This window comes from Bos grunniens, chromosome 19 (genome assembly GCF_055505025.1).
Source record: "Bos grunniens cultivar Pamir isolate PY7600 chromosome 19, Bosgru_T2T1.0, whole genome shotgun sequence".
In the NCBI taxonomy this organism is placed as follows: domain Eukaryota; kingdom Metazoa; phylum Chordata; class Mammalia; order Artiodactyla; family Bovidae; genus Bos; species Bos grunniens.
The window spans coordinates 12,124,643-12,397,808 of NC_141183.1; the positions used below are offsets into that span (position 1 = coordinate 12,124,643).

General features: G+C 53.7%; 17 protein-coding genes, 1 long non-coding RNA gene and 3 pseudogenes across 65 annotated transcripts in view; 9 read left to right on the plus strand and 12 right to left on the minus strand.

Annotated features, from left to right (window-relative positions):
• Positions 1-37,771: 37,771 nt before the first annotated feature.
• Positions 37,772-40,622, minus strand: ACTG1 (actin gamma 1). Its single transcript, XM_086356560.1, has 5 exons — positions 40,533-40,622; positions 39,745-40,113; positions 39,026-39,464; positions 38,737-38,918; positions 37,772-38,648 (listed from the first exon to the last, which is right to left on the minus strand). Exons 2-5 carry the CDS (start codon positions 40,105-40,107, stop codon positions 38,505-38,507), a joined length of 1,128 nt encoding a protein of 375 aa, XP_086212686.1. The 5' UTR covers positions 40,108-40,113; positions 40,533-40,622; the 3' UTR covers positions 37,772-38,504.
• A 652-nt stretch (positions 40,623-41,274) lies between these two features.
• LOC147351231 (uncharacterized) lies at positions 41,275-44,870 on the plus strand (annotated as a pseudogene). Its single transcript, XR_015147323.1, has one exon. The product of XR_015147323.1 is annotated as an uncharacterized LOC147351231 (transcript).
• A 12,489-nt stretch (positions 44,871-57,359) lies between these two features.
• Positions 57,360-63,829, plus strand: FSCN2 (fascin actin-bundling protein 2, retinal). The gene is made up of 5 exons (XM_086356558.1): positions 57,360-58,906; positions 62,333-62,489; positions 62,844-62,965; positions 63,297-63,464; positions 63,586-63,829. Exons 1-5 carry the CDS (start codon positions 58,081-58,083, stop codon positions 63,789-63,791), a joined length of 1,479 nt encoding a protein of 492 aa, XP_086212684.1. The 5' UTR covers positions 57,360-58,080; the 3' UTR covers positions 63,792-63,829.
• A 1,893-nt stretch (positions 63,830-65,722) lies between these two features.
• On the minus strand, positions 65,723-75,511 carry FAAP100 (FA core complex associated protein 100). Of its 2 annotated transcripts, none has more exons than XM_086356554.1 (10): positions 75,249-75,511; positions 74,927-75,045; positions 73,478-74,439; positions 72,111-72,267; positions 70,793-71,556; positions 70,564-70,700; positions 69,225-69,341; positions 67,290-67,376; positions 66,733-66,870; positions 65,723-66,382 (listed from the first exon to the last, which is right to left on the minus strand). In XM_086356554.1, the coding sequence occupies exons 1-9, from the start codon at positions 75,411-75,413 to the stop codon at positions 66,739-66,741; spliced, it is 2,640 nt and encodes an 879-aa protein (XP_086212680.1). In that variant the 5' UTR covers positions 75,414-75,511; the 3' UTR covers positions 65,723-66,382; positions 66,733-66,738. The 2 variants fall into 2 exon arrangements, with proteins under 2 accessions (XP_086212680.1, XP_086212681.1); XM_086356555.1 differs by having other exon boundaries at positions 65,723-66,385.
• A 2,571-nt stretch (positions 75,512-78,082) lies between these two features.
• NPLOC4 (NPL4 homolog, ubiquitin recognition factor) lies at positions 78,083-128,243 on the minus strand. Of its 2 annotated transcripts, XM_086356557.1 has the most exons (17): positions 128,069-128,243; positions 124,266-124,346; positions 118,256-118,368; positions 113,846-114,022; positions 112,335-112,383; positions 111,529-111,623; positions 109,721-109,844; positions 108,669-108,848; positions 105,849-105,935; positions 103,834-103,905; positions 103,293-103,419; positions 99,381-99,541; positions 89,546-89,617; positions 86,749-86,844; positions 85,489-85,605; positions 83,995-84,097; positions 78,083-80,392 (listed from the first exon to the last, which is right to left on the minus strand). In XM_086356557.1, the coding sequence occupies exons 1-17, from the start codon at positions 128,081-128,083 to the stop codon at positions 80,235-80,237; spliced, it is 1,827 nt and encodes a 608-aa protein (XP_086212683.1). In that variant the 5' UTR covers positions 128,084-128,243; the 3' UTR covers positions 78,083-80,234. The 2 variants fall into 2 exon arrangements, with proteins under 2 accessions (XP_086212683.1, XP_086212682.1); XM_086356556.1 differs by lacking the exon at positions 118,256-118,368 and having other exon boundaries at positions 128,069-128,098.
• A 5,906-nt stretch (positions 128,244-134,149) lies between these two features.
• Positions 134,150-138,779, plus strand: TSPAN10 (tetraspanin 10). Its single transcript, XM_086356561.1, has 3 exons — positions 134,150-134,200; positions 135,345-135,937; positions 137,817-138,779. Exons 1-3 carry the CDS (start codon positions 134,165-134,167, stop codon positions 138,274-138,276), a joined length of 1,089 nt encoding a protein of 362 aa, XP_086212687.1. The 5' UTR covers positions 134,150-134,164; the 3' UTR covers positions 138,277-138,779.
• A 684-nt stretch (positions 138,780-139,463) lies between these two features.
• Positions 139,464-145,858, minus strand: PDE6G (phosphodiesterase 6G). The gene is made up of 4 exons (XM_086356598.1): positions 145,760-145,858; positions 140,989-141,232; positions 140,493-140,533; positions 139,464-140,054 (listed from the first exon to the last, which is right to left on the minus strand). Exons 2-4 carry the CDS (start codon positions 141,132-141,134, stop codon positions 139,978-139,980), a joined length of 264 nt encoding a protein of 87 aa, XP_086212724.1. The 5' UTR covers positions 141,135-141,232; positions 145,760-145,858; the 3' UTR covers positions 139,464-139,977.
• OXLD1 (oxidoreductase like domain containing 1) lies at positions 144,348-145,897 on the minus strand. Of its 2 annotated transcripts, none has more exons than XM_086356597.1 (2): positions 145,760-145,897; positions 144,348-144,908 (listed from the first exon to the last, which is right to left on the minus strand). In XM_086356597.1, the coding sequence occupies exons 1-2, from the start codon at positions 145,772-145,774 to the stop codon at positions 144,507-144,509; spliced, it is 417 nt and encodes a 138-aa protein (XP_086212723.1). In that variant the 5' UTR covers positions 145,775-145,897; the 3' UTR covers positions 144,348-144,506. The 2 variants fall into 2 exon arrangements, with proteins under 2 accessions (XP_086212723.1, XP_086212722.1); XM_086356596.1 differs by having other exon boundaries at positions 145,715-145,846.
• Positions 145,898-145,900: 3 nt separating this feature from the next.
• On the plus strand, positions 145,901-151,559 carry CCDC137 (coiled-coil domain containing 137). The gene is made up of 6 exons (XM_086356566.1): positions 145,901-146,096; positions 146,477-146,610; positions 148,046-148,268; positions 149,690-149,772; positions 149,893-149,972; positions 150,220-151,559. Exons 1-6 carry the CDS (start codon positions 145,960-145,962, stop codon positions 150,439-150,441), a joined length of 879 nt encoding a protein of 292 aa, XP_086212692.1. The 5' UTR covers positions 145,901-145,959; the 3' UTR covers positions 150,442-151,559.
• Positions 151,560-157,950: 6,391 nt separating this feature from the next.
• On the minus strand, positions 157,951-163,126 carry ARL16 (ARF like GTPase 16). 23 transcript variants are annotated; one of them, XM_086356569.1, is made up of 5 exons: positions 162,728-162,875; positions 162,503-162,561; positions 161,938-162,051; positions 161,244-161,359; positions 157,951-161,084 (listed from the first exon to the last, which is right to left on the minus strand). In XM_086356569.1, exons 1-5 carry the CDS (start codon positions 162,858-162,860, stop codon positions 160,913-160,915), a joined length of 594 nt encoding a protein of 197 aa, XP_086212695.1. In that variant the 5' UTR covers positions 162,861-162,875; the 3' UTR covers positions 157,951-160,912. The 23 variants fall into 23 exon arrangements, with proteins under 23 accessions (XP_086212695.1, XP_086212713.1, XP_086212717.1 ...); XM_086356587.1 differs by having other exon boundaries at positions 162,503-162,559; positions 162,748-162,854; XM_086356591.1 differs by having other exon boundaries at positions 157,951-158,323; positions 161,229-161,359; positions 162,503-162,559; positions 162,748-162,843.
• Positions 163,021-176,200, plus strand: HGS (hepatocyte growth factor-regulated tyrosine kinase substrate). 4 transcript variants are annotated; one of them, XM_086356562.1, is made up of 22 exons: positions 163,021-163,134; positions 164,645-164,729; positions 165,057-165,132; positions 165,508-165,600; positions 167,174-167,297; positions 168,394-168,446; positions 168,851-168,919; positions 169,560-169,684; positions 170,637-170,715; positions 170,782-170,880; positions 170,967-171,062; positions 171,680-171,718; positions 171,796-171,936; positions 172,031-172,090; positions 172,559-172,769; positions 173,173-173,345; positions 173,422-173,562; positions 173,643-173,820; positions 174,476-174,609; positions 174,685-174,804; positions 174,984-175,073; positions 175,513-176,200. In XM_086356562.1, the coding sequence occupies exons 1-22, from the start codon at positions 163,098-163,100 to the stop codon at positions 175,621-175,623; spliced, it is 2,334 nt and encodes a 777-aa protein (XP_086212688.1). In that variant the 5' UTR covers positions 163,021-163,097; the 3' UTR covers positions 175,624-176,200. The 4 variants fall into 4 exon arrangements, with proteins under 4 accessions (XP_086212688.1, XP_086212690.1, XP_086212689.1 ...); XM_086356564.1 differs by having other exon boundaries at positions 174,700-174,804; XM_086356563.1 differs by having other exon boundaries at positions 172,562-172,769.
• Positions 176,201-177,649: 1,449 nt separating this feature from the next.
• On the plus strand, positions 177,650-181,997 carry MRPL12 (mitochondrial ribosomal protein L12). 2 transcript variants are annotated; one of them, XM_086356593.1, is made up of 5 exons: positions 177,650-177,769; positions 178,381-178,567; positions 178,741-178,824; positions 181,161-181,295; positions 181,393-181,997. In XM_086356593.1, exons 1-5 carry the CDS (start codon positions 177,696-177,698, stop codon positions 181,507-181,509), a joined length of 597 nt encoding a protein of 198 aa, XP_086212719.1. In that variant the 5' UTR covers positions 177,650-177,695; the 3' UTR covers positions 181,510-181,997. The 2 variants fall into 2 exon arrangements, with proteins under 2 accessions (XP_086212719.1, XP_086212721.1); XM_086356595.1 differs by lacking the exon at positions 178,381-178,567.
• A 2,910-nt stretch (positions 181,998-184,907) lies between these two features.
• On the plus strand, positions 184,908-191,983 carry SLC25A10 (solute carrier family 25 member 10). Its single transcript, XM_086356567.1, has 11 exons — positions 184,908-185,157; positions 187,077-187,196; positions 187,730-187,844; positions 187,924-187,972; positions 188,219-188,260; positions 189,091-189,134; positions 189,252-189,322; positions 189,574-189,666; positions 189,944-190,021; positions 190,556-190,612; positions 190,698-191,983. The coding sequence occupies exons 1-11, from the start codon at positions 185,065-185,067 to the stop codon at positions 190,797-190,799; spliced, it is 864 nt and encodes a 287-aa protein (XP_086212693.1). The 5' UTR covers positions 184,908-185,064; the 3' UTR covers positions 190,800-191,983.
• An 869-nt stretch (positions 191,984-192,852) lies between these two features.
• Positions 192,853-204,775, minus strand: LOC147351243 (uncharacterized). Of its 2 annotated transcripts, XR_015147325.1 has the most exons (3): positions 204,647-204,775; positions 193,934-194,028; positions 192,988-193,115 (listed from the first exon to the last, which is right to left on the minus strand). It is a non-coding gene; the product is annotated as an uncharacterized LOC147351243 (long non-coding RNA). The 2 variants fall into 2 exon arrangements; XR_015147324.1 differs by lacking the exon at positions 204,647-204,775 and having other exon boundaries at positions 192,853-193,115; positions 193,934-194,091.
• Positions 204,776-207,892: 3,117 nt separating this feature from the next.
• Positions 207,893-209,005, minus strand: LOC147351244 (large ribosomal subunit protein uL1 pseudogene; annotated as a pseudogene).
• An 18,254-nt stretch (positions 209,006-227,259) lies between these two features.
• Positions 227,260-236,063, plus strand: GCGR (glucagon receptor). 9 transcript variants are annotated; one of them, XM_086356602.1, is made up of 14 exons: positions 227,260-227,668; positions 231,771-231,938; positions 232,042-232,144; positions 232,905-233,012; positions 233,095-233,216; positions 233,313-233,419; positions 233,503-233,659; positions 233,759-233,918; positions 234,002-234,062; positions 234,363-234,432; positions 234,757-234,845; positions 234,983-235,121; positions 235,192-235,233; positions 235,555-236,063. In XM_086356602.1, the coding sequence occupies exons 2-14, from the start codon at positions 231,879-231,881 to the stop codon at positions 235,774-235,776; spliced, it is 1,440 nt and encodes a 479-aa protein (XP_086212728.1). In that variant the 5' UTR covers positions 227,260-227,668; positions 231,771-231,878; the 3' UTR covers positions 235,777-236,063. The 9 variants fall into 9 exon arrangements, with proteins under 9 accessions (XP_086212728.1, XP_086212727.1, XP_086212731.1 ...); XM_086356601.1 differs by having other exon boundaries at positions 227,262-227,668; positions 231,750-231,938; XM_086356609.1 differs by having other exon boundaries at positions 227,342-227,668; positions 233,313-233,345.
• Positions 236,064-241,326: 5,263 nt separating this feature from the next.
• Positions 241,327-249,284, minus strand: MCRIP1 (MAPK regulated corepressor interacting protein 1). 6 transcript variants are annotated; one of them, XM_086356636.1, is made up of 5 exons: positions 249,237-249,284; positions 243,346-243,401; positions 243,144-243,262; positions 242,415-242,516; positions 241,327-242,230 (listed from the first exon to the last, which is right to left on the minus strand). In XM_086356636.1, exons 2-5 carry the CDS (start codon positions 243,351-243,353, stop codon positions 242,166-242,168), a joined length of 294 nt encoding a protein of 97 aa, XP_086212762.1. In that variant the 5' UTR covers positions 243,354-243,401; positions 249,237-249,284; the 3' UTR covers positions 241,327-242,165. The 6 variants fall into 6 exon arrangements, with proteins under 6 accessions (XP_086212762.1, XP_086212763.1, XP_086212765.1 ...); XM_086356637.1 differs by having other exon boundaries at positions 248,876-249,284; XM_086356639.1 differs by lacking the exon at positions 249,237-249,284 and adding an exon at positions 248,778-249,147.
• A 378-nt stretch (positions 249,285-249,662) lies between these two features.
• PPP1R27 (protein phosphatase 1 regulatory subunit 27) lies at positions 249,663-250,858 on the minus strand. The gene is made up of 3 exons (XM_086356623.1): positions 250,532-250,858; positions 250,302-250,452; positions 249,663-250,019 (listed from the first exon to the last, which is right to left on the minus strand). Exons 1-3 carry the CDS (start codon positions 250,719-250,721, stop codon positions 249,896-249,898), a joined length of 465 nt encoding a protein of 154 aa, XP_086212749.1. The 5' UTR covers positions 250,722-250,858; the 3' UTR covers positions 249,663-249,895.
• Positions 250,859-255,415: 4,557 nt separating this feature from the next.
• On the minus strand, positions 255,416-265,375 carry P4HB (prolyl 4-hydroxylase subunit beta). Its single transcript, XM_086356600.1, has 11 exons — positions 265,175-265,375; positions 263,914-264,120; positions 262,425-262,558; positions 262,153-262,290; positions 258,452-258,556; positions 258,154-258,279; positions 257,770-257,970; positions 257,531-257,651; positions 257,266-257,447; positions 257,094-257,180; positions 255,416-256,336 (listed from the first exon to the last, which is right to left on the minus strand). The coding sequence occupies exons 1-11, from the start codon at positions 265,323-265,325 to the stop codon at positions 256,256-256,258; spliced, it is 1,533 nt and encodes a 510-aa protein (XP_086212726.1). The 5' UTR covers positions 265,326-265,375; the 3' UTR covers positions 255,416-256,255.
• Positions 265,376-268,334: 2,959 nt separating this feature from the next.
• LOC147351249 (proteasome assembly chaperone 3 pseudogene) lies at positions 268,335-268,940 on the plus strand (annotated as a pseudogene).
• A 2,487-nt stretch (positions 268,941-271,427) lies between these two features.
• The window catches only part of ARHGDIA (Rho GDP dissociation inhibitor alpha), a 4,034-nt gene continuing 2,295 nt past the window's right edge, over positions 271,428-273,166 (minus strand). For all 4 annotated transcript variants that reach the window (XM_086356617.1, XM_086356616.1, XM_086356618.1 and 1 more), the window contains exons 4-6: positions 273,053-273,129; positions 272,909-272,972; positions 271,428-272,790 (exon numbers count right to left, since the gene is read on the minus strand). In XM_086356617.1, coding sequence (XP_086212743.1) covers positions 272,591-272,790; positions 272,909-272,972; positions 273,053-273,129 — 341 coding nt within the window. In that variant the 3' untranslated portion in view covers positions 271,428-272,590. The remainder of the gene's footprint in view (positions 272,791-272,908; positions 272,973-273,052; positions 273,130-273,166) is intronic.

Below are 273,166 nucleotides of genomic sequence, written 5' to 3' on the forward strand. Positions count from 1 at the left end.
GGAGAGGAGAGGGCAAGCCCAGAGGAGGCCTTGGGGACTAGGATGAGCGGCAGAAGGGGTCTGAGCAGGGGAGTGCTAGCTGACCATGGTTTCCGGCTCAGAGACCCTCCATAGTCTGGGGAAGGGGGGACTGGGCAGAGACCCCTGTGGGCCTGAAAGTGCCTTTGGTTATGTGCTGAGGCCGAGTCCAGGCAGGACCATGGCAGGGAACAGGGAGGTGAGGAACATGGCTGGCTGGTGGCCAGGAGGTACAGAGGGGCAGAAACAATAGCTGGACTGTGGCCAGGGCCGGAGCCCGAGTGCAGGACGGGTCTACACTGTCTGCTGGACGATGGAACACACAGAAGTCTCTAGGCGGAGTCCAGAATCAGATTGAGATCCCTCCCTCTGTGACCCCACAGTCAGACTCAACCAGCACCTCGGGGAGATACCGGCACCCAGAGAAAGAGTCTAAGGGACTGGGGTGGGGACAGGAGTTCAGGTTTGGGCTAGAAGGTGAGGGGGTCCCTGAAAACCAGGAACCTGGGAGGCGTGCCAATGGGCACAGGAACGTTGGCAGGTGGGGTGAGCGGGAGGCAGGAGACCACAGTGACACAGGTGAGGACCCCAGCCGGACCAGGTAAGCCTCCGAGGCTCCGTCCCCAGCAGCCCTACTTTCTCCTCCCCTCTCCCAACCCCTCCCTCTTCCTGCCTTAACTCGGTGCGGCTCTTGCTTCTAGAACCTCCTGCCCTCCAGAACAGGGCCTGGCAAGGGACGGAGGCACATGAGAGGCCACAGAGCCCCAAGGGTTAAACGTGCGAGACTGCACTTGGATCAAGACAAACGAGCCATTATGTGAAATGCTGAAGCAAGATAAGTGATGGCATTGGGTGAGTGAGATCAATAAAAGTGATGTTTTATCAGGTAGAAATGACAACCCGGCTGATCGCAATTCGTTTTTAATACCACAAACCAATTGGGGACAGGGGCTTTAACTGTTCTTGCCCGGCTGGGGCGAGGTGGCTGGGGGCTGGGTGGGGAGCAGACCCAGGCCGGGGACAGGGGAGCTCGGCTCTGCAGCCTAGCCATTGAGGGGTCATCCAGGCACTCAGCCGGCCAAAGGCCAGTGGCCCGTTGGGCTCTTAGCAGCCTCCTGAGTCTGTGCAGCTTCGAGAGGCCCTGCCAGTCATGGAGAGACCCACCTCCGGGGCCCCTGGGTGAGGAAGTGGGCCAAGGCGACACCAAAAGGGTGACCCCTAAGGGCTCCCTTGCCTCCCAGAGAGAAGCTGGGGTCTCGACCTCCATCCATCCTGCCACCCACCCTCTGCTGCTACCCCCTCTCCTTCCCCAGCACTCCCCGTGACAAGCCAGCACCCCTCCCAAGCCATTTCTGCTCTGAAAGTCAGGCCACCTGCTGAGACCCAGGATGGTGACAGGAACAGGGCTGCTGGTGCACAAGCTCCAGGCAGACAGACAGGCTGGGGATCATCAAGGCGAGCCCCCCCAACAGCGTCCCCGGGGTCAGAGTGCCTCAGGCCTCCGGAGAGAAGGATGAGGTGGGCCAGGCAGGGTGGCCGGTGGGAGCGCAGCCCTGGACCACAGAGTCCTCGTCTGTGAAACGGGATCCCCGACTCCTGCCAACTGAGGAGATCGGGGGAGGTTGGTGGGAGGTAGCGAGGGATGTCTGGACCCACAGGTGGGCCAGGGTCTTTTCCATGGGCCACACGCCACTGCCCAGGTAGGAAGGGACTGACCGACAGAGCCCTGGGCTGAGCTCCTCACGCTGCCCAGCATGCCGCTGCCTCTACACCCTCCCCACTGGAAGTGAAAGGGCTCCGAATGTGGGGACACGCACAGGCCCGAGCTGGACACGGTGGAGCTGGATTCCACGCCCCTGTCTGCCTCAGGGACCTGCCTCTCCCCTGCCTGGAGATGCCTCAGGACCTAGGAAGCCGCCCCAGCTTCTCCACTCAGGGGCCCCCAGCCTGCCCAGTGGCTCGGCTGGGAACTGATGAGGCTTCCCTCTGGGTACACTGGGGGTGCTACCTGCCCTTCCCCAACAAATATTCACGGGGCACCTAGGTGTCAAGTATGTATCCCCCTGCTGCCCCAGGCGGGTCCCCAAAGCCACACCTCCCTCCCTCCACACTAGCCTGGGGCCCTAAGGGCCCCACACAGCCCCTGGCCCAGCCCTGAGGATGGGAGGAGCATGGAGCTGCTGGGGCCAGCGCTCTAGGACAAAGAGGACCCGAGGAAGAGAACCGGGGTGAGCAGAGGCGGGTGCTCTGAGCAGTGTCCTGGGGCGGGGGTGGCAATGTCCCTCCTTCCCTTCCACCCCTCTTCCCCCTATCGGCTGCCCCTTCCCCAAGCCCCAGCTCCCAGAACTCAGCCTGTCAGGAGTCAAGCTCTGTGTCCTCCGGAGGCCAGCCCAGGCCCCCGGAGAGTCTCCACCAGGCCTGCAGGGGTCCAGCCCATGGGAACTGGCTCTCCCCTGCCTGGCGATGGGATGCCGGATGGGGTGACTCGGGCCCTGACGGACAGTGCTGGAGCCCCTCCCTTCACCCTCCTTACCAGGAGCCCAAACCAGCTCCGGTGGGAACGGAAGTCAGTTACTTAAGCCACAGAAGAGTCGGCCACACCTAGCCAGCCTGGTCAGCATGGCAAGAGGCCACTGCAAAACACGGGGATCAAGGCCTTAGACCGAACCATCTGGGGTGGGCAGGCCGCGGCTCCGTGACTGCACATTCTGCTATCTCGACACCTCCTCCTCAGAGGCTCCCATCCCCACTTCACACCCTCAAGAGACCTGCTGCTGCCGCTAAGTCACTTCAGTCATGTCCGACTCTGTGTGACCCCATAGACAGCAGCCCACCAGGCTGCCCCGTCCCTGGGATTCTCGAGGCAAGAACACTGGAGTGGGTTGCCATTTCCTTCTCCAATGCATGAAAGTGAAAAGGGAAAGGGAATCGCTCAGTCGTGTCCGACTCTTCACGACCCCATGGACTGCAGCCCACCAGGCTCCTCCGTCCATGGGATTTTCCAGGCAAGAGTACTGGAGTGTCAAGAGACCTGGGAGGGCCCAATTCGGGCCTAAAGAAGATAGGCTGGCCTCCAAACTGCCCTTCTGTGTGTCGCGCTACATTGAAGGGATGGAGCCTGGAGCCAGCACTCTCCGGGCATTTCCATCAATTCTGAAGTTCAGACACATTTCAACTTCTCTTCAGCCTACTCAAATCTCCAGGGCTGAGGACAAGGCCCTCCCCAGCATCTAGAAGCAGAAAGAGCATCCAAAGAACTGTTCTGTCACTTTGCTGATGGAGAGTGAGCCGCTCAGGGCCTAGAGAAGGGCTTAGAACAAGCTCACGACACAGCTGTGGGCACCTGACGCCATGCAGAGCTTGGAAAAGCTTTTATTTTCTTAGGTTCCAAGTTCCCCTGACAGTGTACTTTGCCCCCTTCCACTGCTTAGACTGAGCTTTCAGGCTCTCTCTATTTCAAGCCATCGCAACCTCAGGGTCAGTGGGGCCTACTCGAATGAGTGTTTCCAGCCTGACTTTGCGGGGCTCCCGAGGCAGACTGCATCCATCTTCAGAGAAAAAGCAAGACTGACCCAGCACCCCAGACTTGCCGGGCCAACACCCGTTGTTCAGGGAAAACCTTCACCAGTCCTGTCTCCCTCAACAGAGAAGGACAGGAGCCCTGGTGACACCCACGGCTGGCGGGGAAGGAGGCAATGCCTCCCACCCTTCGCAAACATCCTAGAATCCGCCATCCTGCCCATCAGAGAAGGACACGGCCTACATCTTTTCTCACCCCCTGCAGATGTGATCTGCTCCTGGCAGGAACACAACTTGTTTTCATCTGTCTGCTCACCCAAACATCCGTCTATTATTTCAGCAAGTATGTGCTGAAGACCTACTGTGTGCTGGGCCCTCTGCCAGGTACCATGATGCAGCATGGAGGGGGTGACACAAAGTGCCTGCCCTCTGAGAGCCTGAGCCCAGCCGGGAAGAAGGCTGGCCCAGAAACCACAGCATCCAGCAAACCCAGAAGCTGTGCACAGGGCGCCAGGCAGGGAGCACAAAGCAGCTGCAGGCTGAGAAATCCAGGTCAAGGACCCGGCGGGAGGGAGGGGAGCTCCTCTCCCAGGAAACCCAGCCCCTGGCAGAAGCACTTCTAGGGGCATCCACAGCTGCTTCCTTTAACTGGTTTAATCTGAAGAAAAATGTTTCAGCTGAAGAAGCTTTCAGAAGAAGGCTGAACTAGGGCTTTGCTAGGTAGGAACCATCTTCCCCTGGCCTCACCTTGAAAAACAGCAATGCGGAAAACAACTCAGGACCTGAGTTCTCAGCCCTGGGGCAGACTGGCCCTGAGGCCAGCAGGAACTCCGCTCTTTCTGAGCCTGGGAGTGGGGACTGGGGCTCCACTGAGAAAAACAGCTCCAGATGCCAGTGGGGTGAGCGAAATCCGAGGCCTCCCACAGCTCCTCTGCCCTAAGGTTCCCAGCAGTCAGGAGCCTCAGGCTCCCCAACCCTTCCCGCAGTGATGGAATGGTCCAAAGTCCTCCTCAAAGATTTGGTTTGCTGAGAGGGGAAAGTTAAAACCACCCTTTTTATTTGGGAGATTTTGAACAAGTTTAAGATCTTGCCCCTTGTCAGGAAATCTGTTTTCACTTATAAGAAACAGACTCAGGGGCCGGCGGTGAGCAGGGGGAGTGTCAGGAGACTCCGCACGGACAGGGTAATTATATTTTTCTCTACCGGACCTTCAGCCGACCCCTCTGATCCTGGGCAAAACACCCCAGGCCTGGGGTTCCCCGAGGTCCCTGCAATGGCTCCCTTCTTGTTGTTCCGATGGACGCAGGCTAGAAGCGGGTGTGGAGGGACTCTGCTGGAAAGGGACACGAGCCCAAGGACAAGACAGCGCCGGGGCAGCCTCTGCTCAGGCCATCAAAATTTCCGTGGGATCAGCAGGGAAACCACAGCACCCCAGCCCTGCGGGACTCCCTCCTTTGGCCAAAGTGGAAATGCCAAAGCCCTTGAAGCCTGCCCAAGGCCAATGTCCCAGTGGTCCAGAAGCCCCTGACCCAGCAGAAAGAGCCTCCTCTATAGTCCATGACCAAGACGACAGCACGAGGGACAACCACAGTGGGAAGACGCCATACTGGCAGCCAGGCCTTACTCTAGTCATATAACCTCAGCCTAGCCAATCAGAGTGCCTCTCCCACAGTGATTGGTTTTGGAGTGTGCATGTGACCCAAGCTGAGCCAATCAGGACCTGCTCCTGGGATTCTCAGGAGAGCTGGAGATAGGAGCATAGCCTTACTTTAAAAGCCAGGTGGGATGCATGAGCTGCAGGTACAGGTGAAGCCTGTATCTCCTGGCCTGGTACTAGACCCCAGCAGGTCCAACCTCTGACTGGACCGGGTCACCAGATAACATACGGGATGCCCAGTTTAATTTGACTTTTGGATAAACAACAAATGACTTTTAGTATAAGTATGGTCCATGGTAATAGGGATATACTAAAAATTATTCAGTGTCTAAGATTTCAATTTAACCCAATATCCTGGGACTTCCCTGGCAGTCCAGTGGTTAAGACTCTATGCTTTCTCTGCAAGGGGGGAGAGTTCAATCTCTGGTCAGCAAACTAAGATCCACACGCCATGTGGGATATAATAAAATAAAATGATAAATTTAACCCAACATCCTATATTTATTTGCTACTGTGGGATGATGGGTTGAACTTGAAATCCAACTAGTGCTCCCAACACAAACTGGGTGCTCCCCAGCCCACCTGGCCATAAAAAGGTGTATCCAGCAGCTTTTTATCATGGGGCAGGAAGGGTACACAATGAAGAGGCCAAGCAAACCCTGAAGGCACGGAAAGCCACTGGAGCCGGCTCCTGCTGAAAACCCAGTTCTGGCTTGGGGCAGGGGGAGGGGCAGGAAACACTGCTCTCCAGCCCAGATGAGGGGCTGATGCCAGGGTTGGGGGAAGGGGGGGGTTGCTGGGACTAAGAGGGCCAGCTCTCAGGTCCTCTCCTCTCTGCCTGTGTTCCTGTCCAGCACCAAGGGTACACTGGTCACCCAGAGCTTGGCCACCTGCCTCCTGTCCTGCCTTGCCTCCTATTCCCTGAGAAGTTGGGGTCTGGAGGGAGGGTGGTTATGGCTGCTCCTGTGTCCTGCTTAACAAGTAGGGAGACAGCCTTGGGCACTTCAAGGAAGGGAGTGATGGGGGCTTCATGGTCTTGAGTCTCCTTCACCACGTGGTAGAAATCTGGAAAGTTCTTAGCAGGGTCTGCTTCTCTTGGCCTATCTCCCAACTACAGGTCCTTGGATAAGCCACTTGCCTCCCTGAGACCTATGTTCCCTGTCTGTGAAAATAAGATGAAATGTGAGGACAGTTCATTGGTAGAGACTCCAGCATGTTCCGTGTACCCCATGGCCTCTGAGCTGCTGGGCCTAAGCAATGGCACTATCTGCAGAGAGGGACAGAGACAAAAGGTCATTTGTTGCCTTCAGCATCATCTCTTCATTTCCAGTTACCATCAGGGGCAGAGACTGTGCTGCCCCAATATGTCTTCCCCTTTTTCCTCAATAATAGAACCACAACTTATAACTGGGCACCTGTCTATCCAGAGTTAAGATCACATTTCCAGCTTCCCTTGCAGCTATTCCAAGTTCTGGCCAATGAGTGTGAACAGCAACATCATGTACAATCAGAAGTGTCTTTAACACAGGGTCTCTGCTCTTCTTTCTCCCTTCTCCTCTCCTGCTTGTTAGAATGTACGTGATGGCTGGTGCTTGAGCAGCCATCTCGGATCATGAGGAAGATTCCATATTTGAGAATAGTAGAGCAACAAGACAGAAGGAGAAGGAGCCTGGGTTCCTGATGACTGTGGAGTCTCTGGAGGCTTTTTGTGAAATGTTTCTCTTGTTTAAGTCACTGTTACTTTGGAGTTTCTGTGGACATTAATCCTCACTGAGTGTTGTATCTTGCTCGGTCCACCCCCAGTCTCTCAGGCTCTCCTTTCCTTGCCGCTTGTCTGTTGGTGTTGAGGACTTCCACTTCCACCTCCTGCCATTCTGCTGGGACACCTCTTTTAAGAGTCCCTGGGGCAATGTGATCTCTAATGTGGTTCATTCTCAGTCCTGATGTCATTGCCAGGTCAGGCCCTCTCGCAACACAAAGCGCTCATCACAGTCTATAATTATGTATTTATTGTGGATTTCCTTGATTGCCTGCTTCCCAGGACTGTCATTAATGTGAGGGCAGGGTCCCTGCCTGTGTGGGTTTACCATTATGTCCCTGCACCAGCTCAGGGCCTGGGCTCAGGTGTGCACCAGTTGGGTGCTGGCCCTGCTGACACCACTGTGCTCCCCAATCCTCCTCCTCGGCTCCACAGCCCCTCCTGCTCCCCACCCTCCTCCAATGCTCAGAGTCCCTTCCATAGCTCTCCTTGCTCTGCACCGGTCTTGACCTCCAAAGCCCAGAGGCTTCCGGCTATCAACACCACCACATTTCAGTTTCTGAGTTCTGGGTTCAGACATGAGGAAAGAATTGACTCTAGAACTCCAGAAGCAGCTCCAGGGCTTGCTGGCCATTCGGCTTCACTTCTCAGACCCTCCCCCCACTCTTGTCCCATAAATGAGGATAACACCACCCCCACCCAGGTAAGCATCCTATTCACAGGGGCATTAAGAAGACTGGGAGATGGGATGAGTTCCTCCAACCCCCAATGGCTAACAGTAAAAGACAATCTCAAATGCTGACACAGGACTGGGGCCACCAGAACTCACCCACACTGGCAATAAGAAAAGCAGTCCGGATTGCCACTTGGAGAACTAGTGGTATCTACTAAAGCTAACGCTGCCTCTTCAGCAACCCCACTGCCAGGCACAAACTCAGAAGACATGCACTAGAATTTAGTGACACTCTAAATTTTGGAGATAACTTGCACGTCCATTAACAGGACACTGGATGAATAAACTGGCATGCCCATACAACAGAATAAACCGGGTGATGCTAAAGATCACAGCTCAGCCATGTATAGCAAAGAAGGAATCACACAGCTTTTGTTAAGGAAAGAGGACAGCCTCAGGACAGGTGGTGTGACCCCATTAATAGGAATATAAAGATCAGGCAAAAGTAATCTCTAGGGAGGCGTTTCTGGGTCTGGGATGAGAGGTGGCACTGGGGAGACACTGAAGGGGCAGTCATCTGGGTGCGATGGTGGCTGCATGGTGAACACAAATGGAAACTCCATCCACCTTTAAAACTGAGATCGGTGCTCTGCCTCAGGATTTTTAGATGAATTTTTTTTTTTTTTTGGCTGCATCACTCAACGTGCACAACTTCCCCAACCAGAGATTAAATCTGTGCCACCTGCAGTGGAAGCATGGAGTCTTAACCATTGGCTCAATAGGGAAGTCCATAGATGAACTTTTAAAACAAGGAGGTGTGGTCCAGGAGCACAGAACATAGGTTCACAGGAAAGTCTTGTCACTGAAACCCCAGACCAGCTCTTATTGCTCCTCCTCTCTCCCCATTTCTGTTCAGGACTCACTGGCCTCCTGCCCTCTGGGGTCTGCCAATTCCCTGGCCAAACCCCACACTCCCTGCAGCCACGTGCTTCTGTGCTCTCATACTCCTTCTGATGCAGTCTCTCTCTTTGACCTTGACAGGCACCCCCACCCTGGCCTCCCTGACCTTGAGTCAGGACTGCTCTGACAGCACTAGGGGCACCTGCACAACCCAACCCTGCAGCCAGAGGTGCTCTTAAAGACACGCCCTCCCCACCCGAGTAGCATTCCATCCACCTGCCCCGCTTCCTTCCTTCCTCCCTCTCTGCAAGGAGGATCCAGGTCTGAAACTGGCACTCCTGATTTCAGGCCATCACATCCCAACTTCTGATCTCAGCCGAGTCAGGGATGGCAAATTGGTCATCTTATGTGCCAGCTGCAATTGATTAGAGGGTTGCCTGGAGAATGTGCTGAGAAGGATTCTGAGGCCACCTTGGGCTCCACAGGAAGGAGTGGTTGATGGATGAGTGACACCTGCCACCTGTGATGGAAGAACGCGAGGCCACCGTACGGCCCTGTGGGCCACCTTCACTCTACAACCCCCATGGCCCCCAGACAGGCTCCCCAAATCCCACCAAACCCAACGCCACCTCCTTGACTACAACGAATGCTTATAATGACAGCTCACGTGTATTTATTGAGCCCATAATTACCATGTGCAAGACTATGCTAAGCACATCACATACAGTCTCTTTCAACCTGCCCGATAATCCTGTTATTACCACCATATGACAGGTAACTCAGGCGGGGTACTTGGCCCAGGCCCCCTGACTCCCATGTAGTGGGGTGCACACACAGCCAGATTTCCTAGAACCACCTCCTTGGATCTTGAGGTTTTACCTCTGTGCCCTTTGCCTTTCTTCACCTTCTCCAGTGCTCCAACGCCTACCTGTCCTTCCAAGCCACCTAAGGCACCACCTCCTTCCATCTCCCCTCCCCAAACTTTTCAGGGGTCCTTGGCTCAGGCTGCCTCATCCTGAACTTGTTGGACTACGAACTTCACACCTGGAACACATCCTTCCCCCTTGGAGCCTCCTGGGACTGAGACCTGGCCAGGCAGAGAAAGGCCCCCTGAAAAGATGTGTTAAGTGAGTAAACACCCCTTGTCTCAGAGCAAAGCCTGTCAGACCATGCCAAGACAAAATGCAAAGGTCCGTCCACCCTCTAGTATGTGCTGAGCACTGTGGATGAGGCAGGCACGTGAAGAGACAACAGTGAGCAAGACCAGTCCCTGACCCTGGGACTTAGGGTCCCAGCGGTGCCCTTGACAGCCGCTTAATGAAAAGAGAGCATCAGGGAGGGCCTCCTGAAGGAGGCACTTGAACTGTGTGGCCCACGTGCACTGACAAGCACGCTCTGCACCCACTGCTCTGCCCTGTGTTCGACTCACTGCTTGCATGCTGTCTTCCCACTCCTAGAGCTTGGACTGGTTCTGCACCAGAGAGGAAGGCCGAACCCCGCCCCACTCATTTCTCAACAACCTCAGCATAAGAGTGCACAAGGGTTTCACTTACATCCTGTGTTACTGCCTACAAAACAAAACAGCAATGTTTCTGAGATGCTTTTATTCACACTTCCCAACAGGTGCTGGACACCTCCCCGTTTCCCTGCCCCAGCTGCCCTGCCTTGTGGCCTGAGGCTGACCTGTGGCTGCCGTGTTAATTGTAATTCAGCCAAAAAGGAGCCGGCAGATGAGAGGCGCAGGCAGGAGTAAAGTGAGGTCAGTATATATATCACCTGGCTCCTCCTGGCCAGCCGCTGTGTCCCTCCCTCCAAGGTCGGAGCTCCTACAGGATGGGCCTCTTCTGTGGCTACAGCTACCCTTCAGGTCAAAGTGGTAACAGCTCCCCTTTGTTGCTGGCCCTGGGCGGCACCATCTCTCCTTTAATTCATTCATTTTCCATTTATTCAACTCTCCTCAAATACTCTGTCTGAGGGTGCCATAAAAATGTAAGACCACGTCAACTGCCCATAAAGAACATTCTTGTATGTTCCACTTGGAGTAGCTTGGAAGGGAGACTAATGGAAACTAGGGGGAGGCTAACCTCCAAGCCTCCCCTGGGGCCACCGCTGTTCGTGTCCCCAGGATAATAGTAGAAGGTGTCGATAACTGACTCAATCGATATATGAACTGATCCCGCCTAGCCCCTCTACCACCCAAGAGCAGACTGCCTCTTCCTTCCTTCCACCCGATCCGCTTCAGCCTCCACGGCCAAGCCCAGATGGCATGCTCCTTCCTTCCTCGTCCCCTGAGATCAGGAGAGTACAGCGGTGAGTGAGTGGCTCAAGCCCCCAGGGAAGGTGAGGACCCGCGGCCGAGCAGCGGAGTCAGAAAACCGGGTCTCCAGGGGCTTCCGCCCTAACAGGCTAGGTGGATTTGAAGCTGTCACTTCACTCCACGTGTGCAATGGGAGCAACCACGACCCTAACCCTGCACAGCAGATGACCCAGAAGATGGTACAGCGCTTTGCGTGCAAAGGGCACTCAGGGACCCTCGGGGCGGTGGGGATCCTCAGGGTTGGGGGTCCTTGAGACGGCGCAAGTCGCTGTAAGGTGTCCCCGGCGCACCCAACTATCAGTACTCAGCCCGCCGCAGCCGGAGTACAGCGGCGCACGCCGCCCCACGTGGGGCCGCACGGGCTCGCGGCCCCGGCGCCCGATTGGTCTTCGTGCAGCCAATCAGAGGGCGTCGTTGACAGTGGCCTCGCCAATTGGCTGCGGGGAGCCGGCCAGAGAGGGGCGGGGCCTCCTTTTGTTCTTTCCTCCGCGGCACCGCGAGCCCCGCCTCTTGGGCCCCGTCTCGGGGGTACCCTACCGCCTGTGTTCCACCGTTGCGCGTACCCCAATCCCAGAGCTCAGGTTGGGGCCACTGGAGAGCTGCAGGCTGCGGCCGCGGACCCCACTAAGTGGCCGCTCCCGGGCCGGCCTCCCCTTCAGTCCCCTTTCCAACCACCCTCCCCGCAACGTGGTCACACACAGGAGAAAAAACCCGCAGCCTGAAACGCGGCCTGCGCTGGGGCTGACCTTGGACAAGCGCTTTCAGTTCTGTCCCTCAGTTCCCTTACCCTTGCTTTCTGTCTCCTAGGACTTGTGGACAAGAAGAACCCATAAAAAAAGAGCTCAGGCTCTTTCTAAAATGTACCCAGTGAATGACAGAAAGTCTCTTGATTTTTCCAGAGGGGAAGTTTGCCGAGGAGAGGAGACCAAGTGTCCGGATGTTGCTAGCCTGAGACCGTTTTCAGAGTGACAGTCTTCTCCTAATCAGAGGGGATGGTTGGGGGATGGGGCAAAAGCCCCTGCCTCATCCTGGCCAGCTGTGCAAACTCCCTAAATCATCTCCCTCTTCCATCACTTCACAGTGGCCTCCCTCTGGGGTGGAAAGTGGTGGCCTCAGGAGCCAGAGGCCCTTGCAAGGAGAGGGCTCTGGGCTGAGTTAGGGGGTCAGGGGTCTAGGTCTGGTCCCTTTCCTTCCCAGCCCACCACCTTCCCCCAGAAACTGCCTGGAGGCGTTTCCCAGTGCGATGGTGGCTACATACAAATCTCAGGCCGCAGTCAGCCTGCGGTAGTGGCCCGGCTATGGACACAGGGCTCCCAATCTCTAGCTCCCCTCCCGCTCAGAGTTCCCCTGTGCCCCTTCTCCCCACCCACTGGGAACCCAGAGTCTCAGCTCCCTTCCTTCCATGAGGTGTCAACCAAGCGGACCACCAAGACAACAAGAGGTACAGGCCTGCAAGGGAGGAAGTCAAGCCCCAGGGACTCCTCAGCACCCACTCCAGCCCCCATTGACCTGGAAAAGCCCCCAGACCACTGCTGATGGAGTCCTAATGGTGGCTTAGGGACAGCAGCTTGAGAAACACAGGAGTCACCTCCAAAATCACCTGTCCAGACCTAGGAGTCTGTAAAAAATGTAATTCCCTGAGATAGACTGGAATCTGACCCGTGTTCAGAATGCCTCCACATGCCATCTGTGGAAGAGTCCCTCAGCCATCGTGTGTGACTCCTTGGTTCTGGTGTGTTGGGCCAACCACTCCAGCTCCCAGCAAGCATCATGGGGTTCAGAGGCCTCCCCTGCAGCCTGGCTGTAGTGGCCCTGGAAGGACTTCCAGTCTCAGGGCCTTGGCAGGTGTCTGCTGGTTCCCTGGGGGTGGGGTGCTGGAAGCCTGACATCTGCGGAGTGTTTTTACTGTTGGACAAATTGAATCAATTAAACAGGCCCCATCAGGGTGGCCGGGAGCCCAGTGAATGGGAAGGAGGAGGGGAGCAGAGCCAAGGGGGCAACACAGCCTGTCTGTGGGAGCATCTCACCAGCAAGGGTTCAGGGTGAAGAGGCAGGTGGAACATATCCCCTTCATGGCTGTTTGGGGGCAGGGACCCTCTATGCTGACCACAGAGAAGGAGGGTCTTGGGGCAAAAGCCAGCCAGGGGTGCTGGGGCAAGTTACAAGAGGTGACCCATTTCTCTGCCCAGAATGCAGACCTTCTGGGCTTCTCAGCCATCTGCCCTACAGATCCTTGGGGGCACCTCCTCAACACCTAGGCTCATTTCAGTGGCATTTTGTTGCACTCATATGGAGGCCTGCGGAAGCTGGAGGCTCCACTCAAGAAAGAGGAGGATGCCTAGGGAGGTTGGAGGAGCCAGCGGAGGGAAAAGGAAACAGACTTTGGAGGTGATAGCGAGGACCAGTCATCCACCTGGAGCGGAAGCCTCCCCTTGGGCAGGCCCAGGATGATTTAGGGGCCGGCTGCTTTGTGACCCAACTGACCCAGGGCTGGCCACTGCTTGGGAGGCTGAGCAGCTGCCGGAGCGTCCCACTAGCCCTGCATCCAGTTCCCCCAGTTCCCCGACTCTAGTGAGGGCAGCAGGGCCACCTTCTCAAATGCCCTTCCCCCGAGTCCTGAGTCCTGGGGCAGTGGTGTCTCCTGAGGCTGCAGCTGCAGGGTGGTGACAGAGTTTCTGTGAGTTGGGCCAAGATTCCCCTCCCCCACCAGCTGCCACCCTGGCACAGGCTCTCTCCAAAGTACCTTTGCTCTGCTCTTCAGATGCCATGGTGGTGATGATGTCACTGTCACCCTGGACAGCCAGACCACGTCTGTCCCTTGATGTCAAATGACTGTTACTGGGCCACCTGGGGCAGACGGTGTCTCAGCAGCAGCTTCCACGGAGGACAGAGCGGTCAGCAGGAGACCTCCATGGGGCAGAGGCTGAGAAAGGACACTGACCAGTGTCTGGGCCCGGGGACTGGCTGAGGGTCCCACTTCCAGAAGTTAGCTTGGGACCAGGGTCATTTCACTGGGAGATGAAGAGGAGACCCTTGCAGCTGCCACAGCCCTGTGATAATTTCACTGTGGATGCTGTCCTTTCCTGGTGAGGCCACTGGCACCCAGTCTGAATCCCCGGGGGTTGCTCTAACCAGAAGTCCTGCTAGGGGAGGAGACGCGGGGAGGGCCGGGAGAGGGCGGCCGTCCATGTCTTGGTTCTTGCTTGCATGTCACCTGCTGAGGACCCCCAAACTCAGACCCCTCACCTCCCTCGTAGGTCAAGTTTTGAGGCATGGAGGTGTTGAATATGGGGCACAGGGACCCCAGAGGCATGCCAGGTCTTGGCCATCTAGTGCCTTGTCTTCAGGGAAGTGAGTGTTCAGATCACCTGGAAGGCACCCCCTCGGGAGGTGGGATTAGTACAGGTTTGCCTGCAGAGGAGCAGTTAACAGGCAGGCACGGGGTCCTGGGAGCAAGGAACTGCGTTTGCTTTCTCCACTGAGCCTTTGCTACATTTTCGCCCCCGACCTCACCAGCTGCAGTGCAGTCTCAGGGCCGGAAGTCGCCGCCCGCCCGCTCCCACACTTGGTTCTACCGCCCTGACGTGAACCAGGAGATCAACCTCCTTCGCCGCCGAGGGCTCAGTGGTGGAGGGCGGGGGAAAGCCAGCGGCCGACAGGAGCGGTGTTGGGGCGCCCTCCAGCGGCTGCAGCAGGAACGACGGCAGACCTGTGGAACCGAAGAGCAGGCGGGGGTGGGTGGGGGTGGGGGTGGGGGTGGGGCGCACCGGTTGTAGGGGATCCAGCCTGGATCCAGCCTGGGGACCCTCTCGGCGCCCCGTATTCTTGATTGGATCTCAGATAACTTGGGAACCAAAAAGGGAGCTGCCCCGTGAGGCACTCTGCTCCTCACAGCTCACCAAGTGAGGTGAAGGGTAGCACACACACCAGGTAAAGCATCGGGGTATTAGCCACCCCCACCTCCCCAGGAGTAATCAATACCTCCAAACTCAAATCCTGCCACACCCAGGCCCAGAGCACTTTGAGAGCAGAGAAGGCAGATACTGTTTCGAATATAACTCGCATACTCCGTACAATTTGCCCCTTTAAAGTGTACAATTCCATAGTTTGGGGATGTTGCATCATTAATTTTTTAAATTGTGGTAAATATATATAACAAGATCTGTCATTTTAAAACCATTATCAAGTATACAGGTCAATGGCATTTAGTACATTCTCAGTGTTCAGTAACCACCACCACTATCCATTTCCTGAGCTTTTGCATTATCCCAGAGAGAAACTCTGTACCAACCAAGCAATAACTCTTCATTCTTCCCTATCTCATAACCTCTAATCTACTGTCTGTCTCCCTGAATTTGCCAAGGTTAGGTGTTTCATGTAAATGAAGTCATACAATACTTGTGCTTTTCCCTGATGGCTCAAATGGTAAAGACTCTGCCTGCAATGCAGGAGACCTAGGTTCGATCCCTGTTCTGGAAGATCCCCTGAAGAAAAGAATGACTGCCCACTCCAGTATTCTTGCCTGGAGAATTTCCATGGACAGAGGAGCCTGGTGGGCTACAGTCCATGGGGTCGCAAGGAGTCAAACACAACTGAGCGACTTTCACTTCACTATTCAGTCGGACACGACTGAGCGACTGATCTGATCTGATCTGATTCAGTATGTCACTTAGCATAGTGTCTTCAATGTCCATCCGTGTTCCAGTGTGTGTCAGAACTTCATTCCTTCTCATGGCTGAGTAGTATTCCTTTATATGGATAAACCATGTTATATCCATTCATTTGTTGATGGATCTTTTCCCTACTGTGATAATGTTACAAGATACATTGACTTACAAGTATTTATTTGTTCGAGCCACTGCTCAAGAGGAGTGAGGATGGACTAATTGTTTTAGGTAAGGCTGCACCAGCACTTTATGAGGGCTCAAATTTCTCTACAATCTCACCAACACTTGTTACTTTCATCATCATTAAAATTTTTTTTAAGTAATATTTTCTTCTTTAAAATTATTTATCTTTGGTTGCACTTCATTGCTGCACTCCGGCTTTATCTAGTTCTGGAGAGTGGGGACTACTCTCTACTTGGGTGCATGGGCTTCTCATTGTGGTGACTTCCTCTTATTGCAGAGCATGAGTTCCAGCTAGGGGCATGGGCTTCAGTAGCTGCAGCACAGGGGCTCAATGGCTTATAGCTCTCAGGCCTAGAGTGTGCAGGCTCCAGTAGTTGTAGTATGCAGGCTCTGTAGTTGTGGTGCATGGGCTTAGTTGCTCCTCAGCATGTGGAATCTTCCCGGACCAGGGATCAAACTCATGTCCCCTGCATTGACAGGTAGATTCTTATCCACTGCTCCACCAGTAAGGTCCTAAAGTAATATTTTCAATACAAAACATATCTGTTGAAACTAATTTGTAAGCCAGCTTCCCAGGTGGCTCAGTGGTAAAGAATTCCCCTGCCGATGCCAGTTCAATCCCTGGGTCAGGAAGATTCCCCTGGAGAAGAAAATGTCAGTCCACTCTAACAGTCTTGCCTGGGAAATCTCATAGACAGAGGAGCCTGGCAGATTAAACAATTTATAAGCTACAGAGAAGAAAAAGTTTGTATTCATCTCCAACTCCACCACCTAGAAAAGACCACGGGTAATCTGTGGTGACACTGTTGGTTTTGGGAAATGTCTCGTCTACTAACTTTCTAAGGCCCAGGGCAACTCCCGGCCAGCACTGGGTGGGGCGGGGGCTTCACGTCAGGCCGACTTCGGTTCTGTGCACAGGCCCATTATTTGCGGGGGGCGGGGGTCGACAAGAATCGCGGGCTCACTTCCCTTACTGAAGGGCGGCAGAGGAAGGTTAAAGAGAGACCCCAGGAACCACAGAGCTGGCCCCAATCAGACCCGCCACCCGGGCCCTACTGCCATCGCCCCCGCGGCTGGGCGATCTGGGAGCCGCGCGCCCATTGGCCAAGAGCGCATTCGCTCGGACCAATCACAGAGGCGGTTTCCCGGCGACCAATGCTGGCGCGCTGCAGCGGGCGCACGCGCGCTGAACCATGCGCACGGCCCCGCCCCCGCCGCTCGGGGGTTCGCCGCGGTGAGCCCCTGGGTTCTGGTGGGGTTCTCGTGCCGCGTGCGAACCTGTTCTCCCTCCTGGCTTTAGTCCTGGGGAGCGCGAGCAGGGGGTCCTGCAGATGCGCCGTCCCTCCCTAGTCGTGCAGTCCCCTGCCCTGACCGATGGTCGGTGCTCGCCCGCCCTCTCCGAGGCCCCGCAACCCACGCATCCCCCGGTCCCTTCAACTAGGACCGGGAGGTGAAAGCCCCTATTACCGCACTACTGTCGTTATTGTAAGAGAATAAACGCTTCAGTACAAAAGGGAGACGTAGAATTTATGAGATGGCCCCCCCAGAGCCCGTGGACGACATCTGGCTGCGAGAGGGGTCCCTTTTATCCATAGACAAAGGAGCCCCTGGGCCCGCGAGGCCGCAGTGGCGGAGGTCCCTGTCAGCCCTGCGTGCGGTCGTGGGGAGGCCGCACTTGGGAGCGGCGAGGGCTCTCGGTGGCCGATCGCGTCTCAGAACCCCCGTCCCGACTTCAGGCTGGCCTTCCCCCACCCCCGCGTCGGGTTTCCCCTCCCTCCCCTCCCCTCCCCTCCTCTACCTCCCCTCCCGCCCTTTCTCCATTCTCCCCTCCTCCCTTTCCTCCCTTCTCTCCGCCCTTCTCCCTCCCCTCCCCCTACCCCGCAGCAGAGCGGCAAGGTTAAAAGAAAAGGCTTCAGGAGAATTTTCATTAAGTCATCTCTGCTTCGGGGAATAACTAATAGAATCAAGGGCGGCCGCGACCCCGCCCCTCTCCTAGGGAGATAACTTATCACGGGTTCTGAAGGGCCTTCGGGGGATCAGGGCTCTTCCTGGACAGAATCTTGTCCCTTCCCTGGGGAGCCTGGCCCCTGGAAGACCCCCGCCCCTCCCTACCCGTCCGGCTAGATCGCTCAGCGGGACCGACGGAGGGTGCTGCTGCTTCCGCCCCAGGCCAGCGCAGGTGGCCGAGGCGGAGCTCTGCACAAAGGCCGCGGGGATCGAAAGCCTCAGCCCCTCGCATTTGACCGACCCCTAGATGACCGAGATTGAGGCCCCAGGGCAGCCCCCAAGAGGCAGGCCAGGCCCGCAGCACCTCCAGAAAGGAGAAGGGGCTGAGTGAGAGGGCTGGTGAGCAGGTGCTGTCCCCCACTCCCTCCTGGGAACAGGCAGGGCTAGCAGCACCTCGCCCCTGTGCACAGTGCCCCCCACCCCCCAGCTGCAGGGACATGTGACTGGGTAAAACCCATCACCGCCATCTCCCTACCCTTCCTGTCACCAGGCCTGGGCCTTTGCTCCCCAAGAGCTTCCTGGGTATGGATCAGAAACCCCAACTCCCAGAGAGTAGGGAGAACAGAGCAGACCAGGAGGTCCTCCCAAGGGCCTGTGGACCCAGCGCTGGGTGTGATCTGCCTCAATATCCTTAGAACCCTGTAAGTCACTGTTTCCAGCTGTCTACTCAGCCCTGAGCGAACCCGCTGCCCTGATCATCTTAACTCCCTGCTGAGTCCACCAGCATCTCATAACCCCAGATTCCAGATAGCTTCTCCTATAGTTCCTGGAATTCACCCAGACCTGCACTCCCCCCGGGGCCTTCGCATTGTCCATCTCTCTTTACCCCTCCATCTATCTCCTCCTTTTAATCTTTGTTCAAATGTTGTCTTCTCAGAGGGCTCTCCTCTAACCCCCTTCTTAAAATTTTCACCTCCGCCCCAGTCCCTGTGCCCTCCGTCCCAGTTCCAGCTTTGCTTCTCTATAGCTAGCGTCCGCCTCCAATGCAAAGCAGTTTCCTTGTTTTAAGAGTCTGTTTCCGCCTACTAGGATGTGAGTTCTTTCTGCCATTGTGTTTCCGACTATATCCTGCCTGGCCCCCAGGAGGCCCTCTCTAAGTATTTGTTGACAATAAAATAGTGAATATAAATCCAAAAAATCTGCAGACCACCTTTCAGATCAAGGCTGACCCTCCTCCCAGCTACACACCAGAGCTGTGGCAATAGGCCAGGCCACTGTGTATAACATACACGAAGAAACATTAGCGATAACATTCTCAACACAGCAGAGAGTCTTTATTAACCATAGAGGAGAAACAGCAGTACTTCAATAGAAAATAGGCAATAGTTATGATAAAGACATTCCACGAAGGCCCCAAACAAATGAAAAGACGCTTCAACCCTCCAAAAATTAGACATGCACATTCAAACAGCCAGGAGGTGTCATTTTTCACCTACCAGACTGGCAAACATTTCAGCATTTCAGGGTGGTCGTAGCTGGTGTTGGTAGGATGTGGGGGTAGGGGGAAGGATAGGGGGTGGGGGAAGCCCACAGTAGGAAGGAGGAGGAAGGAGCTGTGCTCAGGCCCCAAAGAGTAACCGCACAGGAGAGTCTGGCCTGGCCCCAGGGTAGCCAGTGAGACCTTCCCCAGGACGGAAGGGCGCCCACCCCTTACTCCTTCTCATCTCTTCCCTGGTGGCATTGTATTTGATGTTCCCAAACACGAGCTAGAAGGACACACGCCTCTTGGCCTGGCCAGTAGATGCCAAGACTGAGCGTTGGCTGTGTTCACAACCTCAGTGAAGGGGCCCCCGGGCACCCTGTGGTTGGTGCAAGGCTGCCAGAACAGCCCCAGAAATGCTTATTAAAGAGCCAATAAATCACACGGCTCCATCCACCTCCCCACCCTCTCCCTTCCATGTTGCTGCCTGACGTTTTTTTATATTGATGCATTTAATTTATCTTTAAAAATGAGCCAGACTGCTTGTTTGACTTCCACAGGGGCCTCGTGGGGCAGAGAACAGACAAATTATCTCCTGACCCCGCTGTCTGATGTCAGGGGTCCCCGGCACTGAAGGCCCCGTTCCCTTCTCCTTCATGCTCCTCGCTTTGGCTCTGGGCCACTCCCCCTGCTTTGACATCACAGCCAGTGCGGTCCTTGGCAGCTGGCTTGTTCCCCCATAGCTGTGGACACCTATAGAGTTCAGGAGACCCCTGCCAGGTGGCAGGTGTGGCCCAGGCCTCTCTGGTCCATGCCTCCCAGGGATATGGGAACTCCGGGCTGGGGAAGGGCTGGTGAGTGCTGACCCCTCCTTGGGCCTGACAAGGCTGCAGGGACACTTTGGATTATTCCTTTGCCTGAATCATCAAGACAGACTAGATCTATGAGCATCACAAAAAGGGATTAATTTTCAACCAATGAATATTTTCAGCAAAAAGAAATCTGGAGAAGGAATTCAAGGAAATTCTTTGTCAACGCTGGACAGGCTGAGGCCATCTGAGCCTGTAGAATGTCCCAAGAAAGGATTCCGGAAGAATGCCAGCAGAAAAGCCTCAACCTGTTTCAGGTGGACTTAAGGCATCTTAAGAATAAAGCTGGCTAGTTAGCTTTTTACATAAACACATAGGAATTCCCTGTGGTCCAGTGGTTAGGACTCCACACTTCCACCGGGGAACTAAGATCCCACAAGCTGCGTGGTGTGGCCAAAACAAAACAAAACAAAACTCACAGATGGGCAAACACTCGACAGCAGCCGTGACTGCCTCCAAGGTGACCCCATGGCCCCACCTCCAGGTCCTCAAGCCCCCAGCCCCCCTCAGACTGGACCAGGGCAGGTCTGGCAGTCAGCAGAGGAGGACAGAGCAACAGCACTTCTGAGAGCAGGTTGTGAGACCACGGCTCTCTCCATCACCTCCTCCTCCCGGCAAGGAACACAGACTCCTGCCAACAGCCACGTGAGCTGTTGGCAGTCCCCGTTGAGTCTTCAGAAACCATGGTCCCAGACCACAGCTTGACCACAACCTTGTGGGAGACCCTGAGTTAGGACCACCCAAGAAGGCTGCTTCCTGACCTTCGGATATGGTTGTTTTAAGATGCCAAGTTTTGGGACAGTTGGTTACCCAAGAGAGAGGACGCACCTGCCCCCAAAAGCAGCAGACAGTACAGACAGCCTGGCATCCTTAATGAGTTGGTTATGAAAACAGAAAAGGCGGGAAGGGAAGGGATTCTGTAGCCACACAGTTTTCCTTTCCTAACAAAGGACAGAGGGTAGAGCCTGGATTTGGCATCAGAGCCCTGACTGGAGCCCTGCAAGTCCCCATTCCCTGGGGGCTACTGGGCAGCTCTATGATCAGCTCTCCTTCCTGGCATTCTTGCACATGGAATTCCTTCCACCCAGAAAGTTCTCAGCCTTCCTGTGCCCTGCAAGGCCCTGCCCCTGTCCACCTTCTAGGGAGGTTATACCTGCACAGGCATTCCCTCCCCACCATGGAGTCAGGCAACCCCTGCAGCAGGCATTACCCAAGTTCAAGGATCTGCTTGAACCGCACTAGGCATCCAGTGGGTGCTTGATAAATGTTACTGACTCAGGTCAGGCAGCCTCAATTTTCAGTCTGTTCTACATCAGAAGGAGAGGGTGTTGGGGATAATAGCACTTAAACAAGTTAACACAACAGTCCCCACAGCACTGCAAGGTAGGTACTCCAATGTTACCACGGAGACTAAGGCTCAGAGACGCCGAGGAACTCACCTAAGATCACACAGCTGTGGCAGAGCTGGGATTCAGGTGCTCAGACTGGCACTGAAGCCATGCTCCTAACTCCCGTCTTCGCTGCTTCTTTGCTGTTGGGGTGGCCCCCACATCAGCCACCATGCATTAGGGTTCAGGTTTGGCCCAGTGATTTCACATTAGGTAATCTCTCTCTCCAGAATGGTAGTGATGGGGAAGCACTAACACACATGTCATCACGATGGGGCGGATTATAACCACAATCTGCGGCATCAACCACCTTTTCCAAAGAGGAGAATATGTGAATCCTGGCCCAGTCATCCTTACAAAGAATGTTTAATAATCTAGGGAGATGCTTGGGTTAAAATGGTAGATGAAAAGACCAGATAAGCCTGTGGTTGTCTTGGCAAAGTCTGCTAATGTATTATTTACTGACATCAAGAAACCAGCTACACAGGCCTGCCTGATTTGCCCCCACTTTTTTTTTTTTTTTTTTTTTGGCAACGAGGCATTTGAGATCTTAGTTCCTTGATCAGTGATAGAACCCAAGGCTGCTGCATTGGGAGCACGGAATCTTAACCACTGACCTGCCAGGGAAATCCTAAGACTTGCCTGATTGAACTTAGTTGGCGGAATGATTTGGAAATTTGGAACAGTCTCCACATTTTTTCTTTGTATTTATTCTTTTTTTTAAATCTGGGTGTAGTTGCTTTACAATATTGTGTTAGTACAATGAAGCGATTGGGAAAGACTGAAGACAGGAGGAGAAGGGGTTGACAGAGGATGAGACAGTTGGATGGCATCACTGACTCAATGGACATGAGTTTGAGAAAATTCCAGGAGTTGGTGAAGGACAGTTGCAGTCCATAGGGCCGCAAAGAGTCGCACACTACTGAATGACTGAGCAACAATGAAGCGAATCAGCTGTATGGATACGTATACTCCCTCCCTCTTGGACCTCCCCTGCCAACTGAGTCTCCAGATTTAAACAGAAATTACCCCATGAAGATTAGGGAAAGTCTTAAAATGCAAATACCCTTGAAGAAAGCTTGAGGTTGGTTGGCTGAGAGCTTTGAGGAAATGAGCATTTCCAGACAAGTTCACAAAGATGCATAAATAAGAAAGCCCATCACTGTGTTATGTGAATTAGTAAGAATCTTAAAGCCACCTCAGTAGCCATTAGTAGAGAGGTAGTTCAGTTCAGTTAAGTCACACAGTTGTGTCCAATTCTTTGTGACCCCAGGACTGCAGCACGCCAGGCTTCCCTGTCCATCACCAACTCCTAAAGCTTGCTCACACTCATGTCCATCGAGTTGGTGATGCCATTCAACCATCTCATCCTCTGTCGTCCCCTTCTCCTCCCACCTTCAAAGTTTCCCAGCATCAGGGTCTTTTCCAATGAGTCAGTTCTTCACATCAGGTGGCCAAAGTATTGGAGTTTCAGCTCCAGCATCGATCCTTCCAATGAATATTCAGGGCTGATTTCCTTTAGGATGGACTGGTTGGATCTCCTTGCAGTCCAAGGGACTCTCAAGAGTCTTCTCCAACACCACAGTTCAAAAGAATCAATTCTTCAGCCAGCGCTCAGCTTTCTTTATAGTCCAATTCTCACATTCCTTACATGACTACTGAAAAAACCATAATCTTGACTAGACAGATCTTTGTTGGAAAGTAATGTTTCTACTTTTTAATATGTGCTCTAGGTTGGTCATAGTTTTTCTTCCAAAGAGCAAGCATCTTTTAATTTCATGGCTACAATCACAATCTGCAGTAATTTTGGAGCCCCCCCAAAAATAAGGTCTCTCACTGTTTCCATGTTCCCTTATCTATTTACCATGAAGTGATGGGACTGGACGCCATGATCTTTGTTTTTTGAATGTTGGGTTTGAAGTCAGCTTTTTCACTCTCCTCTTTCATTTTCATCAAGAGGCTCTTTAGTTCTTCTTCCCTTTCTGCCACAAGGGTGGTGTCATCTGCATGTCTGAGGTTATTGATATTTCTCCTGGCAATCTTGATTCCAGCTTGTGCTTCTTCCAGTCCAGCATTTCTCATGATGTACTCTGCATATAATTTAAATAAGCAGGGTGACAATATACAGCCTTGATGTACTCCTTTTCCTATTTGGAACCAGTCTGTTGTTCCATGTCCAGTTCTAACTGTTGCTTCCTGACCTGCGTACAGATTTCTCAGGAGGCAGGTGAGGTGTTCTGGTATTCTCATCTCTTGAAGAATTTTCCACAGTTTGTTGTGATCCACACAGTCAAAATCTTTGGCATAGTCAATAAATGAGAAGTAGATGTTTTTCTGGAACTCTCTTGCTTTTTTGATGATCCAGCGGATGTTGGCAATTTGATCTCTGATTTCTCTGTCTTTTCTAAATCCAGCTTGAACATCTGGAAGTTCATGGTTCACATACAGTTGAAGCCTGGCTTGGAGAATTTTGAGCATTACTTTGCTAGCATTTGAGATGAGTGCAATTGTGCAGTAGTTTGAATATTCAGTGCCAAACAATGCCAAAGAGAGGTAGTTAGTTAATGATAAATTTCCACAGCAGAATACTACATAGCCATGAAGAAGGTACATTCAAACATATTGACATGGAAAGATGTCACTAGCATGTCAATAAAAGGAAAATCAGATCATGGAAGAATATAACCTTTATGCATAAAAATATGTCAATATATATATATTACAAAACATAGAACTTCTACTTTTGGCTATCATGGGATAATTGGTATGGGATTTGCTCTCCTGCCATAAATGACTAGAAAACTGGGAAGAAAAAACATGAGGCAACTATTTTTAGACATTGGACAGTAGGCATTCCAGGTCTGTGATCCCTAAGGGAAGAGAAACATCAAATGTGAGCCCTACAATTATTGGCTTTCTGTCTAGAGGTACTTTCTGGACTGAGGTGCAGAACACAGAGGTCATGTGAGTTGAGACACAGAGACTGGAGTTTGGAGCAGCTGAAATGTTTGGCATGTGCAAAGCAGAGTGTCTAAGGAGGTGACTGCGCAGAGAACAAGCTCTGGAAATCTGCATAGGGGTCCCCTAATTATGAATTTTTAACTGTGCATGTGGACCAGAAACCCCATGAGACTCAGCAAAGAACAATTCCCAGAAAGCTGTGAAGCTGAACCATTCCCAGAGCTTCAGACCAAGACACATGTGGGTTCCCAACAGACCTCATTAAGCATCCAAGGTGCTTCATGGAGATCCCGTAAGAGTCACACCAGGAGTAGCGCTAAACCAGAATCAAAGGGTAATCTAGACTCAGCCTAACAAAGCTTTAAAATTGCCTCCAAAAGATCAAACTTCTCTGCAAGTAAGTTGACTTCCTGTGGGAATGAAATTCAATACTCTTAAAAAAAAGGACAATAAAATCCAGAGATTCAATAATGTAACACTTACGATGTCCAACTGGATGAAAAACCACTAGACATGTAGAAGCAGGGAAATGTGACCCATACCAGAGAAAAATCAGTCAACAGAATCAGGCCCAGATATGAGATGGTGGAATTAGCAGACAAGGATTTTAAAAGAGATGTTACATATTCGTTCACAAATGTAAAATAAAACCTGAACATAATACAGAGAATGAGATGATCTAAAAGAAACCAAATGGAACTTCTAAGGCTGAAAAATACAATATTTAAAATTAAGAATGCATCCCATGGGGACTTCCCTTAGTCCAGTGGCTAAGACTCAGTGATCCCCATGCTGGGGGCCTAGATTCAATCCCTACTCAGGGAACTAGATCCAACGTGCCAGAACTAAGACCCAGGGCAGCCAAGTAAATAAAATGACATTTTAAAAAAGGAAGAAGAATGAATCACATGGACTTAACAGCAGAAGAACAAAACAAAATACCAAAGACCTGGAGGATACAATAGTAACTATCCAAACTAAATCACAGAGAGGAAAAACACAATGTATCAACATTTTGGGGACTCAGCCAAAACAGTGATTAGAGGATATAGTTTTAATGTTTATATTTTTAAAAGAAGTCCCCAAATCAATGATCTTTGCTGTTGTCTTAAGACGTAGAAAAGAGAAGATTAAATCCAAAATGGAAGGACAAAGAAAGTAGGAAAAATCAATGAAAATGACATAGAAAATGAATATGCAGGAGAGAAAAATCACTAGTAAAAACTAGTTATTTGGGGACTTCCCTGGTGGTCCAGTGGTTAAGAATCCGCCTGCCAGTGCAGAGGACACAGGTTCAATTCCCAGTCTGGGAAGATCCCACAGACTGCAGGGAAGCTAAGCCTGTGTGCCACGACTACTGCAGCCTGTGCACCCGAGAGGCCGCGCTCCACAAGGAGAAGCCATCGTGGTGAGAAGCCAGCCCAGCCCAGCCAGGAGCAGCCCCTGCTTACCGAAACTGAGAAAAGACCACAGATAGCAACAAAGACCCAGGGCAGCCAAAAATAAATAAATAAAATTTTAAAAACTTTTTAAAAAGCTAGTTCTTTGAGAACTTCAATAACTTTGATAAAACTTTAGCTATACTATTAAGGGCTGAATTGTGTGCCCCCTCTGATTCATCTATTGAAGTGCTAACCCCCAGGACCTCAGCATGTGATTGTATTTGGAAATGGGTGGCTTTAAAGAGCTCATTTAACTTATATGCAGAGTACATCATAAGAAACGCTGGGCTGGATGAAGCACAAGCTGGAATCAAAATTGCTGGGAAAAATATCAATAACTTCAGATATGTAGATGACACCACCCTTATTGTAGAAAATGAAGAAGAACTAAAGAGCCTCTTGATGAAAGTGAAAGTGGAGAGTGAAAAAGTTGGCTTAAAGCCCAACATTCAGAAAACAAAGATCATGGCATCTGGTCCCATCACTTCATGGCAAATAGATGGAGAAACAGTGGAAACAGTGAGAGACTTTATTTTTTGGGCTCCAAAATCACTGCAGATGGTGACTGCAGCCATGAAATAAAAAGATGCTTACTCCTTGGAAGAAAAGTTATGACCAACCTAGACAGCATATGAAAAAGCAGAAACATTACTTTGCCAATGAAGGTCTGTCTAGTCAAGTTTATGGTTTTTCCAGTAGTCATGTATGGATGTGAGAGTTGGACTATAAATAAAGCTGAGTGCAGAAGAATTGATGCTTTTGAACTGTGGTGTTGGAGAAGACTCTTGAGAATCCCTTGGACTGCAAGGAGATCCAACCAGTCCATCCTAAAGGAAATCAGTCCTGAATATTCATTGGAAGGACTGATGCTGAAGCTAACTAAAACTCCAATACTTTGGCCACCTGATGTGAAGAACTGACTCATTGGAAAAGACCCTGATGCTGGGAAAGATTGAAGGTAGGAGGAGAAGGGGACGACAGAGGATGAGATGGTTGGATGGCATCACCGTCTCAATGGACATGAGTTTGAGTAAACTCTGGGAGTTGGTGATAGATAGGGAGGCCTGGCATGCTGCAGTCCATGGGGTCGCAAAGAATTGGACACAACTGAGCAACTGAACTGAACTGAAAGAGTTAATTAAACTAAAATGAGGTCATGTGGATGGGCCCTAATCCAACGTGACTGGTGTCCTTATGAGAAGAGATAAAGACAGACACACCCACAAAGGACATTCCAGTGAGGACACAGGGAGGGAAAGGACCATGTACTTGCCTAAGAGCGTGGCCTCAGGAGAAACAACCCTGCCAGCACCCTGATCTCATTCTTTTTTTTTTTTTCTGATCTCATTCTGTTAGCCTCCAGAATTGTGAAAAAATAAATATTTGTTGGTTAAGCTCCCTGGTCTATGGTAATATGTTACTGCAGTCCTAACAAATTAATAAAAGTGATCAAGAAAAAAAAAAAAAGAGAAAAATCACAGACCCTGACACCAAAACTTGGCAAAGATACTACAAGAAAAGAATACTGCATACACACGAATATCACTTAAAATACAGATACAGAAACACTTAACATACTAGCAAACTAAATCAACGATATACAGAAGAGTCTGACAAAGTGGGGTTTACGCCCAGGAATACAAGATCAGTTTAACACTCAACAATCAGTCACTGTAATTCATCATGATAACAGAATAAAGGGGAAAAACTGATCTTCTCAATGAGGCAGAAACATCATTTGACAAAATTCAATACCCATTTCTGATTAAAAAAAAAAAATCATGGGACTTCCATGGTAAGCCAGTGGTTAATATTTCCTACTCTCAATACAGGGGGCATGGTTTGATCCCTAGTTGGGGAACTAAGACTCTGCAAGCCACACAGTGCAGCCTAAAAAAAACAAAAGAACAAAAAACAACAACAACAAAAAAACCAGCCTCATATCAAAATAAAAATAGAAGGGGAATTCCTGAACCTGATAAAAAGTATGAAACACCCACAGCTGACCACACTGAATGATTAAAGACTGAGAGCTTTCTCTCTAAGATAAGGAACTACTGTTATCACTCCTGTTCAGTCTGCTGAATTATCATACTGGAGATGCTAGCCAGTACAATCAGACAAAAATAATTATTAAAAGCAAACATATCTGAAAGAAAAGTAATAATAAATGACTCCTTATTCATGACCAGGATCTGGTCATGTGTATAGAACACCTACTTCTGGAATTAACAAGTGAATTAGCAAGATCTCTAGATGCCAGACCAGATGCAAAAATCATTTGCCACTGTTTCTCTCACTAGCAGTGAGCAACTGGAAAGTGAAAAGAACCAGATCATTCACAAGTATAGCCCAGAACATCAAATACCTAAGAATAAATTAGGGCTATGTATGGATGTGAGAGTTGGACTGTGAAGAAAGCTGAGTGCCGAAGAATTGATGCTTTTGAACTGTGGTGTTGGAGAAGACTCTTGAGAGTCCCTTGGAATGCAAGGAGATCCAACCAGTTCATTCTGAAGGAGATCAGCCCTGGGTGTTCTTTGGAAGGAGTGATGCTAAAGCTGAAACTTCAGTACTTTGGCCACCTCATGCGAAGAGTTGACTCATTGGAAAAGACCCTGATGCTGGGAGGGATTGGGGGCAGGAGGAGAAGGGGATGACAGAGGATGAGATGGCTGGATGGCATCACTGACTTGATGGACATGAGTTTGAGTGAACTCCGGGAGTTGATGATGGACAGGGAGATCTGGTGTGCTGCGATTCATGGGGTCGCAAAGAGTCGAACATGATTGATCGACTGAACTGAACTGAACTGAACTGAACACCCGTCAACTGAAAACTATAAAATCTTACTGAGAGAAATGAAAGAAGACCTAAATAGATGGAGGGAAAGAAAACACATATTATTTGGAGGACTCAGTATTGTTGTCGATTCTTCTCAAACTGACTATAGATTTAATGCAGCCGTAATCAAAATCCCAAGGGGCTTTTGTTTATAGAAAATGACAACCTGATTCTAAAATGGGTATGGAATGCAAAGAACTTAGAGCAGCCAAAGCAATTTTAAGAAAAAAGAACGAGGTTGGAGGACATATACCACTTGATTTCAAGACAATGTAAAGCTGAAGTAATCAAGAGAGTTTGCTCTGAGGAGGATGTATATATAGGTCAATGGGACAAGGTAAAGAGGTCAGAAGTAGACCCACGCAGGCAGTTGATTTCTGACACATTTCAAGACAACTTAATAAAGAAAGGAAAATCCTTTCAACAAATGGTTCTGGAACAACTGGATATCTCTGAGGGAAAAAATGAACTCTTACCGTACGTCATTCACCAGTGATCAACTTTTTTTTTTTTTTGCCCCGCACCATGGCTTGCAGGAGCTTAGTTCCCTGACCAGGGATGGAACCTCAGGCCATGGCAGTGAAAACACTGAGCCCCAACCAATGAACTGCCAGGAAATTCCCACACAATAATCAACTTTAAATGAATCATGGATCTCAATGTAAAAGTTCGAACCGTAGCACTTATGGGAGAAAATAAAAGTAGGACAAAATCTTGATGGCCTTACAGTAGTACCTAAAAAACCCTAATGATAAAAGGAAAATGGGTGGAGGCTCCCTGGTGGCCTGGTGGTTATGAGCCCGGGCTTTCAGTGCCGTGGCCCGAGTTCAATCCCTGGTTGGGAACTGAGATCCTGCAAGTCACACAGTGCAGCCAAAAAGAAAAAGGAAAAATGGAAAATAAGATGTCAACAACTCTTGAACGTTCTGTTCTTCAAAGTACACTGTTAAAAAATGAAACGGCAAGTTATAAAATGAGATAAAGTACAACATATGCATCTGATAAATTATTAGTGTCCAAATAGACAAAGAACCCTTACCACTCAATAATAATAAAAAGACCAACAACTCAATAAAAATGGGCAAAAGAATAGACTATATACTTCAGAAAAGAAGACATAGAATAGACCAATAAACACATAAAGAGATGCTCAATATTATTATTTATTAGGAAAATGCAAATTAAGACCACATTATGAGGCCACTAACATCTAACAAATGACTAAAATTTGAAAACATTGACAACACCAAATGCTGGTGAGCATGTGGAGCAACAGAAATTCTCCTTCATTGCCAGTGGAAAATTCAGAATGGTACAGCCACTTTGGAAAACAAGTTGGTCATTTCTTACAGGGACTTCCCGGATAGCTCAGTTGGTAAAGAATCCACCTGCAATTCAGGAGACCCTGGTTTGATTCCTGGATCAGGAAGATCCGCTAGAGAAGGGATAGGCTACCCACTCCAGTATTCTTGGGCTTCCCTTGCGGCTCAGCTGGTAAAGAATCTGCCTGCAATGCAGGAGACCAGGGATTGATCCCTGGGTTGGGAAGATCCCCTGGAGAAGGGAAAGGCTACCCACTCAGTATTGTGGCCTGGAGAATTCCATGGACTGTATAGCCCATGGGGTCACAAAGAGTTGGACATGACTGAGCAACTTTCACTTCACTTCACTTCGTTTCTTACAGAGATAAACACAATCTTACCATACAATCCAGCAGTTATACTCCTAGGATTTTTGCCTAATGGATCTGAAAACTTATGTCCACACAAAAATGTCCAAAAAAAAAAAATGTTTATAGCAGCTTTATTCATAATTACCAAAATCTGGAAACAAGCAAGATGTCTTTCAATAGGGGAATGGAAGGCTTCCCTGGTGGCTCAGTGGTAAAGAATCTGCCTGCTAAGGCAGGAGACACAGGTTCAGTCCCTGATCCAGGAAGATCCCACATGCCTCGGAGCAACTAAGCCCCCGAGCCACAGCTGTTGAGCCTGTGCTCTAGAGTCTGGGAGCTGCAAATACTGAGCCCATGGGCCACAACTACTGAAGCCCTCAAGCCCGCAAGCCCGAGCTCTGCAACAAGAGAAGCCACCGCAATGAGAAGCCTGTTCTTGGCAACAGAGTGGCCCCACTGGCCACAATTAGAGAAAAGCTGGCACAGCAGTGAAGACCCAGCGCGGCCAAAAATAAATATATAAATAAGCAAATTAATTAAATTATTTTTAATAAGCATTTAGGAAATCAAGGGACCCCAGGAAGGAAGGCAGAATGTGGCAAAACAAGGTAACAATTACAAATGGATGAAACCACCTCACTAAAGTGGGTGGGGGAAAGGTACTGACCTGGGTAACTTTGGGAATGGGAGGATCCCTGAGACTAAAGGCAAAAGAACAGTACATAGCCCCATACTGCAGTTGGTAAAGTTGTTTCGTGCTGGTACTGGTTAATTCTGAAATGCTGTACAGTTCAGTTCAGTTCAGTCGCTCAGTCGTGTCCAACTCTTTGTGGCCCCATGAATCACAGCACGCCAGGCCTCCCTGTCCATCACCAACTCCTGGAGTTCACTCAGACTCACCTTCATTGAGTCAGTGATGCCATCCAGCCATCTCATCCTCTGTCGTCCCCTTTTCCTCCTGCCCCTAATCCCTCCCAGAATCAGGGTCTTTTCCAATGAGTCAACTCTTCACATGAGGTGGCCAGAGTATTGGAGTTTCAGCTTTAGCATCATTCCTTCCAAAGAACACCCAGGACTGATCTCCTTTAGGATGGACTGGTTGGATCTCCTTGCAGTCCAAAGGACTCTCAAGAGTCTTCTCCAACACCACAGTTCAAAAGAATCAATTCTTCGGCGCTCAGCTTTCTTCACAGTCCAACTCTCACGTCCATACATGACTACTGGAAAATCCATAGCCTTGACTAGACAGATCTTTGTTGGAAAAGTAATGTCTCTGCTTTTGAATATGCTATCTAGGTTGGTCATAACTTTCCTTCCAAAGAGTAGGCATCTTTTAATTTCATGGCTGCAGTCACCGTCTGCAGTGATTTTGGAGCCCCCCAAAATTAAGTCTGACACTATTTCCACTGTTTCCCCATCTATTTTCCATGAAGTGATGGGACCAGATGCCATGATCTTAGTTTTCTAAATGTTGAGCTTTAAGCCACTTTTTCACTCTCCTCTTTCACTTTCATCAAGAGGCTTGTTAGTTCCTCTTCACTTTCTGCCATAAGGGTGGTGTCATCTGCATATCTGAGGTTATTGATATTTCTCCCGGCAATCTTGATTCCAGCTTGTGCTTCTTCCAGCCCAGTGTTTCTCATGATGTACTCTGCATAGAAGTTAAATAAGCAGGGTGACAATATACAGCCTTGACGTACTCCTTTTCCTATTTGGAACCAGTTTGTTGTTCCATGTCCAGTTCTAACTGTTGCTTCCTGAACTGTACGCTGTACAGGAAGACCTATTTTTTTTTTTGAGCTTCAGTTTATTGCACATTTTTTACAAATCAAAGGTTTGTGGCAATTCTACCTTGAGCAAGTCTGTCGGCCCCACTTTCCCAACAGCATTTGCTCCCTTCATGTCTCTGTGTCACATTTTGGTAATTCTCATATTTCAAACTTTTTCATTATTATCATATGTGTTACAGTGACCTGTGTTCTTTGATCATATGTGTTACATTTGTGTTACAGTGACCTGTGATCTTGTGATCTACTACAACTCACTAATGGCTCAGATGATAGTTAGCATCTTTTAGCAATAAAGTATTATTTTAATTAAGGTACATACATTTTTTTTTTTAAGACAATGCTATTGCACACTTGAGGCTTCCCTGGTGGCTCAGATGGTAAAGAGTCTGCCTGCAGTGCAGGAGACCTGGGTTCAATCCTTGGGTCGGGAAGATCCCCTAGAGATGGGAATGACTACCCACTCCAGTATACTTGCATGGAGAATTCCATGGACAGAGGAGCCTGCCGGGCAGAGTCGGACAAGACTGGGTGACTAACGTATTTCACACTTAATAACTACAGTACAATGTAAACATGTTTTTAAAGATGTTTTTGTTGTGGACCGTTTTTAAAGTCTTTATTGAATTTGTTACAATATTGCTTCTGTTTTATGTTCTGTTTTTTTGACTATGAGGCATGTGGGATCTTAGCTCCCCGACCAGGGATTGAACATGTACCCCTGCAGTGGAAGGCAAAGTCTTAACCACTGGACTGCTAGGGAAGTCCTAAACACAACTGTTATATGCACCAGGCAAGAAAAAAATTCATGTGACGGACTTTATTGCAATATTTGCTTTATTTGGTGGCCTGGACCTGCAATATCTCCGTTCTGCCTGTACATATACACTGGAATTGATGATTAAATGAATGTATGGTGGATGCTGGGGCTTCCCTGGTAGCTCAGCTGGTAAAGAATCTGCCTGCAATGCAGGAGACCCTGGTTTGATTTTTGGGTCAGGAAGATCCCCTGGAGAAGGGATAGACTACTCACTCTGGTATTCTTGGGCTTCCCTGGTGGCTCAGATGGTAAAGAATCCATCTGCAATGTGGGAGACCTGGATTTAATCCCTGGGTTGGGAAGATCCCTTGGAGGAGGGTGTGGCAACCCACTCCAGTATTCTTGCCTGGAGAAACCCCTGGACAGAGGAGCCTGATGGGCTACAGTCCATGGGATCACAAAGAGTTGGACACAACTGAGCGACTAAGCACAGCACAGCACAGCATGATGGATGCTGGAATCCAGGTTTCTCATTGTTAGAGTAAGAGTTTACAGAAAAATGAAGACAGAAGAGCAGACTGATCCAGTGGTAATGATTAGAGCTGGAGACATCAGTAGGAGCTCATGCTTAACTTAATATAGATACAGATGGTTTTATATATATTACGTGTGCACATCAAACCCAGTGTCATGAAGCTTTTGTCCTGTTCTCTTTTTTAAAAAAATTATTTTAATTGGAGGCTAATTACTTTACAATATTGTAGAGTGGCTTTTGCCATACATTGACATGAATCAGCCATGGGTGTACATGTGTTCCCCATCCTGAACCACCCTCCCACCTCGCTCCCCATCCCATCCCTCAGGGTCATCCCAGTGTACCAGCCCTGAGCACCCTGTCTCATGTATCGAACCTGGGCTGGCGATCTGTTTCACATATGTGTCCTGTTCTCTTCTAAGAGTTGTGTAGTTTTAGGTTTTACATGTAGGTCCTTAATCCATTTTGAGTTAATCTTTGTATATGGTGTGAGGTAAGGGTCCAGCTTCACTCTGTTGCATGTGAAGATCCTGTTTTCACAGCACCATTTGTTGAAAGGAATATACTTTCTCCATTGAATGGTCTTAGCAACCCTGTCGAAAATTATTTGGCCATATATGGGAGGGTATATTTCTGGGCTCTTCCCATTGTTTTATGTCTGTCTTTATGCCAGGACCAACCACACTGTTTTGATTACTTGTGCTTTGTAGTTAAGTTTTGAAACCAGAAAGTGCTCCATCCTCCAGCTCTGTGCTTTTTCAGGATTGTTTTGGCTATGCACGGCGCTTGAGATTCTATGTTAATTTTAGGATGGATTTTTCTGTTTCTGAAAAAAAAAATGTCATTGGGATTTTGGTAACAATTGCACTGAATCTATAGATTGCTTTGGATAATATTGACATTTTAACAATATTGTCTTCCAATCCATGAACATGAGATATTTGTGCCTTCTTTCATTTCTTTAAGCAATGTTTAGTAGCTTTAATTGGACACATCTTTCATCTCCTTGGGGAAATCAATTCCTAAGTATTTTATTCTTTTTAATGCTATTGTAAAAAGGATAAATTTTATATACTGTGTATATTTACCATCATTTAAAAACAAAAGCACCTCACAGACCCGTGAGGGAGACAGATAACACAGGCATTGAAGTGGTAGGATAGGTGTACAAGGGGTGGGGCAGGGCTGTGCAGGGATATCATGGTACAGATGCACAGGTGGCGCACTGCACAACTCTAGGGGTAGCCACTCATATATACAGTGATGCTGTATCAGATCACACCGCTGAGGCTTCGTTATTCTGCATAACCAGTGATTCTGTAATTTCACCAACTTACAGCAATAAGGATTTGTTTCTTGCTCAAGCTCTATGTCCAAACATGTTAGCATTGATGATGTCTCTCAGGCCTCCAGGCTGATGCAGAAGCCCTTGTCTGGAACACTGTGGTCCCAGAGCAGAGGGAAAAGAGAGCAAGTCCACCCTACATAGGTTCCTCCAGCCTCTTCACTCCTATTTCATTGTCTAAAAATGTGTCCAGGGTCAAACTCACCATCGATGGGGTAGGAAATGGAACAGACCCCAAAAAGGGGCAGCCTCTGGACCCTGCACTGAGACAGGTCCCCCTGGAGGGCACCCCTTAGGGCCTCAGCAAGAAGCTGAAAGAGGAAAGGGAACTTCCATCAGGAAAACAAATCTGAATGGCCACTGGTCAATGAGGGTTGAATCTGCAGACCAGCACAGCTGTGAGAGGCTGCCCTCACAGAAGGCAGCTCTAGCTGGGGTGGCTCACGTGCCTCTCGGGAGGAACACCCCATGGAGAGCTCTCCAGGGCTGAAGTTTGGTGCCTCTAACCAGAAAAGGGTCCTGGGAAGCCACAATCTCCAAGTCATCAGAGGCTAGTCTTTCCAGTGTGAATCCTTGCAACTCCCTCCTTGAAACACTCTCTGTCCTCTACCCAAATACTGACAATTCCTGATAAAAGGGCCTCGAACTTGAAGTTGCATCCAACAAACACAACATCCACCTCTTGCCGGGGGATGCTAATTTTGAGTCGGCGTCATCACTGACCGCCCACCAGGCACGTGGATGGGCTCCTCACGCCGCAGGAAGGCTGGGCACCCATGAACCTCCTGCGTCACTCGCTGTCCTCCACCTGTCTCAGCATCAGGACACCAGGGGCCCTGGAGAAGAAGAGCCTCTCAAGGGTTCAGCTCACAGATTTCCTCAGGACATGTGTTTCTCTGAGGAGGCAGCCCTTCCAGAAGCTTCCATTCATTAAGCTAATTGGCATTAAGACATCAGTCTTTGAGGTTTTCTTGCCTTCCCTAAGTGGCCCATCTGAATGTTTTTCTCTCATCTGTGGTCCTTCCGTGGTCTGGAGATACATACATATATATATATATATATATTTTTTTTTTTTAAATTAGCCTTTATGTCTTTTTAAATATTTGGCTGCATCAGGTCTTAACTGTGGCTTGCAGGTTCAGTAGCTTCGTGGCATGTGTGACCTTAGTTCCCAGACCGGGATCAAACCCACGTCCCCTGTATTGGCCTGCAGATCTGTGGTCTGCAGATTTATCCCATTTTCCACTTCAAAGATGCTGCATCCCAAAGATGCTGCTGGCTTTGTTAATGATGTTCTCCCTTGAAGAGCTCCTTCTTTCTGTAGAAGTGGGCAGAGCTGGGACTTGCCTGGCACTCCAGTGGTCAAGAATCTGCCTTCCAGTGGAGGGGATGCGGGTTCAATCCCTGGCCAGGGAACAAAGATCCCACATGCCAAGGGGTAGCTAAGACCATGCACCGCAACTAGAGAGAGATGCCCATGTGACACAACTAAATCCCCATGCAGCCCAAAAAAAGAGAGACAGAAGTGACCAGAGCTGTCCACCTCTTGCTTTGTTTTGAGCAAATTGTGTCCAAAGTCATAGTGGCTAGTCCATCTTTTCCTCCAGCTTCCTCTCCCGTGCATTTTGCTGTATTCTGTAGGCAGAGCTGACAAAGGTGAGATTTTCCACACAGGCTGGAGGGGGGCCTCCCTCTGGTGTGAAGTCTCTTTTCACAGATGGCACCCTGCTGAGCTCTCCAACAGGTCCAGCCAACGGCACCAGAGGCCAGGCTTCCCCACATGCTCCTTCCTCCAGTGGGTACAGTGATTGGGTTTGACATCCATTAACTGTCCCCAGAATGCCACGAAGCAAGGCCAGTGTCTTCTGTGCTGCAGAAATCTTGCTATACCCAAGAGCAGAAGGGCAGGCTGCCATGTGCCCCTTCCATGCATGGGGATGGTGGCTGGCCTCCACGTGGAGCAGGCACTGTTCTCGTTTGCAGAGGGGACAGAGACCCAGAGTAGAGGGCCATGCTCACTGGACCCAATGCAAGGAAGGGTTTATGGAGCTGGGATTGTGGTCACCCAGGCAGCCACCTTTCTCCTCCCAGTTCCTAAAGGTGTTCTCTCCTCCCTGCTCACCTGAGTCCGGTCTATCCTGTTCCCTGAATCCAATCAGGCTTCAAATCAGATTTTCCTGTTCTGAAAGTGGAATGCTGCCCAAGGCAAAGTAGTCATTTCTGACCCATCACTCTGTGTTCCATGAGTGGTCACGGCGTGCTGTGAGCAAGCAGACAGGAGCAAAGCAGTTGGAGGTCTGGGCTTGGCAGGGTCCACATTTTGTTCCCAAGAGACTCCCCATCTCCTTCAGTTATTTGTTCTTAGGGCCCCTGGCTCCTGACCCAGTCTAACAAGGCCTCCCTCCCCTGGACCTGGAAGCCCCACCCCAACCACAAGGTTAAACTAGAAAGCACTACCAGCCCCCGCAGGTGAAACTTGCTTCCCAACAGCTGAGGAATGCAATCTCGATACCTAAACCGTGTTCTTCCATACCCTTAAAAGCTTTTTCAATCTAGTGAAGTTTAGGTCTGACCCAACCTGCCAAATTTGAAAACCTGAAATAGCTGTGGAAGACTCTGCCTGCCCTTAGGGAAAGCTTTGGGGCTGGAGCCTGAGTCAAGTTCCCCCTACCAGGTGACCCTTATCAGCAGACTGAAGGTTCCACAGCTCATCAATCCGGCTCTCATCAACCCCATGGTTGCTTCACTGACCAGAGTGCACCGCCACCCGCCCACTACCTGTGTGCTGAGAAAGCCACGCCCTTTGTGCTTCTATGGCAGCACATCTTTATGCCAAAGACACCAAGTGTAAGATGCCACCCTCCTCCCAGCCCCCTTGGGGGTTAGTCCCACTCAAGCTTTCCTTTTCCCTGGAAGCTCAACCTGACGCAGACTCTAGATGCTCACGGGACCTCTGTTCACCTCTGGTTTTGGAGAAATCAGTTTCTGTTGCCTAATTTGACACCCGCACACAGCCCACCGCTCCCCACTGATGAACACAGGCACCGATCGGTTTACTGCAGCACTTTTATTTCCTCACAATGACGCGTTGCTGGGGCCTAATGTTCTCACATGACAGTAGAAAATCAAAGTCTGTTGTCATCTCTTAAAAGAATTGAGAATTGCGTACAAAAACCTTACATAAATTAAAAGGATGAATAAATTTACAGGTGTGAATGCAAACTGTTTCCAACTCAAGGCAAGTAACCAGAACAGTGCTCTGGTGGGAAATCTTCAGTAAGAAAGGAAAGCAGGTCCTACGGCTTGGACCTTCCCAACCCCGTGTAAGACCGGCCAAGACAGAAATGACAACTGTTTCAGGACTCTTGCCAGCCTCTAGAGAAATCCTGGAATAGGCAGCTCTGACACATTAATACCCTGCACAGACTGAGAGACTCACAGTCTCCCAGATTCTTATCAAGCCATTGGATTTCTCTTCCATAAACATTCTCACCTCAGCTCGAGGTGAGAGAGCCGCATATAACTAGGGGTTTAAATCAAAGATATGCACAGGGTATTAAACATATACCAAGGTAAGAGTTAACTTGAATACAAGGTCAAAATCAGCAACAAGTTCTACAATCCAGTGCTGATATCAGATACAAGCTTCAAGGACAAATTTCTTTTCAAAGGCTTATTCCAGTTTCATGAGGCTAGCATGAGGTGTATACATTTGCCACGGCAAATTTATACTTCTGAATTAACTCATGCAGCAAATGCTACGCATCTGCTCGCAGTCCATTTAGAAGCATTTGCGGTGGACAATGGAGGGGCCAGACTCGTCATACTCCTGCTTGCTGATCCACATCTGCTGGAAGGTGGACAGGGAGGCCAGGATGGAGCCTCCGATCCACACCGAGTACTTGCGCTCGGGAGGAGCAATGATCTGAAACGACAAGAATGGGGCTTTAGCAGGTAGCACCATCTTAGCCGCAAGGCCCCTGGGCCCAAGGCCACAGCCGCCTCTGCCTCACCTTGATCTTCATCGTGCTTGGAGCCAGAGCGGTGATCTCCTTCTGCATCCTGTCAGCGATGCCAGGGTACATGGTGGTCCCACCAGACAGCACTGTGTTGGCATACAGGTCCTTTCGGATGTCCACGTCACACTTCATGATGGAGTTGAAGGTGGTCTCATGGATGCCACAGGACTCCATACCTAAGGGACAAAACTCACCCTCAGAAATTGCACGTTCAAGGTGAAAAGCACCTTGACCCTCGGCAGCCTCAGAGGGAGGTCACTCATGCTGCCCGCCAGACACCTACCCAGGAAGGACGGCTGGAAGAGCGCCTCGGGACACCGGAACCGCTCATTGCCAATGGTGATCACCTGACCATCGGGCAGCTCATAGCTCTTCTCCAAGGAGGAGGAGGATGCAGCAGTAGCCATCTCCTGCTCGAAGTCCAGGGCGACGTAGCACAGCTTCTCCTTGATGTCACGCACAATTTCCCGCTCGGCTGTGGTGGTAAAGCTGTAACCACGTTCCGTGAGGATCTTCATGAGGTAGTCTGTCAGGTCCCGGCCAGCCAGGTCCAGACGCAGGATGGCGTGGGGGAGGGCGTACCCCTCGTAGATGGGCACCGTGTGGGTGACCCCGTCCCCAGAGTCCATGACAATGCCAGTGGTGCGGCCAGAGGCGTACAGAGACAGCACAGCCTGGATGGCCACATACATGGCAGGAGTGTTGAACGTCTCGAACATGATCTGCAGGAGACAAAAGGCTTCTTTACTCAAAGGAAGGGACTCAGGGCCACCCCATGCTCTCACACCATGCCAGCATGCCACAAATGTGATGTGTGGAGAAAAGAAAAGGAAGCAAGCAGAAACACAAATAAGAAACCTTGAGACTTCAGGAAGGAAATGCCAGGAGAAGAACAGAACCCTGGAAATATTGAAAGAAATACTTGAATTTCAGAAAACAAAACTGAACATGAAATGACTAGCGAAATAGGTGAAATGGCTCAACCCACCCGGCTGTGCTTACCTGGGTCATCTTCTCACGGTTGGCCTTGGGGTTCAGAGGGGCCTCCGTCAGCAGCACGGGGTGCTCCTCGGGGGCCACACGCAGCTCGTTGTAGAAGGTGTGGTGCCAGATCTTCTCCATGTCGTCCCAGTTGGTGACGATGCCGTGCTCGATGGGGTACTTAAGGGTCAGGATGCCACGCTTGCTCTGGGCCTCGTCGCCCACGTAGCTGTCCTTCTGCCCCATGCCCACCATGACGCCCTGGTGTCGGGGACGCCCAACGATGGACGGGAACACGGCCCGGGGGGCGTCATCCCCAGCAAAGCCAGCTTTGCACATGCCAGAACCATTGTCGATGACGAGGGCGGCAATTTCTTCTTCCATGGCGATCTATTCAAAGATGAGACCAACTCAGGCGCGCCCTGACGCTCAGAGAACGGCCCCGGCAATGGCCCTCCCCGCGAGGCGTTCCACCTCCCCCCGACCCGGCTGCAGAGTAACCGCCTGGAACCGGAGCCGGCTTTTATGTAACGCCCCCTCCCACGTCGTTCCGCGGAAAGAAGACTGGGGGCTCTCAATACTGCCGCCCGGACTCGCCCTGCCCCCTCCCCCAGCAGCACACCCGCTGCGCCCTCCGCGAACCAGCTGGGGCGCGTCCCAGCCCACTTACCCCACCCCGCCCCACACGACCACCCTTTGTTCCCGGGGTCGAGGTGGCCAGGCCTCTAGGGCCGGGAGTAGAAAGAGGAACTGCGAAGGGGTGCGAGGGCCCGGATACCCGGACAGGCCGCCTAGGCCTGGTCGCTTACCGATGGAGGAGACGGGCCGCGGGGTGCGGAAGAGCGAGCAAAGAAGCGCGGGAGGACACGGAACACGAGCCGGCTGCGGCGAGTGAGACCGTCCGCGGCCTCCCCCGCCGGTATTTAAGCGAAGCGGGGCGCGCGCGCGGACCGGCGGCGCGCGCGGCCCCAGAACATGTCCATATATGGCGATCTTTCCGAACGCCGGGCGCCCATTGGCCCGCCCGAGAGGGGCACGTGGGGCCCCGCGCCCGGTCCCGCCCCCCGCCCGCACCGCCCCCAACCGCCCCGCCCGCGCTGCCCCCGGGCGCCCGAGACCCCCAGAATGGGACCCCGCGCTGACCGGCGCGCGGGTGGGATGGGTGGGCGCCCCCGGGGGGCTGCAGGGGTGGTCGCATAGGAGGCCGGGAGCTGACCTGGGGGCCCCGCCCCGGGACTGTCGCGCGCCGTGGGGGAGGGCCCGGCTGCACCCCGAAACTGCCTGGCCCGGGGCTGGGCGGCACCCGGAGCAGGGTGTGTACCCGCGGCCTGGCCGCGCCGGTGGGCTTTCCTCCCCGCGCCCCCTTTAATCTTCCCCTAGTCTCTGCAGGCCATCAAGGGGGGGTTCCCGGCACCGGGCTGGGGGAGGGGAGGGTAGTGGTCCCGGGAGGGTGGTGGTCCCGGCCGGCCTCCCTTGCGGCACTGTGGGCCCGGTGTTCCAAGGCGGTCCTGGGGAGCCGTGACCTCGACCCTGTCTGGATGGGAAGGAGCCGCTTTTCCCCCACCGCAGCCAGGATCGCGTAGGCCTCAGCGTCGGAGTTGGGGCACCGTGGTCCCTGACTGTACAGAGACTGGCCCGATTCTACCACACCCAACGCATCCTGCCCCTCAAACCGCAGGCCCGATTGTCCCCAGGCGGGGGCTCCACTCTGGGTTTGGGGTCACCCCGTCCCCTCTGGGGAGGGGCTGGAGCTTTGTTTCATTTTAATGACCTTTGAGCGTTGTAGGGAAACTGAGGCAGGGAAGAAGTCTTGACTGCCTAAACGGTCAACTCCTCCTCTAAACTTGAAGGTGGCACCCTCTCTTCTGTTTAAGTTGTGTGTGTGTGTGTGTCTGTGCGTGCGTACAGTCGGTCACTTGTGTCCCACTGTTGGACCCTGCTGCCCTGGGGCTGTGGTTTTCCCGGGTCCAGGGCGCGCCCTTTCTCCCAGGAGCTGGCATTGAAGACTTGTCACCTCTGGCAGGGTCCTGATGACCCCCTCTGCCCGCCAGTATTTGGGTTATGTCCAGAGGGAACTAGGTATCATGGTTTCCTTGGACTTGTAAGCTTCAGGATTGCTCAGTAATGAATGAAAACATCACGGGAGACATAGGGAAGAGCAGTGGCCAAAGAGGGATGGCAATGGTGCCAGGCAGAGTGAGTCTGGGGACTCGTCCAATGTCCAGGTGCTCTGGCTGGCATCTGATGGGGGGCGGGGCCGAGCGCCCCAAAGAGCTGGGCAAGGTCTGGTGTCTAGCTGATGTCCATATCTACCTTTGCGCTAGGCAGGTAAAGCAGGTGCCCAGCTCACCTGCGGACTGCAGTCACCCAGATGCCAAAGCCATACCTGTGGCCACCCTTGCTGCCAGGCCTAGCTGGGTTCCCGACTCCCAAGACTTTGCAAGGGCACAGGGCAAGGCTGCTGTCCATCAGGTGTGTGCTCCACCCAAGGGAGAACCTGGGGCTGTCTCCCTCCAGAAAAACCCACCCTTACAGGCGCCCCTGGGCACAACCACGGGGCCTTCAATCCCCAGGTGGGGGAGTGTGTGAAGATGACTGCAGTACTTGGCGGGAGGGGGGGGGTCCCAAGATGTCACACATGGCAAGTGGGAAGTTTCCAGTATCGTCCAAGGCGTCGCGCCCAGTGTCCGCCTACCCGCATTCCACTCAGGCTCTCTCGTCTGCGGGGGCCTCCCCTCCCCGGACTCCAGTTCCCTCCGGCACTCCTTTGTCTGGTGCGCCCGGGCTGCTTCGTAGGACAGATGGGGAGGGGGCGGAGGCCGTTGAAACTCTGTCCCCTTCCCCACCCCACCCCCCGCTGCCATCTTCCCCACTTTGCAAGGGCGCTGGATGCACAAGTCAAGGAGTCGTGGGGGGAAGTGGGACCCGGCCTGGGTTCCCGGGGGCTCCCACCCTAGGCAGCCAGACCCCCACCCGCAGGGCCGGCCAGCGGCGGAGGGGCAGGGGCACTCTCAGCCGGCCTGGCGCGGGGTGGGATGAGCTGGGGGAGCAGCTTCCACTTCCGCGGCTGTGTCACCCGGCGCGGGGCGGGGGGAGGGGGGGTCAAGGTGCGGCCGCAGGTGCGCAGGTGGGGGGCGGCGGCGCGCAGTGCGGCCATATTTGGCCATTTCGGCGCCGCCGGAGCCCCGCCCGCCGCCCGGGAGGCCGCAGCCCGGGCAGCCCTGTCCCCGCCCGCCGCCGGCCCTGAGTCACCGGCCTGGCGGGGGGCGGAAGTAACGGACTAGGGGCTCTGGGCGCGCTCCTCGCCTTATTTAGTCAAGGAGGCCGCGGATTGGCCGGCGAGACAAAGGGGCGGTGGCGGGCGGCCGGGGCGGGGGCAAGGAGGCCCCGGCTGCCTTCGAGAGGACGGGGCGGGGAGGGGGGGGCACGCCGCCGCCGCTCCCACCCTGTCCGCGGGTCCGGGAGACCCCGCCGCCCCGCGTCACACCCGGCCGCGAGAGCGAAGGGTGGGGTGCGCGTGTCCCCAGAGGTCAGGTGGCGCGGGCGGGGATGGGGGGTGGGGAAGCGAAGCTGGAGGTTTGGCTAGGGTGTGGAGGGGGCGACCCCTCGCCTGGGAAGCACCCCCACCCGGAACCAGCAGTAAGTGGATGCTGCGGGTCCAGGGACCGAGCCCCACAAAGAGAGAGACCTCCAAACCCTGCGCAGGGGGCTTGGGGAACGCCGCATTCTGTGCTGTGATTTTTCTGTTTTGCAACTGGCAGTGTGAGGCCTCGCCCAAGGTCATCTCAGGGCTGTGCTAATGGAAGCACAAGGCCGCCCCTCCTCCCTCAAGATGGAGGGGCCCAGGAATCCCTTGGGAGGGGACCGCACGAATGTGGCAGCCCCTGGCTCGGGTGAGCAGGGAGGCCCTGGGAGGAGCGAGAGACGGCAGCTGCACTTCTGCCCAGAAGCGGGTGTGTCCTTCCATCGTGAGGATGGAGGGTGGTCAGAGAAATGATGTGATTTTTTTTTTTTTTTTTTTAATTCGGTGCTGGGTTTGGTGGATTTATCGTGTGCTTGCTGCGTCTCGTTTCATCTTGCGGCCATATAACGGCAGAGAAGACACTGGTGCAGGGAGGTGGCATCCCCTTGCAAGGAAGTGTGGCCTGACTGACTTAGCCCCAGGCCTCCCCAGCCCTGGGGCACTGCCAGGCAACCCCAGCTCAGGGTCTTTCTTTATTTTTCCCTCTGACAGCCACACCAGCCTGTCAGTCTCCCAGCTCCAGCCTCCAGGGATCCTTTGCAGGATCCAGGGTCATCTCTGCACCTGGTAGCCTGACCTGCGGCCCATCACCCCATCCCTGCCTCCCGCCTCTCATCATCTCCCACTAGCCAGTTACTTGCCAGGCAGGCAGCCTAGGGACTTGGTAATGAGTCCCCCTTTCTGCTTTTGCCTCTGCCACTCCACCTGCCAGGAATGCCTTTCTTTCCCCTCCCCCCAAACGCAACGTGGGATTCTGAGTTGGATCCTCGAACAGGAAGGGAAAAAAAGACAGTAGTGGAAGAACCGGTGAAATCTGAGCCAAGTCTGAAGTTTAATGAATTAAGTACCAGTCAATTTCAGTACGACAGCCGTACCATGACTTGTGTAAGATGTTAACGTTAGGGGAAACCAGGCGGAAAGTCTGCAGAAATACTAATACTGACTTTGGGGCGTTTGTGTCAGTCTAAAATTATCTCATAAAAGGACTTAATTTTTAAAATGCCAAGGAGGATTTTCCTGGTGGTCCAGTGGTTAAGACTCTGTGCTTCCACTGAAGGGGGCACAAGTTCAATCCCTGGACAGGACATGTAGGGAAGTTCTGTGTGCCACAGTATGGCAAAAAAAAAAAAAAAAAAATCCAAGGAAAACCACAAAGTTTCCCTACCCTCAGCTCACTGTCGTATTCTCCTGGGCTTGTGGGTCAAACGCAAGATGACTGTTCTATCACATAAGGCCTTCTCCAGGGTGCTGGGCTGGCTCCCACGGCGGCAGGCACAGCCCCTGGAGTGGTTCTGTCTGTTTGGAACAAGGGTCCCCAAACTGCCCTGGTAAACAAAGTCAGGTTCTGCTGGCTTGGCCTGCCTACCTCTAAGTTTCAGATCAATAAACAGAGTCAGACCACATACTTCTGTCTCTGGTCTAGGTGTCTAGAGGGATTTGTTCTGCTGGCACTTTATAGACAGGCACGCAAAGTCCAGCTGTCCCAAGGCACCCCAGGAGCCTGGGGCTGCAGCCCCAAGCCCTGTGGAGCCTCCATGGTGGCCAAATGCTTGGGTACTCAGGCGTTGGTGAATTTTCAGGTGCTGTATGCTCATCCCTGCCATTTGTCCTGTGCCAGGATGCACTGGGCCAGGCCTCTTCATGTGTCATCCAGTCATTGCTGCATGAGGCAGGTAAACAGGGTCACAGGGTGTACCCCCCCATGAAGTTAGGGGGTCAGGTACACAGAGATACCCAGGCCAGAGCTTCACTGCTCTGGCAGTGGAGAGCTCCAGGTATCTTTTAGACAGGCCCCACTGGAGTTTCTGGAAGCTTCCCATCTCACTATGATGCAATGGGAACCGAGGGGGCCCTTGGAAGAGTACTGGGCTGGGAGTCAGGACCTGAGTTCTGGGTCTCAATTTCTGTAAAGAAGATGGGCCAGTGATGTGAGTGATGTTTGACCCACCAGAGGCTCTGAGCCTGGTGGCCCTCCTGCACTGGACATAGGTGTGGGGACAGGATGCCCCTGGATGGCCCAGTGAACTTTCCCCAAGCCTCACTACTGAGGTTTTCCAGACCTCTGGCCTCGATGTCCCCAGGCATTCAGTTTTCTTTGATGAGTAAGAGGTACTCAGTCAGCACCTCCACGTGTCAGACCTGAGATTCTCTGGAGCAGCAGTCTCCGCACTCTGCTTCCAACGGCGCATCCCCAGGCCTCACTGACCTGGGCCTCCGGGGCCAGTGACAGCGCTCTCTACACCACTGAGCAGCCTGCTGGCCTGGCACAGAGGCCCAGAAGTGGTCACAGTCTGCTTTTCACCTTTGCTTGCACACATGCCAAGAGCACACTTTGCCCACCCGTGTGGACCCTGCTCTCTTTGGTTAGGGCTTATCATGTGTGCACAGTTCTTACTCTTGGTGAGCTGTGTCCAGAGATTGCCAAAAGGAACCAAGGATTATACCCAGAATTCTGGGCTTCCAGCTGCTTCATGATAGCCCTACCTCAGCATGTGGCTAAAGACAGAAACCCGGGTGCCTGCCAGACCATAGCACTCTGCACATCCTGGTCCTGTGTCTGTCCAGTCCAGCTGCCAGCCTTCTGCTTCCCTCCAATTAATGCTACAAACCCATCACCCTGCCCCCCTTGCCACCCACTGCCTTGAAATAGAAATTCAGCCCCTTACCCTGTTGCTGGGGGCTCTCATGGCAAGCTCTGATTGACCCCTCCACCCCCTCACCTCACACACCTCCCACTCACAGCCCTCCAGCCCAGGACCAGCATCTGCCCAGAAAGATTTTCCCATTGGCTGCTGCCTCTGCAGGCCTCCAGGTCATCCCCTGGCGTTGGGACAAGTCCCCACCTCCCACCTGAATGCTTGTTATTCAGTTTGTCCCTGCCCTTGGCCCCAGAGTGTGGTTCTTCTGAGGCAAGGTGCAGCTGGTGTCCCCTTATACTTGGGAGGGAAGAAGGAATAGAGGTAGAGGGTTTCCAGACAGCCCTGCCAGAGGGAAGGGCCTTCCCTGAGAGTCAGAAGAGGGACAGGGGAGCGGCTGCTCAGAATATGACTCTAGAGCTGAGAGGGAAAGGAGACCCACCCAAGGCCTGACTATCCCCAGGAACCCTCATCCAGTAATGCAGCTGGTAGGCGCATGGGGCTGTCGGCAACAAGGGTGGGGCCCACCTCCTGCACCTCTCGTTCTGGCCCCAGGCTGCGGGGGGCTCGCCCAGCCAGCCGAATTCTCTTGAGTTGGACTAGGTCAGGACTGTCGCGACAGGTGTCCCCACCCCCGGGACACCTGGCGCCACACGTAAGACGGGGAGGCGGATCAGGGCAAAACACAGGGAGGAGGCCTCTGCTCTGATGCTGTCTGCTCCCCGCTACTACTCCAAAGGCTGCAGCTGGGGTGAGCAGAGTGGTGCGGGGCGAGGTCAGGGCCGAGGTCGAGTCGGTTCCGGACGGGTCACCCGGGCCTTCGCCGCACCCACATTCCCGGGCTCGGACTTCCCGGGGAAGCTGCGCTCCGGGGGCGGGGCCTATAGAGCCCGGCCCCGCCCACTCCGGACTCGCTGGCGGGGCCTAGGGTAGCTTTTCCTAATTTGGTCCCGGGGCGGGTCCCAGGCCTCGAGTCCTAGCGCGCGCCTCCCCGTCCCCCGGCTCGCTTCCACCTCCGGGAGCCTGACCCCAGCCCCAGCACCGGCTTTCCCTGGGCCCTTTGGGGTCAGCGCCGGAGTCCCGGGAGAAGCTAGGTCCAGCGGGCGGCGGAGAGAGTGCGGAAGAGGCTGCCTCTGAAGCAGCGCCAACTGGGTCCGGAAGCCTGGGGCGCCCTGCCACCCACGGCCATTCTGCGCCCCCTCTGTTAGCGGGTTTCAGATCTGGGACCGCCCGTTCACCGCTCAACCCGCATCTCCGCAACGGGTTGCGGGCAGGGCACTGCACGCATGGCCCTGCAGACTGGGGAGGTGGGCGCCAGTGCCCGCAGGCAACACGCACCTCTCCAGATCAGGCACGGGCTGGGTGCGGGTCATCCCCTGTAAGCAGCGAGTTTGGAGGCTTGGGCCAGGAGATGGCGCTCTGGCCGGTCGCGGCGGCCCGGAGCGTCCAGCTCTAAAACAGGCCACTGTCATTCCCAGGTGGGCCGCCAGGTGGATCCCGCTATCGCGGCAAAGTGCCCCGGGTCGGGCGAGGACTGGGCGAGTCGGGGCCGCACCTGTCAGCCCCACCCTAACCCTCCACCGGGCTGGCCGGGGCCTCCCGCACAACACCGGCAGCCACTGACCCGGGCTGGGGAGGTCGCTGTCGGTGGCCGCTGAGTCACTGCCGCCCAAGGGTGACAGGGAGTGGCTTGGGAGTGGCCGGTGACTTCAGTCCGTACTGACGCAGGGAGACAAGGTGGGATTGGGGTCAGCCTGTACCCAGGGCAACAGAAGAAGGGAGGGCCAGGGCCACCACTCAGGAGGCAGGGCCAGCCCACCCCTATGTCCCTGTACCTTCTGTTCAGGGAGCAGACAGCACCCACAGAGGGATCCCAAAGCTAGAGCAGACCCTGGGCCTGAGTGTGTCTGTTGGATACACAGCTGGTTTAGATGGCAGCTGCCATACCGTCTGCTCACCGGACACGCTGGGTTATTTCAGCAGCTAGACCACCTGGGCAGATGGCCATAGATAACCAGTTCAGAGAGGAGGAGGAGGCTCAGAGAGGCCGAGGTTGGTTTGAGGACGCACAGCATGATTTGAGGGGTGGGACTCTGAGCCCCTCCCCCAACTACACACATCCTGCTGGCATGGGCAGGCCTGGGTTGGGGGCCGAAGGGGTGTGTGTTCAAACCACTTCTCTAGAAGCTATGCAAGGGCTGTCAGCTGGGGGGCTAGGTCATTTGGGGTTGGGTTAGCCCCAGGAATGTGGGAGTGGGAGCTGGTGGAGGTGCAGCCTCTAGGGAACCTGGAGTGCCACGCCAGGGCAACAAGACCCAGAACGCCCTGGGGTGGGTGGGTGGGTAGGGAGTTGAGGGCAGACTCATGAGGTCTCCCTGAAAGTTGATAGGCAGGGGGCAGAGAGAGCCAGATTGGGGTCAGGTCATTCCTGGGAAAGGACAGAGGATGCCCATGGGCAGGTGGCCAGAGCGGCACCTCTGCCTCCCTGGGTGACAGGTGAGTCACCCTACCTGTGTGTCCACCAGGGCCTGTGTGAGTGAATTGTCTCGGAGCCAGCCCCCAGGAGCAGCCCTGACCCACAGGAGTCAGCCAGGGTTAGCAGTACTGAGCAGGCTCACAGACCCACTCCTGCCCACAGCATTTTCTTCCCTACTTTGCCCAGACACAGACTGAGTGTGGGGCTGGGAAGGGGCAGGCCTAGGGCCTGTAAGTAGGAGCAAGTTGGCATATCTGCAGGTGCCTGTGTCTTACCTACCTGGGAACAAGGGAGGGAGTTTCAAGATGAAAATGTTCCCTCGGATTTTTTGGATGAATGTTCAGCATGCAGGATCTTATTTCCCTGTTAGTTGCTCAGTCGTATCTGATTCTTTGTAACCCCATGGACTGTATCTGCCAGGCTCCTCTGTCCACGGAATTCTCCAGGCAAGAATACTGGAGTGGGTTGCCATTCCCTTCTGCAAGGGATCTTCCCAATCCAGAGATCAAACCCAGGTCTCCCATATAGCAGGCAGATTCTTTACCACCTGAGCCACAAGGGAAGCCCTATAATACTAGAGTGGTTTGCCATGACGTCCTCCAGGGGATCTTCCCGAATCAGGGATCGAACCCGCATCTCTTATATCTCCTGTATTGGCAAGGGTGTTCTTTACCACCTGGGAAGCCCTAGTTCCCTGACTAGGGATCAAGCCCACACCCCCTGAGTGAAAGGATGGACTCTATTCCACTGGATGGCCAGGGAAGTGCTATGTTCCCTCAGGCATTGAAGACTTGACTCCCTGGCTCTTCCTACTACTGCTCTTGGGATATGGTTGTCATTTGAGCCCCAACCCAGAGTCCATGGTTTTTTGTGTTTCTCCACAAGAGTTTGTTGGGCTTCCCAGGTGGCGCTAGTGGTAAAGAACCTCCCGCCAATGCAGGAGACTAAGAAACATGGGTTTGATTCCTGGATCAGGAAGATCCCCTGGAGGAGGGCATGGCAACCCACTCCAGTATTCTTGCTTGGAGAATCCCATGAACAGAGGAGCCTGGGAGGTAGGCTCCTGGTGGGTAGCAAAGAGTAGGACACGACTGAAGTAGCTTAGCATGCATGCACAAGAATTTAGGCTTTCCCCCTTTTTTTCCAGCTGATCTGAGATTTCTGGGGTACCAGTACTGAAGACTTCTCATTCTTGTCTTGACCATTACTAAGCCCTAGGCCCTCAATGTCCTTCAGTTCTTCGGAATTTTCTCATGTTATTTCTTTCATATTTTCCCTCTATCCTGTTTTATTTTTTCTGTTCTTTGGTTTGGGGTTTTCTATTAATAGGCTGGTCATACCTCCTGGTTGAATCTTTTAATCATCCTATTTTTCCTTCTATCTCTTTATATTTTTTTAACTTCCTGTAATGATTTTCAACTTGTTCTGACCCTGCAGTGGAATTTAATTTTATTTATTTATTTTAGTTACACAGTGCAGCATGTGGATCTTAGTTCCCTGACCAGGGATTGAACCCATGCCCCCTGCAGTGGAAGCGTGAATTCTTAACCACTAGACCTCCAAGGAAGTCCTACAGTGGATTTAAAATTAGTTATTATGGTTTAAAAAAATTTTTTTGAGACACTTTAAGATGCACTAATTTTTTTTACCATTTGTCACACTTGTCTTATTTTCTTTTTATTTTTCTCTTTTAATTTCTAAACCATTTGGGAGTTGGTCTCAGACATTCTGACCTTTACTCCTTAATATTTCAGTGTCTTTTCCCTAAGAACAGGGACATTGTCTTATATAACCACAGTACAGCAACCAAAATCAGGCAGTTTCACATCAATATGACACAGTTTATCTAATCTGCAGTCTGAATTTCAGTGATGACAGTTGTCCCAATAATGTCCTACACAGAATTTTTTCCTGACCTAATCCAAGATCTGCATTGCATTTAGTTATCCTAACTTATGACACACTTAATCCCCAGAGCCTCACTCCTGTTCTCTGTACCATTTATAGCATATCACCTATAGGTGAGAAGATTTTTATCAGAAGCAGACCAGCACTAATGCCTCAAGCTGAGTGGCTTGGCATGGTCCCCATGGGAACCATTTGATGAAGGTGCCCATGTGCAGAGCCTGTTTGACTGTAGGACCAGGCAATGAACCATTTCTGTTTTGGCCCAGAAGTCAGAGATGGAGCTTAGTCCATTTTGGATCCCCAGCAAGGTTTCTGGCACACAGTAGGTACTTAATAAGTGCCTGTGATTGTTGGACATGAAGTGTCTGATTCTTTCATGATGGCCTGAGCCTCTGCAGATAGATTTGGGCTTGGCATGGGTGTTTGGCTGAGAAAAGAAGAGAATGTAAAGGCAAAGGAGAAAAGGAAAGATACCCCCATCTGAATGCAGAGTTCCAAAGAATAGCGAGGAGAGATAAGAAAGCCTTCCTCAGCGATCAATGCAAAGAAATAGAGGGAAACAATAGATGAGAAAGTCTAGAGATCTCTTCAAGAAGATTAGAGATACCAATGGAACATTTCATGCAAAGATGGGCACAATAAAGGACAGAAATGGTATGGACCTAAACAGAAGCAGAAGATATTACAAAGATGTGGCAAGAATTCACAGCAGAACTATACAAAAAACATCTTCATAACCCAGATAACCACGATGGTGTGATCAGTCACCTAGAGCTAGACATTCTGGAATGTGAAGTCAGGTGGGCCTTAGGAAGCATCACTATGAACAAAGGTAGTGGAGGTCATGGAATTCCAGTTGAGCTATTTCAAATCCTAAAAGATGATGCTGTGAAAGTGTTGCACTCAATATGCCAGCAAATTTGGGAAACTCAGCAGTGACCACAGGACTGGAAAAGGTCAGTTTTCATTCCAGTCCCAAAGAAAGGCAATGCCAAAGAATGCTCAAACTACTGCGCAATTGCACTCATCTCACACACTAGCGAAGTAATGCTTAAAATTCTCCAAGTCAGGCTTCAACAGTATGTGAACCGTGAACTTCCAGATGTTCAAGCTGGTTTTAGAAAAGGCAGAGGAACCAGAGATCAAATTGCCAACATTTGTTGGATCATTGAAAAAGCAAAAGAGTTCCAGAAAAATGTCTACTTCTGCTTTGTTGACTCCAGCAAAGCCTTTGACTGTGTGGATCACAACAAACTGTGGAAAATTCTTCAAGAGATGGGAATACCAGACCACCTGACCTGCCTCCTGAGAAATCTGTATGCAGGTCAAGAAGCAACAGTTAGAACTGGACATGGAACAATAGACTGGTTCCAAATAGGAAAAGGAGTACGTCAAGGCTGTATATTTTCACCCTGCTTATTTAACTTATATGCAGAGTACATCATGTGAAATGCTGGGCTGGAAGAAGCACAAGCTGGAATCAAGATTGCCAGGAGAAAAAAAAAAAAGATTGCCAGGAGAAATATCAATAACCTTAGATACGCAGATGATACCATCCTTATGGCAGAAAGTGAAGAACTAAAGAGCCTCTTGATGAAAGTGAAAGAGAAGAGTGAAAAAGCTGGCTTAAAACTCAACATTCAGAAAACCAAGATCATGGCATCTGGTCCATCATTTCATGTCAAATAGATGGGGAAACAATGGAAACAACGAGAGACTTTATTTTTGGGCTCCCAAATCACTGCAGATGGTGACTGCAGCCATGAAATTAAAAGATGCTTGCTCCTGGAAGAAAAGCTATGACCAACCTAGATAGCATATTAAAAAGCAGAGACATTACTTTGCCAACAAAGGTCTGTCTAGTCAAACCTATGGTTTTTCCAGTAGTCATGTATGGATGTGAGAGTTGAACTGTAAAGAAAGCTGAGCACAAAAGAATTGATGCTTTTGAATTGTGGTGTTGGAGAATACTCTTGAGTTCCTTGGACTGCAGGGAGATCCAACCAGTCCATCCAAAGGAAATCAGTCCTGAATATTCATTGGAAGGACTGATGCTGAAGCTCAAACTCCAATACTTTGGCCACCTGACATGAAGAACTGACTCATTTGAAAAGCCCCTGATGCTGGGAAAGATTGAGGGCAGGAGGAGACGGGGACGACAGAGGATGAGATGGTTGGATGGCATCACCAACTTGATGGACATGAGTTTGAGCAAGCTCTGGGAGTTGGTGATGGACAGGGAGGCCTGGCGTGCTGCAGTCCATGGGGTCACAAAGAGTCAGACACAACTGATCGACTGAACTGAACTGAACTGAACTGGGTGTCTGTGTGTGTGTGTGTGTGTACAGGCATCTGTGTGTGTTTTTGTGTGAAGGTGCACCCAGGCAGAGTCTGGGCAGAGGCTTCTGTGGTCACCTGCAGAATTGTGAGCTCCTGACTGTCCATGCCAAGTATTGACACACCTTAGGCACTGGTGTGTCTGGAAACCCAGGTGGGCAGTAGGCAGTCATATTTTGATGAAGCTGACCTGGTCCTCACTCAGTCCCATACAGCCGGGACTCACTAGGATAATATGAGTGCTCCTCTTATCCCAAGAATGTGCAAAGGTCCTGAGGTGTGGGTGCTGGAAGATTGCCCAGTGGTCATTGCCCTCAATCTTGTCCTTGTGGTCCCTTTGGAAACTTTTGGCCTTGCTGGAGCCTGGAGGCCTCTGGTCTCTCCCTCCCCCTCCTGCCAGATATAGCCCTCATCTCCTACTCTCCCCAGCCCCTCACCTTATGGCTTTACAAGAGACAAAAACTAGGAGATTCACCAACTTCGCACCCTGACAGCCCCAAGTGGGGGTCTCCCCAGCCCAGCCAGTAGGTCTCTGCTTAAAGTGGAACTGCCGAGATGGTGTGTGTGTGTGGGTGCATGTACATGTGTGTGTGTGCGTGTGTGCGTGTGTGTGTGTGTGTGTGTGTGTGTAGATGAGGGTCTTGGGAGGAGGGGTCGGTGGGGGAGGTGAGAGGTCTTGAGAGATGGTGGTGGGTGGAGCAGGCCGGGCACCCCCAGTGTTTGCCCAGACGGTGCAGTCTGAGATGTGGGCGCCCCCTCCTTCTGCCCTGCTGAGGGGAGCTGTCACCCTAAACCGCCAGCAGGCCTCCAGTAAACCAACCTAGTCCCCCGCCCGCCCGTGTAAGTGGAACTGCGGGGCAGCAGAGAGCTCCGCCATGAAAAAATCATGAGGACACCAAGCTGTGGGCCTGTTTCAGGAACAATGCAGGAGTCTAGGCCCTGGGCACCTGCCGAGCTGGACCCCAGAAGCAGATGATGAGCCCAGGAGTGAGGAAATCAGGGCTTCGGGCTGTGCCCAGCGGCACCTGGACCACCAGGACGGCCCTCACCTTGTGGGGCCGAGGAGTCTGGGGCAGAGGGTTAAGGAGAGACGGCAGAGGCCTGGCATGGGAGGGATGGTGTGCCCAGGGTGGGGTGGGAGAACACCATCTAGGGCAGCAGCTGGCCAAGGCCTGGGGCTGAGGCTCTGGGGTGAGGCGTCAGCGATCTGCTCTGTGAGGAGTAATTCCCAGACTCACTGCCCTGCGGGCCCTTCTGCCGTTGCTCAGCGCCGGGAGTCCAGACCTGATTTGGGAAAGGTGTGACTGTGGAGGTTCCTTAGCCGGTGGGGCTGCCCTTGCCCCTATCCTGGGCCAGTTTCCAGGGCTCCAGGCCAGCTGAGGCAGGGAGGGCCCCCTCCCCCAGCCTGCACACACACAGCACCTGTGCCAGCTCACACCACCAGCATCAGCGTTGCCCGGGCACCGAGCCTGGCGCACGCTCTGGTTGCCATGGCAGCAGGCAGCGTGCTGGCAGGAACCCAGGCTGGGCTCTAGCATCAAGGGCTGGCTGTCTAGACGTGCAGAGGTGGGGGTGCTTTCCCTGGTAGCCCCGGAGGGGTATGGCTGGGGGGAGTGGGAGGGGGTCCCTCCAAATGGCTAGGACTGCCCAATCCCCAGCATTCCAGGAAAGGAACAGTTTCCTGAGAGCTACAGGGTGAATGTTAGAGGTCTGGGGGGCTTTAAGGCCCTCTCTGCTCCTGGTCCCACCTGGACACTAAGGGGGGCAGGAGGTCGAGGATCAGCCCCAGCCTTGTCTGCTGGGGGCGTCTGATAGCTGAGGCCACTCCCACCTTCCGGGGCCAGCTGTGGTCCGAAGGGCCCATCTGGCTGTGTCCATCCACAGATGGCAGGGCCAGAGGCATGGCTCGTTGCAGGAAATGGCGCCCTCCTCCAGTCAAACATACTAAAGTTGGTGTGTTAGACGGCCTGACATCTGTGCTCAGGCCTGGTCCCGGTTGCAGATGCCAGCTCAGGGTGGGTTCATGCCCCCACCCCTGGGAAGGGATGGGGTCAGGTTCAGAAGTGAGCAGGGCAAGTGAATAGGGCTCCCAGAGTGGCAAGGACCTTTTATGTCCCAGGGCGAAGGCTGGACAAGGCAGTGGTGGGCACATTTGTGTGCCCCAAGTGGGTGGCTGTATGGACAAGTTCTGGCAGGGGGCATGGGGTTCTGTGGGAAGGGTGCTCCCCATTGCCTGCGGATGCTGCCCCAGTGTGAGAGGAGCCCCTGAAACAAACTCCCTTAGGCCACCCACAGCCTGGTCATCCTGCTGGGCAGCCCCGAGGGGGTTCTGAGGCTGGGATCCAGAGTAGCATCTCCAAGCTGGGGCTGACCCAGCAGATGACTGTGGCTCACTCTGCCCAATTCCTGCCTGTGTGTACTTACACACACACACACACACACACACGGCCAGACTTGCAGGCATCCTGCCCCACCTATCAGCAGATGCTGGGCCCATCACACAGGAACCCCCACATCAAACATTCACAGGCAGTTATTAAGTACCTACTGTGTGCCAGAGCCTTGCAGGGGATCCAGAAAGGAACCATGACCCTAGCAGGCAGCTGGGCGAGGCCCTGAGATCCTGATGGGGGGAGGGAGGAAGGGAGGGAGGAGGGACCATCTGTGCAATCCCCCTCCCTTCAAGGAAGCCTGTGCTGGAAGGGCCGCCTCTCAGAGCCCACCCCCCAGCCCCCGGGGCCTGAAACGCCACCCGGCTCATGCCCCTGGATCAGTGCCGGGGAGCCCCACCCTACCCCCACTTGGGGCTGTGGGGCCTGAGAATTGAGAGGCCACGGCACTTCTGGCTCTGCTGCTGAGAGGCTGCCTGGAGCCAGGCCTGCTTAGCGCCTGGTGGCTGGGCTTCCTCCCGCGGGGCACGTGATGCCTGTGAGCGCCCTGCCAGCACCAGTCAGCGCTAATGAGGCCGTCGTGCTAATCGGCCCGGCTGGGCTCCTTCAGAAGGCTGGCTGGGAGTTGGGAGTGCAAGGAGAGAACAGTGCCCATGCCTGGGGTGGCCACGGCCACAGCTGCCCCTCGGGCTGCCCATACACACAGGAACTGAAGTGCGGACAGCATCACGGCTGGTACGCCCAAACCAGGACGTTTCCCTGGCATCAAGCGCTGGGCAATGCAGTCCCCTGGGAACGTGGGGGGATTTCATGTGGGCATCATCTCTGTGGAGGGGGTGCAACCCCAGATGGCATCTCCCTACCATGGGGTGCCTGGCACACAGCCTAGTCAGTCAGTGTCCCGTAAACACCTGTGGGCCACAGAGGTGGACGACACTAGCCAAGACCAGTTCCTCGCTCAGTATGCACCATGCTGTCATGGGGATTTGTGTGCAGACCTATCTCCCTGAACCCCAGTGTGAACCCCTCAAGCAAGGGGTCGGGTCTCCTGGTCTCCTGCTCAGTGTCTGCACATGCCTGGGGAGGTCACTGCCCGGGATTGGGAACATGGAGGAACGACTCCAGAGCCGTGTGCCCATCCGCCCCACCCACCTCCTGGGGCCTCCGCATGCCCAACCTGAGGCCCCTTCATTCTGTTGGACCCTCACATGGCCTTGAAAGGGATGGAGGGGTGATGCCTGGAGCATCAAGAGCAAGACTCAGGAGGCCAAGGCTGGAAGTGCCCTGTGGCTCCCACTCCGGGTCCCCAGGGAGGCCTGAGGGTCACATGCTGAGATGAGGAAGAAGACACCGAGGCTGGCCCGGGCCCAGGGCAGGTGGCTCTGGTTTCACTACTTGGCTCCTGGCCCCTGAGGCAGGTGCAAGAGACAGACAGGCAGGGCGAAGCTGAGCAGGCCCACCGCAGCCCCCTAAGACAGCATCCACAGGCTCAGGGTTTGGGGAGGTACAACAGGGTGGGACCCCAGAGACTGAGCTGGGAGGTACCAGGGTCCAAGGGAGTCAGCTGTGGCTTCTCCTAGCCTGCTACCCTTATCCTTCTGCTGGGAAGGCTTTGCTTCTGTGCGATAGTGGGACCCGGCCCATTAAGGACCCCATAAGGACCCACAGTCAGGCCAGTCGCTCTATGTAGTGTGAGTGGCAGTTCAGGGGTCCCCAGGGCCATTCATCAAGGCTGGCTTCACCAGAGCCCACCCATGGCAGACAGAGCAACCTCATAGGCCCTGAGAGTCGCTCAGGGTACAGGGGTCGGGTCCGAGCCTGGCCCTGTGACCCCAAGTCCCGCGGCCTGCCACCTCCTCATGCTGCCCAGGATGACGCCTGCTCCACACGTGTGCTCCCAGGTCACCCTCTCGCTGTGCAGCCCGCGAGTTGGGCGTGACTGTCTCCATCACACAGCTGCCACCTCAGCCCAAACCGAGGGCCCTTCCCCCCAGGGCCCGGCAAAGCCAGGCTGCCTGGCCAGTGTGAATCTGGCTGAGCAGCTGCCTCTTCACACCTGGCATGGATCTGGGTGCCATGAGTACCAGGATGGGGGGGTTGCCTGGCCCGCTCACTGGTACTGACAGCCCTGCCTGCCACTTTCCCAGCTACAGGTCATCCTTGGGAAGCACCAGACTCGGGGCTGCAGGCTGTGACCCAGGGGCTGCTGAGGAGGACAGTGCAAGGCTCAGTCACAGCCGCCCAGGTAGCAGCAAGGAATCAGAGAAGCGGTAACTGGATCTGGCGGCCGAGGGTGGAGGGCTGCGATCGGGTTGCGGCCACACGCAAGTTTTCCACCAGGCAGCTTTCTCTACCCCGGGAAAGAGCTGGGCTGGGCTGGCGAGTCTGTGCAGTGGGTCTGGGGGCCCGGAGGTGGGCAAGGAGAGAGGCCAAGACTGGGGGGTGGGTATCCAGAGGGTGGGGCACAGTGCCGGAGCCAGGGCCGGGCAGCCGCCAGTGAGCACAAAGAGGTGGTCAGCCCTGCGGCGAGTGGCACTCTCCAGCCCCGCCGGCCCCGGGCTCTGGCCCCTGGGCAGTCCGGGAGTGGCTGAAATCCAAGCTGGGGTAACGAAAGGCTGTTCCTAAGCCGGCACACTTCTGATCCGCCCTCCCACCCTCCCTCTGCTGCCCGCTGGCCATGTAAGAGCTGCCTGGGCCCTCCACTGCTGGTCAGAGGCAGCATCTGAGAGGGCAGCGGGTCCATGACGCCAGCCGGGCCTGGGGGGCGTGGGCCAACCCAGACGAGCCGGGCCTCTAGGGGACCTCAGGGGCCGTGAGCACAGAGAGAGCTTCCTGGGCCCCCGTCGGGGACCTCAGCCAGGCCCGAAGATGCCTACCAATGGCCTGCACCAGGTGCTGAAAATCCAGTTTGGCCTCGTCAATGACACTGACCGCTACCTGACGGCCGAGAGCTTTGGCTTCAAGGTCAACGCCTCAGCACCCAGCCTCAAGCGGAAGCAGATGTGGGTGCTGGAGCCGGACCCAGGGGAGGGCACTGCTGTGCTGTTTCGCAGCAGCCACCTGGGCCGTTACCTGTCGGCCGAGGAGGACGGGCGTGTGGCCTGCGAGGCGGAGCGGCCGGGTCGTGACTGCCGCTTCCTGGTCCTGCCGCAGCCCGACGGGCGCTGGGTGCTGCAGTCGGAACCGCACGGCCGCTTCTTTGGTGGCACCGAGGACCAGCTGTCCTGCTTCGCCACGGCCATCACCCCAGCTGAGCTGTGGACAGTGCACCTGGCCATCCACCCGCAGGCCCACCTGCTGAGCGTGAGCCGGCGGCGCTACGCACACCTATGCCCGCAGGAAGATGAGATCGCAGCGGACAGCAATACGCCATGGGGTGTGGACGCGCTTGTCACGCTCATCTTCCAGAACCGGCAGTACTGCCTCAAGTCCTGTGACAGCCGCTACCTGCGCAGCGACGGCCGCCTCGTCTGGGAGCCTGAGGCTCGTGCCCGCTACACGCTTGAGTTCAAGGCGGGCAAGTTGGCCTTCAAGGACTGCGATGGCCACTACCTGGCACCTGTGGGCCCCGCGGGCACGCTCAGGGCGGGCCGCAACACACGGCCTGGCAAGGACGAGCTCTTCGACCTGGAGGAGAGTCACCCACAGGTGGTGCTGGTGGCCGCCAACCACCGCTACGTGTCCGTGCGGCAAGGTAACGGGGTGCGGGCCTGTGTGTGTGTGTGTGTGTGTGTAGGGTCCTGTAGTGAGTGGCTCCGGGTTGAGGGGTGAGAATACACTTGTAGAATACAGTGGGCCGTAGGCCAGGTATGGGGTCCCTGCTGAGCCTCAGGCCCGCCGGACAGCTGCTGAACGCAGGATGGGCAGCGCCCAGGTGGAGGTGGTTGAGGCCCAGGCTTGCTGTGGTGAGGGGCAGGAGGGCAGGCCCCATCCGCACCAGGCTGCCCCCTGACCGCCCTTCCCCTTTTCTTCTATCACCCCACTTCTGAACTTTAAAGGAAATTGGGGCTATGGCCAAGGGCAGCGAGGGCAGGCAGCAGGAATGGAGTGGGGCGGGATCCTGGGGGCCTTCCAGTCCAGGGAGATGCAAGCGGCTCCTCCAGAGCCTGGACTCCTTGGTGGGAAGACACTCTCTGCTCAGCAGGTGTCGAGTGGCTCCCCCCAGGTCCCCGATCATTGGTCACCTGCTTCATGTGACCCGCGGGCCCTTCTACACATGATCACCTGCCTATGGGGTGAACATGGGCAGCTCCTACTTCCCCTCGAGGAAAGTGAGGTTCCAGAGTGGCTCCATGCTGCCTGGACTCCTGGCTCTGTGCACCCAGAAGGGGTGGGTGTACCCGGACCCGGCTCACTGCCACCACCTGGTCCCAGCCCTGAGCACATAGAGGGGTGGCCAGCTGTGGCTCTAGGGACTCCTACCTGTCGTTTGGATCTTCAAGGCCAGTGCTGAGTAGGGACCGGCATTCAGCAAACACCCCTGAATCCTTGTGGAGTGTGGTTGGGCCCTGAGGTGTAAGGGAGGACAGACAGCCCCAGTCTTTCCCGTCACAGGTCCTACTGTCTGGCCACACTGCTTTCTGGCCTTGACCAAGGCCCATATGCTTGGTTTGCCAGTAAAAGGTGGGCAGTAGTGGGGAAAGCTTTCTCTGTGAGTCAAAGGAAATGCTGGCTACAAAGCATTTGTCCACGTTCAGCTTGTGAGCGAGACAAGTGGTAGTGTGGATGGTGGTGATGGTAAGGGTGCCATGGTGACAGAGCTGGTGCCGGTGGCCCTGCTGCTGATGGTGATGGTATTGGTGCTGATGGAGATGACGGTGGTGGTGGTGGTGAGGGGGGATGGTAGCCGTATAAACCATTTTTCATTCTTTGGATTACCCTGCATCTGACCCGATCCCTTTGATGGGGGAATTCCCGCACAAAGGAACAGATTCACCTCCCCACCAGCACCACTGTGAGGCCAGAGGTACCTACATTCACCTCCCTGCTTTCCTTGCATAAGCCTGGGGGCACCAGACCTGGCCCTGAGATGTTCCGATGTTGACTGCTAACCAGTGATTCAGGGAAGCAGAGTGTGGCATCTCAGGCTGAGGGAGCAGGGGATAGAGCCGCTAGGTTTTCAGGCAGCTGGGGTGGTGGCTTCTGCAGAGTGGGCTGCTGGTCCCTTGGTCCCTGTCATTTTGCTGGCCAGGTAGCCCCCAGACTTGTCTCCTTCCCCCAGGCCAGGGCGTTTGTGAGCAAATTGGCTTTTCCTGTTGATTTTTTTTTTCTTTCCCAACCTCCATCAGCCAGAGTCTGCTTGTTTCTGCTATGTCCACTGCCAGCCCTCACTGATGTGGCATTGCTGCCAGGCTGCCCAACAAGCAGTGTTTGCTGCTGCAAGTAACAATGGCTGCTTATTGGCTTAAGCCACGAGGACACTAATATCTCGCCTAAGTAGAGGTCTGCGGGCACAGGGGTGGTGGGGTCCCAAACAGGCACCACATCCAGCTCAGTGGCATCACCAAAGTCCTCTGCTCTTTCCTCTTTGAGGAACTGCTCTCCCAGGACAGCTCTGACCTCAGACTGGTGCCCCTGTGGTTACAAGACGGCTGCTGCTATTCCAGACCTCACGTCCAAACAGAACAAAGTCCAAAGGGAAGAGGGGCACTGGCTCTTCTTGTGGCTTTGCAGGAGTAAGAATAGGTCTCCTGTAAATGCTCTCAGACACCCCTTCTTGCTCACACATCCACCACTTGATCAATCCCTCCTGGGACAGTAGGGTCCATACTCTTTGCTGGCACCAGCCAGGACTCCATGAGACCCTGATGCTGCAAGATCGGGGTCCCAGGAGCAGCCAACTGTGTGAGACCGAGCCCCTGGGCTGTATCCTATCTAGAGAGGGTGTGTGGAAGGTGATGCTGGGGACAGCAAGAGGCTTGACCTCAGAGATGGGGATGAAAAACTTGAAGCCACAGCCTCAGACTCCTGGCTTCACGCCTCCCTTTAGTACCTGTCGGATGGCTCCCTCACCTTCTCAGGTCCTGCTTCAGGGAGGCCATCCCTGGCCAAAACCCCAGCAGTCGTGGGCACTGGACATACCATTTTTGTTGTCCACTGCTCCCCCGGGCCAGCGTCTGGAGAACAAGGCCATTGTCTTGTTATTGCTGATCACAGGCTGGGGGCAGCAGGAGCTCACTTTGTGCAGCACTGCTGATGGGATGGTGGGGTTGGCAAGGAGAAGGGGTCACTTTCTTGGGATCTGATCAGTGATCTGTGTAAGAAGGGAGACAGACTCCAGTCTGGGGGACAAAGAGGACAAAGCCATGGCCCCCCCTCTCCAGTCTGGGCCCTGCGTGCTGCCCCACTTCCTTCCCAGGGAGCGGGGCAGGACAGGATATGGCCCTGACCCTTCAGCCCTGGTGGGGGTATGCCCCACTCCCTTCTGCTCTGCTTGCTGGAACTGCTGGGGCTCTGCCTCAGTGGAACTCTGATCTGCCAGTTGCGATGAAACAAGGATGTGGTTTATGGGAAGATACCAGGGAAACCCCACTGCCTGACTGCTCTTCCCCACCCTGGTCATAGATGCCCCATTCATCATTCATCTCCCTCCCAAGCAGAGTCCCAAGTAGCTTTGCCCTCCCTCCGGGGTCCTGGGAGACCATACACATGTGCATGAGGGGCTGAGGAGATGACAGGGGGCCAGCCCCAGCTCAGTGCCCAGGAGCAGACCCCAGGCCCCCGCTGTGTCCTGAACCATGCTAGGGAAGGACAGGGACCCTGCTGTGTCCACCCGGCAGCTTAGAGAGGAGTTATAAATAGAGGCTGCTGTAAGTCCTGGGTCCAGAGAGCAGGAGCAAGTAGATTACCTGCTGATTAGCTGAGGCAGGGGATTTGGTGGCACGGAAGGGCCTGGCTCCTGGGGCTGTGTTGGGAACCTGGCCTCCAGGAAGCGGTGTGTGTGTGTCCACAATGTGCCTGCATGGCGCTGGGGCAGAACTCCAAATCTTCTCAAGTCCAAAGGGTTCTAGAAGAGACCCCCGCTGACTTCAGGGATGCCCCAAGAGCATGCCTTCCCATCCCTCTGCTCCCCACCCCACCCAGGGTGAGGCGTGAGGGGCTTCCCATCTCCTCCCTCCAGGGGTCAATGTCTCAGCCAACCAAGATGAAGAACTGGATCACGAGACCTTCTTGATGCAAATTGACCAGGAGACAAAGAAGTGCACCTTCTATTCCAGCACTGGGGGCTACTGGACCCTGGTCACCCACGGGGGCATCCAGGCCACAGCTACACAAGTGTGAGTGCGCCATCCTCACCTCTGTGACCCCCTGCATCTCCACCATCACCTCCTTTACACACACCACTTCCGTTGCCGTCACCACCACCTCCTCCACCATCACCACCACCATCATCATCTCCATTTCCACTACCATCTGCATCACCGCCTCCACCTCAACCATGGGGACCACGTAGCCGCCCAACCAGGGAAGAAGGCTGCTAGCGTGCAGGGCAGCTCTTCATGGTGGCGGGCGTAGCAGTGGAAGTCAAGTGCCTTGAGCGGGTGGTACTGGACTTGAAGGGGATGGGGGAGGTCTGACCCTGAGTCCCCATGTCCTGCTCCTCTGAGGGGACCTTGACCTGCTTCTTCCAGTTCTGAGAACACCATGTTTGAAATGGAGTGGCGGGGCCGACGGGTGGCCCTCAAGGCCAGTAACGGGCGCTATGTGTGCATGAAGAAGAATGGGCAGCTGGCGGCCATCAGCGATTTTGTGGGTGAGCACACCCCTCCTGCCCCGGGGAGCCTGGGGCTGGGCGCTCTGCCTGGGGGCAGTGCCAGCTCAGCCCCTGTCTCCACCCAGGGTTGGGCCCTCTCCCTCCCCATGGAGCTGCTGCTGTCTACGACAAGAGTCGTACTCCCTGGTCCAGCCCGTTGCTCTTGACGTGGGGGCTCAGATCCAGAGCCCCCGGATCTCTGCTGCACTTCTGGGGAACCAAGGGCTCACATAAGCGGTGGGCAGATCCAGGCGCACAAGCGGGGCCGGTCCTGGCCTGGCGATCTCGCGCGGCTGTGGGAAGGCCCCTCAAGCCCTTGTCTCGCCAGCAGGGGAGGACGAGGAGTTCACGCTCAAGCTTATCAACCGGCCCATCCTGGTCCTGCGCGGCCTGGACGGCTTCGTCTGCCACCGACGTGGCTCCAACCAGCTGGACACCAACCGCTCGGTTTACGACGTGTTCCACCTGAGCTTCAGCGACGGCGCCTACCAGATCCGAGGTGCGGGCAAGCGGGATGGGGCTGGGGAGCAGCGGGAGGTGGGGGCCGGAGAGAGTGGGGGCTGTGCCCAGCCCAGATCGGGGAGCGAGCCGCCCGTCAAGCCCTCTCTGCCCCACCCCAGGCCGCGGCGGCGGGTTCTGGCACACCGGCAGCCACGGCAGCGTGTGCAGCGACGGCGAGCGCGCCGAGGACTTCCTGTTCGAGTTCCGGGAGCGCGGCCGCCTGGCCATCCGGGCCCGGAGCGGCAAGTACCTGCGTGGCGGCGCCTCGGGGCTGCTGCGCGCGGACGCGGACGCGCCGGCTGGGGTTGCGCTCTGGGAATACTGAGCGCCGCCCGTCTGTCCCCCATTAAACCGTGTCTGTGACCAGCGGCTCGCGGGTCAGTGGCGCCGCTCGGGGTGCGTGGGGAAGGGTTTGCACCGACCCGCCGCAGGCCCGCTGGGCCTTTCCTGCGATGGTCGCTCGACTGCTCGACACTCCGCCATCCCTCATGCCCAGAAAATCCAAGGTTAGCGCTTGTCCAGCCGATTGAACGTCCCGAGACCCCTTCCTGGACTGCCAGTCCCAGGCCTTCTTTTGTCTGCATCACTCCTTGGCACATAGCTCCTCCCCAAGCTCGTGGGGAGTGGAGAGGACCCCCATTCTACTCAGCAGGACAGGGATGGGAGTGGGACAGTTGGGAGGAGCCTCATCCCAGTCCCCAGCAAGTCAGGTAGATTAGAGGGTCTTCAGGGTTTTCATAGCACACATCACTGCTCCCTTCCCCAGGGGCAGGGTCTTAGGGAATCCTGGAAGCACCTGATGAAGTGATCTCCAGCCCTCCCAGACAGGGTTATGTGCAGCCAACCATGGGGGAGAGGGCTCTTCTCAGCCTGTGCACTGGCCTGCTGCCACCCAGTGTAGGAAGGGTGGACCACCAGAACAAGGCCCATGGTTCACCCACAGGTCTCCCCAAACCAGCTGGCACCCAAACACCCCAGTCGCCAACGACCCCCACCCAGGCCAATACCTCCTGGAGGTGCTGGGTAACCTGGACCACAGGAGGTGGGAGTGGGTTGGGAGGTGTGCCCCCTGGGATTGGCCTAGGCCTTGAGGCCTGGGGTGATGGAGGGCTGGGGGGACAGCCTGAGCAAAAGTAGGGGGAGACCACCGGCCTCACCGACCGTTCCCCTCAGCCCACACCCTCTCCCACCCTGGGCAGCCCCCACTCTTGCCTGGGGCCTGAAGTGCCCCTTCCAGTGAGTCTGGCCAGTGTGAGGCGCTTTGGGAAAGGGGGGCAGCTGGGACTCCTCTCCAGGGCCCCCCCTTGGCTGGTTCCCTGCCTCACCGCTTCCCCACACCTTAGGGATGGCCCCACATGGGCCAACAGGTCAAGGTGGGCTCTAATGGACACTGGCCCGGAGGGGACGAGGGGACTGCCCTGCGTGCGGTCTGCACTGCCCCCTGGTGGCCTGAGGGACAAGAGGGTTGCCTGCCGGGCGCTCTTGGCACCCTTGTTCAAGTGCTCCAGTAGGCGCCAAGGAAGGTCTCCTGTTTGCTGACCTTGGCTGGACTTGGGTACTTGGCCTCAGACACGCTGAGCGGAGTCTGTGCAGCCCAGGGCAGTGGCTGGAGACGGGAGGCAGGGAAGAGGGCTTGGGGGTCCCTGTGGGCTGGCCTGCCCACTTCCTCCTCCCCCGGGAGGTGACAGGAAGATGACCCTCAGAAACAGCCACTAAGGGGGTGCAGGCCCTTCCCTGGTTGGGCCACAGCTCCCCTCCAGGCTGTGTAAGGACCACCCAAGCCAGCAGGGACCGGAGGCCAACTGCTTGCTCATCCTTGAAGGCAACTGTTACACTGCTTCCAGCACACACGGGGACAGGAGGCGCAGAACAGACTGGGTGGGCAGAAACCCCTCCCCGTCCTCCCTCCTGCTCAGAAGAACACTCCAGTGCTGGGTCTGTGTGATGACCCCAGACCCCAACTTGGAGCACACCACCGCCCTTCTCCCTCAATGGAGGATGACGAAGAGGTGCCCATGGTCCTCCTGCGGAGGGGCCCTCATGACCTGAATGGCCCTGCAGGGACCACTTCACCCCAGTGTGAGGGTTCCCACTGGCCTGAGGGCCCCACAGAGGCCAGTTCAAGGCTCCTCTGGGGAGTGCAGTGGCCACCAGCCTTGGCGGGGGCTTGGAGCTGCAGTGAGCCCAGGAATCCAGGTCAAAGCTGCCACCAGACCGCAGGGGGAGGCTTAAAAAAAAAGCCCAGGACAAGGCAGAGCAACAGAAAGGGTCATTTTTTGAGGCAGGATGCCTCGCAGGCCCTGCATGCACAGCAGGAGAGCACCGTGTGAAGTCCCGGGGGAGAGCCACCCTCCCCCAGAGCACCGGAGCCACCCCGGGGCTGCTGTCTGCCCTGAGGGACCCTTGGAAACAACGCACAGTGCTGGGCGCTGGGTGTGGCCCCGGCCAGAGGCACCTAGTTGTTGAGTGTTGTGGCCACAGGGCACCTGCAGGAAAAAACCCCCACCCCCCCACCCCCACCCCGAGTCTTTGTGCTTTGGTCACAGGGAGCACCCTCCCACCTGGTGACCCCAGTAACTGCAAAGAAGCAGAACCAAGGCACCAGAGCGGGCCAGCTGCGCAGGTGTGGACAGTACTGGACAAGAGGCCTATGGGAAGGCGAGTGCTGCTGCCCCAGGCTTTGGGCACCGTGGTGGGAACCAGACAACCGCTGAAACGCACCTGCCTGAGTCTCAACCCTGAAGCCCTGTCTCCGGGGCCCCTGCAGGCAGCGAGGGCAGCAGCAATCCTGCTCTGCAGTCTAGACCCCACGGCCAGGCCCGACTTCTGAGTGGAGCGACGTCGGTGATCCAGCCCCAACGTTCTGGGTGGGCGGCGGCCCAGCGGCGTGGAGGTTGAGTGCAGAGGCTGTGGCAGCTGCTGGAGGAAAGGAAGGAGTGATGTGGGAGGCCAACCGGGCCCCCGGCCCAGCGGGGTCACGGACTGCCTGGCTATCCTGACACAACAGCTACATGACCCGCCTCCTCTGAGCACACCCACCCCGGGGGGCACCGGGTGGCCATCTGGGGGTGCTGGCTGCATTCACCCCAGACCTTCCCCAGCTGTAACCAGGCCGAGTGCCTCCTGGGTCAGGAGCCAGGTTATCTCCATAAAACCATGGAGGTACTGTGAGCTGTCAAGGGTTCAGAGGCCGGGAAGGCCCCGGGCAGGGTGGGGTGGGGGTTTGGGGAGGGGGCTGCCAGTGTCCTGGGCGGGGCGGGGCCCACCTGGCGTCACAGCAGGAGGAGGCTGGGGCTGCGGAGGCGCCTGTACACCTGCAGCAGCCTCTGGGCGGTGGCGCAGGAGCTGGCTTCGTCCTCTGTGCATAGCCGGTCCCGCAGCGTCTGCACCTCCCGCAGCAGCGTCTACAGGAAGGGAAGGGTGGCGACAAGCTAGGGGCCACCTTCCTACCGGGCACGTCAGCAGGCCCCTCCGAGGCGGGGGGACACCCACCACTCAGATCCCACCCAGGCTGTGGCAGGTGGCCCAGGAAACACACTCCTCTGTGGCCTTAACGTGATGACCCCTAGGCACAGGAGGTGTGGCTGGGCTCAGGGGAGACCCCGTCCCCAGGGGACGGGAATGTCCCGGCCAAGGTGGAGCAGCGTGACCATGCCCACTCTGCCCTCATCTCGCCCCTGCAACAGGAGCCCAGACCTGACTCTGGGCTGAGCGGACTAGGAGGCCCCGCCAAGCTGGGCGATACGCAGATGCTTGTGTATGTGACCCCAGTGGAGCCCCAGAGGGTGGAAGGTTCAGGGCACGGACCCCCGAAGGGCCTCACCTCGTGGTTGGCCTGCATCTGGTGGAGATACTGCAGGCGGAGATCAGGCGGGCTGGAGCCCCGGGCGGCCTGCTCCACCACCAGCCTCTGGAGGGTTACAAGGGGTAAGTGGCTGGAGAGGGTGCCCCTCCTGTGTGTCCCCAGACACAGCCCAGGGCTCCTGGCACCGGCCCGCAGAGCCAGGCAGCCCTCCCCGCTAGCTGAGACATCCATCAGGCCTCCCTGCCTCGGCCCTAGTTAATCTCCGCTCCACACGAGCCCCAGCCTGACAGTCTTTTACTTGGAAGTAACCTTCCTGATTCCCAGGGAGGATGCTCCCAGATGGATCCAGGCAGCAAGGCCCCCACTGGTCTCTGGGGCAAAGAACTGAGAAGAGACCCCAACACCCCGAGAGGCAGCAGGAGGTGCCACCAGAAGCAGAAACTACACATCTGACAAGGTCCCCCCAAGTCTGAGCGGCCAAGTGAATGAACATCCTGTCATAGGTGTGCGATGTGGCAGACGGAGGGCAGAGGTCTGCAGCCCACGAGAAGATTCCCATCAGGGGAGTGCCCGCAGCACTCCGTTAGGGGCTGACTCATGCCTCCCAGATTCACACGTGAAAGGTCCAGCCCCCAGCACCTCAGGTGATGGTGTTTGGAGAGAGAGGGGTCTTCACAGATAATCAAATTAAAATGAGGTCAGGTGTGTGGGCCTTAATCCCACAGGACTGGTGTCCTTCTAAAAAGAGATTAGGACATGGACATGCCAAGGGAAGATCCTGTGAGGACCTGGGGAGGAGTTGGCAGTCCACATACCCAGGAGAAAGGCCTCGGAAGGAATCACCCTGCAGACACACGGATCCCGGCCTCCAAACTGAACCCACTGTGTCCCGTCTGTGGCACTTGGTCACTTGATCCTAGCAGCCCTGGGATGCTAACTCCCCTTCTTGCGCGAAGTCTGGTCAGCACGCTCCCCACCACCCCAGTTTCTCACAACTGTCCACCTATCAGCTGCTGCGCTCGGCAGGTCTGCAGACGGCCCTGCACGTTTCAGGCCCAGCAAGAGCAACCACGTGGCACCCTCTGGGGTGGAGGGAAACAAGGGTGGGAGCTCTGCTCTGGGGACAGGAGAACAGATTCCTGAGCCCGGGCGTGAAGCCAAGGCTGTGCCATGGCAGGGCCGTCATAGCACGGCTGAGGGGGACCTCTGGTCAGGGACTGGCCCCCAGGCTTGCCTGGGCACATAGGTGGGTCTATTAATTGAACAGCAGCCTCTGATCCCTGCTGGAGCTCGGACTGCAACTCTCCGACTTGGGGTCTGGGGTGGGGTCTGGGCATGTGTACTGGTAAGTTCCCAGGTGAGGCTGACGCAGAGCCCACACGTAAGGAAAAGCATGGGAATCGGCTGATAGCTGCCAACCCAGACTGCTCTGTGCAGCCGAGGCCATGCACACAGAACAGGCAGGAGAGGGGCCACCCGGCCCTGGGTCCAGCCTGCCAAGGGCCCCAGCTCACAGATTTCCCTGGGGGACACAAAGACCTCCCCTCAGATCCTAGACTCGTGGCCCCAGTAGCCCCACAAGGCACTGAAGTGGCAGTGAGCGGCCCCCAGGGCTTTGTGTGTGTGGGGGGCTGGCTGCCAACTCTCTCTTTCTTGGCAAAGACATGGAAGCCCCGACAAGCAGATACGTTATCCCAGGACCCGAGGCAGACCTCTCCACACTACTGTATGGAAATTTCATGCTGACAAGTCACAGGTGGGCTGTCTCCCTGTAACCACGTGTGCTCACGGGCCACTGGGGGCTACTGCCAGGAGGGTGAGAGACAAGTTCCCCCCACCTCCCAACTGGCCACAGCTCATCTGCAACCCCGGGCAGGAAGCCAAGCCACCAGGGTCCAGTGTCCCCACCACCCCAGAGAGACCTCCCAGGCAAGCCCATGAGGGCCAACAGACCTGCAAACGCCCAACGATGGCGTGGTGTGCCCTGCACATGTTGGCTAGAGAGGAGCTTTCCACCTGGATCTCCATGGCCTGGATGGGGCCCGCTGGGCACAGGTCAGTGACGGTCGCCTGCAACGCACGAGAAGCCTCATTGGCTGTCCACAGCCTCGCCCGGACCGAGGGCAGCGTGGCCTATGGGAGCGTCTGAGCTGGCTGAGGCACGTAAGGCCTGGGTGGCCCCTCCACATCCCACTGTGGGCAAAGCCTGGGGGGCCCTGGGCCTCGATCTCCACACCCAGCATGAGTTTCCACCTGCAGAACCAGCTAGTCAAGCAACAGCAAAGCTGCTCATCTGGAAACATCCGTCCAGGAAGAGCCCTGCTCCCTCTGAGTCCAGGTGTGTGGCACTTACGCCAGAGATGGTGATGGCTGTGGCTGCACCACCACGGAGAGCCCACGCCCCAACCCCTCCAGGGCCACCCTGTGCATTCCAAGTCACCCGATAGCAAGGTCAGGTTGTAAAAAACAGGGAGGGGTCTGGGCAACGGAGATCTCTGCCTAGTGCCCTCCAGCCAAAGATAAAACCTGGCAAAGATGGGTGACAGCCAGGACACAGGCAAGACCCCGGGGACCTCAGGAAGGATGTCCCTGGAAGCTCTTCCTTCTGGGACTGTGGGATGGCTGGGCACCTCGCCCTCTCCACCACCAGGCCCCCGGGACACCCGACCTTGTTGCTGCCTAGTGTGGGTGGACCTGAAAGGGCCGCCAGTGGGCAGCCTCCACCCACCACCCTCAGAGGGGTGTGCCGGGTCACACGGGATGCTCCGCCACAGGCACCAACGCTGCAGCATGAGGGTCAGCTGGATGTGACCCCGAGGCTGCCAGGAGGGTCTCCGGAAGGAAGGTGTGTGCAAGGACTGCACCCAGAGGACTAAGCCCCGCCTCAGTGTCTCAGCGGCCCCTGGGTGGGATGTCTGTGACAGGGCCCAGCACCCTGGGGCTCTGGGGGCTGCGTGACTCAGGGGCTGGAGGGCTTGTGCTGCTGCTGGCGGCACAAGTGAGTGAGTTGCTCGGGCCACTATGAACTCCAGCTGGACGTAGGGCCAGGGCCATGCATGGGGAGCGCTGGACAGGGTGGCCCTCATGGAGACCCAGCTGGGAGGCTGATGCAGCTTCCAGCCCTACGAAGACCACCCCATCACAGCCTGCCTCTCGGACGTGGATGCATCGGACTCCTCCGGAAGGTGGGCCCCAGAATCTGATTCCTCTCGAGCAGCCTCGGGACCCTACTCAGAACTGCTGCTGTCGAGGCCAATGTCCCCCCGGGGCAGGAGAGCTGACCCCTGCTTGCCTCTCGGATGATGAGGTGGACATCTGTGCCATCGGGGGCCACTCCCTGGACAGAGGACAGCGCCTGGGCCTTTATGATGTCTGCGGCAGCGTTCTCGGCGAGGAGCCACTGCAGGGTGGCACAGCCCAGGGACACGCCTGGAGGAGAGAGGTGCACCAGTGAGGCTGGCCGGATTCCGGGGAGGGAGGAAGGGCCCCGAGGCTGCCTGAGGCCAGTCGATGTCACCAACCTGCATGACTGTCCCCCAAGGCGGCCCTGAGCAGCTCTGCCGACACCTTGATGGTGGCCACTGACGGGGGCAGGTACTTGGCCCGCAGGGACTCGGGTCCCGCTGGCTGGCTGCCCGGCACGCGGCAAGTTCCCAGGAAGGTGTGGATGGGGTCCCTGGCCGGGCCCAGGGCCTGCGTGTGGGGCACGCCCAGGCTGGGGAAGCGCAGGCCCTGCAGCATGTCCACTGTGTGCTCGCTCAGGGGCAGGCACACGCCATCCTGCTCGGGTAGGACGATGGGGGTGCACTCGGCCGAAGGGGGGTCCTTGAAAGGGTCCTGGGGGGTGAGGGCCCTGCCCACGACCTCCCGGAGGCTGTAGAAGAGTGCGCAGGACACGGTCACGGGCAGGTCGAGGGCACCGTCCTCGCCGGGGCCCAGGGGCAGCGTCACCTCGCGCTGACCGCCGGGGCCGAGCTGGTCCACAGGGATGGTGTAGGTAACGGCTGAGCCAGCCGAGTCCAGGTCTAAGGCCCGGGAGCTGCGGAGCACCTGGATGCACAGGGCCCAGCCCCGGTCCAGGCTGAAGCCGCTGCTGTTCTCCAGCAGGCAGGTGGCCACCAACACGTCCTGCAGCTGCAGGTGGCTCCAGGTGGTGCTGATGGTGCAGGAAATGGGCCGCGGACCCTCCCGGCTCGACAGCAGGGCACAGCTCACGTTCATGACTTCGTTGAGGCAGGTCAGGGCCTTGTCCCGCTGGTCAACTGCCTTCTTCAGAGAAGACACTCTGGAAACAGACGTGGCTGCTGAGGGAAGACCCAGACCTCTCTCCTCCTTAGCATAGGGTGAGAAGCCTTCACCTCAGGAGCTCCCGTCCTTCTCACACGACTGTCTAACCTGATCTTCCTCTCAAGCAACAAGAGAAGAGAGGGTGGAGGATGGAGTTGGGGCAGCCTGGACTTGGTGGCCTGGCCTTGCCCCCTGGGCTCACAGAGCCTGTAGCCCAATCTGGGCCACTGGGCCAGGAAGTGCCCATGGTGGGGCTGGCCACCCCTGCTGTGCTCCCTGACATGTTCCAAGTTGGCCCAGGTGCTCCTCTGCAGAGCCACCGTTGACAGCCCAGAGGGTGGCATGCACCCTGGAAATGGTCCTAAGCCACAGGGGCCTGGCGTCCACGCTGGCCTTTAGTATCACCTTTGGCCAGGCACCGCGACATCTGGGGTGATCTCGGGGGTCAAAGGCAAAGTCACAGGCCCTGTCGGGACCAGCGCCAGTGCCAATGTCTCAGACACCTCCTGGATGCTGTGCTGGCCTCTGCCTGGGCCGCAGCTCCCTGCTCACCTCTCAGACACGGTGCCAATTCCAGACAACAGCTGCTTAATTTTCTTGCCAGCCTTTGCTGAGGTCACTCTGGAGGACTGAGGTGCCTCATTGTGTGGGTCCAGGTGGCAGATCATCAGCCGGCCTTTGGCAGACAGGGCCAGGAGCTCGGCACCCCCTGCAGAAGACACGCAGGGCTTGGGTGGCAGGCAGGGAGGGGCACACGCCTGGGAACATCCAGCAGTTTCTGGACTCAGATACATGTTGGCAGAACAGCAATGCCCCTGTGAGGAAAAGAGAGTCCTAGGGACATCCTTGAGGAGCCTGGAGTGCATCCTGGGCTGGGCACAGGCTGTGAGGGGCCTCCCTGGCAGGGGGTCAGCCAGCAGAGGCGTCACCTTGTACGTGGACTAAAAGGGAACAGATGAGGGCCGTCGAATTAGCAGGGTGCGTGCCCCTTTCAACACCTGAGTAGTAGAGCTGCTCTGAGATTTCCTAAGAGAAATGAGTGCTACGCAGGCCCAGGCCTCCTTCACTGACCAGTCTGCACTTGCTGGGGCCTTTCTGGAAGCCTGCCACCTCCCCAGCAGCGTTCTGCCTCTGTTCCCCATCCTGGGCACCAGGAGCTCCCTGGGAAACAGGTTCCATCTCCTGCAACCCACTGGTTCTGCAGGTCCAGTACGACTGAGGCCCTGAGCCCTGCCCAGAGGTATGGCTCCCCCATTGCCTGCTACAGGCAGCCCTTCTTTCCCTGTGGGAGACAGCAGTTTCTTCCCTTCGAAAGCATTTCTTTCCTGTCGAGTATGGTCCACGGCAGGTCTTAGAGTGCACTCATGGGCCATCTTAAGGGGAATATACAGTGGGGGGAGGACGGCTGTACCCCTCCCCCCAGCACTGGGCAGACACGGCTGAAACCCTCTCCGGCCCTGTCCGGAGAGAACACACAAATCAGAGCTCCGGGATGCCCCCTTCCTGCCCCCCGCCTTCAGGGCAGGATGGGCTCCTTGGAGGCCACTCGGTAAGTGGAACAAATGTTTTCCAGCTTTCAGGAGAAACGTAAAGGCTTGACCTGAACCAGTTTCAGTTTCCCTTGGATCACCTGCTACGTGAGACCTGTCACGGGAAAATGCTCTTACCAGGGGGCGTCCAAGTGCAGACCCTACCTAGGCAGAGGGGCACAAACCCCACCCTGAAACCCACACAGGACCCCAAGACCAGCACACCACGAGGCTGCGGCAGCGGAGGGTCGGGCTGCCCGGGGCAGTTTTAAGGAGAGCAGGAATGAGGCAGGGAGAGGAAAACGGCCAGTTCACAGGGAGGAGATGCCAGGGCGGGGGCTCTACCCCCCACCGCGGCTTTGGTTTTTAGCTTTCGGCCGTGGCTCCTACCTTCAGGCGCGCTCGATGACACACAGAGAGTGACAAGGCTGCCGACACCCAAGTTGTCTGGATACAGTAGAGGGGGCAGGCTTCCTGGGGCCCCGTCACGCTCCGTGGGGTCCAAGGGGGAACCCTCCTGAGCCAGGTCGACTACACGGAGGCCCGCAGAGGTGCTGTGGTACACGTGGCTGCTCCTGTCGCAGGCCGCGCAGAGCACGGGCCCTGGGATGCTGTACTCCCGCAGCTCAGGCACCAGGTGCCCTGCCTCATCCCAGCTGGCCTTGATGGCCAGTGTCCGGCCGTGGTGACCGAGGGCCACTAGGCAGTCGCAGTGTACGTCTTCCATGTCCTCGGCCAGTGGCTCTGTCCTCAAGGCGCCAATGAAGACGACAGGCTCCTCCAGGTGATGGAGGATCTTGACAAGGGCCTTCGGATCACCCGGGGCTGACATGGAGGTGACCAGGGTCTTGATGATCACACAGCAGAGCTGGCCATCGGGGAGCCCACAGAGGACCACGGGTGACTCCAGGAGGGCGGCATCAGCTCCAAAGAGTAGCCCAAAGAGGGCCCCCTCCAGCATGACACCCTCAGAGCTCCGTGAGTGGCCGAGTGGGGTCCTGGAGCCAGGTGGTGATGCACAGCACAGCACTGGGAGGAAGCGGGGGGCTGCGGACTCCCCCTGGCTCCCAACTGGGGGGGTGCAGGTGGACAACTCCACCTCACCAATCTGGCCTCCGGGCCTGGGGTCCTCCCCTGGAGAGGGACGCTCAAACAGCTGCATCTTCCACTGGGTGGGGCCCAGTGCCAAGGTGACGAGCGTGTCATCAAGGACGGTGAAGGCATGCAGCGAGGCGTCCGGGAGCACACAGGAGTCTGGGTCCACGGGGATCACAGGGACAGGGGGCTCACCGACCTGCCCATCCTCCCTGTCCTGGTCGTCCCCGCCATCCTCCTCGTCTCGGCTCACAGACCTTGGAGAACCCAGGGGACTGTCGGTTTCAGTGCTCACAGGCTCCCTTCGGGACAGCCTGCCACTGACATGACGGGTGTGGGGTCTGCACAGGGAGCGATCTCAGAGGCTGCCACCAGGGAGCAGCTGGCATGCCACAGTGCCTCCTACCTGCTCCAGGGAATGCTCTGCTTCCCCCACCCCGGTCACCCAGGGACACATGCATAACAGCATGTATCAAGGCTTGCAGAAATGGGGTTTGGATAGAAAATTCTCAACAATGCAGAACTGTCAGGACCCCGAGTCCTCGCCTGTGGTGAGTGCTCATTCTGAACCCCGTCCAGAGGTGACCAGCCCATATAGGTCACAGGGGCAGTGTTTGAGGACGACAGGGAAGTACTACCACTCAGAAACAGTGACAAGCCCATCTGAGGACATGTCAGCCTCAACCTGGTAGAGGCCAGTGTGGGCCCAACCCAAAGCAGTGCCCTCCAGCGACCAAGCCTCACCTGGTCGTCTGGTCCAAAGACAAGCAATAGATGCCGCTCCGGGCGCACAGGACATAGAGCACCTTGCGAAGGGCCAGGAGCTCCAGGTGCCACACCTGACCGGGAAACTTGTACACGGCCTGGACGACCGGGGAGAAGGGCAGTGTTGGGTCAGGGGCGTGGGGGCTCAGGTGAAGCAGAGGACAAACTCCTCAAATGCGCCGGCCGCTCCGAACATCCACGCCCGACCCCGCCCCCTCCAGGGCCCGGGATCCCTCCCGCCCCAGCCCCCCAGCCCCTAGGCCCCCAGTCCCGGCCCCTCCCCGGTGTGCCCGGTGCTCACGATCAGCAGCCGCCCCTCCCGGTCGTAGACATAGACCATCTCTCCCCCAGTGGACAGGAAGATCTCCGCCCCGTGGCACAGCACGCGAGGCTTGCCCGCCGCCACGCCCCCGAGCGGGCAGCAGAAGCCCGCCAGGTATTCGACCCGCGGCCTGGGGTCGGACATCGTGGGATCGCCCTGGAGCCCGGCCAACGGCGGGGGCTCGGCCTCGCGGCGCGGGAGCCGGGGGGCGGGGCCCTACGCTTTACGGCCGCCCAGGTCGTAGCGCGGCCTCCGCCGTACGGCGGGGCCGGGGGGCGGGGCAGCTGCGCGCCGAGTCTCGGGGGCGTCTCAGCGGGAGCTGGGCCCTCGTGCCGCTGGGATAAAGCTAGCGCACACAGAGCTGTATGCCAAAGGGCCAACGTGTTTAAAGCCAAACGCGGGAAGCACGAGGGCCTGGCTTCTCCACTCCTCTCCACTCGGGGGCTCCACTGGACCCGCCCGAAGTCGAAGGGCCGGGCAGGCTCCCCCAGGGCGGCGACCCCTCATAGCATGTCTCCTCCGAGCGGACAGTCCGCTCCTAAAGCGACTGTCTAGCGTTTTGGGGTTGGGCCTGTTAAGTCCAGGAGGGGGCGGGCAGCGCCAGGTCTTGACATTTTCGCAGCCGGGGTCTCTTCCCTCTGAGCTACTGAGCCACATCCACGCCTACCCCGTCCCCAGGACACTGCCGCCTCTGAACCTAACATGGACAGAAGGGTCTCTTCCTTTAATGCTTTAACTGCCTGTGGGTGTGTTGGTTTGACTGGACAGTGGGGAAAATGGGTAAGCCAGAGGAATTCTGGGTTGAGGGCAGAAGACCATAAAGAAAACCACTGGTTAGGCCTTGGTAAGGGGGTTGGGTACAGCTCACCAGTAGTCATCCTGGCAGTCAGGGTGAAGACAGGGCAAGACATCTCTTCTCCCTAACCCTATCCTCCACGGCTTTGGGGAAAGGTCTGATCAGATGGCCCAAGAGTTCTCTGAATAGAGACTGAGCTCAGAGTGACACTGAAAGATGTTTGCAGATAGGTCAGTTACACTCCTCTCAAGGCCAAACATCTAGGAATGAAAGAGGCATCTGCAGGGGTGTGGCCACAGGCCAAGTTGAAGGGGCCCAGCAGCCAAGTGTTTTCCCGGCTTGAGTTAAACTGACCTCACCAAGGCTGATCTACCTACCAAACAAGAAACCAGTGGCACAAGTTCTAAACCCCCTTGTTGAGGTTGGTGCTCAACCCCTAGGGCAGTGGACAGCCACTGTGCTTCTGGGTTGGACCCAGCATGAGTGCACCATCTGCAGTTTGTCCTTTGCCCTAAGACCAGCTCCTGCTTGGCTTTTGGAATTAGAAGTGAGGACTCCTCTCAAGACACACCACTCTGAATTCCTCCTCTACCCGCCCCCCCACAACCCCCACCTCCGAGTGCAATGTGTTCTTGGCTTGTGTTATGACCACCAATCCTTGTGGGTGATGTGTCCATACCAATTTCTACTCTGATCCTCCCAGACTTCCAACTCCAAGGGAACTACACTGAGATTGTCCCAGAGAAAATGACCATATGGGCAAGTGGACTTCGAGGAGATGGGCTAAGCCAGTCAGGCCTCACCACTCTGCTTCAGCCCGGACTGGCCAGGCACTGTGAAGTTGATCACTGCTCTGCCCCACTCCCTTCGGCTCTGGAGGGCTAGCAGGCTCCTGGCCCCAAACCCAGGCAAACCTGACACTCTACAAGGATTTATGACCATCAACAGTCTATCCTGAACAGCGAGGGGTCCCTGAATGCTGATCGCCCTGGAGAGTACAGACATGAGCAAGGGGCTTAGCCAGCTCAGGGGTGATGCAGAGGCCGAGCCCCTCATGTGGGTGTCCCCGGAAGGCCTGTGGCAGGAAGTGAGACAGTAGAGCGTGCTGTGGAGTCAGTTGGTCTCTGTGCCACATGGAAGCTGTATCGTCTTCCAAGGACAAACTACTGACAGCACTGGGTGTGGTGGGGGGACAGGACACAGCATGCACAGGTAGTGCCAATCACTTCTCATAGCAACATGGAATGCCAACATGTTGAACGTGCCAAGAAAGGGGGTGGCAGGACCCTGAGCTCTACTTCCAAGCAGTACCTTCCATTTGCTTGATTTCGAGGGGAGGGGGGATATTCCAGAACCTCATTACTTCATAGAACCAACAAGGTCAGCAGCCTGAGCCATGCAGAGGGCAGAACACTGCTAGTAAAAGCACGCAAACTCAGGGACAGGACTGGAGCTGGGAGCTGAGGCCACTCACCCCAGTCGAGAAGCTAAGCTGGGCCTGCCTCACCCTAGGGCCCCTTGGACATCAGTGGTGGCGTTTCTTATATATGTGTTCAAGGAGCAGTGGGTCAGTGGCCAAAGGACAGTCGGCTGTTAGGTATGTGTGAAGGCTGTCACTCGACAAGTAATTCAGGCCAGGCAGCATGTCCCCTCCAGGCCTTGCTCCCCTCGCACCTGTCTAAGTTCACGGGCTTCTGGCCTTTGTCCTTCACCTGCTGCCTGGCTGCCTGCACCTGACCCACCAAAGGCCAGGAGCAGCCACATGGCTGACAGTGGGAAGGGTACAGGAAAGGCACAGAGGAGGCCAGGCTCTGCTCCTCCCAGGGACATCATGCTGGGACCACAGGCCGACGAGCCTGGGCAGGAGGGGGTCTCTATCCTTCATACTCTAAACACATCAGCAAAGGACAGTGACATGTGGAGAGGAAGTCATCAAGTCACCCGACAAGGTAGGCAGGTCAAGGATCAGGGCAGGGAGAGGCCTCAGGGCCCAGGAAGGACAAACGGGGCGCTGACAGTCGCTTCAGGTGCTTTTATTGGTTCACTTGCAGGGCTGGAGTCCAGGCAACACTACTGCAAACCCAACCGACACACACCTGCAAGACCCAAGTGGGAGCACGGGGAGCAGACTGGTCAGTGGAGGCTGGGCACCTAGTCACCCTTCGCTGAGTTATGGTGCCTGGTGGCATGAGAGGGTGTGTCCACATGAGGGCAGGTAGGATGAAGGTGGGGCTGGGGGCCCCCTCCCTTGTGTAAAAGGAGATGGCTAAGCTGCCTGGGCCTGAGTCTGCTGGCAGGGTGCCCCCGCTCCTTATGCTGACCCCTGACTGTCTTTGGACAATAAAGTGCATTACTGAACAAAGAGTGACTCAAAACCAGAAGCAGAGAAATCACAACACTTTTTCTTTAGCTAAAAGACAGACGGAAATGAACTATGCAGATGCCAGAACTTCAGGGTGAGCAGGATATTGGTCGAAGAGAAGGTAAAGACCAGAACAAGAGGAGGAGGAACGGTGGGGGCCGTGAGGTCTGAGGTTAGCGCACTCCTGCTCCCCCTGCAGACTCACGTCTGATCAAAGGAGCAGGCGACCTGGGCCAGAACACACGCCCAGCTTTCTGGCAGGCAGCCACAGATGAGCTGGGGAAACGGGGCTCTGTGCCTCGTGCCCCTAGAACAGGCCCAACCCACTGGCCACTTGAGTGTCCTATGCCAGGTCAACCCGGAGGTGCCAGGCACACCCCTGCCACAAATAAACACAACACCCAGGTGTGCTCTGTTCACAGGCCAAGGGCGAGGGAGGGTCACATAGATTTGCGTCCTGCCCTAGGACAGAGACACGAAGTCCTCAAGCAGCCTGTGTCTGGGTCCACCTCTCCCGGGGATGAGTGCAGTGCAGCTCAGAGATACAGGTTTTTTTTAAGGCAAAGAGGCATCAGGATGTCCACAGCTCCTGGGGAAGGGCCAGATTGGAACCCAGCTGTAGAAGAAATGCAGGACCCTAGAGCACGTGCAAGGTCTGACCACAACCTTTGTCCTGGGATGGTCTGTACCCACACCTCAGCACAGTACCCACTTTCTGACGACCCAGCAGCAGCTCCACAGCCCTCTACAACCAGGTTCCTACTCCCTGACCTGGCTTGTAATGTGGCCTTGTCAGAGGCCAGGGTCTAGGCAGGACAAGAAGAAGGAATGGTGGGGACAAAAGGGACCAGAGCTTCCAGCCCTGCCTGGGGCCACCCAGCTCACCCGATGCAGGCCTGGTCAAGTGTTGGCTGCCCGAGGGGCTGCCTGCTCAGTGGGGGACACTGCCATGCTCCTGCTTGGTCCTGGGTCTGCAGCTGTGCCAGCCATGTGGCCTGGCAGGAAAGTCTCAGGCACTGAGGTTCACTTGTGAGGAGACCTGACTGTGGGTCCCCCGTCCACTCACCCAGGCTGCACACACCTCCAGGGACTCATTAAAGGAGGGACGAAGGTGGAAACTAGTCTCTCTCACTCCCCTTTTATGCAGTTTTTATCTTAAAAAAAATAAATAAAAGTCTTCTGGGCAGGAATTACTGATTAACTGTTATTGCAACCAAAGCAGACTTTAAAACCCCCCCATGGAAGCTGGGTGGGAGCAGGAAAGGGCGGGCAGCAGATTCACCTGCAGACCAGGCGGACAGGAGGCCATGAGCCTCTGGCCACACATTTCCACTGCATGATGGCTACCAGAAGGGGAAGAGGTGGCCCTCACAGGCAGGGTCTGCCCCAGAGCAACAGGGTACAGAGGTCACCAAGAGCTCCCAACCAAAAACAGGAACAGGAGCAGGAACAAAAAGCATCCAAGGAAGGAAAAAAGAAAGCTGGATGGTGGCAGCGAGCCCTCCCACCCCAATTCCAGGTGATGATTCAGAGGCACCTAGTCCTTCTACCACAGTGGGGGCTGCTGTGGGCGGCCAGTTGAGGCCACACCGTGCCTCCACCAGGATACTGGTTTTAGCCCGCAGAGCACCAGCCTGACTCCCTCTCTCCAGGGAAGCCTGGTGCTGAGAAGCTTCCTGGGTCAGGGACCCCAGGGCAGCCGCCCCCACCTTGCCTTCAGGGCTGCTGAGGTGGGGCACGGTCACAACAATCTCGGCTTCTGAGAGGGCTGGGGTAGGCCCAGTCCCGCCAGCAGGGCCTGGGAGCCCTAGGTCCTGGGGAGGCTGCACATCTCGCAGTGGCCGGTGCCCGGCTGGTTCATGAAGGTGCAGTGCTGACAGGCCCACATGGCGGACGAGGCGGCATGTGTGGAGCCACCGACGGCTCCGTACTCCTGGAGGCCTGGAAGCTGCACACCAACTGTGCCTGTGGGGTAGGGAGAGAAGCAGTATTCATCCATTCTGCACAGGAAGCTGTCCCACCCCACTCTGAGAGCTGCTGCTTATCAGGACAGGAGGGGACTCGAAAAGCAACTGCCATGGGCGTGGACAAACGTGGCTTGAGAGCCCCACCTTGGGTCCTCTGCTCTCTCTCACACACAAAGCCCTGCTAAGGAAAGCTGCTGTCTGCTGAGCAGAAGGCTGCCAGCTGTGGCCACTCATGCACCTGCCCACTGCCCCTGCCCAGCTGCTTTGTCAGTGGCTCCTTCCTTTTCACTGCTGAGCAGCAGTATGTGGTATGAAGAGCATCTCTGGTTATCTGTCTCCCTCCTGATGCACACTTGGGTCACTGCCAGTTTTAAGCTATTGTGAACAAAGCTGCCACGAATATTCTTAACACAAATCTTAGTGCGGATTTGTGTTTGCCTGTCTCTTGAGTAGCAGTGGGCTGGCTGGGTCATCCTTACCAGGGCGTGGGAGAGCTCCAGCTGCTCTGGGAGTGTGTGAGCACGCAATGCAGCCAGAGTCTGCATCTCATCTCACAGCATGTAATGGTAGCTTATTCAATTTCCACTTTTCTGATGACTGATGGTGACCTTACTGAAGCTTTTTGTGGGACATCTTCTATGGCGTATCTTCTCCTAGTCTGTGCCTTGCCTTTTCAAGTTTTAGACAACATTTCTTCATGAGCCCAAGTGTTTCATTCTGATAAAGTCCACCTGACCAATCTTTTAGTCAGTGTTTTTCTCTGTCCTACCTTCAAGGTCCTGAACATATTCAACTCTTTTTTTAACATATATCTTTACAGTTGTAGATCTTACCACTAGGTCTATCAGCCTGTGATAGACCTAATGTCCCAGCCTGTATTGATTTTTTGTTTCTTTGATTAAAAAAAAAAATCTTTTAGCTTCTCCTGTTGCAGCACACAGGCTCAGTAGCTGCAGCTCGCCGGATCTAGAGCTCATAGGCTTCAATATTTGTGGCACACAGGCTGTTGCTCCACAGCATGTAGAATCTTCCTGTGTCCCCTGCACTGGCAGGCAGATTCTTAGCCACTGTACCACCAGGGAAGTCCTGTGTTGATTTTTATATATGGGGTGTACTGCAGAAGTCCAAGTTCATTTTACCCACACAGATACCCATTTGCTTCAATGTGTTTTCCTAAAAAGGGTATATCTCAATCAGGTGCCTTGTTATCACCCAATTCTCAACTCTCCATCTGGCCCATCAGCCTATTTATTCTCATGCCAACAGCACCCCGTTTTAACCATGGCAGCCTTACTATTGAAAACAGACAGTTCACATCCTCCAGCTTCTTTTTTTTTAAATATTTTATTTCTTTGGCTGCACCAGGTCTTAGCTGTGGCACGTGGGACCTTCGATTTTCACTGCAGCATACAAGATCTTTAGTCGTGGCATGCTAACTCTTAGCTGCAGCGTGTGGGTTCTAGTTCTCTGACCAGGGATCGAACTTGGACCCTCTGCGCTGGGAATGCAGAGCCCAATGGCACCCCACTCCAGTACTCTTGCCTGGAAATCCCATGGATGGAGGAGCCTGGTGGGCTGTAGACCATGGGGTCGCTAAGAGTTGGACATGACTGAGCAACTTCACTTTCACTTTTCTCTTTCATGTATTGGAGAAGGAAATGGCAACCCACTCCAGTGTTCTTGCCTGGAGCATCCAGGGACGGGGGAGCCTGGTGGGCTCCCATCCATGGGGTTGCACAGAGTCGGACACACTGAAGCGACTTAGCAGCAGCAGTAGCCACTGGACCACCTAGAAGTCTCCATTCTTCTTTTTTCATGATTGTTTTCTAGCCCCTCTACACCCCCAGATAAATTTTAAAACTTTTTCCCCTCCCTTCCCTTGCAAAATAAATATGTCTAAAGGGGAATGATGATTGAGACTGTACCAATTAATTTTGGGAAAACTGACATCTTAGAAATATCTTGCCTTCCAGTCCAGAACAATGGTATTTCTTTACGATCTATTTAGCTCTTCTGGCAAAGTGTTAGCTTTCAGCAGAGAGCTCTTACATGGCATCAGTAGACTGTGTCACGAGATCACTCACGTTCTGTGACTCTGCATCTGCAAAAGGTACTCCATTGCTAATTTACGTTACCAACCCCTGTGTAGTGAGCAGAGTTCTGTGAGTAGTGTATCTGTTGAAAGCATTTGACAACCACACAGCATGTTTTAGCAAAGTGACAGGCGCTTTCCCAATAGAGGCTCCAGGCAGTGGGTCCAGACCATACCATCCTGCTGCTGTGAGACTGATGCTTGACATAGGTTTGGGTTTCTTCCCAACAGAAGTATGAGGCGTGGAGCCAATGGGACCCAGCTCCTATGGGGTCACTAGCTTTTCATTAGTTTCTAGTGAGGATGGCAAGGCATACCACATGCTCAGACGAAATCCTTTCCTGATCTGGTTTTCTTTTCTCCCAACTGGGCCAGTGCTTATCTAGGAAAACCTCTTGGTCAAGCCACCCTCCTTTCCCAGCTTCCCCATGTGCTCTTTCTGGAGCTCTCTTTTTAGAGAGAGGGCTCCAAACCACTAAAGCTGCTGCAGTCAATGTTTCTGTGTGAGGCATCTGAAGAATAACACCAGAAGCTGGGAGAGCCCAGTACGTGGGAGAGCTGGACCAGGAGCTGAGACCCTGGCCAGCACCTCACACTGTCCACCCAAGGACATGAGGCCATGGGCTTGGCTGTAGGAATTTGGTGACAACATTGGGTCCTCTGTTTCAGAACGTGAGGACAAGAAGTAGATGGCATGTTCAGCTCTTTTACCGTTTGGCTGTCAGAATCATATAAAAAGAAAATTTAAACAGAAGAGCAACACAATGAATACCAAGGCTCCTCAAGCCCTGAACTTCCAGGTACTCAGTGTACAGAAAGTAAGAACCCCACGGGGCTCCCTGTGGCCTGGGCTCCACTGAGGGTTTCCTGACTAACTCTGGCTCGAGTAGCTGCCCTCCAGACTGAGAAAATGTTTAAACACTTTTTCATATGTACTTTCAGGTGTGTTTTCAGGGGGCACTGCAGTTCTTCTCAAAGCCACAGGGCAGAGGGCCACCAGGGTCACCATCCTCTCGAGCTCTTGGCGAGGGCGCTGGGAGTATGGGGGCAGCTGGATGGAGGCTGATGGTTGGAGGCTCTCACTCTGAAGACACAAGATCCCCTAGTTCTATTCTCTTTTCCTCTTTTTCCACCAAGAATACTCTGATGATTGACGGGGAAAGGGGAAAACAAAAGCCTGAGGAGCCCAAAAGCTGTCTGCGCTCAGCACTTAGGTGAGTGTGAAATTCCTGTTCACCTAAAACAATGACTTTCAAACTACTCCTAGAATCATGTACAAAAATCCATAGAACTGTGTATCCAAGATGTGTGGCCTTTACACATATGCTACAGTGATCAAAAACATCTGTGGGCCCCAGCAAAGGTCTGTCTGTGCTTGTTCCACTGCCCATGATGCCATCAGGATACATCTGGGCTCAGGTTTCCAGGGCCCAGGAAGAAGTACTGGGGCCTGAAGGGCAGGAGTCTGAGCCCTGGTCATGGGGGTTGCTGGAGGGGAGGACACTTACTGCAGAGCTGCTCGATGGTGGCCCATTGCTCAGACTTCTTCCAGGTCTGGGCAAGCTCCTCATTTCTGGTCCTCACGGCCTCCAGCAACAAGCTGATGCTGTCCTGCAAGAAACCAGAATGGAAGAGTCCAACTCGCTTCACTGACAGTAGACAGACTTGCTCACAAGTTTTTCCTCCCCAATATCAAGACACACTTAAGGGAGAATTGCGAATATCTCCCAGGCCGTCACATGAAACGCAAAACAACACACACTTAGTCTATAAAGACAAATGCTACATTGAGGTAAAATATAAATTCTTCCCAGAGAGCCCCAAGGTGACCACTGTGCTGCTCTCTCTCCTGGGCTGACTGCTCCACCCCTAGGTAGTCACAGCTCACAGGCCTTCTCCTGAGGGCCTGGGCAGACGGGCAGGAGCCCCATGGCCATGAGGCCCACCCTCGTCCCTCTCGCCTCCCTCAGTCCTCTGTCTTCATCACGTCTATATCTCAGTGCACTTTGCAACCTAGAACCCCAGGGTTAAAGTGCAGGGAACTAAATAGCTTTTTTTTTTTTTTTTTTAAATAGCTTTTATAATTAGAAACTTACAAAGCCTTCCAGGGGCTCTCAGGCAGTACCTTCAGAAAATGTTTCCTAACAGATGACTACAACAACAGCACACAGTTTCCAGTGAGAAGGCCCTAAGCTTTCACCACCTTCCCAACCAGACAGGCAGCAGCTGAGCCTGGGACTGGAGCTGCAACTCTCTGGGCTAAGCAGAGAAGGCAAAGCTAGTGTGAAGCCTCAGGATGCCCAACGTCAAGTATCACAAGTGAGCAGTTTGGACAAAAACAAACACAAGATCAACCCAGCAGGACACAAGAACAGCTACAGAAAAGCAGTGGGAGGAAGGGGCCTCGCCCTTCTACTCTGTCTCCTTGTAGAAATGCGTTTCCTTGGGTCTCAGGCAGAAAAAGGGCCAAAGTAAAAGGACAGCCACAACACAACCCATGCAAGAGGCTTCCTGATTGGACCTGCTACTCCTGTGCTGCTCAGAAAGCAGCTGCCATCTGTAACACTTCACCATCATCTCCCCACAAAGCATGTCCTAAAAACGCCAACTGTGCAGCTGTGCGCCCAGGGCCTGGATGTTGGCCAACCTTCTGGGCCAAGGTGATAAACCAGAGCTGATTCGGGAGAAGGGGAGATCAGGAAGAAGCAGAGGCTGGGATTCTCAAACTGTTCCAACAGGAATTTTTTAATTGCTGATTTCTAATGCTTCCCTTAGAAGGACACAGCTAAGCGGCCTCTGTGTCCCGTATGATTTGTCCTCCGTCATGGAGGGCAGACACTTTTGAACAAGCTGTTCTAGTGCAAACTCTAAAACTGAGAAAGTCACCTGTCAAGGTCCTTGTGCAAAGCTGCTGCCCACAGGACAGGTTAAGGGGGCCTTAGCTGCTCCGGTGCTGCCCAGAGTGCTCCAGTCTGAGGACAGAAAGCCCACCTGGTTCGTACCTGCAGAGGCATGACGTCATTGGTGACCAGGAACAGCAGGAGGTGGAAATCCGAGATAGTGTCCAGGAACACAGATGAGGTGTTGTGGGACAGGTAGGTGGCCAGGCTGTGGAAATCCTAGAGGTCCAGGTAAGGGGGGGAGGAGGGGGAGACAGACACAAGCACCCGTTGGTCCCAGGTCAGAGTCAGAGGAGAGCCACTGTCCTACAAAAACGAGACTGACCACATTTAGCGCTGAGGGATGGCCCACCCCCTCTCCTTCTAGAACCATTTACTGGGAGCCAGGGATTGAGAAACACAGCTGCAGAGGAAAACTTCCAGGAAAACACTCAGTACATCTGACTTACGGAAGAGTGTAAGCAACATGTCTGTGAAACTGACCCAGCTGTGAGACACATTCAAACTCACCTCTGGGGAAGAGTAGGAGTGGGAAGGCCACGTGGGGCTGCAGAAGCCCTGTCTGTCCGGGTGCACTGCTGACCACGGCAGCAGAGTAGTGAGGAACAGGAATTGCGGCAGAGGGACAGGGGGATTATATGACACTAACACTTTCAACAGGACTGAAGCAGGACATTCAAGGGTGCTACCCCAGTCAGTGGCTCTGCTCCTCCACCAGCACCTGGCCAGGTGGGCGGTGAGGAAACCAAAGTATCAGAGAGGCCCTGGACACGAGTCACTGCTTCAGAAGAAACTTTCAATGCAGACATTCTCTAACCAGGCCCATTTCTGCAGCACCTGTGATCAACTTGGAATGTGTGTTCACAGGCCACTGACGTGAGGACACGGCAGTCAGGGCAGTTCTGACTGGCCTAATGTGCAGGTGAGAGCCGAGGTGGCCAGGCCACATGAGGCCCCATGGTTTGGATGGTGCCAGAGAAACGTGGCAAGGTGATGTGGTAGAGGGCAGAGCACACAGCAAAGCAAGACACCGCCACAAAAGACGGCGCTTACCAACAATCAATAACCTTGCTGGAAGAGGACCTGAAGTGACCAATAAAACAGGCCCCCTGAGAATGGTCCTTCCGGCAAATCCGCAGGCCTGAGGACTTAGAGGGATTTGCCTCTATGCTCATCCACTGCCGCTGCCCTGGAGAGGGCTCATGAGATCAGCAGTATCTTAGAAAAAAGCCTAACCAGGCTTTGTCACAAGAACGAACGAGGAGAGTCAGAAACCTTGATACTTTCTGGAAAAACAATAGTGACACTAGATAAACAAGCAGCGGCGACTTTAAATTATGTTTCTAAAGACAAAGAGCTTACCTGTGTCTCACCCAGTACATCCCGGTTTTCAATAGGAAATGGATTTTGTGAAATAGAAAAAGTATAAACTGGATCCTTGGGGAAAGTTGTTGTGATCTAATGAACAAAAACACAAACCCATGATAAATTAATTGTGTCGTAAACAGGGATGTGGGCCCTGAGTACACCAATCCTTGGAGCCCCGAGCTGCTCACAGGAGCAAAGTCCTAACTGTTCTACCCTGAATGGGATGCTTAGCTCTTAGGACAGCCCCTAAATGAAAATTCTGAAACTGTGACTCTCAGAGGCAATTAAAGACTCATTTTTCATATCTGGTAAGACTGTGGTACCCGTGGGCAGTTTCCTAACTCCATCTCCACTGGGACGGCCTCTCAGCTGCTCTCCTGCTGCCAAGGGGGAGCTAGAGGGTGGGCCACGGGAAAGAACAGAGGCACGAGCGCCATCTCAGGAGCCAACGCTGTTCCCACCACCATGTCTGGAGGGCAAGTGCAGAACCAGTTCCTGATGGTTTTGAAAGCCATGGTGCCCTCCAGCGAGCTGGCTGAGGCCCCTTCCAATTCCCAGGCACCACTCCATGGAGCCAGGGCATGACCAGGCAAGAGGAGAGGCCAGGCTGGGGAGATACAGGGCATGGCTCTCCCCTGAAGATGGCTGGAGCCAGGAGCTCGCGTCCAAAGCGGGGGCTGAAACCCTGCAGGGCCTCAGACGTGGTTCAGAAATGACAGAGGGCATTTAAAATTCAAAATCAATAGAAGCTACAGGGACAATGGCAAATGTGCAAAAATCAATACAAATACAGTTTCTCATTCCTCCTGGCAGGTGCCCCTCCCCCCAAACGCACCCAAGTGTGCACCACCATCAGCCATCTTTTGGTTGACGCAGCTCTTCCTCTGCAATATGACACTAGCAGCAGATTACACCTCGTCCAGATTTAGCACAGCTATTCTGGTTCCTTCGGGACTATTTCTAAAGAATGAAAATGTGGTTCTGGCCTGTTTTCTGCATCAGTGAAGGCAGCGAGCTGTGCCAGGCTGGCTGGCCCAGGACCCGCTGTGCCCGTGCCAGCGCTGTGACAGTAAGCTGAGCCGTCAGCAGCTCCTTCACTCGAGCCCTGCTTGCCTTTTATGGATGAGACCACGTGGCCTCGGGGCACAGGGTGTGAACTCAGCACAGCGCCAAGTCCTACTGTGAGGCCTCGCTTGGTTCATCTGAGAGATACAGAGATCGGACAGCCCATGCCTCCTAAGGCTCTGTGAGGATCAAGTGTGCCCAGTCATATGGAGCCCGCAAAATGGGCAGCATACGTGGGGCTCAGTCTCAGCTGCCATCATGATTCTAGAGATGGCAGAGGGGCCACCTCACTGCAGAGACAAGGCCTGTGGTGGGCTCACACCCCTCCCTTTGGAAGGCAGATACAGGAGTGGACCGGCAACAACAGAAGACCCACTAGTAAGTAAATGTGGAATCAAGGGAACTATTTGTTAGACCTGTAACTGCCCCTTGGAGAACTTCAGAGCCAAGTTCACATGGCAGTCTGACTATCCCAGAAACCCAGGGGAGAGGATGCAGGGTGTCAAGCACTTTATTTTGTGCTCAAGCCCTGTCCCCACCCAGCCTGCCTGGCAGACAACCCCCTACATGCGAAGCACCTCCACAGAAGGCCTGAACGGCTGCCTGGCCACGAGGCTTATTTAAAGTCATTGAATGTGCTGATCAGGTGGGGGTCTGGGGCCGGGTGAGGAGTGAGCACGCCTGTCTGGGCACCTGCTCCAACCTCCTTCCACAGGAAGAGAGCACGTGAGTATCACAGGGTGGAATGCTTCCCCATCAACCAAATGGTACTGCAACAGCACTAAGGCAAGAGCTTAGCTCCTTCGTGAAAGGAAACGGGTGGGGAGGCCACTGGGAAAGAAGACCTCAGGAAGCTGGCTTTAAATCATGCAGACTCCCCCTAAGTGTATGCTCCATCAATCTGTTTTCATCTTAATTACACCCTAGGTAGTCTAAAAAGCAGATGCCTTTATGGCCTAGGTAATAAATATGTTCTCGGGAGCTGTCAGTGGGAATGGAGCGTTGGCGGGCTCAGCTCACAGGGACCCGCTGCTCCAAATGCAATGATACTTTACAGCCTGAATCACATGCCTGTCCTAGTCCAAATGCGGCCTGAATTCATTCTGGCAGGCAGCAGTTAGGAAACGAGCCACCTCCCGTACCCTGTACAGGACAGAGCACAGACTGCAGCAAATGCATCAGGCTCTGGTCCTGCAGCATGTGCTGCCCTCTGCCCACGACCACATCTCCGTGAGCAGAGCACACCTCCAGAAAGGAGCCAAGGCTTGGGGATGGTGTGCCAGTACCAGGTGCCTTCCTGGCTCCTACAGTGCCCTCCCAGAGACCATGCTGTCCCTTCACTCAAGGGCAGAGTCACGGCTGTGTTCCCTACGGATCGACTTGCAGCAGCCCATCATGGGCCTGGCTGTGGCGGCTGCTGTGGCCAGGGCAGAACCTGCGCACAGAGCCAGGGAGAGGCTCGCTGACCTCTGGGGCTGCTTGGCCTAGTCGGCGGTCCTCTGCTGCACTGTAGATTGGGAGAAGTTAACCCCTTAAGTTGTTTTTAAGGGAAAAAAAAACGAAAAGCCCTTAAGGTTTCTAGCTTTTCAGGGATGCCAGGAGCTCAGTGACTCAAACATCTCTGGGTGGCTATTCTGCGCAGGCAGAGGGGCAGGTGTTCAAGCGGCGCCCTCTCAAGGCCTCCCCTAGCTGTCCTGACCTCCGCGGGGAGATGACACACACTTACGTCTATGATCAGATACTCCACAGGCAGGGGGCGGGCCAGCTGGGTGATCTCGTTGCCAAACTTGTCTATGTCCTGAAACAGGAGACAAAGGTCCAGGGTGTGAGTGCTGACCTGTGATGGGTTTTCTGTCCACAAGCTTGTCTCACTCCTTAAATTACTACAATTCCTGTTGAAGTGTATGAAAAGCAGAGAGGAAAATGTGCACATTTTTGCAATGACTCTACCTTCCACCATTTCTTGGAGGCCACGACTCAAGAAAGTAGACTTGCTTTTGGCCACAGGTGTCTCCGCCCCTCAGCCTGGTGCTGAAGCTGTGGGAGACAGACCCCAGCTCCCTTGAGGACAGGTTCCTGGAAACAATGCCCCTCAGGCTGCATCTGTGCACCCCGCCTTCTCTATAAGCTCTCCCAGTCTCTCACCTGAATCCTAACTCTTAACAACCTCCCTCACACCTTTGGAAAACCCAACTTCATGGAAACTTAATCCTTACACATTAATAAACACACACACACACACACACACACACACACACGAGTACACATACTACTATGCAAACATGAAAACCCCACCACCAATCTGTCAAAGTCTAAACTTGTTTTGCTTTGTCAGATGCACGGAACATAAAGTTTAATTATGGGGAAAAATGGCCAGCATATGTTCATTAATCATAAAATGACAATTAGATCTGATTTATGTCAAACATGCTGAGTTCAAACAGAGCTCTCGAAATAAATTCATAAGAACCAACGCTTTTCATTAAAGATTCTGCAAGAGAGGGTCATATTTTCTATCTAACTCATCACTTAACATTATATAAATCATTCATTGAGTCATATATAAATTAGACATCCATAATTTCCAATTATGGGACCTTACATAAAAGTTTATGTTTATTAAAGCTCTCAGACCCTAATGGATGCCAAGCAGATCTCCCTGGGGCATGCAGGTGACGCAGTGCCACCCCAGCACATCACACCTTTTGGGGAAGTCAGAGGCCCATGCCGTCTTTTGAGACAACATTCACAGGCTGTCCTACGTTAAACTGAGTCTGTTATCCTAACCAGAAGTCTAGAGGCTCCATGCAGCCCTGCTCCTTTTTTTTTCTTCCAGATATTAAACTCTTTGGTCCATAGCACATTTCAGATTACCCACCTTTTCTCGGTTCACAACCCAGAGAGCTGCTGGCAAGCATGTGCCCCTCTGCCCTTCCAGAAACTGGTTCAAATACATCTAAGCAAACACATCTAACCAGCCACACAGGGAATAAGAGCACCAGCAGAGGACAGGTTCCTGGAAACAATGCCCGTTCTGTCTGTCCGCCCTCCTTGGAAGCTGGAATCCTGTCCCCTCCACCTGGGCAAGAATCTTTGGTCTTTCCGCATGCTCACTGCTGCAGCATATGGAGTAGGCTTGGCTTTCTGTGGCTCTACCAGCTTTGACACTGGCAGCCCAAGACATGAGGCTTGCTGAATGGGTCCTGGGCCCCAAAAGTGGTAGTTTTTCAATGGAGGAAACATGGTAGGAGGCGGGAATCAAACCCAATCAAACTACATCACCATTTCCAAAAATACATGCTTGCCCCTACAAGAAACAACCTGCAACAACTCACACATAATTAGCCCGTCTGGAATTCATCTTCAAATCTAATTAAGCTCTAATATGCAGAGACATTTTCACAGCACCTGTTCGCTTTAATCTTCCCCTCTAGGGATGTTTCTTGCTAAATGCCCCCCTCTCTTTTTTTTGTGTCATGCGATTCTCTTTCAAATTTAACTACCCCACTGTACCCTTCTGCTCCCCAAGAAAATAAAGGTGCTGCATCCCCCTCTCTTCCCTGGAGGAAAAGCAGGTACCTTCTATCTCTCCCCCATGCTTTCACGCAAATGTTTTTGCCAGCCAAGCCCTAGCCCCACACACCATTTTAAAAGGCAATTACTTTTTATGGGCGTTAGCAAATGTCAGGCAGAATACACTAGGAGGAAGACATCTTAATTCTAAGTTTGGCAGCCACCAAAGTGTCAGCAGTTTTATCTCCACCTGGAGCAAGACACTGGGAGAGTCAGAAATCGAGGTCCCTGATGCCTCGCTACCTCCCATCGGTCACGTCTACGAAACGTCAATGAGAAATCCAGGGATCTCTGTCTGTGTTAGGGATCTCTGTCTGTGTTAGCTCAGAGGCAAGCAGGCTTTGTGCCAGGACAACAGCAAAGTCCACTGACTGGGTGGCACCAGCTTGCTTTGGAAAAGGTGAATGAAATCCTTAATGTATTGCTTTTCTCCTTAAAGAACTGGCAAGAAGACAGTAAGTGAAACTAGCACCTTGATCTGAGACTTCACAGGATAAAGCAAGAAAAAACAACATTCTCAGGACAAAGTCTCTTAAAGAATTACCATTAGGAAGCAGTCCAGTTGATAAGCACCTAAAGAGCGCTTGTTAGCAACAAAAGACCAGCAGAGCCTGGTCCAGGCTTGACAGTGTGTGGATGCACCCAGCGGGCCCCAGAGCACACGGAGGGCACAAAGGGGTATGAGGACAAGCTGCTCTGCCCGAGATCTAACAGCCAGGAGGGGCAGAGGGCAGGTGGCACAGCAGCTGTGTCCACTTCAGACTCCAGATCTCAGTACCAGGACTCGGGCTCTGCTCCTCCGCAGCCCTGCCACCAAGGGTGTGCATGTCCAGCCTACTTCCACCCTCGTGGGGATCTGACGACAGACTTGTCATCTCCAGCTCAATGGAAAGAATGAAAGCCAAGCTCACAGGTCTCAGAGGCCACAGAATCCCTCTCCCTAGACTGGGATGTTGCTCAGTTTCTTCTCTTGCTGGCAATTTCTTGGTTCCTTGATACATTTTCCTGAATAATGCTGGAGGCAAACACAATCTCCTGTGATGAAAACACTCGTCTAGAATTCCCTGGTAGTCCAGTTGTTAGCACTTGGTGCTTTCACTGCCAGGACTCAGGTTCAATCCCTAGTTGGGGAACTAAGATCCTGCAAGCCAAGTGGCACAGCCAAAAATAAAAGAAAGTTTTAAAAATAAATAGGCAAAAAATAAAACATTTGCTTAAAAAAGTTGAACAGTGCAGAGTCTTGCCCTAACAAATATAAAACTGTATTATGAAACTAGATAAATGGATAAACATTATAAATATCAATACAAAATTAAATCAAAAAGCACTAAAAGAAAATATAAGTAAATAGATAGCTTTAAATAAAGTAAAGAATTACTTTCTAAGTATGATGACCAAAGCAGGAATTACAATTTAAAAAGATTAAGGTATCTCTGAATCAGAAAATGTTAAAACTTCCTTTGTATGTAAAGTTAAAGAAATGATATATATGACAAAGGGTTTACGTATAAAGACCCCTCATAAATGAACACAAAAATGATGAATCGCCTTACAAATACCTCAGGGAACAGAGAGGCAATTCACAGAGAAAACAGCAATGCACACAAGAGACTTGGGACAGAGTGAGTGCAGAGCACGGGGTCCCGAGGTCAGAGCATGGGGTGTTGAGGGCAGGGCCCAGGTGGGTGAGCGGACGAGCACAGGGCTGGTCTGCAGCACAGCCTCCTGTAGCCTTCTCGGGGAAACTTTGGGAGGCCACGTGAAACCCGTGAAATATAGGTTAACTTTTGACAAAACAATGCTGTTGGTTTGCTCAGAATGTCCCAGGTAACTCAGAACACACACGGAGTGAGCTCCGGATGAGTCACAAAGCACAGCTAGTCAGTGCCAGATGCTAGGACAAACCCATGTTGGGCTGAAGACAGGTGGGTAAATGATGGGTGGGACAGAGAGGACTCCACAGGCCTCCAGAGAGTGCTGGTCCCCTCCATAGCCACGACACCCCAGCTGCCTGTGTGCTCTCTCCTCCCCACCACAGCCACCTGTCAGCTCTTCCAGATCCTCATCACTGAGGCCACAAGCCCCTCATACCGGGAGAATCCACCATGCCACCCCCCTGCCTGGGCAGCCACCTCAGAGCAGCATTCCCTGGGGTCTCTAAGACCCTCCTCGTCCACTGAACAGTCCACCTTCTCTCCTCTACTTCCTGGGCTTTAACCTGAGGTGTCCTGGCAGATAACCCCGAAGAGGCACTCTTGGTTGGCACCTCTTGCCTTCCTTCCTGTCCCACCGCATCCAACTTCAAAACACGGGGACCTCTTCCCACCTTGACAGAAGGTGCTCCCCGGCCATTCTTTCACTGGCTCCACAGAGCTTCCCAGGACAAACAGATCAGAGCTGCAGACAAAGGTGGACCCTCAAGCTTTCCAGCCCTGTCCTCTGTGTGAACCCACACACAAATGTGTGTACATACATGCACCAACATCTACAGGAATTGGGATTTTTACTATACATACAGACACATTTTATTTTTAAAATATATTTATTTACTGAGCTGCGCCAGGTCTTAGTTGTGGCTTGTGGGATCTAGTTCCCTGACCAGGGACCGAACCCAGGCCCCCTGCATTGAGAGCAGGGTCTTAGCTGCTGGACCACCAGAGAAGTCCCATACAGATACGTTTTAAATCTTACTTCACGAGTTTTATCGCATATCTTCACATAATTTTCAAACACACATTTTTAGTGATCACAGAATATCCCACCATATAGATGTATTATAATTTAATGTTCCCGTTACTAGACTTTTAGATTGCTTTAAGTTTTTGTTACCACAGATAACACCATGATGAACAGCCTTAGACAAACACGAGTATGTGTCCTGTTTACAAGGTATATTTTAAATCAACCCCAAAGCCCACAGGAGGACTAAAAGGATTACTTAAATGTTTGCTTTCATAGGTCTCTTTGCTCAAACTGATATTTTCCTGAAATGTATGAGAAATGAGTGTGTCAACTCCTACAGGGCTATAAACAATTCTGAGAAGCCCTTCTAGCCTGCTCTCACTAACGGGCACATAAGCAATCTAAGAAAACAGCAGCATGATTAAGGAAATAATATGTTCCGGGACAAAAGGGAGCTCTCTTCTTAAGGGGAGGAAACTTACAAGACATGGAAATAAACAGCAAATTTCCAACATGATAAAGGGTACAAAGAAACAACACACAAAAAAGCCCCACAGCAAACTCACAGTTAATGATGAAATCCTGAAAACACATCTTTTTAAAAACCAGACAAAAGCACTGGTTATTCAACTCTTCCAAAAGCCCTAGCCAGCACAAGGAGCCAAAACGAAGGGAACAATCATCACTCCTGCATAATGCAGAGAATCCAGAACACATGTACAAATTAGAGGAACAAGTAACAGAGAGCTGAACTGCCCAGCGGTGCTCACTGCAGTATGCAGAAACCACAAAGTGCCCGGGAACAATCCAACAAGCAACGGACAAAACCTTCAGTGGAAAAATCCTGACTTTCTGAGGGACGTCAAGGGTATCGCTCGTGTCTGTGTGTGTGTCTCTGTGTGCGTGAGAGAAAGAGGGAGAGAGAGAGAGGGAGAATCACATCTGGGTGAAACCTGCAGGCTGGTCCTGAAGTCTACAAGCGGCAGGGGAGGGTCAGGAACAGTCCGGGCTTGGGGAGATAAGCAGGGCAGGGCTGCAACAGATCGGAGAAAAGTGAAGTTACAGTGACTTGAACAGCGAGGTACTGGTGCTGAGCAACACCAGCCAGGGGACAGAAGAGAGGACAGAGGTGAGGCCACGATCACAGAGATGACTGCTAATGGAGAAGCACCACAGATCAACAGAGAAAGACAGTTTTCCCAATAAATGGTGTTCACACAGAATATGGCTACAATAAATTGAGAGGAAAACTGGGCCCCTACCTTGGAACACACATTTGAAGCAATCCTGCTGCTGCTGCTGCTAGGTCACTTCAGTCGTGTCCGACTCTGTGTGACCCCATAGACGGCAGCCACCAGGCTCCCCCGTCCCTGGGATTCTCCAGGCAAGAACATTGGAGTGGGTTGCCATTTCCTTCTCCAATGCAGGAAAGTGAAAAGTGAAAGTGAAGTCGCTCAGTCGTGTCCGACTCTTAGCAACCCCACGGACTGCAGCCTACCAGGCTCCTCTGTCCATGGGATTTTCCAGGCAAGAGTACTGGAGTGGGGTGCCATTGCCTTCTCCGTGAAGCAATCCTATGTGGACTTAAAACCACCAACCTTAGAGAAGACAAGATAACAGATTTTCTTTATGATTCAAAATGCCAAACCGTAGAAAGCTGACCACATGGAAATGTAAGCTTTCTGCTTCAATGACACCACGGAAGAGAAGAGGCAGAGGTGTCACCCTCCTGACACAGTCAGAGGCAGGGAGAAGACTGAACCACCCAGGGAGGAACAGGAAACAGATACAACCAGCACATCACAGGAGACAGGACGGAGCAAACAAATGAAGAAAAAGGAGCCTGGCCTCACTTATGATCAGGATGGCACAATGACAGCTCAAGAAAACGCCCCATGGATGTCGGAATGGTGAGCAGGACTTGGGCCCGAGGCTGTGGAGCACGGTGCCTCACATGGCGTTCTGCTCACAGTGGACTCGTGCCAAGGCAACACAATGGCCACACACAGGTAGGTCTCAGGCTGCTCCAGGGTCAGGGAATGTGGCCTAGCTTGGAGGACACAAGAGCACAGTTTTGGGTCTACTGTGTGCAGCAACATGTAAAACTCACAGTACCTGGTTTAGGAAAACATACATAGGAGGTAAAACTAGAAGAAAAGCAAGGAAGTCATACTGCACTCCTTCTGGAAGCAGACAGGAAGACCCAGCAACTTCAGAGGCCACAGGAACGTTCTGGTTCTTAATTCTGGGAATTAGTATTTCTGCTTTTTTAAATTTCTTAAACATGTTTTATAAATAATCTTTTATATCTACTCAGTATTTAATTTTTAAAATTCTGGGGAAAGAAAAGAGATGGCAGCCTGATGCCTTGGAGCGATGTATGCACGTGCACTGGGCACGCTGGGCTTCACAGGCCTTTGCGGCTAACAGGGAGCAGCTGTCCATGAAGACACCAGACTTGCAGCTAATAGGGAGCAGCTCTCCATGAAGACACCAGACTTGCAGCTAACAGGGAGCAGCTCTCCATGAAGACACCAGACTTGCAGCTAACAGGGAGCAGCTCTCCATGAAGACACCAGACTTGCAGCTAACAGGGAGCAGCTCTCCATGAAGGCACCAGACTTGCAGCTAACAGGGAGCAGCTCTCCATGAAGACACCAGACTTGCGGCTAACAGGGAGCAGCTCTCCATGAAGGCACCAGACTTGCGGCTAACGGGGAGCAGCTCTCCATGAAGACACCAGACTTGCGGCTAACAGGGAGCAGCTCTCCATGAAGGCATCAGACTTGCAGCTAACAGGGAGCAGCTCTCCATGAAGACACCAGACTTGCGGCTAACGGGGAGCAGCTCTCCATGAAGACGCCAGACTTGCGGCTAACGGGGAGCAGCTCTCCATGAAGACGCCAGACTTGCGGCTAACGGGGAGCAGCTCTCCATGAAGACACCAGGCCCCACCACTGCCCCCAGGCCGGCAAGCTGTCCCCAGAAGGCTCAGGACCACAACTAGCAGGACCGCCAGGTCTTAGGGTCTGTAAGTGAGCCATTCTGCATTCCGAAACATGCCGTACAGACATATCTTGTAAGACAGGAACTTTTGGGGAGAAGATCAAACTTTCACAGTGGTTCCCAGCATGGTGTGATTTTGACGTGTGAATGTTTAATAATGGTTTAAGAGTATTTATTCAGAGTACCTGATGCACACAGAATTTGTGTAAGGGCAAAATCTGTGTTATCAAGCCAGAAATTGTTACTGAACACCACAGGAGAGAAAAGACAACAGAATTCTTAATCAAGACTCTTTGGAAGTGTTTCCTTTCAAGAATGATATGGAGAACCCTTTCCCAGAGCTCCTTACTGTCCCACAAATCTGAGGGGACGCCTGAGCGAGCTATCACAGGCCAGCCTCACTGTGTCTCTTCACTGCCACCAGCTGAAAGGAGCAGATACAGCATCGAGGCCTGCCTGCTCAGCGAGCATTTCCTGACAGGCTGCTACAGAGCAAAGACAGGTTGCTTGCTACCACAGTGACCCGGCCTTCCTGGCACAATGACAGTCCCTGCCCCCACTACCCTCAGACCATGCAGAAGCTCAGATTCAAAAGTAGAAGGCAGACCTTCATTCCAAAGAGCTGAGGGGGAGACCAGGGGCAGGGACAAGACCCTCAGGCTCTCGTATTTTTCCTTTGCACATTACCCACTGCCACAGACGCCCACAGCAAGAAAGATACAGCTTCAGACAGTCTCAGCCCCACTTGTAATCCCTGAGGAGGTGAAGTCTTTGTCACAATCATGTAGTGTCTAGCCTTCAAGTCACCACCAGGATGAGGCCCTGGAGCCCCTCAGCTCTGGGCGCTCTCCTGGGTGTCTGACATGTCCCATAGGTAGTAGGGTGTGTCCTTGGCACCGAATGCTATTCAGCAATGAAAAGAATGAAGCACTGCAGACTGCAGGCATGGATGAACCATGAGACACTATAAGTGGTGAAAAGTCAAGTCACAAAAGACCACACACTGTAGGATTCCATCAAGGAAACCAGAGAAAGCAAATCAGTGGTTGTCAGGAGTTGGGAGGACTGGGGTATAATTGCTAAACGATGCAGGGCTTCTTTTTGGGGGACAAAACTGTTCTAAAATTAGATGGTGGTGATGGCTACGCAACCCTGCAAATATCCTAAGAGCCCCTGAGCTGGGCACTTCAAATCAGTGAACTGTGTGATGTGCAAACTGCATCTCAATAAAGTTATTTAAAAACACAGCCTTGTTGGAACAATAAAAACAAACAGAAAAATGACTAGACACTGTTTAGTGTCTGGTCATTGCACACACTGATACAAAAAGAATGCTAGAAGAATCAAATCATTTTAAAGAAGCTGGCTCGTCACTCTTACGGGCTTTCACTGCTTGCCTATTTTTGGTTCCAGGCCCCTTCTGCCAGCAAGTCTTTGTGGCCTAAGTGCAGTGAGACCACAAGCCGAACGGTGAGCCTACAACTGGTTACGTGGTGAAAACATCCTTCAGCAATGGAGACGAGGTACTTCTCAGACACGAAAGCAGCCCTGCACCACAGGAAATAAAGGCTCCTCCAGGAAGAGCAGTGCCGGAGGGAAACTGGAGTCTGCCCAGGACGGGGAGCAGGCACAGAGCCCGACTGTGACCCCGAACAACTCCCACGAGCAGGACGGGAACCAGGTCACGAGCCTCCAGGAAAGTACCCAACGCGGACTGTCCAAACCAGATCACAGCTTTCTTTATTGGGAGGGGGCAGGGGTGTGGCACGCCATACAGCATGCAGGACCTCAGCTCCCGGACCAGGGATGGAACCCGTGTTCCCTGTAATGGAAGCCCAGAGTCTTAACCACTAGACCACCAGGGAAGTCCCTACAGTTTTCAATAAAAGTCATTTTTATAGCTTTCACAGGAAACAGATTTAGAAATGGATGACTGGATCTCCTCAGGAGGGCCCCACTTCTGTCAGGCAGCTCCAACCTTCACTCCTGCTGAGGCCCACAGGCGCCAATTCTCCTTTTCAGAAACTGAGAGAGTCTGTGCTGCAATGGTCTCACTTGTTATGCACCCCAACCTCAGTGTGCAGCATCCCCACTTCTGCTTATAAGCCCTGACACTACACAATCCTGCATAGTCAACAAAAGCCCTGGAAAAGGTACAGATTCCTTATCCACAAGCTGGCCTCTAGACGACCATGGTGGACCCATGGCCAGAATGCACCAAAATTAGTAACGTCCAGGACAGGTCAGCGTCCACACTGCTCTCCATCCACTTCTCTCTTCTGGTACCATCGCACTTTTACCTTATAAAACACATCAGGCACGTACTGCTCGCTGCTGGACTCCTTGGCATAGCCGAGCTCAGGGGCATCCTTGCAGGGCAGCAGGCATTCATCTCGGACCAGGGCCATGCATTGATTGGACACCTGGTACCCTTCAAAGTGGACCTGGTTGTCGGGGCCACCTGCAAGAGAAAGACCTTCAATGAGAATCCACTGGAGGATGTTCAAAGCAGTGTCATTCCTCATCTCGGATTTGCAGAACCAACTCCCGTGTATGTGTCTTGGGTAGAATCAAAAAAGTTCGACTGCAGCTTCATGAGAGCTGTGGGCACAAAGCCGTGAACACAGGCTGTGGAAATGCCACTGCAGCTTCTCAAACAGGCCCACCAGCAACATGCTCTCTCAGAACTGGAGGTATGACTGTTAAACCTTCTCTAACACCCATCCAAAAGCACACTTGGGCTCCTGGATTTTAGTAACACAGGGATGTGAACAACAGAGCCCCATGTTCCAGCAAATTTCATTCTTGAGTGAATGCAGGAAGACGGATGGGAGTGAATGGGAGAAGACTAGTTACGCTAGTTATCTGCACACTGCAGAGGGCAGTCCTGACCTCAGACACCTGGACAGCCGGCATATCTGCGAGGCAGACGTGGACCCTGCTGCAGCACTTAGGCGGCCACTCTCCCTGCGCCGAGCCCTGCCCTCCATGCTAACCTTTCTCAGGTCCTACTCCATAGAAACCTGCCTCAGGGTTACAGTTCAAGATGAGGGTAAAACCCATGGAGGTGGTCAGGCAGGACCAATCATTCAGCCATCTTCCTCCCCTCCAGAATCAGGGTCACACCCTGACAACTGCGATAGCTTTGGAGAATTAAAAAAAACAAAAAGCTCTCAACATCTCTAACTTAGCTTCTTTATAAAAGGAGGATAAAGTACCGATCAAGGAACACCATCCATCTCCACCCCCAAGGAAAGGGAGAGAAATTACGCATCTGAGCATCTCACAGCACTACCAAGGACAGCTCAGCCCAGATCTGAAAGGACTCTAACTGCAGATCTTATTATAAGTGATTTACTACCTTACAGTTTTAAAACCTGTCAGTAAAGTGCCAATTTCAGAAGCAAAAATTCCACGGACAATCTGTAATTTCCAAATTCCCAACAACAGGTATGACTCAATAACTGAGAGTACAGGCAGCTCCTGACTTGGAGACTATTTATAATTCTAAACATGTACCAGTTCTTTGGGCTCATCAAATAATTCCCCATAGAAACAGTAATTAAAGGGGTTAGGTTACCATGGGAGCCCATGGAAGCCTAAAACAACAGTGCTCACGAGAAGCAGTTCTGAAAATCTGTGGAGGTGACTTTTGTTTTTCTTAATGAAGTTGGGCAGGGTGGGGCAGGAGCTGCCAGTTTTAGCAGGCTAGAGTCAAGGTGCCGGACGCCCTGCTATGTTCAAGTAAGTCCCTCACGACTAACAACCGCTCCACATCACACCTGGCCTTGAAATGTCCTGTGCACACTCCTATAGGCAAAACCCGTATTTGTGGAGACCTGGGATTAGAATCGACTGCATTTTATACACAACCACAGAAATATACTCATAGCTTTAACAGCGTATCATCTATGAACAGGATACCGTATAAGCTGAGGAAGGGCCCTGCCTGGCTCAGAGTTCTATGGAGGGCTGCTGGCTGAATGTCTAGGAATCATGTCACTGATGCCTACAAAGGGCCCGCCCACAAGACTGGCAGCCCTCCACAGTGCTGTCCTCAGCAAGCATCAGTCCCCAAGCACTTGCTGGCTCATGGAGTGTACTGTCTTATTACACGTTCCTTCACTATTATTTTTCCTTAATGTTACAGTCATCCTACAACTCTGCTTTCTTTTTAGAATCAGGTGTGTAGGCTGGTATATTATCTATGAATTTTACTTTCTGGATAGTAAAGACGTGTCATAAATGTACTGAAGAGCAGGTATCAGGTCTGATAGGTTTGAGAACCACCAGCCTAAATGCCTAGACCCAGAATCTCAGCCTAAATGAAGCGAGTGGGGGTTATGTGATGTAGGAAGTTGAAAGAGAATACTTTCCTCCCGTGTCAAACAGAAAGCTGGCTTGGCAAAATTCTGATAATGTACAACCTGTCTCTTCTCTGCTTTCCCCCTTGGCTCCTGCTGCCCTGAGCGTTCTCATCACAATAGGTTCCCTGCCCCATAAGGCCCTGGTAGAAGGACTCTATGCTACAGAATTAGTGCTTTCACTAATCCCTGTCCAAACTCCCATCCACTGCCTTAAGCACCTGACCCCGTTAATTCACGTTAACATGTGAACGATGCTGCCATAGCCTCTTGTGCCCCAAAGTACATTCATTTCAAAGAGAAGGTGCCTGTCACTCTAAATGGATCGCAAATCAAATGGATCTTAAAAATTCAGACAGCATGAAAGATGTTTTCCTTCATGGTTCCCATGGCAGTGGTAACAGGCTCAGCTGGGATTAATAGGGGATATAGTTACTTATGGAAAAGGAAATGGCAACCCACTCAAGGATTCTTGCCTGGAAAATTCCATGGCTAGAGGAGCCTGGCGGGCTAGTCGATGGGGTCATAAAGAGTTGGACACGACTGAGCACATATTTTTTAATATGCTTTAGGATGTTTGTAAACTGGGTTTTTAAACTAGAAGAAGTGTGGTAACCATGAATGAACTGGATTATCACCTCTGTGATAGAAGAACTCAAGGCTTCACAGGATCAAGGTTAGTGTTTAATAAACTGACCAAAGAGACTGTTTTTATGAGTTGGTTTTCCAAGTTTCAAATTCCTACTCCTTTTGAACCATATGGTCTTATACTTGGCTTTTTTCTAGGACAGCATCTCAAGTGTATTATAGAAGATTTGGTGGCACTTTTTTACAGGCCATAATCTTTTATTACTATGTATTCATGACGTATGGGCTTCCCTTGTGGTTCAGCTGGTAAAGATTCTGCCTGCAATGTGGGAGACCTGGATTCAATCCCAGGGTTGGGAAGATCCCCTGGAGAAGGAAAGGCTACCCACTCCAGTATTCTGGCCTAGAGGATTCCATGGACTGTATAGCCCATGGGGTCACAAAGAGCTGCACACGACTTAGCAACTTTCATGACATATATGTAACATGTAATACAATAGACACAATATCACAAACACACTCATCACTCCCAATAAAAGCTTTATGGAAAAGATTTCTTAAAATGACACTTCCACTCATAAATAAACAAGTAACAGGAACAGTAAATTCCTTTTCTCTTACTTAACCAGAGCCATCCTTGGTTACTGGAAAGGGGCAAAGGCAGCCTAGAATTCAGATCCAGAACCAAGTGAACCTGGACTAAGGCTAAGAGAGTGGACCAGAGGAGGGCTACACCGAGGCCACGATTCTAGCATTAACAGTTTGGGGCGACGCTGAGTTCAGGATTTCTGCCACAAACCAGAAAGAAGAATTTTATGTCTCACAGGCCCATTCAGAAAATCTATTGTAACTACGTTAACAATGCAAGGCTTTTCTGGTTGCTCACTAGTAAAGAATCCACCTTTCAACGCAGGAGACCCAAGTTTGACCCCTGGGTTGGGAAGATCCCCTGGAGAAGGAAATGGCAACCCACTCCAGTACTCTTGCCTGAGAAAACCCCATGGCAGAGGAGCCTGGTGGGGTCACAGGCCACAGGGTTGCAGAGAGTTAGACATGACTTGGTGACTAAACCAACAACTGGGCAGCAGAGCAGGCTAAACACAGACTTGACATGATTTAATCCTTTCTTTCCTACATCCATTCAGGCCTGGTACCAGGGTGAGGCAAAAAAAAAAAAGTGCCTAAAAAAGAATGCAAAGAGGAACAAAACCTATCGACAGGGTAGTAATGGTTATAACATAACTCTGCCTCCATTTATACCTGTAGCCACTGCAGTAACAAACTTGGATCCAAAATGTCCATCTGGAGATAGTCGACATATGTTGGGATGCTTATTTTGGAAGTCTCCTGCAGTGATACATTCTTCTGAACTCAGGAAATAGGTGTCCTAAGAAAAGAGAACCAGCATATCAAGTTCTACAGCATCTTGTCAAAATATGCTTCTATTTCTTCTTTAGAAAATAGTAAGAACTAAACTATGGCACGTCACAAACTACAGTGAAACGAGCACCTACACTTACTGCTACCAACCCCTCACAGAAAACCACTTGCAACCAGTAAGGCCAGAAGCACGTGGCAATTCACCTCACGGGCTGACCTCTGAAAGGCAGGGCTTTATAAAGGTAAGGAGGATTTTGATTTCCAACACAGAATGAACAGACTCAGCCTTAATTTACCAACAACAATGTGTTGAAAATAATGTGGTCTAAAAACAAGAAGCTGTGCTGAGATGCCCACGAGTGCAGCCCAGAGCTGGTCTGTAACAAGGTCCTGTCAAGCAAACATGCCCGCCCCACCTCACCTTATTTCGACTGTATCGAACTGTACCCTTCCGAGTATCTTCTGAGACAAGGTCTGTAAATATCCAGCCAACCTGCGTAAGAGAGAAAAATACCTTCTGAGTCTCTCCCTGAAACAGATGATGAATGCCTTCTAGCTTCTGCCCAGAGAGGAGACTCCTGGGAGTCAGTCCTTTCTTTCTAGGTGAGTCAGCTCCTCAGCTAAGCCATTGTCCAAACCAGGGCTCTCAAACAGTACTCAGCTGACACTGGTTGTCCTCCCCCTGATGTTGCCAGGTGGAGATGAGGGCAAAGAGCAAAGCTCATTTATGTGTTAGAAACTAAGACTCAGCACCATCTCTGGGCCCAGCACTGTGCTAGGTGCAGGGGACTCTGGGGTGGTCAAAACTAACAGAATATCAGTGAAAAGGGAATTGGCACTCTGGAGAGAAGGAGAAACAACGAGCAAGCAAATAAAGACAGTGATACTTCAGATGCTACGGCTTTCTCCATAAGACAGGAGAACATACTCCCTAGAGAATGCATTTAGAATAAAAGTAAAAACACAACAGAGACTTCACCCAGCTACTCCTCTGAGCTCCAGTGCAGGGCTGAAGGAAGCATCTGAGGGTACAGGGATCTGAAACGCCAATCCCAGACCTCAGCACAGTCAGCCTTCCTGGCACATCCTGCTACAGCAACAGTGCCTGTCCATGTGCTCGGTGAACCCTGGCCCTCCTGTGCCCATGAATCTCACAGCTGGTTACCCTTCCTGAACCAGAACCTGGCTGGGAAGTTAAAGAGCGATGATGGAATCCAGACACACACCCATTTCAGTCCTTCAAAGAAGTGACCTGGTGCCTGTGACCCTCTCCAGTACAACCCTGACATGAAACTCAACTCCATCTCCTGCAGACATGACCAGCCAAATCAAGAGACTTTCGTTTTCTTTAAAAATGCCCAAATGAACAAAACCCCCAAGGAGGATGGCAATGGAGAAAATGAGACTTAAGGGATAAATGTAATTTAACCATTAAACAAAACAGAATCAAAATCAAGCTGAGATAAGGGCTAAGGAATTAGTGTTTGGAGAAAGGCATTTAAGTAATTTCAAGATCTTCTACTCTAACATGAACCAAACATTTACAACAAAAATGGGTTTAAAATAAAAACACTGATTTCTCTTTTCAACACGAGAAACTTTCAGAATTTAAACCAAAATATGCCCCTAAATCATGATACTGACTCCTTTTTAGAAACAACAGGAGTCTTTTTCTTAAAATGAAGTAGTAACTTTGCTCCATAGCATTCCTGGGTTATAAGGCTCATTTCCAGTCTTCCCCCATTTATCTGTACAGAGTCTATTTCTCCCTGTCTAAACTGATTAGGAAACAAACGATAAAACTTACATAGTGAATTTTTAAAATGTGTTCAAATTCACATTTCAACATTGTCTATAAAAAGTCATCTTTACAGTTCCTAGGAACTCTACCAAAGATGTGAGATAAACTAGACAAACAGATTCAAAAAGAAAACCCTCTGTCTTCTAACTGCCCAGAAAACTAGCAAGGCTTATATGCTCAGATGCCTCAATTACAAACAGGAGGTTCAATGAGGACTAAAGAGGAACCACCAGAATCTCCAAGTACAGGGGAGAGAAAATGATCCGTGCAGACAGACACGTGAAGGGAGAGCACACACCCAGAAGGATGTGCCTTAGCAGGCAGGTGGGACAGAGCCTGGTGTCAGGTCCCTTGCAGCAGAAGTAGGGGTCTTGCTCCTGCGGCTTCTTTCCTGGCTCACTTTGAGGCAATCCGCAAGAAGTATGTCTGGTGGATTTACATGCAACAGTCCCTACACTGGCATCCTTTTTTAGGCACCCAATAAATACATGTGAGGCTTCAAAACGTGCAGGGTCTGCATCTGACCTTGAGCAGCTGGGAGTTCAGTCCCGGATCAGGCCTGGCCATGCGACACACCTAGATGTCCCCAACACAGAGCCCAGGTCCTCCCTCAAGGACAAAAATAGTCTCAGTACCTTCCTCAGGCCAAGTTTGGCAGCAATTTCATCAACCACCTCGGCCTTTGGGTCTTCAAGAAGCTCCAAGCTATTCTGTGTACCAATCTGTGAGGGTATTAAAGAGAAGGTGGATTTAGAGGGGTTCAGGAAAGCAGCAAGCAGCTCTGCTCCATTTCTGGTCGGTTGTCACAAAGGAGCACCAATCTCCCTTGCCAAACAGGAGATTTTCAGCAGCAAAAAAGCTCAACCAGATCCATAAGCCAAGCCCTCCAGGCTCTTTCCTTCCAGGGCTCGGCTTTGCTTTTAATCAAGATTCAGAGAACATGAAGAGCCGATATTCAGGCTGGTTCACATTAGCAGCTCCACATGAAATGTGTGGTTGTTCAGGACTAGAGAAGGCTCTCTATACCTTAAGGTTCCTTTGTTTGGGATAGAAGTTAGGTTCAAAACTCCCTTGGATAAATAGTTTAACTCCAGGTAAGCTTGGCTAGATTAAGCAAGGTTAGAGTTACAAAGTAACATTCATTCCCAGAAAAAACAGCCTTGGAAAACCTGCACACAACTTCTACAGGGACAGTGCTTAGTTTCACCGGCAAGGCAGAATAAGAGAGCACAGAAGATAAGCACACTCTAAGCCAACAAAAGGGCACCTGAAATGGGTATCCTGTTGACTGGTGAGGAGAGCGCTCAGCTCGGGGCAGTGGGTGGGCCTGGGCTGGCTCACATGCAACCTACACTGGCCACAGGACTCCACTTCTTGCAGTAGACAAAGCATGCTGACATCTTTAATCTGCACCAAAATGCAGCTCATAGGTTAAGCATCATACTGAGCAGAAGACACGGCTATGAACAGGAAAGTGAAAGTAACTCCAAATTGAGTTATGCTAATTGGGTATATCCTTGTAAATTAGTCAAATCCTGGCAAAATAACAAAAGAACTTTATGTTGCTGGGTATGACCCATATGGAGATGATTAATACATACAGGGCACAGGTCAAAGCACAAACTCAGAACAAACCTAAGGATTTTTGTTTCATGACATGTGGCATCATGAGCTTCAACTTCTAATGAGCTGGAGGTTATTAGAGCTCAAATGTTTCAACCTCCAGGATCCCCAGTTTGGGAGCTCTGATGATGCTGTGAGTAGTTTCGACGCCAAAGGCTTCTGATTCCATTTTTTGTTCAATCGTACTCTTAACAGAACTGTTAAAATACTTCATGAAAGGACCCTCCTCAAAACTGAACTGGAACATCATGAAGGGCCCTCCTCAAAGCTGAACTGGAACCTCATGTGCTTCCAAAAGCAGATCCCGCTTACAGAGCACATTCAGCAGTTGAAGGGTTGGACAAGCAGGGTCTCTGGGTGAGCACCTACTGCCATCTTCCATCTCCTTACAAGTGAACCATCACAGAAGGCCTGGTCCAACATTTCCTCTGTGGCTCTCAATAGATAACAAGAATGTCAAGGGGGTAGACGACACACAATCTGTATAAATACACCCAGGGAAGAACTGGTATCTCTCCAGGAGCCACACACCTGCACCGGCCACAAGCCCTGCAGTTCCAGACCCTGGTTTATTAAAAAAAAAAAAGGAACCAGCCATGGCAAGATCTCCAGAGCACAGCACAAGGTGACACACGTGTATGGCATGGTGCCCACCAGAGATAAAGGAGAAGACAGCAGTATCTATGTACCCACTTATACTAAAAAAAAATCAAACTTCACAGATCTAAGCCAAAAATTGTTTAAAGTGAGGGATACCTGTAGGGGAGGGAGGAAATCAGATGAAGGGGAAGACGCTGTTTGTAGCTCTCACTTTGCAAACATGCAAATTTCTTTTCCACCATTTTTTAAAATAAAAAATTTCAGGCATACAACAAAGTTTAAAGAATCAGTAGTGAACACCTATACACCCACCACCTAATTCAGTCCAACATTTACTATGTTCCATTTGTTCCTGTTCATGCCTCAACGCATTGCATTTTTGTGTTTTTGCATCACAGTAACCTGTAGGAACAAGACCCTCTCCTAACTATCTCAACACATCATAAACCAGGATGCAACACAGTTCCAGTCTTCACTTTTGTAGTGAACTTACTATATATAATAAAACATTATATTACACATATATATATTATACAACCATATAAAAGTTTTATGTAATTGTACAACAAATTTAAATACATATATATAAAACCAATCCTTAAATACTGAAAATCAAATGAACGTAAATGTTGGTTATAACCTGTTGGTGACATAATCATACAAAGAAGATCTTCCAGGCAACTTTAAACACAGAAACCAACTGCTGGTCCCTAGTGGGATATACCCTAGGGACTCTACCCTTCCACCTAAACGATTCTAAACTGTTTTCAGTCCTACACTGGTGGTAATCTTGATACTGTTATTAAGTTATATGTGTGGCATAAGATAAAGAACTAGAGTAATTTTGTGACTCTAATTTCATAATTCCTAGGATAGGTGATAGTAGGCATGAGCAGAGGAGATAGGGAATCAGAAGACAGCAACTTTATGACACTTTGGGGGAACTGACAAAAGTGGAATAAGATGGCAGATTAGATCTATATCAAAGTTCAACTTACTTAAATTGCTCAATGCACTTGTTATATAAGAACGCGTCCTTATTCTTTGGAAATATACACTGAAATATTTAGGGGCTATGTTCTTAGTCTCCAAATGTTCTTTTTGAGTGTGTCTACAGACTGTGGCAAATGATGCAATAAGAAAAGAAACAAGCAATCTGAAAAAGGCATCCCATAGAGCCGTCAAAATAAAGCAACAGAGACCCACAGACTGTAAATCCTGTTCACGTCTACCTGAGGAGGCTCATAAATTGCAGCTACTTCAGCCCTGATACCAAGAGGAATGTCTTTGTGCTCCGTGTACCGTCCATACAAGTACCCGAAGTGCTGGTTCCCCGTCTTCCTCCAGAAGTCAAGGAAGCGGTCAGCAACTGTATGATTCTCAAACATGATGTTGTCCACATGTCTGTATTTCTGTAGAGTTAACAATAGGTTAAATTCAAGCACTCAATAAAAAATAATTCTTTTAGCACAAACCGTTCACAAGTATCTTTTACCTAGCTTTTTAAACACACAGACTTTAAAAATGTGCTCTGCCCTTCAGACTACTTCAGATTTTAGCAGGTAGAAGGGGTAACGGTGGGATTCCTCAATAAATTAATTCAAATTTATCTCGCTGGGGGACATCCCTAGCAGTCCAGTGGTTAAGACTCTGCACTTCCACTGCAGGGGGGAGTATTCGATCCCACATGGGATTTCACCTAAAATAAAGGTTTTCACATTTTCTAAGTCAAAAAAAGTTTTCAAAAAGAAATTAAGACAGAAAGAAAGAAAAAAGAGAACTAGAGTGATGGATAGAAGGAAGGAAAGAAAGAAAAGGAGAAAGGTTCTCAGTCAAGGAGGTCATGGGATTCTAAGCAGTTAAACACGGGCTGGCAGCGGCAAGGCAAAGACAAGGCGAGTTATTCTTGGAGGGCTGGACGATAAGAGTGGAAAAGGCCAGAATAACTACACAAAATTTTCCCTGAGCTCCTTCTTGAGCCAAGGCTCCTTCCTGAGCCCAGTTCCCTTCTTAACCTGGCTTGGAAAGATGTCCTGAGCTGGTCCCAGGACAGTTCTGTTTATAGTTGAGCCATAGCCAACTTCCAGAGCCACAGTTTCTTAAAAGGCAAAGTCACAACCACCAAGCATTTTAAACAGTCACCAAGAAAATTTTGCCTCCATATAAGCCAACAAGACAGAAAACTGAAGGCTCTCCTCTATGCTTGAAGGAGTTAGAGATCTTTCCTTAGCCATGAACATAAATATACTGCTTTCTGCATCTAGATGGACAGACAACATCTCACCTGTCTGTTCAGCGTGATGGCACTTGGCTGGCACTTAGTACAGATGCCGTTAGGCCATGGAAGGTGTCCCTCACACCCTGATTTAATCTTGCAACTGATGTTCTCCAGGGCAACAAATTTCCCCCTGAACAAGAAAATGCAACTTAATTAAACATTACAATGGTGAAAAGTTTAGCAGGAGGCTGGAAATAAAATGTAAGATACCTTACACTTCCTGAATAGAGTTCTCAGGAGCTAAACACGTGGTAGCAACAGCAGGGAAAATGTGCTAAAATTTATTCTAATGGAGTTCTAGCTTTTGTCCCGTACACTTAACACTGTACAGGATTCAGAACTATTTCTGACAAAAACAGTTCGTTTTCACTATCACTAACATCTATGAAGATTTTCAAGAGTACTGCTGAATATCTAGATTTAACCTATGCCTCTGAGAGAAAATGAAACTCTTTTTAAATTTCATCAGCTTAACAGAAATATTTACATAATGAGTCTAGTACTTAAGATTTCTGTACAGAATTCTTATCCATAGAAAAAATGTGATTAGGATACATAACAAAGATATCACCACTCTGTTTTTGGTCAGTGAGGATGTCCTGGGCCCCACTGGACTTGGCGGTGAGCCTGCACAAGCGTCTGCAACCTCCGTCACTTTCCTGTTCACAAACAGCCCAGTGAGCAGCACTGTCCCCACAAGCCAGCGGCATCATGAAAATGACAGCACTTGGGAAGCAAGGGTTACCACCAAGGCTACGTGTTAACGACAGCGACAAGCGAGCCCTTGACCTAGACTGACAAAAGGCCAGCAGACCTCAGCTCACTTGTGCTCTGGTCCAGACAGCTTCAGAGCTTACCCCACGGACAAAGCAAGAATAGGCTGCTGGTAGATTTTTTTTTTCCCTGATCTAAGTTTTTTTTTTAAGTCATTTCAGGATGTCAGCAGGCTGTCAGAGAAAAACTACAAGCGGGCGAACATGACATTCTTCAAGAAATGTTGCTGAGTTGGGTTCAACCACCATCTCCTCTCGCTGCACAGACAGGAATCATAAAATCCCAATAAGAAGTCCGTTCCTTTTTGGTGAGGTGAACACATCAGCAGGATGGGGCTGCATGGCAAGGACTTGATGTAATTCAGAAGAAATCAAAGTGCTCTCAGCTTGCCACTGTCATAGCTGCTCTGTAAGAGCCAGCCGTCCCCGCTGCCCACCTGCACCCACCCTGCCCGCCTGGCTGAGCCTGCAGATGGCAATGCCGAGGCACCAGAGGCCAAGCCAGGGGTAACACCCTACCTCGGCCTTACTATGGCTGTGAAGTTGAGATGCTAACGAGGCAGGCTCCAGGGCAAAGGGCTGACGGGGGCTGTGAAACAGGAGAGCCAAGAGGACTGGGGGGAGGTGGTCAGGTTTTCCAAAAAGCAGAGGGAAGGTGTGCTCAGACTCCACAGACACAGGACTGGCCACTGTCATACCTCATCTCATCCATCTTCGCAAACAACTAGCTGCCAGGACACCACATACCCGAGAGAAGGTTGCCAAGGTACCCCTGGGCCTTCACCGTGGCCACTGCCAGCCTGGCCTCTGCCCTGCACTGGGCACTGCGGACTACAGCAGGTACCAGAGTCTCCACCCACCTGTTTCCTCTTCTAGAATCAGAATAAGATTCACAAATTCAAACAACGCATGCCCAGACTCTTAACTTTACTTTTCTCACTCATATGCCAAGGGGCTTTAAGCAACGTGTGCAAGTGACGAAAAATGAACTTCTGTGCCCCAAAGCCAAACGGGTGCCACCCCCACATTCAAGCTGCTTACTTGTCAGCCCCTCCAGTCAGCTTTCGGATGTACGCGTGGAAGGACATGTGCTTCACGGGAGGCTCCAGGTGGTTTAGGTAGTCCTCATCAAACGGCTGCCAAAACACACAATCAACAGAGTCACGCACCTGCGCCTGGGGTCGCGGCCACAGCCTCCACCTGCCCAGCCCTGAGGCAGGTGGGCAGTAGGAGAACTGATGCTGGGTCCTCACTATTGTTCTAGGTCAGAACCCAGTTTTCTGTGTACCAGTTATCTTTAAAAGATTAAAATGAATCTCTATTAAATATAAAATGATGTAAGTCAAGTAAGGATCAAGTAAATTTTGAAAAAAAAAAAAAAAAAAAAAGCCACAAGATGAAGCAAGAGGAGCCTCATGAAGAAAATCAGGTTGGCCTTCCTGCCATAAATTCAGTGTTAACCAGTCACAAGTCAGCATTATTATGGTAACTCTCAATCTCACCAGGACAAATCAGTAGAGACGTGAGATTCAGGGCAAAGTAAATCAAAACAATGATGAACACGAAAACCGCCAGGCCCAGCTTTGTGTCAGGTTGTAAAAGGATTGTCCAGGGAACCCAGTGTAAATGCTGCCCCTTTATCACAGCAATACCCTGTCCCAGCTGTTCATAATCCACCCAGAAGGTCACTCCCATAAATAAAGGCTCAGCCTCTCAGTGCAGCCTGTACTAGGGGGAATACGAGGCCCAGGGCAATAAATAGGTAAGTTCTTTGAACCACTCCAACCCAGCCCAGGACTTAGAGGTGTGGAGACAGCTCTGGGAACTCACTCTGCATGGACTCTCACCTCGAGAGGAACGCAGTGCACGCACTTCCCCAGAGGCCCGTGCCGGCACCTAGAGCATAAGAAAGGGAAACGCACAGTGTCAGCACGTGCTCTTCTGCCTCCTTGCATGCTGATACTCACAATGCATGTCATACCTAATGAAATGCTGCCCCACCCACGTGAAATTATCTGAAATGGTACATGGTGAAGAGAGCTTCTAACAGTTTAATATTTTGGTGTGTATTAAAACTATTGACCTGTGCATCAAACCTGTTATTCCATGGATATTAACTGCTTAAAATGACACAAACCAAAAGCAAAAGTGAATGAATTTAAAGTCAATTTAAATAAAAATGTTAGGTGAAGACTAAGAAAGTTGGTATGTGGATGTGGCAAAAACCCTGAAAATGGTACATAAATAGCTCAAGTGTGGAAAACACCCACTCTGCGTACGTATTTTGAAAAAAGGATGAAAGGATCACTTGGCTCTGTGGGTTTCAGTCTGCACAGGACAGTGGGGATGTGGGAGCTGGCGAGGGTGCTGACAGGTGCAGCCACAGCACTGTCCACACGGGGTGAGAGCGCTCAGGTGCACCTCGTTCTGTATTTCAGAGCAAAACCCGCCTGGATCCCCCAACAGGCAGGCTCTTCCAGGTAATGCACACAGAGGCACATGAACTCTGAAAAAGATTTCTAATGAGCCTCACGAACACTGATCAGAGTGGGAGCCACCCGGGTCCCTGGGAGGAATGCAAATGGGGTGGAGAGCTGACTGATGGCCACAGCCACAGAGTGGTTCCACGCCAACTGCATCTCAGCACTGTCTGGGGCCCTCTGATTGGAGACATACAAGTTCCTAATGCAGCATGCTGAATTCCAATATCTCAATGTCAGGCCTGCAGAGTGATGCAGTTACACACTCCACTGCAGAGACAACTTTCACTCAGTTTTACATCAGAGTGTGAACTCAGATGTTTCTAACTAGTCTCCTTAAAAAGGACAGCCAAATATCTGAAATAAACAATTGTACACAAGCATAAGCATTTTACACACTCCTCGGTGAAAAGTGAACATTCCTAAGGGAGCGGCACCTTTAGCAAATGAAACATTTCCCAGAAGAACGGAAAGAGCGCACTGAGTATGGGAGGCTGAGCATCGTCCATGAGAATTAAACCAGACAATGTGAATGAGGACCTGTGCCGGCGGGTGCTGGGGTTCCCCCCCCCCTACCCCGCCACACTTGCTAAGGCCCTCTCTGCACGTGCATCCAGGTATTTCAGGGGCACACCACAGAGAGGACTTGGTTTAAGGCTCCTCCCTTCTTTCAAATCTCTTAGTTCTCACCAATTTAAAACTTTTAAAATACAAATGGAGCACAGTTAGAGATTCAAACAATGAGAAAAAGCTCACAGTTATAACTTAAGTGAGATCTAAGTTGAAAATAGATGGTCAAACTCGAAACTTACATTTCTTCATCAGGACACATTACAGACATTTCACTTGACTGACCCCGTGGCCCCGAGGGCACTTACAGCTGTGGGTCGCGGCTCCTGTAGATCTTCCCATCCTGCCTGCTGAGGTACTGGTCAATCTCATCTTCCACCACGTTGGGAGCACCACAGGCCTTCAACCCCTGAGGGGCTGATGTCTCCATCTCAGACGACGGTCCCGCAAGGTTCGAGGGAAACAGGAACAACAGATCTCCATGCCTGTTCAAACAACAAATGTTAAGTTGAGGCTGTCTTTCTTTCTCCACAACCTGAGCTGCACAGAAGATCAACTCACGCAAAAACCTCTGACGCCTACAAACAGCCAACACCAACCACCCCAACGGACTAGACAGTAAAACTTCCAATTGTAAAGAGAGTCGAATGCTCCTTTCCTGTCTCCCCTGTGCCTGTCCACCTTATCAAGATCAGCAGCAGGCTCTCTGGACTGAAACATAACTTCCTTACCATCAGACTGCAGGATCTACGCTGCACAGGCACAGACACACCTAGTCCCACACAGAAGACGCACAAGCTCAGCAGACGCTGGGGCAGCACAGCCTCTACCCTCCTCCTCCTCCTCTGCTTGGCACCCACTTCCCCTCATTCCTTCCTTGGCCCTCTCTTTAGCTCCCTCATTTACCTCCCTGGGGCATCTTCCTTCCACTTCTTTACATTCACACACATGTCCATAACATGCATGTCACTAATATACAACCCTGAGATGATTAGACACACACTTTCTGTATTTGCTGTTCCCACACAATCCCTCCAAAGATGGTCTGCCTCTAGTCAAGGCTCCACGGTGAAGCCACCCTACAGTACGCTTTGCTGCTCCCGCATGACAGGCAAGGCTCTTGAGAGACCTGCCACTACCATGCCACCAAGAGATGGCACAGTCTCCTGGCCGCAGGGCAGATTTCCCAGAGAGAGTACATTAGACTTCAGGAGTTTTATTTGTTCTTAAAGCTGCTGACATACTGCTTTCTACAAAGGCTGCCATGATTCACACTGCAAAGGGCAACATTTGATTTTCGATCATTTTCGATATGAACAGCGTCCTTTCCCCATTAGACCCACTGCAGACTTCAGCAGAGCCTGACTGCCCACCTACCACCATGCCTGAGGCCAGTGAACAGTCCCACCTGGGAGCACTGCGGGTCCTGAGACAATCAGTCAGCCAGTCTGGGAGGAAAAGCTGTAGCACCACCACTGGGTAAGTATTTCCTTGCTCTCAAGAGGCACGTGCAGAAAGCAAGACTGGAAGCATAGCCTGGAGCCTCCAACCAACAGAGAGAACAGGCGCCTCAGCCAGGACGGGGAGGCTGGGCTGCAACTCTTCAACGGGTCTGCTCGGCCCTCTTTTTCCTCTCACAATTTAGGGTGATAAGACAGCCAACTTGTAATCAAAGATGTCTATGTCTAACAGCAAATGAGATATTCCTAAACATCCTCCAGGTTCAGGATACTTGGCTCAACTATCCATCAGTTTTAACAAACACACTCTAAAAGGCATTGTGGAGCTCTAAAGAAGGGAACTCCCAAGGGTCCAAAAACCCAGGGCAGCTCAAACAAGACTAGTGAGGGAACTTATGGCCAGCTCACGAGGGGAACCTTGAAGTTGGCTTGTAATCATTCTCTGGGTGACAGAGATGAGGCCTCAAGCCTGCCTGCCCAAAGTGAGTTGCTGAGCCCAAAATGCCACACAGAGCCAGATGTCTGAAGATATCTCAACAGCTGGGAAAAAACCTACCAGTTGACAAAACAGACCAAGGAGAAATCCTATCTGCCTCCATCCACTACGCTGTAGGCAAAACTGTCCGAGAGTCTGAAACCAAAGGCTTGCTCTTGCAAGCATCCAGGGTACACTTAGGGATGCTATTTGGTTCAGGAAACCAAAGACAGAAATTAACTTGAGTGCGGAGCCCACAACGCCCCCTTGTGCTTACAGAAACAAATGCTTCTCAGTAAGTAAGTCAGTCGCTCAGTTGCGCCCAACTCTTTGCGACCCCATGGACTGCAGCCCACCAGGCTCCTCTGTCCATGAGATTTTCCAGGCAAGGATACTGGAGTAGGTTGCCATTTCCTTCAGTAGGAAAGCCAATAACTCCAGATCCTTCAGGGCTCCCTAAGACCAAGTTTGGGCAAATATAAGCTCTCAAGAAAAGGTCACCAAATGTACAAGATAAACGAACCATCAGGACCAAGAGAGGGTGGGAAACAATCAACAGATTTAGATAGCCAAAGACTTCAGGTGTGGAATTCAAAACAAAGGATATATACTTATGAGTGAAATGTCAGCTGGAAATGGAATGAAGAATTGTGAGCAACAAGAGGCTATCTGCAATGACCAGGGGCTCCAAGAGTGGGCAGAGGGGCCACAGACTTAGTAGCTCTTCCCAAATCCCCTGCATAGAACAGGCTAGACAACACCAGCAATAGTGCAACAGGATCCTCACAAACCCTAAATACACTCAGGAGAGGCAGACTCCAGACACCTCAGGACCTGAGAGGGAAGCACCAGGTGTGTGACAGGCCAAGGCAGAACCCCAAGGAACCCAGCAGTCTTCACTGGCAGCCTGGGGGCCAGCGTGAGAGTAGAGCAGGAGCCGGAAAGAAGCCCCTGTGAGCATATGAGCTAACAGCCAGGGCTGAAAGAAATCAAATAGAAAAAAGTAAAAAATGTAATCACTGAAATAATACAGAGACTGAAGGAGAGGTATTATTTAAAGAGATAAAGGGGAAGAATTCTCTACACCTCACCTGCAGATACAGAAAATACATTTTACATCAGGTAGAATTACACACAGCAACTAACAAACCATCAAGTCCACACCTGGACAGATCAAACAGAAACCACAGGACCCCAAGACCAACAGAAGATCTTTAAAGCAGCCAGAGGAGGAAAAAAAGAACCTACAAATGAGTTAGAGAATTAGAACAGCCAGTTGAACTGTGAAAATGGCAACAAAGGCAGTGGAGTGAGCCCCGCACGGAGCTCTGGGTGACCGACTCTTACAGACGTGGTCGGGTAACTCTCGAGCAGGGACAGGACGTGCTTCTCATGCTGCTCAGCAAGCATCACAACTATCACTGAAAAGACGCGCTCTAGGATCACCCAGAAAGACACGCCCTCCAAGTGTGACCGCATGGCAGGTGGACAGCCTTGCCTAAAGGGTACTTCATCCTGCAGCCCCCCTTTCCTGGCATCCAGCCGTCAGAATAGTTCTGAGACACACAGCTGCCACATTCACAGTGCTCGTCCTGTGTAGGGACCAGACAACCATGTGGAGGAGGCGCAAGCCCCCACCCCCAACAGACAAGGGTGGAGGGGCCCAGTGACACTGGGTGACTATTCAGGCACACAGCCGGGGTAGTGGGTGTGAGTCCAAACCTGAGCAACACCCACGAGAAGTGATTCTCAAGATGCGGAAACCCTTTGCGAGCTGGGAGGAAAGTTTGCGAGCTGGGAGGAAAGTCGGCCCTCATCCACTGGCAACGAATATACATAAGACAAGGCTTTACATCATCACAGCAGCAGGCAATGAGCAGGTGCCAAACAAATATCCGTTGAAGAACAAATAAATTCATGTTAAAATTGCATTTTTTCCCCCTAAGATATACTAATTGTGAGTCTAAAATGGACCACACAGATTGCCAAGACAGCCTATTATTCTGACTGGTAAAAGTCACACAGCCAAGTACCAACAAAGCCCAGCCCAACCCTCACTAGTGGCCACAGCAGCCAGGCTACCTGTAGCCCAAATAGGAGAATTCCCTGCCCGCTACCTAAGGACAGCGAAAGACCTGAAGGGTTCTACTCACTAACCCGTGAGCAGGTGTGCCCACACAGCTCAGACAGGGGTGAGCAAACCTTTTCTTTAAAGGGCCAGACAGTAAAATATTTTTGGCTTTGCAGACCAGACAGCCTCTGTCACAATCACTCAGCCCTGCCCTTGCAGCATGAAGACATATAAACGAATGGACGGACGTGGCTGTGCTCCCATAAAACTAAAAAAACAGAAGAGGTCTCTGCACCCAAGAAATCCTTCTGACATTACCCATCAATTCTAAGGCATTCCAGGGGTCGTGCCAGCAAGAAATACAACACAGACCTACCAAGCAGGTCTCAAGGCAGAACTACACACAGAGTTACATTCAAGGTCCTTCTCTGCATGAAGCAGCTGAGTGTGCAGTTGCTCACACACTATAACTCCTCCTCTGTGACGCATATCCCTGAATTCTGCAAGTCAAACAGATCGGCTCGACAGTAACTGTAGATTCGGCATGGCTGCCAAACACCTGGCAAGCAGCATGGTCACCCGCACTCTGGTCCACGTTCAAGACCGTAATCACAGTAGCAGAAGGAAACGGGGGAGAACTTAGTGACTTCAGGCGGGTAACTAGTGCCAGCATGCCCTCCCCACTCCCCACCTTCTCCCCTCGGGCACTCACTTGATCTTCAGCAGGTTGAGGGATTTGTTAGATGATGCTGTTATTTCTCCAGTCTTGTTTCTATTGATGTAAACTGAGAAGCCATTATTTTGGAAGCCAAACTCCTTTGCGACCTAAAACAAGCCCCAAACAACAGAGACTTAATAAAATATTTAAGGGAATTCCCTGATGGTCCAGTGGTTAGGACTCTGAACTTTCAGGGTTAAGGACCTGGGTCCAATACCTGGCTGGGGAACTAAAACCTCACAAGTCACACAGCACAGCAAATAACATACCAAAATATTTAAGTCTCACTACTCTGACCACATATACACATCAGACATTCCTAGTGAGTTTAGAAACTGCTCCTCCTTAAACAAATACCTCTTGTTATTTTGCTTTCTTACAAGGAAACTCGAGTTTGGGGCCAAGACATGCAGCTCAACTCTTAGGGTCATCTGAGACAGGGAATTTTGGCACAGAAACAGAAATTATAAAATATAATCCAATGGAAATTCTACAACTGAAATAGAAAATTCACTGGATGGGCTTATCATCAGAAAGGAAATGACAAAAACAAAATAAAAAAAAAAGTCAATTAAAGATGGGTTAACAGAGATTACAATCTACAGATAGAGATTTGAAAGAATGAACAGAGCCTTAGGGAACCTCCGGAGCCATAGCAAATGATCCTCCGGAGAAGAGAATAAGGCTAGGACTGAAAAATATTTGAAGAAAGAATGGCCAAAACCCTCAAATTTGATGAAAAACATACGAGTTAACAAATCCAGGAAGTTCAGCAAAACCAAAATAGGATAAATAAAGAGAAAACTATGTCTGGGCACACTGTCATCACACCGCTAAAAACCAAAGATCAATGGAGAACAGAAGACAATGGAACAACATCTTTAAAGTGCTGAGGCAGGAATAAAAATCTGTCAACTCAGAATTCTCCATCTGGAGACAATACCCTTCAAATACAAGGGCAAAATGAAAACATTCTCAAGTTGACAAGATCCAAGGGCACCTGTTGCTGACAGCCTCCACCACAATAAATGCCAGAGGATGTTCTTCAGGCTGAACACCAGACAGAAACTCAGAAGCAGAGGACACACAAAGATAAGGACTCCAAATCAAACAACAGGAAATCATCACAGAATCGCCATGAGAATCCTGAGAGAGCAACAGTGCTGGTCAGGAACAGGAGCAGGTATTTTCTTGGCAGTCCAGGGGTTAAGATTCCATGCTCTCAATGCAGAGGGCATGGGTTCAATTCCTGGTCAGGGCCTAAGATCCTGCATGCTGCGCAGTGTGGCCAAAGACAAAGAAACAGACAAGACTAAAGACTTTGACCTTTTTCTGAAACAGCGATAAACTGAAATTAACAAATTGTGGCACTTTATCTGTTCTGCAAAACCATACTGTTTTTCTATAGGCAGAGCACTGCAAGCTATTGCCAAGAATAAGAAAGAAGTCTTGCACCAGGAACATCGTTCTTGTGTGAGTTAGGATAGCACCCCTGGGATGTAAGGCAATCTCTGAAGTGGTGCAGGGTATCGTGTGGGCAGCCCTGTGGGCAGAGGGAAATCCCTATGACCACATGACTGAGATCTGTGCTTTCTATCAGGACAGAGGGCAGCAGTATTTTCAAATACAACAGCCAGCAACATTACTTCACACATGCTGAATCCCACTGTTGGGAGATGCAGAAATATTATATACTAGGTTCTATACGGTGCTCCTGTGAAAATAACTGCTTCTGTGAACTCTGAATTCTTTATCTAAAGATACAGAAATCGAACACAAGGCATCAAGCATTAAAAAAAAAAAAAAAAAAACTTAGCAGAGTCTTACAAGAGCACAGTTAAAATCTTAAAAACTGGGACTCTGCTGTCAGTCCAGTGGTTAAGACTCTGCCTTCCAAAGCAGAGGGCACAAGTCCCCAGTAGAAGAACTAAGATCCCACATGCCATACAGCGCAGCCAGGAAAAAAAGCTTAAAAACTTCATTTCACACCTGAGATAATCTTGATGTGTGACTACTGTAATAAAACCAGAAACATGGTACTATGTAAGATGAATACAAATGTTTATAATGGAAAGTAACAAAAAAGAATACATGGCATGATTTCATTTAAGTTGAAAAACAGCCAAAACTAAAATTTAGGGTTTAGGAAGGCATAGAGGTGGTAAAACACAGAAAAGTGGGGAAGCAGCTCCCATCAGGTCAGGAGAGGAGTGACAGGGTGAGGAGGTGGGAAGGCTGACCGACGGTTCCTGGAGGCTGGCACCGCTCCAACCCAGACCTGGGTATTTTCTTCATCATCAGTCTTTTTGACTGTTCACATTTTTCAAGCATCTCTTAGCAGGTACTTTAATTCACAGGTAAAAAAACATGTATAATATTATAAAGAGAAAGGACAGAGTCACTTGCTGCTAAGAGGTCGGTTAAGAAAGGACTGAGGGAAATTTCCTGACAACCCAGCAGTTAGGATTCTGCGTTTTCATGGCTGAGGGTGCACATTTGATCCCTCGTTGGGGAACTAAGATCCCAGAAGCCACAAGGTGCAGCCAAAAAACAAGGACAGAGGTAGGATCTGGGGTGACTCAGTAAGGGCCCTTTCAGGGAAGTGACAGCAGCAGAAGCAAACCCTTGGATCCTGGAGATGAGGAAAGACGATGCCAAGCAAGACAGCCAGAAGAACCTGTCCTGGAGGGGTTTATGGTCTAATGATTCACAGAGAAGGAAAGGATCCAGTAACTCAAGATTCTATGAGAGATTTTCATTGCAAGATGTCTCATTACACTTACAAAACCAATTTCCTTAGAGAGCATAATGCCACATATTAAACCAGGATCAAGGATGTCAAGTGTGGGGATGGGAAGTTGGAGCCAACAAAGTTCAGTGGTTAACATACTTTTCAGGCCAAGTCTGTGAGGCGAAAGGAAGGCCATTTCAAAGCCCACTTACAGGGCACAAATGCACAACCAAATTATTAATTATCAAAAATCAGTACGAGTCCACTTATATGACAAACCTGGAGAGACAGAATGTAGGGTGGTTACCAGAGCTGAAGGGGAGGAGGGGAGAGGAAGTTTGTGTTTAATGGGAACAGAGTTTCAGTGTGGGAAGATGAGGAAATTCTGGAGATGGGTGGTGGTGATGTACAACACTATGAATGTACTTAACGCTACTAAACTATACACTTAAATGTGGTTTGCATGGCAGATTTTATGTTATTCTTATCACAGTTAAAAAAACAAGATACAAATCTACATTTGTTGACATAGAGTCATGTCCATAACCTATTGTAAAGTGAAAAAAGCAGGTTACAAATGATCACAAGGTGAGATGTGAATTTCTCTAGAATGGGTGCATCTTCTGCCTGCAGGGCAGGAGGACTGACATATGGGTCACTGCCTGGACTCATGTAACTTGTCACCCAGATAGCTAAACAACCATGAGCCCTCAACACCGCCATCAAACAATCCATTCAATGATCAATCAAGGACGAAAGAGGGATCTTGGTTGTTGAGCCTTGTCGGTAAGGTGGAGAGTGTCCTAGCACCAGCGCCTGAAACACAGGTGTTGGTGGCTGGCTCACTGGTCTTCCTGACAGGGCAGACAGTGACCCCTTCAGTGAGACATAACATGGTCACATGAATCAAAAAATGGTTCAGGAAGGTTGGACTCTGAATGTGAGGTCACAGGGAGAGCCTATTATCCAATTAATTTCAGTTGGATTTTCCTCTTTACCAATGCATAATACATGATTAAAATACATTATTTCCAAATCAGTCTTAAAAAAGCACTTTACATATAAATTAAAATGCAGGCATGCCAGTTTTTGTTTCGTGTTTTGTACTAAGTTGCTTCAGTCATATCCAACTCTTCGCAACCCTACACGCTACAGACCACCAGGCTCCTCATGAGATTCTCCAGGCAAGAGTACCAGAGTAGGTTTGCCAATTCCTTCTCCATTTTTTTCTTTGGTGATCCATAAATGTTTCTCCTTAACCTCAGATATGAAATACAGCAGTAGTAGAGTATGCTCCTATTTTGGTGAAAGTACATTACATGCATACACAGGGATGTATGTGCACATATGCCTGCACATGTGTACACATAAAGACATGCTACACGGCTAGTAAAATTTTGAGTTATTATTATTGCTTCTTTATACTTCCTGTATTGTTCAAGGCTTTTATAATTAATCCGTATTATTTGCATAATCAGAGGAAAGGATTTTCACTTGAGGGGAAACATCTCAGCGTAATAAATGTTTGTTTTTGAGTATTCCCAAATTTCTCCTAAGCAATGACTGCTGCGGTGATAATGGCTTCAGAAATTAGGTCAACACTAAACTGTACCTCCCTGACTCCACCCCCATCCAGTGACAGCTATTGTGTCCATATTCCCTATGCAAGGCAACAAGTAAATACCCAGAGGGAGCACTAGGATTTCAGGATACTTCTGAGGCAAATAAAAGTCAGAATAATCCTGTATTTTTAGGCTTCTTTTAAATCATTTGAATTTAACCCGTCCAACAACTCTATATTTGATGCCAAGCACGAAAACCTCAAGTTAAAAACAAAACCATATCTCTACATGGTTACTACAGATATAAGAAATTTTCATATAACAAAGACTCAGAAAAGTAAAGAACAACTGTAGGCAGTATTTTTAATCTCACGTTTATCCCCACAACTGTCCAAGCAATAGCCACTTAATGCTTCATCTTTGCTCAGACGATCTCTCAAGAACTCAAGCTTTTAGGGTATCCTAGCACCATCACCAGGAGTGAGCTGACAATGGTCAGCTACTACTAAAAAAGCAAAGAGTAAAATATTAAAATGGAGTAGGAAAAGGCAACCCACTCCATTATTCTTGCCTGGAAAATTCCATGGCAGGCTATAGTTCATGGGGTCACAAAGAGGTGGACGTGACTGAGCAAGTAAGCACACATGCAGGATATTAAAAAGTCCTTGAAGACACAGAGATTCTCTTTTCTGCTGTCTACTGCACCTGGGTTTTTTTCTTTTATTCTTGTAAATACGGTCACTTAAGCAGCACTGTTGGAACCAGAATAGAAACTACTTTTCAGAAACCAAACTTCTCAGGTAAGTGCTATGACTTCCTTAACAGATCACAGTGTAATCCTCAGCAAATCTCCTTATTCCCTGGACTTCAATTTCCATCTTTGTGAAAACAAAAAGATCAGACTACCTGACACTGAAAATTCCCTCTGGCTTTAACAGTCTGTGACCTTTTTTTTATTTTGCTTATGAAAAGTGACTTTTTAAATCATTATAAAAGTTAATACCTATCTACAACAAATTCAAATAATAAAGAATGTATAAAATAGAGGTTGGCAAATTTTCTCTGTAAAGAGCCAGGCAGTAAATATTTTCAGCTTTCAGGCCATACAATCTGTCACAACTACTCAGCTCTGCCCCTGGAGCTCAAAAGCAGCCAGACAGTACATAAGCCAAAGAGTACGGCTGAGTTCCAATGAAAATAGGCGGCCAGCCATGAACCATGCTTTGTCGACCTCTAGAATGAAGCATCAAGCAAAAGCCACTCTCCTTCCTTTGGCCTCCTCTTCCAGAGCTACCCCTTTTAGGTCTGGCTTATGCTCTTTAAACCACATTCTCACATCACAGATTTGTAAATGGAGCTTAATTTAATTTTTTAAGAAGAAAGTGGGATCATTCTATACATGTTAATAATTCCCCTTTGCTGAAAAACGATTCAAGTTCTTCACTCTCTGATTTTTCACTCACAAATGCTCCTCCTATGAAATCCTTTTACACTGACCTTTGGGCCCTTGGTCCTGCAATGGTAAGCAGTGGTCAGCTGTGACACATCTGATCCTGTATCAGTCCCACCAATCATGACAGAGAAAACCAATGCAAGAGACTAAACTTGGGAGTGGGGAGGAATCAAGAAAATGAGGGAAAGAGAAAAGGTACAGACTAGGAAGGGAACAACAGTGGAGGATGAAGAAAGGTCAATACCCAGCCATAGGTACCTTTTTCAAAAATGTTGCAGCCGTTTCTCTCTTTGTTGCCGTGATCCGCTTCACCCCATCTGGGGACTGGACACGTATTATCTATGGTAAATGAAACAAGGTGGTTACTGTGCAGACTTGGAAGGTCCTGACCTATTACTGAAACTAACATCTGCAGTCTCTTGGCATATGAGTCACTGGAACTTAAAGAGTCAAACTTCACCTTTCCCCCTGCGTATTGTAACCCAATGTTTCTAGAAGATGAAGCAGAGGTCTGAGAGTCATCAGCACAGGGGAGGACATCCTAAGAGGGCTGCCCTAATAGTCAACTCGTGTCATTTCACTCAGAAAAATACAGCTTCAATTTTTTTCTAATTTATTTGGCCATGCCACATGGCTTGTGGAATTTTAGTTCCCCAACCAGGGCTTGAACCCACACCCTAAGCAGTGAAAGTGCGAAGTCCCAACCTCTGGACCACCAGGGAATTCCTACAACCTCAACTTTTAACCATTATTTATAAAGAATATATCTGAAAGATCAACATTTTTCTCTTCAGGTTTATACAAATATATTTTTTTTTATCAGCAGGAAAAAAAACAAGAATCATGAACAACTGAGTTGTTTAAAAAAACATTTTTGTTCCCAGATCCATACAGATTACTTTTAAAACATCACAGAATTCCACGTGGAACTCCCTAGCAGACTATCAAGGGTTAGGACCCGCAGTGAAAGCCAAGGGCACAGGTTCGATCCTTGGTTAGAAACCAAGATCCCCCCAAGCCATGAGGCCAAAATAGAAAAAAAACTAAAAACATTAAAGGATTGCAGGAAATCTAATTTGTTATTTACTTTCAATAAAAAGAATAAAAGAAAAGAAATAAGATGTTTAATACCATGGTAAAATTTGTCAGAGTTTTAAATATATGGATTTTCATGGCTAGCCATGAAATGGTTGTCAGGTCTGGAAGACAGCTGGACAGAGCAGCACTTTCTAGACTTGATTTTCACCCTGATAGAAGCCCAGTGAAGGTGAGCTGCTATGTCCAGGCCAACCATCTGAGGTCTTGCCTCAATGGGGAGCATGAAAAGGCATGCCCTGCCATGACAAGATGCAAGACAGAGGATGTTCCAACCACCTGAGGGATGGGAGGAGCCACGAACAGAATGTGCCAGAAAGTACTCACGTTCTTCCTCTCAGCAACACTGCACTGTATATTGTATTCAAAATAACACTATACAGATGAGAAATGTCATAAGCAACTGTTTTTGAAAGGCTTTCATTGATACAGGACAAAATGCCACAACGGCTTTCGATCTGGTCTATTTTATCAAACAAATTAAGAATAATGTAGGGATTTCCCTGGTGGTTCAGTGGCTAAGACTCTGGGTCCCAATGTAGGGTGCTGGCGTTCGATCCCTGGTCAGGGGACTAGATCCCACATGCCACAACTAAGATTCTGTGCAGCCAAATAAACAAATATTCTTTAAATAATAATAATTTAGATTTTCCTAAAATTATTCCTACATTTCCTAAAAAATAGCTTGCCTCTGTCTTTCTCTGTTTTGGTTTTTTCGGTCATACCTCTCAGCATGCAGAACTTTCCCAACCAGGCATCAAACCCCTAACCCCTGCAGGGGAAGCAAGGAGTCCTGTCTCAACTACTGGACTACCAGTGAAGTCCTTTCTCATTTTCTAGTAACGCGTGTGTGTGTGTGTGTGTGTGTGTGTATTCACTTGTGTCGGACTCTGTAACCCCATGAACTGTAACCCACCAGGCTCCTCTGTTTACGGAATTTTTCAGGCAAGAATACCGGAGCGGGTTGCCATTTCCTACTCCAGGGGATCTTCCTGACCCAGAGATCGAATAACTTTTGCTTAACTGAAAAGGTTTCCCCCCCATGTTGTATTCAATTTTAAGATTTTGTTTTGAATAGTCCTTATGAAATCCCAATTGTTAAGAATGTATTTTCTTTATTTTTGCTTCTCAATAACATCTGTTTAACTTTCTCATTCATCTGTGTGTACCACAAACAAAAAGTCTTTTGACATTTGATTTCTAGTATACTCTAGATTCAAGATCTAGAAAAATGTTTTAATACACAGCCTGGACATGAGGTAACCTCCCACTTATTTGTTTCTGCAACCTGTCTCCAATACTGAGGCAGGTTAAGCAGTAAAGAGCCCTGCTTCTCTTTGAGGGATGTAGTGACTGTGGCTTTGAATGTTCACTTAGGACCAAGAGCATGACACTCTACTCCTTGAGGAGTTAAAGGTCAGGATTACACGTTTCTGGAGAGTTTCAAAGCTTAAGAAGTTATTCTACTTGTTCGTTTACAACAAGACATAGAAGTCAAGATTTCCAAGCTAAGCTCAGTATTTAACTCCGAAAGACAAACATAACTTATACTGAGGGAAGTTATGGCCTGGCCTTTGACACAGGCTATAAAATACACAAGAAAACACAAACCAGGCAACAGAGACACATTAACTTCTTGGTAACCTAGGTCTCCCTATTTATGAGAAAAGTGAGCCCAGAATACTTCTTGGGGGAGTCAAAGAATTAGTAAGATAAAAATCAAGTTTTTACACAAAAAATTTTAGAAGACTTCTTCTAAATAAGTAAATAAACTTTTGAAATAAATCTCAGAATGATCTGTTTCAATTCCTCACAATGTGAGAAATTCAGCAAGAGATCCATGCTATCCACTAGAGCTTTGCCTTATACACAGACACAAAAGTGGCTTTCTCAGAAACAACTCACTTATCCACAGGTATTTCAATTCAGTTAAAAATACTACAGTAAAGAGAAAGTTTGGAAGCATATTTGAGTGCTCTTAACCTATTTCTAGGATGAGTTACCAAGAATTGGTGGTAAGTCTTATTTTAAAACGAGTTAGTTGCTCATTTCTTTTGGGCCATTTATTCCCTCTGCTCATCTCTAGGCTGGGAAACAGGGAGAAGGAGCCAGGGCCCCTGAATAGAGAGCAGAGCTAGGACTCACTAGAGGAAAAGTCTCAAAGTCCCAGAGCTGGAGGTTCCTGCAGACCTGACCATCCAGAGAGAATGCGTGCTATTCCCAACACCTGGCAAAACTGTTCGAGGCCCTCCCAAGGCCAAGTTCTGAACATGACTTGCCACCCCACACTGCTTTTGCTTCCCCCAGGAAATTCCAAGTGGTCCTTAAAGTTAACCAAAAAATTCTTCTGTTCAGCTGGTCTGTTGGGTTTTTTCCGGCTACACTGACTTCTGAGAGGAACTTTTCTCAAGTTAAGAGACGGCCAGTTTTTTTCTGATTTTCACTTAAAGAAAACAAAAAAACAAACAAAAAAAAACACAAAAACTTTAAGGGGACGTGTGTTAATCTCTAACTTCGGGTACAAAATGAGATCTAACATCCCTTTACAGACAGGTAGCTGTCAAGGTCTCCTTGCCATCCGCCAGTCCACCGTCTCCCTTCTTCGCAGCTTCCTCTAGCGGAGAGGGGGGTCCCCATTTGTAGAAAACGCTTTTAGTGACCTGTGACAAGGCACTCACTGGGGCAACGGCAGGAGGCAGGAAAGACGGACAGGAGGCGAGGAGGGGTCTTAGCCCCCGGCAACCCGGAGCCCCTCTTCTAGGCGCGCCCGGCGAGACCCCGCGACCAGGAATAGACCGCCCGGCCTCCTACTCCAGCCGGGGACGGGAGGAGCTGAGAGGAGGTCGGGAGCCCAGCCGGCTGGCCGGCCCAGGAGGAGGAGGGCGGGCCGCTGCGCCTCTCCGCAGGCCGCGCCGGCAAATATGCTGCCTCATCCCGGCGCCCTCCCGCCCGGCCGCCCCACTCACGATGCTCTCGGCCATGGTGGCCGCTCCCGTGTCCGGGCTCGGGCCCCGGGCTGCCGCCGCCTGCCGCCCCACGGGCCTCGCAGCCCCGACCCCGGCCTCAGCCCCGGCCCCAGCCTCCCGCCGCCGCCGCCACCGCCGCTCCAGCTTCGCCGCCCGGCCGCCACCGCCGCGACGTCCTGTGCCTCACCCGACGCGTTCCCCCGGCCGCGCGGCCGCGCAACCAGGTTCCGGCCCCGCAATCAGGTTCCGGCCCCACCAACGGCCCGCGCCTGCGCAGGGCGGCCCCGCGCTGGGCTCTGCGTGGAGGGGCGCCCCCTGCTGACCACGCGGTGGAGAGAGGCTGCGCTGCAGTCCAGATGGAAGCATCGGAGCGCATCTCATCCACCGACAGAGATCGGTGGGCTCGAACTGGGCGCCTTGCTGGTCACACGGAAATTCTATTCTAAGTGTGTTCGGGAGGTCTTTGGGGAGGTGAGAGTGGAGGAAGCATGCGCTGTGTAACATTGTAGGATTCTTCTAGAAACTGAATGGAGAATAGTGCAGGAGGAGAATCAGAGAGACCCTTGGGGAGACTGAGGCTTTATTTAGTTCAGAGGGCAGAACACAGTGGCCATGAGGGGGCTGGACGCGGGACAAACGTTGCCGGAAGAGTTGATAGGGTTGCTCCTATCAAGGGGGAAGGTGTGTAGTTTTTATCCTGCTGACACACATCCTGCTTTCTCACCCTGTCCTGCTCTTCTTGTACAGGACGGCCTCTTTTTGCTTCTCATACAGTATGCTTCTCATACTGACTGTATCCCTCACCCAGAAGGACAAAACTGCGTCCTGGTGGTGAGGTCTCCTGGTGTGGTCACGTCCAAGCATTGACAGACATGCTGTTCTCCTCTACACCGCTTGCCTTTTAATCTCCGTTGTGTGACTGTGAAGGTATTACATTAACGTTTTAAAGTTGTATTAGTAGTTATATTTCTGGGGCTGCCATGACAAAATACCACAGACTGAGTGGCTTAAACTTATTTTCTCACAGTTCTGGAGGCCGGAAGTCGGAGATCAGGCTTGGTGTCTTCTGCGGCCGCTCTCCTTGGCTTGCAGATGGCCGTCTTCGTCCTGTGTCTTCCCTCTGTGCAAGTGCATCCCTGGTGTCTCTCTGTGTCCCAGTTTCCTTTTCTTATAAGGACATTAGAGGACGGCCCGCCTTAATGGCCTGATTTTAAGTTAACTACCTCTTTAAAGGCCTTACCTTCAAAGTCTCATTCTAAGGCCCTGGGTTTGGACTTCAACATAGAAATTTGGAGAGGGACACAGTTCAGCCCATAAAAGTGGGAGTAACTACACTTTCATCCAAAGGCTACCCAATATCAGAACAGGGCTGAGATGGAGCCAGAGAGGTGACAGCCATCTTCCTGAGATCCTGCTCTGAAGCCTGATGCAGCAACTGATGAGGCCGGACGTGTCCTCTTTGAGGAAGAGACGAGCCACAGTCTGGCTACACTGGGCCTGACCTCCAGCTCCCGTCCTATCCCTGACCTTCTGCCCGTAGCACAGCAGCCTGAGTAGTCCTTTTGTCAAATTGGATGCACCTTACTCAACACCTGTCATCTCCTCATCTCACTCAGAGAAAAATTTGAAGACAGCCATCCTTATTCAGACTTTCCAGGCTTGTTCCCACCTAAGGTACTACATGTGCCCGAAACGCTCTTCCTGCACGTCAGCCTGGCGTGTGCCGAGGGCACTGCCCAGACCCCCACTCAGGACCAAAGCTGCTGGCAGCGCTGGCTGAGCTCCCCTTTTGGGACTTAGCTTACTCCAGATCACAGTCCCTTCCCCCAGGCAGCTCATGCCCAATAACAGCAATGGTTAGCAAGGCCCACCCCCATGTCTCAGTCTGGTACAATTCTGCAGGCCATCCCAGCTGCGAGGATCCCTGAGGCCTTTATTGGGATTGTCTGATTGCTCACCTTCTCCCTCCGCCTGTGCCATGCTGCTTCCATTGCAGGTCTGGATCCTGAGACACTCCCGGGTGACCTTCCTAAAGTCATCCTCACAGGGGCCTTGCCCCAAGAAAATCTATGGGGCTCATTCCCTCTCTTCCTTCAGCTTCTCAGTCCTCTTGTTCTTTTCTTTTCTTTTTTTTTAAAATTTTTAAAATATTTATTTATTTATTTGGCTGTACTGAGTCTTAGTTGCAGTACCAGGGATATTAGATCCTGGCATGCCAGGATCTTTAGTTGCAGCATGTAAACTCTTTACTTGTGACATGTGAAATCTAGTTCCCTGACCAGAGATCGGACCTGGGCCCCCTGCATTGGGAGCACAGAGTCTTAGCCTCTTGACCTCCAGGGAAGTCCCTCTTTTCTTTTTTTAAATTGAGATGACATTCACAGAACATACAGTTAACCATTCTAAAGGGGAAAACTCACTGTCCTTTAGTGCATTCCTGATGTTGAACAATCACCTTCTCTATCTAGTCCTAAAGCTTTCATCAACCCCTGAAGGAAACCTCACACTCATTCAGCCGTGGCTGCCGTTTCCCCCTTCCCCAACCACTGGCAACCACTAACCTACCTTCTGTCCCTATGGCTTTACCTATTCTACAAGTGGAATCACATAATATGTGGGCTTTTGTGTCTGACCTCTTTCACTGAGCATCATGCTTTCAAGGTTCATCCATATTGTAGCCTGTGTTAGAGCTTCTTTCTATTTTATGGCTGAGTATGGTAGGCTTCCTGGTGGCTCAGTGGTAAAGACTCTGCCTGCAGTGCAGGAGCTGCAGGAGATACTGGTTTGATCACTGTGTTGGGGAGATCTCCTGGAGGAGGGCTTGGCAACCCACTCCAGTATTCTTGCTGGAGAATCCTATGGACAGAGGAGCCTGGTGAGCTATAGTTCATAAGGTCACAAAGAGTCAGACATGACTGAAGCAACTAAACACATATGCACACATATTCCATGGCATGTATGGAGCACATTCTGTTTGTCCATTCTTCATCAATGGACGCCTGCGTTGTATCCATCTTTTGGCTGCTATGATCTACGTATTTGTTTGAGTCCCTGTTTTCAATACTTTTGGGTGTATACCTAGGAACCAGAGCCTTACAGTGAGGCCTTCCTGATCACCTCATACAAGACATCACCACTATTTCCTTTCCTTGCTTCATGACACTTGTGACCATATAAAACAGCACATATTTGCTTGTTTCTCCACATACTGTCTGACTTCCCCTGTACTTGAATGTAAGCGCCTAATGATGGGGGATCGTCAACTTTCATCACTCTATACTGCAGGGCTCTGCACTGCAGACCAGTCCCTGACAGAGAATAAACTCTGTGTCAGTCATTTGTGCTCACAATACTGCTACGTAATGAACCCTCCCAAAATTCAGTGGCTTAACACTCAGCTGGCCCTCTGCCTGAGTTTAGGCTGGGCTCCAAGGAGTAGTCATTATGGGAGCAGCTAGTGAGGAACCTGAAGCAAAAACACAGATGGGAGCTTCCCTGGTGGCTCAGTGGTAAAGAATCCGCCTGCCAATGCAGGAGACATGGGTTTGATCTCTGGCCTGGGAAGATCCCCTATGCCGAGGAGCAACTAAGCCCGTGTGCCACAACTATTGAGCCTGTGCTCTGGAGCCTGAGAGCCACAACTACTGAGCCCACGTGCCACAACTTCTGTGCTCTAGAGCCTGGGAGCCACAGCTTCTGAAGCCCATGTGTCCTAGACCCCGTGCTCCTGTGCAACAAGAGAAAGTGAAAGTCGCTCAGTCCTGCCCGACTCTTTGTGACTCCATGGACTATACAATCCATGGAATTCTCCAAACCAGGATACTGGAGTGGGTAGCCTTTCCCTTCTCCAGGGGATCTTCCCAACCCAGGGATCGAACCCAGTTCTCCTGCATTGCAGGTGAATTCTTTACCAGCTGAGCCACCAGGGAAGCCCAAGAATACTAGAGTGGGTATTCTCCAAACCAGGATACTGGAGTGGGTAGCCTATCCCTTCTCCAGGAGATCTTCCTGATCCAGGAATCGAACCGGGGTCTCCTGCATTGCAGGTGGATTCTTTACCAACCGAGCCACCAGGGAAGCCCGTGCAACGAGAGAAGCCACTGCAAAGAGAAGCCTGCATACCACAACTAGAGAGTAGCCCTTGCTTGCTGCAACTAGAGTAAAGCCCACACAGCAACAAACACCCAGAGCAACCAAGTATAAATAAAGTGTGTGTGTGTATATATATATAAAAGGACAAGATAAAGCAAATAAAAAATAAAAAGTGCTCCCTGGGCCATACTAGTCTGGAATTGGACACCAGGAAGAGATTTCAGGGGATGGCATAGGTCAGGGACCATCAGTGCCAGGCTGATCAGGGCCCAGCAAGCAGCCCATGTGTCTGGATTGTGAAGTGGTAAGTGAGGAAGGAAAAGAGATGGGCTAAAACATCAAACAGAAGAAGCTGAGAAAAGGAGTGGGGAGGACGATGGAGACAGGACAGGGCACACAAACCCCCCAGAGACCACCCTTTCTCCTGCCATGCAAACGTGTTTGCAGAGGGGCTCCTGGCAGCCTCTGTTTTCCACGGTCTCAGGGCTCTAGCAGCCAATAGCAGCATCCACACACATCATAGTCTCATGCAGTCCATAAGCTGGACTCAGGAGGTGTGGAGGTTCATGCCCAGGGTCTTGCAGAGTTGGTGAGGGTAGGGTCCTGCTCTGAGCCAGTCTTCCCACTGCATCCAAGCAAGGCAGGCAGGGCGAGAAGGCAGATGATGCAGGCTCAGGGAGCCTGGAGCACACCTCTGTCTGTTCTCTGCTGCATGGTCAGGGTCCTTTCAAGCTCTAGGGCCCAATAGTGACCTTGACAAAGTTCTGCTGCTGAGAAACTCAGAGGGTGAGGGATCCCGGGTTCCTTAAAACCAAGAAGGATGTAATTTACCCAGTGACATGTGAAAATAAAAAGGCACTTCAAATATACATACATACATTTGTATACTTATGGGCTTCCCTGGTGACTCAAACGGTAAAAAATCTGCCTGGGATGCAGGAGACTGGGCTTTAATCCCTGGGTCGGGAGGATCTCCTGGAGAAGGGAAAGGCTCTGCATTCCAGTAGTCTTGTCTGGAGAATTCCATGAACAAAGGAGCCTGCCGGGCTACAGTCCATGGGGCCACAAAGAGTCAGATACAACTGAAGCAACTAGGCACACACACAACACACGTAATTATATGTATATATTTATATATGTGGAGAAGGCAATGGCACCTCACTCCAGTCCTCTTGCCTGGGAAGGCCCATGGACGGAGGAGCCTGGTGGGCTGCAGTCCATGGGGTCGCAAAGAGTCGGACATGACTGAGCGACTTCACTTTCACTTGTCACTTTCATGCATTGGAGAAGGAGATGGCAACCCACTCCAGTGTTCTTGCCTGGAGAATCCCAGGGACGGGGTAGCCTCGTGGGCTGCCGTCTGTGGGGTCGCACAGAGTCAGACACGACTGAAGCGACTTAGCAGCAGCAGCAGCAGCATTTACATATGTATGTATATAATTATGTTGGTCAGTCGCTAAGTTGTGTCCGACCCTTTGCAACCCCATGAATTGCAGCACACCAGGCTTCCCTGTCCTTCACTATCTCCTGGAGTTTTCTCAAACTCATATTCATTATATATATATATATATATATATAATTTCTTTCTTTCAGTGAATAAGTCAGAGGATAAACTGGCATTTAGCTGTGGGCTGGTCTCCCAGGCTATTACTGGGGCCCAGGATCTGATCCTCCAGCTGAGCTGAGGGGCAGCACTGAATCTGCCAGGCTGTCCACACCGGGACCCTCTAGCGATGACCACGAGGCCAGCCCCCTGACAGCTCCCACGTCATGCCTGCACAGAGCAAGGCCAAGAATCTGGGCTCAGGAAGAAGAATTCTCTGCATCTCAACAAGCAGAGGCTGTGTTAAGCCCTAAAATATGACTCCTCACATGATCTGGTCGTGACCACGGCATCCCAGTGGGGCTCACAGCTCACAGAGCAGCCAAGGCCACAGGCAACACCAGGCCTGGTGTCCCAGCCAGAGAAGCCAGCAGGGTTCAGTACACCTGTCCTGGGGAAGGATGGAGGAGGGGGAAAGGAGCCCCCTGCTGTCCCAGGTAAGCAATGACTGCCAGGGTTGGGGGTGTTCTCTCTCCGAACCCACCCAGAGCCCCAATGTGTACTGGGGAGGCAGGATGCCCTGCTGCTAAGATTGGGGTGGGGCTTTACTAATCAGGTGCCTTAACCACCCCCAGCACCCTGTTCCGACCCTGAAAGGTGACCCAGCGTTGCCCTTGTGTTTAACATGGTGTGGGGTGCATCCACACCCCAAGGATAGCACACACCCAGGGACCATCACCCATCGGGCCACCCCCACATTTCCCCTGCCCCCACCCACCTGTGACCCAGCCCCCATCGGCCTTCTCATCTCCCTGTTGCCCACTGTCTAAGGCTGCCATCCACTCAGCCCCGAATGGCCCCTAGACAGGAGATCTGGCAGGTCTCCCTGTGGATCTGGGTGATGGGAGGGTGGGCTCTGGCTCGGTGCAGAAGGGGCTGAAGGCCAACGTCATCGGCAGCTTGTCCTTTTGCTCTTACTGACGTGAGGTCTGGGGGATGCTGATCAATAACCCTTCTTTCCTCTGCTCTGATGCGATCAGACAGGTGGGGAGTAAAGGGCTCATTTCTTCCTGGGAAACTGGGGACTCTGCCCAGGCCTGGGGTCTTAGCTTCCTCATTCTTCCCGCAACCAGACTTCAAGGGCCTGCTGCCCCTTCCCCTACAGAGAGGGGGCAGAAGCCCTCCCACACCTGCCTGCCAGTGGAGGGGTTGGGGAACAGGCAAAACTGAGGTGGAGACTGTCCGTCAAGGGATGAAGTTCCATCGATGAAACTGGCAGCTTCTCCCAACCTCATGATCAGTGATTCAGGCATCTGTTGGGGAACTGGGAGGAGGATGGGACCCCCAACCTTCAGCACCCCGTTATTCTTTACCTGGGTAAGGTCAGGGCCCCCAAACTTGGCTTAGTGTCCTCCTGGAGGGCAAGGTGGAGTCTTTGGGAGGCCCTGCATCCCACAGAGCCCTGGTCTCCTGGCCACACCCATGTCCCTGGGCTTCTAGGGTCTCTGAACGCCCCCTTCCACCTCCGCTGTCCAGCTTCCTCCCCCTGAAGGGTCTAACCCTGCTCCCAGCTGAGTGTCACAGGGTCTGAGTGAAGGGGGTCGCACCGGTGAGACCTCCCTGTTCCTTCTTCCTCTGCAGGAGGCTGGAGGTCAGGAATCACCCCTCGCCGGGAGCAGCTCCCTCACTTCCAGTCGCCCAGGACTAGCTCCCTGGGAGGACCCGGCCTGGAGGGCAGGCTTTGGGGGGTTCCTGGCCTGCTTGCTCCCCTCAGAAAGCAGCTGCCTCAAGTGCCTACTCTTCTTGTCCAACTTCCTCTTCTCCCTGCTCAGCCTGCTGGCCCTGGCCATTGGGCTCTGGGGCCTGGCTGTCAAGGGGTCTCTGGGGAGTAGTTGGGGGTCCCCCCTGCCCGCAGACCCCATGCTGGGACTGGTGCTGGGCGGGCTGGCGGTCAGCGTGGTGAGCCTGGCGGGCTGCCTGGGTGCCCTCTGCGAGAACACCTTTCTGCTGCGCTGCTTCTCCGGGGGTGTCCTTGCCTTCCTGGTGCTGGAGGCCGTGGTGGGGGCCCTGGTGGTGGCCCTCTGGGGTCAGTTACAGGATGGCCTGGAGCACGTCCTGCGCCTGGCCATCACCCACTACCAAGACAACCCAGACCTGTGCTTCCTCATCGACCAAGTCCAGCTGGGGCTGCAGTGCTGTGGGGCGGCCTCCTACCAGGACTGGCAGCGGAACCTGTGAGTCCTGGAGCCCATGAGGGAGGAGGGCTGGAGAGGGGGTGGGCCGCACTCATATGCCCATACTCACTTGTACACACACTCACCTGTACAGGCTCCTCACCCATATACTCACATGTGTGCACACGCTCATGCAGGCACATTTGCACATGTACATGCTCGGGCCCAGCCAGGGCCACGTGATCACGCAGGGATGTTAACAGAGAAACTCAGCTGGCAGACGTAGAAAATCATTTTTGGAGATTGTTGTTTTGTTTTTTTCCAGTAAGGACATCATACAAGACATCTCAGTGTCAATTGAAAATATCTTTTAGGTGAATCTAGCTTCCCTTAGAGAAGGAAATGGCAACCCACTCCAATATTCTTGCCTGGAGAATCCCATGGATAGAGGAGCCTGGCAAGCTATAGTCCATGGGATCACAAGAGTCGAACACGACTTAGTGACTAAACCACCACCAGCTTCCCTTGTGGCTCAGCTGGTAAAGAATCCGCCTGCAATGTGGAAGACCTGGGTTCAATCCCTGGGCTGGGAAGATCCCTTGGAGAAGACAAAGGCTACTTCAGTATTCTGGCCTGGAGATTTCCATGGACTGTGTAGTCCATGGGGTCGCAAAGAGTTGGACATGACTGAGCAATTTTCACTTTCACTTTAGGTTAATCCAGGACATCCCTCTAGACTATGACCCCACGGTTCTCCCTCTACCATGTGTGTATGTATGTGTACATGTGTGTGTGTTTAGAGTCACATGGAGACTCTTGAAAACCAGCCACTTGTACCCGAGACTCCCTGAGATGTGCTGAGCCCTTCCTTCCGATTACCAGGCACCCTACAAGCACTCGCAAGGCTTGTTCTCACTGGGTGGCCATGTGTGACTTTGGGTTGGTGGCAGCCCTTTCTGATGTTGTTATGTTCACCCAGCCTACCGGTTTCCAAGCCCCGGCCTTAGTGAAGCCCACTCTTCGAGGAGATGAGACTGTGCCTGTATGGGGCGGGGGGCAGTGAGGGATGAGCCTGCAGCTCACAGGGCCCTGGACGCTTTGACTAGATGCCTAATCAAAGCCAGGGGCACCTGAGGGCTGCCTGAAGCAGGTGATAAGAGCAACACTCCCCCCAGGCCCTGTGAGCTCCTCCCAAGCCTCCTGTCCCTTGTTGCTGTCCAGTGTGGCCCCTCACACCCCCACCACAACCCACTGATCCCTACAGAAGCCTCTGCCAGTCCTCAACCCACCTTCTCCGGCTCCAACCCTGCTGCTCAGACCAACTCAGCAGCATCTGTGGGGCGAGGCCGTCTTCCTTCCAGCCCCCATCAAACGCTGGCCTCCCTCCAACTGTCGTGTGTGGTGTGTGCCTTCTAGCCAAGAAGCTTGTGCAGAGGCCTGCCTGGTGTGGGATGAGTTATAGAGAACTGGATATTGTGTGTGTGTGCACGCGCGCATGCGCAGGTGTGCATGTGTGTGCCTCTATACATGCATGCCAGTGTGGATTCATGCTGTGTGTGTGTGTGCACTCATGCCTCTGTACTTGCATGCATACACGCGTGCATGCCTACATGCCTATGCATGTGTGTGGCCATGGAAGTTTGGAGGTGGGTAGGAGACATTCTGGGAAGCTCAGTGGTAAAGAATCTGCCTGCCAGTGCAGGAGACACGAGTTCAGTCCCTGGGTAGGGAAGATCCCCTGGAGAAAGAAATGGCTACCCACTCCAGTATTCTTGCCTGGAGAATCCCATGGACAGAGGAGCCTGGAGGACTACAGTCCATGGGATTGCAAAAGAGTCAAGCACAACTTTAGCGACTAAGCAACCGCAAAGAGACAGTTCACACTGGGGTCCCAGACCAGGGGACCTGCCCTCCAGACTGACACTGTATGCCCTTCCAGGTACTTTAACTGCAGCTCCCCTGGGGTCCAGGCCTGCAGCCTTCCTGCCTCCTGCTGCGTTGACCCCTGGGAAGGCGGAGCCTCTGTCAATGACCAGTGCGGCTTCGGGGCCCTGGGCCTGGACGAGGACGCGGCCCAGAGGGTGGTGCATCTGGAGGGCTGTGGCCCCCCGCTCCTCCAGTGGCTGCGCAGTAACATCCGGACTGTGGGCTGCTACGCCATCGTGGCGGTGCTGGTCCAGGGGGTGGAGCTCCTGCTGGCCATCCAGCTGGTGAGGGCCCTGACTGTCCACAAGGGGGCAGAAGGGAGTGGGGGCCTGTCTGGAGGAACCCCAGACCCAGTGTCCCACCCTCTGCTAAACCGGTCCTGGTCTGACCAGCTGGGGGGACAAAAGACCCCAAAAAGATGCGGTCTGGGGCCGCAGGCCTCCCCTCCCCTCCCAGGGCATATGTCAGAGTAACCTGCCTGGGTGCTTAGGGACACACGTCTTGAACCCTCAGGCCACCTCCACCTACTGACTTCCAGCTTCCTAGGGTTCCCTTTCCCTCACACTGCCTGCTTGCTTGCAAACGCTGCTGTTCCAAGTGTAAGCTGACCTTGACGATGGCCTGGCCAGCATCTGCCTCCCACGAAGGGTGCCAGGCAAAGCCACCTGGCCGGCAGGGAGAGCGGGGGGCGAGAACTGGATGAAATCCTGCTGCCAAGCCCCCAGCTCTGAATTTCACCTTGACTCTCACTTCCAATTTTCACCTCTGACCTCCGCTCCCAACTGCCTCCAAGTCCCACCTCCAAGCCCAGCCTTCGAAGCCCCATGTCTTCACCGTAGCCTGGCACCTGCACTCCTCTGGGGCCATCTCCCCCTTTCCTGTCCGTTGAGGCTCAGGCCTCTCCCTCCAGAGTCTTTTTTTTTGGCACAGTGTAAGTTTTATTGCGATGTATCACTCATACAGTAAATTGCACCAACCTTAAGTGGGCAGCGTGAGGCTTCTTACTCGCCTACACACCTGTGCACCCCCTACCACTCCCAGGTCTAGCTCCAGCTCCAGCAGAGTTCTTTGTCCCCTACCCAAGGTCACCCCCGTTGGACCCTTGTTACCTTCAGTTCGCATGGCTTTTTCTGACCTTCACATAGACAGGATCATGGGGCCCCCTTCTTGAGAGTCACTGTCCAGTCACTGCTGTATGAACAGAGCCCCACATCCGTGTGGACATGCACCTGGGCAGTTTCCAGAAGGTGACTGCTAGTAGGGACAGTTTTGTGCAGGTCTATGTGTATATATGACAACGTGCCCCGCTGTGGGGTCAGGAGTGGAGTTGCAGAGTTGCTGGTGGGCATCTGTCTGGCTTTAGTGGACACTAAGGGTGGGCAGGGGAGCCCAGTTTCCCTGCACCTGTCTCCTCACCTGTGGGGAGCAAACAGGCCTTCTTTCCCCTTGACCCAAGCTCCCATCCCTGCAGTACATGAGGCTGCCCGCCTTGCCCCGATCCAGCCTTCAGGAGCCTTCTCAGCACCCAACGTGTTTCCTCCCCTCAGCCTGGCCGAGGCCCCCCCCCATCCCTGCCACCTGCGCCTGTGCCATCCACTCCTACTGAACAGACCCTATCCTCGGGCCCTGTCCCCACTGACAGCACACCCCAGACAAGTGGTGGGGAGCACGGCTAACTTTATTTGAAACAGGACAGCGAGCATGGGCCACGTTGGAAAGGACAAGCTTCCTACTGGTGTGACTGGTCCAGGGGGTTCTCATTGTCTGACGCCTGCAGGACTCCTGGCATCCACCTGCTGGCCCAACGGCTTCAACTGGGAAAGGCTAGTGAGGGGAGCCCGTTCTCACCCCCAGACAGTCAGGCCAGGAGGCGGGGTGTGGCAGACACCACTGGGAGGCCTGCCCTAGCTTTCCAGCCTGGGGAGGAGAGGGTCTGTGGATCAGTGTTTCTGGAAGTTAAGCAGAGCCTGGCTGCCCCGAGAGGGTGTCCTGAAGGGAACTGGTGGGCTCCTGGTAACTAGCATTCAGGAGGCTCCAGGCTGCCGCCCTGTGAGGGTCTCCAGACACAATCCAGACACTCTGGACCTCCCGGGGCACAGCTCTCCTCACAGGAATCTTGAGCAGGGGGTCAGGGTGGGCAGCGGAGTAGAGGGGCTGAGGGCGGGGGTCCAGGGCTAGATGATGCCGTACTGGGCCAGCTCGTGCAGCTCCAGGTGGTTGAAGGCCTCCCACGGGCAGATGACGGTGATGTCTGCAGGACAAGGGGGCAGCAGGTTGAGGGTCCCATGGCCCCCAGTGCCGCCACGCCCTCCGGGCCCTGTTGTCCACACCCCAGTGGTGAGAGTACAAGGTCCTTGAGCGTAGAGCCCTCCTCTCAGGACACACTACCTCTGGGGGGTATTGAATGGGTGCCTTGCCCAGGAAGAGAGTGGGTACAGCAGGCCTGGAGGAGGTGGGGTGCAAGGTGGGCCTTGCTGCTGGTGAGGGGGGGTTGGGGTGGGGACAGCAAGAGCTTTGTTCCTCCCAGCCCCTCCAAGCACCCACTGAGTAGGAACGACCCCACTCAGGTGGTGTCTGAAGCTTGCAGTCGGGAAAGGGAATGAATCACAGCTAGGGGGAGGTGCCCTCTGCCTGGGGTGGGGGGCTGGGCGAGCGGGGGGACCTAGGTGGACACTTGTGGTTGTCATACCTGTTCCCAGGCCTTCCATTCCAGGGATGTCATCACCAAACCTGCAAGGACAGAGCAGTCAGGGCCGGTGGCCAGGAAGAGGAGGGAGGGGGGCGTGTGTGGACTTGAGTGCAGGTTCCTGGGAACGTGGTGTGTCTGAGTGTGTCCTAGGTGTGTACAGATAGGGCTGCGTGTGTGGAGATGCACATCAGTAAGTGGGGTGCTGGTTGAGTGTCTGGGTGACAGTGTGGGTGGGTGTGCTTTCCAGACCTTTCAGCAATAACAGCTAAAAAGGACCCCCCTACCCGTCCCCAGGGAATGGGGACCCTGAGACAGGCCGGCTCAGGCCCCCGAGAACTGCCCCACCCACTTAAGAGGATGGGATCGCCTTCCACCAGAAAAGGGTGGCTGAGGCCCCACCCAGCCCCCCACCCGCAGTGCAGCCCCCCTCCCTCCTGTACAGCTGGTGGGCCCTCCACCCCCCTCTCAGAGCCACCCCTCCCACAGCTCTGCTTACCCTTGGACACCTTTCTTGGGGGGCTTGCTCTTGAACTGCCTGGTTTGCCGCTGCTTAAATTTTGGGGGCCCTTTCCTGGGAGTGACGGGTCCCCCCATCACCCTGGTGGCCGACCGGATCTCGGCCTTGGGTGGCTCCAGGTTCATGGCCAGGTTGGCAGAGATCCCGCAGCGACCTTCAGCTTCTGGACTCCCTCACGCTCTGGGCCCTCCTGCTTCCGACCCTCCTCGCAGGTCTCAACTCCCTGGAGTAGAGGAAATCCTGCAATATGAGACCCACTGGTCCCCAGTAGGACTTGGACGGCAGTCCCCTGCCCTGGGGAGCCTCTGCCAACTGCACCTGGGGCCCAAATGAGGACCAGGAACGGGGTGAGAGTGCTGGGTGGTCCCCAGGGGCACCCTCCTGATGGCTTCCTCCTTCTGCATTCCCCATCCCAATCTCTGGGGTGGAACACTCAGCCTCATTTATGGGGGCATGTTGGGCACCCAATGGTGCCTAAAAGTAGCCTGAGAAATGGGAGGGCAGGGGAGGGGCCTGTGTCACATTGAAACCCCCAACTGTGTAGCTGTGTAGCCTTGGTTCTAGCAGCATCTTCCCTCTGCTGGTAAACACAACCCCTCCACCCGCCACCACTCGCTAGGTGCCAGCAGCACCTGCTGGTGTCCTTAAACCCACTGCATGAAGTGGCCTCCCTTCCTCCTCTCCCCCAGAGCTTCCCCCTGGATGCCCTAAGCCCTGGTGACCTTGGCCAGGGGAAGCTCACCTTCCTTTAAGCCTATTAGCACCAGAGGGAGACTCTAATCTCTCAGGAAACACTGTGAGCCCAGAAGGTTCTGGGGCTAAGTACATGACACAGCCAGGAGCCGTAGCTACCCTGGCACTGGATGCCCCAGGCACCACCTCTTGTGGCCCCTTTTCTTGTCCCCCATTTGTGGGCTGCAATGCCTGACTTCTGTCTGTGGCCACTGCCTGCCGCCTGCTAGAGTTTAAGGGCTGAGACTAGTTGGGAGGCAAGGACAGCTGGTTCTATCAAGACCAGTGAGGAAGGCCTGGCCATGAGTACCAGGGCACCTAGGGTTGGATGGGCCCCGCTGTGGACCTCCCCTCCCTAAGTTTTGGCCTCTGTGCTGGCACCAGCATCAGCCTGAGAGGAACCGGGGATCAGGGGCTGGATCTACACTGGGGCCAAGGTGGACAGCAGCAGGTCTGGTGGCCCTGACGGCTCAAACCCCACAACACCCGCTCCTCACGGCCCAGGCGCTGTAGGCCCAGCCAGACCCTTTCGTCAGTCCCAGGCCATGGGCCTGGTGTGGGCAGTTCTGAGACCTGATGGAGCTCCAACTATCAGATGCTATCCCATGGAAACCACTGCCTGAGCTGCCCTGGCTCCAGCCTGGCCTGTGGCTTGTGCCCATTTAGGTTGGTTGAGGGTGTGTGGCCTGAGGTTCCGAGACCAGTGCTAGCCTGGGGGACAGCCTGCACCACCATCTGACACGGGGAGCAGAGGACGTGATAGGCTGGGCATCCTCTCTGAACAGGGCAGTGGCTGGCCTCCCAGAGACCCAGACCTCAGGACGGTGGTGAAAAGCCCACCAGCTCCCCACTCTCTAGGCAGATACCCACTAACACCCTTGGGTAAGAGGCCACCAGGAAAGGCAACCTGGGAAGGTTGCTACTCACCAGGTTCTGGGGCAGCAAGTCTCAAGGGACCGTGGGTGTGAGTGGCAGGCCTCCCTCAGCAGGGTGCCCGCTGGGCATTTATCCTGCAGCTGGGTAAGCTGATTAGGACTGTGCCTGACATCTCACTAATGAGATTGTGGGGCTGGGTAGCACTACCGAGGATTCCCCGAGATGGGGGAAGGGGCTCAGGTGCGGTCAAGGTAAGGACAAGCTGGGGACAGGGTCAGGACAAGCAAGGGATGTATGATCATGAACAACCAGCCTCTCCTGAAGCTGCTTGTTTTTAAAAAAATATTTATTTGCTACGCTGGGTCCTAGTTGTGGCATGCGAGATCTGTAGTTGCAGCATGGGAACTCTTAGTTGTGGCATGTGGGATCTAGTTCCCAGATCCGGGGTTGAACCCAGGCCCCCTGCATTGGAAGTACGGAGTCTTAACCCCTGGGCCACCAGGAAGTCCCTGAAGCTGCTCATTTTTGAAGCAAAGATGACACGGCACTGGCTGCCATCTCAGGCCTCTCTCCGCTTTCAGTCCTGACTGCCGAGGAACCCCTTTCTGGCCCCCAAAGCCAGGTAGCCTGGTCCTGATTCACTTTGGTGGGCTCGCCTCTTATCCCTCCTCTTGCTGTGTGTTCTAAGGAACTCCTTCCACCCAAGGGCCTTTGTACCTGCTATTCCCACCACGTGGTACATTTTCTACATCTCTCACCTTCCCCTAGCTTCCTCCTCCTGGGACTTCACAAAGATCAACCCCAGGTTCATATACACATAGAAAATCTTTCTTTTTTTTTTTCATAAATATGTTTTATTGAGAAACATACAGTAACTTCTTCCTACATCTCTGAGATTAACTACCTCTATGTTGTAGACCCCTTCAGGGGCCTCAGGCCCACTAAGGTCTGTTGTGCTTTTGTCTCCCAGGAAATCTCTTCCTGGGCCGTTTTCAAATCTGTAGGACATGACTGAAGTAGATGCTCTCTGACATAAAGTGTAACAAACCTGTATTGCTACTATCATGTATTGCTACTATCATGTTTCTCTGAAAAAACCAAAGCTGATTCTAGATGACATCATTAGCTGGCCAAGACAGCTGGCACGACTGAGTGTATCCTCAGGCATTATTAGCATGGCAGCATGTCTTAGGGCTGTGTCGTTTCATTCTTCTGTCCACAGATCTGCCTTCATGGAAAATGCTGGCTTTACATTGAAGGCCTCTACCTGGGAAGGCCTGTTTTATCAGCTCAACTCCTTCGTGAAGTTGGATGAAGTCGGATCACAACCCTAGCTTTTCTTTTAAATGAGGAGATAAAATAGGCATAAATTCGTTTAACCCTGTCCGTCCAGGCCACTGGTATCAGAGCTTGGAAGTCTGCAGTTGGATGGATGGGATGCTTCCCAGGCCATCTGTGGGCATCTGTGCCCACCAGTGCTTTGCTAATGGCCACCTCACAGGACCAGATGGTCCTCCCTCTGCCGCACCACTGACAGTGACCAGAGCTGACCTGTGAGTGAGACTTCTGGGATGCTGGGACATGGAAGGGGGCCCCTGGGGTCATTGTCACTTGAATAGTCAAGGAAACAGGTTTATTTTCACCTTCACAGATTGGTGAAGGCTGTAGGTGCCCTGTGGACATATGATAATATGACATAAGCCTACAGATGATGACACAAAAGCCTGCTGTCTAACCACCGCAGAGAACATATTTATTCTCAGGCAAAGTCAATAAACAGCTCTTCCTACTCCTGCCGACACCAGCCGCACGAACGGGCCGTGGATAAAGGTGGCGGTGCGGGATCCTGAGGAGGAGTATGTCGGGGTGAGGGTGTCTGGCCAGGTGGCTCAGCCTCCACTCCTAATGCGGAGCTGGATCTCCATCCGGAGGAAGGCCTTGAGGTTCTCATCAGTCACATGCTCCTCCAGGGCAGCCAGGGCCCGCTCCCCGCCGTCCTGATAGTGCTGCAGCAGCGCATCTGCGTATTCCACCCACACACAGTTGGGGCAGCCACTCATGCAGCAGTTGGTGGGTGGCTGGAGCTCAGGTGGTGGTGGGTACAGGGGTCCTGAAGGGCCCCCACCCTGTAGGGAGGACTTGGGCTGCCCGGTGCCCGCTGCACCTGCTTGGGACCCCACTTCCACATGGTTCTTTCCAAACTCTCTGTGGGCTTCACGGACTTGGATCCTGCGAAGAAGGCTGCCGCCTCCAGGAAGCTTTTGGCACCAGTCCCAGCTGGACAGTGGCCCCTAAGGATGCAGATAAGCACATGAGTCTCTAGGAAGCTGGTAAGGCCCAGCCTGCCTCCTGCTCTGGGCAAACTTTGGCTTCCTGTCACTGGCAGGGGACTCCATGTCTTTCTCAGCTTCCTTAATTCCTGCATGACCTTAGACAAGTTACTTCTTCTTTAGACTCAGTTTCCCATTTGTAAAAGGGACCTGACGCTTGGGATGAGGATGACCCATAAGTTCATGAGAGAGGCTGGGTTCAAGGCCTGGCACTAGGCAGGCACTCCAGCAGATGGTGAGTGGAGAGACTGTACCTCCAGCTAAGATGCCTTTGCCTGGTGGTCAGGACTGTGGCGGGGGTGGAGGCTTGTGAGCTCCAGGCCAAACAGCCACCTCTCCCTCTCCAACCAGTACTCCCACATTTCCCTCCCGTGACCATCCTGACTAATCGCATCACCCCTTCATCCCTCTTCCTTCTGTCACAGGAGAAGCCCAAGTCATTCCCAAGGTCCAGGGCGCAGCCTTCTCCCCACCTGGAGCCCCCACCCAGGCCCCTTGCTCTGTCTCCAGGGCACTGAACACGGGCCCAAACTTTATTTCTCTAACTTCTCCAGCGAGGAGCATCAGCTCCTATTCACTGAGGTTTCCCCAAAGGCCTTGCACACAGCAGCTGTTCAACAGGTACTGGACGGGGGGAACGAGAGCAGAACCCGCCGGCACTACCCCGAGGTCTGATCAGCGGCCGGAAAAGCGGGGCTCCTCCGCCCCCATGGGGCCCAGCCTCCCGAACACATCCCGTCCCCGTCTCCGTCCCCGCTTGTACTTGCCCCGCCGAGGGTAGCGGCAACCACCGCCCGGCCTCCCCCAGTTACCCTTCTCAGCAGCATTGCCCGCGGCCTGGCTCACTGCGCACGCGCTGCAGGCGGCCGTGAAAGGCGGCCGTCCTGGCCAATCCCGACCCGTCAGGGAACTGTACAGCGCCGATGGGAGCAGGAAGCGGAAGTGGGGGGCGTAGGGCGGGACCGCGCGGGAGTGCGGAAATGGCTGTTCTGTGAACCCCGTGCTTGCAGAGATGGCTGGACTCCGGCGCGGAGCGGCGGCGGTGGCCCCGGCGGGAACGGCGGGGTTTGGGAGACCAGGGCGACCGCAGGGCCGGAGGCAGCAAGAGTTGGGGAAGCAGCGCGCGGCGCCACGGCCGGGACCGCGCAGGTGGGTACGGATCTCACCGCCCTGAAGACACCTCGGCGCCCCTCCGCATGCCGGGCACAGCTCGCTGCCGGGTCCGGGCGGTGGGCGTCCCGGAGGATCAGCTGGGTCGGCAGAGCCGTGACGGAGTCTCCGGTGTGGCCCATGTCACCTTCCGGGCGCCGTCTTGTCATCCTGGACGAAGTCAGGTCCTCCCACGCAGGGAAACCGGTCCAGGGACAGTCTCCGGGCGGGCTAGGACGAGGTCGTGCTCCCTTGACCGGCACGCCCGAAAGCGGCCCGGTTAGCCTGCGAAGTTTCTTTCTCCAGGCTGAGCTGCGGTTTCTCTGATTCTGTTTATGCTCCACTTGAGACCTGTCTCACCCCCGTGTTCTCCTTCACAGCAAAGAAAAGAAGAAAGTGAATTGCAAGCCCAAGAACCAGGATGAACAGGAAATTCCTTTCAGGCTGCGAGAGATTATGAGGAGCCGGCAAGAGATGAAAAATCCTATCAGTAACAAGAAGAGGAAGAAAGAGGGTAACTGCAGGCCTATGCTGGGTGGCCAAAAAGCCTTGTGTGTTTGAATCCACTTAATTTCACAAATAAAAAGAAATCTGCCAGGCTTGGGCAGTTCAGACGGTGCAGGAGCATGTGGAAGGCTGACTGAAGGCTGGTGTCACCAGGGCCAGAGCGGTGGGTGGCAGCAGGTGACAAGGTGGTTTCAGGTGAGGCTCCAAAAGGAGTCCCTGGGGCCTCATGGGTTAAGATGGAAGTGTTGATTTCCACCACTGCCCCCCAAGAGTAGTGGAGATACATCAGAGGGGACAGTCAGTTCAGATTTACTTGAAGAAAAAGGTTGCTATGTAAGGATTGAGGGAGTGAGAGGACACTGCAGGCCAGCCTTACTATGATGATGGTTCCTTGGACCAGAGTGCAGAAGTCATGGTGGAGAGAAGTGGATGGTTTCCAGAGGTTATGGAGGGAATTGATCAGACCCTCTGGGAAGTTCATTTCCACACCCCCCCGCCCCACCCCTTTCCCCAAGGCCAGGTGGGGTGCCCACCTGTCAGCCTCTCCCTGAATGCTGGGGGAATTGGGTCCAGAGTGTTTGTGTTTCGTGTACACGTATAGGTGTATGTGTTCCTAAACATGATACTGACTTTGCAGCAATGCTGTTTTGTCATTTCTTTGTAAACCTTAGTCTTTTTATTGGGGGTTAGATGGCTGCCAAATCAATAGTGAAGTAAAGAATTGAGGAAGCAGAGGGGTAGAGGAGGTCACTGACCCAGATGGATGATGGCACATTCTGAACCATGCCCTATAGAGTCAGCACTTTTGGGGGGTTAAATTATTTTAAAAAACATAAACTTATGTATATGGTGAAATCAATTCTGAAAGGTATGAGGTGAGGTGTCTTTGAATCCTGTTCCCTCCCCCTAAAAGAAACCACTATTCATCTTCTTTTTGCCTTCCCAGGGGAAATGTTAGGCCTATTTTAGTTATTCACATGTTAGTCATACATATTTCACATTTCACATATTAGTAAAAGCTATACTTTCATTCTGTATATTGTTTGGTGTCCTGGGTTTTCCCTTCCAGTGGATTTTGTAGATCTTTCCATGCCCTTTCCCATAGCTCCACGAAGCTCTCCTCAGCAGTTGTGCAGTGACACGTTTGGATGAACATAAGGGCATTCATTCAGCTGGTCACCTAGTGACGGACACTTAAGGTCTCGTCACTTTTTTCAGCTGAGCTGCAGAGGACATCTTTGATGTGTGCCAGTGAGCTGTGGGGATGCCACCCAAGGGTGCCCCCAGCTGGCATCTTAGAGATTGTTTAGTTCCCATGTGAGTCTGCTCTTCCCTTTCTGCAGCCTGGGGAGGGGAGATGGACATGGTGACCAGCCCAGCACCACCCAGTCCACCCCGCTGCCTTCATCACTCTCCCCTCTGAGGTCTCCCTTTGTCCTCAGCCCAGGCGGCCTTCAGTAAGACATTGGAGAAGGAAGCAAAGGGAGTGGAACCAGACATTGCCATACCCAAGTTCAAGCAGAGGAAGTGGGAGTCCGACAGGGCCTATGTCCGGCGTATGGAACAGGAGGCGCAGCATGTGCTGTTCCTCAGCAAGAACCAGGCCAACCGGCAGCCCGAGGTGCAGGCGGCTCCCAAGAAGGAGAAGTCAGAGCGGAAGAAAGCGTGAGTGGGAGCTGGAGGGGCTGGGAGGCAAGGCTGTGGGGTTCCTCGAATGTCTTCTACATTGACAGCATCTTGTTGCCAAGGGGCACCCTCCCCACCCCATGATTCAGAGCAAGCAGGACCTGGTGTCAGTCTCTGTTTTTCTCTGCACCTCAGCCGTTTGACCTAGGAGGCTCTGAACCCACAGAACTCTGAAAGCCTAGTGTTCAGAGTTTGTCTGTGCCTCTCTGTGGAAAGCATCAAGGGATCCAGGAGCCAAGCGAGGGCGAGCTGTCCCCTCCAGCCCAGTCATTGTAGGGAAGTAGAAAAAACGTGAGACTCCTTCCCAGGAGTGCTTGCAAGCCACCAGGGGGACTGTTCCTGCCCCACAGAAGTTAGTTTCCAGGATTGACCTTTCCAGCCCCAAAAAGATTTGAGAGCCTGTAGCTGTGTCATTTGGACAAGTTCTGTGACCTGTCAGACTCAGCTTCCTGGTGAAGATACTGGCACCAGGAGGAAGCCCACCACCAGCTGCCCATCCCTACTCTCAGCCCTAGAGGTCTAGGACACAAGCTATATGCTACCTTCTTGAGCCTGTGGGTGGGGGCTGGGGCAGTGGTTTTAGCAAACAAATGCTTTTTGAGATGTGTTTCTGCCTCTACTGAAACTTTTGTCGTGAACCAAGCCAGGCCTTCATCAGAAATTTCTCTGAAAGCAGGGACTGCCTGGGTAGCCCAGTGCTGCCACTGCGAGGGGCATGAGTTCCATCCCTGCTTGGGGGAACTGAGATCCTGCATGCCATGTGGCGTGGACTTAATTTAAAAAGAAAGAAAAAAATTTCCCTAAAGCTGTAAAAGTTTGATTGTTTTCAGCTTTGTGGAGTTTCTCCATGTCCACTTATAGTACACGTACTCCTCATATTAGCCAATGAAAATAACATCACACAAAACCGGTCCCAGGTACCAGTAAAAGCCACAGTGATCTCCAGCACTCATTGGACGCTGATTCCAGTAACAGTAAGGAGCCACGTCACACATGCTACTGTGCAGGGCCCTTGAGACCCAGCAGCACAGTTGACACTTGGGGCAGGTGATTCTCTGGGGTGGGGGCTGTTCCATGCCCCGTAGGACAGTGAGTGGCATACCTGGCCTCCACCCATGAGGTGCCAAGAGCACCCCACACACACACACATTGTAACAGCCCAGGACATCTCTAGACATTGTCACATGGCTCCAGGGCTACTGATGCTGAGGACCCTTGACCTAGAGCTTTGGGAGGGTCTGCTGGGTTCAGGAGCGCTCTCTGTAGGTCGTGGGGTTTGGAGGCAGCCCCCTGGGGTCTGCCGTGGAGCATCCCCCGTGAGCAGGGGTGACCTCTGCCTCTTCCCGAGTCCAGTCAACCGAGGGTTTAGGAGTAAGAGCAGCACTGTGCTCTCTTCCCAGGTTCCAGAAGCGGCGACTGGACAAGGCCCGGCAGAGGAGGGAGGAGAAGGCAGCAGAGAGGCTAGAGCAGGAGCTGCTCCAAGGTAGCTTTTCCAGAAGCAGTTGTGTTGGGGTCAGTGGGTGGGCTAACAGTGGCTCTGGGTGCCAGGGCTGCAGGGCTTGTGTGGGCACCAGGCTTCAGCTGTGCTCCTCTGCCCCTGCAGACACGGTGAAGTTCGGTGAGGTCGTGCTGCAGCCCCCAGAGCTGACTGCCAAGCCCAGGATGAGTGTGAGTAGGGACCAGGTAAGCAGGAGTTCGGGGAGTTGCCCTTTTTGCTCCTTGATGCTGCTGGGTCCAGGGCATACAGGAGAGCACCATGTTCTCACGGACTGACTTTTGGACTTTTGAACTGACCTAGACCCTTCCTGGCGTGCTGCGATTCATGGGGTTGCAAAGAGTTGGACACAACTGAGCGACTGAACTGAGACCCTTCCTTAACCTCCCCTCCTTCGTGAACCTGTGCCTCAGCCTCCCTCTCTCTGTTCTTCAGCCTGGCAAGAAATCACTGATGCTGAAGAAGCTTTTAAGCCCCGGCAGTGTGTCCCAGCCTTTGACCACCTCGCTGGCCAGACAGAGGATCGTGGCGGAGGAGAGGGAGCGGGCCGTGAACGCCTACAGGGTGCTAAAGAGACTGCAGCAGCAGCGGCAGGAGACTCAGTCGCCACAGCCACCCCACCTCCCTCCCGGGAAGAAGCCAGAGATGCAGCTGTGATGACGAGGGACCAGAGCTGCTGCACCTCGGCTGGAGCTGGACAAGCAGATGGCCTACAGTTGAGCGTCCTTTCCTAGGACATATCCTGGGACTCAGGTGGGGGAGTGGGCTCCTGTGTTTTTTTCTCCCTAGAAACTGCTCTTTCAGGAGTGACCATCCACTGGACCCATGTCTCGCACAGAGCATCGTCTGTCTCCTGAGCCCCCGTAGATGGAGCCACCATCTGGGTGAGATGCAGTCAGCGTCGTTCCCTTAAGCCTAGCGTCACATGCAGCTTTGTTCTGAACACACAGGTCCAGGCTGAGACACAACCCAGGGCCACTTTAGGGAGGGCCAATCCCGTAATCCTGTCCCTAAATGCCAGTGAGTTGTAGATACTGCTGACTCGATAAGCGAGGCTCTACCGGATTCGACAGAGCCACATGGCTGGAGCCAAAGCCAGACAGCAGGCTGGTGTGGGGCAGGGGCGGGGGGTCAGCATCTAGGCCACCTAGACCACTGTCATCATGGTCCCCACAGGGCAGGCGGAGCCACCCCAGCTTATGTTGGGGTGCGAAGACTAAGCCACCCACACCGTGGATGGGGAGGCTGAGTCCTTATATCATTAGGGTCTCTGGGGAGGACACGGCAGGGCTCTCCAGCAGGTCAGGAGTGGCTAGACAGCAAGGACAGGGGCCCAGCTCAGGGCTCTCGCGATCAGAGCAGCCATGTGAGTTCCTGCTAAGGGCAGGGCCTGGCAAGGTTTGAACCTCCCACGGGCGCCAAAGGAGAGAGGACCTGGGTTTAATCCTCCTGCTCAGGTGTGGGATATAAATGAGAGCATGGGGATGTGGCTTACAGGCTGCTAGCAGTCGAACATGGAGGGACAGGGTCAGGGCGCTTATCGCCCTGTTGGAGGTTGACAGCTGCTGGGCTGCCTTGCTCTCTACAGCTCAGGCTCCTCTAGCCAGCAAAGGTGGCCTGGGCACCTCAGCCAGTGCTAGGCCTCAGCGCTTGCCAGGGCGGCCCGAGAGAATGAGTGTGGAGTGGTATGGGGTCTGTTTTGCTCTTCCCCAAGTTTGTATTTTATGCAGTGAAGTTTATTTTTGAATTAAAAGATTGAAGTTCTGGAAGCTGTACCTGGAATCAGGGTGTCACTCTCTGGGGTGTGTTTCTGCATGGTGGGTGGCCCCAGCCCTTGCATGGGGCGGCCAGGTGCTGGCTGGCTGCAGTAGCCAGGACTCACCCCCCATCACATGGCAGTTGGGGCGGGCAGCGCATCTCTCGTTCAGTGCTGGCATCCTTCTTACAATTGGGTTCTGAGACAGGCAGGGCAGTGAGAGCAAGGGATGAGGTGGAGCCGCTAAGAAACACCGGTGTTTCCTGGACGCACTGTAAGTATGGATTGAACGTGGGAATGAGGAAACAGGTCATGGTGAAGGAAGTTTGCCCTTGGTCACATGAAATGTGGAAATTATATTTCCTTAGACCCTTGTTGGAGTGCCTCTAAAAACTGGTCAAGTCGCCTCAGCTGGCTTTACCATCAGAGATGTCACCAGGCCCAACCTAACCCATCAGTGATGGTGACCAGGCTGGGGTCATCCCTCTGAGATGGGCCCCCAAGCTGGGCATCACCCCTCAGGAATGGACCCAGATTCAGGTCACCTTTAGAGATAGAACCCAGGTAGGATCAGCCATCAGGACATCCAGCCTGCGTTAAGGGTGTTGACTCTTGGCATGAAATAAGATCTTTGGCGAAAATGAGTTTATTGGAATCAGAATTTCAATTCAGAACAAGCAAACTGTGTGGCAAGATGGAGAAGACAAAGGGAAGGTGAGCTTTTACTAGGTTTTAGGAGGAATTGATGCTTTTGAACTGAAGTGTCGGAGAAGACTCTTGAGTCCCTTGGACTGCAAGGAGGTCAAACCAGTCAATCATAGAGGAAATCAGTCCTGACTGTTCATTGGAAGGACTGATGCTGAAGCTGAAGCTCCAATACTTTGGCCACCTGATTTGAAGAACTGATTCATTTGGAAAAGACACTGATGCTGGGAAAGATTGAAGGCAGGAGAAGGGGACGATAGGGGAGGAGATGGTTGGATGGCCTCACCGACTCGATGGACATGAGTTTGAGGAAGCTCGGCAAGTTGGTGATGGACAGGGAAGCCTGACGTGCTGAAGTCTGTGGGGTCGCAGAGAGTCAGACACGACTGAGCGACTGAACTGAAGTGAGGAGGAAATTAGGAGGGATCTGGTTTTCCATTGGCTGCAGTGAGTAGCTTGTTTCTGAATCAGAGGAAATCTTTCTGCTGGGCCTGTGAGCTGTGGTGCTGAGGGATGCATGCATGAGAGAGCCTTCCCTTCAGAGCTTCCCGACTCCATTCTGATTGAGCTTTCCTTTGCTCATTTCCACATTTCCTCCTCCCTTTTGATCCGGTCTTTGCTTGAGAGCATCACTGATCAGTTTTAGTGGAATTGTATTTTGTCCCTCAATGCCAGGACCTTGCCTGGACATCGTGTCCCACATCAGAGAGAAAGTGCATAGTGATTGACACTGAGTGAGGCCACGTTTGAGTAACAAGGAAAGTAGAAGGAGAAACTCTCAGCCACTTTCCCTGTTAAAATCATATCTTGTAAAGAAAGTACAAGCATCAGTAGTCATCTCAAGGCACTGAGTCAACATCATTGTATTTAGTGTGCATTTCTGACATGTACGAAGTTTTAAAATAGGGAATTCCTGGTGGTTCAGTGGTTAGTACTTTGCACTTTCCCTGCCAAGAGCCCAAGTTCAATCCCTGGTTGGGGAACTAAGATCATGCAAGCTATGCAGCATGGGAAAAAAAAAAAAAAAACAAACAAAAAACCAAAACTATGCAAAGCAGAATGCAAAAGTAATATATGACAACTAGCTTGTATGATGGTTCTAAACCATGACCCTAGACCTGAAGGTAGCTGAAAAATCAAAGGGCCAAGGAGAGTCAGGTGAAATTCGTGCTTGTTCCCTCATCTTGTGTAATTGAGTTTCTACTTCTCCAAAGGTGTTTATCCAAGTAGTAGTAGTTGTATTTGCTATTGGACAAATGTCTCCTTATTCATTAAGTACGAGATCAAAGTCTCTGTGGCTGTCTAAAGTTACTTTAGTGGATGAATCAAGTGCTAGTTGTTGGGCCGCACAATTTCTGGTTATGTGCCCATTGGCACGTACTCTGACCTAAGGAGGTTTTGATGAGAACTGGCCAAATGACACAGACTTGTATAGACAGCACTTGACCAATAAAGTGGGTTCCTCCGTCGCTATGAAGTTCAAAAAGTGTTCCTTTCCAATGGTATCTGAGCCACCGAGGAGGCAGTGGCCTGGCTGGGTGGAAAAGCTTCAGTCCAATGAAAAAACATGCAAATCATTGTTGCTGTTTGGTCATTAAGTCATGTCCAACTCTTTGCAACCTCATGGGCTATAGCGCACCAGGCTCCTCTGTCTGTGGGATTTCCTGGGCAAGAATACTAGAATAGGTTGCCATTTCCTTCTCCAGAGGATCTTCCCCACCAAGGGATGGAACTTGCGTCTCCAGCATAGGCAGGGTCCTTTACCACTGAGTCACCAGGGAAGCCCTGCCAATACCAAGAATTATACCCATGAGATGGTGGGCAGCTCTGTGAAACCCACTTGCCAAACCTCAAATGGTCTGTCAGGCAATTTGGAGCGTCTGGGAGGGAGCCGCGTGGACACTTTTTCTGGATTGCATTTTCAGAATGTGACACCAACCCTGGATCCAATATCTTCCCACATAATGCTGCATAAGTGCCTGGCAGTGTCTGCTGAGAATTCATTACTCGGGAAAGCAACACTGAAGCCTGCACACTGGTGTTCAGCTTCTTAAGGCCCAGCACTGTAAACAGCGTGTCCACCTGCCCCTCACTTTATCACCACCAGTCTGGTGTAAGGGCACGATCTCTTCACTCCTGTTGGAAGAGCACTAAGTGTTGTGGGTTCAGTATCTTTTTTTCTTGATTTGCTGAGGTTTATTGGAGACCTCCACAATTGGGAATCGAGCTCTGAGGCAGGGACTGTTCAGTAGTACTGGGTTTGAGCACTGAGAATGTAGCTCCAGTATAGAAAATTCATTCCCAGTCTGGAGAGTTGTTTCTCTGAACCAATTAAGAGGGAGACTTGGAAAAACTGATTTCCTGGAGTCCCATCACTGAGAAGTGGGAGGACACTAGAAAGATGGATTGGGTGACTGAAGATGTCCAGAGCGCTTTGGTTTCTCGAAGTCTTTCTTTCAATGTCCTGGCTTCTTAAAATAATGATGAAGGCTGGGAGGACTTTGCTTAGGGGACTCTTAGCTGTTGAACTGAAATATTAAGGATTTTAATGTTTTTCTTTCTTAGTAGACTCATCTAGGGTGCAGGCTAATCGGTTTGCCAAGTTAACTATGTCTTCAGAGGACAGTTTCCCATTCTATTCTAGTTCTCTTAACCAAGAAAGTCCTGGTTTGGCCTGTTAATGAACAGAGTTGAAGGATAGGGAGACCAGCATTCTTCTGAAAAACAATTTGGAATCGACTTGTGATGGTGTGATTTATGTATAATACACATTTAGTCTTCATCCTCATTTCTGGCACAGAGCTCCTAAAACCCTTGGAATTTTCTGATTAGAGCAACAAAGATGTCTCTTGTTAGGTGAATGAGTTGGGTTTTGGACCCCACCTAAACATCGGGGCTGGCTACCAAGAGAACCAACGTGATTAGAGGGTTAGAACTTCTCAGTGTCCATTACCTCCAACTGCCCAAACTCCAGGGAGGGGAGAGGGCCTGGAAGTTGAATTAATGATTCAATCAATTATAAAACACAAAGGGCAGAATTTAGCGAACTTTCAGGTTGGTAAACATGGCAACGTGGGGAGTGTTCACTGGAGGGCGCATGGGAACTCTGCCCTTTCCCCATACCTTGTTCTAGGGCTCTTTTTCATCTGGCTGAGTCATGTTCTTTTATAACCAGTGATCTGGTAAGTAAACTGTCTCTGAGTTCTGTGAGCCACTCTAGCATATTAGTTGAACCTGAGGAGGGCGGTCTTGGGAATCCGATTTATAGCCTAGCTGTCAGTCAAGAGCAGAGGTAGCAACCTGGGCTTGCAATTGGCTTCTGAGGGCAGTTGTTCAGTCTTGCACCTCATCTTATAAAAACAGAAGGCATATAACTGCCGTTCGGGACATGCTAAATGGAAACCAGTAAGGGTGGCTGAAAAAGACCCTGATGCTGGGAAAGATTGAAGGTGGGAGAAGGGGACGACAGTGGATGAGATGGTTGGATGGCATCACTGACTCAATGGACATGAGTTTGAGTAAACTCTGAGAGTTGGTGATGGACAGGGAGGCCTGGTGTGCTGCAGTCCATGGGTCACAGAGTCGGACGTGACTGAGTGAACTGAAGGGTGGCTGAACCCAGTGTGGGGTAGAAGGTTGGGTGCCATGGTGGCCCTGTGTGGAGGGCAAGAGCCTGTGAGCACCCCCCTAGCGGCAGCTGCTGGGACTTTGGATGGGAGAACTTCTGCTCGAGGAGGGTTTACCACCTTGCCACCTGACAATAACTGAAGCTGCCCCAGTGACTGAAGGATATAAAATGATCTTAAGCTCCAATAGCTGTGATGTCTCGGACAATGTCAGAGAAACACTTCAATGCCGGTGGCAGCGCCCAGAAGGTTTCCATATAGACATGGAAGTGGAAATGGCTTACACCAGACCAAGCTGCCTGCAGAAAGCAAGGAGGTGCAGGAAGCCTTTTCATCCGGGCAGACCCTGGAACCATGAGGAGGTGCTGGACTCTACTTGGGAGTCACTTGGACAGTGCCCTACAAGCTGCTCTCGACTGGCCAACAAAGAGCTGTTCACTTTGTAAATGGCAGTTCCAAGTTGAATAGACAGCATTTTGTTTGGAAAGCTTCTACGTAAAGACCAACAAATGGAGACTGATTGAAATAGGTTAAAAAGGACCAGCTTGTTTGGGCTAAATTACATGCATTTTTCCTAGCAGTGATGAAGCACTGAGCTGTAGAAGCCCCTATGTTTGAGTTTTTACTGACTGGGGTAGTGGCCAATGGCCTGGCCATAGGGTCAGGCAGGAGGGCAGTGGCCTCTTTAAGGATGTCCATTTGGGGCACAGTCCCATGGAAATCGATGATGACCATTTGAGGGGTGTGTTGAGTAGGACATGTCAGTGCCTATCAGAAGAACCCCTTTCCAGGTTTGGAAGGTGACTGGAACAAAGATACCCCATGTGCTCCCGTGAGATAACTACCTGGGTCCATGACATCTGTGGACATGGGCGCTGCAGCAACACTGAGATAGGCTGAATGTAGATAAACAGGCAGCCCTCATTTTATTATGCTTCACAGATAACTTTTTTTTAACAAATTGAAGGTTTGTGATAACTGTATCAAGCAAGTCTACAGGTGTCATTTTTCCAAAAGCATTTGCTCACTTCATGTCTGTCACATTTTGGCAACATTCACAGTATTTCACACTTACGGGCTGGGGAACTAAAATATTTGTGTGGCTGACTTTATTATACTTGCTTTATTGTGGTGGCCTAGAACTGGAATACTCAGCATCACAGAGGTGCCTGTAGACCTCTTGCACCCTCTGAGGTCCAAAATGCCAGTAACAATTGTCCTGTCTGCCAACATGAGACACTGAGACCATGGATCCTCATGTGCCAGGTGCACTGGTGGGCAGGCCCTGAGCACAGGGTCACGTCAGACTGGTGCCAGAAACCCAGGGCTACAAGGGGTTCTGACGTGAAGAGATGCCAACTCTGGACGGTGCTGTGCCGCCCTGGTGGTAGATGCAAATGCTCAGAATACTATGAAAGAATCACAACAGAGGATTTTGCACCAGTTTGGGTAGCTGACCATCACTTCATCAGACCAAGGAACTCACTGTGATGTCTACCGATGGGCAGATATTATTCTAGATGTTTCTGTGAAGGTGTTTTTTAGATGAGATTAACATCAGTAGACTCTATGCATAAAGCAGATTACCTTCCATAATACAGGTGGACTTCAGTTAAGACCTTAATAACAGAAGAGACTGACCTCACCCGCACAAAGAAGGCTTTGCCAGCCCATGGCCTTCAGACTATAAACATCCCATCAACCTGCTTCACCAGCCCGCTGCCCAGTCCTGCCGATTGTGGACTTGCCAGCCTCCACAACGACATGAGCTCGTTCCTGAAAATAAATGTCATTCTCTCTTTCTCCTGGTCTCTCTGTTTGTATTAATAGATACACATAGGTGCTGGATCACAGCCCCCACCCCCAGCTATACCATCCAAAATATTTCCAGAGTGTCCACTGGTGGCCAGACTGTCCCAGTTAAGAACCACTGTGTATATAAATCTTTTCTGTTTCTTGCTGCTAGTTTGTGGTCTGCTTCATCTATGTCTTATACATTTCTTGACAGTTTACTCCTGAATATTAAAAACTATCACTTTGTGAATGAAAGTCACGATTCATTAAATTGTCTAACTTTACTGATATTTAAAAAATATTTTATTTTACTCATTTTTAACAGGTGGGCAACTGAATTATCTTAAACATATTGTTATATACTTATATTTCATACGAGTATGATGTATACAAAAAATATTTGGGGATGGCACTAGTGTTCCAGGCCTGCTCTTAGCGTGGGGGCCAGGAGGAGGCAGTCTTTGCTATGGTCCTTGGCTGACACCTGGGGGACTCTTGCCCACTTGCCCACCCACCCTCCCAGCCAGTCTAGGAATAAGGACACCTGAGGGCAGCATCAGCACTTTTGAGAACTCAGTACTGACTTCAGGGAGCCCTGTGGCATCCTCAGGCTCTGGGGGTCCAGGGTCCATTGCGTCGACGAGCTCTGTAGGTGACTCTGGGAAAGCAGAGTGGGGAGAACACAGAATGGACGGGCTCCTCCGATGGCCAACCTTGGGAGGTGTGTTGGGGCCTAGTGGGACCGCAGCATTCAGAAGCTCACCCTGCAATCTGGGCGAGTGGGGAGTGTGCACAGGTGGCATATTCTCCAGGGAGAACGACCAGCCCCTCACCAGATTCTCAGGTTCCAGACAGCAGAACAGCTCAGAACCTTGCTCCATCCCAGATGGGAAGATGGGTTCTGGGCAGCCAGCGTGCCTTCCTGGGTCACAGTCACAGAATGGTCCCCACCAGGGCTCCAAACTTCTGCCGCGCCCATGTTCAGGTGTTACAAACACTGCAAAGCACTCTCCTACGGCCTTAGACTGACCCAGCCAGCCAGCGGCTCCCTCCAAAAACCAGCTATTCTCTCCAGGTTTCGGGAAGGCTGTCTTTAAGATTCTTCAGGATGGCTTGCCCAACCCCAGGGCCCCTTCACAGAGCGTGTTTACTCCATCTGAGAGCTGTTTCTCAGAACAACTGGGGAAACAGAAGCAGGCTGAGGATGTAGGTCAACTTGAAGCCCAGACCCCTCAGCCCACTCTCCTGGAGTGTGTACTGAGCCCCCTGCCTGGCCCCTCTGGGCCTGGACATCTGGCCCTGGGATCAGAGTGGGTGAGGCCAAAGCACAACCACAGGGGTGGCCCAGGCAGGCCAGTGTGAACTGTTCTGGCCCTAGGGAAACCTCAGGGTGTTGGGGCCCTGGGTCCCACAAGGCTAAAGGGGGCCATGCAGGCCTTCCAAAGGCCCTTGGAGCCCAGTGAGCTAGACCACCAGCTGAGACAGAGGAAGGTATTGTAGGAAACTCACAACCACACTCAGAAGCAGAGGATTTCTTACCAGACTGCAGCAGGTTTAATAGCAGCCCCAAAGGTATGCCCAAGTTGTAACCCCCAGAACCTACAAAGAGGACCTGATTTGGAAAAACAATCTTTGTACATGTGATTGTGGGTTTTGAGATGAACTCAATCTGGATTAAGGTGGGCCCTTGTTTGTGCTCAGCTGCTCAGTTATGTCGACTCTTTGCGACCCCATGGGCTGTAGCCTGCCAGGCTCCTCTGTCCATAGACTTTTCCAGGCAACAATACTGGAGTGGGTTGCCATTTCCTACTCCAGGGGATTGTCCTGACCCAGGGATCAAACCTGTGTCTCTTGCAATTCCTGCATTGGCAGTCTGATTCTTTATCACTGTCACATCCTCATAAGAAGAAAAGATCATGTGAAGACAGAGGCAGAGAATGTCCCTGGTGGTACAGTGGGTAAGACTCTGCCTGCCTATGTGGGGAACATGGATTCAATCTCTGGTCTGGGAAGATGCCACGTGCCGTGGAGCAACCAAGCCTGAGTGCAACAACTACGCCCTAGAAGCCTGTACCCTAGACCCTGGGCTAGTCACTCAGTCGTGTCCAACTCTTTGGACCCGATGGACTGTAGCTCCCAGGCTCCTCTGTCCATGGAATTCTCCAGGCAAGAATACTGGAGTGGGTTGCCATTCCCTTCTCCAGGGGATCTTCCCAATTCAGGGATTGAACCCGAGTCTCCTGCATTACAGGCGATTCTTTACCGTCTAAGCCACGAGGGAAGCCCGCAACAAGAGAACCCACTGCAACAAGCCCATGCGCTACTCTTAGCCCCAGCTCTCTGCAACTAGAGAAAGCCCTCAAGCAGCAACAAAGACCCAGCACAACCAAAAAAATAAATAATAAAAACCAAAAAAAGACAAGAGTCAGGGATTCAAGTCCTGCAAGCCACAAGCCAAGGACACCATGCAGCAACCACAGCAAGGAATGGATTCTCCCTTGGAGTCTGCAAAAGGATCACCCCTGCTGATACCTCAATTTCAGACTTCTGGCTTCCAGTCCTATGACTGTTAAGTTTATGTTGCTACAAGCCACCATTTATGGTGGTTCATTACAGGGGCCCTAGGACACAAATGCACCAGCAATAGATGTAGGTGTTTCCTGCAAGCTCTCTTAGCTGAGAACACAGCAGGCCATGGGGGAACTGTGGCCTGAGGGCCTGGCCATGAGCTCACCAGCACCTCCCATACCCCATCAGAGCCTCTCTCTACCCTGGCCTACCTGTGGGATCCCTGACCACTGAGGCACCTCTGAGTAGTAAATGTTAACTGTTTCTAACCCAAAGCCTGGTTTTCCCTACCACACTGACTCATGTACCTGACGCTGTCTGTGGGGTATCCCACCGTTAGGGTACCAGAAACTTTACAGGTTTGAGCTTTTATCACAGTTGAGAGAGCAGATCTCCTGGGGAGAGGGGAACAATTCCCCTAAAACCATCCCAGGATGGTACGGGACACAAGCCACCTGGCAGGCCTGTCTTCCTCTCCCAACCCTGGAGCCAGAGGGCAGACATCAGGAGTTTCTGTAACCTGGGTGACTCAGTTTATCCATCACTGCAACTCAGCACAGAACCCCGTCTTCCAGGGCTTAGCCTGCTTTTATAAAAGCAACAGATGGCCGATGGCCAAGCAGTACCGCCTCTGCCTTGTTGCCACAGAGCAGGCCGGCCATGCTTCTCCACCCTGCAGTCAACCATTGGTTCTGTGGGTGTCCTGGAGCCAGCGCAGCACGTCTGACAAGCCAGTGCCTTTCCAGGCACTGATTTCTAAGGTGGTGATATTCTGCTTGGCGCAAGCCATGAGGTCCGGGAGCCTGATTAACGACTTCATCTCTTCTATGGTCATGTAACAGGGCAGGTCGCTGGAGTGAAAGCAGCACACATCAGAGTGGGCTGCCAGAAGCCCACCCTAGCCATCACTGGGCCCTCCCACCCCCCAGTGGGCCACCTTCCTGGTTACCCTCTACAGGAGCTCCGCCCGGGGGCACACCTGCACTCCCGCTCACCTCACAGACACGTACATTTTATTGAAGAGAATCAGAACTGATGCTTTTGCGAGTTCTTCTGCCGACAGGAGACCCAGGAGCTGCACACAGGATGCCGAGAGCTGGGTGGGGTTAGAGGCATCCACCATGAACTGGAAAGAAGTGAATGGAGATTAGGGCCCCCCTGGGATGAAATACCATCCTTGCCAAATCTCTATTCACATCACAAGCCTGGCTCAGGAAGAGCAAGGAAGGCTTCAGGAAAAGCAGAGGGGAGCGAGCTATGCAAGAATCACCAGTGTTATTTGTTTCCACCTACACGGAAGTCGCTCTACTCGTGTAGCCATTACTTTTAAAAGGAGGTGTCCCAGAATTTGGGGCATAGATCTTGCCAGGATGGGATGAACCAGGGCATACATAATTAAAACATAAAACACACAAACACACCCAGAACAATAAGACAGTGAGTGGATGACACAGTTATCTGCAGAGAAGAAATACTGTCTTCAGCAACCCTTCGGTGAGCTTTCACCTTTGCCTGGGAGCAGCAGCATTAGGGAGCAGCTGGAGTCCCAGAGGGAAGCAATTCTGGCCTGGGCCATGTTTCCTTGACTAGCATAGCTGCCTGGGAACCCAAATTCTATCTCACACAGAAAGTGAAACTGGGGACTAGACAACACTGAAATGGGGACTTTCTTCCCCAAAGGAAGGGCAAAAGACTAGGACCTACCAGGAGAGAATGACAGTTTCCATAGTAACTGGACCAGATGGGGCCCATGCAGCCCCCCAGCTCCCGGATGGTGATCTTTTTTTGAGCCACAATGTCCGTTAAATTGGTACCCACCTGTGGAAAAAACCGGGATGTAGAGACCACCACAAGCGCTTTCCCACTGGCAAGTCCTGGAGAGCAATGTGCCCAGCCCTTTACACTGCGACCTAACCACTAACATAGGTCTTCTCAAGTGTTTAGGCTCTAAGGCAGAACCCACAAGGGAGGAGGTCTAAAGATGCTCCCCGGGGTGCAGGACCCACAGGGCTGGCTGTGACACCCACCAAAGGGATTTGCCCTGTGCGGGGAGCAGCAAACTCAATCTGACCAGTGGTGAGGGGCAGGCGGCTCCGGATGCCCTGCGACTCTGTCCCGGCGGAGCCAGGCTCCCCGCGGTGACACCCACCACCTCCGGAAAGGTGTCTTGAACACACCCACCAGTCAGACCCCTGCTTCCAATTAAAGGAACCCAAAGCTCTGCTAATCTCAAGGGGACCCACTTCTCCTAAACCTGCAGGACGCCTACCGTGGGCCGCGTCGGGGGCGGATCGCCCAGGTCGCCCTTCCCATCCCGGGAACTCAACTGTGCCAGGAAGTCAAGGACTCTGAGTGGGGCCAAGGAGGGCTCCGGCCGGACCCCGCCCCCAGCCCGAGCGCCCCCGACGCACCCCGCCCCGCTCGCCACCAGCGCCCCTCGGATCCCCACGCCCCTCCGGACCCCCTCCACCCCCCGCCCGGCACGGAAGGATAGTCTGCAGGCGTTTCACCAACAGCGACTTCCCCACGCCCGTGGCCCCCAGGAGGAGACACATCCCGCTTCCCGCTCCACTCGACAGCCTTAGCTCCGAGAGCCACGCAAGGCCCACCCTCAGCTCCGCTCTCATCAGATAGACTCCGCCGCCGGGCAGCTCATTGGCTCCCGACTCTAGCCGTCTCAGTAGGCGCGGTCTAATCGGCGCCCAGCGTCTGGGGCGAGCGGAAAGACCCGCCTCCCCACGGCTCGCGGGCTGGCCGGCGACGTGCGCGTGCGCGCGTCTGAGAGGCAGGCGGAAGCGGAAGTCGGGGGCGCGCCGGCCAGCAGTGGGGATCGCCGCGGCGTCTGGTTGGGGTCCCGGGTCGCCATGGGGCGTGGCAGTGGCACCTTCGAGCGTCTCCTAGGTAACACTGCCCCCGCTCCCCGGTGGGAAAGACCCCCGCCCCCAGTGCTCCCGGGCGACCGCCGCGCGACTCGGGCCCGGGGCGGGCGCGCAGACGACGTAAGGCCCGGCTGTCCTGGGCGCAGGGCCTGGCGCCGACCGATTGGGTGAAGGTCCGCGCAGGAGACCGGCTAGGAGCTTGGGGAAGTTAACTACCAGCGTCTGGCCAAGCGGGCCTCACGTCCTGAGTCAGGAGAATGGATGATTCAGTGAAATAGTAAAGTCTCAGTAGACCCTCTCTCCCCGCCAAAAACCTAGGTTGCCTGGAATTTGGGGATTCTGACACATACGTGGGCCCCAAGGGTGGAGCCAGCAGTGTCTTCCCTGGGACCTGCCAGCTCTTCGGAGCGCTGCTTCCCCGGGGATCCAGACCCGCGCCGTATGTCCCCACTGGGCTCCGGGAAGAAGCGCCGGGGCTAAGAAGGCGTCTCCTCTGTTGGGGTGGATAGTTGATCTTTCTGAACCTCCTGGAAGTCACAGGTTTTAGGAAGGAAAATCAATGTTTATGGACAAGCTCACTCTCCTTCAGGAAACTGTTCTGTGTTTTGGACAGGCGCTCTGGGTAGTCGAATGGTCAGCCTGAACCTGGCCTCCTTTTTCCTCACATGCGATTTCGGAGGGACCTCAGATGAGGTTCATTGAATTATCTGGGCTGAGAAACTCAGCTCATGAGATGGTTCAGCCCTTCAGTGATCAATCCAGGAGTCACTGTCAGATCCTTTTTGATCTTCTGCACGACTCCAGGGACCATGGTCCTGACTGAACTGGGAGAGCAGCCCCTGAGCCACTCATCTGTGTGTCTGAGGCCACAGTGATGTAGACTAGAGGTGGTCGTTGGAGAATCCTCCTTGGCAGGTCAACCCTGTCTGCACTCCACAAAACACTTGAGGCAGAGAACCGGGGTCTCTGTCGTTGGAGAATCCTTCTTGGCAGATCAGCCCCGTCTGCATTCCACAGAACACTTGAGGCAGAGGACCAGGGTTTCTGCTGTATGTCTCTCCAGCAGTGCCACAGCTGAGAGCTAAACAAACAGGCTAAACTTCTGAAAACAAGGGACTATGAGGGATGAGACAGCAGAGCTTAGTGTTGAATTCTCGCTCCACCCCAGCAAGCTGTGTGATTTCAGGCCCAGTGACTTTACCTCTCTTCACTTCTCACCTAGTTTCTTTGTCCACAGAGAAGGTGGAAATATCCCCTAATTCTTAAGGTTTGTTTGAGAGTTGAGTGAGTTCGCGTAAAGTGTTTGGAACAGCACTTGTGTGTAAAAAGCCCACATTGTCTTTCAGGAAGGACAGTGCTTTCCACCGTTATTGTCAGGTGTCAGGAGGATGGTCACGCAGTTTTCCGTTTGGTCCAGATGTCTAAAATAAAATGGGAAGGAGGTAGTTCCTCCTGCCTGTTGCTGAGCTGGGGATCCAGCTAGGGGATCACCCAGCAGGATGAGCCCCTGTAATGGTGCGTTTCTGCCTTAGACAAAGCGACCAGCCAGCTTCTTCTGGAGACTGACTGGGAGTCCATCCTCCAGATCTGTGACCTGATCCGCCAGGGGGACACGCAGTAAGTGCACCCTCGGGAGCAGGGGGTTGGCCGCACTGTGGACTGGGGTTGCTTTGTGCCCACTCATCTTCCAAGATCCTGCCCTGATGAAAGCTGAGCATGTTAGGCCCCGATGGAGTACTGTGCGGTCTGTGTGCTATGGCTCTTGAGATCTCAGGACAGTTAAAGGACTTTTTCTGTACTGTTTGGGAGTGCATGGTTACCTGGACGTTTGCCTAGGGGGTCTCAAGGACCAGATGGCCAATGGGCTTTTCCTCAGTCTTAGAAGCTGTTTTCTTCTTCTTTTTTTTTTCTGTTTGCTTTTACCAATGCCTTTTTTTCTGTCAGGGCAAAATATGCAGTGAGTTCCATCAAGAAGAAAGTTAACGATAAGAATCCCCACGTGGCCTTGTACGCCCTAGAGGTAATCAGCCCCTGTACTCCAGTCAGCCCTGGTCGGGGTGGCAGCGATGGGCGCGCTGCCAGCAGTGGAGGCACCAGGGACAGAGGGCTGGGCTGGGCTGGGAGCAGTGCTTCTGCTCTTCCACCTGAGGCTGACACGTGTAGCCCCTGAGGTTGACTCCAGTGTCTGTCCTTGGTGGTAAAACCTGGAGTTAAAAGGAGCAGGTGTAGCCCTGGCTGCTGCTTGCCTTGGAGACTGCTCCGTGGGCTTTCCTATCCCGCTGGGTGGTCTGAGGGCCGTATTGAGGCCCACCTTGTGGGGAAGGTGGACCTGTCCAGGACGGGGAGTTCCTGCCCTGACCTGCAGCTTAAGTCTTCCCCTCGCTGGGATCTGCAGGTCATGGAGTCTGTGGTGAAGAATTGCGGCCAGACAGTCCATGATGAGGTGGCAAACAAGCAGACCATGGAGGAGCTGAAGGATCTGCTGAAGGTGGGTGCTCTTCAGGGAGCAGAGAGGCCTGTGTGGGGGGAGCACCACCCCAGGGGCTTCTTGGGGCTTTGCTGGCACCTGTGTCAGAAACAGTGCCGAGGGCTGGAGGGCAAGTGTTTGTGATCCCTGCCTGGAGAGATCAGGCCTTCCCAGAAGTTAGGCAGGGCTGCATCTGGGAGTGCGGAGAAGACCCCACTCCTGCAAGGTGAGGAAAACTTCCTGGGGGGCAGGAGCTGAGTCTGAAGGGTAGGGGATGCTCACTGAGTAGCAGAGAAGGTGGGGAGGAACAGTGTGCGTGTGGCCATGGCAGAGCATGTGAGTGGAGACCTGGGGTCCCCAAAAGACTTGCATAGAGCAGGGAGGCACGTGAGTTTGATGTGTTTGTGGAGGCAGAGCTGGGGAACGCAACAGAGAAGGGATGCCAGAACCCGCCCCCCACCCCACCCGCCAAGGCAGAGAAGGAAAAAGTCCTCCAGGGCCTCAAGGGGTCATCCGGGCAGGGCAGGTTTGCTGCCCACCTGTAGGGATTGTGATGTGGGCAGTGACACCAGGAGGTTGTATGATGTAGAGTGGGGTGGTGCAGCCATTCTTGGAGGTGAAGGGCGTCCCGTAGAGCTGAGGCCGCCTTAGGTGGCAACCTAGGAGCACAGCTCTGGCACCAACTCCACCACCACTGACCTGGGCCTGTTGGGTGCCTGTGGGCCTCGCAGCCTGGAGCCCATCTGAGGCTGAGCTGACAGCAGGACTTTTTCAAAGCCCTGACTGGAGGCCTGGCCAGCCCCTCCTCTGTCCTGGATGACAGAGGAAGAATTAGAACCTGTCCTCCTCGTATGGGCATGATCGTGTCCTGTTCACACGGCACGGGGTCTGAGTCCTTGGAGGGCCGGGGCTACCTGGAGAGGGGTCCACTGACTGGACCCAGGTTATAAAAAAGAGCAGGAACTCTGGCATGTGAGCTGTGGTGGGTGTCTCCTCGAAGCAACTTTCTTGACCCACTGTCCTGAGCATTGTGTGTGTATGTCATCGAGAGAGCTTTAGAAGTGGGATTGGTTGTGCTTTAATCTGCTGGAGGTGGTGGCCTTGTATGTAGGGAACTTTCTGGAGCCATTCATCCCACCTGTCTGGGCTGCCTGTGACTGGAAGGAGGCAGCTGGCTGACCGTGCGTCTGCACCCTCAGCCCAGGCTCGGTTGGCTCTGCCTGTTGCTGGCTGGCCTTAGCCAGCCCCACAGTGGGTCACAGGCTGAGGGGCTCCCTAGGTAGTCAGGGTCCTGTAGGGCACAGGGGTAAGGTGGGCAGAGACAGGTGGTGATGAGACAGTAGGGGTGGGAGAACCTTCACTTGAGGGATTCCCCAGGTTCTCCCAGGCGTTTAGAGACCAGTGCAGGCCCTTAGTCGACAGACAGGGGGAATGGATTTGTCTTTGGGGATGGGGTTCCTGGAGGAGGCCTGGATCTGGGGAGTGGCTCCCTACATGGCCCCGTCTCCAGCTGGGGTCTGCCAGTTGCTTCCTTGTTCTGAGATATCTCTTTGGCACCTCCATCTCCTCATCTTCCTTCTTCCCTTGCCTACAGAGGCAGGTGGAAGTAAACGTCCGGAACAAGATCCTGTATCTGATTCAGGCCTGGGCACACGCCTTCCGGAACGAGCCCAAGTACAAGGTGGTCCAGGACACGTACCAGATCATGAAGGTGGAAGGTGAGTCGGGGGTGGGGGCGAGAGGGTCCGGTCCTGGGCTTGGGACGCACCATCAGGAGTTGAGGGGCTGCCCTGCACCAGGTGCGCCCAAGGGAGGCTGTGCTGGGGGTGGCACTGTGCTCTGAGCACAGTGGACTTGGAGAGTCTTACGCGGGGCTGTGGCAGCTGAGGCAGGCTTCTTCAGGCCCAGTGCATGTTCCTCCCTGTTGTTGTACCTGTGGAGAGATGTTGGGGTTCTGGCAAGGAGAGCGGTGGATTCAGGCCGTGTTTGGAAGATTTCCTGGTGCTCCCACCAGGTGTGGATGAGAGGGCAGGCTGGGTCCTCTCCCACCTCTGCCGCACAGCTGGGCCAGGTCTTCTGACCCCAAGATGAGCCACGGAGTGGGAGCAAGGGCACTGCCTGTTGGTTGCAGGGTGAGCAGGACTGCTGACACTGTGTGATGAAGGACCCATCCAGGTCGATAAGCTGGTCTCGGACTCTCAATTCCTGAACTTCAGACATGAGAGAGAACATCCAGAGTTTATGGAGGGAATTTCCAGGCAGTCCACTGGTTAAGATTCTGGATTTTCACTGTCAGGGACCCAGATTTGATCTCTGGATGGGGAACTAAATCCCACAAGTCACACAGCATGGCCAAAAAAAAAAAACCCAACCAAAAACAAAGACTTATGGGATTTCATGGGTCCATGGCTCAAAAAAAAAAACCTCTGGTTTAAAAGCTCTGAGAATTGTGGTTGGCTGGAATGCAGGCCAGGAGCCAGATGGGAGGCCCAGGAAAGACCCGCGAGGCCTTGATGTGGTGGGAGCAAGGCTTGGCTCTGTGTGTGGTCCCTAGGACTCAGCGGCCGTGCGGAGCCACCCCAGCTGTGGGGCAGGCTGGCTGAGCTGCGCCCCTAGACGCCCTTGTGCAGTGTGAGGTCACTGTGCCTGCTGCCTCAGGCTCTGGGCCTCTTCTGTCTGCTCGGGGAGGAGCAGACGCCAAGGACTGGGATGTGATCGCTGGAGGCCTCAGGGCTGATGGGTAAGGACAGGTGAGGCTGGGGGCCTCACACACCAGGGCAGCATTCAGTGGTAACAGGGGCCTCCTTTTTCCAGGACACGTCTTCCCAGAGTTCAAGGAGAGCGATGCCATGTTTGCTGCGGAGAGAGTGAGTTCACAGGGTGCTGGGTCCAGGAGTTAGGCTGCTTGCAGGAGGCAGAAGGGAGACCCTGGGATCTGGGCTTGTTGGGAGCAGGTGAGCTGCTAATTGATCTCAACGTGAGAATGCCCTTTGAGTAGAATATGCAGCTTTGTCTGCAGGTTGAGAAAGGAACCTGGTTGAAGGTGCCTTAGGGCTGTGGTTCCCAGTTAAATACTTCCATGTCCCTGAAGCTGTGGGAAGTCTTGCAGTCAGGTCTTTAGAAAGAAAAGAGGACCATTTTGGAGGGAGGTCTTCCTCAAGTCACGTCTGCGGTGGGTTGGCCGCAGCCCCCTGCAGCCCCTGCACCCCTTGTGGAAAGCGGGGTGGCCAGGGAGGGCCAGGGCGTGTGACCTGACTCTGCCCATCCCCAGGCCCCTGACTGGGTGGATGCTGAGGAGTGCCACCGGTGCCGGGTGCAGTTTGGGGTCATGACCCGCAAGGTGAGTGCGCCTGCCTCAGGGAGGGCCCCAGCTCCCCACCTGGCCAGGACAGACCCCAAGCCTCCCGCTGTTAGCACAAGGCCACTGCGCGCACAGCAGGCCCTTTCACTCTGGACTGGGACCTGGCGGCGTGGGGAGTGAGGTCACCTGGGATCTGTATCCAATGGTCAGTGCCCTCAGGCAAAGTTCAGGCAAGGCTGCACTCCTGGGGAACGCAAGCACCCCATGCCCAGGGGTTTGGGTCTGCATTGCCTCGGCCAGTAGCCCCCTCGCTGAGTCTCCTCAGCTGACTTGGCTTGCCTGGCTTGGATCTTCCCTCTGCTCACTGAAGCTGGGGCCTGGGACATCTGAGCAGACTCCTCAGACTCACTGTACAGCAAAACTCACTCATTAGGACAGCTTATGTGTTCTTGTGTGAACTTTTTTTGTCAGCGTGACTACTTTTCCTCAAAGTGGAGCCTATAACTGGGAGCTCGCGAGTGTGCCCTGTTCCCCAGGTCCTTTGTGGCCTCCCAAGCTCACCTTCTGCCCACCCCAGCCTGGGAGGCCCAGCCTGGCACTTCCTGCAGCGGGTGGTGCTGGGCAGAAGGTGGGAGTGAAGAGTGGCTGACCAGGCCTCCCTGACCACCCCGTGTCACAGCACCACTGCCGGGCGTGTGGCCAGATCTTCTGCGGCAAGTGCTCTTCCAAGTACTCCACCATCCCCAAGTTCGGCATTGAGAAGGAGGTGCGGGTGTGTGAGCCCTGCTTTGAGCAGCTCAACAAGTGAGTCCCTTGGGACACTGGAGCTAGGGCGGTGCCCGGCAGGGCCCCTAGCTCTGAGTCCTGCTGGCCAGTTGCTTGGGTTTGTTTATAAAGTGTTGGGAGAAGAGACACAGGAGTTGCCTGGAGACCCTCACCCCACGACAGTAAATTGCCTTTCTGCAGCCCCATTGACTCCATCTCTCTCTCTCTCTCACACACACACACCACCCCCACCCTCCCAGGCTTGTGTGCCCACACACACCTTGTATCCTGAACCAGTCAAGAGTGAGCCGCAGGCACCCTGTCCCTCTCCCCTCAACTCCCATGTGTGCTTCCCAAGGGGAGCTTTTCCCACGAGACTGCTGGTAGCAGTCGAGTGGGGCATTTGGCATCAGTGCAGTTAGTCCCTGTTCAGGGTTCCCAAGTCCCAGTAACGTCCCATGGTGGTTCGGTCCTGTTAGGACCCAGCCGCCTCCTCAGCTCTCTAACCTGGTGAGTTTGAGCCTCTTTTTCTTTTGTGACAAGGACATCGCTGAGGGGCCTAGGCTGTTTGAGGCACATCTCTGGGTTTGGGTCCAGGGTTTCCTTGTGGTGACAGTCAGGCTCAGTGTGGCTGGCCCAGGAGCCCGTGTTGTCCATCTTCCCAGCATCAGGGATGGGATCTGATCTATTGGGGAAGTGGTATCTGTAGGCTGCTCCATTGGGAGGTGTTTTCTTTGGAAAGCCGCAGCGTGGCGGGTGTTGGAGCCCCATTTCCAGGAAAGGGGCTGTCTTTTAGGCCAGTGACTTGCCCAGGGCCCTGCAGCCCAGAGGTGACAACTGGTTCATGGGTCCAGCTTTTCTCTGGAGTGTGGTCTGCGGAACTTCTGTCTTCCTTCCCTGAGGGTGTCAGAGGGGAGCCCCAGGCTGTTTGCAAGAACACATGGGGGTGGGATACAGCGCCTGGTGACACACGGCATCCTGTCTCCTCCAGGAAAGCGGAGGGAAAAGCGGCCTCGACGACAGAGCTGCCCCCGGAGTACCTGACCAGCCCGCTGTCTCAGCAGTCGCAGGTACTGCCCAGGCCTCTGGGGGCGCCTTGACCCTTGGCCCCGCTAACTCTGCCCTGTCATCCTCAGCTGCCCCCTAAAAGGGATGAGACAGCCCTGCAGGAAGAGGAGGAGCTGCAGCTGGCCCTGGCCCTGTCTCAGTCGGAGGCCGAGGAGAAGGAACGGATGGTGAGCGGGGGCAGCCTTGCTGAGTCTGGGGGTGCCCGGGAAAGTGTGGCGTGCACCTCAGACACCTCCTCCTGGTCATCCTGCAGAGGCAGAAGTCGGCCTATACCGCGTACCCCAAGGCGGAACCCACGCCCGTGGCCTCCTCAGCACCCCCCGCCAGCAGCCTGTATTCTTCGCCTGTGGTGAGCCTGCCCTTCAGCTCAGCCCCAGCGGCTTGGACCCCCTTCCTATGGGATGGGGGGGGGGGAGCAAGCGATTGTGCCTCAGCAGGGATGCTTGAGTCTCCTGGGCAGGGGCAGAGGCAGCCTGGTACCCACAGGTCTCGGCTCCCTGGTCAGGACCCCAGTGGAGCAGAGGACACTGCAAGGGCTGGAGGCCTCACTGTCGAGACCCCAGTGTCTTCCATACCCCCCAAGCAGGAGGAGCTGGGGACACCTTGGGTCAAAGTGCTCTGTTTTTCTAGCCTCCAGTGAGGCCGTCACAGGTCTGTTTGCTGGAGGTGGACCGAATTCTTTCTGTAAAAAGGAGGAAGGTGGCAGGTGGGGCAGAGGTTTAGAAAGTCATTTGCAAACCCTGCAGGGCACTGTGGGTAGAGCTGAGAGAAGCCCTGCCAGTTGCCCACCCAACCCTGTGGTCAGTGGGAGGGCTGGTGGGGCAGCACCCTGCATCCCATCTACAGTTACGGAGCCCCTTGGCGCTTGGACAGGCTTCGGCCAGTCTGCAGGGTCCACTCTCATGGCTATATCATCCAGGCCACTCCTCTGGCCTGTGGCCTCTCACATCCACCATGTCTCCCCAGAACTCGTCGGCGCCTCTGGCTGAGGACATCGATCCTGAGGTGAGGATACCCCAAGTGTGGTGCTTTCCCCTCGCTGCTTCCTGGCCCTTGGGAGTGACCCCCTCTTGCCTGTGCAGCTTGCGCGGTACCTGAACCGGAACTACTGGGAGAAGAAGCAGGAGGAGGCTCGGAAGAGCCCCACGCCGTCCGCGCCGGTGCCTCTGACAGAGCCCACGGCCCAGCCTGGGGAGGGACACGCAATCCCTGCCAACGTGGAGGTAAGGGGCCACTCTCAGGCTTCAGACTGTGGTCCCTTGGGAGAGGGACACCAGGATAGGCAGAAATGGAGTCTCACTGTCTGGTCTCTTCCAGACTTCCCTCCCAGAGACAGACCCTCAGGCCGTAACTGCAGCCGGAGCTGCCTTTAGTGAGGTAAGCCATGACTCCCTTCTCGGGCTGGGGGCAGACTTGGCCTCCCGGAGTGCAGAGCGCCAGGCTCACAGCGGCCCCCCAGAGGTGGGCTCTTGCCACTTACAGCTCTCCAGTGAACGCCTCTGGGTTGGCTGCAGGCTCTGCTCAGCGCCTTGCTGTCTACCCCGAACAGGCTGGAATATTCTGGGGCTCTGCACTTTGGTGCCCAGTGGAGTAAGAGGCCAGGGCCAGGACAGCTTCGTCTCGGCCACGCTGTGCCTGTGGGCAAAAGCCGAGCCTCCCTGGGCCTCCGTTTCCTCCCTTGTGAACCGGGTGCTGGGGGTGCCTCTCGCAGACCCCCCAGGAGGACCCAGTCAGTCCTGCAGCAAGCTCAGAGCTCAGCACCTGGCTCAGCCGGACAGAGGGATCCTGTCCCCACTCGGGCTGGGGGTGTGGGAGGTGCTCAGGCAGACTCCTGTGCCCCGGCAGCAGTACCAGAATGGGGAGTCGGAGGAGAGCCACGCACAGTTCCTGAAGGCCCTCCAGAATGCCGTCACCACCTTCGTCAACCGCATGAAGAGCAACCACGTGCGGGGCCGCAGCATCACCAACGACTCGGCCGTGCTGTCCCTCTTCCAGTCCATCAACACCATGCACCCCCAGCTGCTGGAGCTGCTCAACCAGCTGGATGAGCGCAGGCGTACGTGCACCCTCCCAGGTGTCCCTCCAGGCCTCAGGGGCTCCCATCGGGCCTGCCACACCCGCTAGGGGCAGTGGGTACCTTCTGGGCCAGGCATTATCGCGCCTGGGGTGGTGTGGGCAGGGCTGCCGCGAGGGACCTTGGGCTCTGCATGAGGGAGTCCCAGTGGCAGATGTCCCACTGAGCACAGTGAGCTGGCGGGAGTGTGTATGTGTACGTATGTGTGCCCACACATGTGCATGTGCGTCCACCTGCTCTGGAGCCCCTATGCCAGCTGCACCCTGTAGACAGGTGCTCAGCTGGGCCCTGCCATTTCCCAAGCCAGGCTGGGCAGCAGTGCCCACTGCTGGGCAGCTTGTGTTCCAGCCAATACCAAGGCCCCCAGCTTGCCCCCTCCCCACAGTATACTACGAGGGACTGCAGGACAAGCTGGCACAGATCCGTGACGCCCGGGGAGCACTTAGCGCCCTGCGGGAGGAGCACCGGGAGAAGCTTCGCCGCGCAGCTGAGGAGGCTGAGCGCCAGCGCCAGATCCAGCTGGCCCAGAAGCTGGAGATCATGCGGCAGAAGAAGCAGGTGCGGCGGTGGCGGCCTGCCCAGCCGTAGGGTGTGGGGCCAGAGCCGGCCCTGACGCCTGCCTCGTGGTCCACAGGAGTACTTAGAGGTGCAGCGGCAGCTGGCCATCCAGCGCCTGCAGGAGCAGGAGAAGGAGCGGCAGATGCGCCTGGAGCAGCAGAAGCAGACCATCCAGATGCGGGCCCAGATGCCCGCTTTCTCCCTGCCCTACGCCCAGGCACGTGCCAACCACACACCCCGGTCCCTCGGGGCACCCTGGTGACGGACAAGGGCCCTGAAAGTGGTCTCTCTCTCCAGCTCCAGGCCATGCCTGCAGCAGGGGGCGTGCTGTACCAGCCTTCCGGCCCGGCGAGCTTCGCGGGCACCTTCAGCCCGGCCGGCTCGGTGGAGGGCTCGCCCATGCACACCATGTACATGAGTCAGCCGGCCCCGGCTGCCAGCGGCCCCTACCCCAGCATGCCAGCAGCCGCAGCAGGTAACAGAGTGGGGTGGGGCAGGAGGGTGAGGGGCCAACAGCCAAGACGAACCCCAGACCGCTACCCTTTCCTTCTTTTGTTGTGTTGGTGTGATCGCAAACTTACAGAACAGTCAGCAGAGCAGTACACAGTGTTTTTCAGATTCACACTCTCTCCCCACACTCACTCTCTTCTGACCCAATTTAGGGGGAGTGGCGGGTGTGACACCCTTCACTACTAGAGGCCTCTACGTTTGCTAGATCAGGATGCTCTGCAGGGCCTGGGCACAGGTGCCAGACAAGGAGCCCAGAGGCCCTGGTGTGACTGCATCTGCGGCTGGCTTGCGCTCACACGGCCCCAGGGCCTCACCTGTGCCAACAGGAAACCCGGCCCCTGTTTAGCTGTCCTCCCTCTTAGAACGTTCTGTGGGCTTCTCTGACACTGACTTCCCAAAGACCGCTGGCCTGTCGTCTTGCAGACCATTTGGGCTGTGACTGGTCTTCTGAGAGTGTGACATTCTGTGGGTCCTTTCCTGTTTTTGTTGATTTCACTTACTATTCTTTTGTGAGAATGTGAAACACAAACTTATTTCTGTAAGTCACAAGGAAAAGGGAAACTCAAGCCCCTGTCCCTTGCCCCATCCTCAGAGTTCTGAGCTCTCTCCTCTGTCTGCAGACCCCAGCATGGTGAGCGCTTACATGTATCCAGCAGGGGCGGCTGGTGCACAGGCAGCCGCACAGGGCCCCGCAGGGCCCACCACCAGCCCAGCCTACTCATCATACCAGCCTACTCCCACGCAGGGCTATCAGGTAGGTGGGGAGGCCACCCCTTCCCTACAAGGGCCCTAGGCCCAACTGTCTCCCATCGCCCTCTCTCCTCCACAGACCGTGGCCTCCCAGGCCCCACAGAGCCTCCCAGCCATCTCCCAGCCCCCGCAGTCTGGTACGATGGGCTACATGGGGAGCCAGTCAGTGTCCATGGGCTACCAGCCTTATAGCATGCAGGTGAGAGGCTGTCGGGGGGCCTCAGATGGGAGGAGCAGGGCCTTTTGGGGTGGGAGCATGCTGGGCAGGCTCCATGCTCTGCTCACTGCCCCATGTCCCCTCCACTGCCTCTCTGCTGGTTGGCATTGACCTGGTTACAGAGCTGCTTTCTTAGCATGGGGCTGTTTCATTGTCCACAGAATCTCATGCCGACCCTCCCCGGCCAAGACGCGCCTCTGCCGCCCCCACAGCAACCCTATATCTCAGGGCAGCAGCCCGTGTACCAGCAGGTGAGCCTCTCCTGGGACCACCGTGGGTCATGACAGGGGACAGGCTTCACTGTGGACCCCATCTGCAGTGGGGCTGCCCTGGGAAGTGCGGCTGGCGTGGGCCAGGATTGCTGCTCTTCAGGCAGGACCAGGACAGGCACATAGCAATAGCTGTTGGGTGTCAAAACCATATGTTTACTTAAAAGCCCGAGGTCCCATCTACTCAGCTCCAGAGACATGAATCCGGAATGCCTGGGGAGTGGGCTCTGCTGGGGACAGGAAGCGGACAGGGAATCTGTGATGACTGAAGGAAGGGAAGGAGTCAGGAGCATGGGCTTGAGGGGCCTAAATACTGGGCCAGGCTGGTTTGTGGAGTGTTCTGGAGAGGAGCTGGTAGAGGATGGGGAGGCTGGGGCCTGAAGAGGGAAGTCAGACCACTGGCCTGTGTGTCCTCCCACAGATGGCGCCCTCCAGCGGCCCTCCTCAGCAGCAGCCCCCAGTGGCCCAGCAGCCCCCAGCACAGGGCCCGCCAGCACAGGGCAGTGAAGCCCAGCTCATCTCGTTTGACTGACCCCGGCTGGGAGCTCCCCATCTAGAGTAACACTACGGTTCTCCAAAACTGCCGCCTCCATCTCTAACTAGCGTGGTCCTCCTGCCTCGCGCTCTACCTTCTGCGTGGGCAGGGTGGCCCTTCACTCCGGCCCTCCTCCATCTTTGTCCTTGCCTGCCAGCTCCTGGTTCGCCTAGGCCCCATCCTTGTCTCTGGCTCCTTAAGTTCATGTCTGACTCCTTTCCCCAGGGCTGGGCCTCGGGGAGGAGGGTGGAAGGGAAGGACCTTCCCTGAGAGGAAGCCCCCAGCCTAGTTATGTCGGGTTCTGTGAGGGCTGGCCAGAGTGGGGTCTCTGCCCCGCACAGCTCATGCCCTCCCATCCCCACCCGGGAGACCTTGAGGCCATGGTCTGTGACTAGTGTGAGTGCTCCCCAGAGTTCTCCAGCATGGCCCCCCAGGCTGTCAGCAGGGATGCTCCTGGCCCTCACAGGAAGGGTGGGGCCTGTCTCCAGCTTCTCTGCTTCTGAGCTGCCATCTTATCCAGTGCCCTGAGTAGATGGAATGGAACAGCGATAATAAAAATGTCTTTCAACAAGTATCAGGGTGTCTGCTCAGAGGGAAAGTGCTGGGCAGCTGTTTCAGTTCTGGGTGGGTGTGTGGGTGCCTCCTCACAGGCCAGCTGCCCCTCGCCCCAGGCCTAGCTCCACAGGAGTCTCAACTGGTGCACGCTACTCGGCCTTGAGATTGGTTGTCTTTCTCCCTGAGATTGAGCACCAAGGACCTGTGCCCTCTCCACCCAGCTGCCCTGACTCCTGGGAGAGGCGTGTGGGGCCTGGGCTCTAGTCTGAGTGCACTGTCAGAATTGTAGCCTAGAAGAAAATGTTCATGACAACATAGACTCACGGCATCTCACATCCAGGGTTCAGTACATTTCGTAAACTAAGTGTGCAGACCTCTTGGGTGACTCCCCTTGTTAGCTCTTCTATGAAGCAATGCAGTAGTTTAATGGGCTCAGAGCTCAGGTCAAAAGCCCGCCCAGGATCACAGAGATGCTGGGCAAAAGGAAGCCCAGCCTTCTTCGACCTAAAGTCAGGATTGTTATCCCTGGGCTCTTAGAAAATCACCTATGGTATCTAGGACAGAAGGAGAGCGGTATGTCCTCTACTGCATTTAAGGAGCAAAGGCCCTAGGACCCGAAGGGCTGGGGATACCCCATGTGTCAGATATTTGGGAGCTGAACTAAGAGGCAAGAGTGCAGAGGATTCGGGCAGCTGGAGACAAGAGTCCAGGCTTACAAATTCTCCCAAGGACCCCATCCTCGACCCCTTCGGGCTCAATCCCAACCCTTGGCAGACGCTGCAAGCAGAGTTTATAGCTCGCTGCGGGTCTGGTTCAGGCGGAGGGTGGTGGCTTCGCTACTGCGGCTCCCAGGACGGAAGGACCAAATATGCTCCCGAGCTGGCCTGCAAGACATCCGTTTAGATACAGGAGACCGAGGAGAAAGCGGCCCAGAGGGCTGGGGAGCTCCCTCCCACCAGGTGACCACAGGCCACGGGCGGCTGGGCCCCCAGAACGGACTTTAGGAGGAAGGGCACTAGGGATCCCCGGGCGTGTCCTGCGGCAGCACAAACGTCATATGCCCGGACTCTGCTGCAGGTGTCACTGTGCCGTTCAACAGGGTCAGGTCCCTGCCCGTCGTCCCTAGTGTATCGAGGGCCCAGTCGGCTTCCCCGACTCGAACGAACCCTGGCGACGGGTCTCAGCCTTCTCTCGGCTTCATTCGCCCCTCGGCGGGAAGGACCCAGGTCAGCCGCCGTCGGGCCCCCGCCCCCTCAACGAAGCTCTGCGCCTGCGCCGCTCGTTGTCTTTTGCGTAATCTCGCGGAGCGAGAGGAGACAAGTCGAGTTGAGGCTAGAGCGTCCTTCTCCAGCTTGTGTGCGCGACTGTCCTGCAGGCTAGAACGTACTACCCAACTCTATGCTCGGTAGTCTTGGCGGCTAGAGTGTCCTCCCCAGCTCGTATGTCCGGTGGCCCCGGCGGCTAGAGCGTCCCGCCTACTAGGATCCGCGTGTGACCTTCTCGCCTGTGGAGCGATGCTGCCGTCGGCCACAAGCCTCCTACGGGGGCCGTGTCTCGGGCTTCGAGCCGCTGCGCTTCGCCTCGTCAGGTACTGCGGACCGCTGAGGGCCGGGCAGGCTGGTAGGATGGGGCCCTTGGCCCGGCACTGAGGGTGCACGTTGGGGCGGCGCCCGCGGGCGGGGGGCTTCCCCCGACTCGGCGAGTCCCTACGTGGTTGGTAGGCACGGGGCCTCCACTTAACGATCCCCTAACCTCACGGGCCGCCGATAGTTCTGGAGTGGCCCCGGATGACCTTGGACCGGTCCGTGCTTTCCTCCGGGCCTCAGTTTCCCCTGCAGCACAGTGACGTGGTAGGACTCCCATGAGTTGATCTGGCGTTCTGCAGCCAGGGACCGCAGGTTCTGAAAGTTTGCGCGGCAAAGTGCATTCAGGTAATTGCTTTACGTCCATGGACTGGAAGAGTTCATCCAAACCGGAAACGTCGTCGGTAGCATGTCTGCAAACAGTTATGTGGGTTTCCAAGGCCCTTTGAAGAATATATAAAATGGCCGGGAAATCCCTTTTGTTATCCACGCGGTCCCTGGAGTCTGAGAACCTGGGTTAGGACGAAGGAGCTAGATCTGAGCTCATGGCACCTACCTGCCTGGCCCATGTCACCTGCCTGTGCTAGGCTGACGACTCTGTTCTAATGGGGTTCAGGCAACAGGTACCTCACGTCTGCGCTGTGCGGCTTATGAGATGCAGCAGCCATCAAAGGGGGGAGGCCCTCACTGGTGCCCCCCTGGATAACGCCCCCAAGGAGTACCCCCCCAAGATCCAGCAGCTGGTCCAGGACATTGCCAGCCTCACGCTGCTGGAGATCTCCGACCTCAACGAGCTCCTGAAGGTATCAGTGTTCAGGCTGGGCAGGGAGCTCTGGGGCCCCTTGCTGGGATATTTGGGAGTTTGGTAAATTATCCAAAGTGTGCTCCATAAATGCAAGGACCTTGCCAGGCGTGTTCCTGAGCATGTCTGGGTGTGACAAGCAGCTCCTGAAACTACCCTTCTTTGTCCCTGCAGAAAACACTGAAGATCCAAGATGTCGGGTTGATGCCAATGGGTGGCATGGTGCCTGGGGCTGCCCCTGCCCCAACAGCCCCGGAGGTGAGCTCAGGCCGGGGCATAAAGCGGTGTTTCTCTGGTGTCCAGCTGATATTTTGCCTCACCTCACATGGCCAGGTTTTCCTCCTCATCCTTCATCTTGTTCCTGCATCAACCAGGCACAGCCTGCAGGCCTGTGCGCTTTCTGGCTGTGGGCACCCCTGCAGCCTCACTGGCATCTCCTCCCTGCCAAGACTGTGCAGGTTCCTGCCCATATGAAGACCATGTTTGTGGTGAAAGGTAACAGCCAAAGGCGAGGAAACAAGAAAAAAAGAATTTGTATCAAACAGAAAGGGAAAAGAGTAAGGAAGAAGCTCTTAAGGGAGGGAAAGGGTTACAGTTTCAAGAAAGGCTGCAGGGAAGGTGACTCTGAGGAAACACTTGAGCTAAGGATGCGAGTGAGGCAGAGGGATGGCAGGGCCTTGGAAATCTCGGACTTATCCACAAGGAGAAATAACATAATTATTGATATATGCATCTCCCAGCGTCAGAAATCATAAAGGTTTTGCCACATTTGCTTCACCTGTTCTTTGAAGCTTGAGACAGATTTCTGATGTCTTCTGCCTCGTGTGTCCCACCATCCATCTCTGAAAGCACCAGTGTTTCCTCACGTTACCAGGAGCTGTCTCAAGTGCAATTAGCAGGGTTTCCTACCCCAGCCTCTCCAAGTTTTGCTAATAGTTCCAGACTTTTTAAAATAGTTTTTTATTTATTAGTCTTAGTTGCGGCATGCAGGATCTTCTTTTCTGTTGTAGAGGCAGGAGGGCTTCGTTGCCCCAAGCCATGCGGGATCTTAGTTCCCTGACCAGGAATCAAACCCTTGTCCTCTGCATTGGAAGGCATATTCTTTAACCGCTGGACCACCAGGGAAGTTCCATTTCCAGACCCTTTTTTTTTTTTTAATTTAGTTTTGCTTTTGGTCGCACAGGGTCTCCGTTACTGCTTGCAGGCTTTCTCTAGTTGTGGAGAGCGAGGGCTCGTCTAGTTGTGGTGCACTGGCCTCTTGTTGCGGTCACTTCTCTTGTTGGTGGAGCATAGGCTCTAGACCTCGGGCTCAGTAGTTGTGGCGCATGGGCATAGTTATTCCAAAGCATGTGGAATCTTCCCTGACCAGGGATCAAACCCTGTGCCCTGCATTGGCAGGCGGATTTTTATCCACTGTAGCACCAGGAACGTCCCAGACTTTAAAACAGTCAGTTTGCTGCTGCTGCTGCTGCTAAATCGCTTCAGTCGTGTCCGACTCTGTGCGACCCCAGAGACGGCAGCCCACCAGGCTCCCCCGCCCCTGGGATTCTCCAGGCAAGAACACTGGAGTGGGTTGCCATTTCCTTCTCCAATGCATGAAAGTGAAAAGTGAAAGTGAAGTCGCTCAGTTGTGTCCGACTCTTCGCGACCCCATGGACTGCAGCCCACCAGGCTCCTCCATCTATGGGATTTTCCAGGCAAGAGCACTGGAGTGGGGTGTCATTGCCTTCTCTGAAAACAGTCAGTTTACTCAAATCAAAAAATGAGGTCTCTGTGTTGCATTTGGTTGTTGGGTTTCTCAAGCCTCTTAAATCTGGGTGGCTGCCCTCAGCCCCCTTCCCCCAGCCAGCACCTACTGAGGAAACCAGGTCAGGGGTCCTGTGGAGCGTCTCACATCCCACATGTGTCTGATAGTGCCACCAGCCTTGTCCACACTTGTCCTCACACCATGAACTGGAAGGTGACTATACAGGCTAAACACCTGGGGCAAGGAGAGAGAGAATTACTGTGTAACTTGTCTAAACTGGAGCGCTTTTAAGAATAAAGGGAGTGCTGTTAATAATTAGGCAGCAGACCCACAGTAGAACTGCCCCAGGCTGTGGGCCCATGTAGTCCCTGCTCTAGAGGTGCTGTGGCCTTCACCGCTGGAGCTCGGTCGTGCCCAGTTGTCCCATTATCAGTCACCTGGTGGAGCTGAAGCTGGTTGTACATTTGTCATCAGTATGTAACCTTGGGCTTGCACTGCTTTTCTGGAGTGTTATTTTATCTGCAGAGCGCTTATGGTGTCATTTTTCCTTGTCTCAAAAGTTACAATTTTTAAAGGACAAGGAAACGAGAGTGCTGGGTGGTGGGGGCAGAAGGTGGTTTTAGAGCAGCATCTGGAGAGATGGGTTGGATTGGAATGGATTAGCCAAGGAGAGCACCCAGTTTGGCAGCCTGAGCCCGCTTGGCTCACTCTGGCCTCCTGGCAAAATCGTAGGCTTTGTCAGGCAGCCTGCCTGGGTCTTGCCTTTGGGTTACAGGACAGGGTGGCCTGGGAATGAATCTGCTTGCTTCACCCCGTCCTTTCTCACCTTGCTCCCTCCCTCCCCCAGGCAGCAGAAGAAGACGTCCCCAAACAAAAAGAACGGACACATTTCACTGTCCGCCTGACAGAGGCAAAGCCCGTGGACAAGGTGAAGCTGATCAAGGAGATCAAGAACTATGTCCAGGGCATCAACCTCGTCCAGGTGAGGTTCCGTGTACCGCACAGCCCTCTCCCGCCGTCACTGACAGCTCTCTGGCTGGCCCAAGCCCAGGTTGGGTTCTGACTTTACTCTCTGGCAGGCAAAGAAGCTGGTGGAATCCCTGCCTCAGGAAATCAAAGCCAACGTGGCCAAGGCCGAGGCCGAGAAGATCAAGGCGGCCCTGGAGGCAGTGGGCGGCACCGTGGTTCTGGAGTAGCTGCCCAGGAGACTGTGGACAGGGTTCCCGGGCCCTGAGTGGGGCTCTGCCTGCTTTGCGCCCAGCACCCAGGCTCAGTGGATAGAGCAGCCTTGGAGCAGAACTGGGCTGCACCACGAGGCCAACTCAGTTCTGGGACAACCGGATGGACCTGCTGAGATGGGGAGGGAGGGGCAGCCACTGACTCTGCAGCCCCAGGGAGAAGGACTCTAGAACCTACCAGGAGTGTACACGCCCCCCGCCCCCCGTGGCCGCTGGGAAAAATGCATTGTGCAGGCCCTGTGTGTGGAGTCGTGTGTGTCGGTTGGGCACCACGTGCAGCGGGCTGTCCTCTGAGATCCCAACGCATGCCTGTCCTGCTTGTAGGGGTGGCAACTCCTGCGTGGCTGGCACTAAATCTTCACCTGGGAGCTATGGGGGTGCCTTTGGAACTCCTTGTCTTTAAGTATTGGTGGTCTTTAACAATAAATACAGACCTGGGCAGGTGAGAGTGAGGTCTGTACCATAGATGGGGCACAGAAGGCAGGAGGGTATGCTTTGCAAGCCTATAGCAGTTGGGGATCTGTCAGCTGCTCCCTTAGAGGGGCTCAAGGAGCTTTGTCATAGAGCCAGGGGTTTGGTAAGAAGAGGTGACCTGGTGCCAGAGTGACGTTTACAGGTGGCAGTGACCACCCAAGCTTGCAGGCTCTGCCTAGTGCTCTCTTTTTTCCAAGGACCCTTGGCTTCCTTCTGGGAAAGCGCCGTCACTGGCCCATGACAGGAGGCCCCTGGGGCTGAGAGCAGGCAGCTGCAGGGCTTTTTGAGTATCTACTCTGGGGAGGCCTACAGTTCTGTGACTCGTGGGGACCTACCCATCTGGCCTGGGTCTTCAGGTCCCACCTGGAGTTCCCTCCCTTGGTTTGTGGGACCAGAAGGGGACACTCAGTCTGGGAGTGCTACCCTCTGGGTGAGATGGCTCAGGATAGGCCCAGGAGCTGCCAGGCTCCCAGATGGACGTGCCTAGCAACCCCCACACCACCTAGGGGTCCTCCACAAGGACATGCTTCCAGCTGGCTGTCATTGCAGGAAGAATCCCAGGAGAGGGGAGGCGGCCCCCTGACTGGAGAGCCCCACTAGCCAAGCCTGGGGCCCGTGAAGTTAACGATTGGCCGGCACCAGATCTCTGGGTGTGCCTTCACTTAGCAGAGGGGACAGCTGGCTACCTGGGGCTAAGTGTGGGCTGCTGATCTGCTGCCTTTTCCTAGGGGCAGGGAGTGGTCCAGGCTCAGGGACACCCCTCACCCCAGGCCTGTGTGGTCACACCCCACCTCCTGGCCTGTGGGTGACCTTTAAAGGCCGCTTATCCTCTGAGCGCCTTCATCTTTTTCCAGGGCAGCTAGGGTGATGACATGGGCTCCCTTCACCCCACCCGCCAAGGAGGGGTCACTTTGTTCATGGTAGTACTGCTAAAGGTGTCTACCTGCGGGACCATCAAGCCCAACTCCTCCCGCATTGCTTACGACAGACAGGATGCTGCCATGGTGCCCCCACCTGACCGAAAAGCCCTGTCTGAAGCCGCTGAAGATCCTTGGCCTCCCCTTCCCAGGCAGCCCCCTGGCCCAGGCCTCTCGACCCTTCCAGCACCCCCTGACCTGCTCCAGCCTGTGGTAGCTCTAAGGTGTCTCAGACCTGGAAATAGGTTGGGTGTGCCACTGGGGATCACCCTGGGTCCCTGAAGCCCACTTAGCCCTTAGGCCTGGTGTTGGGAGGTGGGTCTGCTGGGCATCCCGAGTTGCCCTGCTGGCACCCACAGAATTTAGAAGATCCCTTCAGAGCCTTGTAGGAGTTGGCCTTCGTGCAGACTCATGAGATAATCACAGAGGACACAGCAGTGGGAGAACCAGAGCTGGCCATGTGCTCACCCCATAGACACCCCCCACCTCCTCCTCCCTGCCAATTCCAGGGACCCTGACATATGCCAGGCCACCCACATGGCTGCATCCTCCCTGTCCGGAAACTAAGAGAAAATGTAAATGCTGTAGCACAGACACCAGATCCCAAAACAGGCCTGGCCTGGCAGCCTGGCCAAGCCGTTGCCCAAAGTCTCCATCCCTTCGGATTTATGCACAAGTGTTTGGGATCCTTTTGAAAATTTGGGATCTTTTTGAGTTCCTTTGCAAAATCCAGCTTTTTCTAAAAAGGGTGCCCCTTTCTTGGGGCATTTCTGTTTTTCCCAGGATTTCTCCCATACTTCCAACTGCCTTTTCAGCACATCTCTACCACTGGCCCCATCCCAGGCTCCTTGGCAATATTGGGCTGGAAATCTCTGTAGCCAGCTGTTCACCCTCCCAACTGATGACCAAGCGCAGAGGCCTCCTGTGGTTCTAGCAGGCATTTTCCCTAGTTTCCAGGAGGCCGCGTTAGGTAAATAGCAGGGTTTGCTCTGGCAACTTTTGCCTCCGACAGAGAATCCCTGTGTGCTTAGGCTGGGCTGGACTTGTTATTCCTGGTGTCTGGTGGGTCCAGGGGCCAAGATTTGCTTCCCTGGTGCCCCTCACCCTTCTCCCTTGGGGTGGGGGCTGCAGTGGCTAAGCTGGGACAGCAGGACCTTTACTAGTCCCCATTACATGGGGCCTTTACTAGTGCAGGGGTCTCTGGCTCTGCCTCCCCTGAGATCCATGGGGCCCCGTCCAAAAGCGGCCCTGGGGACCCAGATCTCTCTGCCCCGCAGGCGCGCCTTCTGGCCAGCAGCGCACCCGCGCTTCCAGTTTGCTGGGAGGACAGTTTGTTGACTACCGCCTCCCAGGAGCCTGAGCCCTCACGCCCAGAATCCCCATCCTGTTCCGCCTCAGAGTAGCTGCCTGGGGGCTGTCTGGTCAGAGCTAGCCTAAGGCTGGGGGTTCGGGAGGGATGGGCAGGCGGGACGGCTAGTCTCCGAATTGCCTGTAATCCGCAGGTTGTAATCCGTGGAGGTTTTCCGCTGCCTGCGCCGCGTGGGTAGGAAGCCGGGTGCAAGTTCCGGGCCGCGGCAGGGGCAGGGCGCTTATGGGAGGAAGGCCTCTAGGAGGGGTGGGCTGGCCGAGCGCCCAGGCTACTCGGGCCGTGACCTTTGCAGACATGCCTTAGGCGCCGGGGCCGCCCCGCGGGCTGGCCGGCGCAGAATAAGGGAGGCCGCAGGTCCCTGAGAGGAACGAGGAAGGTCCACCTAGCAGGCTTCCTGCGGTCCGGCCAGTGGGGGGGTCCCACTGAGCGGCCTCCACTGGGGCGGCTCGCTGGAGCCCACCGCTTTAGCCTACCGAGCCGCGGCCGCTTTAAGGCTCGGGACCCACCCTCGGACTTGGGGGCGGGGTCTGCGAAACCCCGCCCGTTAGCTCCCGCCCCCGGGCCGCGCGGGTGCATTGGTTGTCGGCGGCGAGGGCGTCCGGCGAACCTTTGAACGCGCGGCGGGCGTCTACGAGAACCGGGCCGGGGTGGGGGCTGGAGCGGGGCCGGGCCAGCGTCTGGGTTTCACAGGCCGGGTCGGGGCCGGTACCTGCGCTCCTTGGCAGCGGCGGCGGCGGCGGCGGCGCCCGGGCCATGGCGGATGAGGCGCGCGTGTCGCGCTGGTACTTCGGTGGGCTGGCGTCATGCGGGGCCGCCTGCTGCACGCACCCGCTGGACCTGCTCAAGGTGAGCACGGCTGTGGGGAGGGCCTCGGGCCGGGCTGTCGCCCCTGCCCGGAGGCTCTGCGTGGAACGGGCGGCAGAGATGCCCCTTGGCCCCCGCTCTGCTACCTGTGTGACCTTGGGCTGGTCTCCCTCCCAGCTCTCCTGAGGGTAGTTCTCAGTGAGCGCAGCTGTCGGCACCCCGGCAGGACCACGCGCTCCCTCTGCCTAGTGGGTGCCCACCAAACACACTGGTAGACGGAGGAGGGATGTGGCCGGCACCCCTGCTTTGGGCTGCTTCCTCCTGGGAGGTGGGTGAGCATCTGGAAGCCATGATCCCAGCCTGCGTGCAGGTCTTGCCCAATGAGGGTGATTGTTTCTTCCATCGAGAAGCGATCACACTCTTTCTACATTTTTTTTTCTTAAATGCCTATGGGGCAGAATAAGACAGAGTTTCCCTTGTCTCTGAGGCAGACCAGTTTTTTGCTCCGTTCTCACCACAAACAACAAAGAAAGGCCAGAAACTCAAAGCATATTTTGGCAAGTGGGCTCTGGGCCACAGTACCTGGGCTGTGGTCTTGGGGAGGCTGTTGGCAAGAGTGGTCACTTGGCCATCCCCTACCTTATTCCCACCCAGAGCAGCCTGAAACCCATGCTGGCCCCCTTGGAAGGATTGGCACCTGTGTCTTGGGCTGATCCAACCATCCCTCAAGCTTCGGTCTGGCCACCAGGAAAGGCAGGATTAGTAGACATTGGGGGTGGGGCTGAAACTGGCAGCCCCTCCAGCATTTCAGAGACCTGGGAGAGTCCTCTGTGGCTCCTGGTAGCCTCCAGGGCCTGTGATGTGGCCTGGCCCAGCAGGGCCAGGTATTAAGGTGCTTTGGGTCTGTAGGAAGAGGAAACCTTTCTCCTGCACACTGTTTTACTTTCTGCCCGTGCAGGTCCCTGTGCCCTCCCCCACCTCCCCCATCACAGGCCCTGGAGGGTCAGACTGACTGTCTGCCCGGGAGGTAGAAACAGCTTTCAAGGACTCTTGGAGCCTTCCCTGGCCCCAGGCCAGTCTTTCCCTTGTTCAAGGCTCCTTTGGGCGTCACTGCCCCTTGCCCTACCCCCAGGTGTTATTTTGCTGCAGCACACTTAGCGTGGGGGTGGGAGTCTGGGAGGTGGCTGGCCACAGGAATGTGGCCACTCTCTGGCCCAGGGAGCACATGGCCTTGGGCTGGGCTGCAGCAGGCAGTGTGGGCAGCCATAGAGGCCTCCAGCAGAGGAGGCCCTGGCCAGAGTTTTTAATCTCTCGGCATTGTCTTTGGAAAAAAAAGTATCTTAAAGCTCCTTGATCTCTGCCTTTGCCCCACATCTTGGCTGAACCCTCACAGTGGCTTGCCTGCATGGGGTGCTGCTGCGTGGCCACCCTGCCCCCAGACTCTAGGTTCCCAGCTCACAGCCAAGAGAGACTAAGGCAGCAGAGTCAGTAACTTGCCCCAGCATGTCCAGTCAGGACGTGTAGGACCTGAGAGTGTGATGGAAGAATGGACTCCGAAGTGCCCCTCCCCCTGGGTGCCCCACGGAACTCCACCCACCTCTCCTGAGTCTCCCCTGTTTCCTCAGGACATCTCTGAGTCCACTAATACTGTCCCCCTTGGGAGGCTACCAAGTGGGGCTCTGGAGTCTCCCAGTGTCCTCATCTAAAGGACGGGGCTGATGACTCCGCCCCAGGGCAGCTGGAATTGCACTCCCTTATTGGCTGGCGTTGTCTCCTGTGAGGTGATGGCGTGGAACAGAGCTTGGCGCCAGACGCCCCAGCTGGTGCCTTAGGAGGCCTCAGTTTCCTGTCTCTCAGTACAGGCGCTGGTAGCACTTGGAGCAAAGGGCTTCAGAGCAGAGCTGGCCGCGGCGGGCTCCAGGTGGGGTGCGGCTCTGAGCGGTGGGACCCCTCCCCCACAGGTGCACCTGCAGACGCAGCAGGAGGTGAAGCTGCGCATGACGGGCATGGCGCTGCAGGTGGTGCGCTCTGACGGCGTCCTGGCGCTCTACAACGGGCTGAGCGCCTCCCTGTGCAGACAGGTACCTCTGGGGGGCCCCATCTCCCAGGGCAGTGGGTGGGTGGAGGCTCATGGCCAGCGATCCCTTAGGTCTTGATCCCAGAGCCCACTCTCAGCCCACGGAGGCAGAGGGGTCGCTGGCCTCCCTCCTGCACACCATAGGTGCCCTTTGGGCCTGGAAGTTACTCTCTCATTCTCAAGACTGCTTACAAGGACAGAACTACAAGACCTGGGGGACCAGCAACCGCCCGGGGTGGGCGCAGGGCGTGGCTTCTGCCTTGCACAGAGTCGGGCCAGCTGAGACCTCCACCTACTGATGGGAAAACTGAGGCTTGCAGGGACGTGATAGGGGATGAGGAGGGGTGGGGCCTGGACTCAGTCAGCCCCAGGTGTTTTAAACGGCTCAGCTGCTTGCTGGCTGCGTGGCCTCTGGAAGGTTCCTGGGTGTCCCTGTGGCCCACATGGTGATGTCCGTGCACCGGAGGGCCAAGGATGTGGGGGTGCCCAGTGCCATCCTTCCTCCTGGACCCTCTGAGCTGGGCCCCTTCTCCCCAGATGACCTACTCCCTAACTCGGTTTGCCATCTATGAGACCGTGCGGGACCAGGTGACCAAGGGCAGTGAGGGCCCCCTGCCCTTCTACAAGAAGGTCTTGCTGGGCTCCATCAGCGGTGAGCAGCTGGGAGGGAGGGGGTGGTGCAGGTGAGGCAGGAGGCATTGCCAGTGGTCACGTGTTTGCTGTTGTGCCAGGTTGCATCGGCGGCTTTGTGGGGACCCCTGCGGACATGGTCAACGTCAGGTCAGTGCGGCCCTGAGGCCAGGGTCTTGCTGTCCCCCAGCGGGGCCAGGTTGGCTCACTAGGGTCTCAGTGTGTTTAGCCTAAAACGTGCCACTCAGATCTTGGGGTCCGGGGCGCAGGAGGGTGGTGCTGAGCCTGTGGTGGGGCAGCCCCGGGTGGGGCCGGCTGCTCACTCCCGCTAGGGCCTATGGGGTGTCTCTGAGTCCCCTAAAACCCTGTCCCCTTGAACTCTCTGCTTGTTTTCAGGATGCAGAATGACATGAAGCTGCCCCAGAATCAGCGCCGAAAGTGAGTCACATGGTGTGCCCAGGGGTTTGGGGGCCAGGGCTGAGAAGACCCCTGAGCAGCTCTGAGGAACCCAGTGGGGACTCCTACGGGCCACCACACCTGTGGGGTCACGTGGAGCAATGGGACGGCTGGTGGATGTTGGAAGCATACATCGTGAGGGGGCTTCCAGCATCTCTGGGTCCTACCACTGTGGAGGACCCAGGGTTGGAGCCGGACTGGGAGGTGGGCAGGGCTGGTCACTCTTTGCTCCCTCTTGCACCTGCACATCTTTCACGGAGGGTAAGTTAGAAGCTTGTGCGGTCTTCTAAAGGGTTTGGGAGCTGGGAGGTGGTTTCTGTGATAAAAACATCATATTGTGTGAGATCTGAGACACCGTGGGTTCTGAGACCCTGTTTATGGACAGACACTGTAGTTAAACCCTGGGCGCCAGCATCAGCCAATTCAGGGAGAAGTGTGGCCCCAGGCGATCCCATTGTCCGCTCTCTGGCCGGAGCATAGGCCATGGGGAGGGCAGACTGAGTAGGTTGGGAAGGGGACCTGGCAGGGCGTCCCATCCTCCCGCCCTTGGTAACAGCCTACAGACATGACCAGCCTCGGAGCTGGCAGGCCCCCCAGCGAGGGGGTTTTCCTGTGGAACCTGGGGGATCTTTAGGCCCTGGGGTCCCCTGAGCAGTGAGACCACTCTGAGCTCTCAGAAAAGGCTGATGTCCTCTGGCCCTGTGATGCTTTGGGTTCCTCCTGGCCTGTGATGGGGGCATGGCTCTTCGCGGGGAGGACCTTCCCGTGGGAGCCTGTGGTCAGGGAGAGCCTCACTCTCTGTCGCTCGGCAGCTATGCCCACGCCCTGGACGGCCTGTACCGTGTGGCCCGAGAAGGTAAGACAGGAGGTGGAGGCCTGGGACAGCCTCCAGGCGCGACCCAGTAGCGGGCCTTGGGGGACACTAGGGGGGTGCTTCGGGCTGGGCACCCAACCTCTCCTCTTCCCCCGACAGAGGGTCTGAAGAAGCTGTTCTCAGGCGCAACCATGGCGTCCAGTCGAGGGATGTTGGTCACCGTGGGCCAGGTAGGATTTTGGCTTGGGGTGGCACTCTCAGGTAGCATCCGGAGCTCAGGGGCCCGGAAGGCAGCGGGCACTAACACACGTGGGGCTCAGGCAGGTCTGGGCCTCATCTGTCCACCCCCGTATGACGTCTGTAGATGACCCACAAAGCAGGTACTTGGTCAGTCCAGTTGGTGTCGTTGGTGTCGTTGCGGGCCCCATCTGCTTTCCCCTGAGCTGTCCCTCGTGTCCTGACCATCCCCATTTCCTAACAGCTGTCCTGCTATGATCAAGCCAAGCAGCTGGTCCTCAGCACGGGCTACTTATCTGACAGCATCTTCACTCACTTTATCGCCAGCTTCATTGCGGTGAGTAGTGGGGGGGGTCCCTGACCAGCCTTGGCAGCTGGGGGCACCTGGGCGGAACAAGGGCTCAGAATGGTGGGAGGCTTTGGTGAGAGTGGTGGCTGCCCCTCTCGGGCTCTGCATTAGTGAGAGGAGCCCACGGATCCCCAGAGCCCAGGCTAGGACTGTTCGTGTTGTCCCCATGGCCCTGGGGACACCTCCTGGGGGTCCAGACAGGCCTGCGGAAGGGAGGTAAGGGGTGCCCTCCTGGCTGACCCATTGGTGACAACTTGCCCTCCAGGGTGGATGTGCCACATTCCTGTGCCAGCCCCTGGATGTGCTGAAGACTCGGCTGATGAATGCCAAGGGCGAGTATCGGGTGAGTGGGCTTCCCACCCTGCTGCTGCCGGGTGAGCCGGTGTCCCTGGGCCGGGGTGCAGACAAAGCTGTGTCCCGCCCAGTTGCCCAGGCCGCCTGGGCCCCGAATGTATTTTTAAGTCAGGTTCTTTGACATGGTAACAGAGGCAGCCTGGTCTTAGCAGGGTGGCAGGTCCAGCGCCTGGGGCCAAGCACCTGTCCGGGGCTCCCTCCATTACCCATGGTATCTTCTGTGTCTGTGGCAGCCGCCCAAGAACCATGGGTGCCTGGCGGGTCAGCCTGGCCCTGGTGTGCTTTTAAATTCTAGTTCTGCCTGGCTAACGGGTGAGGGTAGCCCTTGACCTTTGTGCCCACCAGCCCTACTTCCCATGTTAACCTTTGAACGTTCGGGCCTGCTGCTCTGTACACTTACGCCCACTATCAGTGTGACCAGCTACTGGCACTGGTGGTGGGGAGTGGGGATAAGGTGGTCGGGGTTCCTGCCTTTCAAGAAGCAGTTTTCCATTTTATTTCATTATTTGGTGTTTTTTTGCAGGGTGTTCTGCACTGCGCCATGGAGACAGCAAAGCTGGGGCCGCTGGCCTTTTACAAGGTTTGGGGCCGGGGGAGTGCAGGGGGTGTAGGGGAGGGGCTCTCCCTCCAGGGCTGTCTTCATGCTCCCCTCCTTTCTCCCGCAGGGCCTCGTGCCTGCCGGTATCCGCCTCATGCCCCACACCGTGCTTACGTTCGTGTTTCTGGAACAGCTTCGCAAGCACTTTGGCATCAAAGTGCCGTCCTGATGTGGCGGTGGGAGCAGCTGGGTCACGCCCAGCCCCCTGCGCCAGTTTATTCCAGAGTGCCAGAGGGCTGGCAGCTGAGCACTGCCCTGAGCCCAGCCCCTGCCCACTGTGCTCCAGCCCCCTCCTGCCAGGCCCAGGACCCCCACCCCAGCCTGCCTGGCCAGCCCAGTGACCGTTGTCCCCTCCGAGCTGCTGGCTTCACCTCCACCTCCCGCTGCCACCACTGACTCTCCCTACGTGGTGTCCAGCAGCGCCCTGTGCACAGCAGTGACTCTCAGAGGGTGTAGGCCCCGGGTTGGGTGTTCTCTCCCCAGGTAGGCAGTTAACCCTGGAGTTGGGAGGGGTGGGCTGGCCAGACTTTTACAGTCTGGGGTCTCCAGTCCCTGAAGTCTCTTCCTTTCACGAAGCCCAGGACCCCCAGCAGCTCCCACTGAGGACCCGGGTGGCGGAGTAGGGGGTGTGAACCCCCAGCACCACCCATCGAATGGTGTGTACACTTGCACTTTCATCCCAGCAGAGGGACCATAGCTTTCATGATGTTCTTAAGACAGCTGCGCCCCACAGCTGCCAGGTCAGGGCAGAATGAGTACCCAGGAGGAAGGGCCTGCGTGTGACCCTCAGGCACCCCACCCACCCCTCCTGGTCCAGCCCACCCCCACTGGCTTTAACAAGTGAAAGTGAAAGTCGCTCAGTCATGTCCAACTCTTTGCGACCCCACGGACTGTCCAGTCCATGGAATTCTCCAGGCCAGAATGCCAGAGTGGGTAACCGTTCCCTTCTCCAGGGGATCTTCCCAACCCAGGGATTGAACCAGGTCTTCTGCATTGCAGGCATATTCTTTACCAGCTGAGCCACCAGGGAAGCCCAGCTTTAAACAATTAGTTTCACCAAAACCTTTCAGCTCCAGGAGCGGCTTCTGTCTTCGGGGCTGTGCAGTGACCCCTCCCGGCTCCCTGAGCAGGAGCGGCACATCCACGGGGGCTGACTGCACAGTGGTCACCTGCAAGGTCTCCAGGAGCCGGTCAGCCAAAATGCCCAAAGCAGCCTGCAGATGAGGCTGGGGGCTGCATCTGTCGGCCTCCCCCAGTCACGTGGGCACTGTGCCACTACCCCGCACCCCAGCAAGTGGCCAGCAGTCCCACATTGCCCTGCAGGGATGTTAATAAAGGACGGTGAAGTGCTGAGTCTGGTTCTGCATCCAGGCCCCTAACTAGTCTGCCTCGAGGTCAGGGCCTATGAGATCCTCCTTTGCACCTTCCAAAGAGGGCTCTAGGGTTTATGGAGGGGCAGGGTCCAAAGCAGGGGAGAAGCCACAGCTCTGACTGGATACACTGGGATGGCCTGTGGGCAGAGGGCTGGGGGAAGAGCAGGGCATGGGGCTGGTTGAGGGACTCGTCAGTGTTGCGGTCCTGGATCCAGGTCACCGTGGACCCCCACCCAGGGCTGCCCCTTCCAGCAGGCACCTGCCACTACAAGCCCCCGAGACAGTCCTGTGGCGGGCAGGGGGTGGTGCTGCAGCCTGGTCTCCCTGGAGGTGCCCCTTGAGTCAGAGCCCTGGCCTCTTGGATGCTGGCCTATCCAGCAAACCCAGACTGGACTGCCAGACCCAGGTTCTGTGGGCTCCAGACCCTCAGGCTGGGGCAGGAGCTGGTGTAAACACCACCAGTGACCTTTTGCTGTTCCAGGACAGATGGAAGCTACCCTGGGGCCCCTGCTGCCCAGTTGAGAAAGAACAGATGTGCCCCAGGCGGTTCAGACATCAGTGCCTCTGACCCTGTGCCATGAGGCAAGGAGACTTATGGAGCATTTCAAGCAGATAAAAAAATAAGTCATGGTTATGGTTGCATAGCTCTGTAACCCGAAAATTACTGAATTACAACAAAGCTGTTACTTAAACAACAAACCACCCACATGCCCACCCACCCGAGCCTCAGCAGTGAGTTTTCACCAGGCCTGTGTTCTCCAAGCCCTACAGACCCTTTCCCACCACTGGATTATTTGGAAGCAAATCCCAGATGTCCTGTCATTTATAGATAAATACTTAACAAGCCTCTGAAAACGGTCTTTTAAAAGTTCTAACATAACTGCAATAATAATTCATTGTACATAAAATGGCCCATGTTACCATCATCAAATTTCCTGGGTTACCACGTGCATGTCATTAAGTAGTTCGTTTTGTTTGAATCAAGTCCGGCTGAGATCTACTCACATCTCTATGGCGCATGTCCCTCTCCTCGTCCTCTCCGGGAGATAAGCTGGGTCCTGCATCCAGTTGCTTCTCCCGTCCAATTTGGCCCCTTTGTGAATTTCCTAAAACTGGCAGAGAGACCTGGATTAGAGTCACATTTTTGGGTGACGGTGCTGGGTGTAGAGTGCAGTTTCTGCTGCAGTGTTTGAGCACGAAGCAGCCATGGGTCTGGAAGAACACGTGGCTGTGGGCCAGACTTCCTGAGCCCCAGGCAGGCAGGCAGGCATGGAGCACCCAGAGCCTCACAGAAAGCCCAGTCTGGTGCCCCGGCACCCAGGCTGGAGTCCCACTGAGGTGGTTGGAACCCAGAGCCCAGGAAGTAAAGCAGGAGGGGTGGGTGCACATGACTCTGGTCACGGAGCAGGCTGCCACTTCTCTCAGACCCCTGGCAAGTTGAAAACAGCAAATCTCAGAAATGTTGGCCACACAGGGCCACATTCTCTGCCCTTAAAGCTGCTTTGATTTGAAGCATTGGGATCCTCTTTACTTGCCTGCAAGGGTGCCCAGGCAGTCTGGGAAGATGGCATTTCACCAGCCTCCTCCCAGCCCAGCCAGCTTACATGGCGCTTCCTGGACCAGTGTCAGGGGACGAAGGGCCCCATGTGGTTTGGGGAGGGTACTGCAGGGCGGGGTGCAAAGGGTAGTGAAGGGTTGCAGTGTTTACTGGTGGGCCGCGGGGGAGGGCTTCAGGCACAGTACCTGCCCTCCTGCCCTGCAGGGGCCCAGCTTCCTGGATGGGGGCAAGAGGGGGAAAACGGGGCAGGCAGGGGAAAGCAGGAAAATCGGGGCAAGTCAGGGCTGAGGAGGCCCTTCCCCAGGGAGTTCTCCACCTGTATTGGCTCAGAACCAGCCTGAGAAGGCGAGCAAAATAGAGGAGCAGCCCCACCTGTGGGTCACCTGATTCCGGGTAAGGAAGTGATGGATTTCACGCTGGCAGGGAAGCAAGCTCAGCATTTCATGATTCAATCTCCACCTTTCTTCCTTAAAGACAATAGTTCACAACAAGTTACACAACAGGAGTCCATTGTCAAGAAGTTTGAGCAAGGGTGCCAAGACCAAGCAGCAGGGAAAGACGCCTTTTCAACAACGACACCCACACGAAGAGTGAGCGTGGGAGCGTGCCTCCCGCACACAGGCAGACGTTCCTCAAAACGGACCACAGAGCTGGAGCTATAAAATGTGTAGATATGAACGAAGACCACGCAAAATGAGAACAAGCGGAGCTGTGTGCTCGGTCGGCTTGCTCTAGCGGGAGGCAGCCCCCTCACTTGCATGCTGGCCGAACCTCAAAGACAGGCAGAGGAGGGGGTGGCTTCATCACGAGACGGGGGCTCAGGTGCACCCCAAGTGGGAGCTGTGGGCTTGGGGAAGCTGTAGGGGGCCGACTGGAGGTGCTGCAACCCCTGTGGTTCGTTAGGGGAGCGTACTTGGCTTTCTCTGGTTGGTGCTGAGTTGGAAGTGGAGGCAGAAATTAGGGAAGCTGGCAGTTATTGGCCAAGTTTGGGCCTATTGCTACAGGGGCTTAGAAACACTTGGCCACGAAAAAACTTGCACAGGAATCTTCAGAGCAGCATTTTACTCATTACAACGAAAAGGTGGAAACAACCCAAGTGGCCATCACCTGATGAGCAGATAAGTCAAATGTGGTCTATTTGTATAATGCAATACTCTTTGGCCGTAAAAGGGAGTGAAACACTGCCCTGCTACAACAGAGATGAAACCTGAAAACACGCTGAGTGGAAGAAGTCAGTCGCTAAAGACAACGTATTATGTGATTCTGGCTACAGTCCATGGGGTCACAAAGAGTCAGATGCCACTGAGCGAATATCACTTTCACTTTTTCATTTGTATGAAGGGTTTAGAACAGGCCGATCCAGAGACAGGAGGTATTGGGTTGGCAAAAAAGTTCATTCAGGTTTTCCTGCATGATCTTATGGGAAAACCAGAATGAACTTCCTGGCCAACCCAATAGATGAGTGGTTGCTAGGAGCTGGGGTGGGGTGGGGTGGGGAAATTAGGAGTGACTACAGATGGAGACAGATTTCTTTCTGGAGTTATGGAAATGTTTCAGATGTAGGAATATAGGATGATTGCACAATTCTATGAATAATACTAAAATTCATTGACTTGTACACTTTATCTTTTAAAATATTTATTTAGCTGCACTGGGTCTTAATTCTGGCACGTGGGATCTAGTTCCCTGAACAGAGATCGAACCTGCACACCCCTGCATTGGGAGCACGGAGTCTTAGCCACTGACCACCAAGGAAGGCCCCTGAATTGTACACTTTTAATGGAGGGATTGTATGGTGTGTGGTGACTAAAATTTTCTCTCCTTGACTAAACTCTAGCCAGGCTTGTCTCAAAGCCTGCTTCTGCATCAGGCCTAGAAAGACTCGGTTTCTGACAGCTCAAACTGCATCCCTGGGGCAACCCCAGCCCCATTTAGAGCACCCACCTGAGGCTGGACATCTCGGGCCTCTGTGAGAACCCAGAGGCTCATTCCGGACAAGTGCTGTTAAGGAACCAGATGGGGTCTCCCAGCCTCCTGCCTGCTTTATAACTGTCTGCTGCCTGACTCCACTGCCTGAGCTCTCAGCTGTCCCGATTCCCATATTCTCACTTTAAAATGCCAGTCACCTCCGCACAAGTTGAAATTGAGTTCAGTTCATGCTGGAATTGCCCCACTGGGAGTATAGTGCTGATTAGAACCTGTCCTTTGCACTTCGGCGTCTGGCTGTGTTGATCTCTGTGGTCTCTGGACTGTGTCTCAGTGAGGCTGTCTAGTGCTCCATCCAGCAGGCTCCATCCCGAGGTCAGGAAGACCCCCTGGAGGAGGGCATACATGGAAATGCCAGTCTTCCAGTACTCTTGCCTGAAGAATCCCATGGGCAGAGGAGCCTGATGGGCTACAGTCCACGGGGTCGCAAAGAGTCAGACAACTGAAGTGACTTAGCATGCACGCACACAAGGAACATATTAAATGAGGAATGCCGTGTGGTGCCCATAGAGGCAGCAGCAGAGAGCCTCACTGATGTGATGGACGCTGGGGACTCTGGGGACAGGAGGGCATCTTTGTGATGTACACACTCCTGAGTACCTCTCCTGCTCCAGCCCTGTTGATCCAGCCCGTGGTGGAATTCTGGATCCTGGAACGAGGCTGCTGGCATTGGGGGCAGCTGAAGATGAGGTGCAAATCTTGCAATCAGCCCAAAGGAGCACAGAGGGCCGGACGGGGCAGGTAGGAGTGGTGGCCTGGGAAGGGAGCTGACCTCCACCAGCTGACCCAGGGACAAGGCTGGGCTGTCCACGTCTCCCCTGCCTCACTCCCTTGTTACTGAAACTGGTCATTCTGCGTGTTTATAAATAGTTGTTTCAAGTAACCCATGCACCACAATACAAATTCGCACACCCAGCAGGGTTTCCAGGGGATGGATTACTTCCTTCCCGCCAACCCCGGGCCCTGACCCCTTCCCAGAAGAACAACCACGGCCACTAGGTCTTGGGTATTTTCCCCAGTTTGCTTGAATTTAACAGAAAAAAAAAAAAAAAAGAAAAACAGAAGTGAGGGGGAGGAAATGCCAGTCTTCAGAAAGTATTTATTTTCCACCAGAGATACTAGTTCCCCAAAGAGGATAGAAACACCAGAAAGTGGAGTCACGCGGTTTTGCTCCCTTCCTACTCCCCTCCTTGTGACACCACCCACTCCCCACCTCCTAATTGCTGACAAGCTGGAGGCACCGGAAGGCACCCAACACAGCACCCAGGGGCCCAGTACCACCTCTGGGAGGCCAGTCTGAGCTCGGCTCCCACAGCTGCCCTCCCATCCCCAGGGGTCAGGCAGCAGCCTGGCTGGTGGAGGGGGGCGGTGTGTGTACAGCTTGTCCTCATGGCCACATTGCCGTCCTACTGGTGCTACAAGCCGGGACTCTGTCCTGAGAGCTCAGACCCATGCTCTGTGGCCAGCAGGACCCCTTCTCAGCTGAAGGGAGTGGGACCTGCCCTCTCCTTACCCGCACCTGTGACCTGCACCTCTTACCCTCTCCCATCTTCCCCGCACCTGTGACCCTCGAGGACGCCTATCCTGTTGGGTCCCCTCCTCACAGCCACACTGTAAGGGGAAGAAGAACCTTGTATTCTATGACAAGTTAATCGCTAAAGGAATGTGGCCTATAAGCTCAAATTATATGCATTGGTCCAGCTCTGGGAACTCCACCTCCCAGGTAATGAGCATTAAGCTAAAGTACCTTTGCTTAGCTCACAAGAAATATCCTGACCAGGCCCACCTGAAATGACGGCAGGGAGAAAGAAATGAACACACCCCCTCCAGAGGCTGATGGGAACCGGGAAATGTTTGACTTTAACTCCCTTCCCATTTAATATAAAAGAAACCTGAATTCTAACTCAGGCAAGATGGTTCTTTGTGGGGAGGGGTGAATGAGCCTACCATCTTGGCGATTTGCTGGCTTTCCAAATAAAGTCATATTCCTTGCCCCAACAATAACAACACGATAGTTTTACATCATCGAAGTCTAAACACTCAAGGCTGTGTCTTGTATATTGTCGTACAGAGGGTGTGCCTCCGTTCTGTTTGTAAAAGCTGAGCCCTGGTCTTGATTCTGCTCCAGGACACCCAGGTCCCCTCACCCTCCCTGGGGGCCTGGAGGGCCATCCAGTGTCCAGGACTGAGAGGGGCTGTCCTGGCCCTAGAGGGGCTGTCCTGGCCTCCTGGAGGAGTCTGTTGAAGGCCCTGCCCTCTCCCTGGCCTCTCTAGCAATCTTCTTGCTTGTCTGGACTGCCAGGGTTTCTTTTGTGGGTGGTCTTTCCCAGAAAGGCTGGGTAGGGTTGGAGGTCTGGGGTCTGCTCATCACTCTGGAGCCTGAACCACAGCTTAACTTCTGTAAGCTTCCAGATGCCATCTCCCCTGTAAACGCTGACCTGATTCCCCACCCTCTCTGGGTGACAGCCTCGTTTTGGGTTGAAGCCTAAATAGTTCTTTGGCCCTGAACGTCAGAAACAACCAGGATCTATTTGTCTCAGGGTCAGCTTGGCAAAGTTCCCGGAGCCAGGCGTGCCCTTGGTCTGTAATATTGGCTTCCCCACATCCCTGCTTGGCTTCTGCTGTGCCTTTAAGAACATTCTGCCTCAGCTTAGGGTCACCTCTGACCTCTTCTCTGCTCTGTCCGGTGCTTTTAGTCTGTGACCTGCTGCCACACCCCATGCCCTCCAGCCCTTTGTTCCCTCTGCCACCCCTCCTCCCCCATGGGTGTGTCCCCTCCTCTTTGAGAGCAGATGGTTAATTGGAGTGATTCCTCTAATTTTCTCTGATGCCTTTTGCCCCACTGGGTTAACTCTCCCCAGATTGGGTGTTTGGTGTGCCCCACCCAGGCTGCAGACTTTCTTCTTTCCTTTCTTTTTCTGCACCACCCCTCACCTTTCTTTCTTGTTTCCGGCACCCTGTTTGAAGGTCAGTCTGTCCCTTGTCTGGACCCTGCCTTATTTCTGGGCCCCCTGCTCTGATATAGTTCAGTCCCTGGGCTCCTGGGTGGCTGACCTCCCTCCATCCTGGCCCAGGGCCTCCCAGGGGACCTGCCACAAGACAGTGGAGCCAAGGGCAGAGCTACCTGGCTGCCCAGTCCCAGGCTGGTGCCCAGGGTGGGGCGATCCTGGGCAGCCTCGTGAAGCAGGGCTATGGCCATGGACTCCCCCGCCCCAGAGGCTCAGGGCCTGCGACCAGACACCGACTGCCAGGAACAGAGGCCTCCTTGCCTTCCATGAATCAGTTCCTGCCGGCCAAGGTGTTCCAGCTGCTAGCCCTGGGCCTGCAGTGACACAGCCAAGACCAGGCTCCCATGAAGGACCCAAGGGAGGCCAGTAGCTGACCACGGGGCCTCCCAGTGGCCTCCGTGTGGCTTGGGCCTCTCCCAGCACAGCTACTGGGTTCCAGAAGGACCTTCCCAAGAGCCAATGTTCCAGAAGGCCACTTGAGAGGTCTTAACAGTGTCACTGTCATGTAATTCGTCCTAACGTGATGAACCGTGCACAATCGCAGCGCACAATTTTAGAAGTTTGTGCAGACAACAACCTTGAAACTGCCACCCCAGGCCAGATTGCAAACATTGCCCCCAAATCCTCCTCTGGCCCCTCTTTGCCCTCCCCATCCTCAAACAATCACTGACAGGTTGTAGATGTCTAGAGATTCATTTCATGGATTTCTTATGGACTTCTATATTCTATACTCCCATATAATGAAAACACATAACATGCTCTCTTTTTGTCAGATTTCCTTGCTCAGCATAAGAACTCTGAGATTCATATAAGTTGCTCAGGACATTTCACACCAGGGACCATGCCACTGCATGGATGAAGAGACCTCAATGTGCTTGTCCACTCACCCACTGATGGACAGTAGGGCTGTCTCCAGTTTGGGGATATTACAAATAAAGCAGCTATGAAAATTTTTGCAGTGTTTGTATGGACACATATGTACTTTCATTCCTCTTGGTAAAAATCACTAAGAAAGTGACAGTTTTCCACAGGGTTGTACCATTTTCACCACCAGTAGTAAAGGAATTTCAACTCCCTCCAGCGCTTGGTAGAGTCAGATTATTTTTTTAGCCCTTTTCATATTATGCAGTGGGATCTCATTGTAGTTCTAAACTGCATTTTCCTAATGACTAAATATGTAGACCATCTTTCATGGGCTTACTTATTTGTCATCTATGTATTTTCTTTGGTAAGGTGTCTTTTCAACCACTTTGACCAATTTTTTTTTAATAATTAAATTGCTTTCTCATTATTGAGTTTTTAAAAACATAACCTCACCAAGCAATTTCAGTTTTCTTTGTGGGAAGATTTTAATTTTATTTTATTTAAGTCTCCACTACCCCCTCCCTTTTTTTTAGCCTCTTGGCATGGAGAATATTAGTTCCCTGATCAGGGATCGTACCCTCTCACCTCAGAAGTGAAAGCACAGAATCCTAACCACTGGACTGCTAAGGAATTCCCAAGGGAAGATTTTAAACTAACAGTTCCATTTTTAAAAGAGACATAGGGCTATTCAGGTTATCTTCTTATTTGGTGAGTTTGGCAATTTGTTTCTCAAGGCATTTGTCAAAGGCATTGACATAGAGTTGTTCATTATATTTCCTTAATATTCTTTTAATCACTAGAGTGATTACTAATCATTCATGTTTTCTAAGTTATGTATTTAAGGCCATAAAGTTTTCCCTCTGAGACTGAATTGGGCTCTATTGCACAAGCTTTACACCAATAGTGTTCTCTCATATTATACAAAATTTTTCATCTGCTCTTTTACTCAAAAGTTAGTTATCTGAAGACTCTCATTTTTAAAAATAAGACAAATCCATAATTATAGCTAGAGACATCACCACCCCTCTCTCAGTAGTTGATAGAAATCTAGATTTCTGATTTTCTAGAAATCTAGAAAGTCAGTTGGGATGTTAAAGGCTTCAATATTATCAGCCAACAGAATCTAACTGGCATTTATCGGACTTTCCACCCACAAGAGCAAGGCACAACATGCAGTTCTAATTGCCGTGTGATCATGGTCACAGCAGCCACCAGGAACCACCTGAATGTACCTTCTGCTGAAATGCCCGGGGAACATATTCCACAGTAGCCAGAAAACAAGCATCAATAGATTTAAAGGACTGAAATCATAGAAGTTGTGTCTCTGATCATGGTGGAATCAAACTAGAAGTCTTCAACAGAAAGATAACAAGAAAATCCAAACACTTGGAAAAAACACATGTCAAAATCATCAGCAGGTCAAAAGAGGACATCTCAAGGGAAGCTACGGAATAAGCTGAACTGAATAAAAATGAAAATACAACATATAAAAATGTGAAAAATGTCTGGTCAGCAACAAACACGGGGCTTAGAGGGAACTCATAGCATTAAATGCTTATATGAGAAAAGACTATATAAGAATAGATCTTTCAAATGGAAAAAAAAATGTAAGCTTCCACCTTGCTAAGTCGCTTCAGTCATGTCCGACTCTGTGCGACCCCATAGACAGCAGCCCACCAGGCTCCGCCGTCCCTGGGATTCTCCAGGCAAGAACACTGGAGTGGGTTGCCATTTCCTTCTCCAATGCACGAAAGTGAAAAGTGAAAGCGAAGTCGCTCAGTCATGTCCGACTCTTAGCGACCCCATGGACTGCAGCCCACCAGGCTCCTCCATCCATGGGATTTTCCAGGCAAGAGCACTGGAGTGGGGTGCCATTGCCTTCTTATGAACTAGAAAAAGAAGAGCAAAAATAAATCGAAAGTAAAAAGAAGGAAATTCTAAAGGCAGAAACCAATTAAGTTGTAAATAGACAAAAAATAGAAAAAATCAATGAAACAGAATGTATTTCTTTGAAAAGATTAATCAAAATGGCAAACTCATAGCAAGACTGATAAAGGGGGACATCACTACAGACCTTGCAGACACGAAAAGGGAGGCAAGGGAATATTACAAACAACCGCAAAGCATAATGTGATGATTGAGATGAACTGGAACAAGTCCTGGAAAAAGTACAAACCACCACAACCTATCCAGTTTAGAATGGACCGTGGGAATAGCCCCATAACTATTATGGACAGTGACTCCATAATCTCCCAAAGGTTTGGGTCTCCCAAAGGAAGACCCAAACATCCCAGGTGGTTTCATGGAGAATTCTACCAAACATTTAAAGAAAAAATTTACACAATCTCATCCATAAAACAAGAGGAGGAGATACTTCTCAATTTATTTCGTGAAGTTAGTATTGTCCAGATACCATAACCAAACAAAGACAATACAAAATAAGAAAACGGGAGACACACTTCTCTTATGATAGATGCAAAAACCTACAGCTAACATTATATACTTAATAGTGAAAGATTGAATACTTTCCCTGTAAATTAGAATGAGGCAAGGCTGTCCACTCTCACCATCCTTATGCAGTGTAGGATTGGATGGAGTTTCTAGCCAGTGGACGAAGGCAAGAAAATATAAGGCATTCATACATGAGAAGGAAGAAATAAAACTGCCCCTATTTCAGATCATATGACTCTCAATGTAGAAAATCCCAAGAAAACTACCAAAAAAAACCCCCCAAAAAACCCTCCTAGAATTAAATTTTCTTTTTGTGTAAAAAGAGAGTTTGGATTTTTGTAAAGAATGCCATATTCCTAGAAACTAAAACATGCATTCTCCTAAATAACAGCTTCTAAAGAGATAATCACAATGGAAACTGAAAATTTTTGAATTGCCCAACAATGGAAATATGACACGTAGTAAGTTGCAACACTGAATGGAAGCATATAGCCTTAACAGCATTTATCACAAAACTGAAAGGGTTAAAAAAAGTATCTAAATATTCAATTTAAGCAATTACAAAAGAGCAGAGTAAATCCCAGGGAGCAGAAGCAAGTACCAAAGGTAAGAACAGAAAGGAAAGAAATGGAAATTGACTAACAAAAACTCAGAACTGGTACTTTAGGGGACTTTCTGCGGCCCAGTGATTAAGACTCAGTGCTCCCAATGTAGGGAGTGCAAGTTCGATCCTTGGTTGGGGAACAAAGATCCCACTGGTCATGCAACATGGCCAAAAGTAAATGAATAAATTAATTTAAAAAACTGGTACTTTAAAAAGACGTGTCATGTCATCACACCACTAACATGTCCAACAAGAACAATGAGAAAAGACATGAATCTGCAATGAAAGAGAAAAACATATAAAAGAAATATTAGATATTGAAATTATTAGCGAATCCTACAAGCAACTTGATACCAGTACATTTAAAAGGGAAAAAGAAAGGGGTAACATTCTAGGAAAACACAGAGAGATTGAAATACTGGGACCATGACTACTAGCAGGCTTCCCAGGTGGGGCAGTGGTAAAGAATCCACCTGCCAATGAAGAGGAGGCAAGAGACGCAGGTTCAGTCCCTGGGTGGGGAAGATCCCCAGAGGAACAAATGGCAACCAACCCACTCTCGTATTCTTGCCTGGGAAATTCCATGGACAGAGGAGCCTGGAAGGCCACAGTCTAGAGGGTTGCAAGGAGTCAGACACGACTGAGAATGCACACACACACACACACACACACAGCCACTAGATATGCCAACAGAACTCAGCCAGCCCCAAACGGCCAGGACTTGGCCAATACCGGCCAGCTTCCCTAATTTCTGCCTCCACTTCCGGCTCAGGACCAACCAGAGAAAGTCAAGCACGCTGCTGTAACCAACCAGATGGGTTGCAGCACCTCCAGTCGGCTGCCCACAGCTTCCCCAAGCCCATAGCCCCCTCTTGGAGTGCACCTGAGCTCCCCTTTCACGATGGAGCTGCCCCCTCCTCTGTCTGCCTTGAATCTCTCCAGCATGCAAGTGAGGGGGCTACTTCCCTATCAGAGCAAGGTGAGCACATAGCCTCTCTTGTTCTGATTTACATGGTCTTTGGTTACTGCCACAATGTTTGACCAAAACTCACACACAAGCACACCAAATATGGCTGATTTCACAGGTGAATTTTTACTGTGATCGTGGAGCAGAAAACTCCCTATCTTAACAATTTTAGAGACTTCCTGGCTGTCCAGTGGTTAAGACTCTCAAGTTTGAGGGGGAATGAAGAGAGAAAATGGGTTTGACCTCAGATTGGGGAGGACCCCTCATGCTACATGGCACAGCCAAAAATAAGTTTAAAAAAAAATCAGGGAAGGCTAGCATGATCTCAACTCCAAAACGAAAGTTAAAAGACCAATCTAATTCCTGATGGTGAATGCAGAAAACCCAAAGAAACTTTTAATAAATTGAAGTCAACTATATAACAAAAAATGTTAGACCTCTGACCATGTTGGGTTTACAGTGGGTTTTCAATGTCAGGAAACTGATGTATGTACTTCCCATTACAGGTTAAAGGAAAACAAAATCCACGATCATCTTAACAGATGCAGAAGGAGGACTTGAAACAATTGAAAACTCATTTGTGATTTTTTAAAAATCGTCTAGCAACCTAGGAGTAGAAGAACAACTTGTTGATCTGATAAAGGGCATTGCCATAAAAAGATACAGTAAAATTAAAGACCACAAATTATGGGAGGAAAGACAGACATTTGATCATACAACAATTTTTGGAATTATGCATGACAAAACATTCTATAAAGAAATACATACAAACATGCACAAACAGATCAGAGAAAACATTTGCAAAGTATATGGTAAAAAGTTCCTAATATACTAATTGCTCTTACAAATCACTAAGAAAAAAATCCACCTGATAGAAAATGGGCTAAGATTGCAAAACTTTTCTGGGCCGTAGACCCTGCACTGGGCTTCCCCCATGGCTCAGCAGTAAAGAATCTGCTTACAATTCAAGAGACACAGGTTCGATCCCTGAGTTGGGAAGAGCCCCTGGAGGAGGGCACAGCAGTCCACTCAAGTATTCTTGCCTGGAGAATCCCCATGGACAGAGGAGCTTGGTGGGCTCCATAAGGTCACAAAGAGTTGGACACGACTGAAGTGACTGAGCACACACACATGCAGACCCTGCGTTAATCAGGAATCGTTTGATTACGTAGTACAGAAACCCAGTTCAAACTGTATTGACTCACCTGGACATAAGGCATGACTTAATCCGGATGTGTCATCCATCTCTCTTCCTGTTTCAGTCTGACTTTCCTCCACATGGCTTCATTCCTGGGCAGTCTCTTCTGAAATCCTGGCCACATTGTGCCAGCTCACCGTCTCCATGGAGAAAACGAGAGCAGACCTGGGTGACTTCTCATTGCCCCCACCTGAGCCATTTGCCTCTGTGAACCAACTTCAGCTGCCAAGGACAGACTGGCTGGCCAATATGGGTTTCTAACGTCCCCCAGACTAAGAGTGGGGAGAGAGACCCCAAAAGGAAACCAAAGTACTCTTACCAGAAAAGAGCCGAGGGCTGCAGAAAGTTATGCAGGCAAAAGGGAGCTCAGCCCATCCCAATCCTATTTAGAAATTAAAACAGGTCTGGATGGCCTTTTGCTCAAAGAATTTCTTCTTCTACCGAATAATTTGAAACATCTATTGTGTGCTTTTCTTTTCCATGAAAAAAAAAATTGTATTAGGTTTTGTAATCCAGTACCACAATCTATTATGTACTTTAAAACATAGAGTACTTGCCCTTCTGGTGCCTCCAGACGTGGATTCTAATTAACTAATTGCATAAACGCCATGGAAGCAAAGTAGGAAAGGACTTCTGGGAGCCTGCCTGTGTTTCTGGGAGGAATTCTGGGAGGACAGAAGAAAAGCAGGAGGGAGGCAGGAGAGCTCCATGTGGAGAACCTGGTGCTTGCCAAACCCCTGCAGTGGGCGGGAGGCTGGGGGCTGAGTCCAGGATGGAAGCCAGCGGGTGGAGGGTGGAGGGCAGAAGGTGGGCCAGCAGGGCCTGGGCTATGAGGTCAGACACTGTCAGAGGGCCTTGATCAGGGCTGTGACTGGGTCAGGCGTGGATATTAAAGGATTCTCAGGGCTGGCAGTTCATCAATTAAATATAGAGTTACCATGGTTGTCACTGTTTAGTTACTAAGAGTTGCTATGAAAGTATTAAGTCACTCAGGCGTGTTCAACTCTCTTGGACCCTATGGACTATAGCCCGCCAGGCTCCTCTGTCCATGGAATTCTCCAGGCAAAAATACTGGAGTGGGTAGCCATTCCCATCTTCCTGACCCAGGGATTGAACCCAAATCTCCCACATTGCAGGCCGAGTCTTTACCAGCTGAGCCACCAGGGAAGCCCTATGAGTTATCATGTTACCTAGCAATTCCTCTTCTGGGTTTATTCCCAAGAGAAATGATAACATGTGTCCACATGAAAGGCTGTTAAATGGGTGATCACAGCCGCCTTATCACAGTCTCCAGAAGTCCATCTGTGTATGAAGCGATAAACAAATCGTGGTCCATCCATTCAATAGGTGGACCTATCCAGCTTTTAAAGGGAATGAAACCCTCACTCCTGTTAAAACACAGCTACACCCTGAAGACATTCAGTTCAATTCAGTTCAATCACTCAGTCGTGTCCGACCATTTGTGACCCCATGAATCACAGCACACCAGACCTCCCTGTCCATCACCAACTCCTAGAGTTCACTCAGACTCACATCCATCGAGTCGGTGATGCCATCCAGCCATCTCATATTCTGTCATCCCCTTCTCCTCCTGCCCTCAATCCCTCCCAGCATCAGGGTCTTTTCCAATGAGTCATCTCTTCACATGAGGTGGCCAAAGTACTGGAGTTTCAGCCTAAGCATCAGTTCTTTCAGTGAACACCCAGGAGGACTGATCTCCTTTAGGATGGACTGGTTGGATCTCCTTGCAGTCCAAGGGACTCTCAAGAGTCTTCTCCAACACCACAGTTCAAAAGCATCAATTCTTTGGTGCTCAGCTTTCTTCACAGTCCAACTCTCACATCCATACATGACCACTGGAAAAACCATAGCCTTGACTAGACGGACCTTTGTTGGCAAAGTGATCTCTCTGCTTTTGAATATGCTATCTAGGTTGGTCATAACTTTCCTTCCAAGGAGTAAGCATCTTTTAATTTCATGGCTGCGAACACCATCTGCAGTGATTTTTGAGCCCCCCAAAATAAAGTCTGACACTGTTTCCACTGTTTTCCCATCTATTTCCCATGAAGTGATGGGACCCGATGCCATGATCTTAGTTTTATGAATGTTGAGCTTTAAGCCAACTTTTTCACTCTCCTCTTTCACTTTCATCAAGAGGCTTTTTAGTTCCTCTTCACTTTCTGCCATAAGGGTGGTGTCATCTGCATATCTGAGGTTATTGATATTTCTCCCGGCAATCTTGATTCCAGCTTGTGCTTCTTCCAGCCCAGCGTTTCTCATGATGTAGCTGCATATAAGTTAAATAAGCAGGGTGACAATATACAGCCTTGATGTACTCCTTTTCCTACTTGGAACCAGTCTGTTGTTCCATGTCCAGTTCTAACTGTTGCTTCCTGACCTGCGTATAGGTTTCTCAAGAGGCAGGTCAGGTGGTCTGGTATTCCCATCTCTTTCAGAATTTTCCACAGTTTATTGTGATCCACACAGTCAAAGGCTTTGGCAAACATTAAGCTCAGTGAAAAGAGTCAGACAAACTCATAGAGACAGAGAGTGTATTAGCACTTGCCTAGGGCTGGGAGAAGGCAATGGCACCCAACTTCAGTACTTTTACCTGGAAAATCCCATGGACAGAGGAGCCTGGTAGGCTGTAGTCCATGAGGTTGCTAGACTCGGACACGACTGAGCGACTTCACTTTCACTTTTCCCTTTCATGCATTGGAGAAGGAAATGGCAACCCACTCCAGTGTTCTTGCCTGGAGAATCCCAGGGACGGCGGAGCCTGGTGGGCTGCTGTCTATGGGGTCGCACAGAGTCGGACACGACTGAAGCGACGCAGCAGCAGCAGGGCTGGGAGGGATGGAGGGCTGAGGGATGGGGGCTAGAAGGCAGGAGGTTTCCTTTTGAAGTGATGAAGTGTTCTAAAAATTAACTGTGGTGACAGCTGCATGGCTGTGAACACACTAAAAACCACTGAACTGTGCGCTTCAGATGAGTGAATTATATGGTATGTGAATTACGTCTCAACAAAGCTGTTAAAAGAAAACAGGGACTTCCCTGATGGTCCAGTGGTTAAGACTCTGCCTTCCAATGCAGGGCGCACGGCTTCCACCCTTGGTCCAGGAAGATCCCACAGGCCACGAAGCAACTAAATCCATGAGCCCTAAAACCCACACGCCACAATGAAGAGAAGCTCCCACCTGCCGCAGCTAGAGACAGCCCGCGAGCAGCAACGAAGACCCAGTGCAGCCAAAAATAAAGAATGATTTACTAAAACTAAAAAAGGACAGTCCTCACAGGTGAGTTAAAAATGCAGAGAGAAGCTGGGTGGAGTGGGGGAGCCCCTGGAACAGATGCAGTCCACTGATGACTCGGGCCACAGCCTGGGGGGAGGAGGCCACGACTCTCACAGAAGCAGCATCTTCTCGCCCACAACGTGGCCCCGGGCAGAATGACAGGCAGAATCCGTGAGGCTGGGACAGAAGGAGCCCCCCTACTTTCTCATCCCTCCTGTCATCTGCCCGGTTGCTTTTGTTTTATCAGTCTGATGGGTTTAATTTTTATTGTGAGGTAGTTCAACCAATCTCAAGTATTTTCTGACATAAATTCAATGGAAGTTTCAATCTTGCCTCTTGTTTGTGTGTGTGGAGTATGGTTTATTAAGCTGTGCCTTAGTACAGGTTGCTGGGGCTTGCCCGTGGTGCTTTTAATGGACAAGGCCCTGATGTGCTGCCAACTTTCCTTGAGCAATGATACCAGGAAGTTGACAGCTAAGTGGATGTTGTACACAGCTCCTCGTCTGTCATCTTCACGTCGCCAACAGCCACTGCCAGACACAGCAGCTTCTGCATCTGGAACTTGATCGTGGACTTCACTTCATCAGCTTCGGCCACCATGTTCCCACTGTGGGTCAGCAAGGATGGGAACTTGCCAGCCTTGTTCAGGTCTGGGCCCAGGATTCATGGGATCTGCTTAATCAGGGAGAGACGCTGAAGCCAGAAAGACATCATACTTCTTGGCCAGCTTCTTGACCAGTTTCTTGCTCTTGTTGAGTTTCTTCAGCACCTTGCTGTCCATGTGGGGGATAGCCAAGCCTTGGCCTTATCACACTGCTGCTGGTCCCCCAGGACACATACTTGGGGTGGGGAGTGGACACCACAAGCAGGGCATTAAGCCTGATAGTGCCTGGGGAGCATTTGCCCTTCTGAGGGTCATAGTTCTTCAGGCTGCCCTGAAGCTCCACCGTCTCCAAACACTTCCAGGGCTTGTGCTGTTCCTGGACAGGACTTCCTGCACTGCCTATAGAGGGTGTCTCAGGAGACTGCTGCTCATGGTTCCTTGAACCCTGAAAACCAGAAAAGAGTTGCCTTTTTTTTTAATTGGTGTATAATTGCTTTACCATGTTGTATTAGTTTCTGCTCTACAATGGATTGAATCAGCTATATGTATACATATATCCCCTCTCTCTTGGACCTCCCTTCCACTGCACCGCCCCCCCATCCCACCTCTCTAGGTCATCACAGAGCACCGAGCTGAGTTCCCCGGGCCATACAGAAGGTTCCCACTACATTTTACACATGGTGGTGTATTTATGGGGCTTCCCTGGTAGCTCAGATGGTAAAGAATCGCCTGCAATGCAGGAGACCCAGCTTCGAACCCTGGGTCGGGAAGATCCCCTGGAGAAGGGAAAGGCACCCACTCCAGATTCTTGCCTGGAGAATTCCATGAACATAGGAGCCTGGCAGGCTACAATCCATGGAGCTGCAAAGAGTTGGAAATGACTAAGCAACTGACACTTTTTCGCTTTCAGTGTATGTATATCAATCCCAATCTCCCAATTCATCCCACCATCCCCAGTTGTTGGACCCCATCTGTGTCCCAGCTAGAAAGTCAGCCCCTTGGGAGGAGGGCTGAGCTCTTTCTCTGGCTGAGTCCTTCCAGCCATGAGATCCGTCGGGACCTGGCTCAGCTGGGCTCCCAGTGGTCTGCTAAGTGAATGAATGAGTGAACAGATGAGTGAGTGGGTGAGGGAGAAAATAGATGGGAGAAGCAGCTGGGCCTGGGTGGGTCCATCCAGCAGGCCGGTTGCCAAACAGAAAGCTGTCCACTCCCCGAGTGGCCGCTGGGTGGCAGCCTGGTGACACTATGGCTAGGAGGGTTCAGAGCCGGAGGTATAGGGAGGCCCAATGACTGGGGGGACTGCTGCCTAGCAGGGGCTAACGGGGCTCCCCTTTGCCAGGCTGCCTTCCAAGATGAAAGGAGGGTGACCAAAGGAAAATTTGGCTGGAATGTTTTCCAGGAACAGCAGTGGTCTAGAAAGTATTAATACAAAACTCCAAAAGGCAAGGGTCTAGATCCCATCAAAGCCACCCGCCCAGGGTAAAACCCAGCGCCTTCAGAGAGAGGGCAGCGGCCTGGCCCAGGTGGGAGGAGAACTCAGGTTTCGGGACAGGGGCTTCTCCAGACCCTCAGCCTTCCTGGAGCTCAGCCAGCCTTTGGGAGAGGGGATATGACCTAGGTCCATGACCGGACACTCCACCAGCATCACCAGTGCCCAGTGTGGGCTACTGGGCTGACGGGAGAGAGGATTCAGACACGAGAGCCTTACTCCTGGAGGAGGGGGCAGGCAGGAAGGATGGGGGAGGGCAAGCCACGAGGACTCACAGGGTACCGTGATCAAGCCCGGAAGGGCCAGCGGGTGACTGGGTGGAGAGTGCAGAGCCATTCTGTGTGGTCTGAAAGCTGGCTGGGAAAGATACAAGGGGGCAAGACCAGACCCTGTGGCCAGTCTGTCCCGTGGGGAGCATCTGTCTGTTCTGATTGTTGCTGCGGACAGTGGGCGTTCTGCAGCAGGGTCTCGATCCCAGCTGGCCTGGGGGCAGAGTGTGGAAAGAAGGCTCTGGCTGAGAATCCCAGGGACGGGGGAGCCTGGTGGGCTGCCGTCTATGGGGTCGCACAGAGTTGGACACGACTGAAGCGACTTAGCAGCAGCAGCAGCCTTTGGTGAATAATTTTGGGGGTGTGATGGTGGGGTTCCAGTGGAACAAGGGAGGGCTGGGAGGAGAGAGGGCTTCAGAGGAAACCCATTACTGTAGGCCCTGGGGGCACTGGACATGGGGTGCAGTGAAGGGGTGCTGAGAGGGGCTGGTCAAGTTTCCGGTGTGGTCTCCCGCGTCTTTGCATCCTCCCTTCATCCTCCAACCCCCCTCTTCTGCACTGTGGTCGACCAGCTCCTTCCTCACATAAGCTAACTGGGCCCAGCTTTATTTTCCAGACCCTAGGAGGGTGACCAGGAAGCCCAGGACCCCGGTGGGGCTCCCTCTCTTCCAGCAGCCAACACAGAGCTCCCAGTGAGGGGAACTGGAGGACTAGCCACCCTTGCCTACACTGCCACGCACGGCCACTGCAGGGGCCACACCTGGCAGCAGGGGTCAGCTATCTGGGGACACTCTGCACCCTGGGCAGGGGGGCTCACCTCCCACCACAGGTCCCAGTGTCCAGGCTCAGCCCTGGACCCCATCATCCCTGGAGGTCTGGTCACTGTGGGCTCTACAGGTCACTCCTTCCAGAGGGTCCACCAGGCCCCGGTGAGGGTCAGGGTCAGGCTGGACCCTAAAGCATGTTGTTTTTCCATCCATTTATCCTTCCAGCCAGCTAGTTGCGTTTCCAACAACTCACAACCAGAAACATCTTTCCTGTTTCCCAATATTAGAGTTGGCGGCAGCAGCCGCGGAGACAGGGCCCCAGGGCAGGGGAACATGCCACCACTTCCCCTCTGATGAGGACGCAGGAAGCACGCTCCCTGGGTGGGTGCCTGCAGGACTCAGCGGAGGCTGAGGGAGGAGCTGGCCTGCTGGGCTGCTGCGCTCAGGGCCCCGCTTCATGGCTAGTGCTGGCAGCAGTCATGCCCCAGAATTAAACAAGGGTATGAATTTGCTGTACAGCTCAGGAAACTCAAACAGGGGCTCTGTATCAACCTAGAGCAGCAGGATGAGAAGGGAGATGGGAGGGAGGTTCAAAAGGGAGAGGATATATGTACACCTGTGGCCGATTCATGTTGAGGTTTGACAGAAAATAACAACATTCTGTAAAGCAATTATCCTTCAATAAAATAATAAATAAATAAAATTTTTAAAAGATTCAAAAAAAAAAGGTATGACATGTATAAGCCTCCCTGCATCTTAAGACTTAAAATTTTTTTCATTGTGGTAAAATACAATAAAATATAACAAGTAACATAAAGAGAAAGCCCACTTACAGCAACCGAGACCCAGCAGAGCCAAAAACTAAAATAAATAAATAATAAATATATATATTTTAAAATATGTATTTAAAAATATATATTTCATAGTGATGCTATGAACACGAACGTACACATATCTGTTCAAGCCCCATATTCAGTTCTTTTGGGAATACACCCAGGAGTGGACTTGCTGGATCACATGGTGATTCCATGTCTAACTTTTTAAGGAGTCTGTGTCTTAGGTCTTTAAGAGTCTGGACGCCCCCACCCAAAAGGGAGGCTTCATGGTTCCTTCATGTCTTGGTCTCAGGGTCAACACCCTCATCTGCAGCTCTGGAGATATCTGAGAGGTCTCCTCTGTCCTGGGTCGAGGCTCGGGTCTGGAGTGTCAGGGAAGGGTCACCCACCCTTGACCTTTCTAGGGGATAAAAATGAAGCAATGCCCTCATGGCTGCCCACCCCCACTCCCTGAGGGGGCTCCTCTAACTGCCCCAGGACCCTACCCTGTCATCCACGCCCTCATGAAGTCCTCTCTCCTGAGTGCAGACTCGACTTGCCTCTAATAGAAGGTGACAAAGTGACAGGATGTCCCTTGTGAGATAACATTAAAGACTGGCTGCCATCTTGCTCTGGCCCCGAGGAAGGAGCCACCGTGTCCAGCCAGCACCCAGCAAAGACCTAAGGACGTGACAGCCATGCCATGGGGGCCTGGGAGCTCCCTCCCAGGGCTTCCTTATTGTTCTCCATCAGCTGCAGGTCCTCTTGCAAATACATCCCCCAGCTCTACCCGTTTCCCCAGACTCCGTCGTCCTCAGTCTCCCACGAGCTATTCCAGCAGCCTCTTAGGACCCAGTCCAGGTGTCCTTGCCAGGATTTGGAAAATGCCCTTATCAGTACCTTCCCCCTCCCTAGGCAAGTTCCACCATTTGCTCCAGATCCTCAATATCCACTTCTCCTTCTCCTGGGTCCTGCTGGCACATGCCTGCCTGGCCACTGCTGCTGCTGCTGCTGCTGCGTCGCTTCAGTTGTGTCCGACTCTGTGCGACCCCATAAACGGCAGCCAACCAGGCTTCCCCTCCCTGGGATTCTCCAGGCAAGAACACTGGAGTGGGTTGCCATTTCCTTCTCCAATGCATGAAAGTGAAAAGTGAAAGTGAAGTTGCTCAGTCGTGTCCGACTCTAGCAACCCCATGAACTGCAGCCTACCAGGCTCCTCCGTCCATGGGATTTTCTAGGCAAAAGTACTGGAGTGGGGTGCCATTGCCTTCTCCATGCCTGGCCACAGCTCCCTGGAAAATGCTCCATCTCTGCCCATCATCAGGCCACACAAGACTCGCCCCTCGTGATGGTCAGGGGCTTGGAGGGGAGGCAGGCGGACCTGGTGAAGGACCCCTACCTGGTGACGCCTGTGTGGCCTGGGCAGCCGGAGGCTGGTCTCCTCCAGCCAGGCTTGTGGCCACTTCTGCTGCCAGCAGTTTCGGGAGGTCTGAGTTCCAGGCCTGAGGGTTTCCACTCTGACACCTGATCTGGGTTGCAGGGTCCACCCTCTGCTATGGGTCCTGACATTGGCCCAGGAGACGGTGAAGCACAAACGTCCTTTCCTTTGCGGCCCCACACCTCCCCAGAATCAAGTCTTTGACCCGACTACCTGCAAACCTGCCCTCTGGCTTTAGGGGCCGTGACTCTACGTACTGCATGATGGCTGTGTGAGTGTCTTGGGGCTGCCACAGCGGCTGGACAGACTGGGTGGCTTGAACCAGAGTTTTATCAACTTACAGTCTGCGGGACTTCCCTTGTGGTCCAGTGGCTAAGCCTCTGAACTCCGAGTGCAGGGGGCGCGGGTTCAATCCCTGGTCCCCCATGTCACAACCAAGAGTTTGAGTGCCACACTGACGATCACACATGCTGCAATTAAGACCCAGTGCAGCCAAATACATATATATAACAATTCACAGTCTGGAGCCCGGATGCCCAAGACCAGAGTGTACAAGGCTGGCTCCTCCTAAGACCTCTCCTGGGCATGCGGCCCTGCATTCTCCCTGCGTCCTCACACGGGCGTCCCTCTGTGAGTGTCTGTGTTCTAATCTCCTCTTCTTATAAGGATACAGTCAGATTGGGTTAGTGTCCACTCTGAAGGCCTCATTTTACCTTAATTACCTCTGAAAAAGCCCCATCTCTAAACACAGTCTCATCCCAAGGTGCTGGGGGTTCATGCACGTTTTGTTGTTGTTGTTGTTCAGTCGCCCAGTCGTGTCAGACTCTTTTTGACCCCATGGACTGCAGCACGCCAGGCCTCCCTGTCCTTCCCGGAGTTTGCCCAAGTTCCTGTTCATTGTATCAATGATGCCGTCCAGCCATCTCATCCTCTGACGTCCTCTTCTTCTGCCCTCAATCTTTCCCAGCATCAGGGACTTTTCCAGTGGGTTGTCTGTTCTCATCAGATGACCAAACTACTGGAGCTTCAGCAACAGGCTTTCCACTGCAGTCCTTCCAGTGAATAAACAGGGTTGATTTCCCTTAAAATTGACTAGTTTGGTCTCCTTGCTGTCCAAAGGACTTTCAGGAGTCATCTCCAGCATTACAGTTCAAAGGCATTAATTCTTTGGTGTTCTGCCTTCTTTCCAATCCGGCTCTCACACCTGTACGTGATCACTGGGAAGACCAAAGCCTTGATTACATAGACCGTTGTCAGCAGAGTAATGTCTCTGCTTTTCAACACACTGTCTAGGTTTGTCATCGCTTCCCTGCCAAGAAGCAATCATCCTCTGGTTTCATGGCTGCAGTCACCGTCTGCAGGGATTCTGGAGCCCAAGAAGAGGAAATCTGTCACTACTTTCACCTTTTCTGCTTCTATTTGTCATGCAGTAATGGGGCTGGATGACATGACCTTAGTTTTTTTAGTATTTAGTTTTAAGTTGGCTCTTTCACTCTCCTCTTTCACCCTCATCAAGAGGCTCTTTAGTTCCTCTTCGCTTTCTGCCACTATACACATTTTGGGGGGATACAACTCAGCTGGAAACAGAGGGCTCTGGATCTCACTGCGACCCTGAACTGGCTGACCAGAGATTTCTTTGAGGCTTCAGGCCGCTCGATGTCCAACCCTTAAAACTTCTGTTCCCTCTCCAACATCTCTCTGATGCTGAAGACAAGGCTCAACCAGTGTGCCCCTGCCCACTCGTGGCTCAGGCCAGTCCACCCTAGGTGAGCAGCTGTCACGACCCCATCACCAGCCGCCTCGAGGAATGGGAATGGTGGATAAACCCCAGCTTTGTTGCTCCAGGGTTCCATCAATTCCCACCTCTCAGAGGTTGAGGCCATTACTCAGAGAAAGCATCAGATTTTTTCTGCAGAAGTCCGTGGCATAGAGGAGCCACTGCAGGTGAGCTCTGGGGTCAGCTGGGAGAATGGGTGACAGAAGACTGGGGAAGCTAGTTAAGGAAGACCAGCTGGGCCAGCCTGTGGACCAGTCTACACCACTGTGAGGAGACACAGCCTTGGAGGCAAAGGGGAACTATCGGAGGTTGTAAGAACATGGTGTGGTGGGAAGAAGTGAGGACAATCCATGAATGCTTACGCTTTGGGGCGAGTCTGACACAAGCAAAATTCCAAGTTTCATTCCCTACACTCTGGCCCCCAGCCCTGCAGGACCCCTCCCCATCTTTTCCAGCCTCCTTGTCACCCCCTTCTCCATTCCACTTGGCCTGGGCTCATTCTGCAGGAGCCCTTGGGTCCTGCTTCCTCCATTCCCACCTCACCTGTGTTCTGCATCCTGCCCTGATGGCCCAGATGGGGGCCTGGGCTTGTCTGCCCCCCTCACCCTGGGCAACTGGGTCAGGGGCCTCAGCGCTGGGGCCCCTTCCTGTTGCTCCCATTGCGCTAAGTGATTTGATTTGATTGAGCCATGCTGGATGCCACCTAATGTGACTTTGCTCAGCCTGACGACCTTGATGGTGGCTCAGGGCAAGAGTCAGCCAGCAAGACAGAGGCCAAGACCCAGAGGGCAGGGGTCACCTGGGGAGAGAACGACGGCCATGGAGGGAGGACACTGCACCCCTCAGTCAGCCCAGGTTGAAGACTCTGGACTGGCCACTTGGCTTCCAGAGCCTCAAGCTCCTCATCTGTAAAATGGGAGTGGGGATAAAGGAACCTGGAATGGTGGTCAGCCAGCTCTATACCTTGTCTCTCAGTTAACTGGCCTGCCATGCGGTGAGCGGACTGAGTTTGGACTGGGCAACAAAGCACTTAATGTCATTGAACAATACACTTAAGGGTTAAAATGGTAAATTTTGTGTTGTGTGTATTTTATCACATACAAGCTTACTACCAAATCAGCCCTCTTCTGTTAACAGGACAGAGCTGAGTTTATTTCCTAGGACAGTAAAAGGGAACACCACCAGGACAGAACTTTCACAGTGTCTTAGAGGTCAAGGTTAAGTTAAAATTTATTGAGAAATTGCAGTTTGGTTCAAGGCAATTCTCCCCGTACTAGGGACTTGATTGGATAAGATGAGTAAGAATCATGATAATCAGACTAGGCATGGTAGGAAAAGCAGGCTGAGGATTTGAGAGGAAGAATTTAAAGAATCTTTTAAAATAGGAACTTTATGGAGATATAACTCCCATACCATTAAATTCAACCATTTAATGTGTACAATATGATGGGTTTTAGTAACTTCACAGAGTTATGCAGCCATCATCACAATCAATGTTTAGATATTTTCACTAGCCCTCGAACTAAACCCCCTACCCATTAGCAGTCACCCCCATTTTCCTCCAATCTTCTGCATCCCCTCTGTTGGGAGGAAAATCTTTCCTCCTACCAAATTAGGTTCAATAGTTTGAATTAACAATTGAGTAACTGGAGAAAAGAAAGCAAGTCTTATTTATAGGCAGACAAAAAAGAAAAATAAATAAATAAATAAAATGGGAGTGGGGATCCCAACCCTCTGAAGAGACTGTTCTCTAGGTCCAGTGTCCCATTTGGTCAAGACAGAGCATTCTGGGCCTCCACTGCCCCCACCTCGACTGAGGTCCTCGGACAGGCTCAAGTTCTCCAGTTACTTTTTCTTAAAGAGGCCAGATCCCCAACACCACCCTCCAGGGAGAATTCAGAGAGGCTGTGTGGGAGATGTAGAAAACAAACTTGTCCCTACCAGGGGGAAAGGAGGAGGGAAGGATAAATTGGGAGATGGGCTTCCCTGGTGGCTCAGATGGTAAAGAATCTCCCTGCAATGCAGGAGACCCGGGTTCAATCCCTAGCTCAGGAAGATGTCATGGAGAAGGGAACGACAACCCACTCCAGCATTCTTGCCTGGAGAATCCCATGGACAGAGGAGCCTGGCAGGTTACAGTCCATGGGGTCACAAAGTTGGACACGACTGAGTGACTAACACTTACTTACTTGGACTGACTATTTACACACTGCTGCTGCTGCTGCTAAGTCGCTTCAGTCGTGTCCGACTCTGTGTGACCCCATAGACAGCAGCCCACCAGGCTTCCCCGTCCCTGGGATTCTCCAGGCAGGAACACTGGAGTGGGTTGCCATTCCCTTCTCCAATGCATGAAAGTGAAAAGTGAAAGTGAAGTCGCTCAGTCGTGTCTGACTCTTCTCGACCCCATGGACTGCAGCCTACCAGGCTCCTCCGTCCATGGGATTTTCCAGGCAAGAGTACTGGAGTGGGGTGCCATTGCCTTCTCCGATTTACACACTACTATGTATAAAATACACAAAACCTACAGCGCAGCACAGAGAACTCTACTCAGTACTCTGTGAAGACCTATGTGTGTTCAGTCACTCAGTCGTATCAGCCTCTTTATGACCCCATGGGTTATAGCCCACCAGGCTCCTCTGTCCACGGAATTTTCCAGACAAGATACTGGAGCAGGTTGCCATTTCCTTCTCCAGGAGATCTTCCCAACTTGCGTCTCCTGACATCTTCTGCATTGGCAGGCGGATTCTTGACCACTAGCACCACCTGAGCAGCCCTGTAAAGATCTATATGGGAATAGAATCTGAAGGAAAAAAGTGGATATATGTGTAGGTATAACTGATTCATTTTTCTGTACAGCAGAAACTAGCACCACATTGTAAATCAACATTACTCCAATTAAAAAAAATTTTCTTTTTAAAGAGGGCATGTGGGTGGGGATTGGCCCGGGACCCAACCTGCAAAGGACCTGGGTGAACGCTAGGGGTAAGCTGACCCTCCCAGAGGATGGGCACTGAGTGGGGACAGGTCCTGGGTGCCCTAGAGGCTGTCTAGACTTGGGGGTGACTGTGGCTGGTTATGGTGAGCCTGGCTTCTCCCTGTTCCAGGCTCCGCCACACCTTTGAGCATATCCCCGCCCTCTGGAGGTGGGGTCTGGGCATGGTCCATGTGCACAGTGGCCACCCCAGCCTCAGTTTATCTGGAGGTCACAGATGGAGACTGGAGGTCAGTTTGGAGTGGGGTGGTCCCTGGCAGCAGGAGGGCAGCCATGGTGTCCAACAGGCAGAGGAGGCCTGCGTGGAGGGCAAGGAGAGGTAGCCTCCACCGGATTCATGGCTGTGTGAGTGGACAGGCTTGAAGGGGCGCTCAGGCCAGTGACCACCTGCTACCACGGCAGCGGGACCTGGGAAGACTGCTGAGGCCAGAGAGCAGCAGGGCCGGCAACGTCTACTTGTAGGAGTTTCTCTTGTAATCAAAATCAAGATTAGGGGAGGAGGAGCTGGCAGGTCAGAAAGGTAGGGGGATGAACAGCAGGGAGGAGGCTCGGAGAGGAGGGGCCTCAGCTCAGACCTGCCCCAGGAGGAAGGCTCCACTCTGTTCCAGACAGGTTTCGACCAACAGTGACCCAACACCTTTTTCCTTTACTGTAAGAAAATACTGGGAGTTCCCTGGTGGCCGCATAGTTAGGATTCTAGACTTTCACTGCTGTGGCTGGGGTTTAGCCCGTGGTCAGGGAACTGAGATTCTGAAAATGCAGAGTCCTAAGCACTGGACTGCTGGGGAATTCCAGCAAAAGAAAGTCTTAAATCCTGCTTTACCATCTGAGCTACTGCCGCTGCTGCTGCTAAGTCGCTTCAGTCGTGTCCGACTCTGTGTGACCCCGTAGACGGCAGCCCATCAGGCTCCACCATCCCTGGGATTCTCCAGGCAAGAACACTGGAGTGGGTTGCCATTTCCTTCTCCAATGCATCAAAGTGAAAAGTGAAAGTGAAGTTGCTCAGTCGTGTCCGACTTAGCGACCCCACGGACTGCAGCCCACCAGGCTCCTCCGTCCATGGGATTTTCCAGGCAAGAGTACTGGAGTGGGGTGCCATTGCCTTCTCCTACAGGGAAACCCTAAATCCTGCTAGAGATACTAAAAAATCGGCACAATAATTTCAAACAGCAATGGGGCAATATCTAGGGAAATAGCACTATGTCTATTTTAAAAAGTGAATGTGTAGTTAAAAACCTTCCTACAAAAAAGACAGTCTGGACCCAGATGCTTCAGAAATGAATTCTATCACTGTCTAAGGAAGTAATGGGCTTCCTGGTGGCTCAGGGGTTAAAGTGTCTACCTGCGTCTGCCTGCCATGCAGGAGACCTGGGTTCGATTCCTGGCTTGGGAAGATCCCCTGGAGAAGGAAATGGCAACCCACTCCAGTATTCTTGCCTGGAGAATCCCATGGACAGAGGAGCCTGGTGGGCTGCGGTCCAAGGTGTTGCAAAGAGTCGGACACGACTGAGCGACTTCACTTCACTTCAAGGAAGTAATACTACCAATTCTATACAGACTTCCAGAAAACAGAAGAGGGAGGCATACTTAGCAGCTCATTTTATGAGGCCAGTATCATCTCGATACCAAAGCCAGACAATTTTCTTATTATAAGAAAATAAAATTACACACTAAAGTCCTTAACGAACACAGATGCAAAAGCTCTTCATAAAATGTCAGCAAATCTAACCCAGAAGTACATAAAAAGGAGAATATTTCATGACCAAATGAAATGCATCCCAGGAATGCAAGGTTGGTAAACGTTTGAAAATCAGTGTTATTCAGTACAACAATAGAGAAAAACAAATCTCACAAAAAACCAAAGACATCTGATAAAATTCAACATTCATTCATGATTAAAAAAAAATCTCTCAGCAAGCTAGGAATGAATGGAAACATTCTCAAATTGATAAAGGGCAACTCTGTAAAACCTATAAATAACATCATACTTACTGGTGGAAAACTGAATGCTTTTCTCCCAACAATTGGGAATAAAGCAGGGATATGAGCTCTGATCACTTTTGCTCAATGTTGTCCTATAGGTCACAGCCTGTACAATAAGTTACCAAAAAATAAATAACCAGGTACACAGATTGTAAAGGAAGAAAACATCCTTTCTTACAGACTGCATGGTCACCTCCATAGAAAAACCCAAGGAATCCACACACACAAGTAGAACTAATAAATGAGTTTAGCAAGGTCACAGGATACAAAATTAACAGGCAAAAACATCAGCTGCATTTCTATACAGTAGCAATAAGCAACTGGAAACAGAAATTTCACAAAATTACCCTTCACGATAGCATCAAAAATCATGAAATACTGTCCCTAACAACAACAACCAAAAATCTGTATGACCTATGTACTGGAAATGATCAAACACTGCTGAGAGAAATGAAAGAAGACCTGAATAAATGAAGAGATGCATCTTGTTTGTGGCTGGGAAGATTCAATGTTAAGGTGTCTTTTCTCCCCAACTTAACGTATAGATTCAACTGAATCTCAATCAAAGTCTTAGTAGGCTTTTTTGGTAGCAATTGACAACCTGATTTTAATATTCAAATGAAAATGCAATGAACGTATAGTACAAAAACATCTTTGAAAGAGTTGAATAAAGCTGGAGAAGTCACAGTACCCAATTTCAAGACATGCTACAAAGCTACAGTAACCAAGAGAGCGCAGTCTTGACATAAAGATGGACATAGAGAACAACGAAAAGAAGAGAGCTCAGAAAGAGACCCACAGTGATGGTCAAGAGATTCTTTTACAAAGGTGCTGAGGCAACTCAGTGAGGAAAGAGTCTTTTCAGTAAATGGAGCTGGAGCAACTGGGTGCATTTGCCAAACAAACAAACTCACGTTGTACCGCATGCCAGGACAGCTTACCATAAATCATAGATCAATGTGTAAGAGCTGAAACGACAAATCTTCAAGAGAAAACACGGGAGAAAGTCTTAGCCACCTTGGATTAGGCAAAGATGTCTCAGATGGGGCACAAAAAGCACAAGTCCTGAAACAAAAATATGATATTTGGATTTCATCAAAATTAAAAAACGTCTGCTCTCTGAAGAACAAATAAGAAAGTAGGAGAGCAAGTCATTGAACAGGAGAAAATATTTACAAGACATGCATCTGGTGAAGGACTTGCATTGGAACATATTGGAAGTGGAATGGTTAAAAAATCAGAATCGACAATTCAAAAACCCTGAAGAGCTTGAGGGCCTAGAAGGATTCGGGGCGATGGCAGCTCTCCCTAAAGGCCATTGGAGATGCAGGACAGTGAAGCCGCTCAGGACAAGAGCTTGGAGGTTTCTTATAAAGTCAGACATGGGCCTGGGAACCACAATCCCACCCCGAGGTATTTCCTCCGGAGAAATGAAAACATGTGTCCACATAAAGATCTGCACACAACCGTTTAGAGGAGACGAATTCACAACGCCAAAATCTGAGAACAACTTGAGACTTCCATGGTAATTCAATAGTTAAGGCTCTGCGCTTCCAGTGCAAGGGGCGTGGGTTCGGTCCCAGGAAACTAAGATCCTTCATGCCATGTAGTTCAACACACACACACACACACACACAAACTGGGAACGACCCAAATGTCCATGTCCACCAACTGGATGGATAACCAAAACCTCAGGCCATCCATCCAGTGAAACAGGACTCAGCAACAAACAGAAGTAACCACTATTACAGGCTGTACCACTGGTGGGTCTCAAAAACTTTGCCATATATGAGAAGCCAGACACAGAAGACTATATATCCCATTTATATGTATTCTTGGAAAGGCAGACCCATAGGCCCAGAAATCAGGTCAGTGATGGCCAGGGGCCTGGAAGGTGAGGATGGACTGCAGGGGGTCATGAAGGAATTTGAGGGCAACAAAAAAGTCCTATGTGTATTTTTATAGTACACTTTGGTAGCCCACCCTCAATGTTTTTTAAAAATGTATTTATTTTTGGCCACGCTGGGTCTTAATTGCAGCACTCGGGATCTTTGATCTTCATCGCAGCACGTTAGATCTTTACTTGTGGCATACAAATGCTTAGCTGCAGCATGTGGGATCTAATTCCCTGATTAGGGATCAAACCTGGACTCTGCATCGGAGGACGGAGTCTTAGCCACTGGACCATCAGGGAAGTCCCTATTTTTAATATTTTAGACCAAAAATGGGAGAGTTGAGTTTTTCCTAGGTGTTTACACGTCTAGGGGGTTTAAGTAAAGAACTCCATTGTGATCCCCTCAAATAATAACTAACTACTCACTCCCCAACCCAGGTCAGCACGAATGCAGCCCAAAAGCATATTGCTGAGTAGAAAAACAGATATATCAGACCTGGTGTTTTAAGAACAGGCCATGGAATTGTAAATCAACAATACTTCAACAACAACAAGAAAAAAAAAAAAAACCCTGCCACAGATATCATGCATCATCTCTATATTTGTGCAACAGCAGTATGGAAAACTAAGGGAGAAACACCCAGTTTGGAGCAGTGGGAATTTTAGGGGGAGGGGTAGGCAAGGCCTGGGAACATCCAGGACTTTAAGAAAATATGTACAGTAACCACATTCTTCACTCTATCTCCCCATCTGCCGTATTTTCTTTATCAGAACCTGACGTCACAGCAGGAACACGCAGATCTGCTGGGTTGTGTATTGTCCGCCTCCCTCTCCTAAGATGTCAGCTTCCCTCCGTCTCCCAGCATCCAAGACACAGTAGGTGCTCAATGGATAGTTTGGATCGGTCTTGATTTGCTCTGTACAGCATTATCCCAACTTCCCAGAACCCCAACCAGGGCCCTCGTGCCCTCTTCCCCCACCTCAATCCAGAGGCATCATGACCTTCTGCATTCGTACCTTAATTGTGGAAATTTTGCTGGTGTAGGGTCGGTGGGTGACCTGGGGCTATGATTACATTTCCTTCTTGATAGAGTTTCTTGGTGTTTCTAGACGGTGCTGGCCAACAGAAATATTTTTCATCACAACGGTGAACCAACGTGTCATTTCAAACATTTTGTAACCACATTTAAAAAGGAAAAGGAACTGGTGAAATGAAGGTTGCCCTGGTGGCCCAGTCGTAAGGAAACTGCCTGCCAATGCAGGAGACACGGGTTCGATCTCTGGGTTGGGAAGATCCTTTGGAGTGGGAAATGGTAACTCACTCCAGTATTCTTGCCTGGGAAATCCCATAGACAGAGGAGCCTGGCGGGCTACAGTCCATGGGGTCACAAAAGAGTTGGACACGACTTAGTGACTAAACAACAATACCTTTTATTTAACCCAATTTGTCAGGGAGAGGATTGCTTCAACATGTACCAGCACACACGATTTGTGACACTTTATGTTCTATTTTTATACTAAGCTTTCAAAATCCAGTGTCTTCTTGACTGGATGGTATCCCACTCCATGCTGGGTGGCTCAAGCTTGGAGCTTCTTAAGAAGAACTGCATGGGAAGTTAAGAGTCCTCTGGTGTCTGGAAATGTCCTTATTCTGCCCTTGCAACCTGTGGCATGACTTGGAAGATGGTGGTCCTGGTGCGAGGACGTGAGGTGAGAAATCCCGTCACTGGGAACGTGGCTCCCTCAGCTGCAGGCAACAGGTCTGATGCCACGCTGAGCAACGCCCATCTCCGGGAGACCTCTGTTCACACTCTAGAAACTTTCCATATCTTCTCTTTATTCTGAGATGTTTGAAACTTCATGAGGTGGCAACATGGTTGAATTTTTTAATCCATTAGCTGGTTTGCTGTTTTTATTGTGCTGGGTAGTTGGCAGACTTTTCCACTACAAAAGTTCTAGGAAGAACTTTGTATTACTTCTTCACAATTGTCTTCCTCCTCCACTGATCTTTGTTTGGAAACTCTGTCCCTCTGACCCTCCATATGGATCCTCCACCATCCCTTATCTTCTCTTTCCTAGTTTCTGTCTCTCTGATTTTTGTTCTTTCTTCTGTGAAATTTCTTCACTTCCTCTTTCAATCCTTCTACCAAATTTTTAAGTTTTCAGATATTATTTTCTACCTTACAAGGACTCTTTCTTGTTTTCTTCCTGTTTTGCGAAGTGCCCTCTCCTAGTCGCACGGGTGCCTTGTCTTTCCCTATCTGAGGAAGATCGTCTGAAGTTTTCTTTGGATCCCTGCATTAGCTCGTTTCCTCTGGTGTCCTCTTTTCTGTTGGTTCTCTGTCTCTCAAGCATGTCTGAGCGAGGCACCAGGATGCAGTTTGGGGCTCATTCCCTGGAGTGGTGGGGGGCATACCTGAAACAGCTTGGGACTGTTCCCTTTTTTGATTCCTATATCCTGCGAATGGTTGCGTAAAGTCTGACAGACCCACACAATGGAATACTAAGTGCCCATGTACCATGGTGTTGAGAGGACTTCTTATGAAGATGGGGAAATGCTTATGTTACCAGCTGTGCGGGGAAACCTTGACATAAAACTCTATCAAAAGCAATGAATTGAGGCACAGTAAAGAGATCTGAAAGGAGCCGCCTTGTGACATTAACAGCCGTCTCTCTGGGGGCACCATCTCTTTTCCCTCTGCCCCCTTTTCTGCAGCTCCCAAATCCAGGGTCCCTCTGCCCTGGATTTCTACCAAGAACCACCCCATCTGGCCATGAACCACTCCATCTGGCCACGAACCACCCCATCTGGCCATGAACCACCCCATGCGGCCACCTCTTTCCTGGCCGCTTATCATCATCTTCCCCCCAGAACTTGAGGCTGGGGTGTCTGCTTCATCGGCAGTACTAGCTCATACCACTCAGCCAAATGCCTAAACTGAACTCTGGGTGTGTCTCCAGAGCCCACAGAGCAGACAGACGGGACAGCACTCCTGAGGCTGCAGAGGGCAGCCCCCAGCGCCCCCGCCTGCCCTGGCACATGGGAGCCAGCACATCTCCAAGGCGCCAACGGGACCCTCAGGGACTCAGTGGTAGACAGGCCCCTTTCTCAGTACCCAGACCTCCAACACCCCGTGGGAAGGCCCAGCCCCCTTCGTTCCCAGTTTCTGGTCTATTTATGTCTTATGAATTCAGTTATGTAAATAAGGGTGGCCCAGCCCAGGGAGGGGCCCTCACCCCCATCTGCTCCCTTTCCCTCTGCCTTCTGCTCCCCACTGTGACCACACATTTCAGGTATGCCCCCACCCCCATATCATACACTCTACATTTATGCTTTCTTATCTCTTCCTGCTAGAACCCAACGGGGGCCACCCAGAACCTCCCCGCAGACTGCCGGGCCTCCACCCAACCAAAACACAGTCAGGAAAATAAGGTCCAGAGGGCCTCTTTGAAGATCACACAGCAGGGATGACCTTCCCATCTCCTCAGGTTAATCCCACATCTAGGAAGAACCTCTAGATTCTCCCCTGAGCCTCACAGACACCCAGAGTGGTGCCAGTTACCCGGCTTACAGTGAGGCAGGAACCCAAGGTCACAAGCAAGATTCCACCTACTCAGATCAGTGTGGTCCCTATGGGTGCCCCACCCCAGACAGGTGGGAGGAGAGCTGGAAGAGAGGTGCCAGAGGAGGGGAGAAGAGCGTGGAGGATGGTGGTCTTTGGGGACCCATCTCAGAAAGCTCCCTGCCCCCAGAAACTGCCCCCGGCACTTGCACAGTCAGCCCTATGTAAGCAGAGCTCGACTTTCTGACCTTTGCCTCTGACCTTTGCCTTTGGCCATTGCCTGAACCAAAACAGGCTGCTCTAGAGGCAGGGTTCCAGGTGGGCTGATAAGAATGGGGGTCTGGAGGGCACTCTCAGTAATACTCCTCCATCCTGAGCCTTCAGACAGCGTCAGGGCAGGTGTGTAGAGGTCAGGTTACCAAGCACCGACTACCTGTGGGCATGTCATGGGGTGCTGGGACCAGCTTCAGCTCTGCTCTGAGGGCTGGAGGGTGGGGGAGCCATGGGTAGAGGAGAACCACATGTTCCAATGTCCCCCCACCCCCAAACAGAAGTAGAATTTAGAGAAGGGCCCCAAGGATAAAGGACAGCATCTAAGAAAGAGCTGACCCAGTGGGTCAGGGAAGGCACCCAGGACAGCGGTTGACAGTGGATTCCAGAGAAACATGAGAGGGAGAACTAGGATTTGGTGATGGGCTGGAAACCTCAGGATCCCTGCCAGGTGTCCAGCTGGTGGGTGGGCCGAGAAAGTGCATCCAGGAAATGGCAGCGGGCCAGTGGAGAGGGGTCCTGATGTGGCGCTGGGCATCTAGCAGTGTGAACACCAGGAGACCCGGGTGGTACACAGGGAACTGTCCAAGGGAAAAAGGAGTGCAGAGAGGAGGTGATGGGAATGCCAGCCTGGAAACCATATCCATGGGAGAACATTCCATAGGAGGGCATGACCATCAGGGTCCCCGGATCCTGAAACGCCAGCAAAAATGAGGCCCTAAAGTATCCATGTGGTTTGGTGGCCCTGAGGTCACTGGGGACTGACCGCTGGGGTGTGTGTAGGGTGCAGGTGAGGAAGTGAAAAGGGCCCTAAAGCAGCAGCTGAGACGCTGGCTGGCTGTAGACCGGAGGGGTCGTGGGAGAAGAGGACATAGTCAGGGGAGTGAATCTGGGATCTGGCGTTAGGAAGGAGGAAGTGTGGGAAGGAGGAGGTGTGGAAGGAGCAGAGCGTTGTCCTCTCCAAGTAGGAGAAGCGGTGGCCAGGGACTCTGGGCAGCCGGCTTGGTGTAGAGGGTGGGGTTGGGGGCTCTTGGATGAACTGCGCTGGAGGGGGCTTAAGGGAGAAGACTCAGGACACCGGGCTTAAAGAGGCATCCCAGGGGCCACTCTTCCCCGCCTGGCGTGGGCTCGGCCATTGGAGGGCCTTGGCCCCCGCTCCAATCCAGCTTGCTCTGGGCGCTGGAAGGGTCACCTAGGAGCCACGTTGAGGGCTAAGTGGAGCGTCAGTCCTCCCCGCAATCAGCACCCGGGAAAGAAGCGGCGAAGGCCCAGAACCCGGAGGAAGTGAGGGGAAGGGGCAGGGGGCAACAGCCCCCGTCTCTGGTCGCGCGCCTACCACGCATCACACCTGTCCGTCCACCGCTCCTTTCCCGGCTGGGAGCTGCAATCGGCCGGCCGGGGTTCCCCGGGCGGGGGTCTCCCCAGTGAGCTCTGGGTGGGGAGGTCTGCGGGGCGGTGTCCTCGGGGAGAGTCCCGCAGGATAGGAGTCCGCGAGGCAGGTGCCGGCATCGGCGCGCAGGGAGGGGTCTGTCGGGCAGGGCTCCGGGGCGGCGAGTCGCTCGCCGCGGCCGCGGCAGGAGGGCGGAGGCGCGGGCAGGGGCTCGGAGCGGCAGGCGGGGACCCTCGGCCGCCGCTCCACCTGCGGGCCGCTGCTGCCCCCGCCCCCTCCCTCCCCCTCCGCCGCCGCCCAGCGTCGCCGCCGCCGGAAAGTTCGCGTGCGGCTGGCGCGGGGCGCGGGCGCGGGCGCGGAGCCGGCGCCGACCCTGATCAGGCAGCGCTGCGGGGGCGAGCGGCTGCGGGCCCGAGCGGCTGCGAGCCCCCGACCCGTGAGCGCGGAGGACGGCGGAGAGCGCGGAGAGGCCGGAGCGGCGCGCGGTGAGCACCTGGGACGGGCTCGAGGGCAAGTTCCCGGCCAGGGGCCGAAGGCTGGAGCGCGGGACTGGCTGGCGCGCACCCCTCTCGTGGGTGGGCGATCTCGGGCCCCGGGTATTGCCCTCCTCATCCGTCGGACACCCTCTTCCCAACCCCAGGATGCGCCCTTCCAGCTCGGACGGGTCAACCTGGTTCCGAACTACCCGGAGGGCTGAGGGTCTCAGCGCTTCCTCGCTTCCTCCGTCCTCTCCTCCCCGAGGAGCGCGTCCCGGGGGGAAAAGAGTGGGGTGCCTGTGGCAGCCGGGAGCTCTGTCCTGCTGCCCCCTCCACTCCCGATTCCTCCCTCCACTCCCGATTCCTCCCTCCAGCACCCCCTCTTCTCCCCTCCCCGAGCATACACAGAACCGCGGAGACACCCCCAGAGGCGTGGGGACGGGCGCTGGGCAGCCCTGCTTCACTCCAGCAGCGGCTGCTCCCCAAAGCTTCCCAGCAGTGTCTTGGTTACCCGGGTTTCCCCGGAGGGGCCGAGGGGCTACAGCATCCAGCCTGACACATTCATCTGCGGAACCTACACTTATCACTCTGATCCACAGAGAGGACAGGGCATTGCCCAGTCTGCCCTTTCCTCACCGGCCAGCCCCCACTCACGGGCAGGGGCCACAGGGTTTCTGCCCCTACCAGGAACCCACTGACTCCTGATGTCTGGGCACCTGCATTCTCCGAGGACCCTTCGGGATGTTGTCCAGCCTTCTGTGCTGGGGGATGAGGGTTGGTGGGGCAGTAGCACCCTGGCCCACTTCCAGGCCCGCCCTGCCCCCACTGAGTGGGAGAGGACGCAGGAATCAGGCTTTGTCAACAACCTGTGGCCAGTGATCTGATCTCACCCTGGGGCCATGACCTTCTGCCACTTGCTCTGGTTTCACAAACACCCACCAAGCCCATTCTCATCAGAAGTTGGCAGGCCCCATTCAGAAGCTGGGGTGACCATGCTCACCTTTTGGAGCTCAACCATCCTGAGGGGGGGTGGTCTTTTCCCCAGTTCCAGGTCTGGGAGTCTGGGACATCCCCAAGGGAAACTGGGGAAACGGCTGAGCTTTGAGCCCCCAGGAGTTGTGCGTTCTGCCAAGCAGGGGGCAGAACACATGCCCCCCTCAGCCTGTGGAGTGCGGGAGTGGGAAACAGAGGAGGGGGTGAGGTGGGGCTGGGAGAAAGCTGGCCCTCCATCCCACCACATCAGTGTCTAATCCTGAGCTACCTGTGCTGGGCAGGTGCAGTCCAGGGCCAGAGAGAGAGCCAGGCCTCCAGGTCGGTGAAGGGAGAAGGCTTGGTCCCTTGCCGTTAGTCCCCCACCCCCCACTGGCGCCCGGGCCGTGCCAGGAGAGTAATAAGGTGGAAGACAGCAGCCCTGCCTGAGGCCTCAGCCAATGGGAGGCACGGAGGGGCACCTCTGCATCCAGGTGTCAGTCCTCATTCATTCAACAAATATTTATCCCTGGGCCTGGCAGGCTGCCTCTGGGGTTGCAGTGTCCCCCACGGTAGGGAGGGGGCCTGGACCTGATACTCTGTCCTCCTCTTCAAGTGGCAAAGCTCATTTACTCTTTGGTGATGCGGAGCCAAGGATTTTACAAGTAGGAAACCGAGGCTCTGAGAAGTTAAATTATTGATATTTGCCCTTGGTCCCAGGACCAGAACTGGGCCCCGCAATGTCCCCCTCTCCTGTGGGGTCAGCCTCACACCTGGGCACCCATGGCAGGGACCTCAGGACCTCAGCCTTGCACACAGCTGAAAGTCATCCCGTACCCAGCCCTCATGCAGAGAGGTGTCTAGAAATCTTGCCCGTACTCCCCCTGAAAGGCATGGGGGGCCTCATCCATTTCTGCTGCTTCTTGTGTTTCTATCAGAGTCTTAGTGAGAGCAGTCATCCTCCTCTTAAATTGGTGTCAGGGTGCTGATGCCCTGATCCCTAGGGCCCTGGGGCCCTGGGTGCCTTGAACCGGTTACCCAGCCTGGGATCTGTAGGCACTGAATTGTGTGGAAATCTTCAAGGATTCCCAGCCCCATGTGCCAGACCAGAGTAAAGGGTATGGAGAATTGCTCCCCCCTCCCCTGCCCTGGCTGGGGCCCCAGGGCAGCCCATCCTTCCCTCCCCTCTACCCTGGGGCTCTGCTTCTCTCTGCGGTTCCCAGACTGACTGACTCCTACCTGGAAGGCAGACTGGCCCAGCTGTTGCCCTGCCCACCTTGAGCTCTCCTAACAGCCCTAGGAAGTCAGCAAGGTGAACTTCCACTTTTCAGATGGGAAAGTCAAGGCACAGCTGGGCCACCCCCCACCCCCAAGCTGGGCTCTGAGGGGGCTGACATCTTGCTTTGGAGCTCCTCACTGGACAAGTCCCGCTGCTTCACCCTCCCCTCACCACCGGCTGCAGGGCCTCTGGGCAGGGACAGCTTATCGGGCAGTATCTTTTCTCCCCTTGTCCCCTGCTTGCTGTGCACCTTCCGCTCCACCCCAGCCATCCTTTGTCACTCTCTGCCTCCCCCGCCCCTCCAGCCTCTAGTTATCCAGGCTGCCTCTGTCTCCCTGGGCCGGCCCACCCGTCTCCCCTTCTCCCGCAGCAGGGCCTCACACGGCAGGCTCTGTGGCCTGGGTGGGCAAGGGCAGGGCAGCAGGCTCTTTGATAAGAATCAGAAGATAAGGCCCCTTGGTCTAGGGACACCTGAACCACCCTCGTCTTCCACCCACCTGGGGGGCTACTGCCTCAGAAAGCCCTCCGGTCCAGCTCCTCCAGAGCAGCCCTAAACCTTGGCTCCTCACCTAGACCAGGGCCTGCAGACCAGCGACTCCTGGGCCCTGCCTCACCAGGCCTGACCCACACCCTGGCCCAAGGGTGAGGAGCCCCACGGCAGTCTGTGTGGACCCACCACATGGCGTCCCATGAAGGGTGAGGAATGAATCACAGGAGAGTCCACGTGAACTGGCCCCCTGAGGGCCCATCTGGACTCCGATGGGAGGAGACTGAGATCCAGGGTTGTCTGGGAACCCTCCACCTTCGGTCGTAGCCTGCGCCCCTCCTCCCTACCTCCTCCCTGGCTTCTCCCAGGCACTGCCTTCCAGCCAGCCAGTTTCGTCCATCTGTCCATCCATTGGTGCACCACATGCTCACTCTGTGGCAGGGTACCTGGTGGGAGGGGCCCATCCACAGCCCTAGAGGGGCTCGCGTGAGGGAGCCCCTCCCTGTGCCCTTGTGGAATTCAGTAGAGCAGAAAACGGACTCTGGAAGCAGTGACACATGCCTGATGGGGCCGCTGATGCCTCAAGCATGGCTCTGGCCAGGACCAGGCACCTCGGGCCCCCCGACTACAGGAACCACGAGGGCGGCGGTTCTGCATCTGAGCCCCCGGCAGCCCAGCAGTGTTCATCTCAAAGGAACACGCTGCGGCTGCCTGCATGCTATGGCCCAGGAAACCCAGGAAGCCTGGCTTGAGTCTTAGGAGGGGCCCAAGGAAGCCCCTAGACACCCCAGTCCTGGGCAAGGGAGTATGCCTGTGCCAGGGACCACTTTGAACATATGCCTGGCACTCCTGACTCCTGGCAAGGCTGGAACCTGGCCCAGGGCCACCTCAATAACCACATCCCTGGGGACTAAGTGATGATGGATTGTCCCAGCACCCTACCCCGGCCTGCCAAACTGACTTTCCCAGGGCTAAGAATATTGGGAAGGATAGCAAGGGCCGAAGAAGGAGGTGGGCAGTTAGGGAGGCTGCTTCCCCCCCCTGACGTCTTTGGTACCAGGCAGGACTGCGATCACTTAGCTAGCATGGAGGGGAGGGGCTCTGGGGCCGGCCCAGCCTCCAGACAGACAGTCACGGGCCGTGAGAAAGCAGCTCCCCTTGGGTAATGGCGCCAGCCCCCCAGGCACGGGGCCAGACCCCAACCCCCAAGTGGCAGAGTGACCACTTCTTGCATCACTTCCCTCCCAGCTCCCACTCCATCAGTAGGATTTGGAGACTCCGAGGGAGGGGTGGTTTTAGGGGAGCAGGACACCCTGTTGATCATGAGAGAAACCAGCTGTGCCTCTTCACGCCAGAGCCTGCCCCCCACTGCACAGACCCTGCTGCTCTGATACTCGCAACCCCAGAGGAGCGTGCACCCGTGAGGACCTCTTTGCCCCAGCTGTGCAACCCCAGCCAGATGTGGGGGGCAGCTGCCCAGAGGCATGCCCCCCATCCAGCCACACTACCCCCACCTCTTCCTGCTGCTGCTGCTGGCCTGCCAGGTGAGCACTGCCGGTCCCCCACCCAGCCCCTGACTCCCACCAGGCTGCCTGCTCCCTGTGCTGATGTCTGTCCCCTCTGTCCATTTGTACCCCCCCACCCCAGCCAGAGACCCCCTCTGCTCAAGTGATGGATTTCCTGTTTGAGAAGTGGAAGCTCTATGGTGACCAGTGTCTCCACAACCTGAGCCTGTTGCCCCTGCCGACTGGTGAGCCCTGCCTTTGGCCTGAGTCCAGTGCTCTCCTCATGGGAAAGCCCTGTGCCCCCAACCCCCACCCACCCATTTACAAGTGAGGAAACTGAGCCACAGAGGAGCTAGTGACTAGCCCAGGGCTACAGATCAGGGTGTCTAAGAAATAGAAGAACTGCCCCAGAACTAGGGTGCTTCACCACCCTCCTCTGCTGTTGGGCACCAGCCCTCCATGCTTGAGGCCTGGACACAGTCTTCGCTCCCATGGAGCTCAAGGCCTAGCAGGCAATGTGTGGAGGAAGTGAACCGGGAGGGGCAGGCAGAGGGCATCGGGCCTGGTGACATGCAGGGAGATGGGCCATTATTTGGAGTGCTCAGGCAGACCCAGCACCAGTGTTCTGGACAAGTTCTGAAGATCACTCGAGTGCAGAGAGAGAGAGAGACTAGGGCAGGAGGAGCGGCCTGGGAAGCCAAGCCATTGTCTGGGCGAGGAAGGGGGCTGGTGTTGGGCCCAGAAGGATGGCAACAGAATTGGGGTTCAGCCTCCAGGGACAGTAGTACTGCCAGAGGGGCACTAGGAAGAGGGGAGACCCCCAGGGTGAGAGGCGGGGCATCCAAGGGGAGGTGGCCAGGCACAGCTGGAGCTCAGGACCGGGCTGGACAGAGGCGTCCGGGGCAGGCAGGATGGTCACTACGCACTGGAGGGAGCAGAGAGCATGCCGCAGGGGCCGTGGGGGCCAGGCCCTGCTGAGGAGCAACCCTGGCCCCGCCTCTGCAGAGCTGGTCTGTAACAGAACCTTTGACAAATATTCCTGCTGGCCGGACACCCCTCCCAACACCACGGCCAATATCTCCTGCCCCTGGTACCTGCCCTGGTACCACAAAGGTAACCACAGGAGGGATGTGGGGGGTTGACTGAGGGGGTCGAGTGTGGGGGCAGGGTACTGACCAGAGCCTGCCCCTCCCAGTGCAGCACCGCCTCGTCTTCAAGAGGTGTGGGCCCGATGGGCAGTGGGTGCATGGGCCTCGGGGGCAGCCATGGCGAGACGCCTCCCAGTGTCAGATGGATGACGAGGAGCTTGAAGTCCAGGTCAGTCCGCGGTGGGTGCCACGGGGTGGGGTTGGGGTTAGGTGGGGTCAGGCGAGGCGGCCTTCTCCAGCCCCAACTGGCCACTGCCATTTGCAGAAGGAGGTGGCCAAGATGTACAGCAGTTTCCAGGTGATGTACACGGTGGGCTACTCCCTGTCCCTGGGGGCCCTGCTCCTGGCCCTCACCACCCTGTTGGGCCTCAGGTACACCCACTGACCCACACGGGGGTGGGGGTGGCGGGGCCACAGTGGGCAGGGGGACAGGGACTAACTCGCCGTGCCCACAGTAAGCTGCACTGCACCCGCAACTACATCCACATGAACCTGTTCGTGTCCTTCATGCTCAAGGCCAGCTCCGTGCTGGTCATCGACACGCTGCTCAAGACGCGCTACAGCCAGAGGATCGGGGACGACATCAGTGTGAGCGTCTGGCTGAGTGATGGGGTGAGTGCGGGGTGAGTGCCCGGGACCAGTTTCTTGGCCTCCGGGCCCCAGGGTGGTAGGCAGCTGGGAGACCTGTGCTCACACTGCCCCCGTGGCCAGGCAGTGGCTGGCTGCCGGGTGGCTGCGGTGTTCATGCAGTATGGCGTTGTGGCCAACTACTGCTGGCTGCTGGTGGAGGGCGTGTACCTGCACAGCCTGCTGAGCCTCGCCGCCGTCCCCGAGAGGAGCTGCTTCCCCCTCTACCTGGGCATCGGCTGGGGTGAGTGGGCTGGTGTGCAGGGGTCAGGGGTGAGGGCAGGCAGCCCAGGGCCTTGGACCAGAGCTGTTCTTTCCCCCCCGCAGGTGCCCCCATGCTGTTCGTCATCCCCTGGGCCGTGGTGAAGTGTCTGTTTGAGAACATTCAGTGAGTATCAGCTGACTGGAGGGTGGGCTGGAGAGGGGCTCACCTCTCCCGGCTGGGAGGTGAGCCCAGCCCTGTGGGGAATGGCCATGTGGCTTCAGAGTGTGAAAGCGGCTCGGGGGTCTCTGGCCAGCATCAGTAGGGGGTGGTGAGCAAACCTGGTGCCCCAGGGTGGAGGTCATGGGTAATTATCTCCCTTCTTTTCCTGAGGCACTAAGTAGATCCCACAGAATCTATGGGATGGCGGGGGTGGGAGGGGCGCGCTGGGAGGCTGCCAGGACACAAGCAGTCCCTGCCCTGTAGGTGCTGGACTAGCAATGACAACATGGCCTTCTGGTGGATTCTGCGCTTCCCTGTCTTCCTGGCCATCCTGGTGAGGAGACAGGGCACCTGCTGGCACCACAGGGAGGGCTGAGAGGCTGCTGGAGTTGCCCCCCCCAGCCCCTCCTTCCTCCATCGGCCTGCAGCAGCCCAAGGAGACAGATGGCACCCTGCCGGGGTGGACAGGGAGGGAGACCTGGCACTCTGCCAGGACACTGGCCGGCGCCGTGTGTCTCGGGCCAGGCTTCTCATCCTTGAGTGGGTGCCCACAACCCTAGGGCCTAGGAGCCAGGGCCTGGCTGGCTGCCCGACCCACCTCCAGGAGGGATAGGTGGGGGCCAGGGGCTGCCCTGAGCTGTGTCCCCCCCACACACAGATCAACTTCTTCATCTTCATCCGTATCCTTCACCTCCTGGTGGCCAAGCTGCGAGCCCACCAGATGCGTTATACTGACTACAAATTCCGGTGGGTGTGGGGTTGTTGAGGGGTAGGCGGCTTACAGACCCAGACACCCCTGGGGGCCAGAGTGGGTATAGGTGGGTGTGGGGCACCAGAGCCCTGGTGAGGGCCTGGGCCGGATGGCTCAGGCTCTGCCCCTGCAGGCTGGCCAAGTCCACACTGACCCTCATCCCCCTGCTGGGAGTCCACGAGGTGGTGTTCGCCTTTGTGACCGATGAGCACGCCCAGGGCACTCTGCGCTCCGCCAAGCTCTTCTTCGACCTCTTCCTCAGCTCTTTCCAGGTGCCTTCCCGCCCCATAACCACCCAAAGCCCAGGCCCTGGGCGGCCCTGACCCCACCCCCTCTCTCCAGGGTCTGCTGGTGGCCATTCTCTACTGTTTCCTCAACAAGGAGGTAGGTGGCGGGTGGTGGTGTCAGGGGGAGTGTAGACAACCTCACCCTACCCCTGAGGGGTGCAAGCCCCTTGTGTCCAGCTGCACTTACTGGGCTCAGTTGCCGGGATGCTGGGTGTCAGGCCTGCCAAGATGGGTCAGCCTCAGCCGTGCACCTAGAGAGGGAGGGGTTCCCAGATGTCCCTAGCTTTCTGTGGTGACAGAGCCTGCCTGGTTCTATACCCAGGGCACCACACTGCCCTTCAAAGCTGGCAGCTTGGGGATCCTGGGAGGGTAGCAGGGGCAGGCCCTGGGTATGGCCCGACCCACCTGCCCACCCCAGGTGCAGTCAGAGCTGCTGCGGCGCTGGCATCGCTGGCGTGAGGGCAAAGCACTGCAGGAGGAGCGCCACGCTGGCAGCCACACGACCAGGCCCCTCAGGGGCCCCCCCAGTAAGAAGCTGCTGCTTGCAAGGGGCAGTAGCAGCAATGGGACTGGCCAGGACGCCTCTGCCGAGACCCGCTTGGCTGGTGGCCTTGCTGGATCGGCCGAAAACCCCCAGTGAAGCCCCCAGAATTCCAGCTGGGGCTGGACTCAGAGGCCCAGAGAGGCCATCACCAGAAATCTGGAACTGATGTCCAATGGAGGCTAGAGTGTGGAAGCAAGACAGCACCCTTGTCCACACATTCCCCAGTGTGGTGGTCTGAGGGGCACCTGCTCTGTGCCCAGGGGTGGGGGATGGCATGTGGTGGGAAAGCTGTTCTGTGAATGTGTGCCCCTTTGTCATCCTGGGTGTCAGCGTGTCCACGTTCAAGGAAACGTGTCCTCCAACAATAAAGAGCTCTGTGTACACCCTGCGTAGAGAGCTGGGCTAGAGGAGAAGGGCTGGCTGAGCCCAGGGCTTCCCCTGAGAAGGGAGTGGCCAAGGACAGCCCGTGTGGGCTCACCCCCTCTAGACTTTTCCTCACTACCCCATCATACCAGTGAATTGGAGCTGGAACCCCTCAGGATGTGAGTGGTGGCTGGAAGTGACCCACCTGCATGTGCTGCCCCTAGCCCAGTTTAGGTGGGCTTACCCCCACCCCCAGCCAGAGTGGACAGTGCCCATTCAGTCTTGGCCCCTCCACCCCTGGAGGGTCACCATTCGCCTGCAGGGGGAAATGAAGGGCGTAGATGGCCTAGGGGTGAGCCACTGACATCACAGTCCTACCAACCCCACATGAATACATCTGGCTCCCTGCTGGAGCCGAAGCCAGGGCTGGACTCAGGCTGGGTAAGGGCATCACTGAACAGGCCAGAACTGGATGTCCTCTACTGGTCTCTGCTTCCACCCCAGCATCGTAGTCCACTTGCCAACTGAAGCAGGGAGAGATGAATGCCCCAAATCGAGACCATCCAAGTGCAGGCACAGCAGAGTTTTCCTAAGACTGTGGCCCAACAGAACAGTCAGTTCACAGGAGTCCCTGCAGTCCTTGCTACTCCAGGACAGCTGTGCACGAGGGTGTTGTCTGTCGTGTGGTGGGTGGGCACCCTGCTTGGTAGTCAGTGAGGGCTGATGTTCATGCAGAAAGTCAGATGGGCATGCCCTGAGTCCAAGCTGTGGACCCCTGGGGCACAGTGCATCTGATGCAGAGGGTAGAGGCAAGTGCAGGAGCATCAGGACTATGGTCATGCCTCACGAGCTGCCTCTGTGGCTGGTGCCATGATGCCCAGTGCAGGGAGGTGTGAAGGGAGGAGCAGGGGTGCTGTCAAAAGAGGAAGGGGCAGCAGGAGCCAAGAGCAGAAGCCAAATGGGCCAGCCAGGTGGCCCTGCTTCTAGGAGCTGGTGGGAAGTGACTGCTGGGACCTGGGGGAGGGGGTGTTCAGTCTCCGCCCAGCCACGTGGGCTGGAGCTGCTCAGGCAAAGCTGGGTTAATTGGGGCAAATGAAAGGACAGGAGGCCTCTCAGGAAAGGTAAACAGAATTACTCACCTCCCAGGCACTGGGGCCCTCCTGAGGGGGACCCTGACCTCATGCCACCGGATATTGCAGGGAGGGAAGGGCAGAAAGTGAGTTGCAATAGACTGGGCTCTCCTGTGGCCCAGGTGGGATGAGATGTTGCTGTGATTGGTGTGGGCTGCAGCGCAGCGTGGCTGGCTGCACCTCTGAGGACCTGAGACCCCTGACCTTGAGGCTTCAACCACTTCCTGTCCCAGGCTCCCCAGGACCTAGCACACCTCTGAGCCCCTGTGCACAGGGGCACCCCTACCCATCCTCCGTGCCCAGAAGCCTTGTGAGCACAAGCTAGCACAAGGAGGGCACGAGTTCTCCTTCATGCCAGCTGAGCTCAGGGTTGGTGACTGCCCTGGGGGTGTGCCACTCACCCAGGGGACTCCCTCTGCCCTTGTCCTCCTTCACCTTGTCCCTGTCCCCAAGGGAACTGGAACAGGCCGGTGAAGTCAAAGGTGGAGATGGGGTGGAGGCCAGGCAGGGGCTGGACTCATCCAGCCAATAAACATCGACTCTGACCAGGCTGTCCTGCAGGTGGGGTGGAGGGGCTACCGGTGGGGGAACCCACTTTCCAAAGCAGGGCCCAGCACCCACACAGCATCACCCTGCATTCAGGAAGATGAACATTCCAGGCTCTCTGCCCCTTCGCCATCTCTGCTTCCCTTCCCACCTCCACCCCAGCCCTTCATCTCACGCCCTTCCCCTCCAAAAAAGCATAGGAACTACCCAGCTTGTCTGTCTGTGTGCATGTGTGTAGCACTCAGAGGGGCTACGATAAACAAGGGTCACACCTAGGGGAGTGATGGGCACCCCCAGGATGGCACTAGTGTGCCAGGCAGAGTGGGTCACTGGGGGAGGCCGCCTTAAGCAGGGCAAGTTTACAGGAGAGACACTTCAAGGGGATCAGAGTGACTGAACACACCGAGAAAAGATTTAGATAACCTGGTGGAGAGTTCAGGTCTTTAGTGTTAGTACACAGAAAACTAAGCAAATGAAAAAAGGTGGCAATTAATAACTTCAAGAACAGAAAGTTGAGTAGAAAAAAAATCACAGTTTACCACATGGCTCAGCTCTGAACACACAGACATCATAATTTACTCAACACTGATGTAACCAAAGTTATGAGAGAAAAAAAACTGTCTAGGGAGGACAGTGGATGGTAAAAACGTGTGTGTGTGGTGCCAGTGGTAAAGAATCCTGCCAATGCAAGAAAACGTAAGAGAAGTGGGTTTGATCCCTGGAGTTGGGAAGATCCCTGGGTCGGGAAGATCCCCTGGAGAAGGAAATGGCAACCCACTCCAGTATTCCTGCCTGGAGAATCCCATGGACAGAGGATGGGGCTACAGTCCATGGGTTGCGAACAGTCGGACATGACTGAGCACGCATGCAAATAAGTTGGGCTGGGAGTTTAAGAAGGAAAGGGGAGAACCAAGAAGCACAGTTCATGTATGCTATTTAAAAACAGAAACAAAACAATCAGCAGAAAAGTTCAAAGTAGTTGCCTCTAGGTGAGTCAGAGAAGTCTGAGGGCTGCACCTGACCAAACTCTGCCTGCCTGGGCCTCCTCCTGGACACCGGCAGCCATCAGTCCCAGGCCCTCCCCTGCCGCCCTTTCTCTTGCCTTGCTCTCCACTGCTCTCAGCCCCCTATCCTGCTTCCTCCTCCCTTCCCTGAATGCAGGTCCCACCCTTCTTCCTTCTTCATCAACCTTAAAATAGCATCAACATTAAAATTACTCCCAACCTTTATCTCCAACCCGTGGCCCCTCCAGATCCACACTAGACTCAGCTTCCCACTTGGCACCTCTACATAAGACATCCAATGGCATGTCGAATTCCACTGCCCACATTAAGCTCCTTACCTGCCCCCTCACCCAGCTTCTTCCTCCTACGATTCACTAGAGGTAGCCCTCCTAACAGGTCTCTCCACTTGTACCCTGAGTCTTATGGCCTGTTCTCAACACAGCAGCCAGAGCAATCCCTTTACACCCAAAGTCTGCTCCAGTGAATCCCATCACGCATATCTCACCTCAGTTTACAGAAACACAGGGAACAGAGGAGCCTGTTAACACTACAATGATGCAACCAGGCAAAACCGGAATTTGGGAAACTCCAACATCAGGTATGCAGGGAGTCTTCAATCATAAATGGAGGGAAAATGCAGGAGGCAGTACTGTGACTAAGACAGACTGAAGGGACACATCAAGCTGATGCACTTGGCCTTTCTGAGTCTATAACCCTCGAGGAATACATTATTGTCGACAGCAGGGGACTATGGACTGGGTATTACGACACTGGGGAATTGTTGTTTATGCTCAATACACATGAACATGCTCAGAGTACATGCTCAGCAAGTACGTGCTAAATTCAGATTTTGATAAACAACCTTAAAAATCAGATATGGCCAGTCTCCTACAGCAGGTCACCATTCCCTCATATGGACAATCAGGGCAATAAAATCACCCCCTCCCTGAGGTGTCATGGTAATAACCCCATCCCCCACCAAGTTGCCAGCACAGAATAAAAGCAGAGACGTGTGTGGCACTGCCAAGGGTAGAACGTGATGGAGATGTGGGTACCCTGTCCACCAGGACACTCCCTCATCTCCTCTCTCCTCACTGTCTGAGGGTAGGGGAGGTGTCTCCAGCCACTCAGGGTCAACCAGGCAGCCCACCGTGCTGGTGCGGAGTCTATCACCACTGCTCTGGAGTTCAATACCTGTCCCCCGCAACCCTGGCACAGCCCATTAACCACACTCCCACCTCTGAAGACTCCAGGCCTAGGGCCTCTTTCTCAGAAAACCTTAAGTTGACGGGGACAGCAGGAATGAGAAGGCCTCGAGGGTTGTCCCATGGGCCCACCCACACAGGGGCAAAGTATCAGTGCTAGCAGGCAAGGCCAGGGGAGAGTGGCTACAGACAGGGGAGACCCAGATGCTGGGGGCCCGGTGTGCCACCATTCCCACTTTCCAACTCCACAGGAGGGACGAGTGACCCAGAGAGGGCTGGGAGCAAAGTCAAGTCAATTTTTAACCAATGCAACATATTAGATGTTTCCAGTGTGCTGCCAGGGGGCCTGAACACCCCTTCAGGGGAAGGCCTTCCAGTCACCACAGCCCAAACCTCACTTAAAATGGGAAACAGGCAGGACAGCAGTGTTACATGCCCCAGTCACAGCAAGGCCAGGGTCGTGGCTGCACGGGGGCAGACATCCAGGCCCCCGCAGTCTTGTGGGTCCAGGGCCCTGTCAAGAGCATCCATGAGGTGACTGTCGCGGCAGCAGGCCCTAATACTCAGCAGCCACCAGAGGAAGGTGCTAACCTCCACTTCAGGAAACAGGCTTCGAGACTCAGCAGCTTGCTCAATGCCACGTGCAGCAGTGGCCTGGCTAGGTTCAGGCCCACCCCTCCCCTTCCCCAACGGAGGATCTCTGCTGGCTGACCATCACCCCATCCTCAGTGGTCTTGGACATGCTGGGTGAAGGGTACCTGTGCCCGTGTGCCCAGCCTCTGGTCACAGGGCCCTGAACCCCAGCCAGGCCACACCCACCTCCTTCCAGCCACAAGCACAGAGGCTGTGTGGGTGACCCAGCCCAGCAGGCACTCAAACCCTTGGCAGGATGCCCCATAGGTCCCTGGGGAGCAAACAGGCCTGTGTGGTTACAGGAACTTGGCTCAGGTCCTGGCACCAGCCAACGCCCACTGGCTGCTGCTTATTGCATGAACCATCCTTCCTGCACCCTCATCCCTGGGGAACCCCCTCCAGAAGAAGACGTCTCCCAGAGCCACCTGTGGGGCCACTGGAGCCCCAGAATACTCTTAACAGGAAAGGGCTGTTCCCGAAATAAATTCCGGTTTGGCTTGTCCGCCAGGGCTACGTCCAGATCTGAAGGTCAAGTGCACTGGGGCTCTCCAAGTCCAGCAGCCACCCTCCCTGGACAGCAGACAGGCCACCCCTCAAGGGCCCAGTGCTGCTGAGGATGTGTTACCTCCAGGGCCCCCATGTCCACCTCCCACTGCCCTCCAGAAGCCCAAGCCCCCTGGTGGAGCCCAGGGATCAGACGGAACTTCTGGGCCTTGGACTTCCAGACCTGTGTGGGCAGCCAAGACAGGGGCTTCACAGACCAAGTTGCCAAGCCAATGCCACCCCACCTTTATTTACTGGTCTTCAGGTTCCAGTCAGACACTTGAATCTGGAGGGCACAGGAAGAAAAAAAATGGCCCTGAAGACCCTCCCAACTCACCACACAGAGCAGGACCCACTGGGTAGCCTCGTCAGCTCAGGCCAGCCCCACGCCCCTTCCTAAGGGTGAGCCAGACCTCGCTGCCTAGAACCCTTGGAGGGGGCACCCAGCAGTGTGCCAGGCCTGGAGAGCTGGTGTCATCCTAAAGCTGACAAGGAAGGAAAGGGCCAGGCTGGACAGTGGGGTGGGGGGTCAGACGCTCCCCGTGCCCCGGGCACAGATGCAGCAGGGGTCGGTGAGGGACCCATGCTGGGTGTGGCTGGGACCACCCTGTCCTGGCTCCTGGCCACTTCAGGACAAAACCAGCCCAGTCCCACAGCACAGGAGATAACAAAGGCCCCTCATCTCCCTCCTGATCCTGGAAGTGCCCAGGGGTTGGGGGTGGGGGCAGGAGAAGGCGACAAGAATCAGGGTCGAGGCCCTGGGGGCAGGCAGGACCAGCAGCTCCAAAGGTCCAGCCAGGCCCGGGGTGGGCACGGGCTGGCAGGGCCGAGGCCCTCCTAGGGACGGGGGTAACCTGAGATCCCCCGAGAGGAAAGGAGAGGCTCGGGGAGGAGGGGCAGGCCTTGGCCATCAATCATGCCTGTCCTGGTCCCGGGATTTTCGGCCCACTGGGAGCAAGGCCCCCTCCCCCTCCCAGGAGCTGAGCCCACAGGAGAGGAGGCGGCCAGCGGCAGGCTGCACCCAGATCTCCCGGAGGCCAAGGGAGGGGCACTGGCGCGCCTTAGGACTTCTTGGCGTCCTGCGTGTTCCGGCGCTTCAGGTCGCTCAGGTCGATGGGCTTGAAGGCTGCCAAGGGACAGAATGGTCAGTGGTGGGTGCAGGTGGAGAGGGAGGGTCTGTCCCTTGTCCTGCCCTCGCCTCTGAAAGCCCTGGGACCCAGGCCACCCCACCAGGCTGGCTTGGAAGCAGCAGGTGGGTGGGCCTTCCTGCCCCCTGGTCGGCCCCTCCTGCCCAGGGCAGCCCCACTTACTCTTCAGGCTGGGGTTAGGGACCTTCTCCACGTACTCCTCCACCAGGCCCCGCTCGCTGCCCGACATCTGGCTCCGCAGGTCCCGCTCCACACCCTGCCAGGCTGCAGGAAGCAGGGGTGGTCAGGGCCCCTACCCTGGGGCCTGCCATCCGGCCCTGTCAGTGTCCAAGCAAACGGCACCCGCTCCTGCCCTATCCCTCCCCTCTGAGTGGCCCCACAGGCCCCCCGAGCCCAAACTCCCACTTCAACAGTTTCTGGCCCCCGAGTCCAGCCTGCTCCTAACCTGAAGTTGTCCTCAACATACCCTGCTCCCTCGAGGAGCCCTGCCCAAGCCACGCCCCTTCTGGCCTCATGGTACCATGACCAGAACTCCAGTCACAGAGGCTTATGAAACCCACTAGGGTACAGCACTTCCTCCAGGCGGGTGCCCATCTTTCCCATGTCCTCCACCCCCCCACCTCCCAGCACAAATGCTGTGCACACGTGCTCACACCTCCACCACACCACTTCCAAGACACCCCAGGCTCCCCAGGGTGCGCCATCTTCCATGGCCCCCCTCTTCCCCAGCAAACACCACTGATTCCAAACATTGCCTCTTCTGGGGTGTTGCCTGTCAGGACCACCACAGTGCTGACCATGCACACCCATGACCAGAACTGGGTCTCCACACCCCACAGGAGTTCAGGGGAGGAGGGGCTCAGGGGGGCTGGCTGCGGACACTCCGTGTACCTTCATAAATGAAGCGCACATTCTCCTCGTGGGCCGGGGTGAAGATCTCGCTGCTGTTGGGGGGAGAGCGGGGGCTACTGTTCCTCTTGCCGTTGTAGACGACCCTGGAGACGGGGGAACTGGGGGGAGCCCGGCCCGTGAGGAGGGGCTACAGGGCAGGACCCCCCCACACCTGGAGGTAACGCCACTACCTAAGACCCACCTGGTCATCGCTGGGGCGTCTGGTCCTCGCACTCCACTGCCGGATCCCCTCGGCCTCTGGAAGGGAAGCCTCATGACATAGTGGGATAGAGGCCACCCTGCCACCCTCTCCAGAAGGGGTCCAGGGATGGTAAGGGCGTGGGGGCATTTGCCTCTTCCCTTTAACTGTGGTCTCCCTGCCTTCCAGTAGACAGGGTCGAGCCACAATCCAGCTGGCTAAAGGTTCAGTACCGTTGGCCAGGGGCCACCAACAGGTCCGAGTCAGAGCAGCTTGAGCTCCAGTGGACCCCGCACTTGGACCACCGCGGCCCAGGGAACACACCTACCCCAGGGTCGGGAAGCCCTGTTGATATTCCAAGTCTCAGAACACCACTGCTAACAGAGCGCGGGGCTGCAGGAAAGGCCCACAGTCGTCCAGTGCCCTCGCGGCCTGCAGGGCCTAGGATCTTGTCTCCACTGAGCCTCAGTTTCCTATCTGTAAAATGGGGATGTGCTTCCCAATGGGAAAAGTGCCTGCCCGGCTTCCTGGTCCCCAGGGTGTGACAGGAGGGCTGGGGGAGGACTGTGAGCCTGGAGGAAGCCATCAGGCCAATCCTAGTGACCGAGACTCTGGGGTGTGTCTTGTTTACAGGCTCTCTCAGCCCAGGAACCAGACAGCCCTGGATGGGGGTCTATTTTTAGACTCACTCTCAAAACTGCCCAATTGGACAAAGTCCCCTCTCTGGCTGAGGACATGCACCGCAGGGTGAGGAAGCTAGTTGCACAGGGCTAGTCCCAGGCCTGGCCTTGCCCCAGAGGAGGCCAACCCCAGGTGTTGGGGGATGGGGGAAGCCTGGGAAGGGCCTGTGAGCACAAGTGCCTCCCCTCCCCCGCCCCTGGAGCCTGGGGGCCCCAGAATGCTCAGCCACAGCCCCTCCTGAAGAGCCTGGAAGATGAGACCCAGTGGATACTTCCTCTCTGGCTCCTTTGGCATTTAAACACCCGTACAGGGGGACTTCCCTAGCAGTCCAAGGGTTGACACTCTGCTCCCATTGCAGAGGCTATGCTTTCGATCCCTGGTAGGGGAACTGAGATCACACATGCTGCACAGCCCAGCTGGGGAAAAAAAATCTGCACAGGTAAAACAGCCCACAAGCTGAGGTAGTAACGACAGAGCACAAAGCCAGCTTCCTGGGGGGAACATAGAAGCCTATGCCCTCCCAGGAGAGGGGCCCTGCTCCTCACAAAGGGACTTCTCCCTTCTTGGACTCGAGGGATCTCACTGCCTATGATTCTCCTGTCCAGATGCCAGTCCCACAGACACCAGAGCACAGAGGGAAAGCCCTCTCTGGCCTGAGGGTACCCTGGGGACACGGAAGGGGCTCAAGAACACTCACGTCTCAAGGGGCTGTTGGCAGTGCAATGAAGTGGGAGGCTTCAATTAAGCAACAGGAGGGAGGCGCCTGGAGGATCAGCCAGCCCCAGCCCAACCCAGGCTGGCCCCTCCTACCCAGGCCCCTCATCCCTCCTGCAGTCTGTCCTCTCAGACCTCGGGGGCCACTTCTTCAGGGTACCTGCCTTCCCAGCTTTGCCCATCTCCAGGGCTGCTTCTTTCCAGGGCAGCCTCGGCCTTGGCCTCCTCTGGTCACAGCCTGAGGGCTGCCTGGCCTTTATGGGTGCCTGACTTTGGTCCAAGGCCCCCTTTCAGTCTCAGGCCTAACTCAGAGGCCAGCCCCTTCCAGCTCCCATTGCCCCGACTGCACACATGCACACGCATACATGGCTCTGGTTCTCTGAGCGCCTCACCTGCTCCCCTTGGTCTCTGCATTCCCAAGGCCTGGGCCCCAGGCCCCTGGAGCATTCGGTCTCCACAGTGGGAACCCATCCCTTGCTGCCCCTACTCTGTGCTTCCTGACCAGAGGCTAGAATGCCCCACAAGCCGAGGAGCTGTGTACCTGTCATTGGGCACCTGCCCACAAAGATGTGCTACTTGAGTTAACGAGGTTTCTGGTGCCCTGGACAGAGCGGCCAGGAAGTTCCTTGGCCAGGGCAAGACACCAGCAGGCTCTCATGTCCTCAGGACTTGAAGAATGAGTAAAAGGACTTTTTAAAAAGGAGTTATTGTCTGCCTCCTCTCGATGGGGGAAGTCACACCCAACCAGGTCTGTCTTTAATGGCCTGTGTCCTACCAGCTGGTTCCTACTCGTGAGGAACCCCCGAGTCCTCCGTCTTCTCCCAGCAGCTTGGCCTCCCTCCGGGGGCCTTTCTCCTTAGGACCTTGGGCTGGCCCTGCCCCACCCCCGTGGATACCCTGCCTCCTGCGGGATGCAGGGAAACCAAGGCTTCACCTGAGTATACCAGCAGCTTCCCGTGAGGCCAGGGCCTGCTGCACCCCTGAAGACAGAGGGACAGTGAGCTGCACTCACTCACCCACCTTCATCACCTCCTCCAAGGAGTTGGACCCCCCATGCTGACCCCAAAGGAAATTTCCTGGAAAAATCTAACAAATATGCATGCTCCGTGACAGCCATTCCAGTTCCAGGATGTACCCAAAGGAAAGGGCCTGGTGGCTACCAAGAGGTGCACAGGAACAACCAGAGAAACAGCACTTGTCTGTGCCGAGGGAAGGACCACTGAAAGGGGCCCATATACACTGGGCCTGTTTCCGCCCTGGAAGGTGACAGCTACAAGTATGAGCCATGGCAACGGCGGGCGAATCATACCACTGATGCTAAAAACAGAAGCCTGGGAACACACGGCTGTCCAGTGGAGAGGGCCGAGCCGCAAAGGCGTGGACAAGGGAGACAAAACAAGGTCAGGGAGGAGATGTCTAAAAGGCAGTTGGACTCAAGGAAGGCCAGGGCAGAGAGGTGGCCTCTGAGCCACCATGACAAAACCTCCAATGACCTAGCAGGAAGGGGCTCAGTGCAGCACGGGGAGGAGTGGGACCTTCGGCCAAGACTGCCTGTGCCTGGCAACTGGTTGTGAAGAGAGGCGCGAGGCCTGGGCTGACGGTAGTGTGCGTGATGAAGCAAAGGGAAACTCGAGCACATTTACTGTCTGAGCAAAGTGCTGAGCAGGACCTCTACAGAGGCGACTGCAGAGGAGCCAGGCGACCAGCAGGCCGGGGAGAGTGGCACGCCTGGAAAAGCGCCAGGGACACCTAAAAAGGCCCAGTAGGCCACGAGAATCCCGAGGTTGGAGTTTCCAGTCCATCTGGCCAGCGGGGAGGGAGTATCCACTTCTGCAAACATCTCCCTCCTCTTGTTTGCTTGCCGACTTTTGTTTACCATGATTATCAGGGACAATTATTTCCTGAAGACTGGAGCTCAAAACCTCACTACATCCCATCAACTCTGAGAAACTTTTTTACCTTTTAATAGCTTTGAGATCAGGCTGTATCTGGCAATTGCCAGCACAAAGGTTAGCACCGTTTTTTCATGCTCGGTGGAGCTTGTGAGGCCCAGCTCACACTACTGAGGTCTCAGATCTGATGATGCAAAGAGCTTTCCCTCAGGCCACAGACCCCAAGCCTCCACCTATGTGTATGTGCTCTTCAGTTACTTCTTCCCATTCCCACCCACTCCTGGTCCGACATCCACTGCCCACTCTCCAATCCATGTCGGGACAGTACCCTGCACTACCCTTCTCCATCCCTGGTACACGTGACGCCAGCATGATCTTCCCAAAACCTGCCCCCACCCAAGTCACTCCCCACTCAGATAGTACCAGGGCCTTCTACTGCCATCAAGCCCTCAGTCTGGCCATAATCTAATTCACCAGGTGTGAGTGTCACCAGCTACTGGGCCCCCAGCCCTTCCCAATCACAGTCTGAGCCAGAGAGCCAGCTCTGCTGCTTCCAGAGTCACAGAGAACCACACAAAGTCCCCTGGTGTACTCCACAGGCCTTGACTGTTGTCCACAACAGCCTAGCCCATAGCAGCCAGCGGGCTACCCGCTCAGCACCCGGCAGAGTCCAGAACCACTCCGTGACTGAGGGTCATCCATCGCTGCTCTGGGCAGCGTCTCTTCCCTCTATGGGCCATGGAATCCCCATCTGAGCCAAAACAACCCCCAAGAATGTTCACCAGGCCTTCCTGCTCAAAGGGACCCAAGTACAGCCACATGAAGCCACAACCTCAAACAAAATCTCTGTGGCTGCTTATCCAACGAGACAGTGGACAGGGCAATCATAGAAGGAATGTATCATCCAACTGGGCATTTCTGAGCGTAAAAGGGCTGCTCTTGATTATGAAGTGCAAGCCAGGACAGCCTTGGGCAAACTGAACGCAGAGTTACCTCAGGCATGGCGTAGACCCACAAACATATGACACAGTGTGGAGGGGCAGCAGCCAAGGGCCAGCTGTGGAGCAGCCATTGCACTGAGCCAGGGAGAACACCAATAAACCCCACTTTGGAGGTTTAGCGGATGAGAAACCTGCCACTCAGCAAAGTGGGATCTGGGCCCCAAGAGACTCCCAACCTCTCGGCCTCCCAGGCCACAGAAATCAGGGCTAGACTAGGATGGCTGAGCTGCCCTGAGCACCCCAGAGACTGCCTCTGCCTTTGTTTGTACCCCTGGCAGGTTCCAGACCCCTGGCACCAATGTGGTTCTGCTAAGAGACAGGGAGGGACTCTTCCTGGATGGATCTATATAGCACCTTGCTCTTTCATGGGGGAAAAAGGGCTTCAGAGACCTCCAGGGAGGAGGAATGCGGGGAAGGGAGCCCAAAGCCCAGTCTCCAGACTGCCAGTCTTAACTCTTTCCCCACACACAGCCATATGTGTAAAGGCAGGGGGTGATATGATATTCTGTTGTCTGCAAAAATGACAATGGATATTCCGGAGTTAGAATCAATGATGCAGTTGCAGCCACTCTGTGTTACTTTAAAATTTTTGATAGGTACTCAAAATTTTCAAGACTCCACCTCCCCTTCATATTCTGTGTCTGTGGGGTTCTCAACAGCCGTTTCCACCAATGAGACTTTTAGAAGGCAATCTACCACTCAAGCAGGACACTGCTGTTTTAGATACCAAATGGGCCTGGCGACCCTTGAAAAGACGCAGGCGAAGCCTCTAAGCACTGCACCACCCCTCTCCCTCTTTTCTTGGTGATAGCAGCAGCTTCCCTCCCAAGCAACAAACCCCAATGTATGCATTCCCCTCCTTCCTCACTTGGCAATCTCACCAGCCCTTCCACTCACCCCAAATCAAGCCTTCTCCTTCAAGACTTGGGGCCTGACCCTTCCCTCCCCACCCGCACTGCTTTCTAAAAGCTCTGGACACTCCCCCTGACACCTCAAAGGCTTTTGCTCAAAATGCCCCATCTGCCCAAAGTCGTCGCCCTGGCCCTGGGGGCCCGGCTCATGACCATCTTCTCTGGGAAGTCTTCCTAGGAGGCAGGTAGGGGATACGACTTGTGCGCCTCCGCGTTACCTGAAGTTTCTCACAAACCTGGGTTGCTTCGTTCGCGGCCTCCCCATGGCGGTCCCCGCCCACCCCGGCATCCCCCGGGGTTCCGGTGAGCTCCCGGAGGAATGGCAGCCTCTTACCCCCTTCCCTCCCCTGACACTGCCTCGCCCAGCTCAGAGACCAGGAGCGTGGGATACACGGGACGGCGGCGGAGGGCGAACCGCGGGAACCCGGCCGGCCGCGCTTCGCGGTCAGGAAGCATCGTCAGGGCTGCTCGCCGGGCGACGAGGCGGCGGCAGCTTCAGCGACGGAAAACGGCGGCCCGCTACTCCCTCTGAGCCCCTTGCCTCGCGGGCCCGCCCCGCCTCGCCGTGGCCCTCCCTAGCCTCCGCCGCGGCGGGCCGGGAACCCCGCGACCCAGCCCGGGGCCCTCCCCTCGCGGCCGCCGCGCCAGGGCGGGTCCGGGCCGCGCCCGCCCCGCCCCCGCCGCTACCGCCTCACCTCGCCCTCTCGGCCGCCGCCGCCGCTGCCAGGGGCCCGGCCGGAAGTGACGTGTCGCCGCCGCGCACGCGCACTGGCGCAGGTCACGTGACCGCGGGCCCGCGGAGGGGCGGAGACTGAGGCCTGGGGCCGAGAGGCTGGGGTCTGAGGGGTTCTTAGACTTCGTGCCACCCGGGGTCGAGGGATGTCGAGGACAGTCTCCTGGGTCGGCGGGGTCGGGGTTCTGGGACAGACAGGGCCTGGGGGTAGCGGGATCGATGGACGGCAGGGACCGGTGGTCGGGAGCCGCGAGACTCTAGCTCCTTGCTCCGACACTGTCGGATCCCCAGACCAGAGTGGACGGCGGTTGGCCGCTGACCACCAGAGCAGACGGAGCCGAAAGACTGGGACAGGACGGTCCCCAGTAATCAGGCCATCACCACGGGCTTAGGAACCACGTTTATTGAAAAAGTAAAAAGTATAGCAATAAAAAAAAGTTTTTCACCCGAAGAAAAAGCCAGGCCGCGGGTTGGGAGAGGGGAGGGGTTTTGCCCAGGTGTGGGGTCCTGGCCAGTCTGGCCGGCCCATAGCCCCGCTGGTGGGGCAATCCTGGCATCCGGGGGAGATGGGCACCTGACTTCTCCAGGCAGGGCTAGCGCCCTGGGAGGGCAGGGCTGGCCTCAGTCCATCTTAGTCCCTTTGAATAGCTCCACCAAGTCCTTGAATTCCGGGTCAATGAGGTCTGAAGGCAGATCTCCATCGTCGTTCGCCGCTTCTCTGTCTGCCCCCAGGGAAATGAGGTACCTGGGTGCAAAGGGCAGCCCTGGTTGAGGAGAGAACGTGGCCCGGAGAATGCTCACCCCTGCCTGAAGGTAGCAGCCTGCGGTTCTGAGATCTACCTGTTTTTTCTCTTGCCAGGTGAAGTGAGGAGAAAGAAACCGACCCTTTGGAAGTTTCGCTAACTTTTGCAGTTTGCTCTCGGGAGGCAACAGGACAGAAAGGAAATTTCAGAAGCCCTTAGAGTTTTTAGGTACACTAGCAGGGCCACCTTTTGGGGGGACTACATCCTAGAGGCCACCCTCTCACCTGGCTATATCAGGGTATCCGTCACTGCAGGCGATGTGCAGGGGTGTCCAGCCTGTCTCGTCTCGCTGATGAATGTCTGCCCCGTATTTGACTAGCAGCTTCACACACTCAAGGTTTCCAGAAAGCACCGCTTCATGAAGGGCAGCCAGGCCTGGACAGGACAGGAGAGGTCAAGGCTCAGGCCTTCCCCTGCCACCCCACAGAGCCTCACTGGCCCCGCAGGCACTCACCCGAGGGGTAGATGGTGTCCAGGGAGACTTTCCGAGTCCGGATGAAGCGCCCCACCTGCTCCAGGTCGCCCTGGCGGATGTGGTCCAAGAACAGGACGTCATTAGGGAAGCGTACGCTGCGATCAGCCAGGAGCCTCCGGCGCCGCTGCCTTGGGCTGTAGCGGGCATAGCGGGCTGTTCTGCTGGGCATCCTGGCAGCTATGGTTTGGGCCACCCCTGTGGGGACCCTCCTGCTCAGGGAAGGAAGGTGCACGGACCCGAACTGTGTGCAGGCTCTTCTGACTGACGGTGACCTCCAGCACCGCCGCCACAGTGCTCTCCGTGCTCCCGTTGGCCAGGGCACCTTCTTCTTATATAGGGCCGGCAGAGCTATATAAAGCTGCGCAGTCATGCTCGCACCCGAGGGGCTGAAACTGAGCCGCTCCAGCCCTGCCCTCAGGATCATGTTTAGTGGTTCATCTTTCAGCCCACCTGTCGCTGTGCCTGGCCAAAGGGGTCAGATCCTTCCTGGCTACTGCTCTCTGCCCCACAACTGGACCTCGAAGGTGCTTGACAGAGGGCAGGAGAAGCACTAGAAGGGCAAGGCCCATAAGCAAGGTGGACAGATAACCAAGGTCATTGAGGACCAGGGTCTCCCTCCATATGGAGAACTTGGGGAGAAGGGCATGATATGTGGTAAGCACAGCTACCTCTGCCCACTGGGAAGGTAAGGGGATGCTTCCCCACACCTGAGGAAGCACAGGAGAAGCTGTACAGAAGAAGGCCCAGCCCAACCCATCTCCCTGTCATTTGTCACTTTCTGTCATGGCTTGTATCACTCTCAGGGCAGTGTTCCCAAAACGTGGGCTTCAGTGGCACTGCCCTTCTGCTTGGACCTCCCAGATTAGAATCAAAGTGCAGAACTTCCCTGGTGGTCCCGTGGCTAAGACTCCCTGCTCCCAATGCAGGTGGCTGGGTTTATCCCTGGTCAGAGAACTAGATCCCACATGCCGCGAGGAAAGATCCTGCATGTTGCAAGGAAATAGAAGATACCACGTGCCACAACGAAGACCCGGGGCAACCAAATAAATATTATTAAAAAAATTATTTTTAAGTTTTATTTATGTATTTTTGGCTTCACTGGGTCTCTGTTGCTGCTCGCTGGCTTTCTCTAGTTGCAGTGAGCGACGGCTACTGTTCATTGTGGTGGACAGGCTTCTCATTGCAGAGGCTCCTCGTTGCAGAGCATGGGCTCTAGAACGCATGGGCTTGATAGTTGTGGTTCACGGGGCTTATTTGCCCCTCTGCATGTGAAATCTTCCCAGAGCAGAGGTTGCACCTGTGTCTCCTGCATTGGGAGGCAGTTTCTTAACCACTGGGCCACCAGGGAAGTCCAAATTTCTCCTTTTAATAAGGACACCAGCCTCCTGGTGTCCAGGGAGTAGGGCCCACCCTACTCCAGTTTGACCTCATCTTAACCAGTTACATCTACAGCGACTCCATTTCCAAATAAGGTCACATGCTGGAGTACGGGGAGTTAACACTTCAGCATATAAATATTGAGGGGCGCAGTTTGGCCCCTAATGCTGGCAAGATCCTCCAGGCAGTCACTAAAGACCTGGATGCTGGAGATGGGCCAGCAGTCTGTAGTGGGGGCAGGAACTTGGTTATGAGAAGCCCTTGTACCACCATGTTGATCTCGTTTCAACAAAATCAACAAATTCATCAACACTCCAGGTGCAAAGCCCTGGGCCAAGTGCTGCAGAAAACACTGCACTGCCCTGCTGGGCTTTCTCCTCCTGCCTCTGCCGCTGACGTTCCCTGAGAAACTCCACCGGCCCCGGCCCCGCGGGGCCCCAAGGGAGGGGTGGTTCCCAGGGCTCCTGTATTTTGGGCTCAGAGTGTAGTGCTGGGTGATCCTAACTCTTGGTCACTTGTGTCACTTACGAGCAGCTACAGTTTCTATCAGCGGTTTACACGAAGCCCAGAGACAGAGTACCATGCTGTACACAGAGATAGAACTTTCCTTTGATGTGAAGATTGCCTTTTCTGCTGTTGTGGAAAGTTCTGTCTGCCTGCCCTGCTCAGAGGATCAAATGAAAGAACTTTGGATGAAGAAGCTGCCACCAACAGCCTGGTGTTTCCCGCCAGTGACAGGCCTCAGGCCAGATAAGGCAAACCATCAGGGTGGGCCTACTAGTGACCCCAAGAAGGACCCTCCCACTTTATCCTGCTAGAGGTGAGCTGAGAGAGCTCAGGATCTGGGCTTTGGGGTTTCTGTTTGGATATTTGGATCAGAGAAGGGACAGATGCCTGAAAGGCATTCTGGTGACAACTTGGGAAACATGTCCTCAAAGCCATGGACACAGCCTGTAGCAACTTTTGGCAGAAGCCAGCCATGAGCAGTCTAACCTGCTATTCACACAGCCACACCACCACCAAACTTGTATATACACAGCTTTGTCCCTGAGCCTCTGCCCGTGTGAACTTGTCAAGTGACCTGGTTTGCACAACTTGAACATTCTGCTTTCAGGAGAACTGATTTAAACCAAAACAGTTAATGGAAAACGCTCACTTTGAAAAGTCCGAGGAAACTCAACTAGCAGAGAGGTCTGCCTCCAGTAGAAAATAAGCCAGGGGCCTGGAGGGGAGTCTGGGCGGGCCCACTCAGCCGCCTCTTGGCAGATGCCGAAGCCAGACCTTCAGGGTCCAGTACACAGGCCCAGCAGCTGCTTTTTAGGTTCCAGGCCAACCGCTTCCTGCCACCTGGAGAGAGGAAGAGAGAGATTGGGACGCCCTAGGCTGTTAAGCCCTGACTGCCTACCCCAGAGCCCACAAAGTTACCTTGCTAATCCACCAGCCCTGCCTGGTCTGGGACTCCAACCGCCACCTCCCAGCAATCCCAGACCCAGGAATGTGCTAATCAGCTGCCTGGGCAAAAGGGGAAAGGTATCGGTGACTCACTCCCCCTGCTAGGAGCACATGACATGACGACGTGCTCTGGGCAGCAGTGCCTGCTCCCAAACTTTCTGCGTGGAGGGCCAGGCTCTGCGGAGCTGCTCAGCGGGGTCACCAGCGTCCATCATTGGGCATAGCCCACCCCTCGCAGCTGGGACTCCAGACAGCCCTGCTCTCGGCCCATCCTGGATCCCCTTCTCCAGAATCCACACATGTACCTCTGGGAACCCTCTCCCATTTTGGAGAGCAGGGCTAACATCTCCCCGGAAATCTCCCACAGAGCCTCCAAGTGCCCGAGCTCACTACTTTGCGAATACATGTCTCACCATGTCAGCAGGACTGGACTGAGGCACAACGCACACAGACCCTGGAACAGCCCCAGCACAGGCCACCTGAGAACCAGGGAAGGGAGCCCCGCTGTGCGCTGAGCTGGGGAGCAGTACTCAGATGACGGGAGTGTGTGGACAAGCCGGGGCTTAGCTGCTGCTGCCCAAGGTGCTAACGCCAGGTTGTTGCTGAACACCAGCTGAACACATGCCCAGGTAGGAGAAGGGAGCAGCCCTGGGGTTTGAGGGCACAGACACACAGGCCTCTGGCTGGAATGTAGCTGTGGTCATGGGGGAAATAACACACACACACCTCCCCGCAGACTGAGACCACCGAGGGAACCACATTCATAGCAAGTCTCACAGTCACGTCTGCCAGATATGCCCCAGCCATCTCCAAGGCCCTGGCCGCATCAGAACTAGAGGCTGCAAATTGCATAAGGCACGCATCCTTCCTACTCGGGCAACACGTTGGAGGGACTGATGGAGCATGTGGAATGACAGCCTGGGCTCCTTGGAGACCTAGCCACATTTGCTGTTCTTGACCTCCCAAAGTGGGCTGGGTCTCCACCCCTGTTCCCTCCAAGAATGACATCAATGTCCCACTGTGCCTACAGACATGTGCACAGAACAGACAGGAAACCCTGCCCTGGGCAGGGGTGCCCTGGCTGGGCACTGATGCCCACCTGAGCCCCACTGGCCCCTGTGGATGTCCCACTCAGAGCCCTCGTGGAACGCCAAGGCCCAAGACGTGTCCCCAGTCCAGGTTCAGGTGCCATCAGCCACTGTAGCCAGGATGACAGCTTTGAGTCATGGTTTTTGAGTTTTGGTTTTTTAGTCTGGGGGGGGCAGGGGGAAGGAAAGGTCAGCTGAACTACTTTTCCTTATACAAACTATGCATGAGCAGAGGCTCTAAGGAGTCAAATTACATTTTAAAAACTAAGAGATTGGCTTTTTACATCAGATTCTTTTTTACACAAAGGTCTAGTGATGAGCACAGCACTTAAAAATTACTTTTATTTATTCCAGCTGTGCTGGACTCTAGTTGGAGCAGGCAGGATCTCTTAGTTGTGGCTTGTGGGATCTAGTTCCCTCTCCAGGGATCAAACCCAGGCTGCCTGCATTGGGAGCTCAGTCTTAGCCACTGGACCACCAGGGAAGTCTCTGAGTACAGCAATCTTGAAGTCTGAATGCCCCCGATTTCTCATCCAAAGCTGCAGTGGCTCTAGGCTGCAGGGGCTGGGGATACTCTTGCACAACAGACCTGTGCTCCCCTTGCTGTCATGTCCTGACGTGGCATGTTGGCAGAATCCGTGCTGTGACCATTGGGTGCCCACAGCAGGTAAAGCTGCAGACCCCCAGCTGGATAGCATAGGAGTAGGGCCAGGAGGCAGCCCTCCCCCTACCCCGACCACGTGCACTAGGTTACACGTGGGATCAGCTCCACGCAGTGACAGCTCCACGCCCATGGGATGTGTACATGCTTCTGGGTGTCTGCCACGCTCCAAAAAAAATGAGATGGCTCAACAAGAGCAGCCCCAAGCTCACCTCCTCTCCCTAGAATGTTGGAATTCCAACCCCCATCCCCGTGCCTAGAAGTTGTAAGGCAGAGACGACAAAAGGCAGAAAATTTTAACTTTATTTGGCCAATGTGTCCAATTCCAATATTGTGGTAGAAATGCCTCAAGAACTGTCAACATGTGATTCAGCTCAAGCATCCTTGGCTGTCTCCCAGCCTGGAAACGAAGGGTCCCGGTTCTGCCTGGCACAGGCCTCAGGCCACCCTGGACATCACAGAGCAATAAGGACCCTGGCTTGGGGAAGGAGGGGGCTGCTGGGCTTGTCCTGGGCCCAGCCACACCCTCCACTCATGGTGGGGGAGCGGCCTGTGACAGAGACCGGAAAGTCTCCATTTAATCAAATGATGCAGGAGCCACGCTCCACCATGGCAATACCGCATGAGGTGAGGGACCCGTCCAGCCTTGCCTGGTTCTGCCCCACAGAGGGCAGGAGTCCCAGGGAGGCCTGGCCAAGGTGGAGCACACACCCTGACGTCCAAAAATGTCTAAAAATCCCACAGACGGAATTTTTTTAAAGTGATAGTATAAACCTAACAGGAATGAGAGACATTGCCAGCGTGAGAGTCCAAAACATTTTAGCGAGCACTCTGGACAAAACCATGTACAAAAAAAGTACATCACGATTTAAAAAAAAAGGCCCACCAAGATGGGCTGGGCTGGGCTGGCCTGGAAATAAACCCTTTTCCAAAAGTTGAAAAGCAAAGGAAGACGGGTTTAGATTTGCACGTGTGGTAGAGTGAAGTGTGGCTTCAGAAAAGTTCCCTGCATTTCCAATCGACGCTCCCTCGCCGGGAGGGTCTGCGGGCGTCTAGAGGCTGTGCTGCTGGGTGTGCAGCCCACTGGGAGGTGCCGGGTTTGGTGCCCAGGTCTGGCTCTCTGCGTTACAGTTCATCTTTCACAGCTTTTTGATCATCATCTTCCTCCAGATCAGGCTCTTCTGCTTCTTCAAGATCTTCTAGATCCTGGGACATATGATGGCAAGGAAGGGTTGTGAGTAGTCCAGGCTGGGCCAGCTTGCTGAGGCCATGGACTAGGGACCATGCCAAGGACTAGGGACCAGTCTGGCGCTCAGACACAAGCAGCCACCTTTGGTCTCTATGAGCAGATGCGTAGATGTGTGGGGTGGCTTCTGGACGACAGTGAGGCATGGGGGCTCCTGCCCACAATATAGGGTGGAAGGAGAACTGGTGCTCTGGGAGTTCACCCCGTGCTGTCAAGCGGGTGAGTACTTGGACCTACTCCATCCATGGCACAAGTATGAAGACTGAGCAGGGAGCCACTGGTGTGTCATGTCCACCCCTCAAGTCCTAGAGTTCAAGGGGCTGGTGACAGCCCACCAATCCCAGCAGCGCACTCGGCCCTGGCGGTCCTCACTGCCCCCACTGCACCCTGTAGCCGGTCTGCCCCTCGTCCCACATCGCTGCACTTCCGGGCGGACCCTGTGGCCTGAACTGACCATTCCCTCCACCACCCGACCCAGCCCCACCCTCTTGGCCCAGACGCACTTCTGCTATCCCCTCCACTCCCCCCAGCTGATGTAGAGAGGGCCGAGCTCACGCCGGGCAGAGCACCTCAGCTGACAGAGAACATGCTAGATGTGCCTGCGAAGGTTCCTGAGCAAACAGTGGCGCCTAAAGACCCTTCCGATCTCACACCCCACCCCGTGCAGCACTGCGTGGCAGCACGCCCCACAGCCCGCCAGGTCCAATGACTACTTACGTCATCATCTCCGGCCCCATCCTGGCCACCACTCTCCAGGAACTTCTTAAAACCATCCAGTGTCCGCTCCCCATTGTAGTCGATGACCTGTAAGAAGCGGGGATGAAATGTGAGATGCGGTCCCCCCGACAGCCCCCCAACTCCTCCGCACTCCCCTCAGTGGTGGGCGCACCGTCCTGTCGGCGCTGGCGGGGAAGAACTTGAGCGTGGGGAAGCTGTGCACTTTCACCGCCTCCACCTCGTTGGCCGTGGAGTCCATCTTGGCGATGACTATGTTCTCGTGGTCCTTGTACGTCTCTCCCAGCTTATCCCAGATGGGGGCCAGCTGCTTGCAGTGACCGCACCACGGGGCATCTGAAAGAAAGCTGTTCTGCGTCTCGCTGGGCTGGGAAGTACCCCGCCCCAGCAAGCCCAGAGGAGTGGAGGGCTTCACTTACAGAACTCTACAAAGACGTTCTTTTTCTCATCAAAAGCAACCTCTTCAAAGTTCTTCCCAACCAGCACTTTGACAGGCTGCTTGTCCCAGTCGTCAGGCAGCTCCTGGCTCATCAGGTGGGGCTAGAGGGTGAGTAGAGAAGAGTCAGGCACACACAGTTGCCTGGGGGCCCCTCTGCCACCTAGTTGCTCTGTGCGCCCCAAGGATCCTCAGCACCCCGACCCCAGACAAGGTCCGCACCTTAATCTTGCCCTCCAGGAAGCGGTGGCAGAACTCGGTGATCTTCTCTGCCGTCAGCTCATCTGACTCTGGCTTATATTTGGTCATCTCCTCCTCCAGCGTGATGAGGCGCACGGCCGGGCACTCCTCTTTCTTTAGGCCGAAGAATTCCAGGATGCGCTGGTTGTCAGTGTGGTCGCTGTCGATGAAGATAAACAGGATCTTGGGAGAGAAAAGGCACGTTGATGGCACTGTACAATGAGGGCTCCCTAGACTTCCCTGCTGCCCACTCCCCAACAACTGGGACCCCACACTAAAACAGGCTGTCCCAAGGCAGGAGGAACCCTCTGATCAGCCTTTGATCCAGGGGTGCTGAGCAGCTTGCGGGCCACAGGGAGCACACACCTTGCCCTTGAAGCTCTCAGCCGCTTTTTTGAAGTTGCTCAGCTTGCCCTCATAGTCAGACACGCTTTTCGGCAGGAACAGCAGGATGTGAGTCTTGATTTCCCCTCCAAAGATCTTCGGGGCTGTCTGCGTTGGAAACACAGGTTACTTGGTCTGGGACACAAACCAAGCTATCGACACGGGCTATTCTCTCCTTGGCCCCAAGGCCACCACACACCTGGTCTCTGTAAGTCAGGGTCCCCAGGACCAAACATCAGGACCCTCCCCACCTGGGGCAAGATCAGCAACAGAGACACACCTGCTCGGTGAACTCAATGACCAGGGGCAACTGGTTGTGCTTGATGAAGTCCAGAAGCTTTTCTTTGGTGACCTCCCCCTCAAAGTTGTTCCGGCCTTCGTCAAACTGTGGACAGAGAAAGGCGTGGGTGCCAAGGCTCTCCACAAAGCCCCCTGTGGCCCTGGCCAGCTGACCATGGCCAGGAAGGCAGTCTACAGCCTCAGTTTCCTGTCTGGGTTGTGACAGCAGTTGGGGGGCGGGGCGGGGGAGGCCGGCAGGACACACGTCTCCATCCAAAGCAAACCAGCTGATGGCTGCTGGACACACCCTCTGGGCACTAGCCACAGTGAGGTCACCAGCAGTGCACAAAGGCTCCCATGAACACCGGCAGGCAGCCTCCCGCAGGCTGAGACCGCAGCAGCTGGCTCAGACCGTGCCCGGCACGGTCCTGACAAGCCATGAGAGCCCCATGTCCTGGGTGGGGTGCCAGGGGACTCCCTCATTGTCAAGTCCCCAAAACTGCGGCCCTCCAAATGTGGGCCTCACCCCTGCGGACCCAAGGCCCTTCCAGGGCGGCCACAAGGTCAGACCGATTTTCACAACCACGCTCAGACGGCAGGTGCCCTGTCATGCATTCCCCCCAGAGTATGTAGTATGGCGTGTGACACTGCGTCAGACTGAAGGCAAACAGGAAAACCCAGCTGTCCTCTGTTCGGACAGACATTAGAGACCGACAGAAATCTAAACCACCACTCTGGCCATAAAAACACTGGGAAAAAATTTTCATAAAAATGTTTATTTTTTTGGCCACACCATGCAGCTTGTGGGATCTCAGTTCCCCGACCAGAGACTGAATCCCAGATGGATTCCTAACCATTGGACCATCAGGGAATTCCCCCCCAAAACATCTCTTTTGATAACATGTAATATGTATTATTGTTATTTTAGAACGAACAGGGTTTTTTTTTTTTTATTTCTCAGTTCTAACATGTCTAACAAAATAAAAATGGGTAGGTATTCCACACCAAAAAAAAAAGGTCTTTGGGAGCTCCAATGATCTATTAAAAAAGAGTTTCAAAGTCCTGGAGCCATGAAAAGCAAAGGCTGAGGCCATAGAGCTGAGAGGTGTGGCCCCAGCTCCGGATGGGTGGGCAGACACAGCTCCCTGCGAGGAGGCCGAGCGGTGCCTCAGCCTGTGCGGCTGGTCAGTGAGCCTCCCGTCACCTGTGTGAACTCAGATGGGACCTACAGAGAGAAATCACTCACCTTCCCTGCCCGGCCATTTCCCTCTGCATTTTCCCAAAGTAACTAGCCACTTCTCATTCCCACCCCACTAGCTGAAGCTGGCTCTGCCTTCCCCACACCCGTGATGGGAAGGTGCAGAGAGACAAGAAGGACATGGAGGCAAGAGGCTGGCCACGGCCAGGCTCCATCAGGCATAAAGCAGATCTCCCGTTAAGAGGCAGACAGCCATCCCTGCTCCCCCAAAACCGCCGTGTCTCTACTGAGACACGACCTTGGTCGAGGTAATGGTGCCACGTTACACTGTGTTCAGTGTCTCCTTTGGTGAAAAACAAACAGCCCTTATGTATCTGGGGACAGCCACAGGAGGTCTTGGGGCCCTGGGCAGAAGCCACCCCACCAGGCTGCAATGAAAATGTCACAAAAATAAGGCCCCACCCCCACTCTTAAGCCCCTGGCTTCTAAGATGAAAGAGAAAAACAAAGTAAACACCAAACAAAGACACAGGACGATCAGCTCTCGAACCAGTGGTCCAAGCAGACCCAAGCTGGGACTCGGACTCAGAGCTGCAAGTGGCAGCTGGCCATTCTTGGGAGCCCCATCTCTCAAGGCTGCCCACACAGAAGACCCTGCTCACACTCAGGAACTCGGCAAACAGCCTGAAGCAACACTAAAGGCGGAGAATGGGGACAGTGGGCCGAGGGGAATCTGCACCTTCTTCCTCCCATCCGTAGAGCTGTCTGCCCGACTGCAGTTGTGACCCCAACTGACTCCTCAGCACAAAGCCCGTGGGCTCTGCCAGGCTCACAACTGCCCAAGGCAGCATGACATTCCAGCATGGCTGCCAGAAGCCAGCAAGTGGAAGAGGGAAGCCCCCCTCACTGTTCCCCTTCTCCCCGCGTAGATACCAGAGACTTGAGGCCGAGAAGAGATGAGCAACCATGACTACAGTGTTTGTAGAACAAAGAATCATCCTTTTTAACCTTCAAGGACATGTGATCACCAGAACCAGCATCAATCCAGTGTGACAAGTGCCACTCCAGATCTCAAGAGTAATAGAAAAGGACGGTGTGGATCAAGCTGATGAAAAGGGGTTTGCAAGCGCCACAGGCCTGAATCTCCCCATCCTTCACCCAGGACTGTAGGACGCACCCAAGACATTCTATTCAAGGCCCCCAGGACCTTCATTCCACTCAACTCCATCCAACTTGGCTGGGTCTTCTCCTAATCAGCTGTTAGTAACAGTTTCCTGGGAACCTTTGGGAAGACAATTAACTAATTTAGCAATTCTGTTCCCTTTAAGGGATGGGGTGAGGATGGCTACTGAGTGAAGAGAATGTATATAATACCTCTTGTTTTGAGGAAGAGGAAAGGACTTCAGAAATAGCTGAAAGCAAGCTACCCCAGAACCCAGAGCACCTGGGAGTGCTGCCCTCCCTAGCCCAGATGCTAGAGGCTCAGCAGTGCCCCACCCAGGAGTGCACACAGTGGGGAGGCTGGGCCCCCCAACACTGTGTCCTTTCTGATCACTCAGTTCACCACTTTGCTGTAATGCTACAACTACCTTCTAACCCTGGGAACAAAACAGGACAGGAGTCCAAGGCCTAGCCCCTCTCCCTGAAGATGCAGCTCCAGCGCCAGCTCCCCCCGTCATAGCCTTCCCTCCTCCTCCACTCTTACCCAATCCAGGGACAGCTGTGTCCCAAGGGCACGCATGCTTGGCCAGCCCCAGACCCACTATCTGGTGGCTAAGATAAAAAGAGACCCCGATCACCCACCAACTGCTGTGCACAAACACCAATCCCAGCTGCGTCCTAGCAAGAGTGCAGAGAAGTCAAGAGACACACGGCCCCTTCATGACCAAGCATAACAGACATGGGGCCAGGGGAGCCTGCAGAAGCCTAAAGGCCCAGCTCTGCAACAGAGTGGGAACACATGCCACTAATACCCCACCGTGGAAACAGAAGTAACAGCTGCACGTTACCACGAACGTAATTAATGCCACCGAAAACTTCAAAGTGGTTAAAACGCTAAACTTTATCACGTCTGTCTCACCACAGCTTTCCTTTAAAAAGCTAATTCTCTGAAGCTACTTGGCTTGCATAAAACATCACAATGGGGCCAACACAGAAGCTGGACATAGGGCCCACAGCAGAAGGGCTGAAGGCCACAGTCTAAGGCTCCTACTACCTGACGTTGCAAAACGGGCCCTGATAACAGGCGGGCCGCAGTCCAGCAGCCAGCGCCACCTGGGCAAGGTCCTCAAAGGCCCGGAACTTCAACTCCCCACCCCGGAGAGGGGGGAGTGCACTCACCTTCTTTTTTTTTTTTTTAAAATATTTATTCATTTATTTGGCTGCACCAGGTCTTAGTTGCAACATGTGGGATCTAGTTCCCTGACCAGGGATCAAACCTGGGCCCCCTGCTTTGGGAGCTGAGAGAGTTAACCACTGGACCAGCAGGGAAGTCCCCGCACTCACCTTCTTAAAGAGGACAACCCCATCCTTGTCCAGCTGGTATTTGGAGAACACATCGCTGTTAGATGTGATCCCGAAGGGGATGTCATCAATGGCCTCTGCTGCCAACAAGAACTGCTTTGCGGAGTCCGACTCCACGTCCTGGAGAGAAGAAGCAGAGGTGACCACCGTCCCAACACTGAGGACCCCTGCCCTGGTCAGCAATGGGGGACACCACAGTGCCCGGGTCACGGCAGGTGGGAGGAAGACCCAGGGTGAAGTTAACGAGCCTCTACCTTGAAGAAGCCAATGACGGCCACCTCACTGGACTCCACCAAGGCCTCTGCAGCAGCCCCGTCGGACAGCGTGCTGGCAGCGGGGCCCGTGCGCTTCTTCAGCCAGTTCACGATATCATCCGCTTCTCGGCCAGCTGTGCCCAAACACAGGCAGGGTCCACTTGATATCGGGGATGCACCCACCCTCCCCACCTATCCTTATCCAAGCTCTCTGCCAAAACCAGAGCAAAACATCACCTTGCCATAAGGAAAGGAATCTTGTCTACATACCTACCCGAATTCCAAGGTTAAAAAGGCTTGTATGTGTATATGGGAAACTGTGGATGTGTTTAAAGAAAGGGAAGGCAACAGTGACCTCTGGATAACAGATCATAAATCACTTTTGCATCTTGTAAATTTTCCTTGATATTTAAATTCACTAAACACATGAGTACTTTACCCCAAGTGGTCTCACACCAGGCTTTGTCTTATTTAGCGATGTGGTAGGGTTGGAAGAAAGGGCTGCTTAGCAAGACAGCCTCGAGACTAGCTTTCCCCTGAAAAAGCAGGTTGGGCTCTGCTGCCTCGTGCACCCAGACTGGTCAGGTGTCCTCAACCTACACACCTCCTGGACTGGCAGGAGAAGAGATCAGCCCAGGTACACCATCACGGCAGATCAAACGAGAAGGAAAAAATCTGCTCCTCCCAAGACTGAGACCAGTTGCCCTTTATCCCCTTGTGTGACTACATAGTCTGACCTGGAATAGGGTTGCCAAATCTCACATTTAAAAGGACTCTGCCTAGAATTAATAAAAGCTGTGCTATCAGTTACAGGAGGAGTGAAAAAGGGTTTTCTCATCTACAAGACCTCAGTGTTAGTGACAGGATTGTGGTTAATTCTGCATATGGCACTCCCATTCCAAAAGTGAACCCAAGTAAAAGTGGGAGCAACAGAACAGCAGCCTACTGAGATCAGAGCTGATGTCAGAATGAACAAGACGGGCTGCTCTAAAGGATTCGTGTGGATAAGCCACAGAACCAGTTTCACAGACAAAGATTCCCCTTTTGTCACCGGTACCGACTGGGCTACACAGAGGCGGCGGCTGAGCAGCAAATGAGGGAGGGGCCGGTGCAGCTGGGCTTGGATTTGAGCTCTACCACGACCGCCACAAGCCCCAGCTTGGTACCCGCTGATCTCTGTCTGCCCCTCCTCTGTGAAAGGCCCTCACACCTGCCCTGGTGGCAGGCACACGAGAGAGTGAGCAAAGGCTGAAACGTGTTGTTCCACTTGCTCAGCCTTCCCCGACCCCCATACTGGTCAACCTAAGGACCAACTTCAGCCGGCTAGCCACCTTGTGGGATGACCCTCTCCACTTGACAGAACGTTCCTCACACAACCCTGAGGCTGAACTAGACCCTAGAACCCAGTCGGAGAACAACTTCTCCTCCGTACCTGTTATCTTCCAAGACCCTGTCTACTGGCAAGGAAAGGACAGCACCGCGTTCTCACCTGTGTACTCTTTGGGGGAAGCTGTGTCTCCATTCTTGAAGAACTTGATGGTGGGGTAGCCTCGGACACCATACTGCTGGGCCAGGTCAGACTCTTCAGTGGCATCCACCTTGGCCAGTCTGATCTCAGAACCTTCTGCCTTCAGCTTCCCAGCTGCTTTGGCATACTCCGGGGCCAGAGCCTTGCAGTGGCCGCACCATGGGGCGTCTGGGAGAGAAAGCAAGACCTAGAAAGCAGCACCGACCCACTCCACCGCCTCCCTTCCCTTTTCCTTTGGTACCGCCCTCCATGAAATCTTTATTTCTGCACCAGGATAACCCCTCTGAATGCAGGGGCTGTGGATGCTCTTGAGCAGTATTGGACAGGGGGGTACGAAAGACAAACCACTGGTTCCTACTCTCCCTCATCTTCAATGGTTAATAACTTCCTACTACCTGTAGGCAGTTAATGCAGTCGGGTCCTAGAATTTCCCTTTTGGAACCAGAGAAATTAAGAAGCTAAAGCTAAAGCCATGGCTGCTGTATATTTACTGACGAGTCATAACTATGAGACTCACATCTAACACAAGTTCTTTAGATTCTCTCTCAACTCAGGTTAGTGGCTATGTTGGGCCTAAGATTTCCACCTGAGATAGTCAGGGCTCATACACTTATGAACACAAACAAAGGTTTTGGATTCTGGTGGGCAACACTGTTCATCAGAAGACAGCTGTCCCTGGTGAACGGTGGTGTGGGCAGGGGCAGTGCTCTCCGGGAACTGGTCCAGGTGAGCAATTCGAAGGCTACCCCTTGCATAGTCCTTCGTATTTGTGGCAGTTCATAGAGTCGACCCTACTTTCCTTAGGCTAACAGAGGGATCCTGCCATGTGGACGTCAGGCACAAAGGCACATCCAGGATGTCTGCCCTCGGTCATCATATCAAGGTCCAGCTGGGCACGAGGGATGCCCCCAGGACGCGGGCAGCGTAGGGACGCTGACAGCAAGTCTGTGAGCTGTTTCCGCTTACAGATGGGCCTCTCCAGGGGATAGAAGTCAGCGCGTCTAGGGGTGGCCCGCTGACACCCCTTTAGACTCCAACTCATCTCTGGCGGGGCCAGGGAAGGAAGCGTGGGGAAGTGCGCCCAGGTCCCCCATCCTCCAGCCCTCTCCGTCCCCCAGTCCACCCCGGTGCCCCTGCTCCCTCCTCTGTCCCTGCTTCGTTTCTATCCCGCGAGTGGCCGCGAGGCCCGGCCCGGACGGATGGACGAGCTGGAGGCACTCACAGAACTCCACCAGCAGGTACTTGTGGGCCGCCAGCGCCTCGTCGAAGTTGCCCTTATGGAGCACCAGGACGTGGTCCTCCTCGTCGGGGGCGCCGGCACCCGAGCGGAATAGTGCGGTCAGGGCCAGGCACAGCAGAGCGCGGCGCAGCATGTCGGCACAGACGCGGCGCTTCAGTTGGCGCCGCCAGGACAGCAGGCCACGAGAGCGCGCGCCGCCCGTCCTGCTCTTATAAGTCCGGCCGCAGCGCGCGCACCCGCCCGTGCCCACCTCCGATTGGCCTGGGGGGTCCGGGGCCCGCCTCCGCTGCACTCGCATTGGGGGCCCACACAAGTCACGGCCCCGGATTCGGAATTGCTACAAGCACCTCCCTCGCCCTCGCCCGGGATTGGTCGAGGAGCTCGCGCTCGCACTCGTCCCCGGCATCTCATTGGCTTCTGGAGAAGAACTTTCTCTCTCTCGACTTGTGACTGGTGGTTTTCTCATACACCTTCCCCGGGCCTGGAATGGCTGCTACCTTCGGGGACCCGGGTTCTGCGGCTCCTGATTGGCCAAGACATGCGCGCTCCCCGCGCGATCCTTTGTCGAACGTGGCAGTGGGGAGGATTCCTCAGCTGAGGGGCGGAGCCACGCTTGCGCCTCCGAAACCCCTCGTGTTGCTTTCTGACTGGACCGCGTATCCCCACCTGACACCGCCCCCCGGCTCTGCAGGCCGGAAGCTGGGCTGACGCTCTTCCGGCGCGCGTGAGGCCCGTGCGGTTCCTGCCGTGACGGCTGGTGTCTTGTGCGGGCGTTGCCGGGGTAGCCTCCCTGAGTGGCCATGGCGCTACTTGGTGGCGGCAGAGCGCGGTGCAGGGGCAGCGCGCGGGGGGCCGGGGACGGCCCCACTCGGAATGCAATGGAGGAGCCAGCAACGCCCACCGGAGCTGTGCCCGGAATGGGGCCACTCGCCTGGTGAGAGGCTCCGGTCCGGCACCGTCCACTGTGGGCACCTCCCTTTCTTCCTACAGGCTGCCTCCCACGAAGCGGCCTCCGGGAAGCTTTCAGGCGACCGGGTAAACCTGTGCCGTCCGCCACGGGGTTGGCTAGCGGCCACTATCACCGAGCTCTACAATGCGACCGGGCAGTGTGACCCGGAGTGAGTGTAATACACAGTGAACACACAAATTGAGGATGGAAGAGAAGTGTACGATATTTCCTCGATGACTTTTTGTATGGATACGTTGGAATATTTTGTTGGGTTAAGTGAAAGTATTAAAATTTCATATTTCTTTTTCTTTAATGTGGCTTCAGAGCATTTAAAATAACATGCGTGGCCGGAATGTTAGCTTCTGTCCGGCGGCGCAATTCTGGACGGAGCAGCGCCTTGCCCTCAAAGGCTCAAAGCCCAACCCCCAACCCCGTCGACACTCTCTTCATTTGTGTTCACTTCCTTTTATGAAATGCCACCCCCACTAAGACTCATCATCGATGTAATAACTTGGCAGGAGGGAGACACTGCTACATTAAATGTACACGTTGGCTATAGTAACATCTTGGTTTTAAAAATGGTAAAACAGAAAAAGTATGTTTTTGTACTTTAGAGAGTTTGCATTTGTTGACACCTTGCTCCTGAGGGCATGTGTTCTCATATCCTATGCAGTATTCCTTCTAGAATATGAATTTCGGAAGGTCAAGATCAGGTTCTCTGTGCCCCTCCGCCAGTGCCAGTAGAGCAAGAATCAGGAGGAAGTGGTTGTACCTCCTGGGGGGTACTTTACTGGAGCTGGGCCTCCCAAAACAAAAGGCCGTGAATGATGTGTCTGCAGCCTCCAGCCCACTTCCGTGTTCTGGCCTGGGTGCTGGCCTGCTGAGCAGCAGGCCCGGCTCATAATAAGCATCACAGGTCTGCTCTGCTCTCTGGGAACCGGTGGGAACTGCCTCATGTCTCCTGCCCAATCTTCCCACGTTTTTGTGATTGCCATGACTGTTTTACAGACCACAATTTGGGGCCTGAGACAAGGGATCTTTGTATCACATCTCGATTTCAGAGGCACTCAGGAAATCTGAGTTCAGATACCTAAGTTTGGGGACTTTATAGTTTTTTCAGCTAACAGAATGAAGATATACTTGGTGACACTTTGGAGGGAGCTTGGCCTCATGCTGCTGCTGCTGCTAAGTCACATCAGCCGTGTCCGACTCTCTGTGACCCCATAGATGGAAGCCCACAGGCTCCCCCGTCCCTGGGATTCTCCAGGCAAGAATACTGGAGTGGGTTGCCATTTCCTTCTCCAATGCGTGAAAGTGAAAAGTGAAAGTGAAGTCACTCAGTCGTGTCCAACTCCTAGCGACCCCATGGACTGCAGCCTACCAGGCTCCTCCATCCATGGGATTTTCCAGGCAAGAGTACTGGAGTGGGGTGCCATTGCCTTCTCCCACTTGGCCTCATAGCATGTGGTAAATAGTTGAGACTACTGGAACCAAGGGGAGAACAGACCAGATGCAGAACAGCCAGGATCTGAGCTGCTGGTGATGGTTGAGCCTTACTGTGGTTCAATTTGAACTCCCTGGTCAAAACCAAGGGCAACTGGGACACATCTTGATGCAGGTGATGACAGAGCCAGTGTTGTGCAGCCCAGATGGACACAGCCAAGTCATCCTTCTGTGAGGACCAGGGCCTCACCGCGGCTCCGGCGTGGGCGGGGGCATGATGCTTTCATGCTCTGTCTGCATTGATGGACCTTCTCAAAGCACAGTTACCCATCATGAATCAACCTGTGCACTGACCTGTGCAGGAGCAGGGAAGCGGGCTTCCCAAAAAGCGGGAGGGAGGCCAGGTATGGTGATAGCCCCAGGTCTCCAGTTTCTGGGGCTGGTAAATAGCTGGGTGAGGTGCAGGGGTGCAGCCTGTCCCCCAGAACATAGGCCAGGTTCAGTGTGCACCTCTGCAGGCCTTGGCCCTGAGGGAAGGGCTAGTGTCTTTTTCCTAAGGCCACTCACAGGCCTTTCAAGGGCAACTCTAGGAAGAGGTGATGAAGCCATGGTCACTGTCACGCCAATGCCCTGAACTGAGTGTGTCCTTGGAGGGCAGAGCCTACCCACCTGGTAGCTGTGGCTCTGGCATCTCTGAACCCAGCACAGTCGGCTCAGGATGACCTCCAGGGGTCTCTTACACCCAGAGAAGGTGCTCACTGGTTAAACAACTGAGTGATCAGTGTTTGATAAAGACTACTCTTGAGTTCTCTGGGCATGGTGAGCGCAGGCAGCGTGGCGGGTGGCTGGGTGCCATTGAGCAGACTCAGCTATGGAAGGTACACCATCGGTGATATCCAAAGAGAAGACTGCAGTGGTGTGTGGAGTCCCCACCCAGGGGGCCTGCACAGCGTTTAGCAGTCACATCCTGGTGGTGGTGACCCAGTTGGGGAAGATGGGTACCCTGGTCTCCCTGGAACCCAGCAATGTGACTAGTGACATCAGCAAGCCTGTGCTGACCACGAAAGTCCTCCTCGGGAAGGATGGGCCTCTCATCCATGTCTTCGCAAAGAACCTGGTGGCATTTGTGTCTCAAGAAGCTGGAGAGTTCTCCTCGCCCTGGACATGAAGGACAAGAGCATGGAGGTGGTGATGGCTCTGAAGGAGGTGATCCAGACATGCCAGGTGTGGTGACGCTGGCATGGTCACCCCTGCTCTCCAGGAGGGCCATGCGGCAACTCAGACACCCTCTCAAGGATTTGAAGGTCCTCCTTTAGTTAGCAGGAGCTCTCTCTGGCTTTGGCCCTTGAAGTTGGAAGAAATACAGACACCTCAGGCTGACCTTGGTTTGGAAGCGGGCGTCCCCTGCAGAGGGAGGACAGGAAACATGTCCTGAGAAAGTTTCGAGTCCTCCCCAGGTCCAGGCAGCCACACCCGTGTGAGAATTGACAGAATGAGTCATGGCCCTCAATTGTTGGGGGAAATTTTTTTATTAAAAATAAATGCATATCCCCCTCCAAAAAGTTCTCTGGACTTCCCTGGTGATCCAATGGCTAAGACCAGGCTTCCACTCAGGGGACACAGATTGGGTTTCTTGTCAGGGAACTAAGATGCTGCATTCCACATGGTGTGAAGAAAAAAAAAAAGCAAGCGCATTCTCAGAATAAAATAACTCCTTTTTAACCCAACTGGAGGTATTAACAGCAAGCTCATGAACACCCAGGAATCCTCTTTACTTGCAGATTTCTACTGTGGAGCAGCAGCACGGGGCCGAGGGCTGTGCTATGGGCCACAGAGGTTTGCACACAGGTGAACTGAGACACAGGTGGGATATAGGAACCAGTTGCAGTGGTGAGGGAGGCCGTGGTAGACTGAAGTGGACTTGGATTGTAAAGCATGACAGTGCTGAGTATGAAGATTCTAGTAAGCTGCAATAATTGGTGGGTAGTCCATGAAAGGCGCTGACCTGGTGCCCATCGCCATGCTCCTCAGTGGAAGAAGGGTCCCTGTAGGGGATGGCTGAGGGCCATGGACAGGAGGGAGTGGAGAGGGTTACAGGTGCTGGCTCATAAGGGTGGGGAGGCCAGGCTCAGGAGCACTGAGCTGTACAAACGGGTTTGGGGTGGAACCAGGAGGATCAGGTTAGACTTGGGACCTGAGAGACACGTCATGCAGGTCCTACAGGTGCCACCTCATGTTAGCCTTCACGAGGGGAGGAACCAGAACAAAGTCCTGGCTGCTGGCAGGGTGCCTGTCCAACCTGGCACTTGGGGTCTGAGTTCACGAATCAAAATCAAGCTTGGAAAATCCAAGAGTCAAGATGGCATGACTAGCCCTTCTGGCCTGCCAGAGCCTCTGAAAGCCCTTGCCCAATAAACCAAATTGCTGACAGCACAGGTCAACCCTAGATTTGAAGATTTTCACTGGACATTTTAGGAAGTGGACCAGGAGAGTTGGAGGGGCTCTGGCTGGCCCTGGGGCTCCTCTGGCTGGCTGAGACTATAGCTGCTGCCTGGAAGCCTTTCGCCTCCAAAGGTAGGGCTGTTTCAGAGGTATGGGCATCTTAGTTTTGTGAGAAAGGCCTTGGGCTTGGGAACCCAGGGCTGTGCAGTCTGTCTTCCCCTGCCTAAGGCTGGTGGTCCCAGGAGGTTGGTTAGGGTTTGTCCCCTGTGACTGTGACTCTTGGATTTATGTTTGGGCCAGCTGCTGCAGAAAGTGGCAGTTTGTCCTGGTACCTAGCACAGGGGCCCTGGGGTAAGGAAAGCCAGGCGGTAACCAGCCCTGTGGGAGCCATCCTGGCATGGCATGTGGTCACTGGCACGGGGGTGGGAATGAAAGGGTACTTCCTGGTCTGCTCCAGCTGGCAATAAATCCTTGAAGGGCTCACCCTGCTGCTAAGAACTGAGAAAAGTGGCAGCCTCTGGCAGGCGTGGCCAGGGTGGGCACACAGACAGCAGCAGCCTAGGTGTGGCACACACTTTTCTCACCAGCTGAGCACAAAGGAAGATTTCACCCTGAAAGTTTTGCCACTGAGCCATGAAACGGGGTTTACGGACTCAACTTTGTCTGGATGGAACTGGGGATTCGTATATGCCCTCTCCTTGTCCAGTCGGTAAGGGGTGTCTTAGTTCCTGGGTGCCCTTGGGGGTGCTGCTAAGGCAGCACCATCCCTGCCACCCCAAGGTCCTCAAGAGACCCTGCCAAGTAGCGGGACTGGCAGTGGTGCATGCGTGTCTCGGCAGTCAGTCCTTCAGGGCTCCCCAGGCACTCTCCTATGCCTCCTTGCAGCGAGGGTCCCCATCTCCTCCCATCCACCCCGCCTCACAATCCCACCTTTGGCCCTCTGGCCTTCCATGCCACCCTCTCCACTGGCCCTGCTGCCAACTTCTCCATCCTCCCATCCAGCTCTGAGTTCCTGTCCTGGGTTCCCTGGGACCCAGTCATTGTATTTGTTCCCAAGTCTTCAGCATGGTTCCCCTTTTTTGAGGTTGGAACCATTCCCTCTCAGAGGCTCAGAGAGGGCCCACAAGCGGTGTGCAGGAGTCACTTTAGACACCGGATGCCCCACTGGACCCAACTGTCCCCGACCCCTTTCCCCGGCAGAACCCACCAGCCAAAAGGACAGCGCTAGCCTGGGGGGCTGATGTGTCTGAGTAAGGGCTGTAACCCCCTTCTCCTTCACCAGCCACAGACAGTGGTGACTGCGCCTGGCCCCTGGCCCTCCTGCGGGTGCCCCGGGGAAGCAGAGCAACGGGGCCCCCATTTCCCCTTCCCCACCAGGAGATGAGCAGCAGACACCCTGGCTCCTTAGGGGGAAGTTTATTTCCCGGTCAGAAAAGGAGAAGCAGGGACAGGCGCCTGTGCATTCTAGGCCCGGGCCTGACCAGGGAGGGTGGGGTCGGGTGGGGTGGGGGCAGAGGGGATGGCTCCAGCGGTGCAAGCTTGGTCCCACAGTTGTCCTGGCTGGGTCCAGGGAGGGCCTGCTGGGGATGGTGGCACCGAGCCCGGGGGCAGAGGGGCAGACCAGCGGGCCCAGAGGACGGCACATATGGAGGCAATAAATACTGGCGGGCCAGGCACACGACTCCAGGCCGGCGGGCCAGGAGGGACAAGTAAGGCTCGGCCACTGGCTTTGTCTGCCGAGGGCTCTCTCTTGGGGCCGTGGGCTGTAGGCACTGCCCACTGGGACAAAGAAGGCAGAGGCGTGAGGACACCCAGCCTCCCAGGTGGCACTGGAGGCCGCTTTTGAATTTTGGCAATTTGGCTTTTCCCAAGCCCCTGGAGCTGTCCCCGCAGGCCTGGCCAGGCCAGGGCAGACTAGGGACCAGCACATCCCAGAAGCCTTCCCGGGCCACGGGGATCACAGACAGGGTAGGGACTGGGCGGGGAGACACCACATGCTCATGCAGACGCAGGGTTAGAGGTTAGTGACGCCCCCACAGCACACGTTCCACATGTTAAGGCATCATGGTTAGACCGTTACTGACAGTGATGGATGGGCTGACCGGGGAGAAGTGAAAGCTGGAGGACAACCGGCCCCACGAGGCCCCATGCGGTACACCCCACCCCCACCAGGAAGGGGGCGACAGGAGTCCAGGTAACGTAACAGAGAAGGCCCAGGGGACCTGAGCACCCTGAACCCCACTGCGATGCCTGACTCCCGTGCCAAGGACTCAGGTCGGGTCAGGACAGTGGGGGAATCTCGAGGGATACAGAAGGGGAGGTCGAGGCCTCCCTCCCCACAGCACAGGCGGAAGCAGCAACAACACTAGACCACCGAGGAGGCTGGGGCCAGTGGGCTGGGAGGGTAGAGGAGGGACAGGCCAGCCAGGAGGCAGCCCAGGGGCAGTGGTGGCAGCGTGGGCGGGCCCTGTCAGCACTTTGGTTTGGGGTCAGGGGGTTGGGGTGGTGGGGTGGGGCGCGTCCGTCCTTCCGTCCGCCTGCCCTGCCCGCCTCCCGGCAGGGGCTCAGTCCTTCCACTCCTTCTTGATGGTGAGATTCCACTCCCAGGACAGGTGGTCGGTCCTGTCGTCGTCTGTGAAGCGGGACTTGATGTTGTAGCTGCCTCGAGCCAGCATGCCCTTGGGCGCCTCCTCCATGGGGGTCAGGAACTCATACTCCTCCGCCCGGGGCCCATAGCTCCCCACCATGTAGTCGGTCTTGTCAACTGCGGGGTGCGGGGAGGGCGTCCGTCAGGGAGCTGAGCCGGGCCTTTCCTCGCTCCCTCCCGACGCCCCTGGAGCCCCTGGGTGGCCACCTCCCCCCTGGTGCCCACCCTCACTCACTCTTCACGCCTTTCCTGTACGTGTGCTGGATGTACTTCATGCCAGACACAATCTCTCGGTTCACCTGCAAGAAGGCACCCAAGCGGGGCTCAGCCAGACTCTCCAGTCCGAGCCCCCAGCATCCCCCCTGAGCCTCCTCCTTACCCGGAAGGAGATTTTTATCCGATATTCCACACCCTCCTTCAGCACAAAGGACTGCTTCTTGAAGCTCTCCAGATCACCTGCGTTTGAGAGGAATGCCACACTAGGAGGTTCAGG

Excerpts from the sequence above, each read along its gene's own strand:
- FAAP100 (XM_086356554.1), bottom strand. The coding sequence starts at position 75,413 with ATGTCCGACCCCAGGCCGCGGGTCGAATACCTGGCGGGCTTCTGCTGC. Across the intron at positions 71,557-72,110 it reads ATTGGCACCGTGTCTGAGAG|AGTGTCTTCTCTGAAGAAGG; the intron begins GTGAGCAGGGAG and ends GTCTGTTTCCAG. Across the intron at positions 69,342-70,563 it reads TCCACCTCATCATCCGAGAG|GCGACCGTCACTGACCTGTG; the intron begins GCAAGCAGGGGT and ends CGTGCGTTGCAG.
- PDE6G (XM_086356598.1), bottom strand. The coding sequence starts at position 141,134 with ATGAACCTGGAGCCACCCAAGGCCGAGATCCGGTCGGCCACCAGGGTG. Across the intron at positions 140,534-140,988 it reads CCCAAGAAAGGTGTCCAAGG|GTTTGGTGATGACATCCCTG; the intron begins GTAAGCAGAGCT and ends CTGTCCTTGCAG. Across the intron at positions 140,055-140,492 it reads AATGGAAGGCCTGGGAACAG|ACATCACCGTCATCTGCCCG; the intron begins GTATGACAACCA and ends CTTGTCCTGCAG.
- TSPAN10 (XM_086356561.1), top strand. The coding sequence starts at position 134,165 with ATGGAGGAGGGGGAAAGGAGCCCCCTGCTGTCCCAG. Across the intron at positions 134,201-135,344 it reads GGAGCCCCCTGCTGTCCCAG|GAGGCTGGAGGTCAGGAATC; the intron begins GTAAGCAATGAC and ends CTTCCTCTGCAG. Across the intron at positions 135,938-137,816 it reads CAGGACTGGCAGCGGAACCT|GTACTTTAACTGCAGCTCCC; the intron begins GTGAGTCCTGGA and ends ATGCCCTTCCAG.
- OXLD1 (XM_086356596.1), bottom strand. The coding sequence starts at position 145,774 with ATGCTGCTGAGAAGGGTAACTGGGGGAGGCCGGGCGGTGGTTGCCGCT. Across the intron at positions 144,909-145,714 it reads TTGCCGCTACCCTCGGCGGG|GGGCCACTGTCCAGCTGGGA; the intron begins GCAAGTACAAGC and ends CTGCATCCTTAG.
- MCRIP1 (XM_086356638.1), bottom strand. The coding sequence starts at position 243,928 with ATGGCTTCCTCCAGGCTCACAGTCCTCCCCCAGCCCTCCTGTCACACC. Across the intron at positions 243,402-243,670 it reads CAGGGCTTCCCGACCCTGGG|AGGCCGAGGGGATCCGGCAG; the intron begins GTAGGTGTGTTC and ends CTTCCCTTCCAG. Across the intron at positions 242,231-242,414 it reads CCCTAACCCCAGCCTGAAGA|CCTTCAAGCCCATCGACCTG; the intron begins GTAAGTGGGGCT and ends GTCCCTTGGCAG.
- SLC25A10 (XM_086356567.1), top strand. The coding sequence starts at position 185,065 with ATGGCGGATGAGGCGCGCGTGTCGCGCTGGTACTTCGGTGGGCTGGCG. Across the intron at positions 188,261-189,090 it reads CCCCAGAATCAGCGCCGAAA|CTATGCCCACGCCCTGGACG; the intron begins GTGAGTCACATG and ends GTCGCTCGGCAG. Across the intron at positions 190,613-190,697 it reads GGCCGCTGGCCTTTTACAAG|GGCCTCGTGCCTGCCGGTAT; the intron begins GTTTGGGGCCGG and ends TTTCTCCCGCAG.
- P4HB (XM_086356600.1), bottom strand. The coding sequence starts at position 265,325 with ATGCTGCGCCGCGCTCTGCTGTGCCTGGCCCTGACCGCACTATTCCGC. Across the intron at positions 257,652-257,769 it reads TCCTGGAGGGCAAGATTAAG|CCCCACCTGATGAGCCAGGA; the intron begins GTGCGGACCTTG and ends CTCACCCTCTAG. Across the intron at positions 257,181-257,265 it reads CCGCCAGCGCCGACAGGACG|GTCATCGACTACAATGGGGA; the intron begins GTGCGCCCACCA and ends CGCTTCTTACAG.
- CCDC137 (XM_086356566.1), top strand. The coding sequence starts at position 145,960 with ATGGCTGGACTCCGGCGCGGAGCGGCGGCGGTGGCCCCGGCGGGAACG. Across the intron at positions 146,611-148,045 it reads CAAGAAGAGGAAGAAAGAGG|CCCAGGCGGCCTTCAGTAAG; the intron begins GTAACTGCAGGC and ends CTTTGTCCTCAG. Across the intron at positions 149,773-149,892 it reads AGAGCAGGAGCTGCTCCAAG|ACACGGTGAAGTTCGGTGAG; the intron begins GTAGCTTTTCCA and ends CTGCCCCTGCAG.
- NPLOC4 (XM_086356557.1), bottom strand. Across the intron at positions 108,849-109,720 it reads CCATCACGCTGAACAGACAG|AAATACAGACATGTGGACAA; the intron begins GTGAGATGTTGT and ends TTAACTCTACAG. Across the intron at positions 99,542-103,292 it reads TGTTACTGCAGTGGCTACAG|GTGGCCCCGACAACCAGGTC; the intron begins GTATAAATGGAG and ends TTTCTCTTGCAG.
- PPP1R27 (XM_086356623.1), bottom strand. The coding sequence starts at position 250,721 with ATGCCCAGCAGAACAGCCCGCTATGCCCGCTACAGCCCAAGGCAGCGG. Across the intron at positions 250,453-250,531 it reads GGACACCATCTACCCCTCGG|GCCTGGCTGCCCTTCATGAA; the intron begins GTGAGTGCCTGC and ends TGTCCTGTCCAG. Across the intron at positions 250,020-250,301 it reads GGATACCCTGATATAGCCAG|GTACCTCATTTCCCTGGGGG; the intron begins GTGAGAGGGTGG and ends CTTTGCACCCAG.
- ARL16 (XM_086356569.1), bottom strand. The coding sequence starts at position 162,860 with ATGAGAGCGGAGCTGAGGGTGGGCCTTGCGTGGCTCTCGGAGCTAAGG. Across the intron at positions 162,562-162,727 it reads GTTGGTGAAACGCCTGCAGA|AGTTGAGTTCCCGGGATGGG; the intron begins CTATCCTTCCGT and ends ACTTCCTGGCAC. Across the intron at positions 161,085-161,243 it reads CTGATTCTCTTCAATAAAAT|CGACCTGCCCTGTTACATGA; the intron begins GTACGTGTCTGT and ends CTTTCACTCCAG.
- HGS (XM_086356562.1), top strand. The coding sequence starts at position 163,098 with ATGGGGCGTGGCAGTGGCACCTTCGAGCGTCTCCTAG. Across the intron at positions 167,298-168,393 it reads CCAGATCATGAAGGTGGAAG|GACACGTCTTCCCAGAGTTC; the intron begins GTGAGTCGGGGG and ends TCCTTTTTCCAG. Across the intron at positions 170,881-170,966 it reads CCGAGGAGAAGGAACGGATG|AGGCAGAAGTCGGCCTATAC; the intron begins GTGAGCGGGGGC and ends GTCATCCTGCAG.
- FSCN2 (XM_086356558.1), top strand. The coding sequence starts at position 58,081 with ATGCCTACCAATGGCCTGCACCAGGTGCTGAAAATCCAGTTTGGCCTC. Across the intron at positions 62,966-63,296 it reads GGCCATCAGCGATTTTGTGG|GGGAGGACGAGGAGTTCACG; the intron begins GTGAGCACACCC and ends TCTCGCCAGCAG. Across the intron at positions 63,465-63,585 it reads CGGCGCCTACCAGATCCGAG|GCCGCGGCGGCGGGTTCTGG; the intron begins GTGCGGGCAAGC and ends GCCCCACCCCAG.
- GCGR (XM_086356602.1), top strand. The coding sequence starts at position 231,879 with ATGCCCCCCATCCAGCCACACTACCCCCACCTCTTCCTGCTGCTGCTG. Across the intron at positions 232,145-232,904 it reads CCTGTTGCCCCTGCCGACTG|AGCTGGTCTGTAACAGAACC; the intron begins GTGAGCCCTGCC and ends CCGCCTCTGCAG. Across the intron at positions 234,433-234,756 it reads CTGTCTTCCTGGCCATCCTG|ATCAACTTCTTCATCTTCAT; the intron begins GTGAGGAGACAG and ends CCCCACACACAG.
- MRPL12 (XM_086356593.1), top strand. The coding sequence starts at position 177,696 with ATGCTGCCGTCGGCCACAAGCCTCCTACGGGGGCCGTGTCTCGGGCTT. Across the intron at positions 178,568-178,740 it reads ACCTCAACGAGCTCCTGAAG|AAAACACTGAAGATCCAAGA; the intron begins GTATCAGTGTTC and ends TTGTCCCTGCAG. Across the intron at positions 178,825-181,160 it reads CTGCCCCAACAGCCCCGGAG|GCAGCAGAAGAAGACGTCCC; the intron begins GTGAGCTCAGGC and ends TCCCTCCCCCAG.
- ACTG1 (XM_086356560.1), bottom strand. The coding sequence starts at position 40,107 with ATGGAAGAAGAAATTGCCGCCCTCGTCATCGACAATGGTTCTGGCATG. Across the intron at positions 38,919-39,025 it reads CTTCCAGCCGTCCTTCCTGG|GTATGGAGTCCTGTGGCATC; the intron begins GTAGGTGTCTGG and ends TTTGTCCCTTAG. Across the intron at positions 38,649-38,736 it reads CAAGCACGATGAAGATCAAG|ATCATTGCTCCTCCCGAGCG; the intron begins GTGAGGCAGAGG and ends TTGTCGTTTCAG.